The following is a 288,358-nucleotide window of genomic DNA, read 5'->3' on the forward strand; positions in this document are numbered from 1 at the left end:
CAAGCGTCTTAATGAGACAGCCCAGGAAGCCTGGACGTTAAAGGGACAAGAAGCCATCTGAGCTGAGGGGAAGCTGGGTTGATTTGGAGTCTCAGAGCAAACGTTGCCTCTTGTGCCTTGTCTCGTGTCTTAGGTTAGATTCCCTGGAAGCAGACCCTGAGGGATTCATTTAAGGAATGTTCCCAGGAAAAATCAGCAGGGGGTTTGGGAAAGGGCCAAAGAAAGGAAGGATGCCAGCCAGGTAAGGGTACAACATCATGAAAAGCCCCAGGACTGGAAGCGGTGAGGGGCGACTTACATTCTCTCCAGAGCTTTCCGGTGCCCCAAGCTGTGGTCCTGAGTAGACACCAGGGGAGCTGGATATTTACACTCCACTCGCATCAGTCATCCACTGGTTAACGGCTGACATCCCGGGGAAGATGCAAATTCTCATCATTGCTGCCTATCAGCAGGCAAAGTAGTTTCAGGACCTTGAGGGGAACCTTCCAGCAGAGACGCAGGAGCTGTTCGGCACACCTGGAGCTGGTGTGCAAGAAAATGATAAAGGGTTCCCAAGGGGTATGGGCCGAGCACTGACTGCATTGCTGTGTCTTGTCTGGACTTGAAAGCCCTGAGCTGGCAGGCCATCACTTGCAGTCAGGGGTATCCAGAGTAGACACAATTATCTGTAAGAGAAACTCTACTGAAGCAATCCATGGTGGCACGGGTACTGAAGGATCTAGATGGTCACTGATGATTTGTGAGTGCTCCACACTCTGCCACTGATCCCGGAGTTACTGCCAGCCAGGGGTCCCCTGGGGTTGTGTCCTTCATCTTGCCTTAACTTGTTCTGGTTCACACGTCCCCCACATGACCACGTGGAGACATGTGTGTGTGTTCGGGGTGGGGTGATGCTGCATGAGCTGGAGGGCAGCAACACCCATCTCTGTGTTCTCTTCTATTTCCCACATCTGAAAGGAAATGGATAAAGCCCGATACCAAAGAACCAGCATATCTTTCTCAACCTTGGCCGTCCCTCAGCCTGGAGTTCCTACAACAATGTAGGAATCATCTGGATTATAGATGTCCAGCCAGCCCGCTGGAGCTCAGCATGGTGGGCAGACTTCTGAAGGCACGGTTCTTGTCGGGAAGAGGCAAGAACTAGCTTCTTGAAGCCTGAAGCTCAGCTGTTGGCCTCTCCAGCGTGACCTGCCGGCCTGGAGGGGAACAGAGAAATAAGATGGAAAGGCCGATCTGGGACCAGTTTTACTCCTTCCTGTCGCATCGGGAGACTGGCAGGGAATAAAAGGTGAGGCAATGACCGGAAGCAGAGCACCCAACGACTGGTTTTGTGCAGGTGCAAATCCTGCTACTTGAGCTATGCCACCGTGCAGCCTCCAGATCCTTGTGAAGCCTCTTCCTCAGACTAAAAATAATCAGTCATGTATAAACAAATGTAAATATATTTTTAACATGCCTCAGAAAACCACCTTCCTGTCGGGTTTCAGGGCTCTCTCTGCAAGTCAACTGGCAGATCGTAAAAGCAGCTGTGACTGCTTTGGAACTTTCCACCACAGACGAGCCACTGTGACCTCAGGTGACATCTGATGGGGGGGGGGCGGGGGAGGGCAGAGTGACTTTGTGTTGAGAGATTAGAATCTCTAACTGCTTTGTGGTTTCAGGAGGCTAGAGAGGACCAGAGCCGAGGAGAGAGGGCGAGAGCTTAAAACTTCAGGGTGAATACCACCAGAAAGCCCTTGCATGTTGAGGGTCACTCGTGTGGCTTCCTGGGGAAAGTTCTAGCAGCCAGAGAGCCATGCCGTTGCAACGTTAGCCAGCGGAAACGAAGGAAGCCCATCACTCAGTGAGGCAGCTAGCTGGCTGGCAGCTCCTAGGTGGTGATGGTATTTCACCCTGTGCGGGCAGGCGGAGGTGGGAAAGAAACTGACCAACTGTCACCAGTCTGAGAGACTCTGACACCAACTTGGCAGGATGAGAAATGTATTTCCTCTTAAAGGCACACACACAGCGGATGACCCCTGAGTAAACAGCATATCTCTAGTAAACCAACGCCGGGTGTTCCCACTGAGGTAGCCTTTCTGACTCACTTATCAGACATCGGACATCTCTTACGTCTTCTTGGAATGTATCATCATTCCATGGAAGGAAGAGACTGGGTCACATGAGGATTTTTGCATTGGGAGGACACTGGGTGCTTTTCAAAGAGTGATCTATGCCCACCTGGGAAGGCCAGGATAGAAATGATTAGGGGCGCCTGGGTGGCTCAGTCGGTGAAGCGTCCGACTTCGGCTCAAGTCATGATCTCACGGTCTGTGAGTTCGAGCCCCGTGTCGGGCTCTGTGCTGACAGCTCGGAGCCTGGAGCCTGCTTCGGACTCTGTGTCTCCTTCTCTCTCTGCCCCTCCCCTGCTCATGCTCTGTCTCTCTCTGTCTCAAAAATAAATTAAAAAAATAAAAATAAAAAAAAGAGAAACGATTAGGAAAACGTGGGGGATAAAAAAAACAGAAGACAGAGGGCAGGAGGACATATGCCAGAGGCTCGGAGCTAGTTAAGTGGCAGGGGCATTTTGCTGGGTACCAAAGTTAAGGTCGCTTGATGACCCCCAGGTGCCTCTGCTTTGGTGATGACCTAATTCTTCCTATTCTTCTGATGGAATGGTGGAAGCCCAGCCCGATGGAACAAACAGGAAGCTCTGCTCAGGCAGGGAGAACCCTGAGCCCCCAACTCCGAGTTCATTCACAGCCTCCTGCCTCTGCCGTTAGAAGCGCTTGGGAGATTCCTTGCCTTTGGCCTTTGGCCCCGGACAATGCCATTTCTCTGCCCGTGGGTGAAAGAGGAATTCCTCTCACCCTGCCAACATCACCCCCTTTCTGCTCCCCCAAGGAGAGAGCAGAGAGGGGGCGAGACCAGGCCTGCCCAAACCTGGCGTTTCCAGCCATGAGGTATCGTCGATTCCCCGTCTAGGCCTGAAAGCAGAGGGCGCTTGGTAGCGGCCGTGAGCCAGCAGATGCCGGATTGGAGATTTCATGTTTGGCCTGGATGTTTTCCAACCTCAAATGAAAACTTTAGAAATGTTATATTACCAAAGTGTGCGTGCGTGCGCGCGTTGGGGTAAGGACGGGGGTAGGGGAATTGTCGCGGGGGACGGGGCTGCGACACAGCTAAACAACGACACCTGAACTACAGCAGACCCTCATGGTCCCCACTAAGAGGAGGGGTCCTGACCACCCAAATTCTCGGATCCTGTGCTTCGATCACACAGCAGTCCGGGCGTGTGACTGGAACACCTGGGCTTACCATTCGTGGCGTTGTTCACCTTCCTTCAATCGCCACCTCTGTGACCCTCAACCTCTCCGGTCGTAGATTAGAGGCATGAATCAGAGAGCAGGCATCTCTCTCCACTCAAGAGTGTGAATCTAGTGTGGTCAATGGTGCCTGTGATTTCTAAATATCAGTCGCCCATGCTTCCAAGACGGATTTGAAAACGGAGAAATGTTGACAGGCTCACTGCCTCTCGTTTCCGTGAAGGACTTCTCCCACTTCAGGCAACTACCTCTGTCGGGAGCATGTGCGTGAAAGCATATGTTTGCAAAACCGATGAAACATTTGCGTATAATAGCATTTTCACAGCACTTAGTATAAACAGGGAGAAACTTATCTTCTGCCAGTGATTAGGAGTGGCTTTCCGTGGGTGTCTGCGAAATGACAGATTGTACAATTTTTTTAGGGGGAAAAAAAAGTTTGTCGGAAAAAAAAAAAAACCCTGCAGGCAATAATATTTTGACCTGGAGGGGACTAAATATGCCGGCTTGTTTTTAGAAAATAAACTCGGCTCCAAAGTTTACATTCAGAAGAAACTTGGTCGCTTGCTCCCAAACTGAGAGCAGAACTGTTGATCGCTGAGGTTAATGTTCTTTTACGAAAGTGAAAATATTGTATGTAATTAGATTAGGAAGAGATTTCAGAAGAGAGGGTGAGGACTTGGGTCAATAAGGGCACATTTTGATTTTATTAGCCAGCTATTAGAGCGGTCTTTGGCATTTCATGAGTGACTCCCAGCGTTGGGATATTGCCGTGGAAAGTCATTTGTGTCCTCTGTCTGGACTAATTGAGCGACAATCATAAATAAAACGCTCTTTTTAGGAAAACAATGGGTGGCAGAGCCCCATCCTGTCCCTGCAGGGAGCGTGTTTATGCCTTTCGAAGAGCCACTGGCTGAGCTCACCTGCCCTGGCTAGTTCACAGAGGAGAGTCAAGGCGGTCCAATCAACTAAGTTGAACGCAGTTTTGAAATGGAAATCAGCAATCCGGGTTTCCAGCTGCCTCCTGGTCAATGGGAAAGAAGCTAGAGGCACCGATTGGCTTCTGGTGCTCTCTCAAGCCTCGTTCAAAGGAAGAAGGCCCTGAGTAATGTGGATCGCGAGTTAGCAATACGGGGGAACAAAATACCACATGTCATATGTTTTGGGTAGTGTGTGGGTGCCGAACAGGCTGACATGGAAATATCACCATAAACCCCAGCTGCCCGCTTCAGCTCCCTCCCTCCTGCGCAGACACAAGATGGGCCCCAGACAGACGGACAACCAGAAGGCCCCAAGGAGGATGGAAAGGAGCGCCTCGCTGCTCCCCGCGTCCAATGGGAAGGCATTTCTCTTTGGGAGCATAAGCTCTTACTTACCTTCTCTCTCCCCCTCAAAATGTGCCCCTTCTTCTCCCTCCTTGCCCTTTAGAATAAAGAACGTGTCTGGAGGCAAACATCTACTCTGTGTAGAGATTAAGATCTCTGGTTACAGACTCAGGACCGAAAGGCATTCGCGGGCTGGTCGCCTTGAAGTCCTTTATCTTGACGTTGGCTCATGTGACCACCAGGCTCTTGTGGCCGCCAGGGGGTGGCTGGGGGTATGTCACCGCCTCCCTCTTCTCAGCTGTGTGCCTTCCCCAAGCTGACCCAAACAACCACACAATCTAGGTAAAAACCCAGCTAGTATCTTTATAATCGTGGTCTTTAAATTCCAGTTCAGACCTCTTACTTTATATCCGGATTGGCTAAATCCCTGGCTGGTAGCTCTTTTGCCTGTTCTTCCTTTGGGGGTGAATCTCTCCATCTTGTCATTTGGCAAACACAGCTTCGCGATAGGTTCACTGCAGCCCCCCAAGTTAAGTGGCTCTCCCCGCCCCCCCCCCCCCAAACTCTGAAATTTCCTCATCGCCGCAGAGCTTGAGCAAGTTAGTCAGTGGTGTTGTCACTCAATAACTCTTGCTTGAGCACCTGCTGGGAACCAGGTCCCGTGCTGGCTGTAGAGGAGGCATCCTCTCGAAAGACCAGCTTGTGGAACTTGAAGTCTTGTAGGGACACAGAGAGGCGGGCAAGTGCAATACAGTCAAATGTTGTTCTGGTGAGTCACGGTCGGGAGGCCGCAAGTGTCTTCCTCTGCGTGTGTCTGTTGGGTCACAATACCGTAAGCTGGGTCACAATACCATAAGCTGGGTGGCTTAAACACACACGTATTGCTCACAGTTCTGGAGGCTGGAAGTTCAAGATTAGGGTGCTGACAGACTCGTCTCTGGGTGAGATTCAGTTTCAGGCTGCCTTCTCGCTCACATGAGACGGGGGGGGGGGGGGGGAAGATCCGGTGTCCCTCCCTTTTCTTACAAAGGCACCAATCCATTCATGGGGGCTCCAGCCTCATGACTTCATCTAAACCTAATTATCTCCTAAAGGTAGTGGAGGTTAGGGCTCCACATATGAGTTTTTGGGGCCACCACCAACAGCCACCCAGGGGCCCCATCTCTGCTCCAGATTCCACCCACCCTGACTTTCTAGTCACCCCATTTCCCACCCTTTATGCCGGGGCAAAGTCCCTTGCATCACGATAGCTGAAAACACAACGTTCTTTCTGTCCTTTCCCCTGGTTCAAACCACTGACAGGTTAAACTACTTTTTTTTTTTTTTTTTTTAAGTTTTGGGAGACAGAGAGAGAGAGAAGGGGGGAAGGGACAGAGAGAGAGGAAGAGAGAAAGAATCCCAAGCAGGCTCCACACCACCAGTGCAGAGCCCAACGCGGGGCTGGAACTCATGAACGGTGAGATCATGGCCTGAGTGGAAGTCAGACACTCAACTGACTGAACACCCAGGGGCCCCACAGCTACTCTTTATATCATCCTTAAATGATGGCTTCTCCGAGTCCTGCCCCACTGGGGCATTGCCCAGGACAAACAGCCAAGAAGATTTCTCTGCCTTCTCTTTTTTTTTTTTTTTTTTTTTTAATGTTTGTATGTATTTATTTACTTTGGATAGCAGTGTTTATTTTTTATTTTTATTTTTTAATTTACATCCAAGTTAGCATATAGTGCAATAATGATTTCAGGAGTAGATTCCAATGATTCACCCCCTATACATAAATTTTCTTTAATGTTTATTTATTTATTTAAAAAAATTTTTTTAACGTTTATTCATTTTTGAGAGAGAGAGAGAGACAGAGCGTGAGTGGGGGAGGGGCAGAGAGAGAAGGAGACACAGAATCCCAAGCAGGCTCCAGGCTCCGAGCTGTCAGCACAGAGCCCCACATGGGGCTCGAACTTACAAGCCACAAGGTCATGATGTGAGCTGAAGTTGGACGCTTAACAGACTGAGCCACCCCGGTGTCCCATCTCTGCCTTCTTTTCTTATTGCCACTTCCTGACTTTCCCTATCATGGACACATTATCGTATTTGCTCAAAAATTGTCTGTGATGGCTAATTGCATGTGTCAACTAGGTTAGGCTGTGGTGCCCTGTTTTTTTGGTCAAACATCAGCCCGGCCATTGCCGTGCAGGCATTTGTTCGATTAACATTTAAATCAGTAGACTTTGAGTGAAGCAGATTACCGTCCGTCACGTGGATGGGCTCAGGGAACAGAGCACGGGGCCAAAAAGGATTATTCTCAAGCTTTAAGATTTAATGGATTTTACTCTGCTAGGTTTCAGACTTGCTAAGGACCCATGACACCTTTTTTTTTTTTTCCTTCCAATTTTTCCCTTTTAGAATGGGAATGTCTAGCCTAGGCCTGCTGCACCACCATTATATTTTGGAGCAGATGACTTGTCTGCTTTTATAGGTTCACAGATGGAAAAGAATTCCCCCCCGCCCCCGGTGAATCATGTTCCGAATCTCCCCCTTGCCTTACTTGGATGGGATCTAGGACTTAAAGTTGCTGCTAGAAGAGCTTCAGATTTCGGGGGCTGTTGGGACGGGGTGAATATATTTTGCATGAGAGAAGGACGTTAATTTGGGAGGGGGGCAAGAGGGTGGACTGTTATGAGTTGAAATGCGTCCCTCCTCCCCCGCAAACGCACACCCCATTTATGTGTTGAAACCCTAGCCTCAGAATGTGACTGTGTTTGGAAATATCATTAGTTAAGATGAATTCATACCGGAGGAAAGTGGCCCCCTAATTCAATATGACTTAAGTTCTTATAAAAAGGAGTAATTTGGACAGACACACACACAGGGGAGCACCATGTGAAAACTGGAGCATACCACCACGAGCCAAGAAACTACTAGAAGCTAGGAGACATTCATGGGCCATTCTTCTCTAGAGCCTTCAGAGAAAGCATGGCCCTTCTGACGCCTCGATTTCAGGCTTCTGTGCTCCAGAATGGTGAGCCAATACACTTCTGTTAAGTCACCCGTTTGCAGCACTTTGCTACAACAGCCCTACCAGATAAATAGTGTCATTCCTTGCCACCTCTGCGCCCCACACACTGCTGGATCGTCACCTGGAAGCCCACCTTGCTGGACACTCCTAGGTCACATAGGGTGACAGGGCGGTCCTGCCCCTCAGCCCTCATGTCTTTGGCGCCCCTAGATCCCCTGCCCCTGACACCAGCGCCACTATGAACACGTGCCAGACGCAGCCACCCTGGGACTGTTCTGGCTCCAACCACAGGGCAGCACCCTTCAAACATTGGTTAAACACCAGGGTAGCCAAAAGTGAAGCCCACAATCGTCAAGTGCCTTAAGCGTATTAGCATCCCCCATGCAGAGATCACGTTCCTACTGAGACACACATTAGTGTAAAAGAAGTAAAAGTTATCTCTGTCTTTGTTGAAAATGCTGGCAATATTGGGTCCAGGTCACTCCCTAAGACCCGGGTGCTTTTTACATTAACTGGCTCTGAAAAGTAAAACCCAGGAGGCACCTGGCGGGTTCCGTCAGTAGAGCTCGCTACTATTGATCACGAGGTTGTAAGTTCAAGCCCACGTTGGGTGTGAAGATAGTGAGAGAAAGAAAGAAAGAAAGAAAGAAAGAAAGAAAGAAAGAAAGAAAAGAAAAGAAAAGAAAAGAAAGAAGGAAAGAAAGAAGGAAAGAAAGAAGGAAAGAAAAGGAAAGAAAGAAAGAAAGAAAGAAAGAAAGAAAGAAAGAAAGAAAGAAAAGAAGGAAGGAAAGAAAGAAAGAAAAGAAAGAAAGAAGGAAGGAAAGAAAGAAAGAAAGAAAGAAAGAAAGAAAGAAAAGGAAAGAAAGAAAAAAGAAAGAAAAAGAAAGAAGGAAGGAAAGAAAAGGATAGAAAGAAAGAAAAAAAGAAAGAAAGAAAAGAAAGAAAGAAAGAAAGAAAGAAAGAAAGAAAGAAAAGTAAAACCCAGTTTATTTCTTCCAATGACTGTCTCCAATGAATTAAGAATAATGAATAATGTGAGAAGCACCAGTTGGGCAGTTAAGGACCTAGGTTCGAATTCTGACTGGGTCTCTGATCTTAGGTAAAGACTTATTAAGCCCTTTATGCAACATCTTTCTTACCTGTAAATGAAAGCAAAAAAAAAAAAAAAAAAAAAAAAGCCCAACTCAGCGATGCACAGACTTTCCTTCAAGTCACTTAACTTCCTCAGGCCTGTGACTCCTGGAAGGGAGGGAGTATGTTGGCATGAAATACTTGATTATTTCAAGTTATGGGGTGAGAAGCCATCGTCACTCGCATGACAATGGTCTGCTGTATAGATGCCCCACCATGAAGAATGTGCAAAACAAGAGTGTGGCCCAGCTGGGGCCAGGAATGGCCTTCGGCTTCCAGGAGAGCATCTGTGTTTTGTGGGCCCTGACGTCATCGATTCGAGGGCCTTTCGGAAGGTGTTGAAATCCTACATACAAGTACAGACGCAGGTCAAGGCCTTGAAAAAAGCTTGATGAATCCAACCGAGTCCACTTGGGACACCAGAATACAGCCAGGATCTTGGGCAGTCGGCAGAGAGGGGGAAGAGGAGGGAGATTAAGATAATAACAAAAGGATTCTAGAACCTCCATCTGAAGCTGACCTGGTATGACTGGAGCATCAATCAGCGTCCACATTGAAGTGTTAGCGACCTCTAGCAAGATTAAATGCCCGCGTTGACCACCCGCCCCCCGGCCCCAGCTAACTGACCAGACCTAAACACCTTCTCAGATCTGAAACTATTTTGTCTGCCTGTCTATTTATTTCTTAATATGATGCTAAGGACGGTCACTGTGTGGTGAAACTCCCACGTGTGGTCAGGGCCCAGCCTTGGTCCAGCGGTGGGACCATTGCCCACGGAGCATGCTGACCCTGTGCAGACCCAACGAAAAACCTGTTTGCATGAGCCTGGGGGCAGTCCCTGCCGCAGCGGAAGGAGCTAAGAGCTCGAAACTTGACCCGGAACAAAGCCCAGGTGTGGGAGGAAGAAGCGATTCAGACACTCATTCAGCATTCATTTACTGAAACGTGCCTAAGCCACAATCACAGATCTGAAGCCCCTGCGGTCAGATGTGTTTCAGAATTCAGTGTTTCAGAGTTTAGAAGAAAATAGGGTGCCTAAAACAAATATTATGTAACACCCCAAAGGGGTCGGAGGTGAATCAAGCACGCTAATATTTCCAGTCCTGTATCAGCAAAATATATGAATATTCACACTAAGTGGGATACGCGGGGCTTTCTATCACTTCACATTTTGCCGCCAAAGCAGTTATAAAAAATCTGTTTTCAAAGCCTTTTTGGATTTTAGAATTACGGATACGAGACTGTGAACTGGGCCAAGTGCCAGGCAGTATCTATGTTCTGGGGAAACAGCTCCGAGGACCACAGACCAGGTCCCCGCTGGTGCTGGTGGGACCTGAATGGAGGAAGGGTCTCCAGCCGGGCCACATTGGTACAGGTATGCGCCCAGGGGGACAAAGAAGGTAGGGTTTAAAGAGAAGACTGTACCATGTCCCATTTAAAGCCCTGGAAGACAACAGAGCACAAGCTTGAATGTTTTTTTTAAAAAGTCGCCAACAGAAAATCACAGAGTGGATAGAAAGAGGAAGATCCCTCCCCCCCCCCCCCGCCCACGCACTTCATCCTGCGACAATAGGAGACTCTGTGACTCCCAATAAGAGACTAAGAGACTCCGTGACTCCGGTGTCCTGAGGGCCAAGGACCTCAGCTGGGGCTGGGGCTGTGAGTGACCGGCGGGGGGAGGAGGCGGGGCCACAGCTGACGCCTGCCTTTGGCGGGGGGGGGGGGGGGGGGGGGGGGGGACGCGCTTCAAGTGGTGCATGTGCCATTGTGTGGGTCAGGGTGGGGTGACAAAGGGCCATTGTGGGACAAGTAGCCGGAGTATCTTCAGATCTGACAGGGGCTGCAGGAACCGTCAGTTGTCAAAATATAGAACTCTGTGCGTGTGTGTGTGTACATGTAAACACATACATATGTATAAACACACATATATACACTATTAATTTGTATAGATATATTTGAGTGTGTGTACGTATATATATGTACATGTTTGTATATGTAAACTGTTGGGAGGAAACTATTCCTCTGCGCACTTAGGTTTCGATGGTCAGGCCCTGCAAATTAACCGGCAATGGACAGACGGACAGGAGAAAAGACGAGATTTGTTTACTTGTGCATGTGGGAGTTCTCAGAAATGAGTCACTCACCGAATACTTAGAGGTAAAGGTTTATATACCAACCTAATAAAAAGTGTGTGTGTGTCGGGGGGGCGGTTAGGGTTTCATTGGGAAAGCAGGGAAGGTTTCATTGGGAAGGTTCTGCAGGGTTTTTCTGGAAGCTAATGGGAACGGGCATTCTGTCTTCTTCCCAGACATCGGGAAGCCCCTGCCATTTCACAGGGGGCTTGGTGGCAGCTGTATTTTTCCGAAGGCTCTGGTGTAGTCACATGAGGGAAGCTCAGATAAGATTTCAAATATTTGCACTTTAAAATAATCTTTATGCAGGGCGCCCGGGTGGCTCAGTCCGTGAAGCGTCCGACTTCGGCACAGGTCATGATCTTGTGATTCATGAGTTCGAGCCCCACGTCGAGTTCTCTCCTGTCAGCACAGAGCCTGCTTCGGATCCTCTGTGTCCCTCTCTCTCTCTGCCCCTCCCCCACTCACACTCCCTCTCAAAAATAAACATTAAAAAAATAAAATAAAATAACATGATCTTTATGACAAAACCACAATGCCGTTAATACAGACACGCACATATATACATACATTTATATAAAAGGTATACTATATAAATTACATTTATGTATATACGTGTGTGTGTGTGTGTGTGTGTGTACATACATACACATAGGTAGGTAGATGGAAATGTTTCTAGTAATCAATCCTGAGCGTGCCATTTCTGGAGGGTGGCTTACAGCATTTCTGCTCCTTCCAGGTCTCTGTATCATTATTTGTTATTACTTTAAAAAATCTCCCTCTGTTTTTCCTCTCATTCTCCCCTGCCCCCCGCCAGGATCCTCTCTGGCCCCCTGGGGCCTGCAGGATCAGGACTCTGAGGACAGCTGCGGAGATAGGAGATCGGCGTGGGCGGGGAGGGTGGCTTGCCGGGGAGGCTGGCAGCACTGGGCTCTTAGGTCTGATGTGGATTTTAGAGGAAGCCGGTTACACGTGGCTCAAGATCATTACCCTCCAAGAAGATTTCCCAGGGAGTCTCAGAAACATTAGCACAGAAGGAGACAATCTGGGGGAGGGCACTTTCTCCCGCATCAGCAGGTGTGAAGCAGAACCAAGGAAACAGGGCTGGACGTTCCCTGGGACCCCTCAAGGTACAGACACCCCCACCCCCGTGAAGATCTTCCACAGAAGCTTCCTGCACTGTGCCGCCCCTGGTGCCTTGCGTCTCATCCCCGCTCCCGCATTTTATTTCCGGGCCGCAGAGCACGCCGTTCAGGGTTCAGGGGCTCCCCGCATTGAGCAGGGATTGTCACCAGCCCGGGGCGGGGGGGGGCGGGGAGACTCTGCCCGGAGGCTGATTTGTCGCTAAAGAAAAGGTGAAGCAATTTCGGAAGCACGGCTCCGTTTGAGAAAGGGAAAGCAGCTCGGTCCGACTTGTGGCCAAGTCTCCCGTGAGTGTTTTGGTTCTCCGGGCAGACTGCTTCAGCTCCTGTTTATCCAGCACGGGGGAAGTGCTTTGAATAGATGTCTTGGCTGACACGGATCCCTTCGCTCTGTGAATAGGGCGATTAGTAAACAATGAAGCTATTACATAAGGAGCCGGGAGCGGGCTTGAGCCAACAAATCTTGTACTCTAGCTTTACAGAGCTATAATTATCCAAAGTTTTAAAACACAATGCTATCTGCTGAAAGGGAACATCTGGGAGGCAACCAAGCCATCCCAATTAAATGAATGATGCCCAGATCGTGGGTTGCATGACTCCCTGTAAACGGGGTGGCGATTTTTTTTTTTCAACGTCACTCAAGTTAACAAACGGGCTGAAAGGTTTAAGCGGACCCAAGACGGGGGCGGGGGGGGGGGGGGGGGGTGGGGGCAGGCGGCATGGGGGCGGCCAAATCAGATCAAGAAGAGAGATCCATTTCATGAGATAGATCAACCACACACTGGCCAGAGAGGGCATTCGAGGCCGCTGGTGTGAACACGCATCTGGAGAAAGAAATGCTTTATGAGGTTTGCCCCATGTGAAACCACAGGTTTTTCACTTCAAACTGGACTCATTTAGCCTCCAGGGGGCCCCCGAGTGGCAGAGAGGGGGTGGGGCGGGACTGTGCTCGTGGGGAGGCACTTGGGGCACCCAATAAAGATGAGTGGAGGGGCGCCTGGGTGGCTCAGATGGACGGGCCTCCGACTTTGGCTCACGTCACGATCTCGCGGTTTGTGAGTTCGAGCCCCACGTTGGGCTCTGTGCTGATAGTTCCGGGCCTGGAGCCTGCTTCGGATTCTGTGCCTCCCTCTCTCTCTCTGCCTCTCCCCTGCTTGCACTCTTTCTCTCTCTCTCAACAATAAACAAACATTAAAAAAATTTTTTTAAAAAAAAGCTGAGTGGAAACCAGTTGTTCTGAGAGAGTAGAGCCTTTATCCTAAAAATAGGTTTGGTCCCGAGAGTAGCCTGGGACTCGACTTGGGGAACGAAGGTTACAGTGTGTCATCTCCTCCCCAGACTAAGCGTGGTCCACATGCTTCGGGCTCCGGAGCGCTTTGTCAAGATCCCCAACACAAGTGAAGGTCTCTACCCCACCTGTTCCTTATGTTGGGGGCCGTTCTTTCAGGTAAAACAAACAAACCAACGAAAACCTAAAAAAGAACAACCAAAAGGGACTAAAAAGAATCTCTCGTCTATCACCTTATACCTAAAATGATGTCATAATGTTGTTTTGTGGGAGTTAGAATTTCAGCTGAGGAGAGGGGAAGGCAGTGGGGTTTGGGATTGTGGATTATTCTTTCCGTTGTCCTTCTTCCTCATCTGCTGGGGGTCGGGAGAGGGTGGGAGGTTGCAGCCACACACAAGAGCCTGGATCAGTTCTGCAGGCACAGCCTGAAAGCGATTTGGGTCGTTATGGGCTGATGATGCAGTGGGACTGATGACAGGCACATCAGGAAGGTGGTAGATGTTCCACGTTGGCCCTAGCTGCCCTTGCTTGGACTTTTCCTGAACCCCCTGCTGCAGGGGTCTCCCGCTTTGCTGGTCTTCCTTCCTGATTGTCGTATCTACCCATCGGCACAGCGAAGCGTGCAGACGAGCACTCGCTAGCTTGCACTTACTCCGTGGGGGGAAAGAGTTTAAACCTAGTCATCAACTCTCCCATAGGTATTTGTATCTTAACTGCAGCAAAAGCAGTGTTATAGAAACATGAAAAAATTAATAATTAAAAGCGGTTGCCAGTTGGCCCGTCACCCCAACAACATCCGAGCCAGTGCTGGGCCCTTTTGTCCTCTGAGACATCACCTGCCTCTTCTTTACCTTGCTTCGTTAGATACTTGCTAGTCCTACGTTCTACTGGTGAAGGTAGTACCTCCAGAAGACGTCCGTTACTTTGACCTTCTGTGAAAGATCTCTCTATTGATCTTGGCCTCTGAGGGACCGTGTTATGAACTGAATTATGTCCTCCCAAAATTTCTACGTTGAAGCCCTAACCCCCTTGGTGACTGTATTTGGAGATGGGGCCCTGAAGGAGATACTTAAGGTTAAATAAAATCATAAGGGGGAAGCCTTAAACTGATAAGATCGGTGTCCTTACAAGAAGAGGAAGAGACGCCAGAGGGCTCTCTTTTGTTCTTGCTCCCCATGCCCAGAAGAAAGGCCGTGTCAGGACACAGCAAGGAGGCGGCTCTCTGCAAGTCAAGGAAAGAAGTCTCACCAGAAACCAGTCCTGGTGGGCCCTTCATCTTGAACTCCCAGCCCCCAGAATGGTGAGACATAAATTCCCGCGGTTTAAGCCAGCCGGTCTACGGTACTTTGTTACGGCGGCACAAGCTGACTGATACACAACGCGTTCGGGCTGAAACGAAAGAAAACGAACAGCAGCCCCCGACACCCGGGAACCGGTCCGGCATTCGTAAGTCTTTGTTGAACTTAAACAACTTCACAGAAAACGTGAAACCAGGCCACCAGGAGGCCATGATGATCAAGACAAACACAGGACCATTCTGTAACCGTGTCTCTACCCAGATAAAACATGAACCTTGTCCAAACCACAACAATAACCAGACCTCTTTCTCTCCTGGCTACTGTGAGTGACTGCTGCTTCTTTACCAATTTTAGCTTTAGCCTCACCCTACTCTTTTCTGCTCGGTAAGATTCGTTCTCGAATTACCTTCATTTCCTGACAGCATTCCAGCCAGAGCAAGGCTCCACTTCTCTAAAATCTCACCCAAAACACCCGACACAAGCCCAAATCCCATCCTAAGTCCTATCTGAGACTCTTACTGAGCTTTCCCATGGCTCCCCAAGGGCATTAAACCCAGTTTGGTCAATTACAGGTATGCCGTGTGCCCCTGGTGGTCATTGACCGAAGGACATTGACAAACAGGTATGAGCGTGTCTGTGGCTTTCAAGAAAAATATTTAGCATTGCATATCATTATGAGCTGAATGTTTGTGTCCATCCCCCCAAGTTCGTGTGTTGAACCCTCAATCCCCAGTGTGATGGCATTTAGGGGTGGAGCCTGTAAGAAGTAATTAGGTGTAGATGGGGTCATGAGGGAATTCCTTATGATGAGATTCATGCCTTTATAAGAAGAAGACAGAGCTCTCACTCTCTTCATGTGCAAGTACCCAGGAAAAGCCATGTGAGGACACAGCAGACAGTGGCCATCTATAAGCCAGAAAGAGAGCTTTCACCAGGAACCAAATCTGTCAGCACTCTGATCTCAGACTTCCAGCCTCCAGAACTCCAGAACTATGAGAAATAAATGTCGATTGCTTAAGTCAGCCTAATGATCTTTTTTTATAGCAGCCAGAGAAAACTAAGATACTTATCAAAGAAGTTGATAAATTTTTCTTGCTTTCAAAAATTTTTGCACAGCCCGGCTGTGTTAGGCTGGGTTGAGTGTCAAAATCTTTTAAAATTAATTTGGTAGTGCAAAATGCATCTGGTTTGAATCTGTATGCTTTATTACTTTGTACGCTGATCAGTTTCTGAGGTTTTTTTTTTTTTTTTTTCTACAGCAATTTTCCACTGTCCATCAGTAGGTTGATATTCAATTACGGAAAAAAAATTTTGTCTCCTAGTAAAGGAATTTCCGAAGTCTGGCCGGTAAGGGAGGTATTTGAGGGGTTGTGATAATATAAGGCTGTCTTTCACTTCTATTTCTTTTTTGAGTTTCATTTATTTATTTTGAGAGAGAGAGAGAGTGAGCAGGGGAGGGGCAGAGAGAGGGAGAGAGAGAACCTCAAGCAGGCTCTATGCTATCGGCACAGATCCCTACATGGGGCTCAAACTCACGAACCGCGAGATCACGACCTGAGCCGAAATCAAGAGTCAGACACTTCACTGACTGAGCCACCCAGGCGCCCCTCACCTCTACTTCTGAAATTAGTTCACAGCCTGGCATTTGAGGTCCTCATAATAACAACGATTTTGCACACTTCCACACACCGTATCATTTTGGGTGATTTCGGCTTTACGTATAAGAAAATTTCGACCTAAGCAATAAGGTTATTTCTTTCACTTTGTAAGTGGTCCAGAGGTGGGGCAGACTGCGAAGCGGGTTGAGTCACCCGCTCAGAAATGTCCTTATGGATCCAGGTTTCTGTCCCCTGAATCTGTCACCTTTACTTAGTTTGTGTAACTGTCATGTGGTCATAGTTGGCATATATAACGATCTTCTTCCACCATCCATTCTAATTCTCTTGGCCTTTTGCAAGTACCTCAGCTGGTTGTGGTTCTTTACCTGGTGGAGTATAACCGTCCTTCACAAATATGGGCCGTTAGAGGTTCTGCTTGGATTGGGTTGTTGTAGTTTTTCATTGACCTTCATCATAGGCCATGGTAATAGTAAGAGACTCCCTAAGGGACTTCTTGTGTTCCAGACATATGCTAACTGATCTCTATCATGGAGTCGTCATCCAATTTCCCTTTAGTACTCAAGATCAGTTGCCCCAGCCAACAGTAATTTCCTTCTTTGTCTTTTGCTTCAGAGGCAGGAAGTGCTGATGGGCCAGGCGGTACTCTTAACTTCTGATTCAGTAGCATCCAGTGGAGCTAAGACCGTTAGGCCAACAGAGCTTAAGGTCGAGAGAACAGTAAGCAAACATTTTACTAGCTGGGCACAAAGGGTAATAGTGAGTGGTGCCATCTCCAATTCCAGTCTTTTTTTTTTTTTTTTTTTTTATTTATTTTTGGGACAGAGAGAGACAGAGCATGAACGGGGGAGGGGCAGAGAGAGAGGGAGACACAGAATCGGAAGCAGGCTCCAGGCTCCGAGCCATCAACCCAGAGCCTGACGCGGGGCTCGAACTCACGGAACGTGAGATCGTGACCTGGCTGAAGTCGGACGCTTAACCGACTGCGCCACCCAGGCGCCCCTCCAGTCTTTGATTCCTGTGCCCATAAATCCTGACTCTGGGAGAAACAGCATCATACGTTAGACACCGATTCAGAGCACACGCTGCCTTCTCGAGAACTTGGCCCTAGGCCTGCGAGGTGTTACACGGTGCTGAGACCTAGTCTTCAAGATGCCATTACACCACTCTCTCAAACCAATTGCTTCGGGATGATGGAGAACATGGTGAGACTAATGAATTCCATCAGCACGGGCCCACTGTCGTACTTCATTTGCTGTGAGGTGATTTCCTTGATCAGAAACAATGGTATGTGGAATATCATGACAGTGGGAAAGGCATTCTGTACATCCCTGGATGGTAGTTTTGGCAGACACGCTACATACAGGGAAGGCAAATCTGTACCTGAGTGTCTCTTCTAGTAAGAACAAATGCTGCCCTTTCCATGATAGAAGTGGTTCAATGTAATCAACCTGCTCCCAGTTGATTGGCTGGCCCCCACCGGTACTTGTGCCATACTGGGGACTCCATGGTGCTCTCTGCTATCGGCAGATTAGGCGCTCAGCAGTGGCTGTAGCCAGGGAAGTCTTAGTGAGTGAAAGGCCATGTTTCTGAGCCCAGGGAGAACCTCCATCCCTGCCATCATGACTACTTTCTTCATGAGCCTATCATGATGGAGAAGGTGGTAACTGGAGAAGGAGGCCAACTTTGATCCACAGAATGGGATATCTTACCCACTCACCTTTAAAATCCTCCTCTGTTGAGGTCACCCTTAGGGAAGCATTTATGTAGGACACAAATAGCTGCGTGTTTCTTGCCCATTCAGACAGGTCTATCCACATACCTCTTCCCCAAGTTTTCTCATCACCATTTTTTTTTATCACGTTCCTTACAAGTCCCCGACCATCCAGCCAAACTATTGGCCACAGCCCGTGGATTGGTATATGATCATATAATTGCACATTTGGTCATTTTTCTTCCAAGCAAATGAATAGCTAGGAGCACCGCTCAAAATTCTGCCCAGTGGGAAGATTTCTTTTTACCACTGCCCTTCAGGGATGTCCCATAAAGGGTCTATAGTGCTTTGGCTATCCACTTTCTCATGATGCCTGCATATCATGCGAAACAGCCTGCTAACCAGGCTCCCCGTCTTCTCTTCCCCCAGGAGATAAAAGACAGTGTAGCAGGAATGGGGACCATGGGCATTTTTTGGCCACTTCTTCGTGTAAATTCCTTGTGCTTTAAGGACCTGCTTGGGCCTAATCAAATATCCATTTGATGCCAGAATGCTTCTGTACATATCCAAGTTTATGGCTCGGTGAGTCAGATAGCACCTGGTTCATGATGGGCAGCTCAGTTCACATGCCAACTTGTTCACTCTCCATTAAGGCCCAGTAGAGGCTAAGCGCTGTTTCTCAAAAGGAGAGTAGTTATCTGCAGAGGCTGACAGGGCTTTGCTCTAAAATCCTAATAGTCTGCACTGTGATTCACTTCTAGGAGCCTGCCAAAAGCTCCAAACAGCATTTTTATCTGCCACTGACACTTCAGGCATCATTGAATTTACTGGATCATATGGCCATGTGGCAAAGCAGCTCGCACAGCAATCAGATATGCTGCAGAGCCTTCTCCTATTCTGGGCCCCACTCGGTGCTAGTGGCTTTTTGGATCACTTTCTAAACAGGTCAGAGTAACACACCCAAATGAGACATATGTTGCCTCCAAAATCCAAGGAACCCCAAGGCGTTGTGCCTTTTTGTTGGTTGTAGGAGAGGCCAGATGCAACAATTGCATCTTCACCTTGGAAGTGATATTGCAACATGTCCCACAATACTGAGCTGCTAGCAATGCCACTGATGTAAAGATTCACCTCATTTTTGTCAGACTTATTTCCCACTTCTGACACAAAAACGTCTAGAGTAGTTGCTGCTTCATGCTCAAAAGTTTCAATCGGCACAGTGCCATCCATGTAATGAACCAGTGTGGTATCTCGTGGAAGGGAAAGGCGGTCAAGATCCCTGTGAAACAACTAATGATATAGGGCAAGAAAGTTGGTACCCCCCTGAGGCGGGACAGTGAAGATGCATTGCTAGCCTTGTCAGTGGAAAGCAAACTGCTTCTGGTAGTCCCTATTAAGAGGCGTGGATAAAAAGTCCACTTGCCAGATTAATAGCTGTGTACCAGGGACCAGGTGAGGTCTAAAAGAGACCACATTAGATATCAGCTGGAATTGGTCAAGCTTATGAGAACCCACCATCAGTTTTCAAGGTTCATTGGTCTTCTGTTCAGGTCAAATAGGCAAGGTGAATGGAATATGCCGGGAATCACCACTCCTGCATCTTTTAAGTGCTTAAGGGTGGCACTCAGCTCTGTAATTCCTCCAGGAATACAGTATTGCTTTACTGAGGTAGAGGCATTTCTGTTTTCAACTTGACCTTTTCCATCATGATAGCCCTCACTCCACAGGGCCAAGAACCAAGCTGCTGCATATGTCTATTCCAATTATGCATTTTGGAACTGGGGAAATAACCACTGGATGGATTCACACTGGGGCCACTGTGAGACATGCCTGACTTAAAATCCCATCGATCACCTGACCTCCATAGGTCCTTACTCTGACCGGTAGACCATAGTGACATTTTGGGTCTCTTGGAACGAGTGTTAGTTCAGAGCCGGTGTCCCCAAAATGGCTTGTGATTTCCTTTTCTACAAAGCACATTTACCCTGGTAAAAGGCCATGGATCACTTTGGGGAAGGTCGAGAGAAAGATGAACAATATAAACATGTGAGGTCCTTTTTCAAAAGGACCTGGCCTCTCTTTCATTCAAGAGGTTCTGATTCTGTAAACGGGCTCAACTCTGGGAACTGACTTGGGGGCCATGACTCTCTGCTTTATGATTCACGTTAGACTTTGGTTCACTTAATCCAGTATTTGTCTGCCTGTATAGATCCTGGGATGTTTGCCACCACCGGTTCTCCTCACTTGTTAGAATGGCTCACAAAGCTCAAGTCAACCTCTACTTACATTTATAACAAAAGATAGAGATGAGCAACCAGATGAAGAAGGTACATAGGGTCCAGATGGGTCTTGAGCACAGGAATTTCTGTTCCTGTGGGACTAGGATATGCCACCCTCTCAGCACGTGGATGCATTCATCAACCTGGAAGCCCCTTGGATCTTTTAGTTCAAAAGTTTTATGGAGTTTAATCTCTGGCCCACCTCACTCCCTTTCCTGTGGGTCGGCGACTGGGGCTGAAAGTTCCATCGCTCTAATCACTTGGCCCTTCTAGTGATCAGCCCCATCCTGAGGCTGCCTAAGGGCTCACGCTTTGTTACCCTATTAGCATAAATTCAGGTGTGCTCGACAGGGGTTCCTTTTGAAGAAGGAAAGACCTACCAGGTTTCTAGGGTTTTAGAAACTCTGTGCCAGGAACCAGGAACAAAGATGAGATATAATTCTTATTATTCCACCTAGATCAAGTAATAATTTAGTAGGGTTCTTATCTAACTCACATCTAGAAACACCATGATCAACTAGCTAATGCCATAGGTCTGCCTAAGTCAGACCATCCTATTCATATTGCTGTTTTGATTTTGTTGTTCATTATGGTAATCATTTCCGCCTTGCTTTTGGCAGTTGAGTGCCACCACTTGGTTCCTGCCACCCCGGTATCCAATTACTTCCATTCCATTCCATTTACTTTTTTTTAATTCAGTGACCATAATTTTTATGGTAAGGTCTGACCTACAGAGAAGAGGGATCACAGAGCTTTTCAAGGATTCTGAAACACTCCTTGTGCATTTATTTCTCGCAATCACAGTGAAAGGTATGTCTTTCGTACCCTTCGAGAGTGGGTAGGTAGGTCCTAAATGACAAATCTACTCTAACACCCCAACTCCCCTTCCTCTACATCCAACCAAGGCAGGTCTGGCGTTTATAACTTACTCACCGTGGGCCACCTTTGGGTCCATGTTTCAAACAACCAACCAAGCATATGATTAGAGCCCTTTCTAACTCTCTGAGCTGCAACACTACATTACAACGTTAGATTACGGCAGGATCTCCGCTTAGTGAGCTCACGTCAATACATTTGGCCTGATCCAGCTTTCCGTTCTTTCCACCATTTTCCCTAACCTTTAAAAGCCATTACCTTGTACGTGCCCTAGATTTCTGTCTTGTAAATTGGAAAACTGAAGTCGTTCTTTAGAGTATAGCACACGTCCTCATGAGTCACACCTTGGACAACACCTTTAGGGGCCTGCTGGACCTTGAGTCTCATTCTAGGTCTAGAAACAAAAAGTGGTGGAAGGGGCGGATCCTGAGGAGAATCACCATTGTCTTGTGTGGCAACTACCTCTGGGAAGGCCAATATAGTTTCCTCAGGCGATGCAGGGCGATGGAGAGGTTGGAAAAAGCCACTTCCCCTGGAGATGGACAGCCCTCTTCCACTGGCAAAGAAGGCTCATCAGAATTTAGGGACTCAATGTCCTCATCTTCATCAGGGCCTTCCCACATGTTCCCATTTAGACTTTCAGGATCCCATTCCTTACCAATAAATGCCCTTACTTTAACAGTAGAGTTCAACACGGCCCTATAGTTCAGCCAGTCACAGGATGAGATCCCGTGTTTGATTTTCAGCAAACTCAGGAGATAAGAGTCCCCTTGAGGGCACACATAGAAGCTTTCAGGGCAAAGACAGACAGAGTGTGAGCAGGGAAGGGGCGGAGAGAGGGGGAGACACAGAACCCGAAGCAGGTTCCAGGTTCTGAGCTGTCAGCACAGAGCCTGAAATGGGACTCAAACCCACGAGCCATGAGATCATGACCTAAGTCGAAGTCCAACGCTTAACCAACTGAGCCATCCAGGTGCCCCTAGAATCTCGGGTATTTTAAATTCTAATCAGGTGAGAGAGTCAATTCCCAGAACCAATTCAGAAATTTCACCCTTAAAGTTCTGCTCCCCTAGAATCATGCTCCCCTTGAAGCGATGGTTGTACAACCTTGTTAATATACTTAATGTCATCGAATTGCACACCTAACAATGGTTAAAATTGTTACTTAATGGTAAAAATGGTTACTTAATGTCATCGAATTGCACACCTAACAATGGTTAAAATGGTAAATTTTACGTTACCTGTATTTTCCCCCACTGAAAAATATATAGGTACAGAGAAAGAAAAAAGAAAAGAAAAGAGTAGCCCAGGTCTGAATTAAGGCAGGACAGGGACAGAAAGGCCTTAAATTCGGAGTTCAAGTCACGAGAAAGCGCGGATCCGCTTGATGACCAGATGACAGTAGAGACTCAAAACTTTTAGAGTTTTAAGAAATGAAGCGTGCGTCGAAGGCTTTGTGGTTTTCATTTTATTTTAGTCTTTCTTTCTCTGCTCCCTCCCTTTTGAAGAGTTTGATTATTTTTTCTGGACTTAGTCAAAGTCTTGGCAGCTTTTGGACCTATGATTCTATGCTAATTTCCACTTCGACCTTAACATTTGCAATATCGTTTTCTCCTTGGTAAAATTAAAATAAAGACTCAACATTGGGGCGCCTGAGTGGCTCAGTCAGTTAAGCGTCTGACTTCCGCTCAGGTCACGATCTCACGGTCGGTAAATTCAAGCCCCGCGTCGGGCTCTGTGCTGACAGCTCAGAGCCGGGAACCTGCTTCGGATTCTGTCTCTCTCTCTCTCTCAAAAATAAGTAAACATGAAAAAATTAAAAAAAAAAAAAGACTCAACATTAATCTACTTCTGCAGGTATAATTGCAGGGAACATCACACGCGGTCCACAAAGATTTCACGGATGCAGCTCCTAGCATAAATTCTGAAGTGTGCCAACAAATTCACTCCACCACATGCCCATAGAGTTGCAGTTCGGGCTTAAGTCTTAACTGTGCTCCTGTCTCACCTAACACTTTTTGCCTACTTTTCCAGAGATCATGGAAGTAATGCTAGGTGGTGATTTGAAGTCCCACAGCCATTGGTACTTGCTATCCTGCTTTCTGTTGTGTCGCCCGGGCTCGGAGTAGGCAGCAGAAGGAGTAAAGAGGCCACTGGTCTTTCCTGCTGACGTGCGGCAATCTGCAAGGTGTGCAGGGAGCGTCCAGATTCTCCAGCCTCGTGTGACGCGTGCCTTCTGTGTTGTGTACAATTGTTCCCAAACGCTTGGGGGTTGCGAGATGACTTTCCCATCCTGAAAATCTATTAAACGGGAAGAGTTTCTTCACTCCTCTCCACCCCACCTCCAGGCACTTCTAATGGCAATTAGCACCCTGCACAGCCCCTCCCCATAACATCATCAATTTTTTGCCTGCGTGGCATCTACTTCACAGATCGAGACATGCCAAATCACACACGTCCTAGTACTCGTTGCTAGCAACAAATCCATCTTCCTAAGTGGCCAAGCACAGGCTATATTTGGAACGTCAGAGCACCTCATTCCTCCCTGGCTCATTTCCTTTAGCTGAGACAACTCCAAGCCTTAAAGTAACCTTATCTCTGCTTCTTGGTCCTTCTTCTCCAGAGAGGAACTCTGGATCAACTCTGCAAAACACAAAGTGACACAGAGACAGAGAAACGATCAGGCTGTTTCCCATCAGTTCCTTTTTCCTCTGTGAAAACGAGTATTATTAGCAATCCCTCCCTTCTGGGACAAGAGCGAATATTTAATGAGATCATCAAAATATTAAAAACCGTCAGGGAGTGACAACTGTAGATCTGAAGCACGTCTGTACTCCATATTCAAATACTGCCAGGTATTTTGGCTTCCTTTCTCATCCCCTCTCTCTTTCTCTTTCTTTTTTTATTGAGGTAAAATTCACATAATGCCAACTTAACTGTTTCAAAGTGAACAATTCAGTGGCATTTAGTGCCTTCACAAGGCTGCGCGATTACATTTTTATCTAGTTCCAGAATATTTTTCTCATCCCCAAAGGAAACCCCGTGCTCATTAAGCAGTCATTCACCGTTCTCGCGCACCCCGCCCACCCCACCGACCCTTGCAAACACCAACCTTCTTTGTGTCTCCATGATTTACCTATGTTGTGTATTTCACACACATGGACCCAAACTAGTCTTTTGTGTCTGGCATCTTTCGTTCCGCGTTGTTTTCGAGGTTCACACATGTTCTTCATCAGTACTTCATCCCTTAAAAAAAAAAAACATTTTATTCAAGTGTAATTCGCATACAGTGTATATGAGTTTCAGACGCATAATGTAGTGATGTAGTGATTGAACACTTCTGCACATTTCTCCGGGCTCATCAAGGTAAGTGTACTCTTGATCCCCTTTACCTATTTCACCCCTCCCCCACCCACCTCCCCTCTGGCAACCACCAGTTTGTTCTTGTATTTAAGAGTCTGTTTTTCTGTTTGTCTCTTTTTTTTTTTTTTTTCTTCGTCTGTGTACTTCATGGCTGAAGACTATTCCATTGCATGGATATACCACCACTTGTTAGTCCATTCGTCCTTTGTTGGAAATTTGGGTTGTTTCCACCTTCGGCTTTTGTGAATGGTGCTACTACGAACGTGTGTTTGCACCCGCGTGCGTGCATGTGTGCGTGTATTTGTTTGAACATCTGTTTTCAATTCTTTTCAGAAGGAGTAGAATCGCTCTCTTTTATTTCTATTTCTTCTCTCAGTAATCTTATGTCTGCAGGATCAGTAATGATGCCCTATTTTTATTTTTTTTTTTTTAATTTTTTTTTTTTCAACGTTTTTTTTTTTTTTTTTTTTTTTTTTTGGGACAGAGAGAGACAGAGCATGAACGGGGGAGGGGCAGAGAGAGAGGGAGACACAGAATCGGAAACAGGCTCCAGGCTCCGAGCCATCAGCCCAGAGCCTGACGCGGGGCTCGAACCCACGGACCGCGAGATCGTGACCTGGCTGAAGTCGGACGCTCAACCGACTGCGCCATCCAGGCGCCCCTGCCCTATTTTTAAATTCCTGATATTTTTTCCATTCATCAGTTGATGGACATTTAGGCTCTTTCCAGAAATTGGCGATTGTTGAAAGTGCTGCTATAAACATTGGGGTACAAGTGCCCCTATGCATCAGCACTCCTGTATCCCTTGGGTAAATTCCTAGCAGTGCTATTGCTGGGTCATAGGGATAGTTCTATTTGTAATTTTTTGTGGAGCCTCCACACTGTTTCGCAGAGCGGCTGCACCAGTCTGCATTCCCACCAACCGTGCAAGAGGGTTCCCGTTTCTCTGCATCCTCGCCAGCATCTATAGCCTCCTGATTTGTTCACTGTAGCCACTCTGACCGCCGTGAGGTGTTGTGTGGAAACCAATTTGACAATAAATTTCATATGAAGAAAAAAACAAAATAAAATAAATAAAAATTAATAAACTCCTGATATTTTTAAAAGATGTGTGCCTCTTCTCTGTGCCTCTTCTCTATTTTAACTGACAAGTCTGGACAGGAATTTTTAAATTTTAGTAGTATTTTAATGAACCAGTCTATGGTTTTGTGGATCTTATCTATTTATACATTTAAAGTTTTTTTAATTATTGTGTCCCCTGTGGCTTTGTTTGCTGCACTTCTTGCAACTTCTGGAGAGGGCTGCTAAGCTGGCCCTGTCGAGGCTGGCCGTGGGCCATGGAACCGCTTGCCATTGCCATGCACGCTAACCTGACTTCCAAGGGCCACCACCGGATCCTTCATCGGGACATTACCCTCAAGCTGCCTGAACCCACTTAGTCTGTGGACATTGGAGGAACAGATGTCCCCAGAAGCTAACATCTCGCAGGGGACACCCTTAACTAAAGACCAAATATAAGTACCCCAGCTCCTTGCCTTTTGGCCAACGTAATTCTGAAACGTATTTTACATAGTTTCCTAGAATTTTCTTTGGCAATCAAGCTCTAGTTACCTGTTGTTATGGTGCCTTAATACCATGCCCTTTATTGGCTGCCTTCCTTGCTCTGCTTACTTTCTATTTGTTTTTCTACTTGTTTTCCCAGAACTTCCCTGTTATGGGCTCAACTGTGCCCCACTCCTCCCCGGTCCATATGCTGAAGTCCTAGCCCACCTCAGAATGTGACTGTATTTGGGGATAGGGCCTTTAAAGAGGTGGTTAAGTTAAAATGAAGTCACTGGCGTGAGCCTTAGTAAGAAGGGGAGATTTTAGGACATGTGTGTGCGTGTGTGCATGCAAGAAAGACCCCTTGAAGACACAGGGAGAAGGTGGCCGTCTACAAGCCAAGCAGAGAGGCCTCGGAGGACGCAGTCCCACCAGCAATTTGACCTCAAACTTCCAGCTTCCAGAACTGTGAAGAAATACATTTCTGTTGTTTAACCCATTCCGTCTGTGCTATTTTGCTAGGGCAGTCATAGCAAACCAGTTTATTCCCAATAAACTGTGTGTCCTTGAATCTTTGGCTTGGGATCTGCTTCTGTGGGATCAAAACTAAGATTCAAAGTTTACTGACGTTTCAGCTTTTCTTCTCTCCTAATATGCATTTGAAGCTATAAATTTCTTTCTAAGCAAGGTCACAGCTTCAATGTGTAGTATTTGGCACTCTAATGATACATATTTGTAGTATAATGACAAGTTTTTTCAGGCAGCATTATTATTTCCTCTGAATTATTTTCTGGTTTTCATTGTAGTTTCTTCCTTGACCTATGGGTTATCATAACTTGGAAGAGCCTGACACTGGCCTTGTAAATGTTCCAGCCATGATTGGGTCACCTCTGCTCAAAACTCAATGGCCAGAACTAGCTACAGGGTTCCACCTAGCCACAGGGGAGCTAAAAACACAACCTACCATGTGCCTTGGGAGGCAGGGGGAAAACCATACTATCTGGCCAACGGCATTAATGACTACCACATAAACCAGGCGACATAGACCTCCTTCTATAGGTTTCCTCTTGCGTATCTGCTAGAATTTCTTCAAAATAGAGGCTAAACATGAAGGCGGAATTGCAGGTCATCGTAGAAACACAACCTTCCAGGGGCGCCTGGGTGGCGCCGTCGGTTGAGCGGCCGACTTCGGCTCAGGTCACGATCTCGCGGTCCGTGAGTTCGAGCCCCGCGTCGGGCTCTGGGCCGATGGCTCGGAGCCTGGAGCCTGTTTCCGATTCTGTGTCTCCCTCTCTCTCTGTCCCTCCCCCGTTCATGCTCTGTCTCTCTCTGTCCCAAATAATAAAATAAACGTTGAAAACCTTTAAAAAAAAAAAAAAAAAAAAAGAAACACAACCTTCCATTTCACTAGGAATTGGCCGAGCTGCTCTCTGAAGTGGTTGTGCCAGTTTCCGTTTCCTCCAGCAGTGTGCATGCACGTTGCTCTGTATGCTTACAACACATCATATTATCAGGCTTACAATTTTCTGACAAGTTGGTAGGTGCGAAACAGTATCTTGCCGTGGCTTTAATTTGCATTTCTCTAACAGGTGGGCCAAATGCTTGTCCTGTAGACCATTTCCAGTTTATGAAAATTAATGGCTCCTTCGCCAGTAGATCGCATGAAAATCCCCTAAAAATAATCCATGCGCTTGAGCAAGACCTCAGGCATCTATGTGAGGACCGAGGTTGAATTTAAGAATGAACGCTATCAGGAATCTGCAAACTTTTTCCGAAAAGAGCCTGACAGTAGGGGTGTTGTTGTTGTTTGGAGTTTTGGTTTTTTGCTTTCTTGTTTTGCGTGCCATATAGTCTCTACTGCGGCTATTTAGCACGAAAGCAGCCTTAGTCAATACGGTGTGACTGTGCTCCAATAAAACTTTACTTTTGGACGTTCAAATGCGAATTTGGTATCATTTGCATGTGTCACAAAATATTACCCTTCTTTTAATTTTCCCCGACAATTTAAAAATGTAAAAATCGGGGTGCCTGGGTGGCGCAGTCGGTTAAGCGTCCGACTTCAGCCAGGTCACCATCTCACGGTCTGTGAGTTCGAGCCCCGCGTCAGGCTCTGGGCTGATGGCTCAGAGCCTGGAGCCTGTTTCCGATTCTGTGTCTCCCTCTCTCTCTGTCCCTCCCCCGTTCATGCTCTGTCTCTCTCTGTCCCAAAAAATAAAATAAACGTTGAAAAAAAAAATTAAAAAAAAATAAAAATAAAAATGTAAAAATCATTCCTGACTCACAGGCTGTGTAAAGACAGACGATGGTCCCTATTTGGCTTGGGTGCCCTAGCTTGCTGACCCCAGAACTATACCAAAACTGGATCCAAAAGACTAAGAACAGAGTGGAAGGCATCTGCCTCCTGCCAATGCACCTCTCGTTACAATCAACACTGAGAGTTATGATCTTGGCTGTGCCTTTCAAGCTTCTTCCTCCACTTTTGGACTACAAGGATTTTCTTAGACGAATTTCATGAGCACAGCTGGGCCCACTGTTCCCCAAAGGTTCATTCTGCATTCTGGCTGCACAGCTGCATCACACAGCAAAGGCCAGGGGCACAAACCTTACAGTCTTTGGATGACCAGACCCTACTCATCCCTCACCAGTGGTTCAAAAACACCCACATGACCCATCATCTAAATACACTCTTGAAGTGCTTTACAAAATGGGTTGTCCCAAACGCTGAATGCTTAGCACCATGTCGTGTGGAAGAAGAAAAGACTCAATAATGACAATGAATGTTTTGTTCAAAATAAAGGGGAAGGCTTAAGAGGGCCATGATGTGCTTTTTTGGAGGGCTGTCACGTGTTGAAAGGGATGAAGTGATTCTAGGAGACAAAAGAGAATTGGAAAAAGCTGAGAACATTTTTGTGAACAATTCCCCAGAGCTTATTTTGGACAGATGCAGGTTATGTAAATATTGCACAAGCCCTGACACTTATCCCAGGGATCTGACTCTGCAAAGCTCATATGATGGTGCCTCAGCATCACCCTACTTGATTTTCTCTGAAATGTTCTGGAGTCTATTTAGTGTATAATTGAACACTTGCTACTGTCTCATTTTGATCAAGTAGAAAACGACATTTAGGTCAAATAAGTCTTTGGTTTCTTCCAGGCTCACAATACCCTCCCCTTGCTGGTACTCAAGAATAGAGATCCAGATGAATATTGTGTGATGTTCTAGCCTTATCTTTCAATACCTGGGATTTTGTTTCTATTCTATCCTTGAACAATTCTGTTCAAGTACATTGTCGGACAATATATTTGCTTATATTGTCAACCCAGGTCATTGCAGAATATAGACTTAGGTACTGTGTTCTCCCAAAGGCTGAGCAGAACTTTCTTTCTATGAAAATTTTCAATAGATTGCTTTCAAGGTGTGGAAGTAAGAAGTATAAGGAGACTAACAGCAAGGCAAATTTTTTCTTTCTTCTTTTTTTTTATTTTTTTATTTTATTTTTTTTATTTTTGGAACAGAGAGAGACATAGCATGAACGGGGGAGGGGCAGAGAGAGAGGGAGACACAGAATCGGAAACAGGCTCCAGGCTCCGAGCCATCAGCCCAGAGCCCGACGTGGGGCTCGAACTCACGGACCGTGAGATCGTGACCTGGCTGAAGTCGGACGCTTAACCGACTGCGCCACCCAGGCGCCCTTTCTTTCTTCTTTTACTTTTGTTACTGAGAACCTTTCTGTCATGGAGGGCAATTCCCTTTCATTTTACCAGATCAAGAGAAGCTAAGGTACGTCTATAACCAATTCTTTATTCATAATTTATTTTAGTAACAAGGGATCTTGTGATAGCAGTAATTGATAAAGACAAACGCTGATGGTTTTCTGAAAGAAGGGGACAGACCCTCTCAAGAGTGTCGTTTCATGGTCATGTGTGTCTGTCTAAAGTTTCTGTCTTTTTGAGAGAGTTTTCTCTCCTTTTAGGTCTGAGTTATCCACAGAAAGAAAGAGGGAAAGAAATGGAAGATGCCTAAATTATTTCTGTGATATTTAAGTGGATCCAGAAACCAAAACCTTCCCTTTTTTCCATCCATATTTTATCCCAATTTCTATTTTTTTGAAGTAAATAAATTCAGGTTTCAGCAACCCACTACAGCATACAATGCTCAGGCTGTTAAGGAAGTAGAAGTAATTCCTGTGATAACTGCCATAATGTTGTTTCTGAACTTCATGCACACTAGTATCTGTTCAGAGATAGAGCCAAACAAGCATTTACAGCCTGGAAGTGAATAAGAGAGATCCATTCATCCATGGGATATTTATTGAATACCTACTCTTTTGAAGGCATTGGCTCACCACTCTGGGAGATGAATAAAAAATCGGAGGAAAGAGGATGAATACAAAAAATATCATAACTGATGAAATGAGGACTGAAGAGAGGTAGTCAAGGAATCTGTGTCTCAGGTGGTTCCAAAAGCAGACAGAATGTACAGATCAATTTCAAAGACATTCGTTCTCCCTCCGTCCAATTCAGCCCCATCATGCCTCCATCTTGCTCCTCAGAGACTCAAGTTTTACTTATTTTTCAGAGAGGAGACCAAAACTGATTCTTCCCTGCAACCGAAAATGGAAACATGCATCCTATTCTCTTCCCGTGCTTGGGGAAATGACTTTCTTTTCCTCATATTAAGGCTAAATATTTCTTTTTGTGGGGCTATAACGAATACCTCCTGAAAAGCAGAAATCTAAGAGTGTGTGTGTGGGAGGAAGTGGGGGGGGGGTGATGGGAAGTTTGTTTCCAGGATTAAATTACAAAATTTCTTACGTAATAATTTCCACATTTGCTAAATTCTGAATGAATCTAAACTCTTTTGCCTAAGACTTTGTTTTCCTCAGTCTAGGTTTCTGCTCTAGAAGATTTTGAAGATGAGGTAGGTTTTCAACCTAGCCCACTAGCTGCCAAGTAACAAGAGCCTTTTATGTGAAAAGTGGAACAATGAGGAAGCTGTTTGCCACAGATTTGATTCCATCGTTAAAATAGTCCACATCTAATCCATTTGCAGTGGAAGATTTTGCATTGTTTTATTTTATCTGGGGGCATCTCCAACCATGGGTTTGGGCCGTCTGCATGTCGTTATGGAGTCACTGTCTCTGAAGATACTCTTTCCTCTCTCCTGAGCTGGTGAAACCTAGGGGAATCACTGGAATCGATTTGACTCTATTTACTTGGATGTGTTTCACAGGGAATCCTTTGTATCAACTTAGTCACTCCCATCGAAATATCCATGGGAAGTTCACATAACCTCATTTCCCTCCGTTAATGTTACTGAGTTAAGCACAAGACAGAAATATTCTTAGAAGATATATGGCTTCCTCTTAACCAGGGCTGGCCTAGAGTGGAGAAACAGAGCCCCTGGGGACAAAGTGAGACACTCATGAACTCTGGCCACTGTAAGACAAACAATGGGGACCTTATTCTTAATTTAGTTTCTAAGCAAAGGTTTTCCTGATGACCTTGTTCCTCTGGAGCAATCACACTGCCTGCTGATGGATTAGCAACTTGCCCCGGTGCCGTCGGTTCCCGCTTTGCCCCTTACCGTCCATTTTTTTTCAGATATATATGGCTGTTTTGTTTCTCATTATACCTTTCCTCCCCAATTCTGCACAACAACAAAAATTAATATAACCTCCCACCTCTTAAAAGGTGATCACAGTTCGGCTAGAGAAAGAGCGACTTTGGACATAGATAGAAAGGTCCCCATGGGGTGTCTCACCTAGCTGTTCTCGCAAACTTGATCTCATCATCATGAGGATTTCTCATCATGAAGGTCTCTCATGCTTAGGACAGTACCAAGCCATGGTGACTTAGCTGGATGTAGCTATTGTATTGTACTGGGGCCCATGAGCCCAGAGAGGTCCGCGTGGCTTATCTGAGGTGAGAGCTGTCACCAAAAGGACAAGTACCAGCTGCTCTCTTCAATGAAGCCGTCACAGCATCGCCCTCATTGCATTATCTTGTGAAATGAGTTCTCTGATAGGAGAATTAGAAAAGAGGAAAGAAGGAGGAGGGTGTAGAATGTGCAAAAAGATAGAAAGGGAGAGGAAGGTGGTATTTTGCTCTCAACTTCCAATGGTTTAGAAGAGTACTCTCTCAGAGACATTGGCCCAATTCCACAGCTGCTTATGGAAGCCCCAAAGGTCCTGAAATATCAGCTTTCTTCCACCATGGAAATCACCCACAAAGAGCAGTATGCATGCTTTATGTTTTACGCCATCTTTCAGTGGTGCCAACACAGTCAGTTTTTTTCTATTGTTGGAACATGTCTCTGTTTCTTTTTTCTTTTCTTTTCTTTTCTTTTTCTCTTCTATCTTTCTTTCTTTCTCTCTTTCCATTTTTTTAAAAATCACCAGATAAAGTAGTGAGTGTATATTTAGGGGTATGTTGTGTAAAAAACGCGGCTATGGTGGTTGTTCATTTTCCCCAAACGTGGAGCTGAATGTGTGTAAGTTGAAGGTGAGTGTGATGTGTCTTCACTGAAATGCAAAAAGTTATGGGGAGCTCTCTTTCCCTCCCCCGGAAAATCCTGGCAGAATATCTATGATATTCTAAACTTGGTATGGTCATAAAGGGTAGTTGACAGGCAAAATTGCACTTCCCTCCTTCCCCAGGAAATGTCTGGTACTCAATCCAAGTTAAATCTGTTGGTTCCAAAGATCCACTGGCTTACTCATGGCTCCTCTTTCTTTCTCTTACCCAAATGCTCTCCCACTGCAATTATTTGCCCAGGAGAGGTCAACATGTGAGCACCTGGTAAATCATGTCAGGCTTGGATTTCCATTGTAATCCTGTGACTTCCTACGTGAGCACTTTGTATCACAGAGAAAGGAGTCTGAAGGACAGGGCAGATAGCTTGGAGAGATTTCTGCTAATGTTTTACTCAGACTTTATGTGAAAAATTCTCTCCTGCTCCTACTTCTCCCCACTTTAAGCACACAGACATCCACAGAGATGAGCACTATTTTCATTGATTGCTGCCATACGCAGAATGGAGACAGCAGGGCCAATCTAGATTTCTCCCACAAAATTTTGGGGGCAGCACGATACAGGTTAGAGGGAAAAATGCATGCAAATGTAATAGAATGGTGTTTTGCATGTTGTGGATTGTCACTATACGTTGATTGACTGAAGTATATAAAAGTAAATACCATAAATACTTGTCTTCTGCCAATATGCTTAAAAGTGGAATTTTTTTTCATTTTCCTGTCATCGTGCAACATCTCCAAATATTAATCGAAATTTTCTATAACTCCAACATATAGTTTACATTGGGATAAGGTGGTGTTGTGTTGAAAATATTGCACAATTTTCTGATCAGTTCCAAGGCTGATATAGTACATATGGGTGACAAAATAAAAATTAGAGGTTGAGATAATTTTGCCCAGTACAGATCCTGTTTTCAATTAAGATTTGAGATATTGTTTCAGGGAATTCCCAAACAAGATAGTATGAAATAAAAGCCACATGGGTGAAACAAGTCAAGAGCTATGGGAAAGCAAAGGAAGAGATGGTCATGTTTGTGAGAAAGTTCTTAGAAAACTTTCACAGATAATATTGGGGCAAAGGGCACGGATCCTACTGGTTTTGCCTTACATGGTACCTAGAGCCAAACTTAACAATTAGTGGATTCTCAATACATAGTTGTTGAAGTTATAATGGAAAGGAAGATGAAGAGATAAGAAGTTATAATCTTGGAAAATATCCATATTTATATGGCAAGAAGAAAAAAAAGCAAGAAGACAAGAATATTTCAAGGAAGTCTAAGAGGAAAAGGATAGAAAATTACACAAAGTATGAAGACATGCCAAAGAGAACTTGTTGGACAATATTTTCTAATGCTGTGAAACAGCGCAGTTCAAAGTTGTTCTCAGACCAGCGGCAGAGGTATCACCTGGGAACTTTCTGGAAATGCAAATCTTTGTGCTTATCCCAGATCTACGGAATTAGAATCTTTTGAGGTGGGGGCTGAGAGATCTGTGTTTAATAAGCAATCAAAGTGATCTTTATGCATGTTAGGCCCTGAGGAACAACTTTGTAGCATATTTCTGGAAGATGGGCTGCTACAGGCAAAAGTAAGTTTTCTGATTCTGAAATTTCAATAGTTTGGTTCTAGGACCTTCCCAGAAGTAAGTTGCAGGGCAACTGTTGTATTAAATTGCTAAAGATTAAATTACATTTAAACTGTTCGAGGTCAACAGTTTATGTCATACTTTATTTCATAAAATCTTTCTTATAATTCCTCACATCTGTTAGAGTGAGAGGGAAAACAATGTTAACATTACTCAGTTAACCTACCTAATGATCACTCAGCTTTATTACTAGACAACACAATTTACCTCTATGGGCTGCAATCTCAAAGAAAATTTAGAAGTATTTGGAACTGAACAAAAATGAAAAGACAGCATTTTAAAATTTGTTTGATGAAGATAAAGTAGTGCCTGGAGGGACATTCATAACATTAAATGCTTCTATTAGAAAAGAATAAAGATGACAACTCAAAAACTAAGCTTCCACTTTAAGAAACTAGGGAGAAAAAAGAAAAAGAAATACAAAGAAAGCAGAGAGAAGGATATAATAAAGGTAAGAACAGAAATTAATGTAATTTGTAAAAGAAAAATAATAAAGAAAATTAATATAAAAAATTGGTTCTTTGAATACATCAATAAAATTGGTAAACCTCTAATCGGTCTGACAAAGGGAAAAAAGGAGAAAGGATACAAATCACTACTATCAGGAAGAAAAAAAAGCACATAATTACAGACCCCACCGGTATTAAAAAGATAAAAAAGGAACATTACAAAGAATTCTACAAACATAAATTCAACAACCTAGATAAAATGGACCAATTCCTTGAAAGATACAAACTACAAAAACTCACCCAAGAAGAAAAAGATGACTTGAAAAGTTTCATACTTATTAAAGGAACTGAATTTAGTTGAAACTTTCCCAACAAAAGAAATCTTCAGACTGAGATGGTTTTACTCATTAATTTCATTAAACATTTAAAGGTGAACTTATGCAAATTCTACATGACCTTTTCCTGAAAATTAAGAAAAGCCTACTTCCCAAGTCATTCTTTTAGGTCAGCAATAACCAAATATAAAAAGCAAACAAAGATCATTAAAAGAAAAGAAAACCACAGAAGAATATCTCCCAAAAACATTCTTAAAAATCATTTAAAAAATACTAGTAAATCAAACCAACAATATATAAAAAGACAGTACATCATAATAAAGTGGAATTTATCCTAGTAATCCCAGATTGATTCAATATTAGAAAGCCAAAGTAATGCACCATATTATTAGACCAAAAAAAGAACCATTTTATCATATCAATTGATGGGGAAAAGTCATTTGACAAAATTCAAAATCCCACTCCTGATCAAAAATCTCTCCAAAGTAGGAAAAGAAGGGCACTTTCTTAACTTTATAAAGGAGTTTTATCTAAGATTGGAAACAAAATAAGTATATCTGCCTTTACCACTCCTATTCAGCATTATACTAGAAGTCCTAACCAGTGTAATAAGGCAAGAAAAAGAAATAAAAGGTATACAGATTAGAAAAAGTGCCTCTATTTGAACACAACCTAACCATCTACATGGAAAAATCTGTGGACTCTACCAAAATCCTCATAAAATTAATAAGTATACTTTAAAGCATGCAGAATACAATATGCACACACATCAATTGTATTTCTATAGACTAGCAATCAACAATTGGAATCTGAAATTAAAGCAATACTATTTATAAAAACTCCCCAAAATAAAATATTTAGGTGATGTCTAACAAAACACATGCAGAATCTGCATGTTGAAAAGTACAAAGTTCTAGTGAAAGAAATTGAAGAAGATTTAAATAAACGGAGAGGCATACTATGTTCCTGGATCAGAAAACTCAATAGGGTCAAATCAATCTTCCACCACTTAATCTATGGAGTTCATACAATCTCAAGCAGGTTTTGTTTTATATTGTTTGTAGGTACCAAAATATTATAAAATTTATATGGAAAGGCAAAGCAACTAGAATAACTAAAATAATTTTGAAAAAACAAAAAGAATAAAGTTGGCAGACTCACACTACTTGATTTCAAAAAAACCTAATATTCCTGTTGTATTGCAGATTGTATTTGTTAGATGCTGATTTGGGGAAAACAAGGAAAAATAATTACTCTTGCCCTGAAGCTGTTCATTTCATGTATAGTCACCCTCAGTTTCAAATGTGATTTCCTTTCTCCTATGTTCACAGACACATTTGTGCCCTTGCTACCCATCAGGCAAAAATAATAACCATATAGGTACCATTTGAAAGAGTTAGAAAGACCTGTGCCTTGGACAGACACCACTCTATTAGAGCCAACACATTCCAGATTTCCTGCTCTGGGCACTAGAATTTTAACAAAATAGTAAATGGATACTCTGAGTTTTGCTTAAACAATGCATTAATGCAGCACTTCTTAAGCACATTTTACTACATCTGCATTTGGATTGGACTATGATCTGATCTCTGCCTTGAAGGGGCTCCCAGCTTAGTGGAGTGGTCAGACTAAACATAAATAGAAGGATGAAAAAATGAGATGGGACCATAAAACAGGACCAAGAGCAGGCAATGGAAGTCCTCAACTGCCATGCTAAAAAGTTGTAACTTTATCATATAAGTGATGGTCACGCATCACTTCATGGTAAAACCATGAGGATTTTAAGCAAGGGAGAGCTGTCACTGACCTTTTGATTCATTTCTTTACTCACTCATTCAATAAACAGTTACTGAGTGTCTCCTATACATTAGGTGCTACTCAGGATTCAGGGAAGGCAGAGCTTACTCAGTGGTTGCGGGGAATGAGGAGAAGGGAAACGATTAAGGCCCGTGAGTCTCAGAGCAGCAGGATGCCAGACCCGACTCCGAATCATCCTGCTGTGACCATGAAAATACTGCAAAGAGAAATGGGCACATGACTCATTTAGGCAGCAGGTGAGACCAAAGATAGGTTTGCAAAGATATAACTCAGCGTGGCAAAAAGGCAACAGAATGGGACAATACCCCAAGGCTGTATGGAGACAGACCTTGACTGACTCCCATCCCCACCCCCACCCCAGCACTGTGCAGGTGCAGTCCCGTGGCATGGTCCGGGGGTGAGAACAGTAGATCCCAAAGGTGACTGAAGGTAAAATTTTTGCTAGCCTGGCCAAGTGACACTTCGAGTCAGAAAGTCGTGTCGTGTTCTATTGAGTACAGAGCTATGTCCTACGCTACTCAGTAGGTAGAATAAGATTAGTCCTGCCACCTGCATCGAATATCCTATGCCAGGAAAAGTAGCAAATTCTCCAAGGCATAGGAGTGGCTGTACAGGAAAGGTGAGAGGTCTTCTCACAGAAGCTAAAGTCCGAGACTGAGCTTTGCAGAGTAAGACGGGAGTGTGTGAGTTGGGAGGAGACGTCAGATAAATGGAAAATTAGCGCAAAGGCAGACATGCAGGGTTTTTGCAAGGAAACTTAAGACATTTAAGTTTGTTCTTATATAGGTATGTTCTGAAGGTGTGCGGGAAAAATACATTGGGAAATCAGGCACAGAAAACAGTATGAAGGGCCTTCTTTCTTTTTTTTTTTTTAATTTATTTTTATTTATTTATTTTTTTAGTATATGAAATTTATCATCAAATTAGTTTCCATACAACACCCAGTGCTCATCCCAAAAGATGCCCTCTTCAATGAAGGGCCTTATTTCTAAGGGTAAAGATTTTGAACTTGAAGATTGAAGAGTTTCAGGCAGAAAAGCAACATGACTAAAATGTCATAGAGAGAGAAGAAACATAATTAAATAATAGTGACTTAATCTGTGCCATGTGGCATAAAATCACATACTATTTATTAACCATTCAACTTAAGCATAGGTGTGCCCATCTAATACTTAATAAGGCAAAAATCATCTCTGGTTTGCTTACTGCTTTAGCTTCTGGCACAGCCCCTGAAATACCCCGGTGCTTAATGAATTTGATAAAATGAATATAAAAGACATTATCTGTCTTCTATCTGAAAGGTGTTTTGATTATTCAACACTGTATTGCAAATGCTAAGCATAGCATTTGGCTCAGAAAATACTTGAAAAAAGGAAAGACTTATTCTGTAAGTGTGGAAAAAACACCAACTAATGAATACATAAGGAACAATTCATATAAAGCTGCAGCCACTGTAAATATGTCACGTGAACCTCATTGCTTTTGACAGGGATCAGGCGAAACCTTTAATGAAGGGACACTCTTATAAGTACGTCCACTGTGGTGTAAGTTCTTGGACCACGGTCAGCCTGATTGTGGTCGTGTATTTATGGAATACCAGCCCATGTTCCGTGGTGGTTTTAACCAGAGGGGTTATTCTCAGATCAGGGCTGTGCTCCTGAGTGGTGCTGGATAAGTTTCCTTAAATTTAATCCTCTGTAAAATGGGAATTGTAATTTCCATCTCCCAGGATTCGTTTGTGGATTGATACAAAGGGAACCTTAACGGATGATGATGATGTTGACTGGGAAGGCCTGAAGTAGCCCGAAGGAGTTGGATCTTTACCATATTCAGCCAAACTGGTGGTGACACGTCCAGTCTGAAACTCCGCGCAGACGTGATAGGAGTCAATCTTGCACTGTTTGCAAAACAATCACCTGAGGTGCTTGTAAAAACTGTTAAGTTCCTAAGCAAGGCTGGCCTTTCAGAGATTCCGATTCAGTATGTCTTGGGTGAGGTTTTGGCCCGCTGCCAGAGTAGATAAAGTGTTACAGGAACCAAAAAGGTCAACGCAGGGGTGGAAAGTCAATGCTTGTGCATCATCAGATAATAGACAGTAATCCTATACTTGGGTGTGATAACGTTGGCCTGAGTCCTGGTTTATACTAAGAAGATTCAGGCACCAAGGTCTTTTATAGCTAGACGGAAGCAATTGAACGTGCACATTGCTAAAAAAGCTGACACAGGAGTAGCCAGAAAGGTCAGCAGCTAACTCAGAGCTGTGTTCCAGATCTGCGCTGGCCCAATACATGGCCGCCAGCCACCCAAGATTCAGCTACAAGGAGAGAAGGAGTAGTTAACGTACTTTTAGAACACACGTAGAATACGCTTTTCTGAGTGCTCGGGGTAATTAAAAAAAAAACCTTTTATTATGGGGAACTAAAATTGAATTTATAGTTAATTTAAAATTAATTAAAATCATAGAAAATTAAAATTTGGCTCCTCAGTTAAACTAGCCCACTTGGGGTGCCCAATAGCCGCACGGGGCGAGGGGCTGCTCTATAGGACAGTGCAGGTATGGAACATTTCCATCACCGCAGAAAGCTCCGTTAGACGGGGCTGTCGAAGGAGGTGCCGATAACCTGCCAAAAGCCCACTCGTGATGGAGAAGAGTTGCTGCTAATCTCACTTCTAAAGACCGAGAAATGCTTGATGTTTAGTGAGTAAAAGACTCTTTCAGTTGGTCTTCTTGCCAACGAAAGGGGAACAAAAATCAAGACTGTAGCAAGCCAGGAGAGGTTTGCTGAAGTGAAGACAAGCGTCTATTTACAACCATCTCCTCTGGTGTCGGGAGGGTGAGGCAGGGACTGAGCCTCTAACCCCTATGGCCTCCAGGAGCACGCTACTGAGAATGCCCTCTCCCAAGGGAATGTTCCGTGAGCCATTGTTGGATCCCACTCTCCTCCTGGCCCACGCCTTCCCAGTCCCCAGGCTGTCCGACCGCCAAGACGCTTGGCAAAGCCCAGGTGTGAATCCAGGTAGCTGCTTCCCTCTCTGCATGAGGCTCTTCTGGCCCTCCACGAGCACAGTCTGCATCCATTGCCCTGGAGGCAGCCCTTATTGTTCCCTTCGTACCAGAGAAGAGACAAATCGGGAGCAGCAAGGAAACACACGGAGCGTAAGCATGTGTTTCCAGGTCATCAAGAGGCAAGCAAACGTGCATGAAAATGAGTGTTAATTTACTGCCTGATTCAGTGTTTGCAAGTCTATCAAGTCATTTCCCATAGGCAGCCCAACAGCCATCACATGGTAATGAATTTCTATTACGACCTTGTATGATGGTTGAACCAGCAAACTAATGATCAAAGAAAAGAACAAAATAATAACAATGGTGATAACAATAATGATAGTGTAATAATTAACTGGCAAAGGCGTTTACAACTGGGGTCAATTGGGTAATAGAGTTATTGGGGGTGGGGAGAACAGGTCTGATTGGCTTACTTTAACATTTGTGGTTTCTGCTGCCTTTGTGTAAAAACAAAAAAAAATTTTTTTTTCATTCTCCACTATGAAAATAGACCCAACCTAGTAATCAAAATAGAAACAAGTTATATGGGGAGTAGATTGTATTTTTATTTCTGTTTTTCATATTAGGTCCCCTAGAATTTGTCTGGACTGTTCTAGGGAAATGGTGAAAACTGTACATTTTTGGAATTTTGGGTTCCGTGTGGAATTATAATCTTTATTACCAACGTTCTCATTCGTACATATGCGTCTTTTGCGTTGCTTTAGTTACCTGTAAAACTCAAGACACGCTTGTACTTTCACATAGAGCAAACCATTTGGAAACAAGACCACTTTAAAAATAAACTGGTATTGGGGTACCTGGGTTGGGCATTCAACTCTTGATTTCAGTTCAGGTCATGATCTCAAGGTCATGGGATTGAGCCCTGCAAGACTTAGGATTCTCTCTGCTTAGGATTCTCTCTCTCTCTCTCTCTCTCTCTCTCTCTCTCTCCCTCTCCCTGCTTAGGATTCTCTCTCTCTCTCTCTCTCTCTCTCTTCCTCTCCCTGCTTAGGATTCTCTCTCTCTCTCTCTCTCTCTCTCTCTCTCTCTCTCTCCCACACACACACTCTCTCTTCCTCTGCCCATCTCCCCCGCTCCTGCTCTCTCTCTCTAAAATAAAAAAAAAAATTTTTAAAAGATACTTAGGTATTTAAAAACGTATTTTATCCTTTTTTATCATCCCTTTTAATTTTTCCCTCCTCTCACATTTTTTCTTTTACTCAGGTGGCATGTGTCGCGATAGCTGATTGAATGGAGAAGCGCTCTGATGTTAACAACCTAAGAGCACACGATGAATTTAAACATCCGAGGGTCCTGAATAACGTTAAGTGGGGTTTGATGCTCAGTGTGCCCCTTTTTCTTTTTCCCTGTGTTTTTCATTCGGTGCAACATCACAGGTTGTGTTTTAGCGGTTGTGTTTCTAGTTCAGCTCTTTTTTTGTGAAAAGTGGCCCCAGTTCAGCCTCGTTTTCTTCAATGCAATGTTTGTGGGTTATCTCACTTTCGGCAAGTATCCTCCAGCGGGTCCCAGCCAGAACAAACATGTACAGCTGAGCCCTAAACTCCAGCAAAGGGCTTTGCGTAGGCGCTGGAGGGAGGGGAGAGGGGGCACAGGAAAAGGCTGACTTTGTCTTGGCTGTAGAAACACGAAGGGAGCCACCACAGTGACGCTCAAACGGATGTTTATTGGAAGAATGCAAACCTCTGTGAAGCTAAGGTAGAGGGTGTGAAGTCTACAGGGACCGTGATCCCACATAACTCATGGGCACACTTTTCACAGACAGAAGGGCCATGCTTGCGTCATAGTGGTAAATCTGTAGTGACAGACGTTTGTTCTATATTTGTGAGTGACCTGATTTGGCATGCGGCTCGTTCTACTGACAATAATGGTAACATGGAGAGAGGGAGAGAGAGAGGAAAGGAGAGGAGGCATAGTGGCAGGGGTGAGAAGCCCAAGGGGGACTAGAGCAGAAGGGGAAAGGAATATCAAAAAGCAGAGACCACGAGCACGGCAAGGTGACTCAAAGGAAACGTGCCTTTAGACGACGATCATTTTCGTTTGGGTGCAGGTCTAACTGATTGGAAAAGAATCTTCTTTTCCTTCCTCTGTGCTCCCTCCCTCTGGTTCTCTGCTCCTCTCCTGGAAATCTCTGGGGAAGATAGCTATTCAGACAGCTGTCAGCCAGGGAGGGGTGGAGGTGGGGGGGGGGGGTTAACCTGGTCATGGGCTGCTTCCGCGTCAAGGAGTCCCTTCTAATTCGGAAAACTTGCCTGGCCCTCCGCCCTTCGCTGCAGACCTGCAACCCCTTCAGGTGAGGAAGATACTGGCCCAAAGTGGTGAAAAGCCTAGGAGGCTGTCAGGAGTTGAAAGAGAGGTAGCCTGTGCTCTCTGCCGCCTCCCCAAAGTATGGCCCACCCCAATCAATCTCAAACATAGTATTTACCAGCATCTGAAATCATCTTGTGGATTTCTTTATAGTGGTTTGATTCACTGACTGGGATATAAACTTCGTAAAAATAGGGACCCCGTCGGTCTTATTCACCATTTCTTTAGTGAAAAAAAATACAGATTCTTTATATTCTCATTATGAAATAAATGCTTGAGGAGTACTGAATGAGTCGCTCCCTACGTTTTGCTATTTTGGGTTCTTTCGGTTCGCAAACCACATGGACACCCCAGGGTCACCTCGGTGAGCGAGCGAGCGAGCGTTGATGTGGGCTATGCAAGCAAGGAAGAGGTCAGGGGGCTCTGGACGCCACAAGCCGGCCCTCCCGAGAAATGAGCGTGGCTGTCACTCTTTAGGGTCCAGTCAGAGCTTTATAGCCTCACAGCCCTTCCAGTGACACAGCTTCTGTCCTGGTCACCGTCCACTCAGTGGACATGCCTTCCTTTCGGCACCAGCGCTCTGCCATTTCCCCAAAACGGTCACCAAGGCTCACCATTTCCACGGTTCCGGACTCTCCAGCATCCCCACCTCTTGTGAGTCCTGAGGTCAAAGTCCTCCAGAAAGGGTTGGATTGGTTGACCCCGGTATAGGAAACCCCGTTAGGGCAGCGTTTCTGTAACACGGGCACCCAGCTTACCAGGAGCAACTGTGTGGCTTCTTCAAAGCACACTTCCTGGGGAATCCAGTCAGACACGATAAATGAGAATCTCCAGCTGGTGTTGAATTGGACATTGGTATTTTGAAAAGTCTCCCCAGATGTTTCTGTTGCACATCTCTGGATCAGAGCCACTGCCCTGGAGGATTGCCTTTGGGCCAAGTGCGCATTTTTTTTCCCCCAATCAGCTCTGCCCAGGGAAGTGGAATCCGTGGTACAAAGCACAAGGAGTGGACATTGCAGATGCCCAGAACTCCGTAGGGTCCCTGTCTGTCTCCCCATCGATCTGTCCATCCGTCCTGATATCTACCTATGTTTTTATCTTCCTAGGTGTGACGTTTAGATATTGGATCTTGGTGCTCATATTGCTTTTCTTTTCCCTTCGGAAACGTATATGGAGTTTCAGACAAGCTAGCCTGGTTCTAAAAACTGGGAACAGAAAGGTGTGCCTGCCAGCTGTGGTTCTAGAGAGCAGAGCACATAACCCTAGATTCCATTTCAGAATTTGAATTTAGCTTCTTTAAATACCAATTCTCGGGGCGCCCGGGTGGCGCAGTCGGTTAAGCGTCCGACTTCAGCTCAGGTCACGATCTCGCGGTCTGTGAATTCGAGCCCCGCGTCAGGCTCTGGGCTGATGGCTCATTTACTGAGCTGACAATCCAGTAAGGAGACACGCAGGAAGGACGCACGATATTGATTAAATAAGATGATGTACATAAAGGCCCTAGTAAGTGCCAAGGCTATCGTATGATCTCAGTAGACGGTAGTTCCTTGCACTTGAAACAGAGACGCTAACTACATAATAAGTCACCTCCGATCCACCTGTCCTGCCTGCATTCCAACTTCCTTCTCCCTTACGTACCTCTGTTTGATTCTGGGAGCTTCCTTGGCAGCTAGCGTGGCCGCATGACATGGGAGAAGCCTTCTGGTAATTTCTCTATCCTTCTGTGCAGGGCCGAATAGTGTCCCCAGGTAATTCCTAACCACCTATAAATGTGACCCTATTTGGAAATAGGGCCTTTACAGAGGTAATCGAGTTAAGATGAGGTCCTGCTGGGAGGATGGGGACCTGAATCTAATATGACGGGTGTCCTTCCAAGAAGAGGGACCTTTGAACGCAGAAGTGCAGACACGAGGGGAAAAGGCCGGTTGAAGATGAAGACAGAGGTTATGGTGATGTATCTACGAGCCAAGGATTGCCAAGTGTTGCTGGCGACACAGGCACCAGAAGAGGCAAGGAAAGATTCTTCCCCAGAGCCCTAGGTGGGAAGCGGCCCGGCCCACCCCTTGATTTTGGACTCCTGGCCTCCAGAACTTTGGCAGAATAAACGTCTATGGTTTTGCCCCACCCAGTCTGTGGTAGATGGTAAGGCGGCCCCAGGGAACTCCTTCTTTCTTCTTCTTCAAATAAGGATGCGACGCTTCAAGGAGTAGCAGACAGCTTATGAGCATGAGGACAGAAGCCATCAGCTAAATAAAGACAATACAGGAGAGAGACGGTGGAAACCTGCTTCCTGGGGGGCAAATCACCCAGACTGGAGAGAACTCAATCCTAGGTGTTTCAGTTAGTGGCACTCAGGTTTTTTCGGGTTTGTTTTGTTTTGTTTTTGTCAAGTATGGTCCATTTCTTCTTCTTTTTTTTTTAGTGTTTATTGTGTTTTTTATTTTGTGAAATTAAAAAAGAATTCAGTTTATTCATTTATTTTGAGAGGGAGACAGTGCGCGTGGGGGAGGGGCAGGGAGAGAGAGAATCACACGCGGGCTCTACGCTGTCAGCACAGAACCCCAGGCGGGGCTCAAACCCACGAAACCAGGAGATCATGACCTGAGCCGAAACCAAGAATTGGGCGCTTAACTGACTGAGCCACTCAGGTGCCCCTATTCATTTATTTTTAAGAAAGAGAGAGAGAAAGAGAGTACACAAGCAGGAGAGGGGCAGAGAGAGAGGAAAAGAGAGAGAGAATCTCAAGCAGGCTCTGCACTGTCAGCACAGAGCCTGATGTGGGGCTGGATCTCACAAACCACGAGATTACGACCTGAGCGGAAATCAAGAGTCCGACAGGACAGCAGCCTCCTGACTAATACCCTATGGTCAAGGGGAACTGACACGAGAGTAACTTGGGTTCATGTCTCAGCCATGTTGTTATGTAGACGGGTGGCTTTGGGCAAGTCATGAAAACTCCTTGAACTTCATTTTCTTCCCCTGTAAAATAGAAACAATAATATCTACCTGAGTTTTAAAGGAGATATTTTATGGGACGCCTGGGTGGCTCAGTCGGTTAAGCGTCCAACTTTGGCTCGGGCCATGATCTCACAGTCCGTGAGCTGGAGCCCCGCGTCGGGCTCTGTGCTGACAGCTCGGAGCCTGGAGCCTGCTTCGGATCCTGTGTCTCCCTCTCTCTCTGCCTCTTCCCCACTCGCACTCTGTCTCTCAAAACTAAATAAACGTTAAAAAAATAATAATAAAGTTAGTGAGATATTTTGTAAGAAAGCCAGGGTCTTCAATGGGACAGAGGAAAGTAAATATAAATTATCAAGACTGTGGAATCCCAAGGGGCTTGGATCCTGTCTGTTGCATATTAATGCAAGTGTTGTACAAAGACTATTTCCCCACCTGCACACTCCATCCTTGCTGGGGTGGGGGGGAACGCTTGAGTCTTTAAAAAAAAAAAATGTAACCAAGAGGCAGCTCTTGGTAGCCCTGGTAAAAGAACTTTATAAAATAGAAAGAATCATATCAACAGTAGGGATTAAGTACAAATTAAGTGGCTGCCTTACACAATTCATATAAGAAGCGTTACTGGAATGAAGGGCTCCCGGGGCTCTCATCCAACAGAAGAGAGCAGAGGTGACTTTGCAAGTTCTTCCGGGGGTAGTCCCACCCCACCAGCTTCCTGAACCTAGGCGTGCCTTTCTTGCCCAAAGTAGGTCCTGCTCCCTCCCAGGACCTTGCCTTTGGTTATGATCAAATACAACACGAGAGCTGGTAGCCTGGGGTGTTGACACTTCCTGGTCAGAAGGGCAGCTGGGTTGTGGTAATGTTCTCCTCACTCGGATCACATGCCCCTTTCCTCCAAGTCAGGCGAACCCTAGCCTTGGGACGGGGCGGGAGGAATATGCTGATGGGAGGAAACTAAATAAGCCAGCTATTGTGTGCTTCATTGTATTTAAGGGCCTAGGGGAGGAGGTGTGGGGGGGGGGGAAAGAATACTTCTGATTTCTAAGATAGCCTATTATGTGTTATGCTCATCGAAACATCTGGAGAGATTAACCAGGTTTTTAGAGGACAGAGCAAAGATGTTTCTGCCCTTCTTCTTCTTCTTCTTCTTCTTCTTCTTCTTCTTCTTCTTCCCAGAATTGCTCCAAAACAGGAAAGAGAACAAGACACAAAAACACAAGCCCCATATTCTTTAAGGGCAGGAGACATCATAATCTGGAACCACAGCGCACGAAGGTGAGAAATGGAAGGAGAGATGGCGAAGCCCTTAGTAGATCCATGGAAAGTCAAACCCAAAAGCCCCAGGGTGGTGCCCTTGTGAATCAAGCCGGTTCACTCTGCAGAGCACAGGACGACGGCCCCAGGAGTGAGGAGGCCCCCCACACAGCAGTGGGCGAGAGTGAGCAGGGTGCTGGGGGAACCAGACCCGTGGGAAGAAGGTAATACATTTTACTGGCTGCATTTGTGAAGCATGTGCCTGGTCCTTTACAAAGACTCTCTCTTGCGATCTTGCAACAGCAGCAAGAGATAACGATTTTCCCCAATTCACAAGGGCAAACACTAAGGCTCACAATAGTCATTTGACCCGGGTAACAGAAAGACACGAAAGCAAGACCTTCTTCCTTCCAAATCCTGACCACTGGCCTCTACCTCCGCTCCGTGCGAAACCAAGGCCCGAAGACCAGCCGAACCTGTGCTGACAACACGGCCGTATGGTTGGTTCTCGTGATGGCAGGGGCTGAGCAGGGTCGCTGCTGTCGGAGGTCTCGCTCCGCAGCTTGGCTCAGCCATTGCATCCACACTACTCTGCTATCTTGAAAACTCCTATAGAAACAGAAGTGTAACCACCTGCCCTTCTGCAGGATCCGGTCCTCAGGGCCCTCCTGCTGGGATGAGGGGGGGGGGGGATATCCAGGAAGTGAATCCTTTGAGGTCCACAGTAGCTGACGGGCCACCAAACCCACTGGCCTGTGTCATGAGAGAAAGGCTGGGACATCAAGGAAACTGCTCACCCCCCCCCCCCATACTCTCTTGTCTGCTCCTGTTCTGTTACCAGTCCTGCGGCACCAGGAGCGGGTCCCGATTCCACCGTTGCTTTCCGCCCACCTCCTGCCCTTGGGGCCCCTGCTCACCAAGAGCGCAAAAGTCTGGGTGAACCTAAGTCACGAAGAAACCAAACGTTCAGCGTTGAAACTGCAAAATAAAGTCTGCAATGTCTATTTTCCAGCTTGTTTATGCTTTTCTGTTCATGGTGTCGAAATCAATCAGATGCTTGGGGACAATCTGCTATGTAAGGAGTCACTGTTAGGGGCTTTTGAGGTGAAAAAGACAAAGGCCATCGTGTCTGCCCTTGAGAAACTATAACCAGTTGGAGAGCAAGAGACTCAGCCCCTGAAAAAGGTACGGAAGGTGTGCCAGGCTGTGTGTGATTAAAACCTAGCAGAGAGGTCCTCAGTGCGATCTAAGTCCTTCTCACTATCTGTGTCTCTGGCTCTTCTGTTGAGCTGGGGACTCTTTGCAGGGAGTTTCGGGTTTTGTTTTCCATTTTCCTATCTCTAGGCTACAACATCTTATGGGGCACATACCGGCCACTCGGTAAGCCCCCGTTGAATGAACGAATTGATGAACTGATCAGTCAGTATGTTCAGAGGAAGGGACGCTGAGCAGACCTGGAGTTCGTTAGGGAGGGTGTCGGTGAGGAGATGGGGCCACGGCCAGGCAGGAAGTCGTCATCCGACGAACGACTCCGTATTATCAACGGAAACTTCCAGAGGACAAGACGGTCCCAGAAAGAGGCTAAGGTTGCGGAGTAAGCCCAGAAGGCAGGTTCGTTGCAGTGAATTTTGGTAGGACCGATGGAGACAAACAGATGCTGTGAGGGACCCTGAAGCAGCCTTTCCAGGAAGCAAGCAAAAAGGCAGCTGTGAATAAAAGAAGCATCTAGAAACAGATACATGTTCTGATCCAGACATTGCCCCTGGATCTAAATTCTTGTCTTGCAAAGACAGGGCAACTTTTTATAACGCATTTAGTTTTACTCTAGCTGGCCTGTCTGATCATTCATGGTCCAGATCTGTATACCAGGCAGCTGCGACAACCTGGGCTTGTCATCAAATGCTATTCAAAAAGGTGTGACATTCTCGTTGGCATGGAACACATCAGAGTCATGGGTTCCTATTTGCCATTTATACTGACATATCCAGTGATCAGGGCCAATACAAACTAAATTTTGGCCATGCTCTTGACCGGTAAATGGAATTGGTGACTATTCTTTCATTTAATAAATATTTATGAGATGTACCCTATAGCTTGACACAGTCCTAGGCAGCAAACTGAGCATGGCGATCAAATGGGGGATAAACAGACAAGTTCTGCTCTGGGGACTCTGGGTCTGGTATCCACATAGACATTCAGTTCTTTTACTAGGTGATACGGCTGCCGAGCGGGGGACTGGCAACCTGGGACCTGCAGGTCAGATTCAGCTCACTGCTCATGTTTGTCCAGCCCTAGAACTAGGATTTTGTTTTCATTTTTAAATGTTGGTTGGAATTTTACATGTGGCTGGCAAAAGTCAAAAGAAGAATAATATTTTACGATACATGAAAATCATCTGAAATTTAAACTTTGGTGTCTGTAACCAAAGTTTTATTGGAACACAGACCATATGGCCGCAGAGCTGAAATGTTTTCCGATTTGATATTTCACATTCTAAGCTAGCTTTCTCAAAATGCACTCCATAAAACGTTACTTCTGAGGACTATTCATAAGCGTCAAGTTTTTTTTTTTTTTAGAGAGTTTTCTTGCCAGTGTATCTAAAAAACAACGCACTGTCAAAAATTAAAAGCTGCTTTACTCACTATTTCTCTAATCTCGAGTCTGTCAAGCATGCTGTGACCTTGTAAGGTCTAGGACACGGAGTCCCCCAAATTTGTTCAGGCATTTATTTCTGAAGAATCTCATAGCACGGGGTTGGGGGGGGGGGTGTCCACATCACTCTTTGGGAAATACTAACCTAAGTAGATTTCTTAGTCACAGGTATTATTTGTGTTGCCAAACATCAAAATCGTGTCATTGCGTAGCAAAGTAAGACTTTGCTGCTGGACACCTAAAGCCTCTTCCTATGATGCATAGCGTGATTGTTTGCAAGGTTCCCAGCTCGATTTCAGCTAAAAACCTAGGTACGTAATGTCTACCTATTATATGTAAAGAGTTTCTGCGTGCATTCCGAAACGAAAACTTGTGAGAGAAAAGCCGAGACCTCCAGCTGGTGGCTATATTGACAAGGAGATGCTCTTGTAACCACACCTGGAATTATCCACCTGTCTGTGCCAAGGGTCTCAGAATGAGCCCGGGATGGGTCAGCTGGGGTTCGGGGACCTGAAGTCTATTTGCATGGGAGCTGAGGAGTTTCCTGGGAGAACATTAAGGGAGAACTAAACCAGGCACAAAGAATTTGACTTCTTCATTCTAGGGGAAGGGCGCTTCTCTGCAGAGTGTGATCTGTCACATAGATGTATGTGTCTCCCGGGCCGGTACTCACTCACCACCTGTTTGGAGTCCTATGAGGCGGTGGCAATGTGAGAGTGGGTAAGGGGGCATCCTTCCCACCAGGCTGCGGGGCATTGGTCCAGTCAGTGCTCGTGGCACTGGGGCCACTGTGACCCAGGAGCCAAGATCAAGAAATTGCCCTGCCTCCTGGGGCACTGTCTATAATGGAAGAGCCGTATCGCCCACTGCTCAGCAGAGCAGTGATGTGTGGAACCATCAACCGGCAAGAGACAACTTTGTCTGGTGGCGCTGTGGACACAAGGGCCACCGCCAAGGATTTTGGTGTCCCGCAGGAGAGACAACGGGGCCAAGTGGGCGAGGGAGGGAAGCCGCTGGAGTATAAATGAGACGTCTACGGTGCCTCCTGGGGAGGGGTGAGGGCAGAGATTCCGGGGGGGCCGTTCTGTGTTAGGCTTATGACTCAAAGGGCTAGCGACGTCTGCTCTCATTCCTAGACGTAGATTTCAAGCCGTTTTGCGGGAAATTTGGGTTTCTTCTATATAAACCCACATAAAGACACGCTTACATGTGTACCCTACCAAAAAGAGGTACGGCGAATGCGTACGCACACACAGACCAAAGCTATGCTTGTATGTGAAACCATAAATTGTTGAAAGGTGGTGGGGATGGGTGAAATTTGCATAAGAGGGATCTAAGTGAGGGAGTCTCACCACCCCTGCTTCAAACAGAGAATCTCTGCTTTTATCTGTTATAGGCATTGTGCTTCTCCCTAAGATTTCTTTTAAGAGAGGTTTCCACGCCTAAAAAGGAAACTTTTCGAAAACCCTGGCATCTTATACATGAGGAAATGGGGACAGAGAGGGAGGTTCAATGGCTCGCCCGAGGTCCTGAAGACAAAAGTAATGAACGAAGAGCTCAAGACCAATGTTTTCGTGTTGTTTCGTTCTGTTTTGCCATTACACCATGCAGAGGAAAGAGAGAACATGCCCTAAACCGATGAAGTCTAGATCTTTTACAGAATGCCACGTGTCCCTCAGTTTTCATGGTGGGAGATTGGAGACCTGGCTGATTAGATTTCTTAATTTTTTTCTAGCTGTAATTTTATAGCAAGAAAAATATTAGCTATGGGAGCAGTAATGTAGATTAAATTAATACAGTTATGTATCAAATGGCCACAGTTAGTCCCACTTTAGATTCAACTTTAGAGTTGAATTTAGAGGCTAGCAGACATTTTGTGCTAATCAGAAACACAGAACAAAATGAGATCATCGTGGTTTAGAATGGATCTTGAGAAGCACTGGCCTAATTTTCTGAGTACAGAAGGAGCCAAAAAAGATGACGAGAAAGGTCAAGAAGAAGTTCATGAGTAAAGGTTAACAGAATTATTCACTCGGGGGCACATAGGACCGCTTAGCTGAGATGAACTCTTTTCTGCATCCATAGGAGGACGGAAAATGCACGAACCTCTGGAAAGACCAGGAGAGGTTTGCAGTGACAGAGTCGGTAGAACTAAGATGACGGTCCACACCTCTGAGGTTCCCCAGGCCTTGCAACTTGTAAAGATCAGGCTAAGGAACCAGTCCAAGGAGGAAATAGTAGTGACACGACTCACGGTCTCGACTCTTATTTCAGAAAATATCGAGCGTCACCATATGATGGAAGCTAAATGTAATTCCCCATGGAGGCACAGGGGCAGGGAGGCGGGGGTTGGGAGGGGGCACCACTTGCCAGTGTGCTGAGATGGACATGTGGAATGCCCACCCACTCCGCAGGGCTGTCTTTTGTCGCTGCCTGCTCCCCTCCTGCTGTCCACTTAGAGACTCCCGGCTGCCTGATGGGCCCGTGCCTGAAGTCCACCAGTGGGTATGGGAAATAAGACAAAACACTTAAAAACAAAACAAAACAAAACAAAGCTTAGGGTGCAGGGCACCTAACATCGTAATCTCTTAATATGGTGCAATAAACACCAGGAACATGATAGACTTCTGGACACAAAGAATTACCGTAAATCCTCCCTCCTGTCCCCGTTGTCTCTTTCGTATCAGAAAAGGAATTGGAAGCTGGCGGCGGGGGGACCTCCCCAGCTCGGAAGTGGATGCAGACACATCTCCCCGGAGGAGGTTGTGATAAGACACATACTCACGTGAAAAGCGATGGAAATGACACAGGGATTCCGAGCGTACCCCTTAGTACCTTAGCAGTGCCCATCACAGGATAACAGGACCCCACTGCCCGTCTGCCTATTTTTTACGACCCTTTTCCTCTGAATATGGGTGCAGTGTTCATATACCGTTACCTGTGCCTGATCCTGCAGCCCTGGGTCCCCGTGGTAGTCGATATTTATAAAGAAAAAAAGAAAACTTCTTAAGGATTCAGAAATACAGTGATTGTTCATTTCTGTGTGAACGGGCCCGGAAGAGATATTGGGATCCCACAGATCAAAAGGGTTACTTGGGAATGGCGAAGGAAAGACTTTTAGTCAGTTAACCCTGAGGCATTGGCATCATTAGAAAGTTAAATCCGAGGGGCGCCTGGGTGGCTCCGTGGGTTAAGTGTCCAACCCTTGGTTTCAGCTCAGGTCATGATCTCACCGTTCGTGAGTTAGAGGCCCGTGCTGATATTCTCTCTCTCTCTCTCTCTCTCTCTCTCTTTCTCTCTCTCTCTGTCTCTCTCTCAAAATAAAGAAATGAACTTAAAAAATTTTTAGAAAGAAAGTTAAATCCAAGATTTCAGAAGGGTATATTTGCAAGTTGTTAGTTGTGAAAACAACCAAGCCAGCTTCCAATCCGGGGCTTGCCAGATGCCCTAAGTTTTTTGAATGACTTGATGTCGGGTGTCACGTTCGCTTTTTGGAAAGAAGGAAATGAGCAGCTGAGACTCCCCAGGACAAATCCCTGATTAATTCTCTCGTTCGCACCTTTCTCGGTGGGGGTGAGCCCCTTGGCGGGAAGGCTCAGCTTCAGCTGGTGAGGCACCGTCTTGGGTATTAATAATTTGCAACCTCTGCTGGTGACTCAGGTCTCTGCAGACGGGCTGTTTAATTTGCAGCCAAGCCCCATGTCTGTGACCGCGGCCCTGGCCCCCCACATCCATTCCAGAGTTCCTCGTCTCGAACGAAACTTCGGGGCTGTAGACGTGCCTCTGTCTTCACACCTCTGGAGATAGGAGATGCTCCGGAGGCAGGCGGGCTCCTTGGAGTAGAAGTTGCTGAACCAGCCTGCTTTGACCAATTCTGTGTCATGAGTCTGCTCCTCGTGGAGAGCGGCCGTGCCCTGAACAGCTCAGGCCGGGAGAACACAACTTGTACAGAAGGCTTGGCGAAGTCGTCGAAAAGCCCGTGTGTGTTCTCCCATTTTGGCGTGTGCTAAATTTGGGCAGGGCGAGGTCTGTTTCGTTACAGCAATTTTCTATGGATTTTTAAAAATTGGTATTTCTGAGACTGACCTGAGCAGGTTACTAATGAAAAGTGAAAAACAGGCCAAAGAACAACCAGATCTTGGGTTCAAGATGGAAGAGACATTGTGGACCGTGGAACAAAAGAATTAAACTACAAAATGGTAGATTTTGTGTTTTGAGAGAGAGAGACAGAGATCTCGCGAGGGGGAGAGAGGGGGCAGAGGGAGAGGGAGAGAGGGAGTCTCAAGCAGGTTCCACACTCAGGGTGGAGTCCAACGTGGGGCTCAGTCCCATGAACCATGAAATCATGATCTGAGCCAAAGTCAAGAGTTGGACGCTTAACCGACTGAGCCACCCAGGCACCCCCAAAATGATAGAGTCTTTAAAGCAAGCTACTAAAGTAAGGAAGAATGGTGGTCGCTAAAATTTATATAAAGGCTAATTAGAATTTTGCTGCCTTCACATGGGGTTTATTCCTAGTCACCTGCACAGTCCCCTAGAAGCTTTCTCTCCCCCGTCTCCTGGTAACTGTCTCCTCCCCAATCCCACATCTCTCTCCCATTTTTCCAAACCGCCCAAACATCTCAAGCCCACGTTCCTGTTTGCTCCACCTCAGTCTCCCACCCTACACCTTTTCTCACCTCCTGGCTGAATTCTCTTCCACAGGAAACGCTGTCCTTTCTAGCAGGTGCATCACTCTGGCCAGACGGCTTCTCTCCATTCTGCGCTCCATGCCGATTCTGCAACCAGAGATTCGAGGACCAACAGAGAGGCACAGAATCCTTTTGGACAGGTGGAAAGGGACAAAGCTATGGATAAATACTGATTTTTTTTTTTTCATCACACATGAAAAGGCCGAGTACAGTGCCTGGTCCACAGGAGAGGAAATGATCAATAAATAACTCATCGGGATGAGCTGCTATTCCCATAGAATGGAGCTGTAACATCTCCCCAGCTGCACCAGCCATTGGTATCCTCTTTCCTGAAATTCTCTCCATTGACATGCTCTTCAGTGGTCTCCCTTCTTCTGTCCTCTCTCCCTCTCCTCCTGTTTCTGTCCTTTTTAACTACTTGGCACTCTCTTAACCCATTCAGGCTGTTGTAACAAACTACCATAGACTCGAGGGCTTATAAACAACAGAACTTTTTCTTCACAACTCTGGAGATGGGAAAGTCTGAGATCAAGGTGCCAGCAGATTGGTGTCAGGCCAGAGCCCCCTTCCTAGTTCATAGATGGCTGTCTTTTCACTGTGATGGAAGGGGATGGGGGAGCTCTCTGGCACCCCTTTCATAAAGGCCTCCACCCTCCTGCCTCATCCTCCCAAAGGCCCCCACCCCCTCCCGACACAGTGGGGGTTAGGATTTCAACATACAAATTCTAGACAGACACATTCCGTCTATAGCAATCACCATCAAGGACATTCAAGGATAAAGATGTTGGATGAGGGTTGGGTTTCCATACAACAGGATTGGCCTGATTCTTTTAAAAAGCAGTCATCAATATTAGACAAAGGGCTAGTATCCAAAATCTATAAAGAACCCACCAAACTCCACACCTGAAAAACAAATAATCCAGTGAAGAAATGGGCAGAAAACATGAATAGACACTTCTCTAAAGAAGACATCCAGATGGCCAACAGGCACATGTAACGATGCTCAACGTCACTCATCATCAGGGAAATACAAATCAAAACCACACTGAGATATCACCTCACGCCAGTCAGAGTGGCCAAAATGAACAAATCGGGAGACTATAGATGCTGGAGAAGATGTGGAGAAACGGGAACCCTCTTGCACTGTTGGTGGGAATGCAAACTGGTGCAGCCACTCTGGGAAAAGTGTGGAGGTTCCTCAAAAAATTAAAAATAGAACTACCCCTATGACCCAGCAATAGCACTGCTAGGAATTTACCCAAGAGATACAGGAGTGCTGATGCATAGGGGCACTTGTACCCCAATGTTTCTAGCAGCACTCTCAACAATAGCCAAATTATGGAAAGAGCCTAAATGTCCATCAACTGACGAATGGATAAAGAAATTGTGGTTTATATACACAATGGAGTACTACGTGGCAATGAGAAAGAATGAAATATGGCCCTTTGTAGCAACATGGATGGAACTGGAGAGTGTGATGCTAAGTGAAATAAGTCATACAGAGAAAGACAGATACCCCATGTTTTCACTCTTATGTGGATCCTGAGAAACTTAACAGAAGACCATGGGGGAGGGGAAGGAAAAAAAAAGTTAGAGAGAGAGGGAGCCAAACCATAAGGGACTCTTAAAGACTGAGAACAAACTGAGGGTTGATGGGGGGTGGGAGGGAGGGGAGGGTGGGTGATGGGCATTGAGGAGGGCACCTGCTGGGATGAGCACTGGGTGTTTTATGGAAACCATTTGGACAAGAAATGTCATATTTTAAAAAAAGCTGTCATCATTTGGGCTTCTTCAAAAGTGAGTGAGGAAAGTAGTATTTCGTATTGATTGAATACACACCAGCTCTCACTCCTCACTCCTCACACCCGTCGTGCGAGATGTGTATCTAATTACAGTGGCCGAGTAACGCGGGCATTTGGCTTAGATAAATTCAGCTGTGTACATTCACAGAGAGGGAGGCATGGAGGTTCAGGAGAAAGAGAGAATGAATTTGATATAATTGATGCAAATGATTTTGCCCCCAGTTCCTCTCCGTGAACTTGGGCCCCAGAGTGCGCAGGAGATGTGAGTTCACTCAAACGCTCTCTGTTCCCAGGATGCCTTGCATGCTGTTAGCAACTCACAACACTGAGAGTGATTCGGTGATGGTATTTATGACGCATCCAAAACGGCCCATAAACTGAGGCCGAGAATTTCATCTGTTCTACTGTTAGAGGAAAATGTGGTCATGTTAGACCCACTCAAAGATGATCTGGGACATAAATTTTATAGGCATTTGGAAGCATTATCAGGAATAAGGTGGGTTTTTTTTTAATGTTTATTTATTTTTGAGAGAGAGACAGGGTGTGCGTGGGGGAGGAGTAGAGAGACAGGGAGACACAGAACCCAAAGCAGGCTACTGGCCCGACACGGGGCTCGAACCCACAGACTGTGAGATTGTGACCTGAGCTGAAGTCGGACGCCTCGCCGACTGAGCCACCCGGGCACCGCAGGAATAAGTTTCAATACGCTCTATACTTGGGCTCACGTGCTTAGTTTTGTCTCGAATGTGACACCCCACTTTATCTCCATTTTACAGATGGGAAAATTAAGGCTCAGAGAAGTTAAGTAATTTGTGGGAGGCCACACATCTGGGGCCGCGGGAAGATCTGAGCCAGGTCAGTCTGACCCCAAAGCACACGCTCACTGTTCTCTGCCCCGATCTGGTTCTCTCTTCTTCAGTCCCCCATTCAAATAGTCAATATTCTGCATTTCAATAGTCTGCCTTTCAGCCATCTCCTGGCTGTCCACACTGTCTTGCTCTCCCTTCCTCTTCTAAAGCCATAGTTCAGGACTACTTTGGCCATCCCAGGGACCAGGGTGGACGTTCAGCGGGCCCACAGAGGGTGTGCCATGTCACTATTCCAGTGACTGCACCACATTCCAATCAGCCGGGCAGTCACCCTAGTTCCCATGACCCAGTGGTCATTCCATACTTTCCACGACCCAGTGGTCACTCCGTATTTCGGATATCATCCTGGCCGGAACTCACAGTACTATAGACAGAGTCACAGATGACAAATCTAATCACCTAGATAAGTTTAGAATGGCTTTGCCTGGTCGACCACTCACTGGCGGTCACTGACACCTTCCTTTTCCAGAGCCAGAAACTGGGGTCCAAGGAATACACCTTGCCCACGGCCAGAAGGAGGTAAGGCTGGATCCTACATGCTTCTGACTGTACATCGTTTCGTGCTGGCTTCTGTGCACTGCCCGGGAGCGACCCCCGCCAGCTGGTTCGGTCCTCGCTGAGAATTCAGGGTGACAGCTGATAGGACCCTTTCCACGAGAAGGTTGGCACGCGAACCCCGTGCGAAGAGAACTGGCATTTTACCGTCTTCCTTCAGCAACGCGCAGTGTGGTCACAAGACCGTGTCGGGGCCACGCCATCAAGACCCCTTTAGAGCCTGCCTTGTTTTGGTCCATGCCACGGCCCCCGCTAATTCCGTGGGCCACGTGGGTGGCCCAAACACCTCGCTGGCGGGAGGGCTTCCCGGAGAGGAGACACATCTCCCGCCATCACGTCCCGCGTCAGCCTGTAGGATATTAAAACCGACTCAAGATTGCGTTGAAAAATGTTTTCCTTTCCAGTATGCTAATAAGAAGAAGATCATATCAATGGACGTGTGCGGTGGCAGGATTCTTTCTGCGGCTGAGCCTGCTAATGAGCCGTTCTGTAATGAAGGCCACTTCCGCTCACGTCTTTAGGTGTCCGTCAAAGTTGAAAGACCTGATCTCTCCTCCCCTCACCCTCCTCTGGGCCCTGGCTGTAATTCTTTTAAGCAGTAACATTAATTGACTGTTAAGTAAAACAGGAGGGAACACAATAGATTTATGATATTTGGGGAAGCTATACCATTTCTCCAGCATTCAGAGAAACAGGCCCGGCTTTTATGAGGTAATTATGATTTAGCGTTTTCTCTCGCCCTGTTGAGTCTGTGGGCTGCCTCTAGAATGGGTCTGGGATGAATGTCAAAATGAGGATTTACGGTCAAACCTTTTCAACGTATAAAGCACAGGAGAAGGTTTGGGTTTTTTTTTTTTTTTTTTTTTTTCTGGAACGGTATTTCCTTCCACATCTCTGTGCGGTCAGATGTGGTGGGACCCCCACCCAGCCACCCCCTCACCCCCTTTGAAATGGTTATCCGTGAATTGCTTCTCCTGATCAAGCCGCTGTTTCATCAAGAAGCGGCTGTTTGCGAGCGGTCACGAGAGAGCACGTCGGTTGAAACAATTTCTTTCTCTCTCGCTCTCCTCCCCCCTTCCCGGAGAACTGCTCTCATCTGTGGCTTCACCCTTTCAGAAGCCAGCAGCACCCTAGGAAGCTGAACGCACGCCTCGTCTTTCCCATGTCTTATTTTCCCTGGTCTGTCTTGGAGATGAGAAGTGCGTGGAGCTGGCCCCGGGGGGTCACGGGGCGCCGTGGGTTTCACCAGTGGCTCCCCCCGCCCCCAAGAGGAGATCTCAGGCAGGCCCTCTCCCTCCGGGAACCTCCCCTTCTCCTTCTTCGTTTACAAAGCAAGGCAGGAGTGGTGCCTCCAGCCTCTCTCGACTCTGAAACGTTAACGTTACCGATAGATGCCTCGAAAGTAGTACACGAGGCCAACGTGGCAGATGTTGTCGAAGGGAATATGTCACCTCAAAATATGCATCTTTGGCATAAGAATTGTTTGGAGCTGAAGGTGCTTGAGTTCCTGAAGTTCCTATCTGCCTAAAAGCAGAGACTCCACTGTGATAAAGGCTCCCCATCCCCCACAACATCGGTTCTCCAGAGGGCTCGTTTGTCTTTCCTAAAAGTCAGTTGTTTTCCTCTAAGTGCTCTTGTCCCCTCCCCTTCCCTTGTTAAAAATGGCATCGAGACCTCCGTTTGTAATTACTTCCTTGAGTCACATTGTTCTGTGGACTCCTGTGTCTGTATGAGAATAACAACCCGTCCTTTTCTTTTGCTATTCTGTCTTTTGTCTGTTTAATTTGCAGGCCCCTACGAATGCACTGAAGAGGGAGCATATAAGAGTGGGTTTTTTTTCTTCCTGACATGTGTGTGTGTGTGTGTGTGTGTGTGTAAGCTACAGAGCTGGAGGGGGGTAACGCTAGGAGTACTATTTTTCTTTAAATGAACATTTAAAAAAATTTTTTTTTAATGTTTATTTATTTTTGAAGGAGAGAGAGACAGAGTGTGAGTGGGTGAGGGGCAGAGAGAGGGAGACACAGAATCTGAAACAGGCTCCAGGCTCCGAGCTGTCAGCACAGAGCCCGACGTGGGGCTTGAACTCACAAACCGCGAGATCATGACCTGAGCTGAAGTCGGACGCTTAACCAACTGAGCCACCCAGACGCCCCTAAATGAACATTTTTATGAGGCAGCTCTGTGAGAGAAGGCGCATTCAGCATGCCTCCTCTCTCCACCAGGAACCTCTCGACCACATCCTTGTCAATACAGCCCTCCCTTCCCAAGGTAAGGGTGTAAGCACGACAGGCATCGGTTTTGGGGGTGGTGGTGGTGAAGGAATGGATGCCAGTTCAAGGTCAGTAGGTTTTCAATATGGGCTCAGACCACAGCTATGTAATGGTCAAGGTCGTCCTTTGTTTTCGTTTTTGCTTTGTTTTATTTTAGTTTCTATCTTACCAGACAATTCTTGGTGGTTGCGCTTGGCAAATTGAGAGGAGAAAGTTGCACTTCTGGTCTGTTCCCTGATGTCTTCGTGAAAGAGACCATTCCATGACTTGGAGCAGAGTCCAGAAATAGCCCTTGAACATTTGATTAGGTCGCATAGTATATGCAATACATTATGTATTATATATTATATATGCATAATATTATATATTTTATATTATTATTATATATATTATATAATATATAAAATATAAAATAAAATATAAAATATATAATTATATAGAATATATTTTATTATATATATTTATATATTTTTTTATATATTTATATATATAAAATATAATATATATAATGTATTATATATGCCTAGTATATGCAATATATTATGTATTATATATGTATGTATATATACACAATATATTATGTATTATATATAATATGTGTAATATATTATGTATTATATATTATATATTATGTATTATATATATTATATAATATATTATGTATTATATATTATATATATAATATATCATGAATTATATATATAGCGCCAGGTATGTACGATGTACCTATGGCGTCCTTCCTCATCTATTAGATACAGCTTTACAACATGACATGGTTTGTTGTAGCTACAACGTATTGAATATTAACCATGTGCCAGGCAGGCTATTAAGCATTTTTCCCATGCCTTCTCATTTAGTTTAGATGATGTAGTTTATATACAGGGCAATTCCAAATAACGTTTGGTGTTAATAATTTCCTCCAAGCGTGTCTCCTGTCTTCAGGACAAAGAAGTTAAGACACACGGAAAAAGACCCAACAACGAGGATGTCCTCGCAAAGAGAGGAGAATAATGAAATAGAGATGATTAGAAGTCATGGCCCTTCTCCCCTTGCCGCCCCCACCCGCCTGAACCAAACACATAGACACATCCTTAAAGGTCTCGTATAGAATAATTCAAGGGTCCCATTATATTCTAAACTCTTCCCAGCTGGGCTAATTGGCTTTGGAACCTCCCTTATCCCCATGACTCTGTCTCTCATATGCCAATATCTCTAACACATCGATAATTTATGAAAACAGAGTAGACACTTTTTAATAATTAAGTGATAGATAATAGAAGCTTTTAAAATAAGCTGGAGGAGCTTGGAAAAAGAGGGAGGCCCGGGATGTTTAGTCGTGCACGTATTTATTCGGAAAGACGCAAACAGCCTCTTCGCCTTGCACCCCGTTATTCGTGACCAGAGGCCCCGAAAAGTTCGCTTTATTTGCTAGCTGGACTTTTCCAGCCGGCGCAGGGAGCCGCAGCCACTCGGAGGAGAGCCAGATGCCTGCCCCAAACTCATTCACCCGGCATCACCTCTCCATTCTCTCCAAATTACGGTGTGAACAATAACACAGGTAAAATTAGCAAAGACACTAATTATGTAGCACAAATGCGCAAAGGCTGTGGAATGATGAATGGCAAACGTAGGACATGTTGTGTCATATCATGTAATCTCTCTGGCTGCCGAGCCCGGGGAACAAAGGGAGAATTGTACCCTGTTTGTCTAACATGCTCCATATCACAAATTGGAAATCCTTCCTAATTAAGATATTGTTAAATGTCCTTTGTTAGCAGATTTTAACAATGTTAATTAGGAGGGTAGAGTGATCATTGTTCATCTAGCAAACAATTAGGGTGATTTGCACTATAGCTTTTGAGAAACTTCTGAGCAAACTGGGAGTCTCCCTTCTGGGAGGAGAGGGGTTACCACACAGCGGACAGGAGGGGGGAGAACGGGCAACGCTACCCCTAACATTTTCGGGCTACGGGCCAAGGCAAAATGTGAGGAAATGTTCACTGTGGACCTAGCAGCTGCCAGAAAGCAGTGTCAACCTTGCCTGTGTAGAATAACAATGTCTGCAGATGTAAAGCCTAGCCGGGCGATGGTTCCCGTCTTGATAACTCGGGAGAGGGTGCTCAGAGAAGGCATAGAGTCTTCAGGGCTCTCCATCAGTCAGGTAAGGGTGTTGCCAGGGGTTCAAGATGCGTTACCTCAAAATGTGCCAACTTGGCACACTGAATATTTCAAGCTGAAGGAGTTTGAGAAAACGGCAGGTGCAGGAAGGTCAGTGTAACCTCCTCCTTGCTCCTCGCTCCCGAAACAGGGGATAAAACTCATGCGAGAAGTGCCTTCCCTGTACCCAGGGGACAGGGGCACCCTCATCTCTGAAGACAAACAAGGAGGGCTCGGTCAGGTTCCCCGGCTTTATGACACTTACCCCATACCCCTTGCCCCACGATACTCCCCCAGGACTGGGCTTTTCATCACACTTAGCGTAAAAACGCTCAAGTCTCACTGCTTCCTTGGGTCTCCGTTTCCTTCTGAAGGCTCCCTAGGTCATACACCACAGACACTCATTAAATAAATCCGTCCCACGTGCTTATCTGATGAGAATCTTTGTTGAATTTTCAGACCCAGCCAGGGACCCTAACAGGGTCAAGGGCAACTTTTTTCTCCTCCACAACGCCTTCTCAAGGAAATAAAAATGATGCTGTGCCAGCCATGTGTCCGGGTTCTCTAAAACTAGAATTGATCGTTTTAGCCCCAGAGAAGTCTGGGCTCCTCCTGCTCTAGGACCCCTACCCCCTGCCACCTTTGTGCCTGCAACACACACGTGATTTTCCCCTCTTCTTTTGAAGGGGCACAGAAGATACCACCCAAAATACGACTGTAGAAGTTTAGGACATGCTACCCCTGGATGTACTGCTCTGGCCTCCTGGTTATTCTGACCTCTAGGCCCTTGAAAAAAAGCAAATGCAGGGAGAGTTTCTCTGAACTCCCCTCCCTGCCTAAAGACAGATCGTGGAAAAGAAACTCAATTTTCGTTAAGTCCCTCCCCTCCCCTGGCGTTTGATTAACCAGGGAAGACTGAGTCTTATCACACGAGAGGAGACTGAAAGTCCACACCACAACCAGATACACTTTGTCCCAGGCTACCATAGTTCCTAGGTACTCCTTTTTGTTTGTTTATTTTTTGAGAGAGAGAGAGAATGAGCAGAGGAGGGGCAGAGAGAGGAGAGAGAGAGAGAATCCCAAGCAGGCTCCGCACTGTCGATGCAGAGCCCGACGCAGGGCTTGAACCCACGAACTGTGAGATCATGACCTGAGCCGAAATCAAGACTCGGACGCTTAACCGACTGAGCCAGCCAGGCGCCCTCCTACCTACTCTGTTAAGGGCCCACTCAACTTTCCTAAAAATCATTTATTTCCCCCTGAAAGGCCTGCAACTCCCCTCTGCTTTCCCTGTTCAGATGGTATTTAAGCTTGAATTCTAAAGCCATCTCAGAGAGCCATTCATTTTTCTCTGGTGTCTCCCAGTGGGGTATAAATGTTAGTAAACTGTTTTTCTCTTGTTAATCTGTCTTTTATTACAGGAATCTCAGCTAAGAACTCAGAAGAGTGGAGGGAAAATGATTTTTTTTTCCTCCCCTACACTTTCTTCCCCACCCCATGCCTCATAGTGGAGGCTCCAGGATTCAAAGGGAAAAAAAAAAAAAAAAGGAAAGAAGGGAGGAGGGGGAGGAAAGAAGGAAGGAAGGAAGGCAGTCAAGCTGCCGTGTTTTGCTGCTTTGAAACTGTAAACGTGAGAGCAAAGCCTATTTGGAGGAGGCAAGAACTGGCCGTTTGAAAACTCCCAGAGTACTCGAGTGGCTTCGAGAATCTCCTTCTCTCCTAGCAAAGGTGCTTGTGGAGGAGAGGAGGCATCCCAGCGAAAGGAGGTATTGATTGGAAATTGGACACAAAGCCTCTGAATTCTGTTCTTGGTGTCGTCAGTGATGTCTCCAGACAAACTCAGGGTGAGTCCCTTCAATAGCAGTCACACCTGCTTGGAGATGGTAACAGGGACCCACCTGATTTTCTAGCCACGTCCAGCCGGCTCCAGGGGGAAAGCATGGAACAGATATCCAGCAGCTGGTCTGTGCCAGGCACTGTGCTGGCTACTTTGCATAAATTTAATCACAGCTAGCACTTTGCTTCAATCGCAAACGGCCCTGCGGCCCGTTTAAGTGGCTCTCAAGTCTCTTTTATTCTTGGGGGACCCCATCTGCTGGGGGGATGAAAAGCCCTTTTATGTTCCACAACCTCACAGACCACCCACCCCAACAGTTTGTGCTCTGTCACAGAAACCCTCCATCTAATTAACAGGGCACCATTTTGATGAAAAACTGCTGAAAATATATTATTCATGCATGTCAGAAATCAAATAGAGATCGGGTCATCTTGTAAACTGTTACAAGGTCTGTAATTTGCTGTAGAGAGTTCTTGGGCACAGATAACGTTGATATCACGCGGGCGTTAGCTTGGTCACAGCCGAAGCGTGTAGGAGGCGGGTTAATCGGAATTTACCTTTTAGGGGTGGGCAGTTAATAGCGCTCGTGGGGAAGTCCCACGGCTACAAATTCATTTCTGTTATCTCATCTTGATCAATACCAGACGGTTTGCAGAACAACATGGCCAAGGTCAGCAATGGGCCTTCATCGGTGAAGTTAGTGCCTTATTAACCAGCATACCAGCTGTCGTAAATAGGCTCTCATTGATGAAATTACATCCGAGAGTCACCTCCCAGCTTAGCGTGGAGATGCGCTCGGTGTCCTGTTTCTTTGCACTGACGTGATACCAATTCACGCGTGCCTCTGTTCTCCTGGCCTGCCTTGTCTGTCTGTCCCTTCGCACATGCCCCCCCCCCCGGCCACTTAGCACGTCTAGCTCCCCGCACAGACTACACACACAGCACCCATCCCCTGAATGAACGATCAAAATTGTTCTGTCACCACGGCAGAGAATTCACCTAGCGTAGGACAACCTGTCCACCTTTTTGAAGTCCCGACAGACAAACTTGGCAGGTGTGTATTTCCCTCTTCAAATTTCCAGCCCGGGGTCGTCTGAGTTGGTATGTGTCGCGGGGTTGACCCCCTCCAAAAACAAACCCCAGCAAACCGTGTTCACTTCCATTTAGAATTCCTGGTCATCTTAAAAGCGGGTCCACTTTTCCGGCTGTCTTTATCCAGGGGCACACAATGCCCCTCATCCAAACTCATCCAAATTTGGGCACACAATACGGCCCGGGGAGCGCAGAGAATATTCAGGCTATGAAATTCTGATGGCTCATTACCATGACAAAGGTTGTAACAACTTGGACAGGAAGCTGAACAAAAGGCATCCACCGTTCTATTTGCAATTCTAGGATTGTATTTGTAATCTCTTTTTGCAGGAGAAAGGGACTGCCAGTAAAAGGCTGAAACACAATGGGAAGAGAGAATCCACAATGCTCAGAGAGACCAAAGGGATCAGTGGAATGTGCTCAGACATGCACACCGTGTGTGTGTGTATCTTCTCTGTGTATGTACACATTCGACAAGAGTAAATTATTGTCATGGGTAAGAGTTTAACATTATTGACCTAGAAGATGGCTTTTTAAAAAATACGTGCAACATGGCTGGAATGCCAAGCTGAAGTGGAGACGCATTGAGGGAAAATGAATAGGGCTGAGCGGCAGTATTTTCACGGAGCGGAGCAAAGCCTCTTTAATTTGGTGGCGGCCAAGGCTCTGAGTAAGCAAACGCTCTAACCTGCTGCGTAAGGAACTGTGAACGTGATTAATAATGCAGGAGGGGGAAGGCTCCAGAGTTACCGGGCCGGGTAGGTTTTGGTGTCAGGGACACAGTAATTGTTCTAAAAGTCACTGCCAATTTTGGTGTAACAAGTTCCAGGGACGTCACGGGTCGGTCTGCCCCGCTTCGCGGACCTCCCTCGCCCGCAGCTGCTGAACTCCCCAGATTCAGATGCATTACCCGTTGGCTCCCCTTTTGTTCCCTATGTAGCCAGTGACCGTCGTCAGGGTGCGTGCGGGGGGCAGCGGGCTCATTCGGAGAAGGCTCACCATCTCGGGAGCTCAAGTAGCTTTTGTGCAGCTGGAAAAGAGAGAAAACTCGCATTGTATTCCATTGTCCCACCGCAAACCGGGCTTTTAATTGGCACGCGGGCATCGGTCTTTAAAAAGATGTGTGACAGCAAGTTTAGAAGCAAGGCGTCGTGGGGGGGCGGGGGGGCAGAAGTGACTTCACCTCCGGGTTTCCTGCCTGGAAATTGTTGTGTGCTGTGACGGGTCCCAATGCTAGGAAATGGGGGTGGTTGCTGTCCGTGGAGGGCAGACTGAGCTGCTCTGACATCAGAGGGCCACAGACACGGTGCCACGCTAATCGTGCGCTCTGATGCATTGATCCCTTCTCTCCCTCCGCCTCCTGGCCCCCGATGGACATTAACAAAGTTGGTGCCTAACCACAGGTCTCGTTCTGCTTCCTTTGGTTGCCATCTTGTGAGGTGCACATGCATAAAAATGTCAGATGGTCAATCCCATTTATGCTTACAGAGTGAACACCTGAGGTTGAGACAGACGATTAACATCGAGCAATCCAACACAACAAGCATTTATCGAACCTCCGACCGTAATGGATTAGAAGTGCTGAGTCATTAACAAAATCCCTTCCGTGTCTTTCATGCCGAAGTCAAGTGACTGTTCCTGTCAGCCATGTGGGTGTGTGTATTTCCGTCGGCCGATGGAGGCTGCGAAGTTCGGTGCGGATGCTATCTAGCTGGGAGAACTGAGAGTCCTGTGTCAACTCAGAGAGGGGAGCCAGCCTGCTGTCTCTGACCTGCCATTAATACTGGCTCTAGAATGTCTATGACCTGACTTGATGGCATAGTGCAGTAGGGATGTTTGCACACAATATATCTCTGCGACAAGAGTGTTGAATGTGTGGGTTCCATAACGGGAGTCTCTAGAGATTCTGTCTCTCTCCTTTGCTTCACCCAGCCCCCCAGTCCTCAAAAGCTAAGCATCGTCAACTCTTTTTATACACAGAGAGGGGAGGAAGAATTCTCTTCTCCCCACCCTTCTGGGTTCTCCAGCTGGGGAGCTGGGGTCTTGTAAAGGAGACTCACAAAAGACAGGCTGATGAGAGGAAAGCGTACAGATTTATTTAAGGTAAGTTTTATGTGACACAGGAGCCTTCGTAAGGAGGTGAAGAAATGGTTAAACCTGCATATTTTTATACCAGGTTTGATGAAGAGTAGATAGTTGTGGAAAAACATAATAGACAACAGACCGTGAGCCACACTGGGGGAAACTTGGCAAGGTCTCTTCATTTGGATTCCTCTTGGGATCCCTCCATCTCTGAAGACAAGGATGCTTCTTTCCTCCAGGTAGAGAGAGGGCGCCCGCCAGATGAGGGTCTTATGACCTGCGTCAGGGAGAAGCGGGTGGTCAGAGAATCCTTCTGGCATTTGCTGTTTCTGTTTTCCTCAGCTTAAAATGCTCAATATGCCAGGGGCACCTGGGTGGCTCAGTTGGTTGAGTGACCAACTTCAGCTCAGATCATGATCTCACAGTCCGTGAGTTCAAGCCCTTCCTCGGGCTCTGTGCTGACAGCTCAGAGCCTGGAGCCTGCTTTGGATTCTGTGTCTCCCTCTCTCTCTGCCCCTCCCCCATTCATGCTCTGTCTCTCTCTCTCTCAAAAATAAATAAACACTAAAACAAGAATGTTTTTTGGGGCACCTGGGTGTCTCGGTCAGTTAAGTGTCTGACTTCGGCTCAGGTCATGATCTCACGGTTCATGGGTTCGAGCCCCACATCGGCCTCTGTGCTGGCAGCTCAGAGCCTGGAGCCTGCTTCAGATTCTGTGTCTCCCTCTCTCTCTTGACCGTCCCCTGCTGATGCTCTGTCTCTCTCTATCTCAGAAATGAATAAACTTAAAAAAAATTGTTTTAATTTTTTTAAATGCTTCATATGCCAAGTTGCCATTTTGGGGCAGTATGTCCTGAACCCTGCCTATCTATCTGTCTATCTATCTACTATATAAATACAACTTTAAACCTCTTTACTCTTAGGTGACGCAGTATCCATTTTACAGGAGAATGGCACATCAGTGAAGGGAAATATACGTATTTTTTCTAAAGTCTATAAAGAGACTTGGCTTCAAAGCCAAAAAGATAGGATTGAGCTGTTTTTTCCTTCCTCTTAATATCCTAGGATTAACAACATTTTTCTTCCAATGTAATTCTGGAAGTAAAGGATTAAGGGGTATTTATTAACATTTGGAACCAATATAAGCTGATAAACGGGTGGTATTAAAATAATAGCACTTGTATTAATTGGTGTATTTTTCTGAAAAGCAGCTTTTCAATAGGCATCAAAGTCCTTTTAAAACATGTGCACATTGGGGCGCCTGGGTGGCGCAGTCGGTTAAGCGTCCGACTTCAGCCAGGTCACGATCTCGCGGTCCGTGAGTTCGAGCCCCGCGTCGGGCTCTGGGCTGATGGCTCGGAGCCTGGAGCCTGTTTCCGCTTCTGTGTCTCCCTCTCTCTCTGCCCCTCCCCCGTTCATGCTCTGTCTCTCTCTGTCCCAAAAATAAATAAAAAACGTTGAAAAAAAAAATTTAAAAAAAAAAGAAAACATGTGCACACTTATTGGCCTCATAATTCTCTTCCTAGGAATTTATCAGGGAGAAATGACTAGACAAATGGAAAGACGCATGACTGAAGGTATTCAGTATAGACTTGTTTATAATGAGGAAACATGAGGAAACTCTTTTCATGTCTATCAGTTAAACATTGGTATATTCGTGTGGTAAAAAGTGTTACAATAATTAAAACCCTGTTATAGTAGAAATATATATATATATATATTACTTGGAATAATTCACATAATACGTGATCAAGTGCAAATACCAAGTTTAAAATATTCTTTATAGCCTGACTCCATTGTTGTAAGAAAAACATTGGGAAGTTGCACATCAAAAGTTAACAGCAACACTTCTGAACAACCAATGAGTCAAAGAAGAAACAAAAAAAGTCTTGAAACCAAGGAAAGCGGTAACACAAATGCCGAAACTTATGGGATGCAGCTAAAGCAGTTTTGCTTACATTAATTGGCTTCAGATTCTGTGTCTTACTTTCTCTCTGCCCCTCCCCTGCTCACACTCTGTCTCTCTCAAAAATAGATAACCGTTAAAAAATAAATAAAATAATCATATAATATGATCAAATGGGATTTATCCCTGGGATGCAAGGATGCTTCAACATATGTAAATCAATAAATTTGATACACTACCTTAATAGAACAAAACACAAAAAATCATATGATCATCCCAATAGAGACAGAAAAAGCATTTGACAAAATTCATCATTTTTTATGATAAAAACTCTCAACAAATTGGGTATAAAAAGGAACATACCTCAATATAATAAAGGCCATGTTCCCTCTAAGGTCAGGAGCAAGACAAAGGTGTCCACTCTCACCACTATTATTTAGCACAGTACTGAAAGTCCAAGCCAAAGCAATAAGACAAGATAAAGAAATAAAAGACATTCAAATCAGCAAGAAAGAACAGTTTTCTCTGTTTGCAGATGACATAATCTCGTACATAGAAAATCCTAAAGACTCTACCAAAAAACTGTTAGAACTAGTTTCTGAATTCATAATGTTGCAGGATATAAGGTCACCACGCAAAAATCAGTTGCATTTCTATGCACTAATAATGAACTATATGAAAAATAATTTAAAAATTCAATACAAATACAATAAAAAACAATAGAATACTCAGGAACAAATTTAACTAAGGAAAAGTGAAAGATCTATACACGCAAAACTACAAGATATTGACAAAAGAAATGGAAGAAGATACAAATAAATGGAAAGATGTTCCACGTTCATGATCACGAGAGTGAATATTGTTAAAATGCCCATACTACCCCAAACCATCAAAACCAGATTTAATGCAATCCCTATCAAAATTCCAATGGCATTGTTTCACAGAAATAGAGCAAACAATCCTAAAATTCATGTGGAGACACAGAAGACCCCAAATAGCCAGAACCATCTTGAGTAAGAACAAAACTGGAGGCATCGCCCTTCCTGATTATTACAGGAAGTATAATTACAAAGCTATAAAATATAAAACAGTATAGAACTAGCATAAAAATAAACACATAGATGAAGGCAACAGAACTGACAGCCCCAAAATAAACCCACACATTACATTTATGGTCAACTAATATTTGCCAAGAGAGTCAACAATGCTAAGAGGAAAGGATAATCTCTTCAGTAAATGGTGAAGGGGAAATAGGATATTCATACACACGCAAAAATGAAACTAGACTCTTAAATTATACCACTCACAAAAATTAACTCAAAATGGATTAAGGATTTTAATGCAAGAATGGAAACCATAAAACTCCTAGAAGAAATCATAGGGGAAAATCTCCTTGACATTGGCATTGGCAATGAGTCTTTGAATATGACCAAAAGCACAAACAACAAAAGCAGAAATCAACAAGTGGGCCTGAATTGAATTAAAAAGCTTCCACACAGTGAAAGAAACCATCGGCGAAATGAAAATACAACTTACAGAATGGGAGAAACTATCTGGAAAACACGCATCTGATAAGAAGTTAACATCCAAAATATATTTCAAAAACTCACAACTCAATAGCCAAAACGAGAGGAAAAAAATCAGAGAGAAAAAGGGGGGAAAAAAACCACAGTGAATAATCTAATTTAAAAATGGACAAAGGACCCGAAAAGACATTTTTCCAAAGAAGACCTACAAATGGCCAACACGTGCTGCTTCACATCACCAGTCACAGGGAAATGCAAGTCAAAGCCATGATTAGATATACCTTGTGCTTGTTGGAATGGCTATCATCAAAAAAAAAAAAAAAACCAAAAAACTGAGAGAGAGCAAGTGTTGGCAAGGATGCAGAGAAAGCGGAACCCTTGTGCACTGTTGGTGGAAACATAAGTTGGTGCGGTCACTGTGGAGAACGTATGGAAGCTCCCGCCCAATTTAAAAGCAGAACCGCCATATGATCCACCTATCCCATTTCTAGGTATTTATCTGAAGGAAATGAAATAGCTACCTTGTAGAGATATTTGCACCCCTTTGTTTATTGCAGCATTATTTATAATAGCCAAAACATGGAAATACCCTAAACGTCCACCAGTAGATGAATGGATTTAAAAAAAAAAAAAAAAGCAGTATATACGTGCAATGGAATGTTCTTCAGCCATTAAAAAAAAAAAAAAGAAGGAAATCTTACCATTTGTGACATGGATTTAAAAAGCCAAATTCATGGAAACAGAGTAGAATGGTGGTTGCCTGGGGCAAGAGGTGGGGAAAATGAGTAGATGTTGGTCAAAGGATAGAATCATCCAATTATAAAAGGACTAAGTTCCACTTGCATACATGAAAGTTGCTATGAGGGTAGATATCAAATGTTCTCACTGTAACACCAACAACAAAATGGGGCGTATGCAAAGTGAAGGGTGGGTTGGCTAACCTTACTGTGGCAATCATTTTGTAACATAGAGGTGCCTCAAATAATCACACGGCACAACCTTGTCTTAATAAAGCTACAGGGGGAAAGATAACAGCAATTACTTTGTGATTATGGGATTACTAATGAAATTTATTCTTCTCTTCCTGAGGTATCCTAATTTTTTTTTTTTTTAATTTATTTTTGGGACAGAGAGAGACAGAGCATGAACGGGGGAGGGGCAGAGAGAGAGGGAGACACGGAATCGGAAACAGCCTCCAGGCTCCGAGCCATCGGCCCAGAGCCCGACGCGGGGCTCGAACTCACGGACCGCGAGATCGTGACCTGGCTGAAGTCGGACGCTCAACCGACTGCGTCACCCAGGCGCCCCGAGGTACCCTAAATTTTTAACAACCATCATCTGTACCTTGTATAATTTTTTTGAATAACGAAAACTCAAACGAACTGAGGACGTCCAGACCTTCTTTTCTTTCTTAATTTCATTACAATGCTGTGCCTTCTACCACCACCTACGTTATCAAATGTAGGAGTTGGTAAATATTACAGCTGGAGTTCACCCAGAGTGATGATTAATTATATGTCTCAACATGGCTAGACTATGGGGCTCAGCTGTTGGGTAAAACACCAGTCTAGGTGTTGCCGTACAAGGATTTTTTAGATGTAACTAACATATCCTCACGGTTCGAGTAAAGCCGATTACTCTCCATAATGTGGGTGGGCCTTGTCAAACCAGTTGAAGGTGTTAATAAAAAAGAGTGAGGTCTCCCATAAAAGAAGGACCTCTGCCTCCAGGCCTGCCTTAGGACTCAAGACCACAACTATAACTCTTGAGGGAATTTCCAGCCTACCAGCCTGCCCTACAGATTTCACACTTGCCAGTCCCACAATCCCACGAGCCGATTCCTTAAAACAAATTTCTCTATACCCACGCTTACTCTCACATATTTGTCAGCTCTGTTTCTCTGGTAAACGCAAAGATCACTTGCTAAGAAATTCTGATGTCTGAGGCACGGTGCGTTGGTGACCAGGTTATCGCAAAAGTGGCATTGGTTCGTGGGACAGCCTGTTCTAGCCACCAAGGCTCTATCCATCTGAGAAGAGATCAGCTGCCCAGCCATACTTGGTCTGGCTATCGCACAGAGTTAACAGGGCCAAATGAGAGCTGCCTTTGGCTGATGCCAACCGGCCTTCAGCAATAAACATCTTGGTGTTAGCAAGGCCTGGGGTTTCTTCCCCGACCACGTGGACCATGGGACATTCTTGATGCGCTTTCTCCACCCGGCTTGCCCCACCACAACCCTTGGGAAAGGATTCGGAAGGTTCTACAACTAGCTTTAGCTACGCCTTCATTAAAGAAGCCAGCCATCAGATCCAGAAATGCAACCAGCCTAGCAAGCGTTCACCGACCAACGGAAGCTGAAGCCCTGTGAGGCCCGGGATGGTGTCAAACTCCCCATTGCTTCCCCAGCAGCTAGCACCGTGGACAGCACCTGCTGGGCCCTGAGCTAACGCTGTGGAATGCGCGGATGAAAGAAAAAATGAATGGGAGCTCTTCAGATTTAGAGGCAGTCAGCACAGGCTCAGAAATGAAAATCCAACTTTAGAAGCTGTCAGGGAATGTCTCCCAAGGATGTAGGTAGAGCCGTTTTAATTAGTGCTTACTGTTTCGCTCCCAGCCCTGGCGCAGCAGACGGCTTGGGCCCCGTTGTTTCCACGTTGTCGCGGCATCACATGCATCACCTGGGATGGTCCCTGGAATCGACCCATCTGGGTCAGTCTCTATATAAACCACAAGTAAAGCAACTAAAGAAAAAAAAAAAAATCAGCTGTGAAACAGCAGACATTTCTACGAGTTAATTTCGTTTTGTGGAGAAGCCAGGCTGCGGAATCTATAAAAGTTAGGAAGAACACCAAGGCAGATGCAGTGAATACTGTTTTTGTGTGTGTTCTTAAATAAGGTAATTTAAGAGAATGGCAATTGGCAACGGGGAAATATATACATTTTTAACGGGCTCTCCGATAAGCAAAAGCTAACGTGAGACAAGCACTACGTGCCGGTCTGTTCCTCTGCTTTCTTGCCTCATGTCTTCCCGACCCTCTGTTTGCAGAAAGCCCTTGGGAGATATTCTATTTAACGAAACATCCGAATTGGACGCTGTGCCCCACTTTTATGGAAAGGCAATTTCCTTTATGTGTCCCCTAGCTGCACCACCCCTGTACTGCTCTTGACCTTCCCCCTTCCTTCCGTTTCCCTCTTCGCACTGTATCTCCTCACCTGCTTTTCCTTCCACTCAACTGCTTGTAGGACCTTGTGGCTATTATCAATCACACTCAGATTTTCTAAAATAAGGATGAGGACATCAGCTGAAAAGTGTCAAGGCAGCCATGGGGGCCGGGTGGTTGGCTCCTTCAAGGAGCAGTGGCCCCAGTGCAGTTAGAACATAAGAGGTTTGTTGGGAAAACACTATGACAGATAAAAGGGGGTGTCGAGGTAGGTGAGGAGAGCCCTCAGACTCCAGGTCTGACCCCTGTGGAAGAAGGGAGGGTTCTCAAGAACCAGAGGGAAATGTCTCTCTCTCCTTTATATAAGGAGGTTTATTTTAAGGAACTGGCTCACGTAATTTTGGGGCCTGACAAGTTTGGAATCCGTAGGCCGGAAACTCAGGCAGGAGTGGAGGCTGCGGTCGTGAGGCAGAATCCCTTCTTTTCCAGGAAACCTCAGGTTTTGCTCCTAAGGCCTTTCACTGATTAGATGGGGCCCACCGCCATTATGGAAGGTCATCTCTTTTATTTAAAGTCAGCTCTTTGTAGATCGTTAGCCACATCTGCCAGGTGCCTTCGAGGCAACACCTACATTCGCGTCTGGTTACACAACGGGGGACTGTGGCCCAGCCAGGTGGACATATGCAACTAGCCGGTATGAGAGGGGGTAGGGAGGAAGATCGGGTAGGAAGAGTCTTCGCGGGAAGGGCAGCTCTGAGAAAGTTTAGCCAGCCCGAGAGAGAGCTCTGGGCAGAGTCCACACTAGGCAAAGTAGCCAGGCCCTAGAGCCCCGCTCAACCGTCAGCTGGGGGCTCCCAGGAAGTTCAGACATTATAGCAGGTCCCAAAGGGGCCTCGGGGACACTCCCAGCTGCCTGCACCCTCGGCCAGGAAAGAGAAAGGGATCCGGGCCACGCGGTCACGGTCCAGTACCCCCTCCTGTCCTTTTCCCCCACCTCATTCTCTCCCCCGATTTCTCCCTTTTCACTCCAGCCATGCCACAGGGCTTATGGGGCTGGCCTTCTCTGCCCCTTTCCCTTCCTTCTATCCAATATTTCCTCTGCCCACCGCTCTCCTCTCGCATTCTCTTCATTGCTCTCTCCACCTCTCCCCCAGCTTCCTCTTGCCGTCTGAGAAGTCTGCTGTGTGCCACCTTCCCCGTCCCAACCCTCCGAGAGTGGCGGGGTCTGCGGGAATCTGTGGCGGGGTCTGGGCCGCCGGGGTGTGCCGAAGGAGAGGCGTCTCAGCACCGCTTCTCAGCCGCGGTGAAGACGGGCAGGCTGGCACCGACCCAAATGCACGCTTAAATAATGGGCACACCAGCGCCAGAAAATTAAAACACAGCATGGAATTGCTGAATTCACAATTTTATTGTCACCGATTGCCTGGTGGCTCTGCGTATTGAGAAAATCTTCGCAGCGTCTCCCATTTTCCATGGCTTGGTTAATGCGCCAATTCTAGAGGAAAACTTTTTATTCCCCCTCATCCTCTCCTTTCCCTCCCAACCAGACCCCACAGAGTAAAATAAACTCACCACCGCCACAAACATGCTTCCTAGCTCGTCTCGTCGCTCACCCTCGGCAGGACGGTGACATTTTACAGCAGGAAGTTCCTTGCAAATCATCTGTCCGGACCTCATTCACACTTTGCAGACGAGGAGAATGAGGCCAGAGGAGGTCACGTGACGCGGTCAAGGTCGCATAGAGAAAGTGGGAAACGGAGAGCGAAAGCCCAGTTCCTGACCCCAAGCGGAGGGGGTGTTCGTGGCTCCCTTCTGGAGATAGACAGGATAAATGCCCTCATTTCCCATTTACAGGTAAGGAAACTGAGTCTCAAGGCTTCCCAGGGAGGAAGGGGCACAGCCAGATCACTGGGACTAGTTATTAGTATTTTTTTTTCAAATGCTCATTTGCTTATTTTTTTTGGGGGGGGGGTAGAGGAGGAGGGACAGAAAGAGAGGGAGAGAGAGAATCTCAAGCAGGCTCCCCACTCTCAGTGCAGAGCCCAACACGGGGTTCAAACCCACAAACCGAGAGATCGTGACCTGAGCCGAAATCAAGAGTCGGACGCTTAACTGACTGAGCCCCCCTGGTGCCCCCTACTTACTGCTATTTTTAACGGGTGACGCTGTCTTTTGCTAAGTGCTGGAGTAGCCTGCTTCCCTGTTGGAATGAGAAATGGAGCCTGACAACTTGCCCAGAGAAATACAGTACTCTATCAGCATACGGCTCCCTAGCTCACCCCCTTGCCTCACCCTTGCTGCTCTCCAATCTGTGTTCCACGCTGGTCCACGCTGCAGCTGGGGCCACCTTTCGAAAGCAATAGTCCTGCATATTCATCAAATATATGCACCTGTTACTGGTACCATATTGAGTGTGTGTAAATGTACGTAGAGTCAGAACAATTTAAAGGGTGCAGTTTTTAAGTTTATTTTTTTATTGCGAGAGAGGGAGAGAGAGAGGGAGAGCGAGAGGCTCCCAAACAGGCTCCGTGTTGTCAGCTCAGAGCCCAGTATGGGGCTTGACCTCATGAACTGTGAGATCATGACCTGAGCTGTGATCAAGGGTCAGACACTCAACCGACCGAGCCACCCAGGCGCCCCCAGAGGGTGCAATTTTAAACGATGTGATTAAAGGATCTAATATTTTCTTCCTATTCCCCTGTTTTGGAGAAATTATTTGAAAGTACGAGTCTGATCCCTCCCATGCTTACAAATCAACATTGGCCAAAGATTAAAATCCAGACTGAAATGAGATTGAAGAGGCTCTTCAGGATGTGACCCTGCTTATCTCTCCATCCTAATTTCTTGATGTTTTTCTCCCTGAATTCGCCCTCCAAGCAAATGAACAACTTGCAACTTCCTGCTGCTGTTCACCTGGCTGCGGGCTTTATCCTCTGCTGTTGGTTCTGCCCAGAGCGTGATTCTCCTCCCTCTGCCTTCTTCTTGGTCTTCCTCTTCGTGCTAGTTAATACCCCCGGTGTCGCAGGTCTCCAACAAACCTTAACTTCCCGTGGGAGGTCACCCTGCTACCTCTGAGATGAGGTCAGTTGCTTCTGGATGGCCGTTTAGTGTCACTTACCACATGGCAAGTGACACTTCTATTTACTTGACCTCATTTTTCTGGAGACCATCAACTCCTTGAGGGCCAAGCTGGCGTTCGTTGACCGTTTACTTTCCAGTGTTCCCAAAGTACCAAAGTGTGTCAACAACTATTTGTTAAAAGGATCCATGAATATCTGCTCTCAGCCCAAAGGTTTCTATTTCGTGGAAAATAGAGAATTTAACCAACCCATCCGTCCTACAAGTCTTTTGCCATGCAACATTTTTGATGCCCATTTTCTCGTTTACACTGCCCAGCAGGGCATCTTTCCCTTGTCTGGGAATGAAAACACGGACACACTCCACACCCCACAACTTCTCGCTTCAATTTTAGGCCATAGAAAAATCACTCAGTCCTTTTATGTCTCAATTAATTTGGTAACTAATGGTGTGCAACCCAATGCACCAAGCAAGATGTCAGTATTCACAGGAAGATGATACAGGAGAAAAGTTTCCCCTTGACGCTCTGAGGGTCCCTGGCTGGATCCGAATGTTAAACTGCCAAAGACAGATTCACAGAGGAAAAGCATACACATTTACACGATATGATGGCGTTCGTATGTAAACGAAGACCCAAAGAAATGATTGGATCTTAGTGTCGCTATGGTAGGTTTGAGGAAGAGTGGATAGTGGTGGAGAAATATGAAAGTTATGAGTATGAGGTCAGTATACTAAATGGGGAAACTCAGCAGAGCCTGCTTGTTCAGATTCTTCTTGGCCAACCTGTGTCTTTGGAGACAAGGATTTTACTCTCCTCCATTACAGGGGTTGGAGGCACCTCTCACGTGAGGGTTTTATGACTTGTTGTAGGGGAGAAGGGTAGGGAAAGGTCGGAATGACCTATCTACTACTGCTGTTTTCTCAAATTCCTTCGGCTTAAATTGTTCAATATTCTGAGATACCATATTTTGGGGTAGTGTGTTCTGAGACCCATTGATATACAACATCTCCCTCTCAACCAAGTGCATTGCCTTTCTTTGGGGAGAGGGTGTGGTTGGCTTTTTCCCTTTTCTGGTCAACCTTCTCCCTCATCCACTGGCTACCATTTCTAAACCTGTGGCATGGAATGGGTGGGTGGAAAGGAAAAGAAAGAGAGAGAGAGCGAAGTTCTTAATGGACGAATGTTAGAGCAGAGAGTTAGTTAGGTTCTAACAGGACACCCGGAGGCTAGCAATGAGGAAGTCATGGCAATGAGGGCTGGCTGTTGGGAAGGTCAGATGCCTGTCCTGGCAGCGTTCCGCAAGAAGCTGAACCAAACGAGGCCTAAGATGGCAGACGCCATGACAGGAAACCCCTGACCACAGAAGGAAGAAAAAGCTGGAAACCACACTCCCCCCCCTCCTCTCTCCAGAGCGCCCACTCTCATCTCTCAAGACTCTACTTTCTGCTTTAATAAACTGTCCCGCTTGTGTCTCTTGTCCGCTATGCTGCGTGTCTGTTCTTGAATTCATTCTCATGACAAGATCAAGAACCTTTGACAACTCTGGCTGGGTTGGGGTCTCAGCGTCTGGGGTCTTCCTAGTTCACCTGAAGCATCAATACTGTCATATGATGGCATCACGACCTCTGGACCTTATAGATATTCCTTGTTGACTTTTTCTTATGGGCACTTTCACATGCTCTCTCTTCTTGCCTCTTAAGTACTTGTAGGATACTGTCTATGACAGCCCCAGGCCAGTATTCCCAAACTGGGCTGCATCTCAATTCCCCAGGATGCAAACAGCTTTGGCCTGCCACTGGGGAGCTGCAGTGACACAGCCCTCTGGGGACTACAGTCACCCATGGATGAATCTGTCATAAATTCTCCATGAGTTCCCAGTTGCAAAGACTATGTGTCCAGTACTCCAAGTGGTTTGTTGAAGCCCCTCTCACTGCATATGAAGGAGGGTCAGACATCTAGTTAGAAGCTCCATGAGAGACAGCTGGTCCCAAGGGGGAGACCACTAAGTAAGGATGCAGCTTTGACTCTCTAGATGTTCCCTGGGGAACTGATGCAACGAATCTTTGACTTGCCGGTTGCTGGGCATGAAAAGATGAAACCCAAGTTGGGGTCCTGAGGCACTTGCCACACAATGGTTGACAGAGGTGCCCTTAGTGCCCCTTCTCCTACCCCGGGCTTGCACAATTCTGTCAAAAGGAAGAGTTTATAACAGGAAAACCTAAATCCTAAGCCTGCATTCCCTTTCTTGATTGCCGAAAACATTGGTTCGAAACTTAAGGAAGGTGAATGGAAGTCTTTCCTGTCAGCTCTTTCTAGAACTGGCCTTTCAACTGGCAGAGAATTCATCAAGAATTATTGTCAAGAATGGACAAAAATTGACAGAAGCAGGCTGTGAGTCTGGGCAGTCACCACCCCGTTTATTTCAAAGGTGAAATTTTCCATAGTGATCAGATTGGCTTTTAAAAAAATTCAGTTAATGAATTTTAAAAATACACAGTCATCTTAAATTGACTGATCTATCCCCCCCTAATGCTGCCATTTATTATTCCAATCCTTAGAACGTGTTGCAAGAGAGCAATTTTATGTGGAACCCCTCTAAGGCAACTATAGCAAGATGGGACTTCCTGCAGCCTTTTAGAGTTAAAAAAAAATTTTTTTAGGAGTATTGCTTAATCAGCAGTTTTGAAAGACCTAAATGAAGTCATAAAATGCGTGTATGTCTCTAAGAGTCTCTTCGTGAGAATAACATCATAAGGCCTTGCTAAAATGCTTATAATCTAGAAAATGAATGCATTTTCTCCTTGAAAACAGCAGAGGGTTCTTTGTTTCTCAATTTCATGGAATTATAATACAAAAAAACACCCAATAATGCATTTAAATAACCATGCCAGGTCTGACACACCACACACACACACACACACACACACACACACACACCACCAACAAGAAAAAAGAAAAAAAAAAAAACACCTAAAAGCAAGGAAATCAGCCAGGCTGAAACCTTAGGGCAACCACACTGCCTTCAGCTCAGACTACAAAGCCAGCAAATTAAACAGAAAGAAGGCCCAAGGTACAGGAAAAACGTGTCCTAGACTCAAGTGTATAATTCCTGGCTTTTAAAATAACTTGAATGTTTACTCCTTAAGGAAACGTGGTGGAGATACAAACGCAATTTCTTTGTTTTCTTTGAGGGGAAAGGGTGTGTGCGTGTGCCCATGTGTGTTTAAAGCTAAATGGTATTTGAGAGCTCAAGTGTTCGAGTCCACGGAAAGTGAATAGACCATATGGTCTCTTGTAGAATAAGTAATTACAGACTTATTAAAAATACATGTTAATTTTACTCACTGACACTCCATGATAATGGCTTCCCCAGGATCTAATCCATTCTGCCGACTATGCTTCCCTATTTCTAGTGCAGGAACCTCTCGTTCTGAGCAAATGGCTTGAGCAAGAATCAAGTTGACCCAGTCCTCTACCGAAAGATTAAATCACTGCTTTTCAGTGATGTAGACAATTTAAGATTATTTTCTCCGATGCCCTTTAAATTCTTATTTCAAGCCAGAGGCAGATAAAGCAGAAAAGGGATTTCTGCTCCCCTAACCCCCTCAATCTGAAGGGAAAAATAATATGAGAAACAGTCATTTCACAGGGGGTAAGACAGAAATTCCCTTGAGTCGCTTCCTTAAAGAATGCAGTACTCATTTAGGTTAATGACCCCAGAGTAAATCACTGATACTTGAAAATGGGTTTACAAATGTTGTCCTAGTCTGCTTTGGAGAAACTAGCCTTGACATTCTTGCAGCGGCTAATGACAAACTTACTTATCAGTGCTTCTCACACTTGAATGTGCTTGTGAATCACCAGAGGTCCTGTAAAAGGCAGATTCTGATTCAGTCGGTCTGGGTGGGGCGTGAGACTGCATTTCTGACGAGCTCCCTGGTGACGCTGAGGCTTTTGGTCCCGGACCAGTCTTCGAGGAGCAAAGAAGGATAACTGACAAAACGCTCTGGGGTTGCTACATGTGTACTCAAGCCCGCAAATGGACCAAATGGCTGTATTAGTCGCTTATTAGTTCGAGGTAGATTGCAACCCAAGCCTATAATATTAAACTTTGTTTTCCTAGACTTTCTTTCTTTAACCCTACGAAGCCTCTTTACAGTCGGTCAATTGCAACAGATGCAGACCATCCACGGGGTACCCTTGCAGAATACAATTACAGCATATATTTCCCTTTCTCATGACTTGGGCATGCTGGTCAACAATGTGTGTTCTTCCAAAGGCAGTGTAAATCTGTATCTCCACAAACTATGACACGACATGACATTCGACAAGTTGAAACATCCCGTATGAAACCCTGGAAGGCCAAGGGTGGTTTAATGCCAATAGGCTCATGATGGCAATAGGTGCCACGTACTGAGTGCCTACCTTGATGGTCATCCTACCGTGTCCTTGAGCGATATGATGAACTTCCCATATCATAATGGTCAAGGTTCTGAGAGTCAAGGAAAAGACTGAGCAGAAAAGGAATGTGTTAAAACAGTGTCCGAAGTCCACCGAACTAAAGACTAGAAAACTGAATTTGGAAACCGAGCAGACACAGAGGAAGGGCCAGCGGTGGGGACCCGGTCTGGATCTTACCATGGAAGCCCCCTGGTTAGGACCTGCTTCTGGCCTCGCTGGCGTTGGACTGTGGACCCCGAAACAGCCCCCAGGAGGGATTTTGCAGCTGTTCCCCAGACAGGAGAAACTGGGGGAAGCTCCTCCCCACCAGGACTCACACAATGAAGGATTCACAACATGAAACAAAACAAAGCCCACCAAGTTTGCATTATGTTGTTTAATCCCCACAACACGTTGGTGATGGGGTTCAGGACACATCCTCCCAAAAGATGGCATCTTGGCCTATTGAGTACAGGCGTACCTTGGAGATAACTGCAGGTTTAGTTCCAGACGACAACAGCAAAGTGACGATCATAATGAAGTGAGTCAAATAAATTTTCTGGTTTCCCAGTGCATATAAAAATTATGTTTCCGGGGCGCCTGGGTGGCTCCATCAGTTAAGCATCCGACTTGGGCTCAGGTCATGATCTCATGGTTTGTGGGTTCGACCCCCGCTACGGGCTCTGTGCTGACAGCTCGGAGCCTGGCGCCTGCTTCGGATTCTGTGTCTCCCTCTCTCTCTCTGCCCCTCCCCCGCTCACACTCTGTCTCTCTCTCCTTCAACAATAAATAAACATTAAAAACAAGTTACGTTTCCACTATACAATAGTCCGTTAAATGTGCGATAGCATCATGTTTACGGAAACAGTGTATGTACCTTAATTGAAAATATTTATATTGCTAGAAAACGCTAACCATCAGCTGAGCTTTCAGAGTGTCATAATCACTGATCACAGATCACCCTAACAAATGTAATAACGAAAAAGTTTGAAATACGCAAGAATTACGAAATGGGACACTGAGACACAAGTCTCTGTCCATGGGCAAATGGCATGTGCAGGAAAGGCTTTCCGTCACGAAACCGTCACGTGAGAGGTGGCCTTCTTATACCCAACAGAAAAGAGCTTCCTTATTTCCTAAGACAAGGGACATAGAGAGGAATCCAAACATACAGGCCTTGCTAAGTCTCGTCCCGTTCACGACACTCACCGCGTACTCTGTCTTTATCTTTCCACAATTGTCACTCCTCATCAAACCCAGCATAAAACCACGCGGGGCTCACCACCTCCTTATGAGGACCCCCATGTTGCATAAGACTTATACTAAATAAATGTGTATATTTTTTCTATTGCTAATCTGTGTTTTCTTACAGGGGTCCCAGCCAAGAATTTAGAGAATAAGAGGAAAAAGTTATTGGTTTCCCCCCCGCCCCCCCCCCCCCACACACACACACTGGAGAGGCTTATATAATGGTTGCCATTTTCAAGTTCAAGAAGAGGAGCCTGGGTCCTGGAGGTGAAGGGACTTGTCCGGAGGAAAGCCAAGGGCCTGCCAACTAGAACCCAGCACGCTCTTACCCCGAACCCATTTTTCCTGGGTCCCTGGCTTCTCATCCTGCCTGGAGGAGGTGTCCTATAATTCGTCTCTGTATCTTTTGGATCATCATATTAGTAGTTTTCTTTTTTTTTTTAGTTTTTTTTTTTTTAACGTTTATTCATTTTTGAGAGACACAGAGAGACAGAGCATGAGTGGGGAAGGGGCAGAGGGAGAGGGAGACACAGAATCTGAAGCAGGCTCCTGGCTCTGAGCTGTCAGCACAGAGCCCGACGCGGGGCTCGAACTCATAAACCACGAGATCATGACCTGAGCCGAAGTCAGATGCTCAACCGACTGAGCCACCCAGGCGCCCCAACTTTTCTAAGGAAGAGTAGGAAAAGAAAAACCCAGGTGAAAAGAAAGGAATTGATTGATTCTTCGTCTCCACCGCCCCCCACCCCAGTTGCTGTCAAAATCCCTGCATCTCTAAGAGAAGCTCGAGAGGGGGACTGATCAGAGCTGCAAAAAAACCCACCCTCCACGCCTTCCCTTGCTTCTTCCTCTGACCCACTTTCCACAATTTTTCATCACCAACTGCACTCATCTCCAAGGGAAACGCCCTTCCTTCCTCACCCACCTGTGGGATGTTCTCCACCAGCCTCTCTAGGAAATGTACTCACAGGAGAAGGTTCTCAGCCCCTGGAAATTATCCCTTTGTCGTGGTAGGATGTAGCATGCTAATGAAAATCTCTGGGCAGCAGCGATGGCGAGGCTTACTGTCCTAATGGGACTTCTGGCTCAGGTTGTACCTGAGGTCTGGTTTTGTGTTCAGAAGGTCACAAAACCACGATAAGCTGATGTCTGTGGCTCTGGGCCAGCCAGGGCACCCCATCAAGACACCTTAGAGGTTAGAGGCAGAGAAATACTTAGTACTGTATATTTCCTGAAGTCCGGAAATGAAATTTTTTCCCCATTACTTTTGTAGTGGTCGAGATTCACGCCCTCCCCCAGCCCTATCCCCACTTAAGTAGGGGAAAAAATGCTTAGATCAGCAAAAAAGATTAATACCTCAGCAGTTCTGTTATTGTGTGCATTGATTCTCAAGGGGCCAGAACAGAACCTCAAAGGTGAGCGTAAGTGGAAAATACATGTAGGCAATATTCCACCGGCTGTATTTATGAGCCATTTAGAGTGTCCCAGGATGGCTGCAAGTTTAAAATCTATCAAAGCTTTGGGTTTTTCTCTTCTTCCCAAGGAGATGCCAGATATTGTTCATTCTGCAAGTTTCTGGAAGATCTGACTGCTTCCCATGAATGGTACCTAGGATGAAAATAGTGATTAGCCTGCCTGTAAATGAGAAATGCTTTGAAGTTGAAGGCAAGTAAACCTACAGTGTTTCAGTCTTTTCGTTCAGTACCTACCGTTTCGATGTTCAGCATGTGCGTGTTCTGGCCTCCGATAGAGCCAATTACCTCTGGTTTTACGTAGTGAGTTTTATGACTACCTATGGGCACGCTACATTTTAAGAACCAAAGATCTCACATCCAACGTCTTTACTTTGTTCTTCTCCTTTTTCTGATTCTTTCGTTGTTTAGAATGGTCTCTAATCTCTACTAGGTCTCAAGAAATAAGCTTGCTGAATGATGCAGGACCCAAGCCAGGCCCATTGAAAGATGGATCCAGTCATTTCCACTGATTTCATCGAGTCATTCATCCAAAAAGCATTGATGTCACCTCCACTCCATGCCAGATTTTGTTCCAAGGTTCCAGGCACAGAGAAACGTATTCTAAAAAAGCTCACCGCCCCGAGGAGATGACAGCCAGGTAAACATGATCACAGGACCATGTGGCAAGTGCCTTATTAATAAAAATAGCTGCCTTCCTTGAACATTTCCTATTCTGGCACTACATATGTTAACGCATATTATCTCTGATGGTCCCACTACTCTGATAGGTTTTATTAGCCTCTTTTGTTTAAGGAAACTGACTGCGAGATGTTGAGAAACTTGCCTACGGTGACACTGCTGTTAATCTTAGGACTGGGATCCAAACCCAGGCTTTGCAGGCTCTACAAATTTTATTTGTTTCCTGTTGCTCTTGGGTGCACTAAGAGAGCAAAGACAGCTAATTCAGACCCTGTGGGGCTCCAGAAAAGTTATCCAGAGCAGTGGAGGCAGACGATTCTAGAGGAGGAAGGAAGGCTTCCCTGTACCAGTGTTCCGCATAACCCCCTTAGACAGAGCCTCATACAATGTGCCAGGATCCCTGAGGTGTGGGAAAAGGAAGGGGATGATCCCACCCGCCTTCGGTTGCTATGGGAACAGTCCTGACCCACGAAAGGTATCAACCAGATCAGGGAGAAAACAAAGGCAGCAACCAGTAAGATGCCCGAGTGGGCTCCAGGACAGGTGGTCAGTAGAAACGGTGACATGTCTCCTGGCCGTCCTGGGTGATGGCACCCTCCCGACAGCGTCTGAACTCACCTAGCTTCAGCACTCCCACCCCGATCAACCAAAAGTACCTCCTTCCCACCGCTTCTGTTAACATATTCCTTCCATGGCTGATGAAAGCCCCTGGAGAACTGGGTCCAAGTTAAACAGAGTGAGTCATTATTTGGAAAGACAGAAGATTATGAGTGTCATTTAGATTAATTTTTTAAAAACCTTTCAAAAGCTGGGATCTTTACAAAAGGAATACTGATAATTACGTTCCAGTGTTTCTTTGTCTCCTTTTATTTTGCAATAAACTCAGAAATGAATCGGGTACTAATAAGGAAAATTAGCTAACTGAATCTCAGATTACAATTTATACGCACGCTGGTGTTTTGTTTTTTTTTCTATGTGTAGGTCTCATAAAAGTACAGATTCCCAAACTATAACCCTTCGCTCAGACTTTTACCCAATAAGGTCTCTGTGTTTTAATTAATATAAATTCCAAAATGCCAGGCCCAGAAGGGAAATTTTACTGCACAGTGAATCCTGAGGCGGGGTGTTACAGTGCTGTATTTATATTGAGAAAGAATTCTCCCAGCGGTGGTTATCAAAAATGTTTGAGGCCACAGAACGCAGAGAAAGATGATTTAGTTCGCATGTACTATTTTGTGTCAGAAGCCCCCATTTGCCCTGGAATTATTTTGCCTTTTATCTACTGCTAAGTGCCTACTATGGGACCAGGTTTCTGTAAATATGGGAGTGACCCAGGCGTCAAGGGGCACACGCGCCCTGATGGGCGGGACGTGGCTCTCGCACAGGGAAATACTGTAGCGTGAGTGGCAAATGGGACATGTGCTCACTGTCTCCTGTTCTCCCGTGGCTCCGTTTCCCTGCACAGGGAGCTGAGTCCTCTGTGGGCACATAACCTTTGCCGCTGAAGGAAAGGGCACCGTGGCTGGGAGCTGCCGGAGCACCTGCCCGGCACCCAATGTATCAGAAAAACAGCAAAGATGGGAAAACGGGGCTTTTGGGAACCACACAGAACTTTCCGTTGGCTTAGAGGATGTACAGATGCAAAGCAAAATTTTTAAAACAATTTTTTTTTTTTTTTTTTTACTTTCAACTGTGCAAAACTGGCGTGTGCCTGATTAATTTAACGGGATTTGTTGACACAGTTTGCTCGTTTTTCTGAAGGCGATGGGACGGGCCATGGGTATAATAAGGAGGGGACCCGCAGGACCTAGCTCACAGGTATTGGTGTCCTGGAGAGATACCTGGGAGGGGGGCAGGGGGAGGGAAAGCCAGTTGAAATTCACACTCTGATGCTTACCTACTACTATTTCAGAGGCCCCCCTCCCTCCTGAAAATGGCTCACTGTGTCCCACCACCCATACCTGCTCCTTGGGGCCCCTGCACCATCCCGTTCACCTGAGCTGAGCTGCAGACCTCCGCCCCTCTCTGATCTGGAACTGGGTTCACACCTGACACCGCTTCCTCCCTCAGGGGAGAGGCCCACGCTCTCGAGATGGTCCCCTTGTCCCGTCGCCCAGGGAGCTGTTCCCTCAGCGGCCCCCCCCCCCCCAACCCCTATTCATTTGACGGCTCTCTTTCTAATGCCTATTTTCTAATTAAGCCCAAGTCATGACAGATGGCCTTGTGGGGCCGACTGACACACACTTTGGGGAGCACCGAACGGCACCTGGGGTGCACATTCAGAAGGGAGGGCTCCAGCTTCGGCTGAAACGGCTCGGCTCGCGGGGACCTCAAATAAACCGGAATGAAAGAAATACCCGCGGTGGGGGTGGGAAGGGGGGAGGGGAAGAGAGAGCGCGCGCCAATACCCCACAGGCTGGAACTTGTTTTTTAAGGCACTCATTTTAATTCTGTTAATTTTTTAAACCAGGCGCAGTCCAAACCAAAGGGCGAGTAAAGCCCTGAACCACAACTCTCACTGGCTTGGATAAAGCCCTGAACCTCACTGACCGGCTTGGATAAAGTTTTCCACCAATCCCAGTCTGATGCTGGGAGTTGCCAACGATTTCTTATTTAGGGCAGCCACTCTGTTCAGCCAGACCGAAGAGTTCATTCATTCCCCTGTAGATTCCGTGGCTCTCGCTCGCCCTTGCCTCTCTGGACCACCTCCTGGCCGTGAGCGCGTGCGCGTGCACACACGCACACACACCTATATCCACACTTGCACTCACATACGCTCCCGCCCCCCCATCTGCAACACGATTTATTTATTTTTCCAATGTATAGCTTAATTCGCCTATTCCTAAAAGAAACACTTATGAGATATCTGTTAATGTCAAATTCTGGGCCGGGCCCTTGCCCCCAAGATGCTAGAAAGTGGTAAGAGAGAGCTGTCACCAGCCAACTCGAGGTTCCTGAACCTCCTTGGCCTCCGTTTGCTCACCTGTAAAATGGGCACCTGCTGACACATATCTGAGGAGGCTGTTCCTGCTAGGACACGTGATGGTGCATGGGGAATGTAAAATCTTGACAAACGTAAGGCACCTTTATTGCATCCTTAAGGCGATCTTCAAACGGGACCTTCTACTGAGTTTTCTGGTTAGCCCCGTGAAGTTCAAAGTTGCCTGCTTCTATTCGTGAATAGTTCTTTTTCCTCAACACTAGCCCCTCTTCCTCTGTCTTCCCCATTTGTAATGGAATGATATCATTCCATATGATGGTTTCCTTCCTCCATGTCTTCTTGTCCTTTCTCCTTCCTCTCCGTCTTTGCATTATTATTATTACTATTAATTATTATTTGCTATTATTAACCAAACATCAAAGATGGACTGTAGTTTGAGCAGAGACCCGGAAGAGGCAAAATCAGTTGAAGCGGAGAGGTGGAGAAGTCGAGAGGCAGCAGCCCAAGGCACGCGTGATCAGACTGGGGGCCAAGTCATGAGAAGTAAGCACGTTTCAGATAAGCCTGTTTGAACTTGCTTTGGGGACAATTTAGTAACAATAAGGCTGATGCATTACTTCTGTCCTGGCTTCCAGCCAGACCGCCTCTGGGAAATGTGGTCAGTCGCTCTGAACTTGGCATCCGGAAATCAAGCTAACCCCTAGGAGGAGCTTCCCTCGGTCCACTAAATATTTGCAAAAGAAAAGAGCGAGAGTGAGAAGTATCAGGAGATCATCACATACATAATGCAGCCCTTCTCTGATCAGGAGGCAGTCCGGCATTCCAAGACCTTCCTGGTCACCTGCAGACACCCCCTAGGTGTAGCGACCCCTCTCCATCCATAGGGCAGCCATATGCAGGGCGGTCCCGATGGCCAGGGTGGGAGGGTCAGCCCTGCAGCGCTCAGTAACCCTGTGCTTGCTGGCTTGCACCCACGGGGTGAACTGGAATCCGTCCACTTTGTGGAGAAAGCGGTCTTCCAGAAACCACTGTCTCCTTGCTCGTTCCTGGGCGTGTTTTAAGCCATCTGGATACGGTCCATCTTTCCCTTTTGGGCAGCTCATGTAGCGGAGAAAGTGTAACCATTTGGATTTAGATGGAACTGGACTAGGATCCAGCATCCGCCACTCTCCATTCAGATGGCCTACAGCAGTGACATGCCCCCACCCCCGCCATGAACTTCATTTTCCCCATCCACAAAATGGGCACAGTAACAGCTGTTCCTACAGTATTTCTTCAAGGATTAAAAATAGCCTAATTTCTAAACTTGGCACCAAGAGAACACTGGCATTTGCTGACCAGAAATGGAAGAGACAAAATACCTTTCTTAAAGTTTCTAAGAAAAAAAAGAAAATGTGTGCCTGGCCCTTATCTTAAACAAACTGTAGCAACGTGAGTGGGTTTTTTAAAATTGTTGTTGCACCGGGGCGCCTGGGTGGCTCAGTCGGTTAAGCTTCCGACTGCGGCTCAGGTCATGATCTCTCGGTCCGTGGGTTCGGGCCCCGCGTCGGGCTCTGTGCCTACGGCTCGGAGCCCGGAGCCTGCTTCGGATTCTGTGTCTCCCTCTCTCTCTCTGCCCCTCCGCTGCTCGCACTCTGTTTCTCGCTCTCTTAAAAATAAATAAACATTTAAAAAAAAATTTTTTTTAATTGTTGTTGCATTTTGCATTCAAGTAATCTGCGTATGTAAAGATACATATTTACCAAATAAAAATATGTTACATCCTCCTTTTCTAATAATGCACCCATCCTAGTCTACCGCGTTGAAAGAAGAGCTCAGGGGGCGCCTGGGTGGCGCAGTCGGTTAAGCGGCCGACTTCAGCCAGGTCACGATCTCGCGGTCCGTGAGTTCGAGCCCCGCGTCAGGCTCTGGGTTGATGGCTCGGAGCCTGGAGCCTGTTTCCGATTCTGTGTCTCCCTCTCTCTCTGCCCCTTCCCCGTTCATGCTCTGTCTCTCTCTGTCCCAAAAATAAATTAAAAATGTTAAAAAAAAAAAAAAAAAAAAAAAAGAAAGAAGAGCCCAGTTTCCAGTCTCTCGACTTGTTGCTTTTCGGGGGAAATGTATGGCCCATAACTAAGTACACCTCCAGATTTTAGACGCGCTCATATCTCTTGCAGAAGCGAACATTACGAACCGAGGCAAAGATAAAGTGTCTGCAAATGACAAATGAAGCAGAGATGCTGAAACGGAAGAACCAAGTCAGCCCCTCAGACTTTCCAAACGGGCCTCAGGATTCACTTGTCTGGACGGTGGGTTGACACGGGGAATTCAGTTAAACTGGCTACACGACAGAGCCAAGAAGGCCGTAGCGATCACGTGGCCCCGTCCCCTGGTGAGGAAGCCACACACAGCTTATGCAGCAGTATCAGCCCGACAACCAGGCCTTCTGACACCGTGACCGCCAGAGAAATCACTGTCTAATCTACAACGATATCAGGCATTTTCCTGAGAGACTCAAATGATGTTGATGGTGGAGGAAAGGCATTTTAGGTCTTCATCTTCTTGCTCTGCTCTAGTTCAGATTATGGGGCTTTCCATCCAGTTTTCTGTACGGCTCACCGTGTCTCAAGGCTAGCACTGTGCCTGGCACAGGATGGGAAATTAGCGTCCCTACTCAGGGAGCGAACGGTGCACTTTTCTTTTCTGTAGATGAGAAAAGGCTTTTATTTATTTATCTATTATTTATTTATTTATTTATTTATTTATTTTTTAATTCACATCCAAGTCAGTTAGCATCTAGTGCAACAATGATTTCAGGAGTAGATTCCTTAGCGCCCCTTCCCCGTTTAGCCCATCCCCCCTCCCACACCCGCTCCGGCAACCCTCCGTTTGTTCTCTATATTTAAGAGTCTTTTTTTTTTTTTAATTTTTTTTAACGTTTCTTTATTTTTGAGAGAGAGAGAGAGAGAGCACGCGCTAGCAGGGGAGGGGCGGAGAGCGAGGGAGACACAGAATCCCAAGCACGCTCCAGACTCTGAGCTGTTAGCTCAGAGCCCGATGGGGGGCTCGAACTCAGGAACTGTGAGATCACGATGTGAGCCAAAGTCATACATTTAACCGACTGAGCCACCCAGGCGCCCTTTAAGAGTCTTTTATGTTTTGTCCCCCTCCCTGTTTTTATATTATTTTTGCTTCCCTTCCCTTGTGTTCATCTGGTTTGTCTCTTAAATTACTCATATGCGTGAAGTCATGGGAGTTTTGTCTTTCTCGGACTGACTAATTTCACTTAGCATAATACCCTCCAGTTCCATCCACGGTGCTGCAAATGGCAAGATTTCATTCTTTTTGATCGACGAGTAATACTCCATTGTATATATGAACCACATCTTCTTTACCCATTCATCCATCGATGAATGGGCTCCTTCCGTATTTTGGCTATTGTCAGTAGTGTTGCTAAATGCGCACTTTCAAATCTTATTAATTTAAAAAAATGCAGTGATGACGAACATGAGGCTTTTCTGATTAGCAAAGAAAGAGAGCAGAAAGAGGGGACTGTATGTGCGAGTAGAGAGATCAGGGGCTCAGAAACCGGGAAGAACTGTTTCCACTCCTGGCCTTACCCCCGCCTGTCAGATGACCCAGCACAATGACTCTTTCCAAACTTGGCTTTTCTCAACTGTGCAGTGGAATAATAATGTCTACTTCACAAGGTTTTATGAAGGCTCACGATAATATTTATTAATTGCTTGGCATTGTACCTGGCAGGGACTGGCAGCTCAATAAATAATCACTGAGACAAGAAGAGAAGATATTGTGGCTACTGGTGCCTGTTGGCTTTAAAAGAACGGCATAGGGACACCCGGGTGGCTCAGTGAGTTAAGCCTCCAACCTCGGCTCGGGTCCTGATCTCAGGGTTTGTGGGTTCGAACCCCGTGTCGGGCTCTGTGCTGACATTTCAGACCCTGGAGGCTGCTTCGGATTCTGTGTCTCCTTCTCTCTCTGCCCCTCCCCCGCTCACGCTCTGTCTCTGTCTCTCAAAACTACGTAAACATTAAAAAAATTAAAAAAAAAAAAGAATGGCGTGCATAGAAGTGGCCCTGTCTTACAACACCCTATGCGGATACCCTAGATTCTTTGTCCACCGCACCTCAAACCCTGCACGTTTGTCCCCAGGCTTCACGTGAAGCATCTTGCCCCTCTCAGCCCCTGGCCTCGGCCACCCCGCTCTTTCTGTCACCTCCCTCTGGGTCGATCAAAATTGCACTTGTGGCTTGGAGCTGTTATCTGCTCAGCTTTCCGAACACGCACACCTTGCTCACTACCCTTGTCAGGACAGGACAGCCGTGGTCCATCCATTCCTGGTCTAGGACAGACTCTTCCCCGAGGCCCTGGCCGGCGGACACAGGTCTCCACGAGGGGCCCAGACCAGGAGAGGCCTGGGGAGAACAGCTGCCCCGCAGGGCCCTGCTCAGAGGACAGGCCCACTGGGACAGATAGTGCGTTAGTTCTCTGTATTCTTCTGGAAAGAATGCGATACTCAAGCGACTACTATTTACTAAGCATCTGCCAGGTGCAGGCACTGAGCTAAGGGTATAAATATTCTTATTTAATTCTCACAGCAGCCTATGCGTTATCTTCTCTGTTCCCAGGAAATGGAGTCTTTAGGAGATTAAGGAATGGAAATCTGACATCACAGAGCTCATAATGGGCGAAGCTGGAATTCACACCCACCGCTCTCGAGCTTCCCAATCCTCCCACATTCTCCCCATGGCAGTGGGCTTCCTCCATTTCCTAGGACTCAGTTGCCCTTCCAGAGACATGGGACAGCTATCGTATAGTGGTTCGGATGGTGGTCCCCATGGTCTGTCCGCTGGAGCCTATGAATCTGACTATCGGGGGACAGGCTCTTGGCCGATGCAGTGAATCCAAGACTCCTGCCATGAGGCCATCCTGGATTCCTTGGTGAGTCCCAAATCCAGCGACAAATGTCTTTGTCAGAGAAAGGCAGAGGGTGATTGGAGACTGACAGGAGAGGCGAAGCCACACGCCCACAAGGTGACGTGAGGTCGGGACAGAGGCTGGAGTGGGGCGGCCACAGGCTGAGGACCGCCTGGAGCCACCAGAAGCTGGGGGAGGCGAGGGAGGACCCTCCCCTAGCACCTCCGCAGAGGGAGTGTGGCCCTGCTGACGCTGATTTTGGACCTCTGGTTCCCAGCGCTGTTGCTTGAAGCCGCCGAGTCTGTGGCAATTTGGTACAGCAGCCCCAGGAAACTCGCACGCACGAAACTCCTCAGAGCCTCCCACTCCCGGTTTCGTACGTTCCTAGCCACAGCCCAGGCAGGGAGAGCCCACCGGCATCAGCCTCTAGCCCCAGGCTGATCCCCAAGCCCGCTTTTGGTCACGGGCTGTGCTGCCTGCAGAGAAAGGTCCCAGCAGCTGGCGCTGGAGAGGGCAGGGCGGTCCATCCGTGGCCGTGGCCCAGGGCTGCCCCGGGTGGCCAGGACGGGACACAACTGGGTTGTCCACAGTTGCCTAGTCTCCTCAGCCAAGGGAGACCTGGGGAGAGAGACAGCGAGACCCTTCTGGATCCTTCCAGAAGTGAAGAAGTGAAGCGCGACCCGGTTCCTCAGCGACCACGGCACGTGGGTCCCCGAGTCGCTCTGTGACGCATGTTTTATAGGACTATTGGGCCTTAGCTTTTTTGTGCCATGATAGCAGAGTCACCCCCTCCTGGATCTGGACTCATCTTTCCTTTTTAGAGCTCTCCCCTCAGCCCTGTGAGCTCTTCATCCAGACTGACGATAGCCCCGGAAATAATGAGGGGGCAGCAGGGAAGAGCCACAGTTTCATAAAGCCAGGCCCAGGCCTCCCACTACCTACACTTAGGACTCTAATAAAACCCTTTCTTCGTTCCACGGCTGGTCTCCATCCAGCATCTGTGGACAGCTTTCCCGACGAAAGGATGCTTTATCTGTACTTAGGACATGCTTCAGAGCACTCCCAGATTTCAGCCACTCTCCCGGGGATAGGGAAGGGAGTGAGGGACCGGACAGCGTCCTGAGAACCCAGGCCCCAGCCCAATCAGGCGACAGGACTTCTATTCTAGAAGTTTCTAGGGCGGCTTCTGTCCAAGTTCACCTCCAGCCAGAAGTCCAAGTGGGCGTCAGCAGTACTTTCCAACATACCCAGCGTGTGTCTCGGACTTCCTTTCTGGGTAGAGAAATGGTCTTTTTACCCTCCTGTCTGAAATCGTGTCATAGGCTGGAAAAGAGCCCCCACAGAGGCATCCGTTTCTCCATTTCACAGCACTTTATAGACTATGAGCCAAGAGCTTTCATCACCCTTGTGTATTTTACTCAGTGAGTTGCTTGTGTTATTACTCTGTGTGTTTTTATAAAGTGTTTTTACGCTGTTTTTATAAAGTGTTACTTTTTTAATTACAAAGTCATTCATGACATTGGTTAAAAATCCAAGCATTCACGAAATGTTGTAAGTTAGAGGCTGAAAGACCCCAATAATCCTACCCTCTGGGGATCTATATTATGTAGGCATGCGGCTTGGCTTTTTCGTTCTGTTTTGTTTTGTTCATTTTCCATCTTAGTCATGGGAAAACAAGAGGATGGCTCCCTAGATGGGAAATGGACAGGAAATTCACAAGAGAATCAGGTAATCCTCCTTAACACACTAGGCTGACTCTCTGTCCCTGCAAACAGGGATCCCGCTAACTTCTGGAACTACTTTCTCCACCCAGATAGCACCTACATTCAGTTGGCAGGGCTCCCATGAGTCTTGGCTGTTGTGAATGAAGGACAAAGGGGTCAGTGTTGTGTGAGGGTCTGTGCTGAAATGGGGATGCTGTAGACTGAATTGGGTGCCCGCTCCCCTGAAATGCATATGTTGAAGCCCTAGCCACAGTGTGACTGGAGATAGGACCTTGACAGAAGTAATTAAGGTTAAATGAGGTCGTACGGGTGGGTCCTGATCCTGTAGGAAGAATGTCCTTGTAAGAAGGGACACAAGAGGGACGCCTGGGTGGCTCAGTCGGTTGAGAGGCCGACTTTGGCTCAGGTCACGATCTCACAGTTTGTGAGTTCGGGCCCCACGTCGGGCTCTGTGCTGACAGCTCGGAGCCGGGAACCTGCTTCCGATTCTGTGTCTCCCTGTCTCTCTGCCCCTCCCCCACTCATGCTCTGTCTCTCTCTCTCTCTCTCTCTCTCTCTCTCTCTCTCAAAAATAAATAAACATTAAAAAAAATAAAAGACGGGACACAAGAGAGCTTTCTTCCTCTCAGCCGCATGAGCACAACAAGGAGGCGGCCGCCTTCAAGCCAGGCAGAGGCGTCTCATCAGAACCTGACCATGCAGCCACCCTGATCTCAGACCACCAGCCTCCAGAACTATAAGAAAATAAACATGTATTGTTTAAGCCACCCAGTCCATGGTGTTCTGCTATGGCACCCCGAGCTGACTGACACAGAGCAGGGGGAAATCATTGCACCCAGACCAGCTGTCTCCTATCCCTGCCCTTGCCCACCATTGGTACATTCACATTTCTTTCTCGTCTGTCCCCCTCGGGACTCTGAAAATGGACTGGAGGCGGGAGCATTCTCTTCCAGACATGTGTGTCTGCACTTTGTCTCCTTCCTCCCAGTGGAACCTTCTGCTTCTCCTTTCACCGCTGCAGCCCAGAGGGTCCCCATGTACCGCTAAACTTGCCTGCAATGGAAGACAGCCTTGGGTCACATCCGGGCCCCCTTTGAATTGGATCATGCGTTTCACGCTCTGAGTCAGCTCGGCTCACGTAGAAATTCACTCACTCATGCCAATGCCTCTGATGGCCTTGGTTTAAGGTTTAAAAGTTCTCCTTCCATTCCGGCAGATTCCTAGCCTGCTCCATGCCTAAGTCGTTGAATTATTAATGATTTGGCCTCTTTCCCTCCCACCTGTGGGCTCCAGCTTTGCCTCAGCAACTTCAGATCACAGAGACCCTTGCAACAAGGCTCACATGTGATTCAAACAATGAAATAAGCTGAAACCCAGGAGGCACACGGAGTGGAAAGGAAGATTTCTAGTTTTTGCTGTCCATCTTTAGCAAGCATGTAATCAAGACCACTGAGGTGTGTTCCAAGGTGTGCACTATGTTTTTGAAGTGGCCATGAGTGGCAAGAAGGTCAAGCTCGGGAAGACGAGTGATGGAGAGGACTAAATTCGTGCTTCTTGGGTTTTCTGTTGGGACCTCCAATAAACAGACAATGTCACCACCCAGCTGTGTACACACAGACACACACAGACACACACACACACACACACACACACACACACTTGAAACAACAGTTTCACAAAGCATTAACTACCTTTATTGTCTGGGAGGCATTCTGATATGATCTGGTCCAGGCTACTGTGTTCCATGAAAACGGTTGGTGGGGACATAAATTGGCACGATGGTAATTTCATGTATTAACTTGACTAGGCTAAGAGATGCCCAGATAACCGGTAAGACATCGTTTCTGTGTGTGTCTATAAAAGTGTGTCTGGAACAGATCCCTGTTTGAATAGGTAAACTGAGTCAAGAAGACAGCCCTCACAGATTTGGGCGGGCATCAACCAAATGCTGAAGACCCAAATAGAGCAAACAAGCAGGGGAAGGACAAATTCACTCTCTCTGCTTGAGCTAGGACAGCCACATCCTGCTCTTGGACATCGGTGCCACTGGTTCTGGGCCTTTTGGGACTCAGGCTGGGACTTAACACCATCAGCTCCCTGGTTCACATGTCTTCAGACTCGACTGAGTTGCACAACTGCTTTCCCGGCTTCCTGATTTGCAGACAGCAGATTGTGAGGCACACACATGCACACATACACAGAAGAGAATCCACTTCCGCACAGACTTGGGCGGGTCCTCTAACGTCCGTGGTCAACGGGGACAATCATGCTCCCTTCGCAAGGGTGACATAAGACTTTCAAAAGACAAATTACATCAAATAGTGGGCACAGCTCCCTGCAAACAGCGAACTCTTAATGAAATAGTTATTGTTAGTTTCAAATGTCTAATGGGTAATTCAGGCAGCTGTCATGTGCCGGTCCCCGAGGCCCTGAGCCCTGCCTCACCTCACGTCTGGTTGACGTAGGTCTCTGTGATGTGGGCGCCGGGATGTTTGTTTATAACAATAAATGGAATATCATTCATTTTAGCTGGTAGACATGCTCATCCAAAGGCAGATTCAAAAGCAACGTGGATCTTTCTTCTGCCTCCGTTCGGGTTGCTTTCGAGTGATGCTAACGTGCTATGTGTTTCTGCGTCTGTTCCTGTAAGAAGGAGAATTAGAATACCTGCCTACCCTGTCTCACAGACAGGTGGAGAGGCATGAGTACATTTAAACATACAGAAAGAGGCTTTGAATCACTCACGGATAGGCAGATCATCAATACAAAGGTTTTACCAGTTATTATGACTGTCTTTCTTCCTTAGGCGTTCCATTGTAAAGATTTCTGGTTGGCACTTGATCTTCTTTACATCCTTCTTAAAGAACAAAATTCATTTCTAACTACATTTTGAAAGCCAATGTATGTTATGGCCCTTTGGTTAATAGGAGTGGGGCAGACCAGCGTCCCGATCAAAGTACGTTTGAATAATGCAATGCCCAATATTCAAAGAGGAAAGTTGCTGCCTGACCCGGTTTACTCTCCACGCGGTAGAGAAAACTTGAGGTCACCTTCCGCCCAGATGGATGCCTGGGCCTGGCTCCCTCACCCCCACTCTCTCTCTCTCTCTCTCTCTCTCTCCCTCGTGCAGAGCCCTTCCAGCCCCACGAGGACTCTGCAGTTAGTGCATAAATATAAGAAAACACCCGAGGCCACCTCAATTCCAGTGCCCTGACTGGGGCCCAGGTCACAGACCCCAAGGAAGGAACATCTCTTTCGAACTGGTGCATGGAGAGGGAGTGCCTTTTTCAGACTGGCACAAAGCTGCTGTGTAGACTAACAGAGACCTGCTACTTCCGGGCGCCTGGCCGGCTCAGTCAGTAGAGTGTGCGACTCTTGATTGCTCTGGGTTGTAAGTTCGAGCCCCATGTCGGGTGTAGAGATTATTTTTAAAAAATCCTAGAAAAAAAGAAGAGGCAAAAGAAAAATGCTGGAAAAACACAAGGCCAGGCAGCATCCCTGCATCGACTCACGGTATCTGCAGACACCTGGATGGAGCTGACCCCAGGCGTCTGATCCCGGTCCTCAGGGAACAAGGGCTGAGCTGTTATGCTCGCTGCCTCAGTAGCACTGGGCTTGCAGCGGGGAGGCCGTGGATTCAGGCATGGGGCCCACCTGGGGGGCCTCCCAGCTCAGCCCCCCCAGGGAACTGGGAAGCTCAGACTTCAGTGTTCTCATTTCAGAGCCTGCTGTGTAGATTAAACGACAAATGTGTGTCAATTACTTGCCAGAGTGACTGCAGGGCTCATGAGTGCTGACCATGGCGTCCTTCCCTGGCCATGCTGTCTGCCTTTAACCCTTTCCGCTCCGGTCCCTTTGCCCCTTTTCCGCCTTCCTCCTCCCCGGCTTCCTCCTCCCTCCTCCCGTCACCCGGGCCTCTAGAAGTTGCACACAGACTCCAGCTGTGCTGAGCATCTGTGATGGTCTCCATGCCTCAATATTCATATTCGCTTTATCCTCTTAGCTCTCCGATTTTCTTTCTGGTTTCCCGACTTCCGCTAGTTTGAAGGGCATGGTAAGTGACAGTGCAGATTTGTAATTTCTTCTTCTTTCTTACATTCCAAGTGCTTCAAAGGCAAAGTCCTACCGTAGTCGGTGTGCTCTCCCAAAACGAGGCCAGGGGTCTTCAGAGTCCCGTCTAACGACGATGTTGGGAATGGTGCCACCAGGCAGTACGTGGCCACGAGACCCCGGATCTGGCTGGGCCATTCTGGGAGCTGGTGGTGAAATTCGGACGGCACGACCCCAACCTGGAAACAGGAGTGTTAGGCATGGCTGAAATCTTAGTCTTCGATATAAGATGTTCCAAAGAGTATCTAAAAGTCTACTCTTGTAATTGAGTCCTTCCATATTAAAAAGAAAAAAGTGTTGGGCGCCTGGGTGGCTCAGTCGGTTAACTGACTTCGGCTCAGGTCATGATCTCAGGGTTTGTGGGTTCGAGCCCCTGTCGGGCTCTGTGGTCACATCTCAGAGCCTGGAGCCTGCTTCACATTCTGTGTCTCCTTCTCTCTCTGCCCCTCCCCTGCTTGTGCTCTGTCTTTCTCTCTCTCTCTCTCTCTCTCTCTCTCTCTCAAAAATGAATAAACATTAAAAAGATTTTAAAAAATAAATTAAAAAATTATCATAGAGGTGTCTTATTTTACAATCAAAGTAATTTATCACACTTTTCCATGACTCCATTCAGCAGATCGTAGAGACTGAGAGGGACAATTCAGTCCAACTAACAATGACCTGTTATACCAGAATGTAAACTTCTTTTTTTTTAATTTTTTAATTTTTAAATTTTTGTTACTATTATTTTTTAATGTTGTATTTTTTTTTTTGAGAAATTGAGAGAGAGAGAGACAGAGACAGAGCACAAGTCAGAAGCTTAACCAACTGAGCCACCCAGGTGCCCCTCAGAGTTGAAACTCCTAAGGGCAAACACTGTGATCTTCTTCAAGTCTGTCTTACCAGTACCTGGCAGGACGCCCAGCATATAACAACCTCTCAACAAATTCCTGTAGAATAAGTGAATGAATGAATGAATGAATGAATGAATAACATGTGGTTAATTTAGTGCCAAACCCCATTGCTTCCCACGGTGAGGAAGTTCGAGCCAGTAACAGAAACCACAAAATGGCACACCGACAATCTGTTATAATAACTGTTATGATCGTGTACATGTAAAGTCTTACTGGAATGTGAACAAGGAACAGTAAACCGAGCGTGTGCTGAGTGGGGAGGGAGGCCTAAACACGCCATCTTTTCAAGTCACACATAAAAATTTTAACTGAAAGGAAAACATTTTAATTGGGGGGATAAATTATGTATAACACAATTCTCAACAGACAGTTACAAACCCAAGAACCAGCCATGTGCCAGACCGTGGGGATGAGCAAGGGAAGAGGCTGTTCCTTACCGCTGTAGGCCTGGCCAGCAGGTGCCAGGCCCTCAGGGCCCGGGCGAGGCCGGCCCCACACACGACAGGGGAGTTATGGTCTCCGGAACAAGCCGTTCCAGAGTAGAAATCTACCCCATGACACCTCTTCCCCTTCCTTCCTCCTCAATCAAAACTGGAAAGATTTCAGGAATCAGCTTTGTTAGCCAAATGGCTATGCCTGCATTTTCTTTGATTCTTGTCTTAGCCTGTGCTAACCCAAAACATCAGAATCCCTTCAGGACGCTTGCCAAGAATGACAATCACGGGGCTTCACCCTACACCTACTGAGTCGGAATCACTGGAGCTGGGGCCCCGAAATCTACGTTTGATGGACAAAGTGCCTAAATACATTTTTTTTTAAAATTAATTGACTTCATAGTTTAGATCCAGAAAAAGAGAACAGAGAATACTCACTTCCTATCGGCCCCCTGCACAAGGTTTTCCCTCTGACTCACATGTCACCCCAGTAGGGTCCGTTCCTTATCATTATGGAACCGATCTTGACCCGATTATTATTAACTAAAAATCCATAGTTTCTTCAGATTTCCTCAGTTTCTACCTAATGTCCTTTTTTCTGCTCTGGGATCCCACATTATATTCTCTAGATGATTATTGCTTGTTTTTATTAAATTTTAATTACAAAGGAAATTTGGGGCTATATTCTGCTGTTGAAAGGTAAATATTACTGCTGGAGAATCCCTGTAGCTACCAGCCAGTTCTTAACCCTCTCCCCAGAGGCAAATGATGTCAAAAGTTGAGAGCGTCTCCTTCTACTTCTTCTGTGTATTCATATTTAAAGACACATTTATAAAAGGCTGTGGCATTCTTTTCTATTTCTTAAACATAAGTTAAATGGTATTGTTCTATGCCTATCATTCACTTCCTTCCTTTTTTTACTCAGCAAGAGTGATGGCTTCAGGTTTTGTGCCAGCGTAATGAAGCCTACCACATCCTTTTACACGGAGGTTAAAATAAATGTTTAAATCGTCTATATATTTTTTTTCAGCTTTAGGATGACCAATTTGCAAAGAATGCAGACCTGTGCATGTTGGTGAACTGTCTCTTTCAGGCATGGTGCGTGTTTGCTAGGACTGGCAGAACAAAGAACCACAAACCACAGAAGCTTTATTGTCTCATGGGTTCCTTCTGAGGCTGGAAGTCCAAGATGGCGGCATCAGTAGAGCCGTGCACCTCTTGAAGGCACCAGGGAAGGACCTGGTCCAGGCCTCTCTCCTTGTCTCTGGCAGTTCCTTGGCTTGTGGTAGTATTAACTCCAATCTTCACACGGTGGATTCTCTGCGCATGTGTCTCTGGGTCTAAATTTCCCTTTTAGAAGGGCACCACTCAAATTGGAGTAGGGACCCACCCTACTCCGATATGACCTCATCTCAACTAATTCCATCTGCCATGACTAATTGCATCTCAAGTAATTCCATCCTATTTCCAAACAGGCTACATTGTGAGGGCCTGGGGGTTAGGACTTCAACATATGAATTTGTCGCAACTCACCTCACAATGGGCACTAATCTCTAAACTTCTGTGATCACACAACCCTATCAGTAAGTCACATGCTTGAGCACATACCAAAAATTTAAATATTTGTAAATTATATGTATGTCCTTTTATACCAGTGTGTCCATTATAAAGCTTCCCTTAGGTCAATTTCCCCATGAAACAGACACTGAGGCCCTGAGATTTGCACGCAGGACCTTTCGCAGGGAGAGGAGGTTGGGCAGAGAGAAGGTGAAGTCTAACACGGTTGCTAAAGAGGACTCAACTTCCGCCTCGAGAGTTGGGGGGCTGAGATGGCCTTTTGGTGCTGTCCTGAATTGGGCCAAGGGACTAGGCCAACCCCCACACTCGCCAGTCATTGGATACAGGTTGCCCAGGACGGTCAAGGGAGCTTCTGGGCAGAGGGTAAGTCCCTAGATGCTCACTCATGAGCTTTTGGTGGCCAACCTTCCTGCCAGCTGGGTACCAGCACCTCTGCCCTCAAGGGGCACCCAGTCGGTGCTCTACAGCACCCTCTACAAAAGAGACTTGCAACAAGAAATTTAAAAGGATGGCATAAAGTTAAACATCAGTAGAAGTTATCATACTTTCCCAATACTCAGTGAGTCATGACTGTTCCCTGAGATACACAGAATCCACCCTCTAGACCACTGTTCGGTCATAGAAAACATGCATTTGAGATTTTAATAAAACCTGACAAGCATCTTCCTAAGTGGCTATACCACATTACAGTCCCATCAGGAGTATACGATGGTCCCCATTCCATTTCCTCCTGTCTTCACCGATACTTGTTATTATCAAGTTTCTTGAAGTTTTACCAGTTTTGGGCATAAGAACATTGTTTCCATTTACTATGTGTTTCCCTGATTCCTAGGAAGGTCAAAGCTCTTTCTCTTTCATGAATTGCATGTTCATAACTATTGTCCCTCATTCTTTTGAGTTCTGTGTCTTTTTCTTACTGCTTTGTGGGCACTTCTCCTATCTTCGAATATTGAACGTTTGTTCATTCTTAGGCAGGGTAAAACCTGGTAACCACGCCCCTGTTCTTTCCCTCTTAGTTATCTTCCCGTCTTCATGGGACTAACCAGAAGCTCTGGTGTTGTCTGCTTGGAGCTGAACCACTCGGGGTCCAGTCCTAGCGTCGTCACATACCAGTTAAGTGCACGCTGTGATCTCTCTGACCTTCAGTTTTCTCATGAGAAAGATGGGAATAATCTCACTTCCCACGGTTGTTTCGAGGACTTAGTGACATTATATATGTGAGAGTCTTTGTTATAAAGCCTTTATTATAAAAATATAAAAGTCTGTATACACTCTCTCCCCTCTGCCTAGAATTCATTCATTCATTCATTCATTCATTCGTTTGTTACTCACTAAATAATAACTTATTTTTGCCAACCACCTACTGTGTTAAACATTGGTGGATAGGGGCGCCTGGGTGGCTCAGTTGGTTAAGCGTCCGACTTCGGCTCAGGTCACGATCTCGCGGTATGTGAGTTCGAGCCCCGCATCGGGCTCTGTGCTGACTGCTCAGAGCCTGGAGCCTGTTTCAGATTCTGTGTCTCCCTCTCTCTCTGACCCTCCCCCGTTCATGCTCTGTCTCTCTCTATCTCAAAGATAAATAAATGTTAAAAAAAAAAATTTAAAAAAAAAAAAAAAAAAAAAAAAAACATTGGTGGATAATATGGTTCTCCTGGAAGAGAGCCATGGGGAAAATAGATATATGGTTTTTTAAAGAGCTTACTTGTCAAGGATAATGGAGAAACTCAATTCCTTCTCCTTGTGTTTCACTCTTAGAGTCAAAAGAAGGCACTTCTGTCCTTCCCAGACTCGGGTTGGAGGAAGGGAACTGTATTTACAAATGCGGTCTAGTCGTGATGAATCGGAACTTGACATTCCCTGACCCGTGCCTTAGCCCTGGGCGGGGTTACTGTGCTATAAAAGGCCTGGAGGGAAGTCCTGGCTCCTCTTGTGTCTCTAGTCTCCCCATAGCAAACAGTGTAGACAGCCTGGCCATGTTCCTGGCTCCCTCTTTATTTTTCCGCCAGTGAGAAGGTAAAGAAGACCTCCAGCTACATCCTTCTCCAAGATGAAGGGGGAGTGGGGGGCGGGTGTGGGTGGATTCAGCCTCGAAAGGAAACCGTGTTCTCCGATCATGCTCCTGTCCGAGAGCCTTGCCCGTTTGGTAAGCAGGGTTTTGTTCATCTCTTAAGACAGGATCACTTTCCCGTTCCTCTCTTGGTCTTCGATTTAGCGCCCCACTGGTTGTACAGGCATGGTCTGTTCAAGAAATGGTGAGCAGTTCCATGAAATTGAAGTTTCAGTAAGGCCCCCTGGATGAAAGCCCTGGAAACGTAGGTTCCCACTCAACTGGGGATGCCTTTGCATGCCAAACGTCGTAGTAGAGGAAACCAACGTGTTTAAAACAGGAGAGCACCGTGCTCAGATTTAATTTTTCAGAAGGCATAAACAGCATTCGGGTAACGGAGTGACAGGTGGCAGGGAGCTTCCATGGGTAGCACACCCTTCTCTCCTCCTACTCTAGCCCACCACCGCCTTCTCTTTATCTCAGCAATCCCAGGAATAAGTGAAATACAGTGCATTAAGCCTGCCAACCCTTGTTAGCAGTCTTTCCGTAAGGTTAGGAGACCCAAATGTACTTAACAGGAAATTACACATAACAAACCGTAAGGCAAGGAGAGAAGTGTAAAAGCTGGATTTGCCCGCGCAGCCTTAGTTCATTTTTCAGATGTCTTTTGTTCTTGCCCTTCACTCACAATGGGGGAAGCTGGGCTGTGCTGTCCGGGCACCTCCCACCCACATGGCCTCTGTCTCACACCTTCTCCAGTTGCACTGTTAAACTCTTTTCTTCTGAGATCCCGGTTCCTTCTGTTTTCCTTTCCCTATGGCTGTTTCCCACCTCCCATTTGCATACAACTCATTGTTTAAAATTTTTTTTAATGTTTATTCATGTCTGAGAGAGAGAGAGAGAGAGACAGAGTGTGAGCGGGGGAGGGGAAGAGAGAGGGAGACACAGAATCCGAAGCAGGCTCCAGGCTCAGAGCTGTCAGCACAGGGCCCCACGAGGGGCTTAAACTCGTGCACCGTGAGATCATGACCTGAACCGAAGTCAGCCGCTTAACCAACTGAGCTGCCCAGGCGCCCCTACACCTCATTGTTTAAAATGTAGGTTTTATTATTACTCAGGTACGGTGAGGCCAACAGATGGGGAGATGCTTACCATTGGACAGATAGTTCCCTGGAGGAGAGGATGTGCCATGCCACAGGGTGGGGACCAGGGGAGGTCACAGGGGAAGCCACAGAAGTCTGTTGGGAGACAGAAAGAACCAAGGGAAAACACAGGCATGAGCCTTCATTGTGGTTTCTTCCAGGAGAAATGGTGAGGCAGGGGAAGCAGGTTTGGGATTGGCCAGCTTGAATAACTTCAGCAGGCTCTGAATCCTGGGGGCTGTCCCCAGCTGTTTAGCACTTGCCTGTCTTAGACAGTTTGGGCTTCTCTAACAGAATACCATAGACTGGTTGGCTTACACAGCAAACATTTCTTTCTCACCGTTCTGGAAGCTTGAAATCTGGGATCGGGGTGCCAACATGGTTGGCTTCTGGTGAGAGCCCTTTCCCAGTTACAGATGCAGCTTCTCATTGTATGCTCACATGGTGGAGAGAGAGCAAACTCGCTGCCTGGCCTCTTCTTCTAAGGGCACAAATCTCATTCACGAGGGCTCCACCCTCATGACCTAATTGCTTCCCCAAAGTCCCTCCAATACTGTCACATTGGGATTAGAATTACAACAGATGAAATTTGTGGGGACACAAACATTTAGTCCACTGTACCGACCACGGGGTGCCGAGGGCAGGTGGATAGTGGCCCGGGGTGTGAGAGTCCCATAAAGGACGTGGTGGTTGGGGGTGTTGGCTCTGGATTGGGTGGTTTGTACTTGAAAGGCGTGCTTTTCGGGGTGAGTTCTTTACTCTCTGCAGGAATCAGCTAGTCCCCCTGGCCCAGCAAGGCCCCATGATGTCAATAAAAGTCATCAGAATAGAAAGACATGAGGGGCGCCTGGGTGGCGCAGTCAGTTAAGCGTCCGACTTCAGCCAGGTCACGATCTCACGGTCCGTGAGTTCGAGCCCCGCGTCAGGCTCTGGGCTGATGGCTCGGAGCCTGGAGCCTGTTTCCGATTCTGTGTCTCCCTCTCTCTCTGCCCCTCCCCCGTTCATGCTCTGTCTCTCTCTGTCCCAAAAATAAATAAAAAACGTTGAAAAAAAAATAAAAAAAAAAGAATAGAAAGACATGATTTCTACACTCATATACTTAATGGAATGGAAAGACTTAGAGAGCAGTACTTCTGTTCATTTGACCCTATGCACCACTTGAGGCACCCTTGTCTTTCTCCATGTTTTCCTCTACTGCTGGCAAAGTTAATCGTCTTTTAGAACATCTCTTGTGGGCCCACTCATGACCTCTACCTCCATGCTACCTCTTCTGTTGAGTGTCTCGTGCAACGAGACATGGGCCCGCTGGGTATATCTCTTTACAATTGTGCTTAGGAACCATTTTTGATGGATCTGCCTCGCCCCAGACTGAGGGCAGAAGCCATAACTTGTTGATTTGGGTAACCCCAACACACTTCGCAATACCTTCCGTATAGCCGGGGCTCAGTGTGTGTCTGTTAAGATAAATGTTGATTGACTACTATGTCATGACATCAGGCCAAGGTTCTTTTTTGATGGATCCCATAGATTTTTATCGAAAATTAAATCTTTTGGAGAAAACACCATGCTCCCAGTTGCACAGCAGAATATAAGAGGCAATTCTAGAGCCCAGGTCTGTTGGAGTATATGGGTTGGGGTGACATTAAAGATGACCATTATGATAGTTTATTCGGGCATTTTGATGGCGTTTGGGTCAAAAATTTTTACAATGTGAGAATTCTGTCCCCAGGGAGTCTTACCTATCCGCAACACCCTGAAAGTAAACATATATCTGGAAAAACGACATGCAGAGCTAAGCAAAACTTTGGTTTCAGTTGGGGCTTAAGCCTCCAAATCAAACCACAATGCACCTTCTGTAGGCCGGGCTAGATTCTGTCCAAGTGAGCTCTGCCTAGAATCAAAACAGATAGAGGCCTCATGTCATTTGTTCCTTTCTTCAAGCTTAAGCCTTCAGACTGTATAACTCTGAAGAAAAGAAAGTCCAATCCAAATTTCCAGAGAGTCAGAGAGTAAGCAAGAGCCCCAGTCAATATTTGAACAAAAGCTGGCTGAGGTGTTTGGTCCCAGGCTTTCTTAGGATGGCTGGGGATCTGCTCCATGGAGGAGGAAAGAACATCCATTACTGATAGTAAGAGAGCTGTCTCTTCAGAAGATATGAGGAGTTGAACCAGGGACAAGTCCGTCTGGAACATGCAATGCCTTCATCCACGTCACCCACCACCGTGTTGGCCGATGAAATGTCACAAAACGTGACCGATGACAGCAACACCTCCTTTTGAGGGTGAAGTTCTCTCCACCCCACCCCTAACCCAAGGGAAGCAAGGGAAAGAAATGAGCTCTTTTTCCTAGAAGCCGAGGGTCCATTGCTCCCTCCAGCTCACCCCACCAAGCTCACCACATTGCCTCAGGTCAGGAGTCTTCATTCATTTCAGCCAAAAGTTTACCCTGCGCTCAGGTTACCCCCCTCTGTAACCAAGTTCTTCCGTCGGTCAGAACAGGGGGCCGTGTTCAGGTTTCTCACTTCACCAAGAATGGAATATGTGTGCAGAAAAGCCGATTGTCAAATTAACCGTAATGCGTACAACATTGTATCAAAATTCTTAAGCACCTGCTCGTTCCGTTAGGCAGAAAACATCCTTAGATCTTGAAAATTAAAGCCTAGTCTAGCCTATGTCTGCAGACCCACACTTTATGTAAGCACACATCTGTCCTTCATTCCAAAAGGCATTGGAAAGGTAGATGTCCCTCAGTTTAGAGCACTTACTGTGTTGTGTGTCTTTTTCTACCCAGCTAGCTTTCACTCATTTCCTTTAGTTCTAGGGCCTCTTACCCTCCTTTCCAGTGCTCACTCCACCGGACTCCACCAGAAACCTGCTTTTGGACTAACTCCGTAAGAGTCAGTTCACAGGGCTATGCCAGTCTCCTCCACCCAAATGTTTTCTTCTCTCCTTTTCTGAATTGTAGGTCTTCATGCTCAAGCCTATGCCTCATATGTTTATACCCCTGTAGAAAGTTGAGTAGCTGTTTTCAGCTTTCAGTCCCCTGTATTTATGCCCCCATACAATTTGGGTCTCTTCTTCCTTTCTTCTTAGAGTAGCTGCTTCTCAAAAGAGGGATAATTTCTGGGGCTTTGGTGGCAATCACCCAGGGTCTGGTCAAGAACAGTTCTCTGCACAGAGTATTCGGTAACTTGTGGCAACCAAGCAAATGAAGATATACACTTATGGCTGATAGAAACACAAACATTTGGTTGTCTTTTCCACTCTTGCTAGATATCGGTGCCCTAATTGAGGCTATTTTTTCCTTCCCCCAGTTCTATTAGTCATTTTCCAGGAATCAATCTTCCCTTAGGCTATATATTTCACTGCTTAGATATTTTCTTCAGATGTTGGAAGTTATTGGACATGTAAAAACATATATGACCCTGATCTGGTTAAACAGCCTATCACAATAAGAGGCCAATTATTCTGCCCAATACCAACACATGTTAACGTTGTATTATGTGCAAATATTTAGGTATGGGTCCATGTACACACACATCCGTTAAGTAGTAAAATACCTAAATTAAAAATGGCAAGCTGAAAAAAATTCTGAGTGCAAAGGTGTGATTGCTTTGGAATAGGCAATTTAGAAAAACGGTTTGGTCTTTAATTGGCCAAGTTAAACAAGGCACAATTACTACTAACTTGGTCCCCAAAGATTGGCTGTAATCGTGTCATGTTTAACTTGGCTGGTTAAATGGCAAATAGTGTTCTCCTTTTCTGATTTGGTTCATTTGGCTAATACAATGCCTTTCTATGCCTGACTTTTTCTTTCCCGACTTGGCCCTTTCTGTGAATAGAAAATCCATGGATTAGGAAATACGCTACCTATTTTTTAATAGCAAAATGTATACGTGATTGTTGTTGTTTAACGAGTTTCTGATGCAGCTTTAAAGCACATAGTTGCACAAATGTCAATGACTCATCATGAAATTAGTAGATCTGTGTCAAAGCTCTTAATGAACCTCGTTATCTTAAAATACTCACGCGGATTTTTCTGTTGCTTTATGTTTCAGGTGAAGAAAAAGAATGTTCCTTCTGAACTAACTTTAACCTCTTCTGTGGCTGAGAGATGAGTAGCTTAACTTATGCATTCAACGTTCAATTAGCCAGTTCACAGATCCCACACAGACCCACAAGGGCACAGGGAAGGATGGTTAAATATTTATCTCAGTTTCTATCTCAGTGCATCAGAATTCAGAGAAGGACAATTTCTTTGTTCAGGATGGCCCGTCCCAGTGCATAGCAGATGAATGGGGCATCTAGTTTCTTTTTTTTTTTTTTTTTTTTAATTTTTTTTTTTTAACATTTATTTTTGAGACAGAGAGAGACAGAGCATGAACAGGGGAGGGTCACAGAGAGAGGGAGACACAGAATCTGAAACAGGCTCCAGGCTCTGAGCTGTCAGCACAGAGCCCGACGCGGGGCTCGAACCCACCGACCGCGAGATCATGACCTGAGCCGAAGTTGGACGCTTAACCGACCAAGCCACCCAGGCGCCCCAAGGGCATCTAGTTTCAAATGTAATACCATGGGATCCATCAACTTAAAACAACCGGAAATCCGTTTCTCTGGTAGAGAAACACACGTGCACATGTGTTTGCATTAAGCATTCATTTATTTACTCAAAAGCAACAAACATTTAAGGAGTGATTACAGTGTGCCAGGGTCTTTATTAGGTGCCAGAGAGGCAAAAAGTAGTAAGACACAGCATTCGCCTTAAAGAAGGCTATGGCATATACTATATGCTTTTGTTGGGTTATTTGCAAGCACACAGATCAGAAGCAAATGGCTCGATTCCAGATTTTCGTTTTTTATTCCCGTTGCGTTTTGTTTCGTAGTTCACAACACAGGCTGAGTTTGTCTTCGGCATCTCTCTCCTACATATCATCACCCAGTTGTGTTTGGCCTCCGTTCTGAGTAACAGATCCTCCCCCAGCCCCAATTCCGTTTCTACCTCTTTCAAGGTCTCTCCAACCTCAGAGTGAACTCGCAGGAAAGAGCTAATTAGCCTACCTTGTTATAGCAAATCGCCTAATAAGAACTGTCTGTCTTACCTCTCCCGTGGTTGTATGCCTTGAGTCAGAGCCAACAAAACCAAGTGCAGATGAGAGAGAGAGATGATTTTCAGATACCTTCGGGTGTGTTATTTACTTAAGGATAAGCTACCAGGGGTTCGTGGGTGGCTCAGTCGGTTGAGTGTCCAACTTCAGCTCAGGTCATGATCTCGTGGTTCCTGAGTTTGAGCCCCGCATCCGGCTCTGTGCTGTCAGTGTGGAGTCCCCTTCAGATCCTCTGTCTCTCCTTCTCTCTCTGCACCTCCCCCACTGGCACTTTCAAAACTAAATAACAACACGAGAAACAGACAGCGACTCATTTTTTGTCTGAGTTCATTGCTTAAATTCTAATGCTTTCCACATTTTTCCATTCCCCCAGGTCAGGCCCTGCTCTCCGGCCAAAAGGTGTGCTGGAGATGTGAGAGGGTGGGGAAAAGGCTGCCCATAATATTCTACTCAGGTCTACAGACTGGGGATAGAGATGGTCCAGTCTGTACATTTATTATCAGAAGTCATATCCTGATGTGGCTTTATCTGATGTGTTATTCTGAAGGATCCAAGCTTGTGACCTAAAGTGATAAATTCTGTGCATCAACGTTTTCTGCTATGGCCAAGTTTTGACTTTCAATAATGCATAAGCAAGGAAATGAACCTGTGTTTAAGATGCTCATTAAGCATACAAACAAGTGGACCCATGAATGAACAGTGGCCACTCCATAATGAGTGGAATGTGTGGACCAGAAAGTCCAAAGTTACAGAAGTGTCTGAACTCTAGAATCTATGCCATGAAGAATAATTTACAATGAAAATAGAATGTTTCCTTCCAGGATTCAGGAGAAGGCGTCTATGGGATATGCTGATGTGTGAGACAGGAATACCCAACACCAAAGGCATTTTCTGTTGTTTAAAAAAAACAGAAATCTTACCAGAAGCCCCACAGGTAAGTAGGTAAAGAAGAAATTAATCTTGTTAAAGTTGAATAAGATGCCCTGCCTCTCTCACACGTATCCACACGTGGGTACATGAGCCACATCCACGTGCACACACTCACATGGGCACAATCCACGCTGTGACCCTTGAGGAGGCCAGTGAGAAAATCTCTCCCTATATTTACCCTGATGGAGCCTGACACAATAATAGTTGGGCTTGGCTTGGTGCCTAAACTGTAAATTTGTAATTAGTTCCAGAGAAGAATGATACTCAAATCAAGAACGAGCTTGGGAGAGAGAGAGGAATCTGATTTGGAATGTCGACATGGGTGTATGAACTTATATGTGAAATACTGGGAATGTTGAATCCTGGGTTTTAGCTTTGGCCACTAACTAATCTGATTACCTTGAACAAGCTACTCAAGCTCTCTGCCCTTCAGTTTTCTTATAGGAAGAAAACTGATGAGTTGCAGTAAAAAGACGGTCTACAGTCGTTTATGCGGATGCTTTGTTCTATTGTATGTAGAAAAATGCATCCCAAAGACAAATATTAGGATGCTTAAAAATTCTTTCCCATGAACATTCAGTTTATTGAGCAATAAATAAAAGAAGAAAGCAAGATTACTCTGCAAAATATAGCTTGACATTTTGAATGACTCTGACCCCCTCCTTCATCAAGCATTCCCTTCTGGTGGTGGAACTAATTCTTGGCTTTAGAAAAAATTCACAACATGATGCTTCAACTTTATCAAATGCCTCAAACCACCATCCGTGGTGGAAAAAAAGATCCAGGGATGGAACCAACCGCAGTCGGAAGCTACAGATTCTGGCCAATCACTGTAGGCATAGGACTTGATCCCTTCCCTTTTCTGGATTTCCAGGTGGGTCAACCATACAGCATGAGCTAAGGCATTGTTGGACAAGAGGAACATGCCTTTTGGGTGGACCAAAGCCAAGGGGTGACAATTTATAACTCCATGTACACGCTCAAGCATTCGTTATACAACGATATGAAACAAGTCGGAAGCACAGAACTTCTTAGAAAGGCCACAAAACATATTCAACCGCCCTCTGCGCAAAGATGCCCTCTGTACATCTTCTGTTGAACCTCTTCACCTTCTGCTCTCCTGTTTGTTTGGCTGCTGCTTTTGTTTGTTTGTTTGTTTGTTTGTTTGTTTGTTTTTAACTCAGTCCTTTATCTGCCCCTGGTGGAAAGGAAAAGTTCAGGAATTATGAGCTGGTCGTTGCAGAAAATATCGGCTATATATTCTGAGTGTTGTGGTCAGCCTAATGAAACTGAAGTCATATAAAAGCCGCACAGTGAACGGTCACATTGAAACATGCTTCGAGATGATTCCAGATGTTTGTATACAATTCAACTCAGTCTCAACTCAACCACCCCTTTTGGGAAATATCTTCTTAAACCTCCTATTATGACAATTAAGGTACTACGAATTTCTAGGAGAAATTCAAGAAGAAATTTCAAGGAGAATCAACCTTCCTTGATGAGCTTGACTAATCGAAATATTTATATAGAAGGTTAAGAATATTTCACCTGGACATTGTTTTTTTGTTTCTGTTTTTGTTTTTGTTTTTGTTTTTGTTTTACTGATTGGATAGGTTCAAGCGAATGATCAGGGCAGTTTACGTAATTTAAGATCATGTTTGTACCTGAAGAAAGAAGGAAAATATGAGGTTTTTCTCTCTTTAAAACAATATTGAAACCACTCATTCATTTATTCAACATTTATGTAGCAATTGTGTGCTAGGCATCGTGTTGAGCCCTTGTGTGGACAGGAAGGAATGGAACAATTCCTCTTGTGAGTCTTCCTTGTCAGGCTATTTTGGTGACTGGCAGTGCATTTTGGAGAAGGACAGATTTGAGAAGCTCTATTTAGTCATGCTTTAGCCACATTGTGGTGTCCCAGCAATTGTACATAATGGACCCTATTTTATCAGGAATGACTCCTAGAGCAAAAATGGATCACAAATAAAATAACTGGAAGAAATTGTCTGGATTTAATAAATTCCTGTAATATTAGTTATTTTTACACTGCAAATTCTTTCCTGAACTCACATCTTTGTGACAAAGAAATGTTATCTAATAAGATAATCAGATTGAAGTGCTATGCCCTGAGAAACAGGATGACATAATAGAAAATGGAACAGCTCTTTCCTCTAGTTCTGGGTGTGAAGAGATCCCTGAACCTCAGTGAGCCTGAGATTTCTTCCCGGTAACACTGACAAAAGGCATTGCCGCTCTGCCTTGGAAATAAGTAACATTTATAATTATTGTCTTCTAGAGCACACTAAATTTGTGAGGGCAGAGACCATGCCTGTCTGTTGCCCCACGTTATTCCAGGTTACAAAGGTGACGAGGCACTCAGAAGTATTTGTTGAAAGTACGTATTTCTTAAAGATTCCTGTAAAGGCGAGATGAGAAAGAATTTGGCAAGTTATGTGAACATTGTAAAACGTTGCTTTGAGTTGAAGAACTCATTTTGAGGTTTTGTAGTTTGGGTAAATGCTTGACCTCTCTTTGGGAATCACTAAGTTGCTTACCAGGAAGATTTCTGGGCCCAAACTTTGAGAGCAAACTCTGGCTTAGTATCCAGCTGTGCAGGCATTTTCCAGTTTTGTTCTGAGACGATCTATCATTCCCCAGGCATTTAAAAACAAGTTTTCGAAGTGAAACTTCATCCAAGTCTTTGAAAGCATCTTCTTCCATTGGCACCAAGATAGGATTTTACGACGCCCAGTGGCTCAGGTGTATGCCCCAGGGGTTTTGCCGAGTCTGGCTTTGAAACAAACCGTCTCTATGTAATAGATGGTCGGGATGGAGATCCACGCAAACACAAATGAAGAAAAGCTTTTGACAACCTGCTGAGAACACAATCCCAGTAAATCACGTAGCTTGAATCAGTGGTCAGTCCTGCCCCATTGCTCCTGAGGAGGGACCAGTTCTTTCCCAGCAAGCAAGCAGGGTATTTCTTCACCCAGGTCCACTGCCGTTGGTTTCCTCCACATTGAGTGTCCATCAACCCCCCATCCACCAGGCAGAAGACCTCGTCAGTTAACCGTTCACAGCTCTAAGCGAACTCAGCATTTCAAGGATTACTTGCAATTTGCAAATTACATGTGACGTCCCCAGCTCCCTGGTGTCTTTCTTCTACCCCCACCCTAGATGGCGTGTCTTGTCTGTCAGCCCCTCATCTCTGTTACAGAAGACCAAGTTACCATTCCCAGCAGGCTTCCTCCTCGTGACTTAGCCCGTTTGCAGACATGACCACCTCTCTGCCACCCTTCAGCTCCCACCAACTCCATCCCAAGGCAAATCTTGTCCAGACAGTGACTCGTTGAGGGCCCCCCCCGCCCCCCCGCCTGAGCTCTGAGTCACTGAGTATCCGAGGGCTGGCTCCTGACAGTTCTGCGTCACTGCCCAAATTAAATCATGTAGAACACCAGCGTGATGACCACACAGTCTGGCATCGTGTCTGAAGTGTTTCATTTATTTCCCTTCGGGGACATCAATATGTATTTTTCCTACCTTCAGTGAAGGCCCTATTGAAAGCCCTAAGGGGAGACAAGTAGCTGTGAAGGACATTTACCATCAGCACGTAAGCTCCAAGCTTTTATGATGTGTGTGACAGAACCAGACACAGATATCTTACGCTGGGCATTTATAATTTCCCAGAAAACCAGCACTGCCCTGCTCACACCTGCTGGCAATTGCACCCAGATGTGACACTTAACCATCGATATTCGGTTTCCCTTTTTCTTTCTGGAGGTAAAAGCTTCGTTGGGAGTGTCATATTCCCCACAGGGAGCAACAGTAAAGCCGAAGAATCTGGGCGCCGGGTGAGTAATGTCAGACCGGGCTGGGAGATGTCCTCAGTTAAGTGTGTGTACGTGTGTGTGTGTGTGTGTGTGTGTGTGTGTGTAGGAAGCGAGGCATGTTCCGAATTCTAGTAGGGAAGCATTAATTTTTCTGAAGTGCTATGGAACCTAGGAGGAGAAATATTTAATAGTAATGGTTGGCTTAATGGTTAGTAGTGGTTAGTAATGGTTAGTAATGGTTAGTAATGGTTAGTTTAAAAAAAAAAAAAACTTTAAGGGCACCTGGTGGCTCAGTCAGTTGAGCATCGAGTCTTTTTTTTTTTTTAATTTTTTTTAATGTTTATTTATTTTGGAGAGAGAGAGAGAAAGACAGAACACAAGCGGGGAGGGGTAGAGAGAGAGGGAGACACAGAATCAGAATCAGGCTCCAGGCTCCGAGCTGTCAGCACAGAGCCCAATGTGGGGCTCGAACCCACAAACTGTGAGATCGTGACCTGAGCCGAAGCCAGACGCCCAACCGACTGAGCCACTCAGGCACGCGGAGCATCGACTCTTGATTTCAGTTCAGGTCGTGATCTCATGGGTCAATGAGATCGAGCCCTGAGTTGGGCTTTGGGCCGACAGCACAGAGCTTGGGATTCTCTCTCTCTCCATGGTTCTTTCTGCCTCTTTCCCTTGTTCTCTCTCTCTCTCTCTCTCTCTCTCTCTCTCAATAAATAAATAAATAAATAAATAAATAAATAAATAAATTTAAAAAGTTTAAAAAATATTTCTGAGGGGCTCTTGGGTAGCTCAGTTGGTTAAGTGTCCAACTCTTGATCTCGGCCCTGGTCATGATCTCACAGTGCGTGAGTTCCAGCCCTGTATCAGGCTCTGCACTGAGAGTGGGGCGTCTGCTTGGGATTCCTTCTCTCCCTCTCTCTATCCCTCCCCTGCGCATGCTCTTTCTCAAACTAAATAAATCAACTTTAAAAAATTTTCAAAAAATGCTGAAGGTTGACAGGTTGTTCCTGGAGAAAAGGGTAAAAGCTGAGCTGTACCCCTTCCCTTGTGCGTTGCCTCCTTCCCTTGGTGTCCTGTTCAGGTCCTTACTGGAAGGGAGCAGCCACCAGCCCAGAGCAGGCCCTTGTCCCCACTCCTGGGAAGAGGATGTCAGGAGGCTCCCTGGCTTCCTGCGGCAGGTCTGTGGGTGCTTCCAGCTCCCACAAGCCACGACTGCTTACATGGACGCCAAGGGAAGGCCTCCGGGTGTGTTCATGGCTGGGGACAAGGCCACCGCGGGTGGCAAGGAGTTGCAAAGGCAGCATTGGGACTTAGGAAGGAGAACTGAGTGACCTGCACAATGAAGTCGAAGTTGACACTTTGCTGGGACAAAATGACATGTCAGGAAAATGGGCCACTAACACTTGGTCCTGAGGGATTTGTGCAGTATTTATGTTTCTTGTAAATAAGTCCAGACTTTGAGAAAAGTTGCAGCAGAGCAAAAATTTCCCATCTAGCTTCCCTCGGATTCTCCAAACATTACTATTTTGTCTTTACCACAGTTGCTTTGTCATTCTGTCTGGATAGATGGATGGATGAATGGATGGACAGAGATAACCACATAGATGTGCATGTGTATCTACATCTAAATTTTAATAATAGATCTAATAAGATACATAATTTTTTTTCTTTTTTAAATTATATATATATTTTTTATTTTACTTTTTTTATTTTAGAGAGAGAGTGCAAGCAGGGGAGGGGCAGAGGGAGAGAGAGAGAGAAAGAGAAGGAGAATCTCAAGCAGGCTCCATGTTTGGCATGGAGCTTGATGTGGGGGTCAGTCCCACAGCCCTGGGACCATGACCAGAGCCAAAATCAAGAGTTGGACACAACCAACTGAGCTACCCAGGCACCCCATATAATTTTCTTTTCTGAACTAAGATGACATTGTAAGACTTGTGTCTTTTCTTACCCCCAAATTACTTAGATAATATCTAATTGGTAGACCTTATTCAAATCTCTTCAACTTTCTAATCATGTTCTTTGTAGCAAAATACAATAATTGTTTTTTTTCTGGTTCAGGGTTCAGTCACGGATCGTGTGCTCCGTTGAATTGTCCTGTCCCTTTATCTTCCTTTAAACTGGAATCATGCTAGAGTCTTTCTTTGTCTTTCATGAACTTGATGCTTTTGTAGAATGTCCCTCAATTCGGGTTTGTCTCGTGTTTTCCCATGATTAGATTCAGATTCTGTACTTTGGGCAGGAATGTCACAGAAGGGATGTGTCCCCCCTCGCACATCATACATGTCAGGAGGGTGGCATCGATATGTCCCTTTAGTAGTGAGGCTAACCTGATCACTTGGTTAAAGTGCAGTCTGCCAGATTTTTCCACTATAAAGTGACTGTCTTCCTCTTGGTAATTAATAATAATTTTATGGGAAGATGCTTGACAGTTAAGTCAGTATCCTGTTAATAATCAAGCTCATATACCCACCAGATTTAACATCCATTGATGTTTCTTGCCTGTATCAAATGTATTTGTGATGTCTACCAAATGATAATTTTCATTTCATTATTCCTTCCACATTTATGAGTTGGCATCCCTCTTTCCTTTCCCTCCCATTAAAAAAAAAATATTTGTATCAGCGTGGACTAGACAGTGACGGTAATCCATTGGTGTCCGAGAGGCCACACGGAGGTGCCGCTCGACTTTGTCAATGGTTTCTGAGACACGTGTTCTTAGAAAGTACCAAGAAATGGAATTTGTTATTAGGTGAGATGTTGGTTTGGACTGTGGTCCCTAAAGAAAACTGGCCTGGGGTCGCACACAACTGCCCAGTCTGTGATTATCTGTGGTAGGTGGCATTAGGAAATAATGTCTCCCCCAGACAGCCAAGATTTGGGATGGCTTCTATGACTAGTGAAAGAATTTAGACACCTTGGGTTGAATGGGGTGCTGGCCATCTTGATGGCCGTGAAGGTCAAGTCGGTAAAAACTTGGCTAATTTTGGAACTCATTTGACCTGCATAAAAGGCAATTCACTGTTCGTGGCACTGTGAATTGAAGATTATCAAGGGTCAGGGATGAGGGGCCTTCTGAAATAACTTTTGTTGGCACTCCAGATTCTAGAACTGTGTCATCATATGGCCCTCCTTTCCCTCTGCCCCCAGCTTTCTCTCTCCCCTTTTTTAATGTTTATTTAATTTTTGGAGGAGAGAGAGACAGAGAGTGAGCAGCAGAGGGGCAGAGAGAGAGGGGCACACAGAACCCGAAACGGGCTTCGGGCTCTGAGCTGTCAGCACAGAGCCCGATGTGGGGCTTGAACTCATGAACCTGAGTCAAAGTCGGATGCTTAACTGACTGAGCCACCCAGGCGCCCCCATGCCCCCAGCTTTCTCTTTGATCGGCTTCCTTCTCATCAACCTCTCACTTTTATTATTTTTTCCTTGCTCTTTGGATTGTGCCTGAGGCCATAGCCTCCAAGGCCATAGCTTTATCTAGAAGTTTGTGTCTCAGGTCTGAAGAGCCCTTCTTAGAACTTAGACCATGCTCACTTGTGAAGTATAATTTGGAAGAACTGTGAAGGATCTTGCATTGCTCATAACTCTTTGTCTGCAAGCAACAGAAATCAGCTCAAGCTAGTTGAAGCACACAAAGACATTTATTTTAAATACAAAGCCTCAGAAGAAACACAAGGACAGAGAAATGTCAACAGATTTTGGAGAGGGCTTAAACCACACGGAAGGGCTGTCCAGATCTGTTTGTCATCTTTGTCCCTGTTTTGACACCAGCTTCAATATTTTCTCTCCTCTCTGCAGACTGAATTTCTCTGCCTCGATGGTCCACGTGGAAGAATATAGCTGCCCCTTGGATCCAGAGTCTATAGGTGACAGTGCTAGGGCAAGTCCAGAAGAAGAGGAAATTTCATGTATCAGGCAAATAATCAATGTCCCGTAGGCTTATTATCCCTGATTTTCTCTCACTTATGTCTTATGTTCCACTATTAAGAAATTGTTACTTTGTCTTAGAAATCCATGGGGCACCTGGGTGGCTCAGTCAGTTAAGCGTCTGACTTCAGCTCAGGTCATGATCTTGCAGTTCATGGGTTCGAGCCCCGCGTCAGGCTCTGTGCTGACAGCTCAGAGCCTAGAGCCTGCTTCAGATTCTGGGTCTCCCTCTGTCTCTGCCCCTCCCCCGTTCATACTCTGCCTCTCTCTCTCTGTCTCTCTCTCTTTCAAAAATAAATAAACATTAGGAATCCTTTGGATATACTTACTAAAATCTTAAGCATTTTATTATTTTTATTTTTTATTAAAGTTTTTTTTAACGTTTATTTATTTTTGAGCGAGTGCAAGAGAGAGAGAGAGAGACAGAATGTGAGCAGGGGAAGGGCACAGAGAGAGGGAGACACAGAATCCGAAGCAGGCTCCAGGCTCCGAGCTGCCAGCACAGACCCCGATGCGGGGCTCGAACCCACGAACCGTGAGGTCATGACCTGAGCCGAAAACGGATGCCCAAAACACTGAGCCACCTAGGCGCTCCGAAATGTTAAGGATTTTAAAAGTAAATTTTGGAAAAAAAAAAAAAAAGTAAAACCTATGCATATTCTGTCACCCAGTGATAGTGCTGTAAGCATTTTGCTGTACCTTCTTCTATCCTTAACTCTTTGCGTGTGTGTGTCTGTATGTGTTTATTAATGACATGTGTTCATTAATGACATGTGTTATTAATAACGTGGGTACAGTAGTATCCATATATTGCTTCGTCACTTGCTTTCCCACTTAATTATTCACATGTTGCCTGGCCATTAGCATTTGCTCTAAAACACAATAGTTTAAACAGTTGTACAGTCTTTCTTCCTGTGGTCCCAGCATAGTTTAATCAATTCTCTGTGTATTAGACACCATTTGGGGTGTCCCTTCAGCCCACAAGCCAACCCAGAAAATTAACTGCCTTTGTTCCATGGCTACGATACAGCTTTGACTCCATCTCTTTGGGGTTTTTTAATTTTTTTTTAACATTTATTTATTTTTGAGACAGAGAGAAAGCATGAACAGGGGAGGGTCAGAGAAAGAGGGAGACACAGAATCTGAAGCAGGCTCCAGGCTCTGAGCTGTCAGCACAGAGCCCGACGCGGGGCTCGAACCCACGGACCGCGAGATCATGACCTGAGCCGAAGTCGGACGCTTAACCGACTGAGCCAGCCAGGCGCCCCTGACTCCATCTCTTTGGACAAAATTTATCGGCCTAGAGTGGACCCATGATGTAAGCTCAGCCAAGAAGATTCTCTCTCCCAGGAATGTGGCATCGGGGCCTACGAACTCCCAGTTTTACGTGGGGTTGTGCGTGATTCTTGGTAACTGTGGGGCAGCCATACCTTCCCGTGGGGATGGAGAAGCAGAACCAAAAGTTGGCTAAGACACAGATGCGTGGAGCCGACTTTTAGAATGGAGCAGGGACAGATATGAACAAAAGTAACTTCTTGGACTCTCTGTGACTCTTCAGTTTCCACTTTCAGTGCCTTGGTGGGTTGAAGAGGGTCCCGCCACAATTCATGTCCACTCAGAACCTTGGAAGGTAGCCTTACAGTAGGGTCCTTGCAGATGTAATTAAATGAAGATCTCAAGGTGAAAGTATTCTGGATTTCAGGTTGGGCCTCAAATCTAGTGACTTCTGTCCTTATCAGAAGAGGAGGGGAACAGAGACAGTGAAGCCAAGTTGGAGGCAAAGGTTTCAGTTATGCTGTCACAAGCCAAGGGGACACCTTGGGGGCCCAGGAGCTGGAAAGGCAAGCAAGCAAGCATTCTCCTTTGGAGCCTCCAAAAGGAGCATGGCCCTACTGACACACTGATTGCAAACTTCCGGCTTCCAATCCCTTGCTTTAAGCCATCTACTTTGTGGTGCTTTTTATGGCAGCCACGGGAAACAAATGCAAGTCCTTTCCTGAGGTCAACAAGAGGGAACCTGAGCCTCTTGCCTTGGAGTCCCCTACCTTGGGGTCACTGCCACATCTCTCTTCCAGCCAAGCCCTCCCCATGGAGGCTAAAGGATATGCCCATCTGAAGCCCATTCTCTCTTCCCAGAAAACACCCGGGATAACCAGGATCCCTGAATTCCCAGTGCAAATGGCCCAGCCCACTTGAGCCCACGTGTGTCCACCCCTTCCTCGGATCTGTCCTCTCGAAGGTATGTCACCTTACTGGTACATGCACCCCTGTATCCAAAGAGTAGGCAAGAGTGGTTGTTTGCACGGGGTGAGAATGGGCTTGAATGGGGGAGCTGGTGAGTCCACACGTGTGTGATATGTAAACAAGGCTTCTCGAGATACCGGGCAGACCAGGAGGTGAAAAGAGAAATAGGGAAGGTCAAGGGCCAGGGGGTCCAGGCTCTCCACGTGCTGCATTTTCCAGCACCAAATGGACACGTCGGGCGTTCCAGGTTGTTTTGAGGGCATATTTGTCAAGGTAGGATGTCAAAACGTTATGTTTGCTTGGTGTATAACTCTTAAATAATCCAACATCTGGAATTTGAAGCTTCATTGTCCCCTTGTCCAGGCTACAGAGGTCAAAGTCAAGGTTCCCCTTGGGGACCTTAACCTCAGGCCCACAAGGATGTCTATGTCACCAACCCCCACTCCTCTGCTCCTTTGCTGAGGCTGGCCTATCTTGGCTTCCGTTTCTTGACTCTCTAGAATCTTAGTGCACTTTTTTTTTTTTTTTTAATTTCGGCTATGTTCAGTTTGTAGCCATTATAAATCACGCTACCGTGAATCCAAGTGTGCACAATTTTGTGCATCTCCCCAGTTATTTCATTAAGATAAAGTCCTAGGAAGGGAATTACGAAGTCAAGGGGCATACGGATTAAGACTTTAATACACCAAATTCTCCCCCACAGGCAGTGTAAAAGGGAATGCGTCTTCTCCCCGTCCCTGTCAACGATTAAAAATATCTTTCAAGGTTTTTTTTCTTTTAACTTCAAATGCTTTAAAGTCTTAGCGTGAATGAGTTAATCCGATCACTCTTTGGCTCCGTGGAACATTCTAGAAAATACGAGGCTCTCGGTCTGGGGCTACGCAAGACTTGCTACAAAGGCTTAAAATGTGTGGACAGGGGAGGCTGGCAAAGACAAACGTATCTCATCTCTCTGCTTTGCTCGGGGCCAGCACTGCCTTTCAATCTTGAGGAGGTTGGAAATGTTTCTATGTGACCAAAGGTGCCTTTCAAACAGCGCTTCGGTCCCCTATAGGTGACCTGGTACACCTTATTTTTGTTTTCTGGAGAGGTGGATGGGATATCGGTGGTAAAATGATGGAAAGACACCAATATCTTTTTGCTCCTGGATTTTAGGAGTACCTTGTCTTATCAACCCATTGCAAGGGAAAGCAGGTAAGCGTGAGGAGATAGGACGTCAGAAGTGTCACCCGCGTGCGGGAAGGGGGGCTTTCTTGAAAGTAGTTGACCAGGCTTATAAATGCACGTAGATTAGAAGGGGGAAGAGTCCTTATTTCGAGACCAAAAAGAGTTGAAAACCCAGAGGTATTGATCACGAAGTCCTTTCTGGGCAGTTAAGTTAAATTAACACTCACCCTTGTATTCTCCCCAAATTGTCTGACACACACACACAACTCACACACACCAACGGGCGGCACGCAATTCTTCAGCGTCTGCCTGTGGAAGCGAAATCAATATTGTGTCGTCCGTAAAGCACCTATTTAATTTAAAATTGCAGTTTATAGTCCATTTACCCCATCGGAGTAGCCCAAAGCCAGCCACTTCCTTCTGTTCATTTACGAGCCCGAGTTCACTTTCCACTGTTCTCCCTGCCGGTGTTAAACCTTGAAGGGGGCTTTGAAAGAGACCAGAAAAGCTCCAAGCAGGGACACTGCAGCTGGGAGACCCGGGCTGGGTCTCACCATCTCCCGTGCACACACACACACACATACACACACACACACACACACACACACACACACAATCCCAGCTCTAAGCTGGCACGTATTCTGTTCGCTTTTTGTCCTTCCAGTTCCCTGGGGCATAAAGAAGGAAGAAAAAGAAATAATAGCCTCGGGAGAGGTGTATGTGCGTGTGTCTCTGTGCCCGCACGGGTGATGATGTCAAAACTGCAGACACATCATCGAAGCGACGGCCGTGAAGTATAGTCTCCACCTTAGGGACCTATGTTTTTCTCGAGTAACCCCTCCGTCCCTTGGCCAATTGATTCAGTCCTTGCGTGGGGTATCACGGTATAATTCCTTCCTTGCGCAAGGAAAAGAGTGTTTTCACCAAACAGTAATTATGCTGAGCTAAAACAGGCATTGCCCACACCTGTCGTCTGAAGCATCCAGGTACGGAGTTCAGAGTTTTGTAAAAGACCTCGTTTATAGTTTCTACACGTGGCAGCAACAAACGCAGCCCATAAATGCACGCGGATCAGAAACGCAATTTCCTTTCTTTCCCTTCAACTCCGTTTCTATTCCAAGCCTCCATCTGTCCAGGTGTCTGGAACGTATTCCCCATCAGTTTAGGGTCCCCTCTTCCTCCCGAGGCTGCGTGTGAGTCCCAGGGTGACAACGTCCTACCGAGATGCCGGGCAGGGTGTGAGTGGCCATTGCCCTGCCCTCACACCGGCATGTGAGATGCCCTGAGATGCCCATGGGCTGGCCCGAGCCCCGAATGTCCATCCACACCGATGGCCACATCCTCCCGCGACTCTGTCGTTCTGCCTTCTCCCCTTCACCGGTTCTACCTCCCCCACCCATCCTGGGACATGGAACACTCTGGAAAATGCCAACTGCCTCCCTGCCTCTCCCAGGTCCGTGGGATTCCTTAGCTGCTCCCACTCTGAAAGGCTGCGGGACACCCCTCCCTGGCTCCCCTACACAAGCCTTCTGTGCTCTGGATTCCACCTCCCCGGAAAGTCGGGTGTCCCCTCTCCCTTCCCTCAGACTCCACTGACACTCCATGCCCTCTTAGCAGATTCAGGGCCTCTTCCTAGTGTTCCCCGCCCTCTCCTGAGCCAGTGCTCACCTCCAGCTTGTGGAGTCCCTTCGGATCCGTAGAAGCTATCATGGATGCAATGGGTGCCTTGGCCAAAGCACAAGAATCCTTCAACTGTCCCTTTGGGTGCATTCCCAAATGCCTCTGTGTTTAATGGCCTGCCCCTGTGGCCCCCTCTGAGCCCCTCCTTGGGACTGTGGGGGTCGCTTTGCCTTGGCTCACACATAGGCAGAGAGGCTGCTGTGTCCAGGGGTTTACGCCCACACCCCCCTTCCCGGCATGGTCTTTAGCCAAGACTGATGGGTGAGGGAACATAAACGCCCAGCTCTCTTATCTCAAGTTGGCACCACCTCTGAGGCATAATTCACGCTCAGAGCTCCCTGGTGGGATGGGGCTGAGGCTGGAGATCTCACTCTCCCTGGGCTTTGTCACGTAGTAGACACTGGGGCCGACCCCCTTTGGGACTGAAGGGCATGGCCCCCAGCTACTGGGAGTGCGGCCAGCTGCCGGCCCAAGGCTGGGCGCCCCCATGGGATTTGGAGGCTGAAGCCTTGCCTCCACCCAAAGCCATGCCTCTCCTCAGGGTAGCCTACATCCGATGACTGGTGGGTGGCCGAGCGTAAAGGCCCAGATGCCTTCCCCCAGCTGGGGACAACGCTGAAGGGCCACTCCAGCTTCGAAGCCCCTCCTGTGGGCTGAGGTCTTCACGGACTCCTTCTTCTCAGAGCAAGGTCTCCTACCCGGTCCTGCCCCAGTCCCTCCCTTCACAGGCCGTGACGCTGAGCGCATTCTCCCCTGAACCTCCCGCCCAGAGAGAGCAGATGGGGGCAGTGGTTAGGATGGTCGCGCTGGAGACACGCTGCTCCATGAGTGAGTCAGCTCTGCGACGTGCCAGATGTCTCGGTCCGTCCGGGCCGCATCAACAAAATAGCCTGGGCGGCTTACGGAAAGCACACTTACCTCTCACAGTTCTGGAGGCTGGGAAGTCCACGATCGTGGTGTCTGCAGATTTCAGCGTCCGGTGAGAGCTCATTTCCTTGTCAGTCAGTCACCTTCTAGCTGTGACCTCCCATGGCAGGGGGAGCGAGAGATCTCCTGGGGGTGTCTTTTATGCGGGCACTAATTCGCATCGTGAGGGCTCTACTCTCATGACCTACTCACCATCCAGAGGCCTCACCTCCTAACACCATCACCTTGGGGGTTAGGGTTCCAACACGCGAATTCTGGGGAACACGAACACTTAGCCTTATAGCACCAGGGGCGCCATTTTGGGAAAAATACTCCACTTTCCTGCACCTCTGTTTCCTCATCTGTAAAACAGGGATGAGACAGTACCTATCTTACTGGGTTATAATGAAAACGAAGAGAGAAAAACATGCTTTAAATGGTGCCTGGCACGCAGGAAGTTTCCAGTAAATGCTAGTTACTTTATCACGCCGATAAAGTCTTTGCATTATTTTTCCGAGGGCAGGACTTCTGAAAATCAGCGCCTGGGAAGCCACCCCAGCTTCACCTATGTCATTGCTTCTCGAGATAATGAAACAGGTAAAAGGAAGGAGTGGAGGAAAGGGCAGGAATTGGTTAATATTTCAAAGTACGATCTTGCCCTGTATACTTAGAACCTTTCACATCGGAATAAGCTTACGCATGTACCACGGAAAAAAGTCATCTAGTTATCCCGAGAGAAGCTTAAAAAAAAAAATCAGAAATCATGTTAGATGACCACTTTTAGATCCTCAACGGGGTTTCTCTTGTGCTGTTCAGTCACACATCGAACTCCAACCAGCGCAGTTTTGAACAGGATCGCAGGAAAAAGACACCATCAAATGAGTCAAAACAGTATAGAAATAGCTTTCATAGGTGGGAGGGGAGCACAAAGTAGAGGGTAGTTCTCTGTTAATTTCTGCCTGACAATGAATCCTCCCCAAAACAGAGTGGTTTCGGCTTCTACAGATGGTAACAATGAAGCCGTTTCTCCCAGGATGGGTGTGCGTGCAATGCTCAGCCCTGGGCTCACGACAAACCTTTCCTCTCCGGTAAAAACAACAGCCACAGAAATTCTTGGCTGATCGAAACACTCATCTAAGACACCCGCCCCTTGTGCCCTTCTTCGCCGTGAGGGTCGTACAGTTCTAAAGGCAGCAACTTCGGGGGGACACCTTACTGGCAAGAGCCGTAGGAAAAGCGTGGTTTGGATTTGGAATAAAATATTTATAACCCGTCTCTGGGGGCCGCGAGCTTAGCACAATGAATCTATGGGCTTTGGCTCTCCTGAGGTATTTTTCTCATTCTTCCTGGCACGGATAAAATCTAAACTGTACTTAAGAAATGGTGTTAAATGTGTTAGTTGACTGAATCTGGCATTTATAATGCAATTTAGCAAAGTTTTATATTGACAGCATGACATTTTTAAAGGGCCCTTTCTGATTAACAAGGTTCAGAATCGCTCCCTTGATTATGCTTGCCGAGTGAGTATAAAACACTACAGGCTCTGGAAGAATGAATCGGGGCTCTGTTAGCGTCAGACACGTTTTGCTTGCTTAGTGACCATTTTGAGGGAGGATCGGGCCGGAGCTACATTTTTTTCAGGACGGAAGAAAATCTGTTTTCTCACTTTGGGGGGACTTTCTGTGCGAAAAACGGCCTCAGTGGGCAGAAAAGGGACTAGATTCCAAGCCAAGAGAAAACGAGGGGTCCTCAGACGTTACCTACCTCTTCCTTGTCTGGGTAAAACGGAGTCTAAAATGTCCAGCTTGGGGCCGGCAGACGGGGCACAGGATCTCCAAAGAGCACGTCTGAGAAAGCTCTTAATTTATCTTAGCTCCATGACCGTTACGATTGCCTTAAACAATTCTCTGACTCTATAGCCCCTAAATATCCGACGATCTCCCTTGGATCTCACAGAGGAAGGAAGGGAGACATACCCGTGAATACCTGTTACGCAGAAAAAGACACCGGCTGTCCGAGCTGGGTCAGAGTGGAGCCGGATGTAAGTGTCCTCTCTCCTGAAGACAGTGATCTTACCAACCACACGCTGATCGTCTGCCCACAAGCTAGATCCTGAGGGTGCCACCTGCCTTTTTCGTGTAGTGTGGCGGAATATACATACCACGATATTCACCGGGGTTTTTGAAATGTTTATTTTTGAGAGAGAGAGAGAGCATGTGCAGGTGCAACAGGGGAGGGGCAGAGAGAGAGAGAGAGAGAGAGAGAGAATCCCACGCAGGCTCTGCACTGTCAGCACAGAACCCGATGCGGGGCTCGAACTCACAAACCATGAAATAACGACCTGAGCTGACACTGCATGCTTAACCAACTGAGCCACCCAGGCACCCCCATTAACTGTACGCTTTTAAGGAGAGAAAGGAACCTTCACCCGGCACGAACAGTTTCTTCCCTCGGCTAATCACTGGAGCAGGGCTGTCCCCCAAAGAGAGCCTGTGATCTTATGTCTTTTTTTTTTTTTTGGAATCTGGCAGAATCTGTTCTATTTATTTATTTTTAATTTAGCAAAAGTATATTTTCTTTTATTTTTTCCTTCATTTTTTTTCTTTTTTTAATTCTCTTTTTTTTTTTCTTTTTTTAAATTTACATCCAAATTAGTTAGCATCTAGGCAACAATGATTTCAGGAGTAGATTCCTTCATGCCCCTTCCCCATTTAGCCCATCCCCCCTCCCATGACCCCTCTTATAGTTTGTTCTCCATATTTATGAGTCTCTTCTGTTTTGTCCCCCTCCCTGTTTTTATATTATTTTTGTTTCCCTTCCCTTATGTTCATCTGTTTTGTCTCTTAAAGTCCTCATATAAGTGAAGTCATGATATTTGTCTTTCTCTGACTAATTTCACTTAGCATAATACCCTCCATTTCCATCCACGTCGTTGCAAATGGCAAGATTTCATTCTTTTTGATTGCCGAGTAATACTCCATTGTGTGTGTGTGTGTGTGTGTGTGTGTATACACACCACATTTTCTTTATCCATTGATAGACATTTGGGCTCCTTCCATACTTTGGCTGTTGTCGATAGTGTTGCTATAAACATGGGGGTGCATGTGCCCCTTCGAAACAGCACACCTGTATCCCGTGGATAAGTACCTAGTAGTGCAATTGCTGGGTCGTAGGGTAGTTCTATTTTTGGTTTTTTGAGGAACCTCCACACTGTTTTCCAGAGGGGCTGCACCAGCTTGCGTTGCCAGATATTTACCGTTTTAAGGGGGTGGTTCAGGGGCCTTAAGTACATTTGCAACATTGTGCAATCATCCACCCGACCCCAGAACTCTCTTCCTCTCTCAAAACGGAAATCCTAGGGGCACCTGGGTGGCTCAGTCGATTGAGCGTCCGACTTCGGCTGAGGTCACGATCTCGCGGTCCGTGAGTTCGAGCCCCGCGTCGGGCTCTGGGCTGATGGCTCAGAGCCTGGAGCCTGCTTCCGATTCTGTGTCTCCCTCTCTCTCTGCCCCTCCCCCGTTCATGCTCTGTCTCTCTCTGTCTCAAAAATAAATAAATGTTAAAAAAAAAAAAATTTAAAAAAAACGGAAATTCTGCACTCCTTAAACAATAACCCTCCATTCTCCTCGCCTCCCTTCCCCACCCCCACCCAGCCCGTGGCAACCACCTCTTGACTTTCCGTCTCTGTCGACTTGACTCCTCTAGAGACCTCATGGAGGTAGGGTCATAGTTGTCCCTTTGTATGTGGCGTATTTTGCTCAGTTTAAGGTCCTCTAAGTTTATCCACGTTGCAGCATGTGCCAGAATGACTTCCTTTTCATTCCTTTGGGTGGAGAGACCACATTCTGTTTATCCATTCATCCGTGGACGTTTGGGTTACTCAAGATGTCCAAGTCTGTGCCTCCTGTCTTACCCCCGATCCCTAGGATGACCCCGCAGCAGTCATATCGTCCCCATCGTACAGGCGATGGAACTGGCTCTCTGAGAAGTGGCCTGGCCCAGGTGGTTCTCATAGTGGCCTGCGAAGCCACAGCTACCCGCCATCTTCCCCGCGTCCGTCCCCCAGTTCAGTGCGGCACACGGCACTCTTTGGGCCTTGGACTCCCTCCTGATGCTTCAAGGGAGTGCTGGTTTTAACCCATACAGAGACTTTAACCTGACTAATTTCCCGTGGGCAAGTCCAGAATGATCTGGCTTGCAGGATCTGACGTGAACGGGTTTTGTTGGGCCGACGGCGGGCACCCAAGGGACAGAGAACGAGTGTGTGAGCGGGCTGCCATCATGGCCCTCCTCAGAGAGCGATGTCAGTCAGGCGGTTAAGCCAGGAGACGCCCAGTCAGCTACGTCGCTTGTCTCACAACCGTGAGCTCGCCAGACGGGGGTGTTCGTGGGAAGATGCACAGGGCACACCCCTCCTGGGATCCCGGGCCCCAGATGACAGCAGGGAGGCTCTCCTCTGGCATCCCAAGGCCAGGCCCCTCGGGGGACGTGAGCATTTTCCAGGGAGCGCAGGGCAGTGGCGGTGGGGAGGGATCCCCACTCCACTCTGGGGGCAGAGACTGTCACCAAGCTCAGGTGACTAGAGAGGAACAAAATGGCAGGTGCGTGATGAGGAGCAGCGGGCCGTTGGTGACCCTCCGTGAGCGAGTGAGACCAGACCCAGAAATCGGGGCTTCCACGTTGCTGCTTTGGATTCCTGCGTCCCCACCGCCCGTGGCCGGGCTTTTAGAACCTAGATGACCTTCGACGTGCCTCCCACACCCGCACGCGACACCCGCAGGGCTGCACCGGGCCAAACGACCACGGGGAGCCCACCTGGGGAGGCAGGAAGCCAGTCAGAGCCCAGGCCGTAAATGCCATGACAATGTCCGTTCCTCGAAAACAAGTTTTTTACAACATGCTCCCGAGGAGCTGGGACACACGCTTCGTGCCGCTCATCACAGCACTGATGTGAGGCCCCTGGGTCCAGGCTCGGTGTCTGAGCTCAGCGGCCCCTTCCCATCCCGTCATCCTGATGCATGGCATCCAATCCCCCAGGCACCGTCTCTCCGTGTCAGAGCAGCGCCTGGCACCATGTGACAATTAAAGGCCCATCGGCATTTCCATTCTGAACACCCCCCCCCCTTTGGAGGGATTTATTATTTGTCCATTAAAATAAACTAAAGCCTTGCAACAGCACAGGACCTTAGTGTGTAAGCGATTTGTTGGAGGGGTTTTCTTTTGGGGAGTGTGTGTGTGTAAGCCCAGGTTCACACCCGACTTATTTGTAAGTCAACAGAGAACACCCTCGAAGGAGGAGATTTGATAATCAATGTACACTTTTTTTCTTTTCTGACAACAACAACAAATGAAAGTCAAGGAGTGCAAAGCTAACCTGTGAAGAGCTATCAGGGGCGCCTGGGTGGCTCAGTCGGTTAGGTGTCCCGCTTCAGCTCAGGTCATGATCTCACAGTCTGTGAGTTCAAGCCCCGCGTCGGGCTCTGTGCTGACAGCTCGGAGCCCATAGCCTGCTTTGGATTCTGTGTCTCCCTCTCTCTCTGCCCCTCCCCCTCTCTCTCTCTCTCTCTCTCTCTCTCTCTCTCAAAAATAAATAAACATTAAAAAAAATTAAAAAAAAAAAAGATCTGTCAGGCACCTTTCTTCTGCCCAAATACCAAAGCCACGTTTGCTTTGTGGCTCAGCCCTAATGAGCTGACCAACTAGTTACCTAAATGACAAAGCTGCCTGTCCCAGACACCTTCTCAGGAGGTTTCCTGGGGTGGGCTGATGTCTCCCCAATTCTGCCGAAAGGGCAGTACCCTCATAGCCAGGCCACTGTTACCAGAAGCTTCTCCATCAGAAACTCCCCCCCAGCAACGATCCCTTCCTTTTCTGGGATTATTCTGGGGCCGAGGGTCTAGACCCAAACCATACATCAACTCTGATACAGGAGAACATGCTTTTAATGTCTATGTTTTTGGGTGATTTCAGTGGGGAGGCTTGGACTGTGTTTGTTTGTTTTGGGAACCGAAAAAATGTGACCTTACTAATGCAGAGCTGGGAAAGAGACTTTAGCTAGGAACTTCCAAGGGTCCTTGTCAGTGCATTTTTTAACTTCAGTTGGCTGGACTGAGAGGTGAGACGAAATCCCAGCAGAGACGAGGCCAGAGGCTTACCCAAAGATGGCTTGGTGAGGTGACAAGAGCTCACAGTAGTTCTTTGTCCCGGTAGGTGCTAGACCCTATTATTCTAAGGCCTTCATGTCGACGACACAACTGATCCTAACCAAAGTCTCGGAAGCCGGGCCTTTCACTGAAAAGGACCCCAAGTCCCTGAGAGATTGAGAGGCTCGCCTAAAGACACACAGACGGTCAGGGTTGGCTCAGGGATACGGACCCAGGCACTTGAACACCACGCTCTGAGGTCAGCAACCCTGGCCTGCTCCTTTTTCACTGCCACGGAGGGACCCAAAAGAAAGGGCACCCTGGGCAGATGATCAGAAAAGAGCAGTCTGCCCCTGCAGTCTTCATCTTGAAAAGAAGTTTGACCACTGACTTGGGCACTAAAAGGAAATGCATGTTTTTGGTTGGTTGGTTGGTTGGTTTTGCCTTTTTTTTTTCTATTTTTGAGACAGGGCGCAAGTGAGTGAGGGGCAGAGAGAGAGAGAAAGAGAACCCCAGGAGGGGCAGAGAGGGGCCGTAGGGAGAAAGAGAGAGAGAGAGAGAGAGAGAGAGAGAGAGAGAGAGAAAAGCAGGGCTCATCTGAAGCGTGATTCGTGTTTTACCCAAAGCGGGGCTCAAGCTCACCCAATGTGGGGGTCGAGCTCACAAAGTGTGAGCTCGTGACCTGAGCCGAAGTCAGTCACGCAGGCGCCTGGAAATGCATATTTTGGGGTGTGAGTGTGTGCTCATGTGAGGCCACAAAGGCATGTGTCGTATGCCTGCCTGTCCCTTATGCTTGATCTTATAACCTTTAGAGCCAAAGAGAAAAGACTGGGGAGAACTCATCTGGTCCAGAAGCACAAGGTGACCTGTCCACAGTCCACATCACGCAGCTTACTGGTGACACAGAGACACCTGCTACCCAGCTGTCCTACCTCAGCCCAGAGCTCTCTTGACTACAGAGAACCGCAGGTGCGCCTCTGCCAAAAAGAAAGGTGGAGGCAGAGGTTTCCTGAGTGTTAGCGAGGACCAGATGACGCCAGTCCAGGAAGGAACTGGCATTGGCCGATAGCCTCTGGACTTGTGTGGCTGTCCGGTCTTCCGGCAAATTCTAATCCTCATGTAGGAAACACATGTGTTACTTTTGGCAAATGGGAGGCACAGAAAGGGGGTGTTCTGCTTCAGTTGACTTGGGCAGCCCATCATTACCCAGGACGGGCCACCCACCCTCCTAGGTGCGTCCTGGTTCCTGACTGACAGACACTCTTGTTTTTAAAAGAGGTTTAATTAGGAGACAGTGACGTCAACAAATACCGTCTAGGCACTGCTCCAATGTGCCTGGAAGTCCCACTCCCTCCCAGCTCCTTGGAATCTAAGAAAAAAATATACACTACCCCACCCCCACCCCACCACCCCTAAGGATCCCCCAGCGTCCCTGGGAGGGAAGCAGAGAAACTTCTCTGCCTCAGGACCCAAGATCTCTGATGTTTGGATAAACATCAAAGCATCGGGAGTAAATCCCTCCCCCCACCCGCCCCAGTTAATTTTTTTAGTTATTCCTGAACACCTGCAGCCCTTCTTGTCATCCCCCCCTATGTCTTGGACAGGGGGGATCCTAACCCATTATGAGTCAAGAGACCACTAGTATACCATCCATTCTTTTAAAAAAGCAGAAAAGGGGAGACTCTCTTTTGCAGGGTTCCCCTCTCCAGCCTCTCTTTGCTTCTTATCAAAAGTTTAGTCACCTGTGTCCCTTGGGGGGAACTGGCTCCCCCACAGGACTTCTGCTTGTAACCCAAGGGAGCACGGTGGAGGAGGGAAGGACAGCTGTTCACCATTCTTCCCCCGAGAGCCCCCGCCTGGTGAGGAGGGTCATAAGGCACCCCGGCTGGGTGTGAGAGCGCCAGGGTCCAAATCCCAGCTCATTCACATGGAATCTATGTGGACAAGTTAACTAATTACTCCTCAGCTTCCTCACTTGTAAATTAGAATCCCAAGGTCCGCTGTGTAAGGGCCACTGTGAAGATTAAATGAGATGATATGTAGACAATGTATAGAGATTGTGTATAGAGGCACCTGCGGGGTCCTCAAGAAATGGGGGCTCCATTAGTAGCCTACAGCAGCGGGATGGGCCAAGACTGAATTTGGGGAGTAGGATGCCAATCATCTCTCTCTTTCTCTCCCTCTCTGTTTTCATCAGAGACACAACGAATAACTTTTCTTGCCCCAAGACAGAACCAAAAGGCCATTGTTCTCACCATGTCCCACTTCCCTCAACTTGCAAAAGCCACCAACTGCCTCCAGTTCTGTACTTAAAATACTGAGTCACTAGCACCTCCAACTGTCGCAAGCAAAGACGGCTAGAAGACCCCCGCAAACGTCTCTAGAGAGCACTTGACCCAAACAGACTTATGGGCAAAAGCTCTGCGTGACCACAGGAGGGCATGCAAGAATTCCTTCCTAGATCACACACGTCCCAAGAGAGCCTGGAAATACAGGCTTCCATGGGACAGAGGCCTTTGCCTGTTGATGTTGCCCACATATATATTGGGTATATTGGGTGTGCCTATATACATAATTATGTGTGTATATAATTATACACACGCGCGCGCGCGTGTGTGTGTGTGTGTGTATACATAATTCTATACGGAATGTCCAAAAAAGTGCCTGGCAGATGACACGTCCACAAAAATATGTGTTGAATGAATAGCTCCTGCTGAACGGCTACATCAGGGACAGGATGGCTTTAAAGGCAAGCAGCCTTGGATCTGGTACCACTTACTAGCAGCGAGGCTTCTGGGACGTCACTTACCCTACTCCGCCTGTTCTCTCAGCCCCAAAGAAGAGAAAATCCCATCAACATGGTGGATAGTCTTACAGATTCGGGACGGTACATGTAAACCAGGTAGCGAGTGGAGAAGAAACTGGAGAGGTACCTTAGGTCATGTGCCCGAGGACCTAGACTCGGAAAGATCTGGCCCACTTTCTGAGGACAGGAAAGTCATCCTGAGGCTGGTGCCCCTGGTGCCCCTCATTCTTGGCCCCAGCTAGAGTTTCTCAAGGAAGATTATGATCTTGTAATGAAACAACTCACCTGCCTCCCTGGTGGCCTTTGTGACAAGACGATCCATATCATGACCCTGTCCTCATCATGGCTTGCCTTGTACTCACAACCCGTTACCTGGACATCGCTCTCCCTCCGAGCTTCTCCCCTCCCTTCCCAGCTGGGACCGTTCAAGGCCGGAGCTACCGAGGGGGGTACAACCCCCAAGGTGGGGGGATCCAAGTGGGGACTCCCTCGGGTCCCTCACGGACTCTAAACATGCAACGCAGTTTGCTCAACTATACGCCAAGAGGATATCCCGCTTTTAGAAATATCCTGCCTTGCAAAATCAAATTATTCCCACCATATCAACATTCACAGTCTGTTTGCATGCGTATGGCTTCGATAGAACTTGTATCAGTATAAATATTACTTTAGCTTTTAACTGCTAATTATATCAACATAAACTTAATTTATAGTGATAATCACAGTCGTAATGTGCTCCTGCCAAACATTACCACTGATGCTTTGAGGCATCGTGTAAACTCAGCCATTAGCAATCATGTAAATGCTCCCATCCCTCATTAAGATACTGGCTAAAGAAGTTCTCTAATTGACTTCTTCCCAAAGTCCACGGTAGGCAAGAACAACAGAAGACGAGCCAACGTGGATCAATTTATTACAACAGACCCGTTCCTTCCAGTAGCCCCTGCTGGTAAATATAAAGTTGCAGAGGAGGACCTCAATCTGGCACGAACATATTCTCAGTTTCGAACTTCGCTTGGGTCACATTATATCATTTGAATCATAACACTTCTCACTCACACAAATGCTAAGTAACACTTAGTTCATATAGCATGCCACTTCTCTCTCCCTAAGTCAGGATGGGAAGAGGAAATTCAGGCTGCTTTTTAAAATCAAGATTTGACGTGCTTTATCTATGTCAACGATTGCCCCTTTTTCTGTGATACCTGGTGGTTATGTGTCGTTGATGCTGCATAGAATCCCCTTCCCCATCTTGGGGCGATAGTGCCCCGGTTTTGCTTGCGGAACGCCCTCGCCCAACACTCTCTGCCCGTAATGTGCTTGTAAAGAACCCTCCACCTCCAGGATCCGGTGAAGCCTGGGATCCAGGATCATCCAAACAGAGTATTCCACCCACGCCCTGCCCACCGTGATTAGTTGAGAGGCGGGCACAGGACCCAAGTCCGGCCGGGGAGGTTCTAGGAGACTCAAGAGGAAGAAGGACAATTTCTCTTGTTTCTGTTGGGTCTGAGGCTCAGAGGAAGGTGCTGTGGGTTTCCAGCCTCCATCTTCTCACCCCAAGAGAGAGCCTCCCCAACGAAGCAGCCCCCGGAGGAGAGCACAGCTACGCCGGAGTAGGTGAGAAAAATTGGCCGGGATGCTTCAGCTTCAGAATGACAGGGTGTCTCAAACCAGCCCTTTTCCTGCATTTTTCAACTACACTAATCGAGAATCCCCTCCTTTTTTTTTTTTTTTTTTTCTGACCCCCGTTGGGCTGTTTACTATCTCTTGTAGCCAAAGTGATGCTAATTGATACAGGTAGCAGGTGGACATCGGGTCTGATTACATACATTTCTGAGATGAAGAACCATGAGTGCGAAGAAATAATATCCAGGCGGCAGCGGGGTCATGCCAGTGAAACACAGAAGGGTGGGCAGATCCCGAATATTCCAAAACCAGAGCGCCCTCCCTGCAAATGCAAGAGTTTTAATGACATTTAAATACCGGAAGCTAGAGTTTCGAGGTACAAAAATCTACATCGTTTCCTTTTCCAACAGCCCCGACCCTCCAGTTGGCGTGGTGCTAAAGAAAGCAAAATCTCTGGAGAGACAGACAGAAGCTTCGGGAGAGATGCAGGGAGTTCTGGGGAGCTCAGCCGGGGAGGGTGGGAGTATGAGGAGTCAGCGAAACGATCAATTCCAAATTCAGAAGCGTTGGAGAGGGAATAAAGGAAATTTTGAGAAGCAAGCTACGAAAGATTCTCTTATACTTGGGAAATCTAGCTTAGTGTGCGAGGCCGAGCAAGTGTGAGGAAAATCAAATCCTCGGGAGCTTTTGAAGACGCTGTTTTTCATCTCTGAATCCGTATTCCCAGCACCCCACCTACCGCTCTCGCTCTCTGCGGGCCGGTGCTGGGGCATGTTATCTGTCACGGTCCCCCCCAATTAGCGCTTTGAATGCAATCACAACAATGGGGACCATGCCCTCATCTGCCAGGGGCGGGCTGGTTTCTGCAATTAAGCTAAAGTTCAGGTTTGGGCTAATAACGGGAGTGGAATGTGACAGCAAAGGGAATGCTTACTCATTAGCTCATGCTAATGGGTGCTAGAACCAACCAGCCACCAGCCTGCTCTTGTGAGAGCCAGGCACCCCGTGTCACTCTGATCTCAGAGTGTTTGCAGGTCTATTTCACAACATTACGGAGGTCTGGCAGTTATCTAATCGGGAGCGGGTTTAAGGGAAAAGAAAAGGCTAATCTCGTTTTAAGTGCCAGTCTTAGGTCTCAATATTTTATGAAATAGTCATTAATTTTCAATACCAGGCTGCTGCTGGTATTATGAGGTCGGCACATTCGCGCACAAAATGTTCCCCGGCTATCCCTAAGAGTTTGGCGAATGGAGGGAAAACAATTATCTCTTATTTAGACAAGGCAAATGGTAATTATCACACCAGTCCTGGTTGTCTGAGAAGATAGGTCCCTGCAAAGTAGAGGACGGGTTGGGAATGACAGTGGGTATTAAAAAAAGAGCAGAGAAGGGAGGTGCTCTGCGTGTGGCAGAAACGATGGGATCCATTCGCTCGGTCGTTCCGTGAGCACAACGTGTGGAGTGTATGGAGGTGCTGTGTGCTCAGTAGCCAAAGAAGCGGAAACAGCCTCGCCCTCCGGGAGTTTCTACTCTTTTGGCCACAGAGAATTAGGTCTCAGGACACCCAGTCAGGTGTCACACACAAGAAATGCGGTAACAGAGCAACGGCAGTGACCCAATGAGTCTCTCTCCACTTCTCGTGCTTGGGTCACCCAATTTTAGGCATTGGCGACCTAGAAAAGCATCGACTTTCATGTAAACAGTATGTTTGAGCATTTGGGATTAACCTACAGTCATTGATGCAGACTTTGTTCTTTTTAGGTCAGTCGGATCAAGCGGGCACGCCGACCCAATCCTCTTTTGTCCTGCTTAAACCTCTTCTTCTCTATCGCGTCGTCACAGACGGTGCTTAACGCGCCCTCAGCTGCCTTGCAGGTTGGCAATAGGAAATGCACAAAGGAGGCGCACGGATAAGACCATTTTTGTCATGACTATACAATCAACAGCTTAGCACATCTACTCTATAAACAGAATGGGTCTTCTGTCAAAACTGATAATGTCTGTGAAAGCCCATCGAACAGTTTTAAGGGCAACGCAAACCTACACCGTGATCGGGGTCCTCTGTCGTGGGGGGGGGGCGCATTTTGGTTGGACTCTCTTTTAAAGCAGCTGCAGATGAGTTCTTAAATGAAGGGTTCCATTTTAACTATTAATAACTGAAGACAAGTTGCAACTTCCCTCTGGAGCACCATCTATTCAAAATTAATTTATTAAAAATGCATTCCAGTCATTAGCGCTAAGCAGATTTATGAAAAGCAGATCATCGAGGATATATAAATGTGCAAGCCCTGAAGTTTATGTCTGTGCCATTCTTCCTATCATTTATGTAGAATCCTGGCCATGTGTGTCAATATTTGTAGACTACCATTTGGAGGTTATTTATTTCTCCCGGTCCATTTCTCATGGTGACATGACTTTCCAGCATCGTCTGACAGGTGGTGGTTGATACCGATCTATTATAACTTCAGTTTACGCTGAAAATATTTCACTAAGTGAAGGCAACGTTCAGATTACAGTCTGGGCGTATGTTGAATGCTGGGGAGAGTCTTAGAAGTTCTCCTCACGCCTCAATGCTGAGCCTTCCGGCGTTTAATTTTTTGATGTGTATTTTTACTATTCTCTCTTTCTTTTTTTATGTTGTCAGCTGATTTAGAGAGACACCTGGTAACGTCAGCTACCCTATGTGATTTTTAAAGGAGGACCTTTCATAAGAGCTCAGGTAAAGTCTTGTGTAGAATTTCTCTATTAACCATCTCATCAATGGGGGAATGGATCGGGGTGGTTGGAAAGTGGAGGGAAAAAAACCCAGAGGACTTTCTGTTTCGAAATAGTAATCCTACAAAGAGGTAATGTAGGGGGCAGTCCCGCAGGCTGAAATTGTGCTTCCCTTGAAATTGTATGATCCCTTGGCCTAAGTATTAATAAACATGTAAGCCAGTTTCTAATTTTCAAAAAAAAAAAAATTACGCTCATCTATTTGTCAGTGAATTGTAGGGCTAAAAAGAGATCACAGAGATCACCTGGCCTGAGGATTACCTGAGGATCCTGAGAACTGAGGAAGTTAAGTATGTGGCTCGTGGTCCCATAGCTATAGCGATGTCTTCCGTACTCAGAGCCAGATCTTTCCATAACATCATGGCCTCCCACCTCTCTGCTTATCATTCTTTGTGAGTCTGAGCTTTTGCTTACCTTATCCTACTTATCAATGGGAAGAGAGAAATGCAGAATTTTAGAACTGGTAAGAACTCATTTACTGATTTATATCACATAAATGTTGATTCAGCTAACCTCTATTATGTGTTAGGCATTACATGAGATGTTGTGGAAGCTAACACGACTAAGTCATTTCCTTCCTTAAAGTTTTAGAATTTGGAGTGTGCTTGTGTGTGTGTGTGTGTGTGTGTGTGTGTGGTAGTGCATCAGGGTGGGCAGGGACAGTTGCCAAGGGAGTGCATCAATCTGGGCTGCTCGCTGTTATACAGGATATAGCTACCAAGTCCATCCCGCAGTAGTGGGAAGCCCGGGAGAGAGCGAGCTCTCCACCTGTGCTCTGCAACCTGGGCTTCCCGAATCATCGAGGGAGTCTTCTTTTTAAAAAAAAAAAAAAAAAAAAAAAGTACAGCTTCCGGGGCACATCCCAGAGCCATTGCATTGGACTTTCCAGAGCTGGAAACCCAAAGCTGCATTTTTCAAATGCTTTCTACATGGTTCTGCTGACCAGCCAAGTTTGCCAGCGTTTGTTCTCTTCTACCCAGGGCTCGGGGGGCTGGTCAGGATTGATTTATAACCACAGTATCTCTTGCACTAAAACTTGAAAGCTGAAGAAGGATTTTCCAGACAGCCACCGAGATCCTAGCTTAGTCTAAAGCTCCTTGGCCAGTCATTGTCTCCACCAGGCTGTCTCTGACCTCCCTGGCAGAGCAAAAACTAATGGGTCACTGTATCCAACACCTAGGCATTCAAGCTGCACATTCCTTTGATCAGGGACCTAAAAAGTCAGCAGACCAAAGCCCCTTGGGGCAGAACTCATGATGCCAAGGTACAGGAGTGGTCGATATCTTCCTAAAATATTGGAGATCTCACTGTGATTTAGAAATAGGTCTCACTGGGGGCACCTGGGTGGCTCAGTCGGTTAAGCATCTGACTCTTGATCTCAGCTCAGGTCTCCATCTCAAGGATGTGAGTTTGAGCCCCACGTTGGGCTCCATACTGGGTATGAAGGTTACTTAAAAAAAAAAAAAAAAAGTCTCACTGGGATTAGAAACAGCAACAATTCCAAAATAATTGTTTGCATTCCATTGCTAACTCATGGTAAAATGAGAAAATAAAGGGCAACGAGGGGCGTTTTTCCTAAAGCAAACATTACTTAATTTTTAAAGCTCTGAGTAGGAGGGTCTCTCCTGGTTAGACTATGCAAACTAATGGTTAATAACATCTTTTTAAAAATCCCTATTTGGGGGAAAAAATTAAGAGTTGTCCATCATATGTCCATCCCTGAAATTTACCAAACGTTTTATGGTCTCTGAAACCCAGAAGTCTACTCCACGTCTTCTAGACAGACCTATTTTCTGTCTGGACCCTCTGCCCTTAAGATCACTAAAATCACACAGCAGATAACCCTAAACCTTTATCACCTGCTCCTTTTGGGGGATACTATGTGAATGAATTTTTGTTTCTCTTCACCTTATTTCATTCACTATTAACTGTACTTCCTGAAATCAATTTGAATGTGGGCATATGTGAAACTATAGGCCCTAAACTATATATCCTGAACTTGCATCAGGAACATGACCATTTCTTTGAACCCCCAAGATCACTACACCGAATTTTAGAGATCTAACTTTTTTTTTTTTTTTTTTTTTTTTTCTCACCAATGCACATAGAAAGTTGTTATTCCTTCTCTACAAACCAGTTTGCTCTGGAGAATTTCTCTCTCTCTCTCTCTTTTTTTTTTTAAGTTGTAATAGTCGATGTTATCCACCACTCCAGAATTCTAGATCAGCGAGGAGAACTTGTCTCCCCCATGGCTAGGGGGCTCGATTTATGTGGATATGAATAAGATTTATGGCGTGCAATAAACATTACTAAAACGTGACAAAAGAGTGAAGATTTAAAGACACTTACTAATCTAAGATGACATTTTAAACATTCGCAGTCTTTAGAGCAATACATATTTCAGGTCTTTATATAGGTTTCCAGGCAGAAGGCCTATTAGGAAATGAAAATCACCTGTGTACCTCTCTCTCTCTCTCTTTGCACGTCCCCCACTCCCATTTACAGCCCCCAGTAGCTACCCTATCCATCAGTGTTTAGTGGTGCCTTTATGTTCAACACCTAGATGTTAAGCAAATTAGAATCTTAATATATGAGGTGTGACTATGAGGTCTAAAAGGAAATAGGGACGGAAAAACATGTTAAAAAAAAAACAAAAAGACTGGCCATGACTTCACTCATGGATGCTCTGTTAGAACTCCAAGTTTGAAAGGCCTGAAATTGACATAGCGCCAGTCTTTTGGAAAATGCGGCCCGTGCCCGTGGGAAATTATACAAGCAAGTCTACCAAGAAAACATGTCATGGATTTGGAAAGTTGGTGCCTGGCCAATTTTCACACATCTGGTTTGCCGGGCAGTCTCCGCTCATCAGCTAATAAGGACTTACGTGAACCCAGTTTAGTCCAGGGCCAGTCGCTTGATCCGCATTTGATCTCACCTGGATGCCAGCCCTCAGCTCTGGCCTGGCCCTCTCCATTCAGGCCTCTTTTATTTCCAACACAAAATGGTCTCGTGTTGTTAAATGGTCTCTAATTTTTCTAATAGTAGACAGTAGAGTTTCTTGCTGGTTTTCAGTAAGCCTGCTTTATTTTGCCTCCCTAATTTGCTCCCCGTCGAATCTGATTGCATTTACTTGGGCGAAAGGGAGGGGCTGTGGCTACCCGGAAAGCCATGGACTTGAAGTAGCCCTAATGATCTCATGGGGTGTTGTGTGTAATGCAAACCCCAGGTCCCCTTCACTCTGTGTAGATGCCAGTCTCGGTGACTGACATGTACTTAAGCACGCAGGGCTGTTTTTCAGTGTGTGATTTACTTTCTCCCTTTAATTACCCCGGAGATGGCAAGCCGAGAATATCTGAAGCTTAGTTTTCAGGGTAAAGAGTATTCCCTGGAACAGGTCAAAACCAGCACCTTGTCCCTTTGGGACCTGGGCTAATTCTGGTAGGAGCTCCATAACAGGTTCCAAGATGGCCCTGTCTCTGCGTTCCCAGTAATTGCGAAAACACATACCTCGTAGAGGAGTCGCGGTGGTGAATTATGGCCAGTCCTACCGAAGCGAATTTAACACAGGCCGAGGTAGCCCATAATGTTCAACAACCCATATTATAGAGAGCTGTTTTTCTCTCTTCTCACATCGTGGCATCCAGGACCCCACGCGTCGAGGGGCTTGGTGGGGTTCACTTTCCTGCATCCGTAATTTGCTCCAGGGCCAGGGGCCAGCACCACTTTATGAACAAGTGAAAGCTGGGTTTTGACGCCACTTCCAGGTCGCAAGCCACACGAGCGCGGCTCAAACTTGGCATGGCGAGAAAGGAGTCAGGGCTACGTAGCTTGCAAAGTTGACTTTCCGGTAACGGGGGGCTTTCGCGTCCCCCTCTCCCGTTGCTTTTTACACGGCGTGAGCTTCTTTTCTTTTACCTGTAAAAAAGCTGCCCCTTGCCTGCCATCAGGTAAATACACGCCTGGATGATTTCTTTCCGCTGGAGAATGGAGTTGCAGCTCGCCAGGCTTCGCCTTTTTCCCTGGGCGGAGAGAGGCTCGTGCTTCCCAGCTTCATCGCAGTCCCCTCTCACATCTGAGCTAAGCGTGCCACTTGAACATGGGAGTTTCTTTACGGTGCAGGGAATCCTGAGCCATGATCTAGTATGTGTTTAGTACCAGTCTAGTATGTATCGCGTGGAAATGAGACAAAGGTTGTCCTTGAAGAAAAATTCAGCAGTTAGAGGAGCTCAGGGCCAGGCTCGTCCCCTGTGACATTCTCAGAAGGGGTCACTCCTCCCCCTTCGGCTCCCCCCCCCTCGATATTGTCGTCCGTATTTGGGGACAGCGTGGCAGAGGTGTGCTCAGGCTTTAGCATCGGAAAGCAAGTTGTGTGACCTTGAGAAAACCGCTTACTATCTCTGCATCCAGAGAATGGCAAAGGTGTGGCACCGAACAGTCTCCAAGGTTATTTTTGGTACTAGAAATCAGTGATTCAGCACCAACAATGGTCGCCAGGCAATTCCGGACACACTGGGCAATGGACAGTTTCTGCTTATCTGGACGTTCGGGAAATTTCCCTCTGTTTTGTTTTGTTTTGTTTTGTTTTCAAATTGCACTCCTCTTTACTCATTGACTTTGAGTTCTGCCTCTCTGACTGTTTTTTTTTTTCCTTCTGTCCACTCATGATGTTCATTCTCCTTTCACTTTGCTCCGAATGCAAATGAAGCTATTGAGGCTCGTCCTTAAGTGGAGGTGTAAAAACGAGATCCTCAAAGCAAACGTAAGAAGAGCTACCAGTAGGCAACTGGGAAAACCGGCACCCAGATTAACAGATGTGATTTAACTAAGCAAGCGGGCCATTGCGAAAACTCTCTAGAATCCAAGGCTCCTGGATTCAGGCAGAACCAGAGTGAGGACTTAGACAGGCTAGTTCGTTGCCGGGTCAGGTCGCTGTCCCGGTATCTAACTGCCGCCTGAAATGCTAACGCCCTCCTTAGGAGTGGAATAATATCATATTAAACCAACAAACAAAAGTATCAAAGTGGAGGGGGGCGAGAAATGAAATAGGGGTGCTACACTGTTGATCCCTGCTGAGGCTGGGGGATGTGGGATGAGTATACGAGGTCTTTATTCTCTCTACTTATGTAGATATTTACATTTTTTCCCCAATACGGAAAGTTAAAAACAAGTCAGCCCTGTGCTTACTCAAGAACTAAGTCAGAGGCTGCAGCAGGAAGGTGGAGGCTCTGGAAATCAATCTGGCTGAAGTCCCTGAAGGCACGGATGAGAGACGAGGTTGAGTGTCCATCCTTCTTCCATTAACTGCTTTGGGAATCTCAGAACAGCCCGTAATGATTTTACTAACATCAGTTCCTCCTTAGAGAAATGGAATCGTTGCTGCCTCATATCTGAAGGTAGACCATAAACCTTGATGGAATTGATTACACGAGGCCCAGGAAATTCTTTACTTCTGCTTCATGTAAGTGCACTTGACCTCACCTTCTCCCACTGGGCGATCGTTTGTGTGCATGTATGTGTGTTTTCGGGTTTCCCATTGGTGTTTCCAACATGGACTCGGAAGAGTCTCAACAAAGTGCAGTTGGGCGAAGAATGAAGACTCATTGCTAAGTACTCCTTTGAGCGTCTGTTTCCTGGAGGAACCCGTGTGCCACGCCTCGTCATATCCCCCAAGCTCACGTGCAGCCCGCTCCCTGGCAGGGACAGAAAATATCCTGGCCACATGGGACGACGATGACAACAAAAGATGAGGTTTACCAGGTGTTCCCACAGGAAACTTAAATTCTCGGGGCAGCAGTTGTCAGTTAAACACAACGCACTTTGAAGTCAAGACAGGCTGAGGTTCAAACTCTCCCCCACCGCTAGGGTGGCCAGTGGCCCTGGGGCTGTGAGCTGGTCTCTGCATCTCGGTGACGGGATCCATACCTCTCTGCTGGGCTACATCATGAAGGCTGTGGTGTGACCATGGCCCAGAATGGGAACGTACTTTGGGAAGAAAGGTACATTTAGGTGCATTACCTAATTGGAAACCTTTGAGAGGACAAACACAGGAATGGTACGCAAGAACACAAGAAATAATGTAAACAATTTGTGGGGCGCCTGGGTGGCTCAGTGGGTTGAGCGTCTGACGTCAGCTCAGGTCATGATCTCACGGTCCATGGGTTTGAGCCCCGCGTCGGCCTTGCTGCCGTCAGCACAGGGCTCACTTCAGATCCTCTGTCTCCCTCTCTCTCTGCCCCTCGCCCACTCTCTCTCTCTCCAAAATAAATGAAACATTAAAAAAAATAATAAATAAATAATGCAAGCAATTTGTTTCAAGGCAGCGAATATCTTAAGGGTTTTTTTTTTCTTCATCTGAAAGTCTTCTAGCTGGATGTTTAAGTTCCAAAACATCAAAGTTGCTTAACAGTTAAGATTAATTGACAATTTCTTCCCACCCTAGTTTAAAAGAGAAAGGTCAGAGTCTACATTGGCAAGATGCATTTGAGAACCCACCTTAGGGCTGCACAGAGTCTGATGGCAGAATTTTAGCAGTTTTGAGGTCTATGGGCAGCAAGGATTGCAAATGTAGCACTGTATTTCTTCTCTCCTTTTTGTGACTAAATACATATTTTTCAACTACCTCTCTGACTCTAAAGGAAAGCTCTAGGTGTCAGTCCTTCTTGCTGGAGAGGACAATATAAAGCAGGGCTGATTTCCTATTCTGTTCCCTTCCCGGGATTCAACACATAGGTCAATATTGACCAACATATGGGTCAACATCACCCCTCTCCATGGCGGGAAGAGACCCTTAGCCTTCAGACCATAGCTTTGAAGCCATTGCTGCAGTCTGTGCACACCCAAGGCTTTAAGGCTCCCCAGTGTTAATCAGCTGTGGGTGTGACTGGAGGGGGTATATAATGTTCTGCTGAAGTCATCACCATGCACGACATGTTTCCTGCGACCATCTTTGAAACGAATGAGGCAGATCCGGGGTGATGTTGGCCATGAAGCAAGGTTGCTGACTGTTCTCTTTGCTGGGGAAATGATGACACTGAGAGAAGTGGAGGGCTGAGCTCCTAGCTATAACTTGTGGATTGACCTTGGGCATAGCTTGATGACTACAGCCAAAAGCACCTGCATATCCCAGGCTGTATCTCTCTGCTTTGGAGATGGGCTCTCCTGCTTCGGGCCCCATTCCCTTGATTCTGGAAGAGGGTGGCGGAATCCTGAGCCAGGCTGGCAGGTCCAAGCCATTTGGAGAGAGGAGCACGGGGTCATGACTGGCCTTCTTCCCAATTTAACAATCTCCCAACCAGATTCTCAAGCCCTCCCCTCAGAGTCTCTCCCTCCAAGCTCCCCCTTCTGACCCCAGGGAGGTCCTGAAGACACAGAGGGAAATCCTAGCCTAGTTTCAGCTTCCTAGGGGGTCAGGAGTACCTCCCCAGGAGCAGGCAGTCAACTCCTGTCCCAACTTCCTCCTCTTCAGTAGTTGGTTGCCCATCATGTTTGTCCACAGGCACGTCTTCATCCGTGAATACTAGAAGATTTGTCCATTTATTTACTGATAGATACATCAAATATCTATGAAGCACTTTCTACGTGACAGATACCTGGCCGGACTCTGGGAGGACAACAGGGCACGAGATGCCTCTTCACCTGCAGGATCTTTCCAGGCCAGGAGTTGTTTTGTTTTTGGTTGTCTGTTTGTTTGTCTTATTTTACTTTGGTTTCAATTCTTCGTTTCAGTGCCCAGTGAGGTGCCCCTTGAAGTTCAAGATCTTTCCAGGCCAGGACTTTATTTGTTCGTTTCAGCGCCCAGGATGGTAACTGACCCTTGGTGGGCGTGCAGTGTGTCGGGTTATTACTACCGGAAGTGGCCAGGGGTACCCCGGGTGGACAAATCAGGACAAATCAGACCTCACAAGAGGGCTTCTCCGCCCCTTTCCTTTCTCCCAGAAGGTAACATCTCATGAAAACGAACAACAAGAAAACTGGGAAAGAGACAGAAGGAAACGGCTTATAGCCTTGGGGGGGGTGGGGAGATGTCATTGATAGGCTTGTGGGCAAAGTTTGGGAACTTTTAAAACCTTTGAACAGGTTATCAAGCAGGACCCCCCCCCCATTTCGTTCCCCATTCCCTCACCCCCAAGTAGTTCTAGGTGCCTGATTAAAACATCACAGAGCGCCCAACAATCACCAGGCCAGGAACGAACAGCCCTCGGCTCGCACACTGTACTCCAGATACAACCCAGAGCGAGGACCCATCCATATGCCCATCCTAGGAGGCCCTTCCCCTTTCTGCCAGCAGAAGCCGTGTGTCTTTATTCTCTTGTTCTCCACGGACGGCATCTGGCAGAAAGCCAGGGCTGAGGATTAAAACAATATCATCGAACCCTATGCCTCTCATGGGAAAAACATAGAGGTAAGTGACAGAACCCGGCAAAGAGAGAAAATCCCCTGAACAAGGAGGCAACGGTGCCCTTGAATTCTGTCCTCGCTTTTCCCACTTGTACCTTGGTTCCCCACCCTCACGCCACAGGTGCTTCTCGAGGCTGAAGGAAATGATAGCTTCGCAAAACATTTTATGGGTTCCCGCCTGCCGATCTCACCCCTTTTCATCTGGGGGGGGGGGGGCTGCCATGAGTTGAAGGACAACCAGACCCAAAGGGATTGGAGTGCGCTCCTCACTTGGAATCTCCAGGCACTGCCCTGCCTGGAGCCCATGTCCCCAGCCTCAGGAGCCTCAACCTCCCTTAACGTGAAAAGGAAAAAGAGTTCTAACTCTTACAGCAGAGTTGTGAAAAAGAATGCCTTGCCAGAACTGTGCAAATACGAGGCACTGGCAGATATAAAATCCTACAAAATTTCTTAATAATATGCACGAGTTCCAACTTAACAAGCACGGCATATTGTGGCTATCCTGTTAAAGAAAAAAAAAAAAGAAAAGAAAAATCCGCTGATCATTTTTCACAACTCATTTATTCTGGGTGCCTATTTCCTTTCCAAAGAAGGAAAGGGGATAAGAGAACTTTAACATCTTTTTTTTTTTTTTTCTTTACAGAGTGCTTTTGACATTATTCCCCAAATTCATTTCCACACGAATGTATTTAAGGGTCTGCTTCTGGACGTTAAAAAACAACAACAAAAAAAACCACCTAGATTATTTCCTATAGACCCTTTAGGCGTTCTGTTCACCTAAATGTATACATTTCTGCTCTAATTGAAATTCCTAAATAGTCACTTTCTGAACTGTCAAAATCGTAAAGCTGTTGACGGGCGCAGCACTAGCGTTTCCATGGCAACTACTTTCATTGCCTAGGCGACGCTGGTCTGGTGATATCACCACGGAACTGGCTCTCCTCCTGAAAACTTGGCGGCTCCCAAAACAATGTGCAAGCACGTCCTGAAAGTTTAACGGGCTTTTATTTTTAATGGCTGGCACCAAGCTTCGATCTGCCAGCACTCGGGAAACGGCGCTCCGTTCTGAGGTTCGTTGTGTGGGGGACGGGGGATTTGACAAGCACGCTAATGCGTCCAGATCCTATTTGGATGGTGACTTCTTATGTGACTAGCTCCCCAATAACATTCCATCAGTCATCACAGCTGGGGTAGAAGTGGACTTAAGTGACAGAACCTCAGTTCACTCGGCCGATCACACGATGCTCTTGAATAGAAGTCAAAACTGAAGTGGAGACTGTCTCGTCACTCTTTTCTTTACTCCCCCGTCTCCTTGTTTCGATTCTCTCCCTCCTTCTCCCCTTCTCTTTTCTCTCTTTCACCCTGGTCTGCAAAGACCAGGCGTTCTGCAGGCTGCAAACGGCATCATCGGCTCCCTTCCGATGTCTGTTCTAACGGGCTGTGTCATTCTTAAACGCCCTCCCGTTAAACTATTTGTGGGAAAGTTACATTAAAAATAAATCGTTTCTCGGGGCGCCTGGGTGGCTCGGTCGGTTGAGCATCCGACTTCGGCTCAGGTCACGATCTCACGGTCCGTGGGTTCGAGCCCCGCGTCGGGCTCTGGGGCTGACGGCTCAGAGCCTGGAGCCTGTTTCGGATTCTGTGTCTCCCTCTCTCTCTGACCCTCCCCCGTTCATGCTCTCTCTCTGTCTCAAAAATAAATAAAACATTTAAAAAAAAATTAAAAATAAATAAATCAATCAATCATTTCTCGATGAGCAGTTTTATTGGTGCGTGGTCAAAAATTACCCGGGGAGAAGGAAATCAGACAGTTCGCCTTTCCCCTCCCCCCCCATCTGAAGAACTCAAGTTTCTTCTAATTACATCCAAAGGATCATTGAAACAGGGTGGTCCATTTTAAAGCAGCCACATTTAAATCTACTTTGCATGAAATGAGCTTGCTTTTAGACGAGTTTGGCTGGCTCAAGAATACATCACGAAATGCAAATCTGATGATAAATAAAGCTTTGGCTCTATCATGGAAATGGGGAGCGGTTCAAAAAACGACGTGCGCGCTGACTGCTAAGTGAAATGGCATCCCTTGAACGCTCTTCGGATTTTAAACGTTGAAATGGGTGCCGCTGAATCCAGTAGGGCCACTCGCGAGGTGGCAGTTCCGAAGTCACACGGAACAAGAAAATGAGGGGCAGGCTCTCCCTCACAGGTTAACACTGGTGAAAATACAAGAGTGGTAAAGGGCTGTTAGAAGTCGCTTCTCCCGTACCAATTGGTCCACGTGTCCCTGGGACCCGAGGCCATGGAGTCGTTGCCCCTCTTGGCTTGGCTCTTGGGAGAACGGGTGATAAAAAGGGTAGAATATGAGGTAGAACTGAAAACAATGTAATGGGCTTAAAAAGAAAAAAAAAAGATGAGACCGTATGCACACAGAAAAGGATTATTCCCTTTAAAGTATGAGCCCCGTTGGGGTGCCTGGGAGGCTCAGTCGGGTAGGCGCCCGACTTCAGCTCAGGTCATGATCTCAAAGTTCCCGCATCGGGCTCTGTGCCGACAGCTCGGAGCCTGGAACCTGCTTCGGATCCTGTGTCTCCCTCTCTCTCTGCCCCTCTCCCGCTCGCACTCTGTCTCTCTGTCAAAAACAAATAAAAATATTTAAAAAATAAATAAAGCATGAGCCTTGTTGATAGCCAATCTAATGGTTGCCACCTTGCTGCTAATGTTCTTTTTTTTTTTTTTTGAGATGGTCTTCAAAGACTGCAATCCACCAAAACCCATTCTTTCTTCGGTAGAAGTTGAGAATGTACGCGGCTTCCATAATTATAAAATGGCCCCTGGGCCCTTGGCTGCCTAGCTGGGAACTATCGGGTTTGGCCACATGACCAAGTCCTCTGTGGAAAATGAAAGTGCTTTGGGTCACTTCCAGACCTCGGATTAAAACATTGCACACCGGGGCGCCCGGGTGGCTCAGTCGGTTAGGCATCCGGCTTCAGCTCAGGTCATGATCTCACAGCTCATGAACTCTCGAAGGTCGTGAGTTTGAGCCCTGCATCGGGCTCCACACTGGTGGTGTAGAGCCTGCTTGAGATTCTCTCTCTCTCCCTCTCTGTCTCTCTCTCAAAAATAAATAAATAAACTTAAAAAAAAAAAAACAACATCGCGCACGAGTTTCTCCATGACTTTTCCCATCATCCAGGAACCCTAGGGACCCAGCACTGACCATACCCTAAGAAATCGCAGAGCACAATAGTAGAAGAAACTGGGTCCCTGAATGACTGCATAGAGTAGATCTGCCCTACCAACCGGGGTCTCTCTTCTTAAACTTGGTAAGAGACATACAAATGTCCTTTTTTGTTGTTTTTAAAATACCACTGTATCACGGGGCCTTCGAGTATAGATTCTAGTAAATATAAGCAATGAAAATGGTAACTATAATGAGTAAGGAGTGTGTAAGTCCTTGCATGGGTGTTGAGGAAGAAATTTCATTAGTTTACAGTTAGTCCTTTTCTTAGACTCACCGAGTGAGCCAGAAGGACACAGAAACGTGCATACGGCAACGGCAGGAATGCAGATAAAAGAAAAACTGAAGAAAGCACAGTCAAAATTAACCAGGCTCAATATTATAGTTTTTTATTTTTTTTAATTTTTATATTTTTTACATTTTATTTATTTTTGAGAAAGAGAGAGAGAGAGAGAGAGAGAGAGAGACAGAGCACAAGTGAGGGAGGGGCAGAGAGACACAGAATCCGAAGCGGGCTCCAGGCTCCGAGCTGTCGGCACAGAGCCCGACGCAGGGCTCGAACCCACGAACCGTGAGATCATGACCTGAGCCGAAGTCAGTTGCTTAAATGACTGAGCCACCCAGGTGCCCCAATATTACAGTTTTTTAAATACAGGACACGAGTCTCTGAATTTTTCTTCCACTGAGCCTCACTTTGACACGCTTCTCAATGTAGCAGAACTCTGCCTCCCTGAGACGCTTCTGGGAAGGGCATTTGGGGAAGCTGTGTGGCCAAAACACTAAACCATCAGAAGGGCCTTGTTGGGTTTCTGTTTCAGTTATCTGCTGCTGTATAACAAACAGTCCTACATTTCATGACTTAGAACTATAAAATTCATAATATCTCACAATGCTGCAAGTTGACTTGGGTAAGCTAGGGGTTTCTTCCAGTCCACCTGATGGAGGTGGGGCCACTGACATGGCTGTATTCCGCTGGGAGGTTGGCAGGAGCTGGAACATCCAAAATGGCCTCTCCTTCTTCAGGGTCTTTCTCAATACAGTCTGGTCCTTGAAGCATCTAGCCCAAGCTCTCTGAAAGCATGGCCTCCGACTCCCTAAGAGAGTGTTCCAAGAGAGAAAAAGTGAAAGGCTTTGGCCGGGCTGCTTCGGAATGTCACTCTCTTTGCATTTCGTCAGTCGAAGTGAGTCACACGAGCTCAGCCAACATCCAAGGGAGGGGAAATAGATCCACTTTCTATGAAGGCAGGGTGGGGAGGCAGCAGTGGTGGGTAGGTGTGAGTGGTGCCCCTAGTTGGAACCTGCCTACTATAAGACTATCCTGAGTGGTAGGAGTGGCCTCTTGTTTTTCATATTGAGCCCCTTTCTGCCACACCTGAGTTTATGCTAATGAGAAAACCCATTACAGGGCCTGCAGATCACTTTGGCATTGGACTTGGGCCAGACAAACCAACCACATAATTAGAGGGCTGGAATTTCAGCCCCTCTCTCTGACCTGCAGGGATGGGAGAGAGAAAGGAAATGGAGTCTGGTCACCTGGCCAATGATTTAATCAACCATACCTACATAATAAAACCTGGATTTAAAAGACAAAAACAAAAACAAAAAACCTAAACTAAAACAAAGCGGCTCAGAGAGCTTCCTAGTTGTGAATATATTTATGTGTTGGCAGGAGAAAACACCTGGATTCCTTGAGAGGGTGTGGAAACTGAGTCGCCCTCTCCTCCTCCACTCCCCAAGACCTTGCCATAGGTGTCTCACCATCTAGATGCTCCTTTGTACCCGTTATAATAAAATGGTAAGTGTAAGCCTCGCGCTTTCCTGAGTTCTGAGTCGTTCTAGTGAATTCTTGAATCAGAGGGGGTCATGGGAACTCCGAATTTGTACTCAAGTCAGAGAGAAGTGTGGGTAGCCTTGGGGACCCAAATCGCGGCTGACGTCTGACTTGAGGGTAGCCTCGTTGGGGACCTTGCCCTTTAGCTTGTGGGATGCGGTGGACCGAGTTACAGACACCCAGTTGGTGTTGGAACACAAGTCACCTGCAGCTGAAACCAAGGTCCCAGGATGTAGACATCTCCGGCTAAAGTGCTTCACCCTGGTGACGTCCGTGTGGCTTTTCACAAAGATTCAATCTTCTCATCAGTTAATCTTCATGAAAGAATAATACCTATATTCAGGGCTACTGTGTAGCTTCAGCACATAGGAGAAACACTTTACGAACTGAGAAACACAAAGCAAATATTAGCTACCATTATGGCCCAGGCTCTGACGCATAATCAAAAATCTTATTTATAACCCAACAAGAGCTTTGTGGCCAGATTTTTCCCCTTTTTCAAGTCAAGTGAGAGAAATAATGAATGTAGTTCCCCAAAGCTAAAGCTATAAATTTGGTTCTATGTGTCTTTTGTGTGCATGTCTGAGATGTTTTTCAACCGAGTTTTTTCCATTCAGTTTCAGGCAGAAACGCGACAATCTCTTCTCATGAATCATCTTTCTATGGCATTATTCCACACCCGGCAGAAAAATTATGTGAGGCCATGGTCTTTGCTGGCCTGCACTCAAAGAAAACATGCAAAACTGAACTCCATGTGGTGTTTGAGTCATTCCTCAGATCCTGAATTCTCTCAGCCCTTGAATCCGAGTTGGGTTAGTGGGAATCCCAGCTGGATGCCGTGGACACGGTTGTTCTCGAGACTCAGCGGAAAGGATGGGTGATGGATTGGTTTGGGTAAATAAGGGGGCGTCCGTCCCCGGCGATTGCTGCACCCACTCACGAAAATGGGATTCCGTCCCCCAAACCAAGGCCAAAGGAGCCTTCGTGAACAATCAAGGCTCTGCTGTGCAGAATGCTGCTGCTGCTTTTCCTGGGCCAATCCACCCCAGTCCGAAGACGGTCAAGGACAGGTAAGATTTTATAAAGCAACATGAATACGTTGTGGACGGACTGTGCACCCAGGGCCATCGGGATTAAGGAAGACGAGGAAAACACTCAACCACTGAATTCAAACATAGATTGATGACGTTCTTTTCAAACCAGCGCTGTGGAGGCACGAAATAAACTCTCTGGCTTCAAATCCTCTGTGTACGTGCCCACGTGTGTATTAGAAGGGCAGTGTATAAGTATATAAGCATATTGGTGCTTTATATTATTGTCGGCAAGGTCTCACAAAGGAAATTCCAAGAGTACTTTTTTAACACGCCAAGCACGAGCTCCTGGGACCTTGGACTCTGGACTTACCTTGCCCAAAACTCACCACCGAGTTTGAACGGGTATGCCGGGCAAACCACGTCCCTCTTGTGAAATGACCTCGCCTCATCATGAAGCCGTAAAAAGAAAGCTTCCAGATCGTTTGTCTCCATCTCAAAACTTATAAAAATGAGATAAAAAAAAAAAAGTCAAATTATTTTGGCACATAAGTTTCAGATGGGGTTGTATATTTCCCTAAAGGGTCAAAAATAGAACATTTATTAAATGGCAAGTTATTAGAAAACCAGCACAGGCCCCAGTTGTCTTTCAAAAGCTCTGATTTACTGCATATTTCTCCCCTGAGAAAGGCCTTTTTTAAATGTTCATTTCCATTTGAAGAGACTCAGGGCTTTGATCTGTTGGGAGCATTCTTTTCCTTTCCCTGACTGGGGCCTGTCAACTACTCCAGACAGAACTAGAGCCTTGCTCTCAGGGCCTGTATTTTTCCATGGCCTTCCCTGGCATCCTTACAGCATCTTCTGTAGCCACAGTCACCCTAGCTAATTTGGAGGTGAGAACCGGTGAGTCCCTCCCCCGGGGAATGCGGAATCGCTTTTGTTCTTCCCACCTCAATGAAGACCCTACCTCCAGGAGGTGAGGAAGAGGCAGGATGGGGTTTGGGATCCCGGACCCCACAGAGGCTGCCAGCGGGGGGTGGGGGGGCTGCTTGAAATCACTCAGAATTTCGTCATACATTTAACTGTGCTACTCCCATACAGCCGGATCACAGCCGTTGTAATACTAGAGTCACTTGTGCTTTCGGAAGCTTCGGGTTCTTTATTTCTTTGATTAGTTTACTGGTCTATTTAGCACCGTGGGGATGACAGCAAAATGTGCACGGAGCCTACCGACCGTGCGTCTGGCTATGCTTGACAGGTTGGAAGATAACGTGTAACGCGGGTCACGTTTAGCGTCAAACCTGTGGCCCGGCCTCGTTTTCGCATGACGCCGTGCTTCTCCCGAAGGACCCCTCTGGCTCCCACTGTAAACTTAATGCAAATGAGAGAAAACCTCCCAGCTTAACGGACAGATTTGAGTTCCTGCCGAGGGACCCAGCTCGGCGAGCCACTCGAGGCTGGGTTTGAGCTCCCACCGCCTTACAAGTGTGAGCACTTGTGTCCGGCCTTCCCTTCTGATTTCCCAGCTCACATCTGCCCTAAACACGCACACATGTGCACCCCCCCCCCCACACACACACACTCACCCTCACACTTTGAAATCGCTGGAATAGCCCCAGATGTTTCTTCCAAGGCTAACCCATCCATTACCCTTCTCCCTCTTCCCTTCCTTCGCTCCTTCCTCTTCTCCTCCTTTTTCTCCTCTTGCTCCTCCTTTCTCTCCCCCTCTGTCTCGCTTCTGCATCAATAACGGTGAACGTTTATATAAGCCCTAAATCCAGCCAACCTGAAGATTCCCCTCCAACGGTTTAGGGCTGGGGCCACACCGAGAGGTCACTGTCGCTCAGCGCCTTATCACTGAGCTGTTCCTTTGAGTCTGTTCCCTATGCTAAGCGGTTATTAGTGGAAATAGGATGCGGTGGGGTGGGGGTAGCGGAGACAGAATGAGCAATTGAGTCGGGCCCACCTGCCAGGCTCCCGCTGTCATCCTTCACAGGTAAATGACACATACAGGCTTAAAAAAACAACTCTCCCATTTTCTTGTAGCACATTTTTTTTTGTTTGTTTGTCAGATTACATGTTCAATCGTGACAAGTCGCGGCGCTATGCAAGGCATCACGTAATCCAGGGTAAACCCTGGGCTCCACGGACAGCGGGGAAGGCAATCCACGCTGCTCTCTAAAGGCTATTACCTGCCGTGGCGGGAAAAAACGGTAACAAGGGTTGTTTTTGTTTTTTTTTTTTTTCCAAATGACTTTCCATGGCAGGGAGGGAAACAGACTGTGTTGCCCAGGAGAAAGTGGTTAATTTTATTTTGTATGATGTTATTTTATTTTATTATTTTATTTTATTTTATTTTATTTTATTTTAGCAGCTGCAGGCAGTGGAAAAGTGGGTATTACAATCCTAGTACATCTCTAATTAATAAGATCAATTGCCTCCGTATTTTCTTTTACAAACTCATTTAGATATGTCAGGCTGCAATTATTTTGAGAATGATCTGGCTTTACGCTTATTCATCTTTCCTCTTCCTCAAGGAGAAAATAAAACTGTCAGCTTAAATGCCCTTTGAAGTCTGGTTTAGATCCTTGATTGAAAATTAAAAACAAAGTCTCTAGCCTAGTGCCATTTACAGGGTCAAAGTTCCTGTCCTCACATTGGGGTGTGTGTGTGTGTGTGTGTGTGTGAGAGAGAGAGAGAGAGAGAGAGAGAGAGAGTTCTGTTCTTAAGAGGGCCACACGCTGGTTTTCTAATAACATGTTACATCCCTTTGCTTTAACTCCCTGGATCTACAAGAACTTCAGAGTCTCATGTTATTTTAAAACTGAGAAGCACTAGACCGTCACTTGGTTGATCTGTTGTTTCTCGTTTCCGAGGATGTCTCTCCAAATGAACGTCATAACTCTCGCTGTGGACCCGGACGATGGTTTGGGAAGCTTTGCTCAACACTTCCATGCCTCCTGCAATCATTACCCACCCATTCGGCATGCCCGGAATCCGTCCCCACTGCTGGGGACCCAGCCTTCACCTCCCCCCCCCCCCCCCCCCGCCGGGTGGGAAGAGCCCACATTCCCTTCTCCCAGTCCCTGTGCCCAGCTCAGCCGCAGAAAGGCCGAGAACCCGTCTGGTCTGGTCTCTCGTCCCCCTTGGAGAAGCCTCCCACAGATGCAGACAAATAAGCCCCGTCATCCCCTGCAGTGCCAGAGGAATGCTTCTAGACTCCATCTGGGGACGATGAACCCAAACTGTTTCGGGAGATTTAAACCTTTTCTTGGAGGAGACACAGAGGCTGGCAGGAGGCTAGCAACCCGAGCAAACGGCACTGAAGCCCAAGCAGCCGCCTCTCCCGGGCCATACATACTCCGCCGTCTTCTCCCGCTCCCGCCTTCTGTCTGATTTGTCTTTACGGTTTTAACATTATCCCTCTGTTGACAAATGAGCGCTTTTCTGGAAAACGAGGTGTTTCCAGAAGCGGGCAGACACTGTCTGCAGTGCCGTAAGTGCTCAGCAGTGCTCTGGCTCACTCGATTCATTATTTGAACGGGAGAGGCCTGGAGGTTTTGCGCAAGCATCACATTCAAGGTGATGATAAATGCAGTCTGGCCCGGGTGGTAATAAGGGGATTTCTAGCCAGGTCCTGTCTAGACCACGGTTTGTTAGGGAGCGAAAACCCTGAATGGTGGGGCGGGGGGTGGGGGGGGGTTGCATAGCACCCCGCTCCTCGGAGAAATTGTCCTCAGGGATCTCCAGGCACATTGCAAGGCCAGACCTGCGTCCGGCCCCTCACTGGGGCTGCTGTAAATAACATTAGCCTGTCTTTCAGCAAGCTCTGGGAAGCTTATAAACTGAACACGGTTTTTGTTGTCTGTAGTTGCGCATTAAGCTCGGGACTGTCAAGTCTAATTATCCTCATTAAGGCCTGAAAGTTTTAGGGATTAATTAAGCAGAGAGCGAAAGCTTGTCCAGAGCGGCAATATTTTCCCCCTCAAGGATTAGCCCGTCATTCTGGTGGGGTCTTCCTTGAGCATTGGCCATTACTTTCTCAGATAGGAAAAGTGTGGAGATCACGTACCGTGGTGCAGCAACAGCCTACATTTTGCACATGCTATTCAGCCCTGAAAATGAGTCCTAGCCCTTGTGCCCATAACCCAGAAGGCTCGTTAATGAGAACCAGGCAGTGGGGCTAATGAGAAATTCAATACGCGATGTTCTTCCTTCCCATTTCCTCCCAATTTACTTTCTACAGGATCCAACGTGTGCAGGAGGAGTCTGAGTCGATGCCCGTCTTCTTGTGTTTACTCAGTGGGGACCTTAGAAATGATCTAATTCTATCCCCTCTTGCTAGAGACGTAGACACGGAGATCCAGCGACTGGCTCGGAGGGCCATAGGTATTGACAAAGCTCCTTTAAGAGACCACGGCGGGAAAGTTCTGGAAGCACTGATGAAGGACATCGGGATGGTGAGGGTCCTCAGCCCTTAGGGTTTGCTGTGACCCAAAACGCAGCAGAAATGAGATGGTCCCACAGTAAAGAAGATGATGGGAAGGGCCTAATTTGCATGTGAGCCCCAGGGAACTCTGGGATGTTACAAAGTGTCAGCAGATTTCCTATAGAATTTCAGGGCTTCCTGAAGAAATGGAGAACAGGGGATGGGTAGTCAGGTCCTGGACCTGCCAGAAGTAAAAAGAAAAGACAGACGTGGGAAATCACTCTCTTATCACATTAGCTCAAGTCTGCAGCAGGTCAGAGGTGGGTATTTCTGCCATCTATCTCTTGCACTTCCATAAAGGCACCACTCCTGTCCGATGACTTGAAATGGAGCGGTTCCTGCCTCCTTGCTCCCAAATCCACTCAGTCCCTTATCTCTTGAGATTGGCCTCCGGTGCGTGCCTAGGACTGGGCGTGAGCAGTGCCAGAACCCCTAGGGTTTACCTGCTCCGAGTTGTGTGGCTTGCATCTACGGGAGCAGGAACACCACTACTCCCCCACACCCTGCTGTACCTGGCTGGCTCCCCTTCCAAACCAGCATCCCTCCGCTAGCCATACCCGGAGACTGCCCAACGTCCTGTAGTCCTGTAGGTGGCTGGAGACAACACCCTCTATGGATACCATTTGGAAGACAGCTGGGAGGAACGAGGTTGGCTGCCATATTGGATCAGATACCTTAATATATCCTCCTCTCTTGCCTCTGAGGAGCTTGTTTTGTCTCCTCAAACAAGGCAGTTGTCAAGGCTGAGTTCACTGGGGAGGACTCTGCCCCAAGAGGAATGGTTGGTGAGGCTGAGTGTGCCAGCAAAGATGGGAGCAGCAACTTTCCAAGAGCATTGCCAAAGGGGACCAAGCCAGCAGCAGCCTCCACCACCACCATCGGCTGGGCACCGTTGCCCGAATGTCACATGTCTTTCTACCTTCTTTGCTCTTAAGAGCTATCGCTCCTTCTCCAATTCCCCAGGGCACTTTACTTTCACCCTTCTTGCTTTCTACATTCTGTATTCGCTTATACATCATTTTATGAGCTATGCGTCCCAGAGGCTCTCATTGCCTCATTTATTTTTGCTTCCCCATGGCCCATGCTGTATCCCTGCAAAATTCAGAAGCCCAAACCACCAACGTGATGGCATTTAGAGGTGGGGTCTTGGGGAGGTAATGAGGGTTAGATGAGGTGGTAAGAGTGGGGCCATGATGGGATTGGTGCCCTTATAAAAAGGATGAGACAGGAGGTCTCCTCCTCTCTCTCTCTCTCTCTCTCTCTCTCTATCTCTATCTCTATCTCTACTTGCACTCACCAAGGGAAGGCCATGTGAGCTCATAGCCAGGAAGAAGGTCTCCCCTGAAACCACATCAGTGGGCACCCCCATCTCAGACTTCTCGGCCTCCAGACTGAGAAATAATTGTAGGTCATTGACATCACCTAGTCTCTGGTAATTTATGATAGCAACCTGAAATGAGTAAGACGGTCGGGCACAGCGATCGTTTACCTATGTCACATACAAGGCGCTCAGCAAACTTGCTGACTGACTGGCTAAAGTCTCTCTCCCTTGCAAATGAACAGTGGTCCAATAATCGGTCCATAAATACAGTTTCAGCATCTCCTGGAGGAAACACCGGATGCTGAATTGATGTGAAATAACAGCTTCTTGGCAAAACGAAACCAAACTCCCAAGTAGCTTGACACGGTGATCGTGTTTTTCAAATGGATATGTGTCATTATGCATGCAAACCTCATCCATCGTATTTCCAGCATATATGGGAAATAACCTGAGAGAAGAAATCGAATACAGAAGTTCGTGCTACTTATGCTCTGAGGTCTTTGGATCCCAAGGTTTATGTTTTAAAGTACAATCATCTAGGGGCGCCTGGGGGGCTCAGTCGGTTGAGCGGCCGACTTCAGCTCAGGTCATGATTTCATGGTTTGTGGGTTCGAGCCCCTGCATCGGGCTCTGTGCTGATGGCTCGCAGCCCGGAGCCTACATCGGATTCTGTGTCTCCCTCTCTCTCTGCTCACGCTCTGTCTCTCTGTACCTCTCAGAACTGCATAAACATTCAATTTAAAAACATAAAATAAAAATAAAGTAGAATCATCTAGTATGAGGGATACTGACTGAGGTGGGAGGGATGTGGGCTTTTTAGATTTTGAAGAAACTTAATGGTAAGAGATATGGTACCTTGTATGTGTTAATAGTTTTTTTCCCCCCCTCTGTATCTTTTTGATGTCACATAAGAGGTGAAAGAGAAATGGTTATAAATAATACAACTAGTTGACAGGTCTTTTGTTATTTCCAAATCTAGTAACAGAGGCTAGTGACTTGGTACTTCTGAAGCCAGAGTGAGGGAAGGAGCATCATCTAGAAGGACATAATGGATCCAGGCTGAGGAGTAAGTAATATCACTTCTGTTGCTTGTTAATTACAATAACTCCTTAGATGTTTGAAGTTGACGTCTTCCTGTCTTTTTGCTTGTCTTCTTTCTTCGATCAGTTCTATACAGTGAGCAGCCTGGTTAACGAGTGTAAGGTGTGCACCCTGTACTTGGCCAATGACACGGTAGGAGCCACCAACTTAGCAAAAATGGTGCTTTATGTTCACTTTAAACTTCTACTATGTTCACTTTGAACTTAAAGGTTCACATGCACTTTGCTAATGGATACATTTTCCTTTCTCTCTCTTTTTTTAATGTTTATTTATTTCTCAGAGAGAGAGAGAGAGAGAGAGAGAGCACAAGCAGGGGAGGGGCAGAGACAAAGGAGGACAGAGGATGCAAACCGGGTTCCATGCTGATGGCACCGAGTCCCATGCAGGGCTTGAACTCATGAGCTGTGAGATCATGACCTGGGCTGAAGTCGGACACATAACTGACTGAGCCACCCAGGTGCCCTCCATTTCTCTTTTTAAAGAGCATTTTTGTCCGCCCATGCTTGACCACATGCCTTCAAATTTGCTGATGCTAGAGAGGTAGGATGTGACAAAGGGGTTCTGAGCTCGGAGATCACAGGGACCAGGAAACTGTGAGCAGCAGCCAGTAGGATTCTGGGCAGCCTAATGCTGGGGACACTTTCTCCTCGTTGGGAAAGCCACATCTGGGACCCATGGTGGTGCCCTCTCCCCCTCTCCCCATCTCATGCCCTCCCTCCCCTGCCTCCTTTAACTCAACCGTCAACCAGACCAGCAGCTGGTTAAGTGATGAAGCAGGAGGGGGTGTCCAGTCAAAATGCACAGCGAGTGGCTAATGCTCACACTCATTATTGTCACGGGGAGGGAGACCCATCTGATCGTCCCACATTTTTCAAGTGATGCCAGTCATTTGGATTTTACGCGAAGGCAGCCGTTTCTTAAGAACTGATGACTGATACGCATCTTGGAAGTACAATGCGCAAGCTAAATAAAATACAGCTTACAAGCTGTGGGCTTCTCGGCTGCACTTCTGGCTTAAAGGAAGCCCATCACTGCTCCTTCTTCTGCTCACCACCCGGAGGCTCTCCACAGACTCCTTCAACACATGTCTTTGGACACGAACTGTGTGTGAAGCACTGTTTTGTCCTGGCGTACGGCAGGTAGAATTCAGTCTGCTCAGTGGCCTGCCCTTGACTGACCACATTCACTGGAGAAAGATAGACAGTAAACAAAGTCAGCAGGAAAAATACACAGTGTATTAGAAATGCTTAAGGGAAAAGAAAATAGGATAAAGACCACAGGGAATATGGGGTGGGGTCCACTTTTGAAGAGGGCAACTGGGAAAGCTTCAGTGAAAAGGCAACATGTCAGCCAAGACCTGGGGAGGTGAGTGACACATAGAGATTAGGAGGGAGAACATTAGAGAGAGAGAGGAAACGGTGCACGCATAGGCTCTTAGGCACGTCCAAAGAGACAAAGCCACAGGAGACGTCTAAGTGGGGAAAGTAGTAGGAGAGGAGGCCAGAGAGATGGGGTGAGGGCAGCCCACCTGGCAGCCCCCGTGAGACATGAAGCCATGGAAGGTTTGGAGCAGAGGAGAGCTCTGTTCTTGCATGTTCTCCCAGGTCATCCAGCCACGATGCTGAGAGCAGACTGAAGGGACACTGTGACAAAGGTCCAGGTGGGAGATGACAATGGCTTACAATAAAGGATAGCGCTAACGTGGAGAGAACTCTTGGAACATTTGAAGGAGAATACTTGATAGGCCGTGCCCCCTGAAATACCAGGGGTGGAATGTCCTAGCTCCTGGATTTTTTTCAGTCACCTGATAAAAATAAAATCATTTTCTTCAAGATTTTACGTTGAAAAAAAAAAAAAACTCTTCACTTAGCCGCTTTAACACTTTTAGCCATCTTTATAGATTGCTTCCTCCCCTACCCATGGAGAGGCCTGTGTAGGAGGCTGAGCTAAGCATATGCATCAGAAAACACACAAAAAAAAGGGGAAATGGACAGCTCTGTAAGTAAACACTTGCTCATGCACCCAAAACATGAGACAAATCAAAACAAGCTGCATCTCCTTCCAGTTTATTTTTTAATGTATTTATGTGTTTTGGTTATAGTTATTGGTTGTTTTTTTTTTTTAAGCACATTGCAATGTTAGAGATGGCCACCAGTCTGAAGAAGGAGAAGGAGGAGGAGGAGGAGGAGGAAGACAAGGAGAAGGATCCACTGGAATGCAGAGCCACTCCTGGCTCTTGCCTCGGACTCCACCAGTCTATGGGTTTGTAGAATGGGAACTGCAGACTTGGGCCATTCAGAACCTCAAAATGTCTCTAATTCATTACAGACTTAACATTTGATACGCATGCTGGGTGCCACAGCGTTTCCTGTGAATTAAAATTTGTCCCGTAATGCTGTGGGTAAGAGGATGTATTCCATATTCCAGATATTCCCCGGGGCTGTTCCGTGTCCTCGTCTACTTGTGCTCTGTAATAACATACCATAGCCCGGCAGGCTTAAACAACAAACATCTATTTCCTCACTGTTTCCGAGGTTGGAAGCCCATGATCAAGGTGTTCGCACATTCAGTTTCTGGTAAGAGCTCTCCCCATGGCGTGTAGATGGCCGCCTTGCCCCTGTGTTCTCACATTGCCTTTTCTCTGTGTGTGCCCAGAGGGACAGAGATCTCTGGCACCTTTCCCTCTTCTTAGGAGGCCACCAGTCCTGTCAGATTACAGCCCCATGCTTGTGACTTCATTCAGCCATAATTACCTCTTCACGGGTCTTATCTCCAAACAGTCACATTGGAGGGTTAGGGCTTCAACATGAATTTGGGGGGGGACACACTTCAGTCCATAAAAGGCAGGAGTGGCAACAGTCCTGCTTCTCCCCTCCTGGCCAGTGTGACCAAACACATTATCTGGGCAGGTAGAACCTCCTCCCCACCCACAGCGGAGGCTGATGTGCCCCATTAAAAACAGCAAGTGATTATCTTCTCTTAACTGGGGGGTTCCCTCATGCTCCACCTGCCGCTCTTACCCTCTTTGGGCCCCCACTCCGACATGGCCTCAGCAAGTGGCATTGGGCATGGTTTCTCTTACTTTGCCGAGATGCCCTTGGCTTTCCACCCATGACCCCACAGCATCCCTCTGTGCGTCCCGAGGCTACTTACTGCAAACTCTTTGAGTGAGTCTGCTTTCTTTTTTTCTTTTTCTTTTTTTTTTTTTTTTTGGCTGTGGAATCCCTCCGGGCCACGTGCAAGGAAACCCAGAGGCCCAGAAGGTCAATGCCTCAGAAAGCATCTGTCAATCAACGATGAGCTGGGAGGTGCTGGATGATGCCCAGCGTCCCTGCCCCCTCGGTTGGAGTCAGCCTGAGGCATGTTCTAAAGAGTCTCCTGGTGGGGTCAAGCTCTAGTTTGCCCACAGGGGCAAATGGCTTATTGACTTCCTTCCTTTCCATCTCCCTTCCCACCCTACCCCCACCCCCACCCATGCTTCCTGGTGTCACCTCCTAAATAAACCGTTTGCTTCTGAAGTCCTGCATCGGTGTCTGCATCCGAGAGACCTACCCTCCAACTGAGGACAAGGCAGTGTGGCCAGCCCCGCCTCCGACTAGCGCTTCCCCAAGACAAACGTCTCCCTGCCCGGTACCCCGGCTCTTCACAGACCCCACAGGGAAGCCTTTCCGGTCCCAAGGCAGGGGTCCCAAGACAGCTCCCCAACCCAGCCACACAGGCATGTTCCTGCTTATGAGGGCGGTATATGGGCGCAGACATGGTTCCCTCAGCACCCTCCCTTCTGGAGGGCTCTCACTTGTCTCTGTCTGCAATGGCACGGTGGCCCCTTGCAGCAGTGTCTGGTTCCCCCCCCCCACCCAGCTGCTGCGTGCAAGCCAAAGGAGACCCCTCTGGGCCCTCCCCTCAGACTTTTGGCCTTGCCAGGCTCACCACTGCTGGGATAAGCAAGGGGCCCAGGGCTGGAGATTTTTCGAATCCCTGGGGGCCCAGGAGCATCCTTGGACTGCTGAGCTCCATGTGCTGAGCTGAAAGAACCGAGAGCAGAGCCCCAAAGGTGGCAAAAGGGAGCCCCTCAGAAGAAACGAGGGCCTCACTGGTGATCAGGTCTTGAAGTCCAGCATGATTTGGTATCTCATGATAATCCCTTCTTACGAGGGGATGGGCTGCTAGTGCCTGGGCCAGTGCCGACGTGCAGAATGGCTGTGGTGGGTCCACCTTTGATCCAACCCCGTGTCGTGACCCAGGTGCATTTCAGAGCTCCGAGGTAAGAATTTGGGCCAGGCCATCAGAGGCGCTGTTCAGAGTGGGAACCGAGGCATCCAGAGGTTTCTAGAAACACCCTTGGGGTTTTGTTTGCTCGTTTGTCTGTTTTTAGTGCCTCGTTCCTCACTCTTCCTCACTGACAGCTCCCAAAACCAGTCTCAGCAAGCCAGGAGTTGTCTGTGTTTCTGAAGCCAGAGTCCTTCACCTCTGTCCCTGACACGACGTTGAGTCTATCCTGTCAGGACCTTCTCCGTCCAACTCTTTGGTCGGGGTCAGCCTTTCCCGGGAGGACGCTGACCCCCGATCCCTCTACCCATGTGCTTGATTCTCGTAGAAGTGGGTCCACAGCAAAATGAGTTCCAGGAGGGCCAAGGTAGATTTTTATGCTCGACGCTCTATCTCCAGTGCCTGGAATGCCGCCTGCACATAATAGGTGCTTAATACAAACTGCTGTCTAAATGAATGAATGAAGTGACTCTTTGATAAGGCTCAGAGCAGTGGCCTGGCCAGCCCAAGGCCGGTCCCCACGGCACTCCCCTCGTCTGGCTGGCTAAATGCTTCCCCATTTCCTCCTTTGTCAAGCGGGACCCCGTGGAAGCTGTGAAATGCAAGCGATGGGATAGGATTTGAGGGAAGAAAGCCAAACCCGGCAGAATGGAGGAGGCTGAAAGCAAAGACCAGAAGACAAGAGGAGGGAATTCATTCATCAAGGGGAGAGAAGCAGGTTGGAAGATGGAGGGGGTGACCCAAATGGGAGACAGGAAGGCAGGACTAGGGGACCGACTACATGGGGGGGGGGGGGGCGGCGGGAGAAGGTAGCGAGACGACAGAGTTATGGATTGTTCCAGATTTCTCCAGCCTGAGACTGGAGGGCAACACCACTCACACTGAAATCAGGAGCATATTAAGAAGAGCGTCCTCAGGTCTGAAAGTTCAAGTCTCGGCAACGGAGAGCCTGACTCCCTGCATATCAGATCGGAAATTATTCAGGCGTCTATCTGAGTAATTTGATTGACACCTACAGATGCATCTTTGCTAAATCAAGCTATAACATGCACACCCCACTGATATATAATGCATGAAATACGGACCTTGAGCTCACCTTCCTCCTAGAAACACGCATGACCTTTCTTAAGCAGACAGAATGCGCACGGAACTGAGGCACCGAGCTCAAGGTCACAGCCCTGTAGGGTTTGTAGTTTTCTGTTGGCTGCTCATGGGGCCACAGGGGCCAGAAAGGGCTTCTCTGGTCTGAAAGCAACACTTGGCATGTTCTGAGTGGTTGCTTTGCAAAGACGCTCTAAATTCCAACTCATTGTTCTATCCCATTTTCCATTCGGAGGCACAGCGAGAGGTTTCTGGCAGGGCTTGAAATAAAGCTGCCCGTGTGCTAATCCCTTTCCGGGTGGGGCTCCGTCTTGCTCTGGCACCTTCCCTGGCTCTCCCTCCCATCCTGCTGCTGGTCTGTCCACTTTCCTTCCCTTTGCATTTTGGATTCTGACTTTTTGTTTTGTTTTGTTTTTTAACCGCAGGGGTGTGGCTTCACGTAAAGCAAATTGTTCTTTGGAGATCGGGCTCTTCCCGCAACATGCGGGGATGTGGGACAGATTGGACGGATCCAAACACAAATCCCAATCCTGATCCTGAAGGTATGGATGCCGGCTGTGGTGGGAAGGATGAACGGAGAGGTGAGGAAGGGTGGCAGGTCTAGAAGGATCCCCCAGACAAGCTGCTGTCAGACTGGCTGTGAGGTTGCCGCGAGGAACAAGGGAGTCCCCGTCCTCGGGTTGGTTAGAGCCCAATGGGCCATGCCGTGCCTTGAAGTCCCCTCCTCTCATTGCTGAGCAAGCTTAGGCGGGGAGAAGTGTAGACATTCCCCGCCCCCGACCTTCTTAGTGGCAGAATTCTTAGGTGCCCCGACTCGACTCTGTACACCCTTTATCACAACTGCTTGACGGCTGAACAGGAGTGGGTTCCATCAAACATTTTGAATGATCCTTATAACCTAAGAAGCAGAAAAACAAAAAAATTTTTTAAGAACCAGAAATCCAGTTTAATGCCACTTTCTAACTTCCCTTTATGTTCAAGATTGAAGTTGCAAAGAATAGCTTGATATTCGACCTGTTATCCAATATTGCTTGTGATAAAGACTGGCCGAGACAGCGTGCTTTTACCTCAAAATGAGCGTCGTAAACGCAACAGAAAGGAGTGAGGCTCTTAAACCAGTTCGATAAATGCCAGATCCAACGTCTTAGAAGGGCCATAGATTGAGAAAGGTTACCAGCCCCTCCTCCAGCCCACTGTCTGCCTTACTCTAGCTGCTAAGACCGTTTGGTCACCTAATGCCATACTCTAGTCTGGGGAATGCCCGCTTGGCAACATTATCGATAGGCTGTTCCAAAAGTTTTGCAAAGTCGCCGGGCGAGGAGAGTGTCGGGGAACCCAGACTACTCAGGGGATCGCCTTTCTCCCCCCCCCCCCTTTCTTCTGCATGGGAAGGGGGCACCTTTGAAATGCAAATGCATTTCCTTAAAATTAAAGAAATCCCAGGGCAGCCTCTAGGTGGGAAAAGATGTGCAGGAGGAGAGGGAGTCAGGTGACCAGGCAGCCTGAGCGGAGTCAGGCTCAGGAGTGCTCACAGGAGTGCTCACAGGAGTGTGAGCAGAACGCACGAGTCGAGTGTGAGCAGAACGCACGGAGGAGCCATGCTGTGGTGCACGCGCACTGTTCAGAGCACTGGGTGGGCACGTCAGCACACATGCAGCCCTGCCCTGCGCCGATCCAGAAATGAGAGGCTGCTTTGATCAAAGGCAACACGCTGCCTGCCTTCCCGAGAGGCAAGCGGCGAAGCCACACGTCGGGACAGGCTCTAGAGAAAACGGAGTCCCCGAGAGCCAGAGTGGAACCTTCCCAGGTGTGCAGTCGGGGACACAACCCAGGTGACATGTGCCGCTCAGCCTCCCCCAGGCCCGGGGATGTTGGAAGGGAGGAGAATGCACCGAAGGGTGGAGCTGCTTCCTGCTCTGGGAGGTGGTGGGGGCGGGGGGGGGGGGTGCGGGGGTTGGAGACAGAGCCAGGGCCAGACTGAGAGCTGACTAGACAAAGTGGAAGCCGGCGCAGGTTTGGATCTAGGCCAGTGACTCTGTGTGGCCTTGGGCAAATCACTGAACCTCTCTGAGCCTCCTTTCTTCATGAGCCACAGCAGCTATGGCAAAGATTCACTGTGAGAATGACATCAGTGTGGGGCGCCTGGGTGGCTCAGTCGGTTAAGTATCCAACTTCAGCTCAGGTCATGATCTCAGGGCTCGGGGGTTCGAGCCCCGCGTCGGGCTCTATGCTGACAGCTCAGAGCCTGGAGCCTGCTTCCGATTCTATGGCTCCCACTCTCTCTCTCTGTCTGCGCCTCTCCCGTTCGTGCTGTGTCTCTGTCTCCCAAAAATAAAGAAACGTTAAAAAAAATTAAAAAAAAAAAAGGATGATATCAGTTATATATTTACACACACACACACACACACACACACATACACGTACCTAACACAGTGCCTGGCACCTAGCAGGTACTCATTAAGTATCGGTTTTCTTGTCACACCCCAAATTCCTACTTACACATTTAAGGAAAGCCATTCGAGGCAGCAATTCCTGCCAGAGAGAACTTCCTGCGTAGGTTAAATGTACCAAGTGCAGGCCTGAATCCCACCCATCCCCCAGACTTCCCACACGGACGTTCCCATCACTGCAGACACAGCTCTGCTCTCCAGGTTACGACCAGCATTCGGCCCTTGACATTCTGCTGAACGGCTCCACCCTTGCCCTCGCCCTCAACTTCCCGGGGCTCGTCGTCTAAGACACCCATGCAGCCCCGTGGTTCTTTTGCACATTTTTCTTTTGTTCCTTCTCGCCTCCCAGGATCTAGGCTTTGCCTAAATGTCCTTCCCCCCACCCATCCCCACACGGAACACTTGCTTCCTCAGTCAAGCATCGTTCCTCTTGGTCGATGGAAGCCTCTCCCCGGTCGGGACGGGGTGGATTTGTTTGCTTGTTACATTGAAGTCTTGAGATAATGTTTCATTTATGTTTCTGTGGCCGTAGCGCCTCTGGCTGCTTTGCTTCTTTTCTTACCTTTCATTCCTTCCAAAATTGAATGTATGTACATGCATAGGCACCGCTAAGCGCCTGGGAAACCCTGGTAGCTGGGCTCAGAGGCCCCTTTTTATTGGCACACCGCTTACCTAGAAGCAGGTCCTGAGAAGAGGGAGACGCTGCATGTGAGTGAAAGGGGAGAAGTCGTTGGATTCTCCTCGCAGAAAATTTGTAGGAAAAGCAGACGGTCTCGCCCCCCGCCCCCATCCCTTTCCCAGCTTTGGAGTTCTTGCAAGCTGAGCTCTGGGCGGTGCTGGCCTCCCTGAAATAAAGGATGGGAGGGTGAGGGGACAGGAGGAGGAAAACATCCCCGGAAGCTGGAGACGTCAGCTGGCATCATCCCTCCCCAGGCACCCAGCTTGAAGGGATATATTTCTGCATGGCTCTGAGAGAAAGGGAGTTCTGTTTAGAAAGAAGCCTCTCCTCCGCTGGCACCTCAGCTATGAGCGACTGACGAGAAGGAGCTCAAGAAGCCACAAACCCCGCGCGAGGTCAGGTGCTGTCCAGCATCCACCTGCAGACAGGTGTTGGCGAACCCAGCACCATTGCCCCACAGCTAACCAGGAAGCCAAGTGTCTCCCCCTGAGGGTGCCGTGGTCCCGGCCTGGGAGGCACAGCTGGTGGGCAGCCCATGAACGTTAGGTTGTGTCCTATGACCTCCACCTGGAACGGAAATGAGCGCATCCCTCAGAAATGGCAGATTTGGCATCAGCCTTGGGCGTTGGTTGTGCCGCCATTGATACATTACGCAGTGGTGACCCAGCACTGAGGGTCAATGGTGGGCATATCAAAGGGTTTATTCTCCACTGTTGTCAGCCCAGGGCACACAGGGGCATAGCGGGTTGAATGGTGGCCCCCAAATGAGATATATCTGTGTCCTAACCTCCAGAAGCTGGGAGTATGACCTTATTTGGAAAAAGGGTCCTTGCACCTGTGTTAAGGTAAGGACCTCAAGACCAGGTCTTAAGACCAGGTCAAGACCGGATCTCAGCTTTCAGTGACTGGGTGATACAGGAGACGGTGGCTGGCTACAGACAGAACCACGTGGTTTTGGAGCTCTGATTCCTTAGTCACGTGACCCATCAGTCTGGCTGCCCATCTCTTAGACTCAGACCTTAAATGGTGCCCTTTCTCTATGGTGCCCTCAAACTCCATATGCAAGTGTTTATCTTTGTCTTTTTTCTTGGGGATTGGCCGTACTCACCTCGCAATGGTGGATGAACTAGGTTGTGAAAACATCTTATAAATAAATAAGTATCCATTGCTCCAGGAGGGCTATGTCCAGATCAGGGCATATATTGCAATTAGATTTAGTGTAAACTTTCTGCAACCTGTCATTTTCTCAGCTGGGTTTGCACTGCGCCCACATAAGACAGTCAGCAAAGAGTGACAGAGAAGCACAGAAGTCTGGGGGGGTGGGGGGTGGGGAGCAAATAGGGCGAAGAGAAAAAGGAAAAAGAAAAAAATAGTCTCAAAAAGATAACATCGTACCACACAGAGCAGGTAGGGTTTGGGAAGAGGCTGTTAAGAGGTAGAAAAAGAAAATAGACATTTTAGGAGTGGCTGTAAGCATGTCTTATCTAATTCAAATGTTTAGAAAGTCAGCAATTTGCATACGGCACCTGTATTAATCAGACACTTGATTGAGCAGAGGCTTCTCGTTCCTGTCCTCCATCAAACTGTCTAGAATGACACAGGGGGGAATTCACTCTGACGTTCAAATGAGTAACAGGGAAGACGGTCCAAAGCCACCAGTCGACAAAATAATTGGGTGCTCGTATTAAGGAATCATTGTATCTACCAAAGGAAAACCTCATTTTGACTGCAAATGTGGAACAATCATCTCAAAGGCTGCATGGCAAAGAGTAGTCAAGCACATAACCTGTCCCCAAAGAAAGACAAGCTGAACTGGTAAATCCAACTCTGGATTGTTCAGAGTCGTAGACGATTATCCAAGATGGCGGCTTCTGTGTGTTATTCTGAATGTCTCACGGAACTGCTGGTTGGCTATGCAAAAGCTGTTCTGAGCTACCAAACACTCACTTTCCAGTGCCCTCTGTACGTAGAGGAGCCAGCATGACTCGGTTTTGGAGACAAGAGGAAGTTCACTGAGGACGAGAGTTAGGTTATGGGAAGGCTCTTCCTCCTGGCAAGAGGCAGGTAAGGGGAAGAGGGGAGCTACCCTATCTCCCTTTGTGTCTGCTCTGTACGTGGTTTTGATGTATGAGTTGAAATAGCCATTTTGCAGCCCCAAGGTGACAAGGACAAGGGACAGAAAGCCAATAACTAAGGAGATCAGAGTGAACAGAGAAAACACCTGGTTCTCTGAAGACTCAACGGAGCCGTTGAACCAACAGCAGCCTTCGCCTCCCTCCAGATTTCTTACGTGGAAACGCACATGCCTATGGATGTCGGGTACCGTTTGGGATTTCTGTCATTTGTAGCCCCAAGCATTCCTAGCCGACACGCCATGTGGCAGAGGTCCTGATGGGCCTGATGCAAGAGGTAGACACTGAGTGTCTGATAAAGCAGAGCCGCAAGTAGTCTGCGAGCATCTGTACCTTGATGTTAGTGACCGGTTTGTGAAGTTAGTGCCTCGGAGCAAAGACAGAAACGGAAGAGGCAGTATGGGGTCTGTGACCTTGGAATATGGGGAGATACCAGTGGGCAGAAGCCAAGGGGCTTTGTGAGAATAGGGGCACGAACGGGACGACTTTGGGGCCTCAGTGACAAAGTACAGCACACGCCGCAGGGAGAGGGACGGGGACCGGAAGACGGCAGGTGAGGGAGGGCTGCTGGGCAGACCCTGGGAACAGAACTGTTGAGCCACATGGTAGGCGTACGTTCAGCTTTCAGCAGACACTTCCGTGTAGTGTTTCAAGGTGCCGCACCAACTTCTACTGCGTATGTGGGAGACGGGAATTTCACTTGTACCGTGCATCCTCACCGACACTTGGTGTGGTCAGGCTGTTGAATTTTAGCCATTATGGTACCCGCATCGTGACGTCGTATTATAATTAAGTTGTGCATTTCACTAAGGACTGATGAGATTGAATACCTTTACCAACGCATGCCAGCCTTTTGGATATCTTGCCCCTCTATGGATTGTTGGCTGTCTTTCTCTTACAAAGTAATAGGATTCCTTTATTCACCCTGGAGAGGTGGCTTTTGTCAGACAGATACGTTGCCAGTATCTTTTCCCACTCTCTGGCTTGGTTTTCAGTCTTTTCACATTTTTGCCTCCACGAATAGTTCTTTTTTTTTTTTTTTTAATGTAGTTGAATTTAACAATTACTCGTTTTATGGTTATTACTTTTTGCGTCCTGTTTAAGAAATATTTGCCCACCTTAAGGTTATGAAAACAGGCCCCTATTTCTCATTTAGAAGTTGAATTATTTTAGCCTTCACTTTTAGGTCTGTAATTTTCCTGGAACTGTTTTTTTTTTTCCTTTTTTTATGTAGTATAAGATAGGAATTGAGATTTTTTTTCCATATGGATATCCAATTAACTCAGGCCATTACGGAAAAAAAATCTTTTAATGCACTGTTATATTAACTTTGTCATAAATCAAAGTAACCTTATATGAATGAGTCTGTTTTTAATATTTTCCTCTTGTACATTGCTTAATATCTCTATTTTTCATAAAGAGTATTCTCTCTTAATTGCCGAAGCTTTAGAATATCTCTTACTATAACAAACCCTCTAATTTTATTTCTCTTCTTTAAGGAGTACTTGGGTACTATCCTTTGTATCTTCATATACATTTTATAATCAGCCTGTCACTTCTCCCCCAAAAAGAAAAAAGGCAAAACAAACAAAACATCCGAAATATCCTAAACCCTGAATATTTAAGACCAGTTGGCTTCTTTTACAATATCGAACCTTCTAATCCATGAACATAGTATATTCCTCCTTCATTTAGATCTTATTTAATTTCTCTCATAACGTTTCCTTGCACATTTTTCATTAGATTTACTCTAGATGTTGAGGTTTGGGAGATACTATTGTAAACGGTATGGATTTTATTTCCTTTGTGTTATTAGTATATAGGAAGACAATTGACTGTTATATACTGACAGTGTGCTCAGTTCACTGCTGAATTTAGTTAATAATTCCAATATTTTTCTATAAATTCTTTTGTCCTCTTCTAAATAAACAACCATGTCATCTGAAAATATCAGCGGTATGCTATATCCCTTTTGAAACCTCATTGCTTTATTTATCTTCTCTTGCCAAAAATTCTAGTATAACAGAAGAAAAGTGATTCAGGTATTTTTTTTTTTCTCATTCCTAATCTCAAGGGATGGCTTGCACTATTTTACCTCTAATGATGTTTGTGGTAGATTTTTGTGCCTAGGCCCTTTATCAGGTTAAAGAAACGACATCTATTTCTATTTTGGTGGGTAAAGATTTTCTCAGGAATGCATATTGACTTTTATCAAATGCTTCTTCTACATCCAATGAGATGGCCGCGTCTTCTTTATTCTATTTCTACTATTCTATATTCTCTATTATTTTCTATTCTGTTTCTGTTTGCCCTTTATTAATGTAATACATTACAACTGCAGTCTTTTGATTATTAAACCATTTCTATACCTCTGACATGAACCCAAATTGGTTGGGCTTTGTACCTTTTATACACCACTGGATCTGACTTGCAAATATTTTAATAAAGAATTTTAATTTACATTTATGAAAGAAATTCACCTGTAACTTTTTGTCTTGTGCTGCTTTTGCATTATTTTGAGTTATAGCTGGCTTTCTAAAACAAGTTTTCACATGTCTTTTGCTTTCTTATTCTTTGGAAGAGCTGTGTAAGAGCAGTATGATTCATTTATTAAAGTTTGGAAAAATTCATTGGTGAAACCATCTGGGCCTGTAGTTATCTTGAGGGAAGAGTTTTTAATAATGGATTCGATTTTAATAGATATTGGGTTCTTCAGAATTCCTATTTCTTTCTGTATTCACTTGGATAAGATCTGTTTTTAAAAATTATCAAATGTATTGGCATAGTTATTCAAAATATCACCTCATTTTTTAGTGTGAGGGGAATCTGTAAAGATGTCCCTTTTTTTCATCCCTGTGGTTGATAATTTGTATTCCCCCAGCCCTCTCTCTCTGTCTCTCTCTCACACCCCCACTCTCTCCCTCTCTCTCTCTCACACACACACTCTCACACACCTCTCTTTCACACACTCTCTCTTACAGACACACACATTCACACACACACACACACTCTCCCACTCACACTTTCTCTTTCACAAACACATTCTCTCACATACACACCTTCTCACACACTCTCTCACAACTCTCTCTCACACATTCTCTGTCACACACACACACTCTCTCACACACACCCTGACACAACTTTCTCCCACACACTCTCTCTTACATTTCTCTCATACGTACTGCCTCTCACATTTTTCACACCTCTTTCTCACACACACACTCTCATACTCTCTCACACTTTCTCACACCTCTTTCTCACACACACTCTTTCACACACACTCTCTCACACTCTCACATACAAACATACACACACTCTCATACACACACACATACACACACACATGCATAGTCTTCCTAGGGGTTTTATTAATTTTCTGCATCTTGAAAAAGCCAACTTGACATTTTGCTCCCTTTCTCTAGGGTATATTTGCTATATATTTCATTAAATCCTTATCTCTATTACATAGGCATGTAGTTGTGTTTTATTTTTCTAACTTCTTCATACAAATACTCACATCATTACTTTTCAGCCTTTTTTCTTTTCTAATATATGCCTTCGAGGCTATATAATTCCTTGAAGCCCATGCTTCAATAGGCCCCATTTTATCGTCATTTCACTCCCTTTTCGTATTTATTTCTAGATTAATTCCACTGCAGCCTAAGACTGTGATGTCACCTCCTTAAAATTTGCTGAAATTTGCTTTGTGGCCCAGCATAGCATCAATTTTGGGAAATGTTTCGTACGTACGGGAAAACCACGGACGCCTTGCGCCTCTTGGGTGTGTTTTGTCTATATGTTACGAGGTCCCATTGTTGGCCCTGTGGCTCAGTGGTTCCAGAGCCTTACTGACTGGATTGCGTGTTTACATTCACTGGCACTGTTAAATCTCCCACGATGAGCATGGAAGTTTTAAGATATCGTTTTATTACTTTCTGACTTCCACGTTTCTTTGGAGAAGTTAAGCGTGCCTGTTGCTCTTAAAAGTCGTTGCCTTTTTTTCCCTTAATTTTTAAGATTTTCTCTGTCTCGAGTTTTTGCAGGGGTGTATTAGACTGTGATATATTGAGATGCATTTATCTTGTATTTATCCTATTGGGGAACCTTCTAGAACCTGTGGCTGGATCTTTTCTCAATTGAAGGACATTCTTCACTTTTAACTCCTAAAATTTCTGCTTCGGTTTCGTTCTCTCTCCTCTCCTTCTGATATTCTAATTATAATTTGGGAGTCTAGTTCCGTGTAGTTTTCGCCCGATGCCTCACAGTTCATACCTAGAGAAGGCTCAGCCAAGCGAACGTGCCCGTTGGCACATTGGTAGCCCGTTTCACCTCGTACACCCTTGGAAAAGCTCTTCCATACATTTTCACCCAATTCCCATCCTCTGCTTTTCCCCTTAAACGCATTCCAACATGTTTCCTTGTGCCAAAGACAGTGACCACCTTGCTCTCTCTTTTGTTGGCCTACAACCCGCTTTTACAGCTGTTCCCAGGAGGGCTCCCTGAAGAGCCAGGGAGAACCTTGGGACAAGGCTTTGCATTTGTCAGTTGGGGGCTGTTGAAGCAGCATGCCAGGCAAAAGGAATATCATTAGTAGGGAAGATAAAATAATGCAACTCCGGAGTTAAAAAACAGAACTTTTGGGGCCATCTGGGAGGCTCCGTCGGTTAAGCGTCCGACTTCAGCTCAGGTCATGATCTCACGGTTGGTGAGTTCGAACCCTGCGTCGGGCTCTGTACTATCTGTTCAGAGCCTGGATCCTGCTTCTGATTCTGTGTCTCCCTCTCTCTCTGCCCCTCCCCTGCTCATGCTCTGTCTCTCTGTATCAAAAAGTGAATAAACGTTAAAAAAAAAATTAAAAAAAAAACAACTTTTTTCACCGTGGGAAGACAAGACAGCCACAAGCCCTTCCAGTCTTTAGGAAGGCTTCCTCTTTGTCTTTAAATGATGCCAAACATGATTTGATTTCTTAAAAAGCTCTTGTCATAAACATCCCCCTTCCCCTAAGCAAAAGCAAAAGCAAAAAGCAAATCCTATGTGCTCTGTATCTATTTCCTTGTGTTTGCCTCATAATAACCCAGTGAGATAGGTCTATTATCTCCCTTCTAAAGTGGGGAAAACAGGCTCAGTTAACAGAGGCAGTAAATGGAACATGCAGGGCTCGAACTTAGAACTGCCCAGTTCATTTCAAGCCCGGGCACTCTTCCTGCGCAAAAATCGCACCTCCTTACTTTTCTCCCTTACCTTCCGACACTCCCCTGTTTTTTCTTCCCAAAACACATTCAGCACATCTAGTGACAACCAGGTGACACAGGAACCCGGGCCCCTCGGCCACAAGAGTCCCCACACAGCTCTCACTCGTGCGGGGCAGCACCCAGCTCAGCCCGGGATGGGGTCCCGGCCTTTGCGCTTGGGTCTGTGATGGCTGCGGTGCTGGCCCTCCCCAGCCCGCTCACCTTTTCACTCCTCGGTGACTCAACCAGATTTCTGTGCCTCACACGACAATGAAGCCTCCGTGAGGGTGAGACGCTTGATGAAAACAGAGACACTTAGAAAACAAACGCAAAGGGGCATCTGGGTGGCTCTGTTCAGTTGAGCGTCTGACTCGATTTAGGCTCAGGTCACGACCTCACCGTTCGTGAGATCGAGCCCCACATCGGGCTCTGTGCTGACAGGGCGGAGCCTGCTTTGGGATTCCCTCTTTTCCTCTCTCTCTCTGCCTCTCTCTCAAAATAAATAAATAAACATCAAAACAAAAACAAAGATAAGCCAAAGAGGAGCAGGGCACGGGTCACAGATGTTGGCAAGGAAACAGGCCAGTTGTGTGTGTGCACAGAAGCCCCCGGAAGCCTGCGAAGAGGTGTCTGTGTCCACGTGCTTTGCCGGCTGCGAGGGTGGACAGAACCCAGGAAGGGGCTGAGCGGCTTTGACAGGGGTGGGCGGGCACCAGGGAAGGGGCCCTCAGGTGGGGAGGCGGAGGGGGCCTGTCTCGGTGGGCAGTTCCAGAAGCTGACTGACACATGATTCCGGGCGGGCCGCCCCCCGTGTGCTCATCATCCTGCCAACTCAGCCTGAAGAGACACAGCGTGCTTATTCGTCCGGAAGGCCCGGTTCAGGCTGGCCTCGGCCTCATTGGCCCATCAGCCGTCAGCATTCCGGAGGCCTGTCACACGGCCCAACACCCACACAATTCCCGGGAACCTGAGAGACCCCAAGTTCCTTCTCGGGGCAGGCTCAGGGTTCGGCGGGGAGCTCAGGACCTCTTAGCTCCTTCCTGTGCTCTCCTAACCTGCTCAGCCAAACCCATGAGCCACCCCCCCGGGCCCCCACGACAGAGCAGAGAGCCCCCAGATGCCCAGCAGCCAGGGGTCTCCCTTCTCCACTGCCACTGCCTCCCAGTCAGGTGCGAGGGTTGGGGGCTGAGGGGCGAGACTGCTAATCAGTCAGGAAACCCTGATTGCATCTTAATAACAAATGCAAAGCATCCAAGAGCAGCAATTTGCAGTAATGGGCAAAATCAGCAGGTCCCTGGGGCTCGACAGGAAGTAAACACTCTCCAGGCTCAAACTGGGGGGGGGGGGGGGGGGCGGGGGGGAGGAAAAATCATCGGTGAGGGTGGGCCTGGCGATGCCTAGTGCCGCTGGGGCTTTCGGCCCCAAGAGGGGAGAGATTGGCATCAGAAGAGAGCAAGATTAGACTTAGAGGAAGGCCAAGCCGAGTCCACAGCGGCCTCTACCTGGAGGCCAGGAGCCTCCACACCCCCCAGCCTCCCACTGGGGGGAATGGCACACGCTCTCCCCGTCCCGTCTGCCAAATGGCCGCCCGAGACAAACAGAAAAGACGGCCGCTGGCAAAATCTGGCCGCGCAAGTGTGTCTGACTCAAAGCATCCCTGGTTGAGGGGTGACCAGGAAAAGGCTCATTCTTCCCCCACCAGCCTTGCTTCCTTTTCACACGTCGAGTCAGAGCGGGGCTGGGCCCTCACCATAAAATATCTCCACCCCGCCCGGAGACCCCTTTCTCTCACTCCCTCCTTGGAATGGAAAGGAGAAGTTATTCCCTCTGGAAGGTGAAATGTTTTTTCACCGCGTCCATTTTTCTTCCTCTTTGAAAATGTTCCCAGCACCGAAGACACATATTTTCCTTACATGTAATTTGATTCGGATGGTTTCTTGACCTGCATCCAAATCGAGCTGTGGGTAATTATTACTGTCACTCTTGTTATTAATACTGATATTTATCATAATCTCACAAATGCCAGGGACGGCCCTTAATCTTGCTGTTTTATTTGGCTGAGAGGAAAATGTGACACCTTGGCCTCCCTCCCAGTTTTTCCTCTTGTATTCACTTTTACCCAGCTCCTACGAGGTGAGGAATTAGCCTAGTTACCGGTGATCCCCATTCAGCTGTAACTCTGAACCGTGTTCAGAGGATACAGCCAAGGCCAGCAGGTAGAAGCGACAAAAAATCAGCTTTATCTCATTATAATGAGAAAATATCTAACCATGAGGGCTTCTAATCAGATGCCTTGTAAAGTGGTGAGTTCCCTGTCACCAGAAGTATTCAAGGAGGGGGCCACAAAGATCGTCCTGCCGGTATGCTATTTACGGAAGTAATGAATTAGGACCTTGGTTCTCAAATTGTAGGTCTATCGGAGTCATCGGAAAGGCTTGTGCTCAAATTGCTGAGCCGTACTCTCAGAGCTGCTCATGCAGTAAGTCTGAGGCTGGGCCCAAGAACAACATGTCTAACACATTCCCAGGTGAGGCTCAGATGTCGCCGGTCCAAGGGCACATTTCAAGAGCCACCGAACTAAGGGGAAGGCCAGAAGAGGTCAGTTAAAGATTTTATGACACCACGAAATAGGCATTATTGGGGCACCTGGGTGGCTCAGTCGGTTGAGTGTCCGACTTCAGCTCAGGTCGTGATCTCACAGCTTGTGGGTTCGAGCCCCGCGTCAGGCTCTGTGCTGATGGCTCAGAGCCTGGAGCCTGCTTCGGATTCTGTGTCTCCCTCTCTCACTGCCCCTCCCCCACTCTCTTGCTCTCTTTCAAAAATAAACATTACAAAATTTTTTAAAAATAGGAATTATTTACAAAGAAGACCCAGAGTGATCGGCTGGGGGTAAAGGGATCAGGTGTGAGAGTTCTCTTACGAACTCCACGCGGATGTTTAACCAGAGGACAACTCAGTCTCCGTCTTCTAGCCCTGTCGTTTCTCCACAGATAACCTGATTTACCCCACAAATGCTTAACTGTTGGCTCGGCCTATCGCTGGAAATTTTCCACGGCCTCATTTAGTTCGGGCGGGACACCACACGTATTCGCGAAGATAAGCCCCTGGCGCCGACTCTCCCTGCGATAACTGGACGCCTTCTGGCTTCGCTGCCCTAACAGCAAAAATAAAACAAACAAACAAACAAAAAAGCCCTTTCCCCCGACATGTGATGAGCCACCGCGGTAACACAACCTTCTCTTGTGATTTCTGTTACTCGGCTGCTTTCGGGAGCTGTGAAATTTCCCAGAACAATGTTTTGTGAAAGTCACATAAGAGCCCCATGGGCAGCTGTAGAGGAGAGTAAGGAAGGAGAGGAGAATGAGTCCAATAATACCTCACAAAACCCGACCCTGGATGTGGACTTCCTGACTGCAGACTGTTTTCCTTGCCCGTTATCATATATATACATATATGATTTTTTTTTTGAGAGAGAGAGAGAGAGAGAGAGAGAGCAGGGGAGAGGGACAGAGGGAAAGAGAGAATCCCAAGCAAACTCCATGCTCGGCGTAGAGCCCAAGGTGGGGCTTGATCCCACGACCCTGGGATCATGACCTGAACTGAAATCAAGAGTCAGACCCTCAACCAACGGAGCCACCCAGGTGCCCCAGCTTCCCACAAAACCATGCGGAGTAGACGAGACAGGCATCATTAACTCCATTTTACTGATAAGGAAGTTGACACCTTGAGAGTTTCTGAATTGCCCAAAAGTTGCCCAGGGTACAACAAACATGGGAGAAGAAAACTCCAGGTTTTCTGACTCCTGGATCAATCTTTTCAAGCACCTTACCAAGCTGCTCTTGAAAGAAAGCAGTGGACAAAGAGGTGAGACAGGGAAGATGACTGAGGTCATCAGAAATGTGCAGCAGCCAGATAGAAGAGTTACAGAACCTGGACCACCCCCAGCTCTCCTTCCTCCCTCTGCCCAGTGAGTCTGGCAAGCTTCTTTACCTCCCCACCCACCCATCCCCCACCTGTCCACCCATCCAGTCAACCACCCATCCACCCGTCCATCCATCCATCCATCCATCCACCCATCCAAACATCTCATTTTAAAATGAAGAAACAGACCCAGAGAGGTGCTTTGCTCAAGATCACACGGTTAGTTAGGGGCGCCTGGGTGGCTCAGTCGGTTAAGCATCCAACTTCAGCTCAGGTCACGATCTCGCGGTCCAGGAGTTCAAGCCCCGTGTCGGGCTCTGTGCTGACAGCTCAGAGCCTGGAGCCTGCTTCCAATTCTGTGTCTCCCTCTCTCTCTGCCCCTCCCCCATTCACGCTTTGTCTCTCTCTGTCTCAAAAATAAATAAACGTTAAAAAAAATTAAAAAAAAAAAAGATCACATGGTTAGTTAGTAACACAGTCAGGACTAGAGCTTAAAATGCAACTCCTCTTCTGACTCTCAATACAGACTACATACTGTGCTCCTCTTCATGAGAAGGGCAGCATAGTATTTGGGTAGTTTTGCTGATGTCCTTTTCCCCCATGTTTTCTGTTACCCCATGCCTCCTCCCTTTGTTCTAGAATGAGCTTGACAGTGTATGCATATTGCCTGGGTGAAGGTAAAAGATGCAAAAACAAAGTCACTCGTAGGGTATTCAAGGTGCCAGACACATATTTTTGTGGGGGGCAGGCAACTGTCCATGTAACTTTTTGAGCCACCCAAAACCAGCACATCAGTGGCACTGGCATGGTGGGCCAACCTCATACGATTCTGAGAAAGGAAGACTGCTCCAGCCAGTGGAAGCAATTTTCTCACCAAGCTACCCTTCTCGAATCAGAGCCCCACACTGGGAGCCTTGCGTAATCCTGGAAGTGCGAGGTCTAGGACCCCTCGGCTATCTGGTAAACCTCCACATGGAGCGAAGGGTCAGACAGTGCTCCAAGGGAAAGAAATGGGGATGGGACCCACACACCTTTTAAGAAGACATTTCAAGGCACAGGCCTCCGCGAGGTGAAGGGCCTGGGGCGGGGTTCTCTTCATCCAAGTCAAAGGGCAGTCCTGTTCCAGACCACAGGGGTGGGGGAACTCAATACATCCTTGGGAGACTCGGGGCATGAACGTGTGATGATACAAAGGCAAGTTTTCCTCACCCTGGGCAGGATGAAGATTTCTGGGCTGGAGAAGGAGGGAAAGGGAAGTTGAAAGGAAGGGGAAGAAAGATGAGACGCTAAAGAGTCCCGAGTTCTATTCAGCCCTGGGGAAGGGAGGGGAAATAGTGACAGAAACTGCCCCCAGTTACAGAGAGGATTTGCCCTGGGCCTAGGGCAAGTCCCCATGGGTAGCAATTACCACCTCAGTCTCCATCTGATTCCGCCATTCCTGGCGAGGTAAGGAGTGGAAGAAATACCCGTCAAGTGTATCAAGACGGGTGGGCTCAGGGCACCCCTCAGGAGCCCTCCGTCAGGGATGACTGGGACCAGTGCTGTGTTTTCTGTGCTCTCAAGAGTGGTGGAGGTATGGTCGAGAGGGAGAGATGCAGAGACAGAGAGACAAAGAGACAGAGACAGAAGACCCTAGCAGGTTTTGTCATCAGAAATGAATGCGTCCCAGCAGGAGACACGGTTCAGGAAGAAAGGCATCTCAGCCAAGGCCAGACGGGAGAAGGCTTGGGCAAAGGTGACTTCCTGCCCTCCCATCCCCTACACTCCAGTGCTGGGTGCCCTCCTGGAGAACACACGCCGCCATGACAACAGAGAGGAGGACCCCGATTTGGCTAAGAGTAAGTTTTCACCACTTGGCTAACTGAGGGCTCAAAATAGAAATTACACGGGGGGCGCCTGGGTGGTTCAGTTGGTTAAGCGTCTGACTTCGGCTCAGGTCATGATCTCGTGGTCCGTGAGTTCGAGCCCTGCATCGGGCTCTGTGCTGATGGCTCAGATCCTGTGTCTCCCTCTCTCTCTGCCCTTCCCCCACTCATGCTCTGTCTCTCTCTGTCTCAAAAATAAACATTAAAAAAGAAAAGAAAAGAAAAGAAAAGAGAAGAAATTACATGGTTACCAAACACCAAAGAGGAAATTTTAAAAACTGCATCGTTTCCACCTCTCATGTTTTGGTTTAGCTTCACGTCTAATACCAGAGGCTCAAGCGAAAGTGTTGGAGTGTTGGAGTGTTGGAGAATGAGAACAGACATGGGCTTCAGGGAGCCACTGTATCTTCTAGACAAGGGTGATGGTTGGGCAGAAAAAAATGGATCCTGCGGATCCCTAGGTGTCTTTTTTTTTTTTTTTTTTTTTTAACCTCAGGATCCTCGGTCCTGGTCTCTAGAATGCCCTGGGGTCTCCATTCTGTCACCCTCATGCCAGACTCCTACAAACAAGGATGTGAAAAGCATATCCAAATGCTTTCGAGCATGTCTCCTCTGGTTTATAAGTAACACCAACTGGTGTAACACCAACCAGCCTTGAAGGCTGTGGGATCATTGGCTTTGTTCTAGTCTTGACAGGTGTGAGTCAGGAAGCCAATGCCCAGGCACCCTGGCCCACCTTGACCTCTGCTAAAGGGAGCCCTGGTCCTTGTCCCTCAGCGGGTAGGTTCAAGGGAGGTTCTTGCACCCGGCATGATGTCACTGGTGCCCGGCAAGGGCGGGGGACTCCCTCTCGAGGAACCTGCTGAACTCATTTCACAACCTGACGTGAACCATGCCACCTTCCGCTGTTTTCGGCAGTGAGGACATCCTTGTTTTCTCATGAAAGATCCTGGGTCATCCGAGGACACTTCTAGCAGCCATTCCGGCTGGCCTTCAACTTTGTGTCACCCAGTTCCCCGTGTTCCCTCCAGGGGCGACGGCCGTCTCGTCACTGCAACAAATGCATTGTCACTGAACTACTCAGGAGGAGTAAAAAAAAAAAAAAAAAAAAAAAATCTTTGTAATCTGCTAAATGATGCCTCGATCCCTCATTGCCCTTTCAGAAAGGAAGAACGCAACTAAATACCCCACCAGGGCTTAACCTGAGCTTACCCGAAAGAAACAAATCTTTTAAAGAAAACAAAAGTGTGACATGAACCGGCCACACCTGTAAATATGTAATCGGCATGTAGAGAACCTGTCTCCAAAGTCAGGTTTAGGGGAACAGCGTTGCAATATACGAGCAATTAAGTCAGATCACCTGCTCATTATGTGTATGGAAGTTGTACGAGGAGAAGCGTGGCAAGTCGCATCACGTCGAGGGGTTTATCAAGTCACCTGGAGTCACTTAGGAAGTGGGTCTGGATACCTCTCCTAATTCCCAGCACCACCCGGGGTTCGGTGGGATATGTAAAAAGAATGTACTGTCTTCACCCTCACATAAATGACCGTCTGATTTAGGAGTCAAGGTCTTCCCCGCAGGCAACAGTTGGAGAACAATACCAAAAAAATTATCATAATTAGTAAATATAATAACAATGGTGGGTGTCATGCATTACATCCCAGAGCCTTTGGTGAGCATTGGACATATGTTATCTCATGAAATTCTTAGGACACCAGGCAAGTGCCGTTATTAGACGGCTTTTATGGAACTAGAGGTTGAGAAGTCTGATCTGGCCCAAGGTCCTGTGGTCAGGAGGACAGACTGGAACTCAGGTCTGCTTAACTTCAGAGCTCTTAAGCCCTCGCCGGTTCTGCGCATGCGTCAGTGAGAGGCGACAGCGGTGCGGTGGTTCAGAGAAGACACGGCACCGAGCTCCGGACAAAGAAGGCCATAGGGTGCCAGGAATGCCCCATTCCTGGCCTGAACTGGGACCAAGGTACAGAGGAATCTCCAGCAGCTGGGCTCGGCTTTGGCAATGTGGGACGGCCTGGACCTCCAATCCCACATCTGGCGGACTGAGGCCAGCAGGGTAAGCAAATTTGCAATGTCACACAGTTCCCCGAGTTGTGAAAGGTGGTGAATAAACAAGATGGCGTCCAACTCTGGTCTTGAGGAGAGGGGTCAAAGGAGGATACAGAACAGTTCAGGGCACAACCTGAATTCTAGAAGCTTATCTCCTCTGCAAGAACTTCTGTGGTTGCATGTGTGCACCTTGAGTATCATCAGATGGGCACAGTCTGTGACACCCAACACCCCTTGGGAGAGGCACATTTCACCCGCTCTGTGGATGGATGCTAAGGTTCCACACTTTTCCACCCAAGGCCTTAAACTCCCTTGAGGTAGCCCAGATCTCAACGATACGTGAAATAAAGCGTCGCATCTCAATTGTGTGAAACCAGACTCTGAGAACCTGTCCTGTCTTAGGGAGGTAAGAAGTGAGCCTAAGAGATAAAGAAGGGGGGGAGGGGGCCGAGCATAATCCTACGGAAGGGTGACAGATGTGAATCCAGGAGACCAGATTCTCTTTCTCTTTGTCACAAACTCACTCATTTAGCAGGAAAAACATCCAAGGAAAATGCTTCTGGGAACTTTGAGACAAATTTCTTTCTTTTTGTAGTGTTTATTTATCTTTGAGAGACAGAGCGTGAGCAGGGGAAGGGCGCAGAGAGAGAAGGAGACACAGAATCCGAAGCGGGTTCCAGGCTCCGAGCTGTCAGTGCAGAGTCCGACGTGGGGCCCCAACTCTGAATGGCAAGATCATGACCTGAGCCAAAGTCAGGTGCTCAACCGACTAAACCAACCAGGTGCCCCAAGACAAACTTCTAAGTAAAATTCCAGCATCCTCCAGAGTATTGCATATCCACACTAAAAGCAATCTCCGTATTGTCATACTATCATAGTATCAACAGACGCTGTGCTAATAATCTGCATGTATTTTCTTATCTGATGTCCTGATACCTCTAGGAAGTAGGCATTCTGCCCCTCATCTGCAGGTGAGGAACGAAGGAGAGACAAAGGCCCTAAGTAAGTACCCAGAGTCAAATGGCTGGGGGAACGCGGAACCCAAAGCCTTTGCTCTTGACTGGCTGTGATGGCGGTACAATTATCAAGTCACTTTGCTCCTTCTTTGCATAATGAGCCGTGTCCAAGATGAAACAAGGTTGGGTTGCACACGTGATGCCTTTGCAGAGTGGGATGAGTTGTTAACACATACAACTTAGTATCTGTTCTTAAGAATTTCCCTTCCAAGGCGCAAGACCGACACCAGCAACACGGAGGAAAAATCTAATATGGAGCATTTAAATGAGTTAGAAAGTAGGTGTTTAGAGTCTGTAGCTTTTTTTTTCTAAATCCTTTTTTTCCCAATGTTTATTTATTTTTGAGAGAGAGAGAAAGAGAGAGAGAGAATGGGGGAGGGGCAGAGAGAAAGGGAGACACGGAATTCGAAGCAGGCTCCAGTCTCTGAGCCATCAGCACAGAGCCCGACGCGGGGCTCGAACTCACGAACCACGAGATCGTGCCCTGAGCCGAAGCTGGGCGCTTAACTGACTGCACCCCCCCAAGTGCCCCTGAAATGTTTTTTTCTATCTATACGACTTGCCTTGTTATTCTTTCAACAGTCTTTTCCTGAGAGCAGAAATTCTTAAGTTTGAGGAAGTCCGATTTGCCGTTTTGTTTTCTGGTTTGTTTTTTAGGTTGTTTGTTGTAACTAAGAAAATCTTTTCCTAAACCAAAGTCACAAAGGTTTCATCCTATATATTTTTTAAAAAGTTCAATAGTTTAATGGTTCTTTATTTAGGCCTGTGGCATTCATTTTGAGTAAGCTTTTTTTTTTTTTCTGTCATGCGAGATATGGATCAAAGTTAATTTTTTATGTTACGTATGAATATCCAATTGTTCCATTACCTTCACAGGGGGAAAAGAGTTTCCTTTCTCTACTGAATGTGCTTGGCACTTTTGTAGTAAAAAACTGACTGACCGTATATTTGGATCTGTTTTGGACTCTTCTTCTTTCCTGGTCTATTTGTCTATCATAATGCCAATATCTTAATTTCTATAGCTTTATAATAAATCCTAGAATCAGGTGGCCTAAGTCTTCCAAATTTCCTCTTCTTTTTCAAAGTTGTTTGGGCCATTCTAGGTCATTTGCATTTACATATGAATTTTAAGACCAGTTTGTCAACTTTAACCAAAAAACAAGTTTTCTGAGATTTTGATTAAGAATGAACTGAATCTACTTGTTGGGACACCTGGGTGGCTCAGTCGGTTGAGCATCCAACTCTTTATATCAGCTCAGGTCATGATCTCATGGTCATGGGATCAAGCCCTGCATCGGGTTCCAGGCTGAGTGTGGAACCTGCTTGGAATTCTCTCTCTCTCTCTCTCTCTCTCTCTCTTTCTTGTGCCCACCTCTCCCCTCCCCCCCACCCCTCTCTCCTGCTTGTATTCTCTCTCTCCCTAAAAAATAAATGAAATGAAAAAAATTTAAAGAATAAAGCTTATTTCTATATTTTGCCCTGTATGTATAAATTTGATTAACTTATTTGTTATTTCTAGCAGCTATTTCCTTAGGATTCCTTAGGATTTTCTAGGTATACATTCACGTCATTTGTGTCTAAGGACAGGTTATGTCTTCTTTTCCAATACTTATACCTTCTGTTTCTTTCTCTTGCTCTACTACAGCGGCCAGGACCTCCAGTGCAACATTGAATAGGGGTGACAAACGCAGGTAATTTTGTCCCGTTTCTTATCTTAAATGCAACGTGTTCAATAGTTCTCTAAGGATGATGTTAGCTGTAAGCCTTTTGTCTTTGCCCTTTTTCAGACTTAAGAGGTTCCCTTCTTATTTTGCTAAAAGTTTTTGTCTATAAATGGTTGTTGAATTTTGTGAAATGTCTATGTTGTGAATTACCTATTGTTACTTGTGTTTGAACGTAAGTTCCGCACATCTCTGCCAGCTGTCAAATGTAGTCTCCCAGGCAAATTTGCTGACCGTCAACAGCATGAAGCTGGGTTCCTAAGACATGACCGAAATGTGACATTTCCTGACAGCTGTACTTTTGTGTGGCAGCTTCCGTTTTCACTCAGTACTCTTCATTATGGGAATGTTCTTAATTTTGAGGCAAATTATTCTAGAATTACATATCTCGCTATTAGAAGTAGTTACTACAGAGTTCCTTTTACCTATCCCATTTTTTTTTTATGTTTTTATTTATTTTTGAAGGAGAGGAGAGACAGAGCATGAGCGGGGGAGGAACAGAGAGAGAGGGAGACACAGAATCCGAAGCAGGCTCCAGGCTCCAAGCTCTCAGCACAGAGCCCGAGGCGGGCCTCGAACCCATGAACTGTGAGATCGTGACCTGAGCCGAAGTCGGACGCTCAACTGACCGAGCCACCCAGGCGCCCCACCTATCACATTTCTTGAGACATATGTAGCCCAAAGCCCCAGAACTTGGCTCCTGTATCAGACTCAATTCACAATCTGAACCAGAAATGTAGGAAGCGTGCAGGCCCTTGCACTGTAACAAACGCCATGCAGCCAAGAAAGGAAATGAAGCATCTCAAAGCCTGAGATGTGCCATGGGGCATCCAAATACCGTGTTCTCTGCAGGGCCACCTGACCAAACCACACGCATTAGGGGGCGGTTTGGAAAGGAAGTTATGTCCCTGCCGGACTATATTTGGCTAGAAAAAACAACTACTTCATCCCCAAGGATTGCTAAAACCTCCTTATACTCTTCCCTTAACAATTGTCGCCCAGTCTCCAACGGTGATGCCCATGATATCAGCAGACATGACATTTAAATGCTTGGACCCAAGCCTTAAGAGTTAGCTTTTTCCCTCTGCAGCTTTATACCTAATTTTCCCCCCCTTGTTTTTTTGTTTTTTGCTTTTTGTTTTTTTCCACTTCCAGACTTTTCTGTCAGCTAAACGTACCAAGCGTATGTAGAAAGTAACTTTTGTCGATGACGACAACGTAACATATGCTCCAACTAGGCTTTTCTGCGTGATCCACTAGGTAACATTCTCATTACAATGACACACCCAAACCTCCAACTACTCTGAAAGAAGCATTCTTTTGAAACGATCTTCAGGGCCAAGTCATCCATAAAAACCTGTGTTGGCACTTTAGCCTGAATTTTGTGCCCAGTGAGACAACCTTGCAAAACCAAAGGGAGCTGGGGGTCATATAAGTTTAGGAAGCGCGGCATATTAGTCCATCCGCCTGGAAATTCACAAGACACATTTGCATATCAAAAGCTCTCCCTATACCCTTGCATCTAGCATATTGCCCTTGGTTTATTGGACCTATGCAAAGTATCGTTTTGTTTTGGTATGATTTGGTTGGCTCACGCCTTTTAACCGTCATTCCACAAAATACACTTGGACACTGTCGCCTTCCCTTCCGTGTTCATTAGTACCCTATACGTACTCAGCTCTGCATCCTATGAAAGGGGACTGGGCCTCTCTCAGGGGGCCAATCAACATTGGGTTATCACGAACATCCGTCAAAACCCTTTAGTCTGACCATGCCCTTGTAGCTGCATGGATGGCAAGGCACCCTTTGGAAAAGGATCACATTTAGCTCTGACCTGGCTTGATCATTGAAGGAAGTTGGGAGTGGAAGGAAAATAAATTGCAGGGGGAAGAACAGATAGGATGAGGGGAGGTGGAACAAGGAGAAAGGGGGCAGGGGGGAGGAACCGTAAGCACACCGACTGCAGAGGAGGAACACTGCCTTTGTGGGAAACTGTGTGGTCACTCCTGAGGCATGTGTGGGCCTTCGCCCACAATGGGGCCAATAGCCTCTTTAGGAAGGTGATTCATGTGGCTCGTTCTTCCCTTTGGTGTGTGCAAATCATTCCCATCGTGGGCACTGGGGTGCTAATTATTTTGCCTCTTCCACCATTTTTCTTTTGGAGTCTTAGGGTGATTTCGTTGAGTTTTTATTGACAACTCATTTTCTTAAATATGAAACTTCCTGACTCATCCTAGTCTGTTTTAATTTTTTTTTTCTACATCTCAGTGTTATGTTTCCTCTGGATAGAGACTCATGAGTTTAAGGTCTAGACCAGTGCCATCCAATAAACGTATTGCCATGTGGAAGTGTTCTATATTTGGGCTGTCCAATATGGCAACCACCGGCCGCGTGGGGCCATTGGGGACTTGAAATGTGACTAATGTGGCTGACGCACTGAAATTTTCATTTTAATGAATTTAAAGTCAAGTAAATCAACATGGCCAGTGGCTACTATATTAGAGAATAGATCTGGATGCTAGACCCTTGAGGAGGAAAGAAATAATCTTTGTGTTGTTTTTTTAAAGACATGTCCATCCAGCATCATGATCAGACTATTACATTTTGCACAACAGCATGGGTGCCAAAAAAAAAAAAAAATCTACATTAAAACCCTTTGTTGGAATGCTTTACACTTTCCCTAGAACAGACACTAAAGCAACCTGTTAGACCATTAGTCACAAATACAGTCCTCACGGTTTTTGCCCATACACATGAGTATTGTCTAAAGCACCTCTTTTTTGTAGCAGCTAGGCCCTGCCACCACTGTGCGTGGCTGAATTCCTGAGTCTGTTGTAACCTGTAGCTTCCCTGTCACTTTTCTGGCTCTCTTCTCTTGCTAAGCTTTGTTGCCCGGTAGTAATTAAAACCTTCTGCCACCGCCATAGCTATTGCTGCTGCTGGAACCGCCCTAGCCACCTTGGTTTTGTGGCTGGGCAAAGTGTTGGCCTCCCCCACCATAGGGGCCAGAGTTTCTGCCTCCAAAATCTCCTCCTTTCGTGGGTCCGAAATTTGAAGATTGATTGTTGTAATTGCCAAAATCATTATAGCTTCTGCCTCCTCCAACGTTGCTTCCGTCAGATCCATTATAATCATCCCCACTGCCACCATATCTATCACCCCTTTGATGGCCACCAAAGCCACCCCACCCACCGATGTTTCCTCCGTAACCAAAGTTGTCATCCACCACCTCCGTGACTACCACCAAAGTTTCCAGAATCACTTGGATGTCTTTGGCCGGATGAAGAACTAACCACCTCTGGGGCGCCTGGGTGGCGCAGTCGGTTAAGCGTCCGACTTCAGCCAGGTCACGATCTCGCGGTCCGTGAGTTCGAGCCCCGCGTCAGGCTCTGGGCTGATGGCTCGGAGCCTGGAGCCTGTTTCCGATTCTGTGTCTCCCTCTCTCTCTGCCCCTCCCCCGTTCATGCTCTGTCTCTCTCTGTCCCAAAAATAAATAAAAAATGTTGAAAAAAAATTTAAAAAAAAAAAAAAAAAAAAAAAAAAAAAAGAACTAACCACCTCTTGCTTAAATAGACCTTTCCTTACTTCACAGGTGTGGCCATTCACAGCATGGTATTCTTGAATGACAATCTTGTCTACAGAGTTATGGTTGTCAAATGTTACAAAAGCAAAGTCTCTCTTGCCACTGTCTCAGGCAGTCATGATGACAATTGCTTCAATTTTCCCTACTGGTCAAAATAATTTCTTTTTTTTTAAATATTTCTATATGTTTTTATTTATTTTTCAGAGAGAGAGAGAGAGAGAGAGAGAGAAAGCATGAGTGGGGGAGGGGCGGAGAGAGAGGGAGACACAGAATCCCAAGCAGGCTCCAGGCTCTGAGCTGTCAGCACAGAGCCTGATGCGGGGCTCGAACTCATGAACTGTGATCATGACCTGAGCTGAAGTCAGACGCTCAACTGACTGAGCCACCCAGGCGCCCCTCAAAATAATTTCTTAGATGATGTTCTTCAGTGTCTTCTTTAACGCCACCAACAAAAATCTTTTTCACAGTAAATGAGTGCAAGGTCTTTGAGAATCTTCTCTTGGGACAGCCCTTTTTGGTTCCACAACTCTTCCATCTACCATGGCTGTGTCCACCTCCTCCACAGTGGCCTGCATGACAAACCCAAAGCCTCTGGAGTGCTTGGTGTTTGGATCTCTCGTCACCACACGGTCTGTCAGCGTTCCCCATTATTCAAAATGGCGCCTCAGACTCTCTCCATTGTTTCTAAAGGTCAAGCCACCAACAAAGGGCTTCTGCAGCCATTCAGGCTCTTTGGGAGACTCTGACTTAGAACAGCAGTGGGAGCTGAGACTTTAATGATGCTTACTTCGCAGTATCCATGAGCAACAAGGAAGAAATGATCTTTATGATACAGCATTGGGATGGCTACACCACCTTCCGAATGCTGTAAAATCTGCTAAACCTACTAACCTTTCCCGTAATTTTAGACTAACTCATACATGCCATAGTAAGTCTGAAGATAACATGGTTTTCTGCAGTATCCATGTTTTTATGTATACAGACACTGTTTCTCCTAATTACTTGACTTTTAAGATATCTAGAAGGCTATGTGTGTAGTAAATGTAAAAGGCTTTGAAGTTAGATGGACCTGGGTCAGAATCCTCATTCTGTCACTTACAATCTCTAATAGCCCTTTACCCGCTTTCCATCTTCAAGGTTGCAGAGGGACGTACCATATTCCTATGATGTGGCCTTCCTCCCCTCTCTCCCAGGCACAGTTGAGTTGTCTAGACAGGACAGGTAGCCCAAACTGGGCCAACTTGTCCTCTCCCTGGGAAATTTGGAAGAGAGATTGAGAGAGAGAGAGAGAGAGAGAGAGAGAGGAAGAGAGAGCAAAAAAATCAGATGTTTCGGGTGGCTGAATCTATACCATTAACATTGCTTACTGTTGGTTTCCTTGTTTTCACATATGGACCACAAACTTCAAGGGAGCCAGTGTGCAAAAGAGAAGAAGAATTATGCAGACAGGCAGAACGGGGCACAAATAAGAGTGGAACAAGGACCGTGACCGTCACTTGCCTCTGTGTCAGACATGGCAGTGCTCACCAGTACCTGGTTCCCCTCTCCTTTCTGGCCAGGAAAGGATTACATTTCTCTAGCATTTCAGCAGGGCCATGTGACTAGAAGCAACACGTTGTAATTTCATGGCCATAGACAGTGAAAATCTTCTATGAGATTCTTCAGGCTCTCGCTTCCTCCACTGGGGCAAGTTAAGAAACCTAGTGCTGTGACGGCAGATCCAACAGCATCAAAGAAGCTTGAGTCTCTGAATCACCACACAAAGGACAACCGCCCTGAAGAACCACCCAAACCTGCAGGCTAGGGGGAATAACGTTTGCTGTCTTAAGCCACTGAGATTTTGAGGATATTATGGCAGCATAACTTGGCTTCTTCTGGCTAATTCTCTCTCTGAGCCTTAGTTCCCCCATCTGTGAAATGGGACTAAGACTGCTCTGTCAGAGGAAGCATCTGGTTGATTCTAGTACAACCTTTGTCCACCGGGCACTGCAGTCAGTGTGATGCACTCAGCACAAATCCAGGGTCGTCTGAAACACATTCGCAGCAGCCTGAGGAGCTCAAGCCAATCTCAAGAGGGGCCCATCGCAGAGGATGAATTGTCCTTTGTCAGGGGAGGCACAAGGGGACGAGTGCCGTGCAGGCTGAGACTGTTTGCATTACAGTGGGAGCCAGATAGTCCTCACAGAAAATCGGGGCAGGCACCCAGGGCTCTGTACGATGCCCCCCTCTTTCATCTTGCTACTGGCAGATGGGCAGTGACTCACAGAGCCAGCCCTTGAAAGAAAGGAATCGGTTCTACCAGCTGGTGTTTAAGGAACAAAAGAAAAAAAAAGAATGAAAAAATAAGGCTCCTGTAAATGCGCTAGCAATACCTAGGCAGGTTTTGGACATCCTTCCCATATCACCACACACTCCCCTCAGGCTGACCTGTGCCTCCATTTATGCTTAGCTTCACATCTATGGAAATTTGGAGTGTTCCTGTCGGTGCGCACGTGTGTGTAGAGAAATTCATGCCTGGGATGCAGCAAAACATTCTCCTCCGAGTTCTGCGTGGCACTTACTCTATCTGGTGTTCATTGTTGGAGAGAAGATCAACTGTCATGGCGACAGCTTTGCTCGCCAAGCCCGGCATGATCAGCCAGTCAGAAGGACGCATTTATGGGCATGAGTTTGAAAATGGAAATTAGGTCAGTTGGGTTTCTAACCTGCAGAATCGGTCTTGTTATTCTATAGTCATCCACTGGGGACCCAACAGAACACAGTTCCTGGTAGCTATGGGCTTGTCTTTCCTTCTGAAGTGGCCATAGATAGGCCAGTGGTTTAGCCAGGAGCCATAGCATCTGTGCAGGTTGGGAGACCACACATTCTCTGACTCATGAGTGCCTTTCAGCCTCCACTAAGGTGTCAGGCCAAGGACCTCAAGAGGATTGGCCAACCTTTCAGAAGAAGAGAAGCACGGCTGGTCAGAGAGGAGATGCTCTGTCCCGGAGGGTCTCCGGTCCTCCCCTAAGCCCAGATGCACTTGCTTCACACTGGAACCCCTCACGTGCACTGGCCACTGCTACAGGACAGGCAGAAATGGATGAAGAGAATAAGAATTGATCAATCCTCACCTTCATTCATTCTTGGCCATCCCCAGGATCTAATGTACTAAATGGCCATGGCCATTCTTACCTTCTTGCCAATGGTTCCTTCACTGGGTGGGGAGGGAGTTGGATTTCCCAGAATTTTTTTTTGTTAAGTCATGATCCCCAGAGCTCAGAGTCCACCACCGGAAATGTGTGTGTGCTGCACCCAAGCTTTCTTGAAAGGGAGCTGGACCCTTGAAGGCTGTGTCTCAAAGGCAGAAGCCAAACGGGGAAGAGAATGTGTGTATCTGTTTGTGGTTTAGAAGGTCAGAGACTCCATTCCTTTCCTCTGGAGCCTGGAAAGGGCTTTCTGCGCCTTTCTCAAGGAGCATTTCATTTGTGGGTGAGAGGCATTTGTTTATGTTAACGGCAGTGTATAAAATTAAGTGAGTGGCTGGTTATTTCACTTCCAGCACTCAGAGCTCTTACATCGTGCAGTTATTCACAGAGTGTACTTTGTTATTTGTTTTCTTTTTATTCTCCAGGGGGATTTTAATGAGGTTAACTCTCCATTATTCAGGTGATCCAGTTTGTTTGCTGGCAGCTGAGTTGGGCCCAGAGTAGAGAGTAGCTGGAAGCAGGCAGGTGACGGAGGTGCCGTGACGGAGGAGGAGGGTTTGTCGGGACCAGTGATTGAGGAAACGAAGAAGAGGGATAAAGGGCCAAGGGACCGGGTGTCAGGCTTGTTGACCGATTTGCTATGGAACCCCAAGAGCGAGCAAATAACCACACAGTTGCCAAGTGTAGGGTTGCCCTCACATCACTGAAACGTCACGCAACCCGCCCACAGAATTGTAAATATTCCACTAGCCATGTTAAAAAAAAGGATAGATGAGTAATATTACTATTTTGAGAAATTTTTCATGTGACCCCAGTAGGTCCAAAACACCATCGCGTAAAGTTAATTTCTGTCTCCTTTTCTTTTTTCACGCTAAGTCTTTGGAACCTAGTGTGTGTTTTCCACTTACAGCACGCTGTGTCACAGATCAGCCCCATTCCAGGTGTTCAGTAGCCACACGTGGCCGGTGGCCACGAAAACTGTCAGCAAGGGCTGAGAGGACTAGAAGGAGGTAATGAGCGACACATGGGAAAGAATCCTTTGTCCACAGAAGAGTTTGATAAGCTTTTGCCATGTTATGTTTTGGATCATTGTGGGATGTCCAAGAGATGGCCAGAAGGAAATTAGATGTGGAACTTACGGTCGGGTGGGAGCGGGGGAAGCAGATAGAGAAGACTGATTGGTGAAGGCAGGTTGGGGGTACTAAAAAAAAAAAAAAGAAAGAAACCTGTTACTATGTTCTGAAATACGTGTTGTGTGAATGCCCAGGCACTGGTCTTCATTAAGATTTAGCATCTTGACAGATGCACCCATAAGAATCAGGGTCTAGGCCTGTCCAAAGAGAGCAGACTTCCCCTAAAGCTAGACGTATTGGGGGGATATTACTGCGTATCTGCCACCTCCCGAGTCATTCCCTCGTCCGGGATACATCAAGGATTCAGGTACGAGTGCTTTGCAGGTGAATCATCTGATGCTCTAGCTGTTAAGTGACTGACCTCATTGCCAATGACTGTCACCTCCACTCCTCTCCAGCCATGGTTCCATGTATTCTAGAGGGAATCTCCAGCATGTTAATTTCCTGCCATATAAGCATCGATTCCTTATAAGCATTGATTCCATTTCCAAATCTCTCTCTCTCTCTGTCTGTCTCTCTCTCTCTCTCTCTCTCTCTCTCTCACATACACACAAAGAAATACACAGCAGTTCCCCAATCCTTTTATTCAAAAAAGAAATATTTTTATTTTATATTATACAACATGTTTAAATTAAAACATTGTATTAAAATATATATGTTAAAATGTCAAAAGGCACAGAAGTGTATAAACAGAAAATAGATGTATTCGTAAGTATCCGCAGCTATTTTTTCCTATTTCGTATCAAATAAGGATTTGCCATACCTTATCATACCATACCATATCATTTTCTATAATCTGCTTTTTCTCTTAAGTGTGTATTATGGACATACACCTCCACGTCATCCTTTTTTTTTAATGTTTATTTTTGAGAGAGAGAGAAAGAGCACGAGTGGGGTAGGGGCAGAGAGACAGGGAGAGACAGCATCTGAAGCAGGCTCCAGGCTCTGAGCTGTCAGCACAGAGCCTGACATGTGGCTTGAACTCACAAACTGAGAGATCATGACCTGAGCCAAAGTCGGATGCTTAACCAACTCAGCCACCCAGGTGCCCCTCTTTTTTGCTGCTATAAATGCAACAAATGCTCCTACACACACCCTGCACAATTGTCATTTTTTTTCCTTAGGGAAACCGTTTTACGGTGAAATTGTACCGTTATCAATATGAACATTTGACAGTTCTCAAGAAACATTGAGCCTTCTGGGAGGCTTATATTCATCTATATTCTTTTCAACCACTTCTTGAGAGTTGTGTTTCCTAACTCCATACCAACACTGGTTATTTTCATTCTTTTCAATTTTGTCAATCCAATAGGTCTAAACTACCTTATTATGTATTACATTTTTGCTTCTTTGATTATGGGTGAAACAGAGCACCTTCAAATATGTGTTAAACATTTGTATTTCTTTCTCTGTGGATTGCCTGTTCCTCTTTTTTGCCCATTTCTATACTGAGGTGTTGTCCTCGTCTTACTAACTGAATGATAGGAGTATGTTGCCTATAATAAACCCTGCAGATATTTTCTAATTGTTTACTTTTGACTTTGAGTGTATTTGCTTAATCTTTCCTTTGCTGTTGAAATCAGATCAAAATAATCATGTGGAGAGGCGGGAGTGGAAAATCGGAAGAAGATGTGACTGTGGGAAGAAATAATTCAGTGCTTCCCCTTAGTGATTAAATGACCTAAAGGAAATACGTGGGAGCAATGTGAAGCTGTATATCTGGCATGAATCTCATTTTATTAAAAAAAAGTTCAAATTTGTATTTTATATCAGTAAATGACTGAATCTTTAAACTCTAAAAAGATGAAAAAATAAAGGATAGTTTCTCTTCCAGAAATGATTTTAAGTTTATTTGTTTAAGAGAGAGAGAGTGCACACAAGCAGAGGAGGGGCAGAGAAGAAGATGGAGAGAGAGAGAGAGAGAGAGAGAGAGAGAGAGAGAATCCCAAGCAGGCTCCACACTGTCAGTGCAGAGCTTGATGTGGGGCTCAAACTCATAAATCATTAGATCACAACCTGAGCCCAAGTCAGATGCTTAACCAACTGAGCCATCACCCAGGTGCCCCTCTTCCAGAAATGATTCTGATTTGTCTTCAGAGAAATGCCAGCTGGGGTCTAGAAAGGAAGATGGTCTTGGAAAAAGAACTTTGCTACTTTAGAATTAATGATAATAACCACTGGAAATACTTCACAGTTTAAACAAGTTTCTCCAACATCATCCCTTTTCTCACAGATGAGGCTAGTTAAGAATGGCATTTGTTCCAGAATCACTTGTAAGTATCTACTCTATGCTACGTGCTTCTGGAAAAGGAATAACTCTTTGCCAATTGGCAGTGAGGGCAAGAGCATAATGAAGTCAGGTATTACTCTGAAGTGCGTGGGCCCAGTAACTACAGAAGAGTCAATTAGCACAGCCCTGTGAGGATACTGAACACACAGGGGCAGGGCAGTGCTTCCAGAATGCTAGAGACAGGTGTGAAGGGATGAAGGACTGAGTCTACTGCAAGGATCCGAGCAGTCTTCAGAAGAGGCAATCTTCAAGCTGACTTTGGAGAGAAATGTAGCAAATTATCCAGACGCTAAGAAAGCAGATTTCAAATAGTTCAGAGGAAAGATAGATAGGATTCACCACCATGTTCGAGATGCTCTGCTAAGTGGATAGTTTGAGATACAAAAATATAAATAGTGAGAACGCTCTATACACAGACCATAAAGTGATAAAGAGTACAGGAACCAGCACACTGGTACCCATGGCTTCAGTATCGGCCAACCTCTGATGTGACTCCTTTTTTTATTTTTTTCTTAATATTTTTAATGTTTATTTTTGAGACAGAGACAGAGGGCAAGCTGGGGAGGGGCAGAGAGAGGGGGAGAGGGAGACACAAAACCAAAGCAGGCTCCAGGCTCTGAGCTGTCAGCACAGAGCCCAATGTGGGGTTCGAACTCACGGGACTGCAAGATCATGACCTGAGCCGAAGTCGGTCGCCTAACCGACTGAGCCACCCAGGCACCCCTGATATGACTCCTTTTCAAATAAGATGTATTTTCAAGCTACAATAATAATGGCTCTCACTTACGTGGCCCTTTTCACTTTCCAAGCTCTGTTTCAAGCACCTTACATGTAATAGCTCATTTAATCCTCTTAACAGCCCAAGTCTCCCTTTTGCATGTAAGGGAATCGAGGCACAGAGAGTTTAAGCCACTTACCCAACCAAGGCTGTTTAGCTCACCGGGGATGGGGTCGAAATTTGAACCTGAGCTGAGATGTGAACCCAGCCACTCAGACTGCATCATTTGTGTTCATGATCACTATTCTCCAAGCGGATACATATATTGAGCATTTACTATGTTGCAGGTCCGTGCTAAGCCCTTAGATGTTTAATCTCAACTGCCCTACTCTGTGAGGCTACGGGGTTGATACTCTAATTCCCCCACCTTTAATAGATGAAGAAACTGGGCATTAGAGTTTATTTGCTTGCCCAGGGTTCACAAAGGAAGAAGAGGGGCAGAAATTTGCACCCTGGGAGAATGACCCTGGAGAGAGCCAGAGCTCATAGCTTGATCACGGAAGTATACGCTGCAGAAGGGAAGGAAGGGATGGTCTCACGGCCATTGGCACTGGACCTACGCACCTGCTGTTACAGTACCCCGAAGCCCCAAAGCAAGTGAATATTCAAAGAACCGTCAGTAAGCATGAGGAAGGTTGCAGGACCTGGAGGTGACAGATTTAGGTAAAAGGAAACTGGAGGGGAGGGGGGCGCCTGGGTGGCTCAGTCGGATAAGCGTCCAACTTCAGCTCGGGTCATGATCTCGCAGTCAATGAGTTCAAGCTCCGCATCGGGCTCTGTGCCGACAGCTCAGAGCCTGGAACCTGCTTCAGGTTCAGTGTCTCCCTCTGTCTCTGCTCCTCCCCCGCTCACACTCTGTCTTGCTCTGTCTCTCACAAATAGATAAACATGAAAGGAAACTGGGGGAAGGGGCATATGAATGCCCTAATTTTCTCAAGAGCTGTCAAAGAGAGATGAGACTTATTCCCCCATGGCTTCAGAGGCAAGAATGAGGAGGGGTTTTCCAAGAGTAAACTCATAAATGGAACAGAGTTGTGAGTCCCTTGGTGCCAGAGATTTTTGAGAAAAAGCTGGGGAAAGAAAACGTCAGAAAGTTTAGAGAGGGGAATTCTGCATTGGAAGCACAGCTGGTGTAAGTTGCCTCTAAGGTCACCCTTCTGTTAGCTTATGGAATCTTAATCATCTTCAAACATACTCAGTGCCTTTTAAGAAAATTAATATATGACCAAGTGGAGTCACGGGAAGTTCGTTCAAAGCTCTCCAGCCAGCGTTCTCTTAGCTAGTGGTCGCATGTTTTTAGCAACGCCTTGGTGCATGGGGTTCATAATCACAATCCTCAGGAAATAAAAGTGCCTTCCGTATTTGTTTTAATTTTTTTTAATGTCGATTCAGTTTTTTGAGAGAGAGAGAGAGAGAGAGAGAGAGAGAGAGAGAGAGAGAGAGAGACAGCCTGAGAGGGAGCGGGAGACAGACGGAGAGATAGGGAGACGCAGAATCCATAGCAGGCTCCAGGCTCTGAGCGGTCGGCACAGAGCCTGACGTGGGGCTCGGGCCCGGGAATTGTGAGATCCTGACCTGAGCCAAAGTTGGAGGCTTAACCGACCGAGCCACCCAGGGGCCCTACTAACAGCTCGCTTTTAACCAGGATATGTGATTAACCCGGATGACCCAGGCTCTACCTGTGACAAATAGCAAATGTTCTGGAACAGTCCCTCAAGGAGAAGACTGAACGGGGTCAAGTCTGAAGCAGTTTCCCAGCGGGAACCCAGAGGCAGCACTGCCCCTGTCCATTTCCTCCACTGGCCACGCCCAGGTCCCAGGGATTATTATCTAAGTGTCGGCACGTGGGTTATTTAGCTGTTTCGGGGATCGGAGCACTCCGGCTTGTGAGTTCGACCGCCAGGAGCCTCCAAAACACAGCTAGTGCTCACCATGCGCGTGGTCCCCAAAGCACAAAGGGTTTCTTCTTCCTTAGGATTGCCTGATGGCCTGGGCATGGATACTAAGAGAGAGATGGTGACACCAGCTTCAAAGGTAATCCCCACCGACCCCAGCAAGATGCCCCAAATTGAATTCTTCCCGAAGGCCAGTAGTTCACTTGACTCAGAGAGCTTCTAACACCACTGCCTGCTTTGGGGGGAGAGGGGGTTGTGCACACAGCCAGAACTGTGCACTTCAAATCCCTACGTCATTACCTTTCCGACCTGGCTGCTCTCATCATCACCTATGAACTTTGAGGACTCACCCAGTTAGGGCTGGCTGGTCGCACAGCACTCTGCCGTCACTCCACTCCTGGGACTGGCCTGGAGAAATCCTTTCCTGTGCCCCGGAGGGAACGTGAGCCGCCCCAATGAGAGGAGCCCGATGGCCTGGATGGGGGGCGGGGGGCAGAGTGGGCTCACTGCTGGGTCCTCTGCCACTCCAGGGCCGGCTCTGCCGTCGCACGATTGTGCCAGGGCTCTGCACACACAGCTGTGCTCCAGGGAAGATGCAGTGGCCTGCAGACCTATGTCCTCGTCCCAGGTCTGCACTTTCTGGGTGGTCCCGGGGCTGTGCGGCATGTTTCCTCAGCTGGGACGCAAGAGCGATAAGCACTCCCTGGCTGCAACGTGGAGACTAAAAGGGACAAATGGGTACGGAACACCTTTGCGAGCTGAGAAACGCGTCACCATGGAAAACAAGTGATGCGCAACCTTCAAATGGAAGGAAATGGGGACACACGCTCCACGGCGGGTGAACCTTGCCGTTCTGCGAGTGAAAGAAACCAGTCCCAAAAGAAATCGCTCCCTGTGGCTACCCGTTCAGGCAAGGAATCAAGAAATAAATGCCTGGATGAGGAGAAAAAAGTTCCAAAGGAATATTCCAGTATTCCAAAATCTCTCATGGAAGTCTCTTGTAAATTTCAGAGATGCCGGGTAATATAGAACGGAAAAGGAGTGGGGCGCCCGGGTGGCTCAGTGGGTTGAGGCTCCAACTCTTGGTTTCAGCCCAGGTCATGATCCCAGGGTCGTGGGATTGAACCCCACGCACTGGTATCTGCACTGAGTGTGGAACCTGCTTAAGATTCTCTCTCTCTCTCTCTCTCTCTCTCTCTCTCTCTCTCTCTCAAAGCTAAATAAACATTAAAAAAATCTTTTTAAATGGTTAAGATAATAAATTTCATGTTACGTGCATTTTACCACAACTTAAAAAAAAAAAAAATAGGAGCACATCACGTGCTCCCAGAGACCCTTTTGTTTGAGAGCAGTTTGCGAGACTTACGTACGCTAAACACTCGATCAGAGTTTCTGGAATTGAAATACTATCGGCTGCTTCAACCTCTCCTGGAGGGACGTCAGCGAAGGAAAAGTCTTCCAGCCAGAGAAGAGAGCTCTGACTGGATGATGAAGAAATCTCTGACGACAAAGGGACAGCAGGGCCCTCCAAGTGCCAGGAAGCAAAGGAGAAGGGCTGGGACCACCACCGAATCCCTCAGCTTCTGGGGCTTTCTACCTCTGCTCCTGTTACCTCAGCCCTCCTCATCCAGAAGACAGACTCCCGGGAGCAAGGAGCAACTTGCTCCTGCCAAACAGCTGGAAAGACACAACAGGCTCCTGCTTCGTGAGGGTCCTTTCTTTGGTCCCCTCCCCGCCCCCTCAGCTGACCTCAGCGCCTCCTTCACGGAGAACGGACAGACCCCCCTAAGTCAACCCCCTAAGTCACCAACTTCTCTGCATAGGAACCTTCCCTCTGGCCTCCAGACGCTCTTGATGAGATGGCTTGAGCCAGGGTCAACCCAAGGCAGCCACGCTTCCGCTCCTGAAGCCAATGGTACCTCCCGGCACTCACATCTGCAACCACTGTCCATCCTCTCTGCCTCCTTCAGCCTCTCTTCTCTCTGTTGTTACAACATCTCGGCCTCCTGGACTTCCCCGTAGCTCTCAGACCTCCAGTCTACTGGCCCAGCCATCTCGGTGCTAACGAATCTCCTGCCCGGATTCCACTTCTGAACCGTGGACTTTTTTGTACCTCAGAGCCTGTTGAGTCTGGCCATTTGAGGCCTTGAAGCAGCTCCTGCCACTCCGATTCTCCTGGCATTTCAATGAGGAGCACCACCCGCCTCCCAGGGGCCCAGCAGATGCCACACTGACCCGGGACTCCTGAAGAGTCCCTACGTACAAAGGTTCTTGGCAGGGTTAACGGCAACCAACACAGGACAGAGAGGGAGCTGGGGCTGGCAACGGTGGGGAGCCTTAGGGGCCTGGACCCGAAGGGAGCTGCTTTTCGCTATCGCCAGAGAGAGAGAGTGACAGCTGGGAGAAGGGTCTGCCAGGCGGGAGCTTGGCCACAGTCGGGAAGACAGCCGCTACCAACCTGAGGCCACGGTGGGGAGAGACTGGGGAACAGATACCCTGACTTCTCTCTCTTCCCGCCCTCCCGCCGCCGGCTCCCGCCTCCTGGGGGCTGAACCCCTCGGGAAATCGGAGGGCAGGGTCGCCTATTGTTCCTGGTCCATCATCTCAGCCTATTGGGACATAGAGGATGGAGAAAGGCAGCAAGCCGATCTATAGCACAGATCTGACCTTGCTGTCCCTACATGTGCCCCAGGATGATGTGGGAGGCTGTTAGCACCGTCCCTGCAGGGGGCTCCTGCCTAAATCTCCGGCCACACACCACCCTCCCCACCACTGGCTGTGTCCCCCACCTTGACCGCTCTTCCTCTCTCTCTCTCTCTCTCTCTCTCTCTCTCCACTCCAGTAGTTCTGAATCGATAGGCAATGCCTCTTGGGTCTCTGCACCCCTGTCCCTACCAACTTCTTCCACTGGTCAGTTGTCACTTCGGTGGTGGCCTCCTCCAGGCGGCCTTCCCCAACCATCCAAGTATGGCGTTGAGCACCCCCCACCCCCGCCAGGACTCAGCTGTCTTCCTTCACACCCCTGCAGAGACACATGGTACTCCCCCTTCAAACATTCTTGGTTTTGCCCATTTAGTGTCCATTTCTCCCAGAGACCAGAAACATACGACAAGCAAAGACCAGCAGCCCCAAGATTTGCACCGCGCCTGGCATGGAGACTTTCGCTTCATACCCGCGGAGTCCGTGAATGCTTACGGAAATCCCGTGACATCGATATTCTTCTCTCATTTTTTCTATAACCAAGGACACCGGGATCTGGAGACGTTGAATGACTTGTCCAAAGTCACAAAGCTGGCTCAAGATGAAGCTCAAAGTCCTTGCTGGGAGTCCATCCTACCTTCCTAGGTGGTCTACCAAGGAGGCCAATGAGCTACCAGAAAACTGTGTTGTTGCTTTGCCCTGATATGCCCCAAGTGCCCACAAGTCTAGGCTCCTTTGCATACAAGTATCAGCCCCTCTTCCGCAAGAAGCCCATAAGATGCACCCAGCAGTCTCCGAGTTTCCTTCTTTCTGCTGGTTTCTCCGGCAACAAGTCAAGAAGCAAGGACTGACCTGGGGAAACAGTGTCAGAGAGTTTGAGTAGGAGCATCGTAAGAGCAAATAAATGCTCTTTCTGGAAACGTGAGAGAGAATGAGAGAGCAAGAGAAACAGAGAGAGAGAGAGAGAGAGAGAGAGACTGAGTCACTAGAACCCCGTGTCCCGACTCCCAGAGTTAGTCCAACCACATGCCTTACCCAGCAGAGCTATTTTTACATCATACCTGCCTTATGGAAAAGTTCCCCTTGCAACAGATATACATACTCTTGATTTATTTTCTCAAAACATATGAGGGCTGACGTCCAGGACCGCGAGACGTTGAGGGGGAACTCTGAGAAGCAAACGCAATACCACCTTTTGTGTGTGTGTGTGTGTGTGTGTGTGTGTGTGTGCGTAGCTCCATCCCCCGCTTCTCCTTCTTCTCATTGAATGCAGACTGTTTAATGGAACAATTGCAGGCTTTCATCCGAGGGAACAAACAGCGAGCAAGGCTGGCTCTCAAAACACTAGTAGGATGTCAACATGGGAGCTTCGGAGAAATTCTTCTTGAAGAGTACTTAAGTCAATAACACCGGGAAATGGAGAGAGCGCGGGCTCTGCTGGAGTGAATGTGCCTCTCGTCGAATAATGAGAAGCACAGAGTGCCCTGCACTTTCCGCTCGCCGAATGAGGGGCTTTGAGTACTTCAGAAATGCACCAAAGCCTCCTGGCACTCCCGTTAAAAGGAAAAGGGGTCATTATGTCCATTTTATAAATGGGGGTGCAGAGAAAGGCATCAGCGCCTTGCCCCAGTTCACAGCACAGGGTGGAAGAGAAGCTCTCCTGACCTCCACCTGCTCCTACCTGGGGAGGGTCTTCCTGGCCCTGATGGGGGGGATCATTGGCAGGGGGCTGACATTGACCCGGTGACATGGTGTGGTCCCGAGCACCCCACTTTTCCAAGAAAACTCACGGGTGCCAGAGCCTCCCCAAAGGAGCAGCGGAAAGACCTAAGTCCATTCTGATACGAGGCAGAGTGGAAAATCTACTTAAACATAAATGAATGGGAACGCCTGGGTGGCTCTGTCGGTTAAGCATCCCGAGTCTTGATCTCAGCTCAGGTCACGATCTCACAGTTTGTGGGTTCGAGCCCCGCATTGGGCTCTGTGCCGATGGTGCAGAGCCTGCTTGGGATTCTCTCTCCCTCTCTCTGCCCCTCCCCTGCTTGTGCACGCTCTCTCTCACGCACGTGCTCACTCTCAAAATAAACAAATAAACTTAAAAAAAAAAAGTATAAAAAAATAAATGCAGGAGCACAGCAGCAAAGGCTTGGGGCCCCATCAGCAGACGGAGGCAGCTTTGAATACGCAGCCCCCTTGAGAGGAGGGCTGTGGTCTTAGGTTCTGCTCCTCCCTGGGGGGATCTCTGAGGGCTTCCTGTATGGAGCCCTTCTAAAACATGGGATTCTAAAGTCAATTGTGCTTAGGGCTTTAAAACAAACCAGGGGGCCCTGAATGGAACACGCTCCATAATTACACGATGCTGCTGTGAGTACCTCGGGGGGGGGGGGGGGCGGGGGGAGAGTCAGGCCGAGTTGATTGGTGTCCCAGTGCCTAGTGGGTGTGTGACTGAGTGAGCGAGGGAAGGAGGGAGGGGGGAGGGAAAGCAGGGGAAGAGGGGGAGAGAGAGGGAGAAGAAAAGGAAGGAAGAGGACGGGGCAGGGGTGGGGTGGAGAAGGGAGGCAGGGAGGAGGATGGAGGGCAAGAGGGAGGAAAGGAGACAAGAGGAAGTTTTAAAACATGAAGGTGTGAGGGATCAAAGGCGAAGAAAGAATTTCCTCTTCCTTTTTCTCTCTTAGCAAAGAAGGCAAGATGGCGCCCTCCCCTGGGCGTGTCACCACCCACAGGTGCCACTGGAAGCCATGCTCTGACCGCTGCCATCCCCGGATCCACTCTCCACCCTGCCCCTTTGTCCAGAGACTGGATCACCTCCCTCCTTGTCCCGTGGCTCTCCTGTGGCCAAAGGGACAGCGGTGATGGGTGATAGGTTCATTCCCTTGGCTGTCTCCTCACTACGGCAGTGAGGACAGGGGTCTGCTGGGGCCGCGTGGCATCCTGGGTGGCTGCGGCCCTATTCTGCACCTGCATCCACTACCATCGGCCGGCCGCCTTGGGTGCTCAGGCCTGCGGCTAGTCCCGGCTCCCTGCCCTTACCCATCCCCACAAGCTACCCACTCCTGAGGTCCCGCTCACACCCCAGTAACTAGCCCCCTTCCCCCAAATTCTCTTCTGTTAAACCCTCATGAGTGGGTGAAACCCTCGTCAGAGCCCCAACTGACAGGAACAGGATTGCCCTTCTTTGAGTGGTGACTTCCTCACCTCTGAAATGAGGACACTCCCCAGGCACTACCTGGGCAAGGTGCTCCAAGGCTAAGTGAGACCAAGTCTATTGGGTGCCACGATGTATCTGAACGAGATGACATAATTTATAAGCGCGCGTGCCCTTTCTCTGCCTTTTACAGCAAGCGCCTTGCCCCTGGGCTCTCTGCAAGAGATGATGATTTGAGGCCAGCCTCCCAGCGCTACCTGATCTGGCCCCCTGGGTGGCCTATGGAGAAGGTGTTTTTAACAGCCCACAGCCGGCAGAGAAGCAAGTGCCTCGTGGATAGGACGCAGGCTTAGGTAACCCCTTCCAGACCAAGGATGAAACCTGCACGCACATGGCCTCGAACTGAGCAAGGAAGGCCACGAAGGCCCGCAGGGCTCAGAAACGCTTCCCTCCTCGAGGCCACATTATAAGAAATCACTCCCTTCTGGGGGTGGGGGGGGGGGTGCTCGACCAAGCTTCGGGCTCTGTGGTCATAACCAACCACCTCCACTCTCCACCAAGAAAGCGTCTGAATCACTAATCATCCTTGTAAATGGGTTCATCAAACCTGCAGAGAAAAATTCAACTCATTCTTCCCGTCCACGCGTTCTCCCAACGAGTATGCCCTAAGGACGCACCGCGTGTCACGGTGAGACAGAGGAAACAAACCCAAGGCGTGGCCCTGACCCTGCAGGAGCTGAGTGAGCACAGGAAGCTCGACCCAGTAGCCCCAGCTGGTGCAGTCACTCACCAGCTGGGCACGTGGATAAAAGCTGCGGACAGGACACGTCTCACCAGGGGGTGACAGCAAGGTGTGGAAGAGGGGCTGCCGTTATCTTGATGGAAACAGAAGAACAGGGAAACCCGGGACCAGATTTGTTTTTTTAATCTTGTGTTAATGTTTATTTATTTTGAAGAGAGAGTCAGAGCACAAGTGGGGGAGAGGCAGAGAGAGAGAGAGAGAGGGAGATGCAGAATCCAAAGCAGGCTCCAGGCTCCGAGCTGTCAGCACAGAGCCCCACACGGGGCTCGAACCCACGAGCCGTGGGATCATGACCCAAGCTGAAGTCGCTTAACCGACTGAGCCCCCCCAGGCGCCCCAGGACCTGATTTTTCAAGGTCATGAAGTCCTGATCTGGGACTCACTTTTCCAGGCCACGCTAGAAAGTCAGCGGATTAGTGCCCAGACGTTCTTGGCCTGGTGCTTGCTTATTACACTCATAGAGTCGCTCTAGAAGTTGTCTCATCCACCTGCTCGGGCTCTGGGGTTTCCTTTTGAGCAGCTCACCTGTCAGTTGCTATGATTTTTGCTCTCATGATTGTTGTCATAACCATAATCCGCCCTGTTCACTTTACGGAGGGCAGGTAATTGTCCATGTGGAAATGTATCTGACGACTCTTCATCCGCCCCCCCCCCCCCCCCCGTATTCAGGATCCCGTGATCGGTCATGCTTCCTGGGACTGTAAACGCCGAGACTTCACAGGAGGAAATCAACAGAAAGCAGGGGAAATTATGGGGTTGTGGTTTTTCTGTTTCGTTTCAAAACATTTCATGTCATATTTTGGTGAGGTGAATCTTCCAGGCAGGGAAATAGGTTTATTGCTCGTTTCTGTACTGACGACACATTAAACACGTACACAGATCTGTGCCAGTCTCCTGGCGTGCTCAGCACCAGGGGTAAAACAGGGGATGAATGAAGTCCCTGCTCTCCTGGTCCTGAGTGAAAGCAGGTGACAAAAAAAATGAGCACGTGTATGGTGTTAGGTAACAATGCTGAGGAGGAAAAATAAAGCAGGTAAGAAGGCAGAGAAAATGTAGGTGCTGCTTTATATAAGGTGGTTAGGGAAGGCCTCTTTGATACAGCAAAAGAGTATGGAATGCGGATTTCTGGAAGCAGAATGCCCCAGGTGGAGGGAATCATCAGTGCAAAGGTCCTGGGGCAGCAGAGGCTTGGCAGTTTAGAGGAAGAGGAAGCCCAGTGTGGCTGCAGTGGAGTGGGGAGGGAGGTGAACGGTAAGAGATGAGGTCAAAAAGGCAGTCACATAGGATCCCAGGGACCCCAGAAATGGATATGTTTCAGAGTGAGCTGGAAGTCTCCTCAGAGACTGAGCAGAACATGCTATCCTCTTATTTGAGAAGGCCCACTCTGGTGCGGAGAACAGACTGGGGGACCAGGGCAGAAGCCAAGAGGTCAGTTGGGGCCACTGTAATAATGCAGTGGACCCCCAACTAGATGTGACACACTTTTTGATGGTTGACATCAATTTTCCTGGACTCCCGTGAGCTGTTTTCTTTTTCTACCCGGTGAAAACAAAGTGTCATATTCCATAGCTAACCACATAATACAGACGTTCCTAAATAGAACACAATGTTGATTACAATTATGTTACCAATATGTTCTTTACATCTCATTCACCCAAACTAGAAGAAATACAGGATTCTTCTTTTTTCTTTCTTTTCTTTTCTTTTCTTTTTCTTTTTCTTTTTCTTTTTTTTTTTTTTTTCTGCATTAAAGCCCTCCTAGTAGTTAGTCTCCAATTTTTGAGCGATTGGTACGAGATCAGATTAGGAATTGAGAACTCTATTAAATGTTCTTTTCTTCATGTAAAATTGCGTTTAATCACGTCTAAACTGCTCATTTCAGACTTTCAAAAGTTATCCTTTAAAAGCAATGCTTGGGATGCTCATTTTCAGGGACTGAATCATATTCTGAATTACGGTATCTGAATGTTGTCAGCTCTCTCAGTGTAAAATTGTTACACAGTTTCCACCTTCAAGTGGGTTTAAAAAAATGCAGAAGGCAAAACATGGTATTGTTAGACATTCATTATTGTTGATGACACTCAGTGCCCCTCCCTACAGAGCATCTCTGCGGAACGATAATTATTCGCTTCTTGCTAACTTTGGGCTTGACCATTTGGTTTGCTTTGGTTGATGAGATGAGAGTTAAAGTGGCCTGGGCTGTTTTTGCCAGAACTTTCAAAGCCAACACATCGCTATTGCCCTTTCCTTCCACCATGAGGCTGGCATGTCTCAGATGGGGCTGCCCCCTTCAGCCTAGACTCTGGAATAAAACCAGCACAGAGCTGAGCCCAGGTTGCCAGGAAACTATGACTTGGGGAAGAAAAGGCCTTGTTTTTGGTAAGATGCTGAGCCCTGGGGGTTGTTACCGCAGCGTAACTATACTTACGCCGACTGATAAAGTATATAACTATATTGTACCCATTTTTACTTCGAATAAGTGGAGTCATAGAGGAGGGTCTATTTGCTGTGTTACAAATCACTGTGGCTGGATTTGGACCCAGGGTCTAAAGGACCCAGAGAACACTTTAGTGGCATTTGAAAGACTTCTTAAAGTCTCAAGTGCTCTTTAATTCCCTCCAGCTTAGTTACACTTTGGGGATTTTCTAATCCAGGAAAATCTCTGAAGGTGAAATTTCATTTGTAGACCTTCTCCTTTAATACCTTAACCTGGGGCCAGGGATACAGAAGAACCCCCACCCTTCTGAAAAGAGCACAATTTCGAAGGAAGACCCATTGGCACCAGAAGATGATAAAGAAAAGCATCACTGCCTCCTGCTCTCCTTATATACTAATAATAACCCAATGAGGCAAATATATGTATCACATGAAGAATATCAAACCATCCTTCACATGAGAATGTGCCCTAATAACCCTATACCTTCGACCCTTCACTTTTCTCATTTAACCCTAAAATTACTTTAGGGTCTACATGCTGTAAATATAGTTCAACGGAAATGTTAGATTGTGAGTCTAATGACAGAAACTCCAAATTTCTCAGTTGCTGTGCCCTCCGGCAGACTGGATGACCTTGGCCAATAGAGGCCTGGCCTCTATTATCCCAACCTGCCTCCCAGATCCTGGGCGGGATATTGACGAGGACTGTCAAAAACTTATCGTTTCAGAGAGTGCCCTGAAGTTCCTTCGCGATCTTCCTAACTGGGAATACGTATCAGACAATTTGTAACTCCCATCTTAAGAGTCCTCCGCCATTCACCAATGCCCTTGCAACAGAAATCCAAGCTCCTTCCCGTGGCCTGTGAGGAGGGGCCTTGGATGGTTCTTCCCCATTCACTCTGGTCTCCTCCCAGTTTCCCAAACACATGAAACACCTGTCCTATGTTAGAAACCACAATTGGCAGTTTCTTCTTCCTCGAACATTCTTGATTCTTCATCTACTTCATTTTCCACCGCACAAGAGACCCTCCCTGAACAGCTTGGGGGGGGGGGTCCCCTGAGACGGGGTGCGAGGAGCATCGTGCTCTGAGTTGCTCACATGCCTGTCAGCTCGCGGGACAGACAGTAAAGCACAGAAGAGAGTCAGGAGAATCCCTCCCTGCTTGGCTCAGCTGGTGCCCGAACCCTGCCTGCCAATCACGGCTGGGCCCACTCTTCGAAGAAGCCTGACCGGTGACACCGGAAACCTCACGAATCAGAGGTGCGAGCTCCAATTACTATCATTAACACCCCTCTTTGTTCCCCAAGTTCCCTGTCCCAATTCAGTCGCCTTCCACCTTGCTGGCAAGCACTGTCTCTACACCCGAAGTAAGAGATCTGCAGTCAGACGGCACATCTTTTTATGACGGCGAGCCGAGCTCGTGTCTTCCTCCACGTGGCTGAGAACACCACTGGTATAATTTCTCTTGCATAATAGGCCTACCCCGAAGTGTAGCTATTTCAAGCCATACATGATTGTTGTCACTCTTTGTTCCCTAAAACCCACAGGGATCCTATTGTAAGTATCTCGGTTCCCTTTATTTCTGTAGGTCCTCACTCCGAGGGAGAAAAGGAGGAATTATTTTATTTCTCTCGTTTAATTTTCCAGATGCCTGGGGACCCTGCTTAGAACAATCCAAACAGAAGAAGAAGAAAAAAAGCGTGCTGAAAAATGATCAGCCCCAATGCCTTTAGCTGGCTTTCGAGGGAAGAAAAGGCCCCTCGGTGGGCTGTGGTCCATTTGAAAGGGCTGAAGAGAAATCTCTTTTTTTCCATGACATTTTTATTCACAGCCATAGTGCCTCTCTCTACACCTTGCAGTGGCATACCTCATGAACCAAGATGCACACACACACACACACACACACACACACACGTGTGCAAGCCAAAGAAGGACAGAGACTTCTTCCTCTTGTAGCGGGCAAGAAATCTCTAGAGAGCCAAACACAGGGGTAACGCCTATAAGGGGCAAAGCCAATACTCCATTCCTGAGCATTACCCAAAGCTCAGGATGTCTCCTCCTCCTTTTTATTTTTTAAAAAAAATTTTTTTTAACGTTTATTTATTTTGGAGACAGAGAGAGACAGAGCATGAACGGGGGAGGGGCAGAGAGAGAGGGAGACACAGAATCGGAAGCGGTGGTCATCGCTGTTAATATTATCATTCTCTGAATCATAAAACCAAGACTCAGAGATGTTAAGTCACTTGGGCAGGGGTCTCACAGCCAGGAGAGAGTGGGGGTGGGCTCCCAACCCCACTTCTCCGACCCCAGGACCCAGGCTCTTAGGCAGAAGTTCACGTCGCCTCTCTGTGGAAGCCACGTCAACGATCAGAAAGCAGGGGAGCCGAAAATTCACCACTAAAATAAGACTAGAAGCAGTGGCCCTTTTACCCAACGAACCCGATTCTACCTCGCAGGCTGTCCCTCCCACTGCGGTATCGACCGGGACAACGTCCCCAAACCTTCCTCTCGTTTCCTGGTTACACCGTAGCCCCATTAGGTTACTTGAGCCCCTGCCCGATCGGTACGTGGTCTGGTCTTAGAATGCAATCCTTTGGGTAATCCCCTAAAACTCACTGGCTGGAGTCCAAGAAAGAAAGTTCTTACACTGAATTCCACTCTAAATTAAAAAATATTTCAGTAAGGACCCAACATATTTATAGTATGTGTGAATATGTGAATATCCTCCTTCCCACTTACAACAGGGATAGAAATCCTGGATGCCACAGTGGCACTGAGGCACTCTTCTCCACATCGGTGCCGAGGAACCAAAGAAATGTCACGACGGACCGGAGAGGAACGCCACGAGAACCAGCCGCCCTGGAGACACTTCGGGAAAGGCTCGCGCTCGTGGCTTAGTCTCTACACCCTCCACCACCAGGGTTGAAATCATTTCTACTTCACATCCGCCCAGCCAGGAGCGCAATGCAGCTCTAAATATTGGGAAAAACAGACACATATTTCTTTGGGGGGACTGCAAGGCGACAGCCAGGCGCAGGAGCAACACTAACGTGGTCAGGCACCTGTGCCATCAGCTACAAAACTCACAGCAGGCGTGGGGCTCCGGGCAGCCTCCTGGAAAAAATGTGACAAATAGTCGGGCTGCACTCCCTGGGACGTACGTGCGTACCCGGGCATGTGATTCTGACGGGTAAGTATATTAGTTATTTCTGAGGCCCGGCAGTAACTCTGAGGGCTCCTGTACCACAATACCCAGGCGTGCTTTCTCGAATGCTCCTACACCCCGCTCACAAACTCGCAGCTGGGTCTTTTCGCGGAGCCCATCAGACCCTGACGCCTGTCTGGGGGCAGGTGAGTGGCTTTGTCGTCTGTCCTCGCCACCCTACTCTCCCCTCTTTGCCCAGTGAGCAGGTGAGGGCTAGGCTGGGGAGGCAGTGCAACTGGAAAGACAGAGCTTCGGTGCCCTGTGGACGCTCACATTGAAGAGTGCCGAGCCCAGGCCGAGTGCAGGGGAGTGGGGCCGAGAGGAGCCAACACAGAGCCGAGGGCGCCCGTCCGCACCCCTGGACCGTTCTAGGCACTGGCAGGGTGGCACAGGCCCTGAGGAGAGGGTGGGGGCGTAAAACAGACGCACGGGGACAGCAGAGACGGTGGACCTCAGCACAGGCTGTCCTCAATCAATGAAAGGCGGACGGACGAGAAAAGTCGAGAACTGCCTCTTACCTTCTGGGAGGCGGCGTGCCTGGGGACAGCCTATCTATCGGCAAGGTTATTTTTCTGGCTTCCTACTGGCCGTTTAGATGCGGTCAGAGGGAGACAGCGGCGTTCCAGAAGACCTTCAGCGGTTCCAGCCATCCTCGATGATCGCACCCGGCTCCGTGCCTTGCCGGGGCTCGTCATCAGCATGGCACACGGTTGCCCCAAAACAAAGATGTGTTGCTCGCATCCCGTGTGCACGTCTCTGCTTGCCAAGGAGTCTCTGAGTCTCTCGAAGGCAGGGTTTGTATCCCACAGCCTGGAATGAAAGGAGTGTGACACTGATACAATTGTATCATCTCTAATATGATGGCAGCTTATTGGATGGATGGTTCCTCAGTTTCTTTGTCACTGCATCATGTAAAAAACAGCAGAGTGGATCTCCATCATCATCGCAGAATTCTTTTTTTCGGCTTAACACAAGAAAAACGTATTATCTGAGAGTTCTGGAGGTCCGGGTCTGAAATGGTTCTCACTGAGTTAAAAATCAAGACGTCAGCAGGGCGGCACTCCTTCTGGAACTTGTAGGGGAGAATCTGTTTTCCTTTCCCCTTTCCGGCTGTCAGAGGATGTGCCCACTTTCCTTGGCTCCTGGCCCCTTCCTTCATCCTCAAAGCCAATCGCTGTCCTGCTTGGACCCTCACCCTTAAGAACTTTTGCATATTGGGTACATCTGGATAATCCAGGATGATCTCCCCCATCTCAAGATCCTTAACTTAATTATATCTGCAAAGTCCCTTTGCCATATTCACTGGTTCCGGGGATTCGTATGGACAGCTTTAAGGGGGGCGGGTGTCCTTGTTCTGCCCACCACGAATGAGGAGCTGTTACGATTTCCAGGCCTGAAAGTGCAGAAAACAGAATGGTGTCCAGAACCCAGAATGAGGTGTGGCTGTGGGGATGTCTACACTGGGGCTCAGTGGCAGAGTGGTAGGAAATACCAGCCATCAATCACTTCCTACTTGGCAGAGTATTTTCGACATGGTCTGACTTTATATATGTATATAACATACGTATAGACAACTTTAGCATCTTGGATGAAGAGACTCAGTCCATCTAAAGAAGGAGGCAGTCTCAAACAGTGGAGAAAATAAGAACCCAGAGTCTGGAGCCAGACCACCCGGTTCAAATCCCAGTGATACCATTTACTGGCTAGGTGACTTGGGGCAAATTACGCCCCCACCCCTGGGATCCCCATCTGTAAAATAAGAATGATGATAAGAACACCTAGCCTATAGGATAGTTGTGAGAATTTAATAAATTTGTAGGACACTTACGCATGGCTTATAGTGAGTGCTATCGTTCTTTAAAGAGGTGGCCAAATGGATTTCGGCAAAAGGCTTCCCCATGCCGCCGAGAAACAGAAATAGTTTCAAAGCAAAGGTGCAATGTCAAACACTGAGAACCACGGGTCCTGATTTTCAGACAACCTGTTTCTCATAGCAGGCAACTTGATATGGACTCCTGCCAGAGGTAAGCAAGATTCACACACCTAACACTACACTTGGAAAGGCCAGCTAGGGCTCAAAACATACCTGGCCCATCAAAACCACAGCTCGGTGATAGACTTAAATATACGCACAAAGTCTCTGATGCTCCTTCCTTCGAGAAGTGGAGCCTAAGTTTCCTCCCCCCTCAAGTATTAGCTGGATTTCGGGACTCGCTGCTAATGAGTAGAATAAAAGAAAAGTGACGGTACACACGTTCAGAGACCAAATCGCAAAGGGTACAGCGGGGTCCTCCTCGTTCTTTCTCTTGGATCACTCACTCTGGGGAAAACGAGCGGCCATATTGTGAGCACACTCAAGCAGCCCATGGGGAGACCCATGGAGGCAGGAACTGGGGCCTCTACCAAGCCACATGAGGGCGCCATCTTGAAAGCCGACTTTCCAGTCCCAGTCAAACCTTCCAGTGAATACAGCCCCTGTTGACATCCTCCGTGCGGCCTCATGACCGATGCTGAGCCAGACCACCCAGCTGAGCCATGCCCGGATTCCTGACCCTCAGCAACTGTGAGATAATCAATGCTGGTTGCATTAAATCATTACGTGTGGGGGTAATCTGTGGCACAACAAGACAAAATGGACAGAAGTTCTTTTGCTGCCGAGATGTCGGTCGGTCTGATTCTTCTACTGGTAGCATCCGGAAACTTGTCTCATCATCACGCACGGGTGACTGATGGTACAAACCTGAGTCCTCTAGGGTTTATAAATGAACTCTCAATGTGTGCGTGTGTCCGTCCAGACAGTTGGGTGAGCACCCAGGAGGTACTCTTCGTGCAATCATCTCCTGGCAATGTCTCACTCACATATACACACAAACTCACAAAGAACTGAAGTCCATTCATTCAGCATTAATTAATGACTAACAAATAGTTCATTAATAACGAACGCGCCAGGCACCGCTCTTCCCTAAGATGAAAAGGCATCGCCCGTGCCCTCAGGAACCTACAGGAAAATCGCTCTAATGTATTTACGCACAAACCGTAGGGGAACAGCGTTCCAAGACTCTCGCGGGTGGCTGGGGAGACGGCATGGGCCGTACAGGAGAGAGTATTTGCACGGAGACTCAATTCTAACTTTTCAAAAGGATTTTTGTGGCCGCTTCAGGACCCCTACCCTTGCCCTAAGTGGAAAGCCAGGAGGAAACCGAGCACGGTATTTCTGATCTGCAGTATTATACAATGCCTCGTGGAGTATTCAAACACAACAAAAGCACCAAATAATAACAACCATAATCCAGGACGTCAACATTCGCCCTAAACACCCCCTTGATTCCTATGAAAGGTTGGAGTCAAGTGCTCGGTGCCGGGCAGGGTCGCGGCACACATTTCTCTTCCTGGGCAGGCTTTGTTCCAGATCAGCCTGGTACACAATGCTGGCAAGGCTCAGAGGCCAGCAGAACTCACATAACAGGTGGAATTATATATCAGTGAGAGACTTACAGTGTTTATTCACGTGCCAGATTTATTTATCAGGTACGGGATTGAAAGGATTTCCCCACAGGATATGTAGAGATTAGTGTGCAGTGAAAATGCTTTTTCAACAAACCCCCGCGCTAATCAGGTCTTGGTTTTCGTATTTTAGCAGAACAGGGCTTAGTGCCCTTTGCTGACGAACAAAGCAAGCCGCAATGTGGACATCTATCTGTCACTCTGAAGGGACGCTGTCACTCTTGTAAAAGCCCACGAGCGTATTTTAATATTACGTTCGATTAGTGTATTTATAATGAAACAACTCCACGGCTACCTGGAGCCTAAAGACATCTGGATGAGAAGGGAAAATCTCTTTCACCCACTGCTTTGTCTACCTGGAGCCATCATTAAATGATTTCCAGAAGCTTCTCGAGCCCATGCTGGGTCTAAGGAATGTGTTCATTAAAAATCTGCCGCGGCTGAGCTTAAAAATGCAGCTGAACACTCACAGGTCTCCTGAAGGGCAGGTTGAGAGCAAGGACGAGGCCACTCGGGCGAGATTCTTATATAACCCTCTCTCGCACGGTGTCTATAGGGAGGCCAAAGCAAGCAGATGAACAGCGAAAAAGTCACTCCCTCATCTGGCCCATTTAATGCCAAACATCTGGATGTTACATAACAAGCCACTGGGGTCGTTTCCCTTGCTCTCCTTTGGTCTGTTTTAAAAATAGTCCTAACAATTAAATCTGGTCTTTAGACACTGAATTTCATATATTTTCCATAAGGTCTTGGAGCGAACCAGTCTTGATTATCCTTTGCCATTAAAAACCGCACGGCCACGCTCGGAGAGGAAATCACTCCAAGAGCGCCCATAACCGCAAAGGTAATCTCTGATCTCTCCCCTGCGTCTTCAGGTGTCCCCCCTTCGTGGACCAATGGCCTCAGCACGCTAAGGAAAATGCCAGCGTCCCCGTGGCCATCGGCCCCAGCGACCCGCACTGCAAAGATCACTCACTCCCGCACAGGGGCTCTGTTTTACACAAAGGGGAGTCATACGAACATTTTGGTTAGTTCCTTACAATGTTTCAAAGCCCCTTGAGACAGGACGACCGACTAGAAAGTGCTCTCAGGCCACAGCCAACCAACCACAGGGTCACTGGGTGCAGCCACGGCGGGGTGAGGGTCCTGGCTTTCTCCACGCTGCACATTCTCCTCACTGAACCCCATTCCGGCTGGTAGGCCAGCCTCCTGTAGCTTTTCTGGAACTGGTATGTCTTTCTCTGCTTACCTGAGTCTACTTGCTGCTTCTCGGTTACCCCCACAGCTCACTTCCTGCCATCCGCCCACCCCTAAAGAACCCCTAAAGAACCAAGAACCTAAAGAACCACCCCTAAAGAACCAAGCACGTACGCAAAAACAGTCAAACACCGTGTCTCAGGCACGGAAGCAGGAACACGATCACTTTGAGGAAGGCCTTATCTTCGCGTTATTATAGAGAAACTGAGGCTCAAGAAAGTTAAGTAACTTGCCCACAAAGCGGCCAACGTGGCACATGAACTCAGGTCTGTGGGCAGAAATGGCAGCGTAGAGGCACCTGGGTGGCTCAGTCCGTTGAGCGTCGACCTTCGGCTCAGGTCATGGTCGCGCAGTTCACGGGTTCCACCCCAAGCGGGGCTCTCTGCTGTCGGCACGGAGGCTGCTTCAGATCCTCTGTCCCCTTCTCTCGGCACCCTCTTCAAAAAAATAAATAAACAAACCTAAAATAAAATTAAAAAAAAAAAAAAAAAGAAATGACAGTGTAAATTCATGGTTAACAGCTTGGTTTTTGAAATCAAGCGACCTGGGTTCCAGTCTGAACTCGGCCACCTAACTGTGTGATTTGCATTGAGCAAATCAAGACACTTCGCTAAAGCTCCTTTTCGTTATCTGTAAAGGGACGTAATAACAGAAGTGTCTCCGTAGGGTTTTGCAATAATGAGAAAACGAATGTAAAGGACTTACTATAGCAACTGGCATGCTCCGAGGTTTCACTAATTGTTAGCTGTCACTATTAGCATGCGCCAGATTTGCAGTATTCCACCCCATCACACCACGGCCACAAAAACATTCTGCCTTTTGTCCTTAGGCTCTAACTATTCTACATTTACTGGCAAGTAACAAAAGCCCAACAAGGAGCTGCTTAAACCATAGGGATTTTTATTGTTTGCTTAACAGGAAGCCTGAAACTAGATGGTCCTGAGGTAGACTGGGTGGTGTGGTGTCACCATCAAGAAATCAGGCTCATCCATTATTTCTCATGGTTACAACATGGCTGCCACAGCTCCAGACATCACATCTTCGCGTGATGGAATAAAAAGGAAGAAGACGACAAAAGAACTTCCTCTTCATGTTCCTCTCTCTTATCAGGAATGAAAATCTTTTTTCAGATGCTTCCAACACACTGCACATGTCCTTGGTCAAAAGTGATCGCAATATGTCTGTCCCTAATCCTGGCAAAGGAGAACTGGGTTGCCACAGTTGCCTGCAAATTTTTTTCTGTAAAAGGCCAGACGGTAAATAATCCAGTCTTTGCAAGCCATACAGTCTGCCACGACCACTCAACTCTGCTGTCATAGCATGAAAGTGGCCACAGACAAGAGGTAAATAACCGAGTGTCCCTGTTCCAAAGAGTTGGCAGCTGGATTTGGCCAATCCCTGCCTTAGACCAATCACGATTCATCACTGGCACTGAGTACACGGCTGCCCAGATTCAACTTGGTTCCATTAGCAAGAAAGAAAGGGGAATGGCTAGTGAGCAGGGAATCCTCCGGAGGCAGGGCCCCCACAATCGTCCCTGGGAAGAGGAGAGGTTTGATGTCCTGAGGAGCAGATCTGGAAGCGTCAGGAACCTAGGAACTACATTTATGTAGAGCTGCGAGAGGGACACGCTGTCCAGGGGCTCCCTTGCGTCTACACTAGTGTTTCCACTGCTTTGCATGAGCTGTGGGATGATTCCTCAGAGGTAGCTTTGTGCCCAAAGGACCAAGGGAGACGGCCCCAGCCCCCTCCTCCAAACTTTAGCCAGAGACCTCTTACCTTTATCTGTTTTATATACTGTGTTTCTGCTTGGGGGGCCTTTAGAGTGGGGAACAAGGGGAAATCTCTAATGACCAAAAAAAAAAAAAATAACAGCCACTGACCTAGAAGGTAAAGATCTCATCTGCCCATAAAACATCCCTTTCTAATTATATCCCCTGTGATTCCACTAAATACACTCCACCCCATGAGACGCTCTATGCAAGTAGGACAAGTATTTCGCACGTTTTCAGCCACTGTGCCTCTTCTTCACCCTGGCTCCCAGCTCGTCTGCACGGCCTGGACTCCCCTCTTACCCCCACTCAACTAGAAACTGACACGCTTCTTTTGTACTTACTCTGTGCCCGTCACCAAGTGACGTACTTGCTGTGAAAGGGTAGGTACCTATAAAGACGTAAACGATAACCTCTTTCCTCACGTTTTATGATCCAATCGTACAGAAAACGTGCAAATGGAATGAGTATAAAGTCATGAGCATGATTTAAAAATATACATATATATATTTAAAAGGAATGTATGTTTCCAAATGGATACATTTGCTGCCTGTATCGCGTTGGAATACATGCTTTCCAGTAGGGCTGCCATGACTCACCTTCTGGGAGAATTTTCCTTCGGGGAATTACATTTAGATCCAGCTTTTAAACCACAGAAGAAAACCAGCCTCATTCAGCGAGTATATCCTGTTTCCTTTTACAAAAAAAATAGTCTCTCTCAGCTTGATCGCTGGCTTTTACACCGGACTCCAGATGACTTCGGGATGGTTACAACCATCACATCCACCTTCAGAAGGAGCACTTGCCAGCTCCTGGTATTTAACAGGCATGCCATGGGTTGTGACGGCAATCCCTCAGAAGACGCACCCACTGTTCAGGGCGATGGCCACTCAGCAGCCATGGCCGCACCCCTGAAAACAGGCCAGAGCAGGAAAGGCTCCTTCAGCTGGCACGGAGGGTTCTAGACGGGAACAGAGTTGGGCCCTGGAGTCGGGAAAGGTCCGAGATGGGAAAGCACTTAGACTCTGAAGTCTAGTTTGGCCATTGGCTAGCTGTGGACCTTGCACTATTTACTTATCCTCTCTGGGCCTCAGCCTCCTTATCAGTGAAATGGGAATAATAAGACCATTTATTCCCTCAAGGCTGTTGTAAGGATGAAATGACTTGATACCTAGAAAACACTAAATACGACGTAAAGGTTCGTTGGTGTCCACGTTATTACTGCCCATGACCGAGTGAAAACTCATCAACCAGCTTACCTGGCCAACCTTGGATATTCACGAATCGCCTCGTTTTTTTAGGGGTTAAATAGCTTAGTCCCACCAAGAGCAGAAACTCGACCATCGCACTGAAATTAGTGCTTCTCTCCTCCAAATGGATGGAGGCTGGCTCGGGTTTGGGAACGTGTGGTTAGGAGGGAAACACGATCGTTGCCTGTTCCTTCTCGGATCCTCTACCTTCTCCAATCGCTGGCTGGTGGATCAGGTCTCCCGGGACCCAAGGAACAAAGCTCTTCAAGGAGACCTCAACTGTGAGCAGGGGCCGGGGGCGGGTGTGCAAATGCCGGTTCTCTCTCTTCCGGGGCTCTGCGGTGGGTTGTCCCCCATTGTTGGAGGCTTCCTTCCACCGATGGCCTCTGCCAGCTGCCCCCACAGGTCCTGCTTGGTGCTGTTCACCTTGCCCCCACGCCCACCTGGGGAAGCCGGTCCTTTTCAACAGGAAGACTCATTAGCGCGTGTTTGCCTTGCCAGCTCTTGGAGGCAGACGCTGTTCCAAATGCCTGTTCTCACCAAACGGCGCTCTCTCCTCTGACGTCGTATCGGTCCCTGTGCCCCACAAACCCCCCCCCCAAACTCCAGAAGACACCTGTAATGCCCCCCAGGTAGTTCTCCGAGGCCCTCCTCATTCATCTGAACCTAGGTAGAAAACACAACAGGTGCACACCTTTCTTAAACACTTGTTCACTGCTGGCCTCTCCTGGGTCCTCGGCCTCCTGTTCCCCCGGCAATCCCATAGAGTGGCCCAAGCCTCACCGGAGGACGTGAGCGGCATCACCGGGCACATCCTGCCGTGTGTCTGAGTCTCGGCAGAAGCTCCGGGACGTGTGAACAGAGTCCCCCTCAGCGTCCTGTCACCAGTGGCTCAACGCTAGGTTGACGCATGCTGGCTGCATGGTGGGAAACTACCCCGAGGGCATCTTGGCTTGCCCAACAGGAAGGGCTTGACTGCCAGGGAATGGAATTTGGGCTCCATGGCACAGACAGTGAAAAACGAAGGCGTGTTTCTCTTCCTTTTTCTGCCTACAGGTGACTTCAGCCCCAGGGACTGCTGTCTTGCCCTTCTGTTCTCAGACCTGCCTCTTTCCCAGGCTCTACGGACCCAGAGAGCCCTCAGAACCCCTTGTTTACAGTGAAAAAGGAGAGGGGCAAACATGTGCCCCTCTGGGGGTGGAGGGGGTGGGTGGGGTGGGTGTTTAGACTACAGTGGGGGACGTAAGACCAGCCACAGCCCGAGGACAGGAGGGAAGGAAGAGCAAAATTTCCAGGGAGCACAGACAAAAGTCGACCCTCGCTCGCACACTAAATGAGGACGCCTGGTGCCTGCGGCGGGGTCAAACGAGGTCTCAGGAGCTTATCTCTCCGTGTAGAGCGGAATTAAGGGCATCCGGGGACAGCTGCAGAGCGGGAGGCTCCCCGTGTCGCCCTCTTCCTAAGCAGGTCAGGATCCCTGGACTGGGCGCGGGCAAGCACCCTCCGAAATGCTGGTGTTTTAGGTCTTTCGCCAACGGAAAGGGAGGCTGCAGATTGCTCCTCGGGTGGGGGAGGCTCTCAAGAAGAGGAACAAAGAATAATTGTCGGGGGCTCTGTATGTCTCCGCAAGAATCAATTCTCAGCGTTAAGGGCCCTACAGCAGAAAAACGAAACACTCCCGAGAACATTAACAGCCCTGCTGCAATTACAGGCCCCAGATCGCGGTTCCCAGAGTTGGGGACAAAGAAGACGGGCCTCGCAGATCAGGTCCCCCCCCCGCCCCAGGCCACCCGAAACCGGAGGGCTGCAGACCAGCCGGCCCCGGGAGAGCCCCAGTGCGTTTGCATTCATGAAAACTTTTGCGGAAGGGCTGCACGGGCACCGACGGTTCGCGCGGACGCGGCCAGGGCACCAGCAGCGCGGCACTGCCACCTTGTGGGCGCCGCCGGCCGCTCGGGCGCCGCGCCGAGGGCGCAGTCCGCGGGCCGGGCGGCCGAGCGCAGGCTGCCCCGCGCGGGCCGCGCCGCCCGCAGGAACGCGCGGCCGAGCGGGAGCCCGCGGGGGGCGGGGCTCGGGGGCGGGGCGCGCCGGCGCCGGTCACGTGGGTTAGCAACAGGCAGCAGCCAATGGGAACGCGAGGCAGGCCCGTGCGTGCGCTCGCCGCCCGCCGGAGAGGCCGGGCGGTGAGGGGCCGCGTCCCGGCGTCCGTGGCCGCGTGGGTCGCCCAAGGACCCGCGCTTGGGTGCCCTTCCTGGGCCGGGAGCCTCCGGCCGCGGAGGGGGCGAGCAAGAGATTAAAAATAGCAGAGTGCTTTGAAATAGGACTTTCCCAGTGGCACGCTCCAAAGCGGTGACCCCGGGGGACAGTGGGCAGCAGACGGACAGCAGGCGGGGACCCTATCCTGGGCCCGGGTCCGGTGCCCCCTCTCCCCGTCCCCGCCCTGCACCAGCCACTTGTTGCCGTGCCAAAGCCTGGGGACTGAAACTGCCACTTGGATCCACATAAGAGGATTAAAACAAAAAGAGTAATGAAGTTCCTGGCAGTGGCCTGTCCGTGTTGGCAGCGTCGCCCTGCCTGCAGCAGGTAGAGAAAACAGGCACCATCCGTGGCTCTTCGCAGGCCCCAAGTCTTAGCCCCGAGACGCCAAGGCAGAGCAAAGGCAGGAATTGGGTCAAAGGAAAAAGGCAGCTTAGTGGTTGGTTTTAATTAGTGTAAATGGAAAAACCACATCCAAAAGTGCATCTAATGACTTTTACGGTAATCCCACCATGTTGACATCAACCAGCCCACCCCTGCGCGCAGAGAAGACCACAACACAAAGTGCCAGAGGTCCATCCCAGAACGCGGACAAAGGCAGGACCATCAGAGGCAGACGTGGTTTCCAGCAGTGGCTCAGACTTGGGGGTTCGTGGTCAGGCCCACATTTCATCCCGCTAATAGCGCATCGTTCTCTTTTTCTCTCTCGTTCATTGCCTTATAATGTTCTCCTGGAAGCTCTCTTACCCCTTTTTTGTTGTTTGGGAGTTCATGTTTTCCTCTGAAAGGAATCCAAGGACCATATGGCCTTAGAAGGGCACCTCATCTATTGCCCTGCCTCAAGGTGCTTTGAAAGACCAAAAACTGTAATACTGTCGTGTTATTATAATGATAAAATATCGCAAAACCTACAGGATCTAGCCATCCTGTTCTTAAAATTCCCTAGGGAAAGATGCTGTGCAGTACTCTTTGATAACCTACTCCAAATGCTAACCACTTTGGGTAAGATATAATAAGAACCTTCTGATTCCAAGTTTTATGTGTTTCTATTTAAGCTCATTCAGGGTCAGGCTACCCCCGAGGGCAATTGAACATCTGCCCAGCAGCTTATGGACAGGATGCACTTCCCTCTGTCAGGAACAGAGATCAGTGGTGCCAGCTGCCACTGGGAAACTTGCCTGGTGCCCAAACACCCTGGGGATTTGCCAGGGCAGCGTCGAGAAGGTGATCCGCTCTGAGTCATATTTTCTTCTTTTATTGCACCCTTGCCAGCCGAGTTCATTGATTCACTCAATAAACAGGCCTTGCGCACTTGGTGTGGAAATGAATCGGCTGTACTTGATGGTCCTGTTTATGCAAATTTGATACAGTAATTGATTCGGAAGCGTATCATACTCGAGTGCTTGACCAGGAAAGGGTTCTGAAGACGGCATGAGAACGCATCAAATATCCGTGCAGCTCCGAGAGCCGGGCCTTTCTTTGTTTAGGTTCTGGGCACATCAACATTGCAGCAGGGAACTTGCGCGATGCAACGGACTCATGAACACAGGAAATGAGACGGGGCCACATGTTTCCATGGCCCAAGAGTATGTCTCCCACCCCACACCAGTTGATTGTTGCTTCTCTTATTCTGCCCCCTCGACCTCCTGCCTTTCGGTCGTTGGTTCTTTTGGGGACTCCTTTGATCATGGAGCAGTTCAGGTCACCCACATGTTTAATATTATTAAATAACGTGATGTGATAGGAAAAGTCACGGGCTGGGACTAAGAAACCATATGGTTCTAGCCCTGGCTTTGCTACCCGATGAAATTCGTCGCTTTCAACAAATCTCTCAGGAACTGAATCTCGGTTCCCTCCTCCCCAGTATAAGGTTGATTCGCGCTCCGCAGCAACCACGGCGGGAAAGATCCAAGGCCTCAGTTTTCTTATCTGTAAAGTAAGGGGTTTGACCTAGATTTAAGGTTTGCAAACTGTCTTTAGAAGTGGAGTCCCTTTTTACAATACAATCTAACATGAAATCCCCACGTTTGGTAAAACAGGTGAAGATAGGCTTGCCCTCGCGCCCCTGGGTCGTGCGTGTTTCTTCCTGTATCCCACAGAAGGCCCTCGAGGCATGGCGGGTTCCACTGGACACGGTGTGAAATTCACCGTGCTAGATGATTATTTCAAAGTACCCCCCAGTTCTCGGGCGCCTGCGTGGCGCAGTCGGTTAAGCATCTGACTCTTGATGTGGCACAGGTCATGATCTCACCGTTTGTAAGTTCGAGCCCCACATCGGGCTGTGCGCTGATGAATAGGAGCCTCCATGGGATTCTGTCTCTCCTCCTCTGCTCCTCCCCCGCTTGTGCTCTTTCTCTCTCTCTCTCAAAGTAAATAAACTTACAATAAAAAAAAAAAAAAATAGACAAATAAAGTACCTTCCAGTTCTAAAACACTGTAAATCAAAATATTATAACCAAAATGCTCTCTGAGTGTTTCTAGGAGGCGATTTAGCCCCTATCTTCTGCCTCCGTTTATTAATATGTTGTAGGAGACAGACACCAGCTTCACAAAATCAAACTGTGTGTCATTCTTCTCTCCCTATCTGTGACGCCAGTCTTTCTGTCCCAAAGCAACATTATATGTTGATGGGACACAGTAATGCGTTATGAGAAAAACACCAGATGGGGCCGGGGCGTGAGAAGACCTAAATTCTAACCCTAGCCCTGCCTTTCACTAGCTTTACAACCTTGATCAAATCAAGGAACCTTACTAACCTACCGAGAGCTGTAAAATTATGAGGCTGAGCGACTTAGTAATCACGGGATTGTACAGGATCAACTTCTGGACCCCGTACCTCCATGAGTTGCTTTAAACTAAATAACTCAAATTCCAAGCTGCCCACATGCCAAGTCATACCATCACACGCTCTTCAATATACATACACTCATCCCATTTAGAGAAGAAGGGACGAGGGGACAAAGGGACGAGGGGACGAAGGCAAATTAGGTTGTCAATGACACCACCAGGACGTCAAGCTGGAAATACCAACTGAACCATTGTTGTGTTTGCACAGGTGGCCGGAGCCCATGGCACGCCTTGAGGTTAACTCACCAAGCAGGAGCCACATCTCCATTAATAAGAGTTCCTCCAGGCATTAAATGCAGTGTGGCATTTGTGAGGGCAGACCAGAAAATCCCAGAGTTTGGGGAACGTTTAAACAAAACTGTCTGGGTTAAGGACCCAGGACCTGGGATTGGACCCAAAGGAATGACCCCACCAGAGACAAACAGCATGATTCATTGCCTCCAACCACGCACGTCCTGGGAAAAGGCAACAGGGCCCTGCCCGGGAAGCCAGGGGACTTTAGGGGTAGACACAGAAAACAGCTGTGGTCATGGCTGTGACTTGGTCGTAAGTTACCTTTATGGGTCACCGAGTGTCTGGAAACAGACTATAAAAAGAAGAAAGGGTGGCCCAAGCAGCTTTGTGTTGGAAAGGACTGTGACCAGTTGCTTCTGGAAGGGAGATGTATTGACTGGAATAAAACTTGATGGGCCCAGCACTTGTCTGTTAAGGGTGGAATCGGAAGTAAACTTTGGACTGAGTAACTGGTAAGAAACTGTGCTTCAGAGCAGGAGCAGAGGGGGTGCTATTCCAAGCCGTAAACAATATGGCACCCAACAAGTACACACGATCTGGCTTCTCTGTGACCTTTAACCCCATGACCCTATCTGTAGGCAGAGCTTGTAGGTTAATCTCGCAAACAAGTTGGTACAGTTTGACTGTCACTACACTGGCTTACGAAAATGTTTGTCTAATCTTGTTTTTCTCGGAACAGCAAAATATTTAGGGTAAAAATAAATAAAAATGTCAGGCTTGAAGTCTTGGCATCCTTAACTGTGTCCGTTTGGGGAGAAACAATCGGTCGTATTTAATGCTAACTTTTATCCAACCATCAACCGTGACTTTTGCCCTTTTCAGTTAGTCAACAATTATTTATTGAGCACATACTCGCATATAGTCTGATGTTATCAAGCCTGCCATCCAAAGCTGTCGGCAGCAAATAAAAGAAGATTATGCCGGAAATATTTCAAAACATGCATTCTTTTCTCATTTGATTTTGGTTTTTTTTCAAGATTTGGGGAAGGCACATTGCCGCATTGACTCAAAGTACAATGGAAAAAAGCATTGAACTGAGTTTCAAGAAGCCAAAGAGGGATTCTCAACTATCGTTATCCACAGCTGTGTGGCCATCAGAACATAAGAGGCACGTCTTTGTTTATCCAAAAAATAAGGGAGGCTGAATTGGGTCATATTTTCTATCACAACACCTTAACTATCACAGTAGTTCATGTTTACTGAGGCAGTTTTCATTCTTTTTCACTCATTCTTTGTAACACCCTATGACGTATGTATTATTATTTCCCCCATTTTTCAGATGAGGAAACTGGGCTCAGAGAGGTTTCAGAATCTGTCCAAGGGCACACAGTACTGACAAATCTGGCATTTGAACCTAGTTTTCCCCCCGCTGCCGAGTGGCCCATAACACCTTCACATCACCGAACTGCCTTAGAGTTTATCCAGAAAGGAGAGCAACTTAGTGTTTTCACTTCTACCAGACTCTCGCTCAACTTCCCCGGAGCTGCCGAGAGAGATCGCCCTTAACATCAGTTACTGCTCTCCGATCTCATCGCCCAGAAGTGGTCATGACGCACAAGAGGGGGCAGAAACATCTGCCTGGGGGAGAGGGAGGCACTTTAGGAGACGGCATGCCCGCCCCTGTGAGGACTGGGAAGGACACTAGACTTTAGACTTTCGATCAGTGACCATGCCTGAGCACTCAGAATCCAGAAGGCAACCACCGCCCGGAAAAGACCTGGCTGGAGGGACATGGGTGCCTGACCGAGACCTTCCTGTCACTTCCCCTCACACACCCTTTAGACGAAGCCTGGCTTCCCGATCTCCTGGGAAGTGTCCAATCAACACGACACCCAATGACCAAACACTGAGAGACCGTGAAATGGCATGACCCTAACGATGCACATGGAATCTTCATGGGGGAGTGTTTTGGTTTGCATGATGTTTAACATAAAAAACAGCAATTTGTATAGGGAGGGGCAATGCTAATCTAGAGATGGGTTGCATACAGTCCCTACTCTTGAAAATCTGCATGTCCCCTGGGGTCCACCAAGGCTACCATCCCCTATGACCTCTTGGGTTAATCCAGTTATCCCCAGACCAGAAAAAAAGTACGCGGGACATAAGTATAATTTTTTAAGTACACAAATTATTAACACGTACAGAAGGATTAAACAGAAAATAACCAGTTGCAGAATGTCAACCTCAAGAAACTGCACATTTTGTCTGGAAATAGAGGGGCTGCCCCGGAAACAATTACAAAAGGATCTCATCCGTTATCAAGAAAGAGGAAGCAGTTATGCATATTCTCAAGAATAACAGAGGAAGAGTTAATTCTCCATTACTTGTTTATATTAGATTAATCCTGAATCTGTGTGGGGATATAAATTGTACTTCCTCCAATAAATTCAATTTTGCAGATAATGAGGTACTTCCTTCCCCATCTGTTTTTAGCTGCTTAAAAGCTGCCCCACATTTTGCTGACCACATCTATATTATGTGAGCCCCCTCTCAGCTCCCTGGAGGTAATGCTTCCCATTTGGGGAATCCCTCTTGGGGAATGAGTGAATCATCCAGTGGAAAGAACTCTGACTTAGACACCAGGAGGCTGAGAATTGACTCTCGCTCTGGCCCTAACTGGATGTGAACCTACAGACAAATTGCTCTGCGTAAAGTAAGGAAGCCTTCTTAGACAATATTTTTCTAAGATCCCTCCCAGCTCTAAAAGTCTGTCTTTGTCCAGCCCTCAAGAACAAAAGCAGGGATGCCCTCCTGCGTGAGAACCACTGATCTCCAGGGAGGGATCAGAAAGGGGACGCCAGGGACTGGACGCTGAACCAGGGGCCCTGAAAGGAAGTACATAAAGAAGAGACGAGGAAAAAGGCTGCTGCCCAATTCCCAGGAAATTCCTTGGGAGCATTCCAGGAAGAAGGAGAAGGTCCTGGTTTCATCCCATAGCACGTACTGAAGATTGATGTAGCGGGATTCTTTGGGGTGCGACATCGAATAGACCATTTATTGCCTACTCATTAGACCAGGAACATTTCCATCAAGAGAAAAGATTGTTTTTTTAAAAAATGCAGGAAGAATGAGGGGTTCAATAGAACGACACCTCTGGTGATCAGAGACACAGCTTTTGGAAATGCCTGTGTTGAGTTGCAAGACAGCAGTAGAAAAAACCACAACCAAAATGCCTCACCCAAGGCAGTTCACAGTTCACAGTTCCAGAGGGAACATAGGAGCCCTCCAGGGGGAGAAGAACCTTCAGGAAGAGGGAAGGAGAATTCCAGTGGGTCTGCACATAGAGGCTTCACGTGTAATGCTTGTTCTCATTTCTACCCCCCCCCCCCCCCCCCAGTGAACGTTCATGGGGCTCCTTCCCTGGGTTCCTGGGACCTGGGACAGAAAGGATTTACATTAATGCCAGACTTGCTTCCTGCCCCCCACCAACAGGGCCTCGTCTTTCCCTCTCTGTCGCTGTTCCACCCTGGTGATGACGCTCTTTCACCTTCCAGGACTTGCCCCTGACGCAAACACCCAAGAGAGAGAAACTGTTCTCCCCATTTGACTGCTGAAGTCAAGGTGTCTAGAATTATCCATTTTGTTTCCACCACCATGAACAATACCAGAGACTGTGGGCTTTCTGTACTGGGGTCTAGTGTGCAAATCTGAGAACTCAGTCGAAATGCAGAGGGAAAGAGGGATTGCCCAAAAGTGGCCAAAACCTCTGTGTTCACGAAGAATTTCAGGATTGCTTCGAGCTGTTTCTCTCTTCCTGGGACTGCTGGTGATGTCAGTGTCGCTCTGTATGTTTGTGATAACGACACTGCAAGGGAGTCAGGAATTCATACTCTCCGTGCCCTTACACACGTCACTGACTTCTTTAATCTTCAACACGACCAGGCGAGGCAGCAGTATCACACAAATAAAAAAAAAAACGAACAGCAGTTGTACAACTGTGGAAACTGAGGCTCTGGGAGAGAAAGTGACTTGCGTAAGCTGGGGAAGCGAACACGACAGCAAGTTCTGATTCGAGGGTCTGCGGTCTCCTCTCGCCCCACAGTCCACGAGAGGCCAAACAGCCGAGAAGTCCCATGAAACTGGGCCCAGAGCCGGGTGGGGGACAAGGTGTGGTTTACACCTGTGTCAAAACGTTAACGGTTGGTGTGTGACAATTTGGTACATGGACATGGAGGCTTGGGGGAGAATGTTCTGTACATCTGAGCAGCCTTTATAGATACATATAAATGAAGGGAACATCGGACTCGTTCTTTTTTTTTTTTTAATATTTATTTACTTTAGAGAGAGAGAGAGAGAGAGAGAGCGCGTGGGCAGTGGAGGGGCAGAGAGAGAGGGAGACATAGAATCTGAAGCAAGCTCCAGACTCTGAGCCATCAGCACAGAGCCCAACGCAGGGCTCAGACTCACAAACAGTGAGATCATGACCTGAGTCAAAGTCAGATGTTCAACCAACTGAGCCACCTGGGTGCCCCGGACTAGTTCTTGAGACACCCCCCTTCCAGCCCAGCAGTGGGCTTCCTGTCTTATCTCATGATTGTGATCGCCGCTCCTCTGGGGTCTTCTTCCCATCAGCCAGAGGCCGCCTCACTTAATCCTGGAGCTGGTGGGAGCCTGGAAAGATCCTGATACTGACACAGGGTTAGAAGGACAGAGGGGAGGACACTGTCCACCGACATCATGGATCGCGGACCACCAGGGCAACGGCCCTCCACAGCATCCAGGCCCTGCCTCACCTTCTTAGAACCCTGTCCCGTGGGAGGCCAGCCTCCCCTACAGGGAAAAATTAGGAGGCTTACTAAGCTAGGATGTTCTCCTGAAGTGCTGGTTTTCTCTACGCCATCTCCGTGAGACAGGAATGTTCTAGAATGGGCCTCATTATTGCTAACAGCGAAGTGCTTGGAAAACGTTCAGAAGGAAAAGTACTCGTTTCTGGAACAGGAGAGCAGGGGACAGGCTGCAAGACTATGTTCTCTCCAACTGGGAGAGGGCAACCGCGGTCAGACACCCGAGATGGGAGTGAGCCCAGCAACTGGAGGCTGGTGCCTGAGCCTGAGAGGGAGAGCAGTGTGTGTGTGTGTCTGTGCGTGTGCCTGTGTGTGTACCTGTGTGTGTATGTCTGTGTAAATCTGTGCGTGTGTCTGTGTGTGTCCTTGAAACAGGGGAGGGTCCCACAGGGCTACAGAAGGAACGCTGCTCAACCGCCTGTGCAGACAGAGCTCCCCTGGAGTTTGCCAGTTTCCCTGGGAAGGTCACACGTTCTGAAGTCCGGTTTCCTCATTAGAGAAGGGGGAATAACAACTCCCATCTCCAAGGACCGTTGTGAAAAATGAGTGCGTGCACATATAAAAAGCACAGTGCCAGGCACGTGGGAGGTGATCGGTACATTTTGACTCCTGAACATGTTGGGTGTCGCTCATGAGACAAGGGCAAACAAGCAGGGACAAGCCAGACAGTCTCTGGGTCAAAACCTAGTTCTAATCCTCACCCACCATTTGGCCTTGGGCAAGCCGGCGGATCTCTTCTGGATCCCGGTCCCAGCCTCCACTCCACCTCTGCTCCATTATCGGCCACCCCCAGCCCCAGTCCTGACCCACCTACATAATCCCAGCCACCTTGTTTTTCTTCTTCATTCATCACTTCCCCTCAAAACCGTAAACTCGTTACCTTAATCTTTGTTTTTCGTCCGTTTCCACAGAGTCTCACTTACCTCAAATAGGTATTTCCAGAGGCAGTTCTATCTCAGGAATTGTTAGTACATCTTTTTTAAAAAGGCAATTTTTTTAGAAATTTTATTTTTGGGGGGCCCCTGGGGGGTTCAATTGGTTAAGCATCTGACTCTTGATTTCGGCTCAGGTCATGATCTCATGGTTTGTGAGATCAACCCCCACACTGGGCTCTACCCTGACAGTGCAGAGCCTGCTTGGGATTCTCTCTCTCCCTGTTTCTCTGCCCCTCCCCTGCACTGTAGCTCTCTCCCTCGGTCTCAAAAATAAGTAAATAAACATTAAAAAATTTATTTTATGGTTTATCAGGGCCTTTATCTATTTATTTATTGGCTTATGATAGCAAGAGCAAAACTTTAACTGTGAAGCACTGATGTTTCCTTAAATTTTTCTCCCAACTCTCCTGACTCCCCACCAAATATCACGGTGCCCTTTTCCTGTGAAAGTATTTACTCCTTAGAAGCCAACGAGCCTACTCGTTCCTGTGGACATTTAGCCCGCATGTTTCCCACACCTTGTTCTATCAAAGCTCGGTGAAAAGACAGCCTGGCTCTTCAACTGGCTGAGTCTGGGGAGAGAAACCAGAGACCAAGTCACGGGTAAGATATCTATGCCAGGTGGAAGAGACACTGTGAGCGTCACTCTCCTACTGACCTCCATGGAGGTGGCTGCACAGGGCCAGCTTGTGTGTCTCAGACACTATGTTCCCGAAGAGGTCGCGAGGATTAATGAAACCACTCATAGAAAGCGCTTAGAATGCCAACCGGAGCCAAGTAAGCGCTCAGTCGCTGTTAACCGTTGTTCTCAGATAAAAGCAACAGATGGGTGTAAACGTTGAGCAGGAACCATTGTTACAAATCAGTGCCATCCACAAACTTCGATAGTTATAAGATTCCGTTTTCCTCTCCCTACCTAAGGTGATCTGTGTCTTGCTGTAGATTCTCCAAAACATGCCTTTTTTTTTTTTAATCATGAAAATTCCTTATGTTAAGAGGGAAAAAATATACAGTAGGAGGTCATTTGATCCAGAATGTCCGAGACATAATTTTTATGTACGCATGTAGGTAGCCAATATTACTGAGCACCTACTGGTCCCAGACACCCTTCCAGGGACCAGGCATACAGGGAACAAAGACATCCCAAAGCCCCTGCCCTCGAGGAGCTTATATTCTAGTGGGTACAAACTGGCAATAAACACATAAATATGTACTAGGCTGAGAAGAAAAATAAAGCAGCAAAGCAGAATGGCAAGATAGTTTAGAACGTTCTCTATAATATACACATGTCATTTGAATCTACCAAAGAATATATTTAAAATGTATTCGACGGGGGCGCCTGGGTGGCTCCGTCGGTTAAGCGTCCGACTTGAGCTCAGGTCACGATCTCGCGGTCCGTGAGTTCGAGCCCCGCGTCAGGCTCTGGGCTGATGGCTCAGAGCCTGGAGCCTGCTTCCGATTCTGTGTCTCCCTCTCTCTCTGCCCCTCCCCCATTCATGCTCTGTCTCTCTCTGTCCCAAAAATAAATAAACGTTAAAAAAAAAATTTTTTTTTAAATTAAAAAATAAAAAAATAATAAAATGTATTCGACGTATTAATTAATGTACTAAAAATCTGTCACCACTCTGGATCCATCGAATACTTCTGGGTTTACCTTAAGACAAAAATAACACGTTAAAAAGAAAATCGAAAATATTTAGTGACGGAAAAGAAAAGAAAACAATATTCAGTGATGCAAGCAAAATGAGTATGTACCATTTTTCAACTCTTTCCTGGAAAAATTGGATACTCCATGCCCACTCACTTCCTTAGAAATGTCCTAAACAAACAAACAAATCATGCGATAATGAAAAATAAATGAAATCTTTCCGCACTCAGAAATCCGTATCGATTGTACATGGAAGAATGACAAATTCACTTATGCTCAGAAAGTGTTGTTACGGCATTCACAGACAAGGTGATGGCTCTTTTGCAAAAACAAAATCACCCATATCCTTGGTTGACCTTTGCCATGCTTTTCTTTCCAAATTTCTCTCTCAATCTCTTTAGCTGATGAGTCTGCTGCACAGTAGTCGGGGGCCATTTTTCTCTGAGATCTGTGAGCTTTTCACAAGATTCAAAGGCCTCTAGGACAATCACTTTTGATCTGCCCATTACTGCCCAAAGGACCTCCCCACCCTGAATCGCCATGAAGTTGCTCACCCGGTTGGGGCCGTCACCATGTACCACGTGCCTTAGCAAATTATTCTTGGTATCGGTATTTAAAAAAAAAAAAAAAAAAATCAATGAGAGCTTTGAAATTGCCATCAACTGGAGTTTTTCTGGGCTTACACAGCCACAGAGGCAATCAGCCATTGTAATCTTTCTATCGTGTTTTACGATTAACAGAGCCCTCTCTCTCCTGGGCTGTAACCCATTTGATTCCACAGCATCCCTGTGAAAAGACTGCCAGCTGATCACCAAAACCATGTCCCTTGGTCCCTGGACACACTGCTAGACTACATTTCCCAGCATCCTTTGTGCCCAGGTGTAGCTGCCAAATAAGCCACTTCCTGGTCCCTAAGAACTTTCCCCCAGGAGTCCCTCCACATCGTTTCCCCTCCCACAGCTGACTTGTGGAGACTGAGAAGCCACGGGGTGGAGCCTGGGTCTCCAAGTTTCCACACAGAATGGAGTTACCTGAGGGTTAGGAAGACCCATTTGGGGGAGAAAAAAAAATCGATTGCATTACACCACAGAGATATGTGGTTTTTCTGTTAGAGTAGCTCGGAGCGCCTTCAGAATGCATTTTCCTTCAGTGTTTTATTATTAACACAGCTGCTTCGTACATTTTATCTCGTTGAGAAAGCGGGGAGCAAGTATAATCCTTGTTACCCCTCTTTTTATATTGGAACCAAGGCTCAGAGAGGCTAAATAATGTACCCAAGTTCACAGAGCCGTCAAGGGGGGGGGAAGTCAAGTATCTGATTTAGGTCTAGTCGGACCCCGTCCCTGTGGTCTTTCCAAAAGACCATGATAACGTCACAGGGTTTTAGCAATTACACAGATCCTAACCTTCTAGGTCATTCTGTAGGGACTGTATCAAGGGCGATTCTTTATCAGCCTGCATTCGCTGCTAATATATTTCTGGGTCTGAACTGAAGAATTAAGCCCAGGGCGCAGTCACTTGCTCACTGCCCACAGGGCTGCATAGAGAGTGTTAGCCCGTGGTCTTTGGTAAGATGTCATCTATCTTCTGACTAGGCAGTTTCCTGGACTTTCTGTTCCCGAAATCCAATAGGAACAAGTCAACCCTTTCATTCTTTCCCCCTTTAAAAACAAGGGTTTACATCCTTTAAGTAATCATTGAATTGGGGCAACTGGGGGGCTCAGTCGGTTAAGCGTCCTACTCTTGATTTCGACTCAGGTCATGATCTCACAGTTGTGAGATCGAGTCCCAAGTCAGGCTCAGGGCAGAGCATGGAGCCTGCTTGGGGTTCTCTCTCTCTCTCTCCCTCTCTCTCTACCCCTCCCTCAATCATTCTCTCTCCCTCTCTCTCTCTCTCTCTCCCAAAATAAATAAATAAATAAATAAATTAAAAAAAAATAACAATCATTGAATAAATATTCAGTACTCACCAGGCACAAAGTACTATGTATGATGTCGTGAGGAATTTAAAACTAAATAAACACGGGGAGCCTGGTGTTTATTTATTTAAAAATAAATCAACACAGGGAGGCCAGTCGGTTAAGGTCAGGTCATGATCTCACAGTTCGTGAATTCAAGCCCCGCGTCGGGCTCTGTGCTGATGCCTCAGAGCCTGGAGCCTGCTTCCGATTCTGTGTCTCCCTCTCTCTCTCCCCTTCCCCAGTCATGCTCTGTCTCTCTGTCTTAAAAATAAATATACATTTAAAAAGTAATAATAAACAAACAAACAAAGCCTAGTGGCTGAGAGGGAAGACTCTGTAATAATTGCCTGAATCTAAATTCTGGTTCCACTACTGCCTAGCTGTGTGACCTTGGACAAGTCACTTAACTTCTCTCTTCCTATGTGTCCTGAGCTGTGGCCCTACTCACGACAATGTTGCAAGGATTAATGAAACAGTGCATTTAAAGCATCGAGAATGGCAGCCGGCACCAGGTCAGTGCACAGTAGCTGTTAACTGTTGTTCTCAGATAAATGAAGGACAGGTACCTAAGCCCTGGCAATGGACAATTATTACATCAGTGCCATCCACAAACTTCGACGGCTCTCTTACAAGATTCTGGTTTCCTCTTACTGTTTAAATTATCAATACCTTGGGTTGTTTGGGGTTTTTTTTTCTGAAACCATAAAAGTCTCTTCCTATGATATACTAGCGATTTTCCACTCTCAAATCTTTTCTGTAATCACGTTTTAAAGGAAGGAAAACACACACGCACACATTTCCACCCCACCCCCACCCCCCCACCCCCCGCCCAGACACTACGTACGTTAAGCACTTTACCCCTGGGTGGCTGGTGGTGTTGTGTTTTTGAGCCACTCAACCACGCAATTTCCCATTTGTAGATGAAGTCCCCTAGACGTCAAAGAAGACAGAGAGCATTTAAGTAGCAGACCTAGGATTCAAAACCCGATCTGTCCGGCTCCAAAGCCGGAGCTCCTAACCCTTACAGGAATCTCCTCAGCTCTGTGATTCCTGGCTGGTCTGATTAAAGCCCCAGAATTTCGTAACCTTCTAAGAAGACAGTCAAGGAAGAGAAGATATCGTTGTCTTAACCCGCCACTGAATCTAGGAAATGATGGGCCTTGATATTAACAAGGCAGGTTCTCTCCTAAGTGCAGAAGACCCTTGAAAAGGGTATTTTAATCATGGGTGTCATATTTTATGATTGTGTCTGTTTGTATTTAGTACACTTGTTATCCTTGATGTTTTCGCCCTGAGGACATCCAACTGAACAAAATTGCATACATCTTTGTGGATTACCCCTTCTGCATCCATAAGTTATCTGCCCTTTTAAAATAATTTGCGCTAAAACACCAAGTGTTTTTCCTAATGGGAATAGACAGCTAGCGTTTTTTGATGCAAATGACTTCTCCCCACTTTCTCCCCAGCCCCACAGCGAAATGTGAAGCAGCAACAGAGGGCTCCGTGCTTCCAGAAGTAATTTAAGCACAGCAGTTGGGAGCTGCGATGTGACTTAAAAACCCCCGCTTGATGTTAGCACATGCTAAATGAGACACTGGAAAAAGGTTCGGCACGATGAGCGGAGATGTTTTAAGGGCACTTATTATAATATGCGCCTTCATTCTTTTTAAGACACCAGCTTTCACGCAGGCAGTTTTGTGTTTGTGTGTAAAGATTAAAGTGTTAAATAAAATCAGAAGCATAATCTAGTGTATTACAGCACTTATTATAGTATTTCATTTTCTCCTGGAGGTAATACGTTGGGCTTTTTTTTTTTTTTTTTTTAACTTTGATAGTATTTCTGAACTCTCTTTGTGGTAGGAAAAAAAAAAAAATCAAGAATTCCATTTTAACTCCTATTTTATTCCAGCACTTAAATGTATGCTGTTAGGAGCTCCTAAGGGTACCTCTATGTAGCTGCTTTTACCTGAATAAAGAAGCCGATGTCAGTTCAATATAGCAGTGGCTTGAAATATTTAAGTAGAAAAAAACAAAACAAAACAAAACATTACTTCCAAAAGGAAAAGTTGAGTATGGCCACCTCTTGGTTAAAAATAAATATATTTCCCATTATCGTCCTTTTTTGTTACCTATAACTGACTTTGGAAGAAAAATGCATGGGGGAAAAAAAAAAAAGACTATTCTAAGACAAATGAGACACTGAAGGGATGAGCTCTTCAGGCAAAAGGCAGCCCAACGGAAAAGAATCACGCGGGGCCTTCGCTGCTGTTGGGACCCCAAGTAATAACTACCTTTGGTTCTTCGTCGCTGTCCCTTCCGCGAGGTTCTGGCCGCAGCGCCAAGACCGCGCGGGCTCCCTTGCCTATCAGCCCTGGGACAGCACAGCGCTTCTGCAATGGCAATGGAGACAGAGTTACCCTGGGAACCCTGGTGGGGGGTGGGGAGGGCGTTCAATCGTTCGCAAACCATTAAATGATCTGCACGCTGGTGGAGCCGGGGGCCCGGAACAGCTTTCTCCTGCATTCCACACCCCAGCCTTCCAGGCACTCCACCCCACCCTCGCGTCCTCCGGGGACTGTCCGCACCCTGGTGAGCCTGGCCACCCGCACTTGCGAGGCGCGGACTAGCCACCGTGGCAGCTGCTGGCGTCCACGGGGAATTTTTCTGGGATCCGTGATCCGACACCCTTGTCTCCTCGGCCATCCCACGTAGTCTAGTCTCCACGGGTGGTCTGCACATTCCCAAGCCCCCCCCGGACCTTTTGCGCTGCACCCCCAAAAGGTCCTGGGAGAATGCGCTTGCTTGGAACCCTCCTGTCCCGCGCCCCTGGTTCCGACGCATGCCGAAGTTTGAGAACCGCTCTGCTAATCAAATGACTCATTCACGGTGCCTCAGACTTCTCCCGCTCTTGCCTTTTCGACTTCAGAGTCTCTTTGGCGGTAGCTCACAAGAATTCCCAGAAAGAACAAGGCCAAGACTAAACGCCTTCTTTCTTGCTGCTCGGCGTCGGGTCCTAATCTCTTCCCAGGCGCAGACTCAATCAAGAGCATTTTGAATTCCATCCTTTTCCTCTCGCCTACTTGAAAAACAAGAGCTTGCATCCTTTAAATAATCATTCTTTTTTTTTTTTTTTTAATTTTTTTTTTTCAACGTTTTTTTTATTTATTTTTTTTGGGACAGAGAGAGACAGAGCATGAACGGGGGAGGGGCAGAGAGAGAGAGGGAGACACAGAATCGGAAACAGGCTCCAGGCTCCGAGCCATCAGCCCAGAGCCTGACGCGGGGCTCGAACTCACGGACCGCGAGATCGTGACCTGGCTGAAGTCGGACGCTCAACCGACTGCGCCACCCAGGCGCCCCTAAATAATCATTCTTGTGTCTCACTGGCCTCTCTTCAATCCCGCTGGGCATGATGATGATCAGAGCACAGACCCAGGCTTTCCCCCCTGCCCTCAAGGGGACAGGGTGCCTGGGATCAGCCCACACAGCTTCCTACTGGGAGACAACGCCGGCCACCGCTTCCCATCCCACACCACCACCGGCAGGCCCAGCTCCTTCTCAGGGCCATTCCGGGGTGTATTCCCAGTAGGAGGAATGGGATTTGACTTCAGACCGGCCGACGAGAACACCAAACGTGTGCTTGTGCCAATCTGATAGCATAGCAACCCCCGCGTGTGGTCCTGTCTGTAGCTACACATGATTCGCAGACAGCATGAAAAAGTTCCGTTGCTGGCAGAGTCATGCTCTTCTGGACCCAGAGAGATCCAGGGTGGGATGGACAGATGCCTTCTCTGTACTGAGTCCCCGGAGAGACTTCTATCTGCAGATCAAGAGGCGGGAAGAGCCATCTGGCTGGCTAGAACTTCTCCAAACCCTCCAGAGCCCCGTGGGTGAAAGGGGCATTCATCCTGAGTTCAAAGGCTGGCCATCAACTTATTAAAGAGAAAAACTTCCAGCCTACACAGGAGTTATGAATACTGAGATCAGGATCGTTCCCAGTTTTCTCTTTGTTCCCAGGGCTAAGACTCCAGGGAGTCTTTGAAATGCAGTCAGAGGAAAGAACCTTCCACATTTTGGCACAGAAGGAAGGGCTCGGTGCATTCCATGTTGTTTCTGGAATTGTGATATCCACTACCCCAGAGAGAGATTTTTTTTTTCCTTTATGGAATAGAATCCTTACTATTTTTCATACCCGTCCCACGAGGTGAAAAAAAGAAAAAAAAAAAAAAAGAAGCAGAAGACTGACAAAAAGGTTGAGGGTCTGAAATTTGACCTCGTGTTCTATTTGGGACGAGATGAATTATGTAGGAGCGATTTTGCAGCGCTGTCTCTGACCCAAATAGTAAACGAATATCCTCCTTTCTTGCTCCCACTGCTTAAGCAAAAAACAGCTGTGCGCAGCATCTGGAAGACTGGTTCCGACCTTGTTTTATCCTATTTGATTCCCACTGGCTTTTATGTTTTCCATAAATGATTGAAGAAAAGTTCTCAGTTGGAAATAGCAATAAAATCTTCCATAAATTCTTGGTTAGCACCAGCTTCAGGCAGCTCATTGGATTCTCACTCTGCACAGTCCCGGGGTCTGTGAAGGCTTTTCCTGGGCTCCTCTGGCAACCACAGAATACGTCATTTTTCTTTTCAGCCACAGTCCCTGGTATGGCCCCTCTACTTTCTTCTTTGTCTCAGAATCTCCATTCCTTCATTTATCAGATGAGGGTAGTAATCGTACCTGCCTCTAAACCCTTAGGACAGTGCCTAGACCACAGGACAGATTTGTGATGATGATTATTATTAATTATTTTTAATCATTCACTTAATATACAATAATAAACATCATGAACATGCATTGAGAGATGACAGGAGGCATTCTATTTGTGTCGTTCAGTCCTCAAAACACCCCTACGAAGTAGGTATTTTAGCTTCATTTTATTAAAAAACAAAATGGAAGTTTTGCAAACTTAAGTAATGGACCCAGGGACTCTCTTATAAAGGAGGCAGCTGGGGCTGTGCTGACCAGAACCTGTGCTCTTTCCAATATTCAATACAATCCAGCAGCGAGAGCTTTCTGGATGCTGGGCGTTGAGGACAGACAAGAGAGAGAAAACTCGATCCTCAGACAGTCTGTGCCACTTGCCACGGCTCTCAAATCCTCAAGTGGTTGGTGACAAGGTCTTGGGAAGAATGTGATGGGAAAGCCACGCTCTGTTGCCTGTCACACCCCCATGCCCCCCACCCCCGACCTTGAAGACAGTTTCCTGGTCCTCTGCACGGGTGAAATGGCTTGCTTCTTCGTGTTCCTTGTAGCAGCTGGAATCTTCGTTCTGCACCTGGTTTACTGTGATGCTCTCAGCTTCACTGCTACCCTTTAGCAAAGCAAGAGCCCCACGCAGACCAATTGTCTGTCACATGGGCTCGGAAAATTTAGAATTTCCAAAGGGCACCTTAGCCAATATTCTATAAATTTCTTACTTCCGTTTCTTTCGTTAAGGAGCTATTTTTGTTCCCAAACGGGTCATTAGCTTTTTCCCCACTTTGATTGATTTACCTCATATTATCGGTTGCTGCCAAAGCTTGTCTGAATGGATAGAAAACTTGAAACTCTTGGGGCACCTGGGTGGCTCAGTTGGTTAAACGTCCGATTCTTGGTCTTGGCTCAAGTCGTGATCTCACAGTCTCTGAGATCGAGTCCCACGTCTGGCTCTGTGCTGACAGTGCAGAGCCTGCTTGGGCTTCTCTGTCTCCCTGTCTCTCTGCTCATTCCTTGCTCTCTCGCCCTCTGTCTCAAATAATAAATAAACTTTAAAAAAAGAAAAGAAAAGAAAGAGAACTTGAAGTTCTTGCTTTCGCTCAGTCTTTCACTAGGAGAAATCCTGTTGACTCCAACAGTATTTAAAGGGCTTTGAATTTGTTTCCTGTGATATTCTCCAAAACTGTAATAAATGAACAGTGTTTTGCATGTCCCGTAAGGTAGTGGCGACCTTACCACAGAATTTGGTGCCACCTTTTATCCAGTGGAGTCTCCTTTAATAACTCAATGCCACAATCTTAACTGCATCAAACCATAGCCTGTCTATCCCCAAGTTTTCCTTCTGCTCCACTCTTGCCTGCTACTGTTTATTTTTTGGCCAAGAGAAGAAGTTTACCTTCTGTTCTCTAGCAAAAGAGGCCACAGACTCAGGGATAGACAATTGCAGGGTCAAAATTGTAAATTCAATATAAGCTTCAGAAAAGAACGGAACGAAATCGTTTAGGAACCTTTCCACGAATCCCAAAGGTTTCCAAAGGGTGTGTAAAGGGAAGGACGAATGGGAAAATAAGGTAGTTTCCCACACAATAGATCAGGAGCTGACCATTTCTAAAGGCTAGTTTGCAGAACGGGGCAACGGGGAATGGGATTAAATGGCTGCCTACTGTGAAATTGTCTTTACATCAGGATTCCAACCTCCCTCTCCGATGATCCGTGGCAAGTAAAATAGTGCATATCTCCTATCCCATTGTGAGGCAACCCTGCTGGGTCCTGGCAGATGGAAATGAAATGCACCAATTCTACCTTTCTTTCCTGGGCTCCTTCCTCCATCGATTTTCCCGGAGATGCCAACAACTAATGGCATTTTCCGAGTCCACTTCAGCACGGATCGCGCCTCCTTCTCCTCTCGGTCTGTTGAACTGGGTGTTGTGGAGACACAGGTAAGAAGCTGGCCTGGGAAGGAGAAAGAAAAGAGCAATGTCCACGAACGCGGGTATCACCAAGTCCGGTTGTGGCAGCCAATGAAAACGTCGCTAGGCCCCAATATAAATATTTTGCACCTTTCTGCCAGGCGCTGTAGTTTTCGTACAGGATCCGCGGCTTAGAAATTCACAAGCAAGTGTTATAAATTTGAGAACATAAGTTGGACCCCTTCCCGTTCCAATAAGCAGTCACAGGTGTGGTTTTCATGAAATTGTATATGTAGGGAGGGAGGAAGGGGAGAGAATTGCATGTTCTAAGCAAACTGTATTTGCATACACATTATGCATGTACCCAACACATGCATATGATTAAATATGTTCCGTGTTGGCAGCCTCTCGCGGTGTTTCCTTAAAGCAGGAATAGCAAACAGGCTCCTCTTGCCAAAGCCAACCGGAGCGTAGTGGCTGTCTGAAGTGCCCTGTCGGGAAGGATTCGGAGGTCATAGCTGGGTTCATTCGACAGTCTCCGTTTTGTGCCTCCGGTGTCCCAGGCACAATGTGAGGCCGCTACATTGTATGCTTTCAGGGGCGGGATGTGTGTTACACTCCCCGAGAGCTCAATACAATCGGTGCCTCCTGGAGGGGTACACAACCCACGCCCTGAGCTCCAGGCGCTGGGATCTGGGATTGCTTTTGCAAGAGTGTAGCAAGCAGTCGGCAGGAGCCCACACCCGCAGGAGAAGGCGGGTGGGGGTGGGGGGAATGTTGCAGCGTGTATGTCATAGATTTGTCATTTCTGCTGCGGGACCGTCGAAAAACACACTTGCCTTTCCATATGGCCACCTGACATGCTTCGTCCGTGTGCACAATCCCGCGGTGTGTCACAAACGGGTGTGCAGTCGGGGCACAGCGACGCCAAGGTAATCGTGAAATAAAAGGGCCGTCCTCCTTCACGACAGGGCAAACGAGAGAGTCATTGTGATGGCCCTGAATGTTTTGCCCTTGCTCTTTTTTAGTTTATTTTGAGGGAGAGCGCGCGTGTGCGAGAGTGAGGGAGGGCTTAAATGAGTGGGGTAGGGGCGGAGAGAGAGAGAGAGAGAGGGAGAATTCCAAGCAGGCTCCACCCTGTCAGCACAGAGCCCGATGCGGGGCTCGAACTCACAAACCATGAGCTCGTGACCTGAGCCAAAATCAAGGGCTCAATCGACTGAGCCACCCAGGCAGGCACCCTTTGCTGTGGCTTTTAACAAAGACGAGGGCATATGGTAAGTCTTTGTACTCTGAATTCCATTTTTTTTCTTTCTGTTGCCAATTGCCTGCTCACTTGGACGTAACATTAGCCCTTCCTACAGGGTGTCCGCTGACACTATTGAAGACCAAGGAGAAAGGAACTCAGGTGTGTTTGTGGGTCATCGTGCCGCCTTGGGCAGAGTCACGTGTCCAGAGAGAACGCGGGCCTGTTCCCTGATGGAACGTTCCAGTTGAAGAGCCACCCAGCCAGCCTGCAGGCTCCGGACCTCTGTCTTGTCTACGGTATTTGAGAGAAACTCTTTCTGGGGTGGAAGCTGGGCAATGACCGAGAAGGTGAAGACCACGCGCCTTAGGATATCCCATCCTTCTCACGGACCTTTCGTAGGTTCGCCTGAGGAGGAAAGCGGGTGATCCTTGCTTTAAGGAAGCAAAGGTATAAACTAAACTTGATGGCAGACCTCTTCCATCCCCTGAGCCCATTCATTGCTACAGATACTGTTTCCTCGACCGACTTAAAAGCGACAGATGCAAAGAGGCCTAAAAAATGATTAGAGATTCTCTTATTTTGCTTTGTTTTGTTCTGCATGACTGGGTCAGTTAAGCTGATGCTGGTTAGTCAGGCAACAACCATTTGGCTCTCATTTCTGACCTTCAGGGCTGAGATAGGATAAAAGGAAACTTGCTAACTGCTTTGAAAAGCTACTTGGCAAATGCACTTTTCCTTTGAGCCGGCAGCTCCATTTCTAGAACACTGACTTCCTAAAGAGCCAGGGAGCGAAACGCAGCTAGGTAGCTACGAACATGTTCATCACTGCCCCATTTATAATAGGGAGAGAGCTGGAGGAAGAGAGAGGGAGAGAGAGAGAAACAACACAATCAGCAATAAGAGACTGCTTAACTAAATCAAGACACATTCAGGGGACCGGGCATGAGGTCACCTTGTAGAATTGCGTTTTGATACGTGAAAATGTTCACAGTAGGTTCCTGAAAGAAAAAAAAAAACAAAAACAAAAACAGACTACGCAAAGATGTGTCCCTGTCCAGGGGCCTGCAATCCGGGGGTCAAAGGCTGGTCGCTAGACCAGCATCACAGGGAGCTTGCTGGAATGCCGAATCTCTGGGCCCACCAGACCCACTGAACCAAAGCTGCCTTTCGACATTCAGAAGCCTTAAGGCTCTGAATGCACATTGACTGGTCTACACCACAGCCTGCTATCCGTCTACAATGACATTTCCACGGGTCCACGGCACCGTGAGAGGGGGAAACACTCGACGTTTTGAGTTTTTCACAAAGTTAAGTAAAATTCGTTTATTGCACCGTTCTTTCTTCGGAAACGATAAGCTTGCTTTCATAGGGTTCAGCTTCTTTTCTTTTATCCAGTGATGGTGATTTGGGGACGGTAGGTTTTGCTTGTTGTTCTCGCAGCTGCTTCGGGGGCCTTAGTTGGCAAAGATGTGTTGTTTTAGAAATTTTACTAGGAAATCTGGGAATCGTGGTGGCTACTAACACACAACGCTTTCGAGTAACACGTTATGTGTGGGTGTGTAGTTTAGGGGTGCGTGTAAATTACATGGACACAGTGGCCCCCTTTGGGAGGTAGGACAGTGGACACTTCCAGTGTTTTCTTGTTTTCTGAGTTGTCCAGGTTTTCAGCATGTAGCACTAAAAAGTTGAAGTCAAGGGGCGCCTGGGTGGCTCAGTCGGTTGAGCGTCAGACTTCGGCTCAGGTCATGATCTCACAGCTCGTGAGCTTGAGCCCCGCGTCGAGCTCTGTGCTGACGGCTCAGAGCCTGGAGCCTGCTTCGGATTCTGTGTTTCCCTCTCTCTCTGCCCCTCCCCTGCTCACGCTGTCTCTCTCTGTCTCTCAAAAATAAATAAACATTAAAAAAAAATAGTTGAAGTCGAAGCTGGACCTATGGAGGGCAAATGTTCGGTGTCAGTAGCTCAGGAAGTTGTGTCTGTTTGGGGACCCCCAATGCAGTGACAATGCACATGGACTGTGGACCCAATCAGCCTGGGCTCCAGCCCCAGCGGCACCTTGGCCGGGTGCGAGGCCAAGGAATGTGTGTCCTTGAGTCTTGGGTTCTCTATCTATAAGATGGATGATGACAGTAACAGTACCTAATTCTAGGGTGGTTCGGAGGTGAAGTGAATTAGCTTCTGTATGATTTCCCCAGGGCTGTTAAAAAAAAAAAAAAAAAAAAAAAAAAACACCACAAACCAGGGTGGCTTAAAACAATAGACTTAGTCTTTCACACTTCTGAAGGTGAGAAGTCCAACACCAAGGTGTCGGGCTGGCCCTACTCGCTCTGAAGCCTCTAGAGGAGAATTTATCCTGGCCTCCTCCAGGGTCTAGCGGCTCCAGGCGCTCTCCAATCACTGCCCTGGTCTCCATGTGGCCTTCTCTTCTCTAGTGTGTTCTCTTCTGTCTCTTACAAGGACTCCTGTCATTGGATTTAGGGCTCTCTTGGGTCATCCAGGATGATCCCATCTCAGTATTCTCCACTTAGCTACATCTGCAAAGACGCCTTTTTCAAATAAGATCACATCTATAGTTACTAGAGCTTAAGAACCAGAGATCTCTTTTTGGGAGAGAAACGCCATTCAACCCACTACAGCATATATAATCCAACTTAAAACAGCACAGGATACACAATAAGTGTAGTCTTTGTACCATTTCTGTCCTCTGGGAAGCTCTTGTTCCAGAATTTTCTCTACAGGTTCTTACTTAGCTAGAAGCCTCTTGCTTTCCAATTTCCAACCCAATCGAATCATCATTATTACTAAAGATATCCATCGCAAAACCATTGTTATTAAGGATAAGCATTTCGGTTCACCATGGTTACCACTGAAAATAAGAAAAGAGGTTGAGGAAAACAGCATCAAGTCTGAACAGATAAAACATTCAGTAAAAGTGAACCCACAGAGTCATTTTCATCTCCAGAATTCCATGTGTCTCTCATTCTCCCGGCAGCCATCTTACATTAGTCTAACAAATTCCCCAGAGGGCACAGGAGACACAGCTGACGTTAGGCATAGAGCAGTTTTGTCTTTCAGGACAGCTTTTCGTAAAGGGCACCCTCCCAAGGGCACAAGGAAGCAAACACATCTCCCGAGTGGTCGTCCAGACCAGCCGGCAGCCTCGCCCTGGCTCTCCAACCTCAGGGAGCAGGTTGCTATCCTCACCGCCAAATATCTCCCCTCTGCTTCCAAAAGCTAAAAGAACAGTATTTCCTCGTAACTGTGTTAGGTCCTCGGATGGACTGAGGACTTGTTCACAGTTGCGCGTCAAGATGTAAGCACAATAGTTGACCTAGAGTAGGAGCACATAGTTAGTAAGCACATAGTAAGCACATAGTAAGCACAATAGTTGACCTAGAGTAGTTTTGTTGAATGAATGAATGAATGAATGAATGAGTTTGTGACATGGGGAGAGTCAAATCCTAGCATTCAAAGAGTAATAGTTTCAACAGACAAGTTATGTACATTCTTCAAATATGAGTCCCCACCACCCCACGCCCATCCTGTGAGAGTTTTCTTTAAATGGGAAACCAGGCTGTCCCAAGGGAGCCCTGTTTCTGCCACTGGCCAGGGTGAGGCCTTCTGCCCTGGGATGTGTTTATAGAATCAGCGCTAAGGGCAGGATCCTACAGCATGGCTTCCTGAGTGCATGGGGGAGGTGCCCAATCACCCCCTGACTGCCATCCCACTTGTGGGACCTCCTGCTTCCTGGGAAGGCAGCGTCACCTCCACATGGCTCCATATACAGGAGCCACAAGACGGAATCCTTCCCGAGGCCTACGCAGGCAGCTTCCAATCAGAGAATTGCAAATCCAGGCCACCAACTGCCTTTTCACAGAGCGATGTAGACCTTTCTTTATACATAGCCAAGGGTACATCTGTAGCTCGAGCATTTCGGTGGAGAAGCCATGCGGGAAAAGCAACGTGCTCAAACGCGATCATCTGTTTCCAACATCTCTTCAAACCCAACTCCCTAACACTTAGCCCATAAAGTGGTCTTCTCCACATGCTCACCTAGAAATACGATTTGGATATTTCAGCCTGAAAAGAAGTATAGCCTTCGGAAAAACCCAGACAACGAAGGCCGAAGTCAATGTTGTCGTTATTTGGTTCAGCAAGAAAATCCATCAGTTCTTCCTTCAACCTGCAGCTGCCTCCGAATGAAGGTTCTAGTCACATCCCTGCTATTATTTCTACCTTTCACTGGTGGGCTCTGGAGTTAGGCTCGTTCAGCAGTGAAGCCATTTCGAAAGATCTGAAAGTAGAGATTTCCAAATAGTTAGAGCCAACAGCGATTCCAAAAGTTTCACAGCTGCCCCGTGGAATGGGATGTTCGGCCAATGCAGTTACAACCCATCACCACAGTGGTGTTTTCATTTCAGGCTACAGGCAGGCTTTGTAAGAATGTGAAAATCAATACAAAAGGTTTGTCGGGGGTGACATGTTTGTTAATGTTTTATTGATTATGCTATTGGTCGTAAATTTTCTAACTTAATAAAGCTCAAGATTTTTTGCAGCGAAAGACAGAGGTTATTTAATTAACTGGCAACTTAATGCAAAAGCACTAACATGACACACTGTGACTGCTTCAAAGTGACACCCAATTCATCACTCTCCAAGTGGGCATGATGTCACGCGCGCACACACTCACACGAGCACGTTATGCCAGTGAGAGAATTAGGCAAGGGGACCCTGTTGTAAAAAGGACCTCATCTATCCACACACTTAAGACTAAAAGAATAGCTACGCAAGCATAGATCTGCTTTCTTTATAAAAGGAAATTAAGAACACGCTCTTTAAAAACTAAGCTAAATTATAAATGCCCATAATTCAGGCAGCATTGGTAAAAAATTCATAATTCACTTTCTGTATCCAGAGTGAAAACACCATGACCTAGCCTAACGATCCTGTGAGATCCCAATTATTTATTTTACGTATCTAAGAAATCATATAAATTCAGTCCAGCAATGGTTCGTGTTACTCTTTCCCAGAACTGTTTGGTCCATCCTATATGTACTATGTATTCATGGTGCTAAGGTCCTGTGCAAAAATGACTTTATGATCCTCACTATCACATGACTTCTTATTATCTGCTGATATTGGTGGCCAAAGTACAAAGCTGTTAGACTCAAAGCATTTTCCAATGAACCCTTAGTGAAACACATCTGTCTCTCTTCAAATACAAATATTAGGAAGGGAAACACGGGTCACTTAGCTCGATTTTCCTTGTTTGTTTGGGTTTTTTTTCCATCATGACAGGTGTATGCTTTAATCTCTATCTCTTATTTTCCCCATCCCCACCCCAACCACCTCCCCTCTGGTGACCATCTGTTTGTTCTCTAGAATTAAGAGTCCGTTTCTTGGTTTGTCTCTCTCTCTCTCGTTTATCTGATTTGCTCGTTTGTTTTGCTTCTTATAAGAGTGAAATCAGATGGTATTTGTCTTTCTCTGTCCGACCTATTTCGTTAGCATTATACTCTCTAGCTCCATTCATGTTGTTGCAAATAGCAAGATTTCATTCTTCTCATGGCTGAATAATATTCCATTGTAAATCTGTATCACTTTTTCCTTATCCATTCATCTATTGATAGACACTTGAGCCGCCTCCATAGTTTGGCTATTGTAAATAATACTGCAGTAAACAGGGGTGCATGTATTCTTTTGAATTAGTATTTTTTTTATTTTTTTTTAATGTTTTATTTATTTTTGAGACAGAGAGACAGAGCATGAACGGGGGAGGGTCAGAGAGAGGGAGACACAGAATCTGAAACAGGCTCCAGGCTCTGAGCTGTCAGCCCAGACCCCGACGCGGGGCTCGAACTCACGGACCGCGAGATCATGACCTGAGCCGAAGTCGGAGGCTTAACCGACTGAGCCACCCAGGCGCCCCTGAATTAGTATTTTTATATTTGGGGGAGGGGTAAATACTCAGTAGTGAAATCACTGGATTGTAGGGTAGTTCGAAAAATGTTACTACAGCCAATGTCAATGACATTACTGCCTGGGCTCTCGTCTAGGACTTTTATGGTTTCAAGTCTCACATTTAGATCTTTAACCCATTTTGAATGTATTCTTGTGTCTGGTGTAAGAAAGTGGTCCAGGTTCATTCTTCTGCATGTCGCTGTCCAGTTTTCCCAGCACCATTTGTTGAGGAGACTGTCTTTTTCCCATCGGATATTCTTTCCCGCTTTGTCGAAGATTGATTGACCATAAAATTATGGGGTTTTTTTTCTCGGTTTTCTGTTCTACTCCATTGATCTATGTGTCTATTTTTTTGCACCAGTGCCATGGTGTTTTAATTATTACCGCTTTGTAATATAACTTGAAATCTGGGATTGTGACACCTCTGGTTTTGTTTTTCTTTTTGAAGGTTGCTCTGGCTATTTGACGTCTTTTGCGGTTCCATACGACTTTTAGGATTGCTTGTTACATTTCTGTGAAAAATGCTCTTGGTATTTTGATCGGGATTGCATTAAATCTGTACATGGCTTTGGCTAGTGGAGACGTTTTGACAATATTTGTTCTTTCACACCATGAGCATGGAATATCTCCATTTCTTTGCATCGTCTTGAATTTCTTCCATCAGTGTTTTGTCGTTTTCAGAGTACAAGTCTTTCTCCTCTTTGGCCAGGTTTATTCCTAGATATTTTATTGTTTTATGTGCGATTGAAAATGGTATTTTTTTTTAATTTCACTTCCGCGAATTCATTATTAGTGTTCAGGAATGCAACACATTTCTATACGTTGATTTTGTATCCTGCGACTTTAGGGAATTCATTTATCAGTTTTAGCAGTTTTTTCCTGGATCTGGATATCTGTTTCTTTCCCCTGATTTTCCTTGTTTCTCTTTTTTTTCCCCTTACCATAAACTTTGACACATACTATGATATCTTCTGCAGCATTCCCAAAATGACACCAGGGTATCACGCCTGGAAGACAGGGGTTCTAGTCTGCCACGACGAACTCAGGTCTCACACACACCAAGATGTGACATTGCCTCTAAAGCCACAAAAAGCACAGCGTGGCTGGTAGATACCTATTTCGGTCCTGATTGCTTTCCGCACTAATAACCAAACTGGCATCATGGTTTTTTTTAATCTTCTTCCAAACTACTTTCCTCAGGAAATGATTTAAGTAACTGTTTTGTAGTCACAAAAGCCTCTTGAATCACCAACCCTTTCAAGAAATTGTAAAGATTCTCCTGGATCCGCTTCAATTAAGCGATGATTTCCACAGAAGAAGAGAAGAGTTGCCATCCCGAGCACTCATTTTCCCAATTACCGTCAGTGGGTTGTCCCTCTACCTGCCAGGTTAATAACCAGCCTGTTTTATCACCCGCCATATAAAAAGCCCCCTTATCTGGTAATTACCTTCCCTCTCTCTCTCTCTCTCTTTTAATTATTTTTAACATGTCTTTTCAAGCCTTTTCAGACTTTCTAATGGAATCCTCAGGTGAATGTTTCAGAATTTGCTTCCATTCCAAATCTCACATAAGCTCTCCCAAATTCTCAACAGGAATTCTCAATTAATAATAATTTCACCAAGGCATGAGTTCTTTCTTTTCTTTTCCATTAACCGAACAGTCTCCCATGGTGGCTTCCTAAAATATTTGGAAAACAATTTCAAATTGGAAATCATTCTATAAATATATAGCCATGAAACCAGATTCTCTTTGGGCTTGACCTGGTCTTGATTGTATGTTAATGCTTCCTGGAAAAGTCGGGTCTTTGGTCTTTTTAGATGGCTTTTTGTCTTTTTATATTAAGTTTAAAAAAACAGTAGAGGTTTTATAAATTTTTTTAATGTTTATTTATTTATTTATTTTTTTGAGAGAGAGAGAGAGAGAGAGAGAGAGAGACCAAGCATTAGTGGAGGAGGGGCAGAGAAAGAGGGAGCCACAGAATCCGAAGCAGGCTCCTGGCTCCGAGCTGTCGGCACAGAGCCCGACGCGGGGCTCGAACTCAAGAACTACGAGATCATGACCGGAGCTGAAGTCAGACGTTTAACCAACTAAGCCACCCAGGCGCCACAAAACAGTAGAGTTTTAAAATAGACCTCGTAGAAATTCACATAGAGGAGACACAACTATATGCACATTAAAAGGACAACAGTTGGAGCTCTTGATTTTGGATGTTCTTCCCTGGGGTAGATGTAGAAAGATGTGTTATCCTGGGGATGGTGACACAGTGAAAGCCATGGTTGAGGTCCTCATTTTATACTGGGTGATGAGTTCACCTGGCTTACTGAGTAAACATGAATGAATGAATGAATGAATGAGGACATACACGGAGCCACAGTTAGAGCAAGCCACAAACCAAGATTATAACTAACCCGAATTAGTGCATTTGAGGCCACAGAGAAAGCAAAGAAAAAGAGATGCATAGGCAAGATTTTAATTTCCAATACCGAGAAATTACCCTCCCAAATGAGAGTGCAAGTATATCACCTGCATGGTGCTCGTTCCCAAGTTCCCTTTACCAGCGTGTTACGAAATGTGTGATCTGGTTTTGATCTCAATGTCCCTGATGAGGAATGAGTGGAACAAATTTTCATATGCTTACTGGACATTTTTACTTCGTCTTTTACGAATATATATATATATACACACACACACACACACACACACACACATATATATATATCCTGCAAATTGTTATATATGTATAAAATCTGCTTTTCTAAATTTTGGGAAACTGAAGTTTTATTAAAAAGATTTCAACTTCTAGTCTTGGTAGGACGGCAAGCGCTTTCAGACAGTGGGAAACAGGCATTGCGAGACTATAATGCCCCAGAGGAAGAAAGGACCCATGAGGTGAGCCCTGAAACATAAATGGATTTGTCAACATCAACACACACAGAATCTGGATACCAATCCTTTGTCTGTGTCACACAGGCAAATATAGTCCTCTGGTCCCCAGGTTATGTCTTACAATGCAACCTTTTCTTTTTGATTCTGTTCAATTTGTGTGTGTTGACTTTCATACCTGGGTTTTCTGTGTCTCTTTCAGAAGGTGTCCCCCACACAGAGTTATAAACAAAGTCACATATTTCCTCATATAATTTTTTAAATTATGCCTAGAGTACATCCTGGTTATCTTTTTATAACTGCATGAAGAAGGATTACTTTTCATTAAATGTCATTTCTTTAAAAATCTAGAAAGGTGGGAGGGACATTGGGGCACCTGGGAGGCTCGGTCGGCTGAACGTCCGACTTCAGCTCAGGTCATGATCTCACGGTTCGTGGGTTCGAGCCCCACATTGGGCTCTGCACTGACAGCTTGGAGCCTGGAGCTTGCTTCGGATTCTGTGTCTCCCTCCCTCTCCCTCTCTCTCTCTCTCTCTCTCTCTCTCTCTCTCTCTGCCCCTCCCCCACTTGTGCTCTGTCTCCCTCTCAAAAATAAATAAGCATTTAAAAATAAATTTAAAAAATAGTGCTCAGCATATAGCAAGTACTCAATAAATATCAGCTGCTCTCCTACTTAGGTATCTGTACCTAGTGCAGTTGTTGGATGTACAGACAGTCAGTGACCACTGGTTTCCCTTTCCCGTGCCACGAGGTTTTCATGGGGACTAAACAAGATAAGAATTAGGAGTCTGCTTGGTGAGGTCCAAGGCACTATTGAAAAGAAAGCATTTGCTCTGACACTGGCACAACGTATGGGGAGACTCTGGGAGCAGACACCAGCCGGGCGGCGGAGGGGGGGGGCCCACTGGGCCAAAGCTGCGTTCGATTGCACCTGCCCCATCCCCGTCAAGCACGTTAGCCCGCAGAGATAAAAATAAAGAAGAAAATAAGCTTCTGTGCCTTGGCCAAACTCTACCGCTTTCCAGCAGATGGAGAAGTCACCATCTTTCAGATCAGTACTCAAGGAAGAAACAAAGTCCGCCCCGGGAAGCTGAGCCAGCCTGTCCTGGCGGGCAGCACAGTTATTATTTCCTCTCTCACAGACCCCATCTGGGGGCGAGGGCATTGGGAGCTCCACCGTCCAGAGGGTCAGGGAAACAGGGCAGCCTTTTCCCCATGGGTATGCTCCTAGAGAGCCACTAAAGAGGAAATTAGTGTTCATTTCTCCAAGACCAGGACAGGTCCTGCGCAGCCAAAATTGCGGATGGGAGAAGGCAAGCTTAGTGCCCTGTCTCACGGGCAGGCGGACCCTGTGCCCAAGGCCAGGGAGCATCCTCTCCTGGCATCCCTTGGTCTGTGAAGGAGCAGCATTTGCGAGCCGGGCCACAGGGTAAACGTGCATAGCATCCCACCGCCACCAGCACAAGGGCGGTCCTGTGACGCCCGGGATACCAGCCGGCCTCAGCACCCTTGGCGAGCCTCCCCATGAACCAGCCCCCCGCGCCCCCAACGAAGAGTATCAACATTGTCAGTAGGGACTGACGGCGAACATCAGCTTTCTTTGCCTTTGGAAGGGCACCGGCTATGCCTTCTCATTGATGAGGAAGAAAGAGAGAAATGTTTCTCTCCAGTCCCGGAGTTTTCATATTTAATCAACCCACAGGCCCCCAGGCACGCGCTGACCCTGCAGAGGATGGGAAGGGAGTTTAAATCTCCACCGCAAAATGCAACGGCTCTTGCCAGAGAACTTGCTGGAAGCTGCCAAGCCATGAAAGCAGAAGAGCAGGTGCTCAAGACTTGCTGAATATTTGGTAGCGAGGGCTTCGTTATCATGCTCGACTCTTGCACAAAGCAGCTGTCATGGGTATGATTTTGAACGCACGACTTCTGACTACCTGAGTATCAACGTGGCCAGCACAGGCGGAAGTCACCCAGGGAGAGACGCATCCGTAATAATAATGAAGACACGTTGAATGCTGATTCCATGAGGGGCAATTACTTGCTTAGGATTTTTATGCATTAACTACTTTTCTTCTTCGTAAACGCCCTAGAGAGAGGTGCTGTTCTGACCTCTATTTTAAGAACAAGGAAACCTATAGCCCTAGACAGACAAAGCCATCATGTGGCGGAAACAACACGTGCAACCACGTTCTCGGGGTTCCAAGCTCTGTGCTTCATCACCATGTGATACTGTCTCACTGAGAATGATGTACACACACCACCGCCACCACCATGGAGCAGAAGATCGGGAATCCAAGCCTCAGCGGCATCTGCAATTCAGCGGGCTGTATTTATCCATCCTGCAAAGAGTACTTTTACTCAGCACTTCACAAAGCCGACAGAGGGGCTCCATGAACAAGAACGATGACATTTACTTTGTGAATTTACATACATTTTAGAACCTAAGCAATTTAGAGCAGATTCTGACAGCCCTCTTTGGGTCGTCTACGGGATGACCAGTGTGGCTACGTGAAAAATGTCACAGGCCATCTTTGTCTCAAGCAGTGTGGTCTTCTCTGGAATGTCTCCCTAACCAACTGCGTTACAAACAAGGCTAAATCTTCGCTGAAGCCCTTTTACTAAGTGCTTTCAAACACTGACTCAAAGTCACTCGATTTCTCCAGGAATCTGCTTCCTTCCAGTATGCTTTGCCAAGGGTCGCCTTCGACATCCGGCTGCTCCCTGTTTGGGACAGTCTGAGTTTTGTGGGTGAGCCCTTCTTCCTCCGGGGTATGTTCTGCACGATATTGTGACAATGCAGAGCCTGGTGGGTGTGGAGCCTCCTTTATTCGAGCTGGGGTCACAGGATTCTCTGTTGGGAAGGTCTGTGAGTGTCAATGACACGGTAGTTCCCGTGTGGCACCATTAAATGTCCCTTTGCCTGCCATAGCTGATGGACATGACTGCTTCATAATTTAATGCATTATGTCAACATGGAGCCTCAACACCACCTTAGCTAGAGTTTTCCTTGGGCCTCGGCCCTGGGTATCTCAAACCAGCTCAGATGAACATAGACGCACCCCAACCTTGCTGTGACCCAGGCGCATTACCGATGGACGGGTAATTATCACAGACTGTGTCTGTCTGTCTGTCTGACAGACTGAGTCTGCCACTGTCTACAGTTTCTGAAATTCATCCCCTAAAGTAAATTTCCTGCTGCAGCCACACCAACTTCCCAGCTGTGTTTCTTCTGCTCTTGTGCTCTGAGCTGCTTGATAACTGCACAAATCCAAACAAGGCTCCATCCGGAGACGATGCGGCCTCCCTGCACTGGCTCAGCCTCCGGATGCAAACCCCCCCACTGCTTCCACGGAGAAGGGATGTTTATAGACGTGGCTTTAGCAGGACAGAAAGGGGTCTTCTCTGACTGAGCGCCGCCCGAACCGCTCACTCTCTCCTCCCTTGCGGGTGCCCATCCTCCTCAGTGGGTTCCCATCCCGTAGATGAAAGATCGTTCCTCGGGGGCGGATAGATTCTAACCGGCCGAGCTGCCACTGTGCCACTCAACCACGCCACCAGAGGTCGGATACAGACACGGATGCCCCCATCCTCTCTGTGTATGAGTTTCCTTTGGCTGCCGCTAGAACAAATGACATCACAAGTTCAGTGGCTTGAAACAACTTAAATTTATTATTTCATAGTCCTGTAAGGCAGAAGTCTAAAATGGATCAGCAAACTTTCCTTCTGCAAGCTCTAGGGGCGAGTCTCTTTTCTTGCGTTTTCCACCTCCTAGAATCCACCTGCATTCCTTGGCCCGTGGCCCCTCCCTCCGTCTTCAAAGCCAGCAGGACAGCGCCTTCAACCCCCCCTCCTCTCTACATGCCTCCCTTTGAAAAGGATCCTTGCAATGACCTCGGGCCCTCCAGGATAACCCAGGGTAATCACTCCGTGTCAAGATCCTTAATTCCACCTGCAAAGTCCCTTTGTCATGCAAGGAAACAGAGTCACAGACTCCAGGGATTAGGAGGTGGCTATGCTGGGGGAGGGGAATTATTCCACTTGCAACACTAGAGGAGAAGGCAAGATGCCCAAAACGAAAAAATTACAACTTTTCTACCGCAGATTCTTAGGTCACCCTAAGAAGCCTGGGACATGGGCTTGAAAGATGAACGGACACCCTCTTTGCGGAAGAAGAAACTGAGGCCCGGAGAAGTGAAATACTTGCCACATACACGGGAGCTGGCGACTGCGTGGACGCCAGAATCCCACGCTCGATACCCACTCTGGTCCTCTCTGCAAAACCGCGGAATCCTTCCAGCCGGTTTCTTCGGCTTCAGGGTGCATCCGCCCTCTTCTCAAAAGAAATGTGTCACCATATGCAGCCACTTAGTTTCCCCGGCTGCTTCTGGGACAGCAGGCTTCTCTTGAAGCTGAGAACCCCTTCCCACAGGCCTTTCTGTCACGTGTTCTAGAAACGCGGTTCATTGTGCAGTCACGCTCTTTGAAGATCCTCCTCTTTCGTCTCTGCTCAAAATAGCACCTGCCACAGTGTTGGCCTCAGAATCTTCAGAATGAGCGCCCAGAGGAATGGGTGAATTTCTCACCCGGCGAACTGACCTACATTCTGCTTAATTGTTTTTGGTCTGACCGTTACCCCAGACATCAGCATCAAAAGGAAGAAAGGAGATGGTTAGATCTCAACGTCTATAGATTTTCCATGGCTCCGGCGGATCTTAGAGATTAATAATTGCCAGGAAGAAATTTCAAGAGAAAAAACTTGCAGTGCAGTTAATCTTACAAAAGACCCACTTCTGCTGACGTTTGAGGAAGAAAAAATTGTGAAAATCATGGCCTGTGCATTTCTCGGAGGTAGACCATCTGGTTTGGTTCAACTGCGCTTTTATTCCGATGTGTTGGGTCCAGTTTTATCGTATTACAAAAAAAGGCTAAATGGGGCCTCATATCTTTTATATGAGTTGTTTTTTAACGCTTATATGTGTTTGAGAGACAGAGAGAGACAGAGCACGAGTGGGGGAGGGGCAGAGAGACAGGGAGACACAGAATCCGAAGCCGGGTCCAGGCTCCGAGCTGTCAGCACAGAGCCGGACGGACACGGGGCTCGAACTCACGGACCGGACCGCGAGATCATAATCTGAGCCGAAGTCCAATGCTTAACTGACGTAGCCCCCCAGGTGCCCTATATGATTTTTTTTAATAGGAGCAAAAGACATCAGATTCTCTCTACTGTATAAAATGCTCCATATTATCAGAGGCAATTGAAGAAACAAAGGTTTTAATAAAGCCTGAACTGCAGATGCAGTCCAAAAATATTTAAGATGTTTCCAGGGTCACCATCAAATGCATATCATCTTGGGGCTCCTGGGTGGCTCAGCCGGTTGGGTGTCCGACTTCGGCTCAGGTCATGATCTCACAGTTTGTGAGTTCGAACCCCGCGTCGGGCTCTGGGCTGACAGCTCAGAGCCTGGAGCCTGCTTCCGATTCTGTGTCTCCCTCTGTCTCTGTCCCTGCCCTGCTCATGCTCTCTCTCTCTCTCTCCTTCAAAAATAAAAAATAAACATTAAAAAAATTAAAAATAAAACAAATGCATATAATCTTATTTTTTTTTTTTAATTTTTTTTTTCAACGTTTTTTATTTATTTTTGGGACAGAGAGAGACAGAGCATGAACGGGGGAGGGGCAGAGAGAGAGGGAGACACAGAATCGGAAACAGGCTCCAGGCTCCGAGCCATCAGCCCAGAGCCCGACGCGGGGCTCGAACTCACGGACCGCGAGATCGTGACCTGGCTGAAGTCGGACGCTCAACCGACTGCGCCACCCAGGCGCCCCAATATAATCTTATTTTTTAACACTTCAGTTGTAAGTTCTTCTTGGAGAGCTTCTGAGAGACATTCACTTCCTTCTGACTTGATCATTTAGTACATTTGGCAGCTTAAGTTTTGGTTTCTCACATGTTTCCGGTGGAGATGTTCATAGCATGGCTTGTTTAATATAATTTGTTGTTCAGGCTCCAGCATTCATGGCATTATCTGCCTCAATGTGCAAAGAGGGGCTGAGTGAATAGTTGTTTTTGTTGTTCTCTTCTTTCTTTTTTTAATTTTTAAATCAACAAGGGTTTTCTGCATCTTGCGAAATGTAATCAGTGCTGATAGAGTTTACACATTGCAGCACAAGAATGGTGCTTCTTCGAATCTCTCCAAACAGTCCCCAGGCCTCCCATTACTATCATAAAAGTGAGAGAGGAAAAATCCCAGCGTAATAAATGCCATTTCCAAAGAAGCTTCTATTTGGTAAAGCAATGCTCTCGTCCCAGTTGCGGAGACCAAAGGACTGAAACGTAGTGAGTCTGACCACAGCACGGTCTATCTGTATTCTGCACGTCCCACGGACACCTGCGATTAAAGTGCCCAAAGCCGAGCTCATCGCCACCCCCTCCCCCACCGGTGCCTTCCTCTCCCACTGTTTCCCATCTCAGCAATTGCCACCACCCAGCTGTGTGGTCCCCACATCCAACCATGGAGCCAATCAGCAACCCCATCAATTTTTATCTTCTGAGTCGCTCTCCCCTCTGCTCTCACGGCCAGGGTCACAGTTTGCCTCCAGTGGGCTCTGGGGACTTTTGTCTTCCTGCACTCCTGCCACAAACGACATACTAAAAATTATGCCTTATCACTTTGTTGACGTAAAGATAGATATAACCCAAGTTGAATTTATTGTGCATTCATCATGAGCGTATTCATTTTTAAATTCTGAGCTTAAGGTAAACAAAGTAAACATCCTCACAGGCCGCTAACGCCTGCTGTGGGCCCCAGTCACTGCGCCCGCTGTGGCCACCGGCTGCACCTGCTCATGGCCTTGGCCTTCACCTGCGCAACTCCGATTGTTGGTCGCCTGGTCCTCTGCCCACCTACTCTCGGCAGTCCGTTCTCCAGCTGCAGCCAGAGGACCTCGATAGTCAAATTTACGTGCGATTCCTCAAGGCTCTGCATTGCTTTAAAATTTTTTTTCAATGTTTTTCATTTCACTGAATGAGATACAATTGTCATATAATGTAGTATGAGATATTCGCTGCAGCGACATGCTATCAAAGGATGGCCATAATAAGGGTAGTTGACACACCCATCACCTCCCATAGTTACAGGTGTGTGTGTGTGTGTGTGTGTGCGCGTGTGTGTGTGCGCGCCCGCGCGCACGCAGGCGCGTGCGGGTGGCTATGTGTGTGCGTGCGCGTGCACGTAGGCGCGTGCGGGCGGCGAAAACTTTCCAGACTTGCCCTCTCAGCAACTTTCGAGTATACGATTCACTGTTGTCAACTATAGTCACCACCCCGTATGTACATTACGTCCCTTATTCAGCTTCAAACTCATAAGCTTGTCCCCTTTGACCACCTTCACCCACTTCCCTCCCCCAAGTGCCACCCACGTCCGCCCCTACCCCCGGTAACCACCCGTGTGTCCTCTGTGTCCGCGAGTTTGGTTTGTTTAGAGTCCACATAGAAATGGAGTCATACAACATTGATTTTCTCTGTCTGACTTACTTCCCTTAACCTAACGTCCTCAAGGCTCATCCACGTTGCAAATGGCAAGACTTCCTTCTCTTTTAAGGCTAAATAACAGTCACGCCTTTTTTTATGATTCGAGTACAGCGGACGCACAGGTTGCATTCGTTTCAAGTGTACAACTTAGTGCTTCGACGACTCTAGATACGCTTTGCTCGTCGCAAAGGGCTACGATCTGTCACCATGCAATGTCACCATTGACTATATTCCCTATGCCGTAGCTTTTATTGCCGTGATTTGTTCATTCCGTGGCTGGAAGCCGATGTCTCCCACTCCCCTTCACCCATTTGCCTATGGCACCTGGCAGTTCTCTGTATTTATAGGTCCAATTCGGCTTTTTGTTTGTTTGCTTATTAATTTGTTTGATTTTTAGATTCTTCCTGGAGGTGAAGTCATACGGTATTTATCTTTCTCAGTCTGACTTGTTTCACTTCGCACAATGCCCTCTAGCTCCATTCACGTCACAAATGGGAAGATCTCATCATTTTTAACGGCTGAATAATATTCAATCATGTATATATACCACATCTTCTTTATCCATTCATCTATCACTGGACACATGGGTTGCTTCCATACCTCGGGCTTCTGTAAATAATGCTGCAGTAAACATACGGATGTATATATATTTTCAAATTAGTGTTTTGATTCCTTTGGATAAATACCCAGTATTGGAATTATTGGAACATACGGTATTTCCATTTTTAAGTTTACCAATTTTTTTTTTAATGTTTATTTATTTTTGAGAGAAAGAGACAGAGACAGAGAGAGGGAGGCACAGAATCCGAAGCAGGCTCCAGGATCCGAGCTGTCAGCACAGAACCCGACACGGGGCTCAAACCCACAATCCGTGAGATCATGACCTGAGCCGAAGCTGGAGGCTTAACCGACTGAGCCACCCAGGCACCCCCTCTATTTTTAAGTTTTTGTTGAGTTGTATTAGCTCTTTGTATATTTTTGATATTAACACCTTATCACATGTATCATTTGCAAAAGTCTTCTCCCATTCAGTAGGTTTTTTTGTTTTGTTGATAGTTTCCTTTGCTGTGTGAAAGCCACTTGGGATTAATACCGATTTTATGATAGGTTTTCTCATGTCTGATTAGGACTATTGCAAAAATAAAGTTAAATAACGTAAACCAGTCATGGAAAGCAAGGGATACATCGTTGCTCAATTTTTACAGACTCTGGACATGGTTCTGCCCAGAATAGGCTTCTATTTTATTGCCAAGTGACTGGCCGCCATTGTTGCTATCATTTTATTAGTCCTGTGCCATTTCCCCTCCGCAAGGGCTTACGTCTACAGTCGGGAAACAGCATTCGTCTATATCCCAGGTTTTCTTCAGTGGTCCACCCCAACCAGTGTTATTTCCCTGAAAATATCATCGAGGAAAACTTAACAGAAGAACATAATGTTGTCATCTCGAGGCCCTCTCTGAGATAAAACTGGTGCCTACAGCTTCCCTTAAATAATGCATGATGGTAATAAACTGGCTTCATCTTTGGTTCGTTTCGGTTCTGTGGTCATATTTTTGTGTACATTAGCCGAGCCTCCTCAGGGATCTGTTGGCTTCATTCGCTGCCGTACTTAGACTGGTAGACAGGAGGCGCTCAAGTATCCGTTGATGAGTGAAGGGCGGAATGAATACACTTCCTTTAAATGGCTTTTTCCATTTTTTTCTAACTCATTCGTATTTTCGGTGGTGATTCCCTTTCCAATTATGAGTAGCCACTTAATGGATTCGTTCGCTCTTGTGCACGTTTCTTTGTTTTCTCTTTCCCACCTGAATGCCGTCCATCATCCGGCTTTGATCGCAGTGACTCGGGGTTCCAACAAAGACAGATGTTTTCAGCACCTGTTCTTTTAAAAGCACGTTTAAATTATTTCTCTCCTCTTGGGTCTAAAATCGATCCCGCTCTAGGAAGCCGAGGAGAACACATCCTGTGTCACCCGACAGTTTTTGCAGGATGAGTGTCAGCATAGTGTGACCAAAGGCCCAGACTGAATGCTACCCATAGTTTGTTTGGTCTACAGATCCGGGCTGGTCCATGAGCTAACTGTCACCGCCTTCAACAAGCACAGAAAGCGAGAACAAGCACTTAGAAACTTTTATGTGAAATTCGACATTGCCACAACATCCAAGTGTCTGATTTTATGTTTTATAAAAGTAGCAGTCCGTGACATATTGGAAATAAAAAGCCCTGGCCCTTCACCATAAACAGTGTGAGAAGCCCCAGCCTGAGTTCTCAGCTGGATCACACGTAGAGGTGGTTCAATCTGTGTGTACAACAGGCTGTGAACTTGAGGCCTGTCCACATCACATGACTTTCTGGAAAGACTGGAAACCTGGGGTAACGATTCCTGATGGGTGGGAGTCATAAGCCCTTGTATATGTTTCCGTAGGAAAAAAAATCCCTTTATGGACTAAAAGGACATTATCCTGAACTTCTGCACTATAATGAAGTTTCAAAATCGGTTTATGTCCTTTTTTAAAAAATTTTTTTAATATTTATTTATTATTGAGAGAGAGAGAGCACGAATAGGCAAGGCGCAGAGAGAGAGGGAGACACAGAACCCAAAGCAGGCTCCAGGCTCCGAGCTGTCAGCACGGAGCCCGACGCAGGGCTCGAACCCACGAACTGTGAGATCATGACCTGAGCTGAAGTCGGAGGCTCAACTGACGGAGCCACCCAGGCACCCCCGATTTATCTTCTGCCTTTGCAGCACACAAATGTGGCTGCTTGGCAAGAGAAACCCCATTCACTGGTAGAAAGAGGCATCTGTGCCAGAGGAGGGGATAATGAGGGGGAGGCTGCATCAAGTCAGAATATACCTCATTGACACTAAAGCTGATTGATGATCGGGGAGCTTTCTGCGTCCAGAGGAGAACAAAAGAGAAACAAGATAGACAAATGGTACCTGGACGTGCGAGAAACTGTAGGTGTGACACAGATGTTTGTTCTCCTGCAAAGGGAAGATTAGGGTCTTTAAAGACTGACAGCTGTTGTCAGTGCAGTTGACATACATTTTGCTAATGTTAATGGAAATGTACTAGCACGATTCACCAAAGCCATTTACAGCTGTTGAGCTGGAGTGAGACAGAAAGCGATCGCAGGAAGAGCCCGAGAGGGTTGGTACTCTTGAGTGGGAGCAAACGCGAATTTTCAGACTGCTCTACACGCAGAGTTGTCCCCCTAGTGTGTCCATTTTTATCTTTCTTCAGAGCTAGTCCTTCAGATCTTAAAAAGCCGACAGCAGGGCGCCTGGGTGGCGCAGTCGGTTAAGCGTCCGACTTCAGCCAGGTCACTATCTCGCGGTCCGTGAGTTCGAGCCCCGCGTCAGGCTCTGGGCTGATGGCTCGGAGCCTGGAGCCTGTTTCCGATTCTGTGTCTCCCTCTCTCTCTGCCCTTCCCCCGTTCATGCTCTGTCTCTCTCTGTCCCAAAAATAAATAAAAAACGTTGAAAAAAAAAATTAAAAAAAAAAAAAAAAAAAGCCGACAGCAAATTCTGTGGTTCCGGAAAGCCTCTCGAACTCTCCGCTGTCTCCACGTTGAGACCGTGCATCTCATGTTCACAGGCTCTCATTTCTAGCAATTTCGTGTTTTAGGAAATGATGTTCCTTCGTGCTTCCTCATGGTGCTGGGATTAGACACTCTCATCCGGGTTGAGTCACACCGGTGACAAAATATTCTGGAATGCCAAGACATTGCTGTCAGCTGTGGAGTGACAAGGCCAAGGGCACGTGAGGTCTCTACAGATAATGGATCGAATATGAAAACCACCAGGGCCAACCTTGAAGGGCGTGGGGTGAGGTTTGTGACATCTCTGTGCTGCTGCGGCCAGCGTTTGCAAACAAGCCTAAGAGTTGATAGTGGGAGGGAGGTGCCTCCAGACATGGGATACCTCCCGGTGTGGAGGGGACACCTGGATGGCCTTCCACCCAGGAATTTCTTCAAGTAGCTAAGCAACACAGACTGGTCCTGAAGGCTGCATGCGGCAGTAGGGACAGTCAGAAATAATGGTCGGGGCCCTTAGAAGCATTCTGAAAAGGCAACAGAGGGCTTTTGAACAAGGATGGAAGGTAGGAAGGCAGCAATGGAGAGAACTCTGGAAGAACAAAGATAAATCAGGGGGGTCCAGGGGGCTCAGTCGGTCGGGCATCCAATTTCGGCTCAGGTCATGATCTCACCATTCCTGAGTTCGAGCCCCACGTCGGGCTCTGTGCTGACGGCTCGGAGCCTGGAGCCCGCTTCGGATTCTGTGTCTCCCTCTCTCTCTGCCCCATCCCCACTCACGCTCTGTCTCTCTCTGTCTCAAAAGTAAGTAAACTTTCTTTTTTCAAAAGATAAATTATATGTTATGGAAGAGACGAAGGGAGAAATCCTGGGCTGCCATCTTGCATGGAAGGACTTCGGGTGAGCCAGGGAAAGAGTAAGAAAAGAGGAAAGCCTCTCCCTACCTAGGATGCTAATTTCTGTTTGCCTGCTGGGCTCCGGGAGCGGAATGGCCGTGATGCCGTAGAATAATGTTTTCACCAGGGTTTTGTCCACGCTGGATTATCCAAGCTCCGTGTTTCACTTCCTGTTTGGGGCTGGCCCTCTCGCTGTGTGTCAACATCGCTGCCCAAGATGATCATGAAATAGGAGACCGTGGCAGCTCACAGAAGAGCAGCTTTTAGTAGGGTCTTGCTTGGACAAGGCTGAAGCTTCCGTGCTGGCTCAGCGGCATGTGACCCTTGCTTCGTCAGGCCCACCCTCCACGTCCCCCCGCCCGACTTCAAATCTGTAGTTTCACAGTGACAATGATTTTTGACTCCGGAGTCCCATATAGACCAGCCACTGGGATCCTTTGACCCTAAGCCCACTTCTTGGGCCTTAATTAGCTCAACCACTCGTGGCAAAAAAAAAAAAAAACAAAAAAACCTCTGAAGTTTTCTGCCAACTTCTGTCACAACTTCTGAGACACCTCTGCTCCTCCCTCAGGGGACTTGTCCCTGCTCCAGACCCTTCTTCACTGTAGCCTCTTTGATATTGCTCTCCACGGCCCTTTCCCAGCGGGACCCTCTGAATCTCCTCCTTATTCTTTGTGTCAAGTATACGGTGACTTCTTCAAAAGTTCCAGAGTCACTTTTTTTTAAGTTTACTTATTTATTTTGAGAGAGACAGAGAGAGAGAAAGAGAGAGAGAATCCCAAGCAGGCTGCTCGTCATCAGCACAGAGCCCAACACAGGGCTTGAACTCACAAACCATGACGTCATGACCTGAGCCAAAACCAAGCATCGGACACTTAAACGACAGAGCCACCCAGGTGCCCCAGAAGTTCCAGAGTCACTCTTTATGACAAGTCCTTCCTACCAGCTTCTCCATTTACTCCATAAGCACTGATTCAGCACCTACAGTATGTCAGAGCTTTAGCCGGGGGTCAAGCTCTGGTTTCCTCCTGTGCCATATTTTTTAGTATATTAATATGCCAAAACTCTGATGCCACAGCCTAAGCTGGAGCCCGAGCCCCCAGGGCTTCGATGGAAGCAGAAAAACCACAGAAGGAAGTTAAGGGTTGTGTAAGCTGCAAGGGCTACCATGACAAAATACCATGGACTCCGTGGTTTAAACAACAGAGACTTATTTCCTCGCAGATCCAGAGGTGACAAGTTCAAGATCAAGGTGTCAGCAAGATTTCTTTCTCCTGGGACCTCTCTCCTTGGCTCATAGATGTCTGCCTCTGTCCATGTCCTCACATGGTGTTTTCTCTGTGCACGAGCGCCCCTGGTCGTCACCTCTCTTCTTGTAAGGACGTGGTCTTATTGGATCATGCTAGCACCCTTATGACCTCGATTAGCCTTAATGATCTCCCTAATTTGTGTCTCCAAATACAGCCACATTGGGTGCTAAGGCTTCAACCTAGGAGCTTGCTGCGGAACAGGGGGAGGGGAGCACACAGTTCCGTCCATATAACACATTTTCTGCAAGCAGTAGAAACTCAACTCTCATGTTGGGTTGTCCGGAGGAAGGGCGTCTCCACTGTTCATTCAGGAGCTCAACAGCGACCCAGGCTCAACAGCAACCATAGAAAGTATGTTCAGTTATGTGCACAGATTCAAAGACAATGACTCTCAAGTCCAAACACTGGTTGAAGATTCCGTGGGTCTGTTCTGCCCAAGTTAATTACTCTTTGTAAGAAGCCCCAAGAGCACCTACTCAACCACGCTGCGTTGTTGCAGGGGTGTGCGAGGGTGCTCACAGGGTCCACATCATCGGAAATGACGTTGACGTTGCTTCCCTCATTTATCTATTCAGAGCACCGGTAACGAATAACTGCGTAGCATTGCCCAGACCTTGAGTTAGAAGTTTTCAAGGCCACCAAGATGAATCAGGAACCAGAATGCCTCCACCTTGTTTTACGAATCTCAGGGCAAGGGTAGCAACTTCTACACACGCCAAGGAGAGAACTGTGAAAATCCAGATGGTCCCGAAGACATAAGTCAACAAGAAACAAATAAATATTGCCACTCTTTAGAATCAGCTTGTACCCATCAACTGCACAATTACCTCAAGATTCACACTTGAGGGGGCATCGGAAAAGGGATTTCTGCTCCTTGTCACTGTTCCGTATTGGGTTTTGTTTGCCTCCTGCTTTTCTTAACGTATCACAGCTGCCACCAAGCATCTCTCTGTCCTCTCCTCGCTAAGGTTTATCCACTTTCTTTTCTTTTCTTTTTTTTTTTTTTTTAAAGATTATTAGGCTACTTTGATAAGGAAGTTTTAGGCCCATTCTGGCCACTAAAGAAATGCGGTAACCGTAGAGTCAGAAGCCTCGAGAAGGGACAGAATTAGTCCTCATAAAAGCTCAGTGAATTGAAGGGAACACTTAGTGACCCCACCGTCACCAGCGTGGGGGACTCTTTTTTTGTTTTTAGTTTTTTTAAAGTTTATTTTTGAGACAGACAGAGAGACAGAGTGTGAGAGGGAGAGGGACAGAGAGAGAGGGAGACACAGAATCCGAAGCAGGCTCCAGGCTCCGAGCTGGCAGCACAGAGCCCGACGCGTGGCTCGAACCCACAAACTGTGAGATCATGACCTGAGCCCAAGTCGATGCTTAACCCAGGTGCCCTGGGAATTTTTTAAATAAATAACAACGATTTGTGCAATTTGCTTAGCAAGCAAACACACAATCACCAAGCCGAGGCACTGTAGGTGTGCAGCAGGTATCCTGCTGCCTCTGAGTAGAAGTTTCCAGTAATTCCTCAAGACCAGAAGTGGCAATAGGACAAATAGTCTCGATACCACAGGAGTTTACAGGGAAGGGTCCAGAATGATGTCTTGAGGACTGAGCTGTTTGGGAGAGCTGCAGGGCACACGTGCGCTTGTCCTTCGGTGGATTGGACATAATATAGACACAAACTTTGTTTTGCTAGAAAAGGGTGTGGGAGATCACCTCCTAAATTCTGGTTGACCAGAAAGAATAAGTAGCTCCTGGATGCAATGGCCAAAATGACTGCCAAAAGCCTCACAAGGAAAAATAACTCTTAGAAGCAAAAAAGAAGGTCAAGAAGTTAGAGCATGGAAAACACGTGACATGGGGAAGAAAGGCACGCAGCCCTTGGCACCACATCCGGCACGAGAAACTTACTCCACCCATGTTCTGGAAAAAGCAAAAGTCTAAATGAATAAGTGGAAAAGGTTTAATCCATTGTGTCGGGACCAGCCTCTTGCCATGGAAGGCGAACCTGGAGCTTCAAAAGGAGGCGGCATAAGCATTTTACAATTCACGGGCAAATAACACTTCGTGCTGTCCTTGGGACAAAGAGACTCATCATGGTAGCTGATATCTCCCCACTGAGGGTCCGGGGGCAGCAGCTATGGGTACGCCTGGAACAGCCAATGAGAAGTAAAGGAAACATGACGGGCACCTTTTCAGCATTCCCCAGGTGTCCTGAGAGTTACCCAGCGTATCTGATTCGGGTGTGAACAGACAGCATCCACATGAGAGACAAGCTTGAGTTTGGGCCAGAGGTAGTGTTTTTAAGCTCTTCTTCCATTGAACCCATGACTGGAAGTAAAGGAGCCTTTAGGAAGTAGGCAGTGGAAAGCTACTGTCCAGGATATCCCCAGAGTTTTTCATCTGGGAGTGAACACCGTTTTCGCGTTGGGCGGGACACTATTTCGCTTTGTAGGCCAACATGGCAGCCCAGTTTGCTGCCCATCAAACATCAGTTAACACCCTGCGGTCACACTGGCAACCGACACATGTTGCAACATAATCCCAACTGCCCTCCCGGGGGGTATTATCTGGTTGAGTAGTACTGGATTCTCCCAAGGGATTTAATTTAGTCTTCTGGATTATAGCCTGTTATACTAAAATCGTGGGTCTTGGAAATGATAACGTTTATCCTGTAAATGTTGGACTCACATACTTAGCAAGATGTGATGATGTGTTCGAGGTAACTTTGAAGGATATTCAAGTGTGGAAAAGAGAAGAACTCAAGCATGCACTACGTCATTATTGCCTTGTCCAGCTTGCTCCCTTCAAGTGTTCACTCCATGACAAAACATCCATTGGGTGTTTTGGGTTTCCAGACTTAGGTCCTAAGACCTATCCATTTCACACGCTTATGCCCTACTTCGGGCCTTGAATGACTCATTTTCATTCTTGTCCTGCTTTTCATCTTACTCTCTGGCTGGCTCTTTTACTTCCATCCACAGAGCAGCCAATGGCCAGCTCCCAACCATAGCTTGGCTTCCTGGCTGCTGTTTTTGTACTACTCCTTCAACATGGCAACCTGGACAGATCATCTTGGAAGGACCACTGTGCCTAGTTCAGCTCTGGGAACACCCACAGTTGGGCAGGGTTCTTCCAAGCCAGCCTCTCTGAATCTTGACTCAGTTTTGGTGGCGCGGCAAAAACAGACCTGACGTAGAATGGACAAACAGTAGTAAAATGGGTACCCAGTTACTCCCGGGAAAGAACCATGGAGAAAAACGTTTAAAACAATGCTTATAGCTTCACAGTTCACATGCAAGGACACACAGTGTGCATCATAAAGCAAAATTCTAAGAATAGGAAATAAGTAGGATCTCATGGGTTCCACTGACAATCGGTGGTTCATGGAACTAAAAAAGTCTAAGGGTAGATCTAGGTTTGAGACGAGGTGGATCAAGGAGTTCAGTCTGTAAGATAGACGTGAAATGTCTTGGTCTTGCTCTCTTCTGTGTTGTCTTCGTTCTTTAAAAACTTTCCACACTTGAAGGACGATTGAGACAGCCACAGAAAGTACAGCTTGCCTTCTGTGAGCTTTACACCCAGTGTAAAGAATGCCTGTTCTTCAGTGATTCCAGAAAAAGTCCTGGGCTCTCATTCTTCTGGTCTCATATGTTACATATGCCCGAACGAGTCACAAATCTCAAGGGTGTGAAGTACTCTTGTAGACTCCAGGAGAGCCAGAGGTGGGAGGGACGGTTCCCCAAAGGAGAGCCAGAGTACCGCGGTCAAAATAAGAGGCAAGGAAGTCTGAGGAGCCAAGAACGATGGGTGTCTGGGACGTTGGTCAGGGGCTCTTGACCTGGATTTGGTAATGGAAGAGTACAGTTTTATTTTATGTGTGTGTGTGCTTGTGTGACCATCAGCCCTCTAGAAAGTAAACTCCACCATCCAGACGGGCAGCCATTCTTTCCGTCTCTTTCGCACACTACTGCGTCGCCGTTTTCTAGAACACTGCCTAGCAACATGGTGGGTTCCCCCAAAATAACTGATGAGTAAACGAGTATGGAAATCCATGTCTAGGCAGGGAAAGATCAGTGGAGAGTGTGTGGGTAGAGTCTGCAATGTGCTACAGACTTCCATGCCAGATAGAGGACATCGCTAACACTTTCCTGAGATCCGCCCCCATCAGTAGTGATGGATTTAAACTCTGCAGACATGCGCCAAAGACCGAGCACACCAAATGCATGGTTTCTTTGCCTTATCTTGCTAAAACTTCCATTTTCAGAGAATAGAGGAAGTTGTGTCCCTTAAAATTGCCTCTGACCAAATGGTAAGAACCACTTAATATTGAGAGTGAAAGAGATAAGCACTTTGAGACAAGGTGGCCATATCAGCAAAGTGTTAAGGATATTGGTCTAAAAATGCCGATATGGTGATTCAGAACTTCATGTGAACAAATAAATAAGATTTACCTGAATACAAAGGGCAAGGAATGGGGAGTATGTATACCAGATATGAAAACATGTTCTAAGACAGTAACAACGAAAAAATATGAAGCTACTTCAGAGCAGACAGACAAATCAGTGGAACAAAACAGAGAATGTGGAAATAAGCCAAAATACATACATAGGTGACAGTTCAAACGCGTGAGGAGGAAGTGTATTATTTGATCAATGGTGCTGAAGCAGCATAGAAGCTGTCTTGAAAAAATAAATTTGGATTACACCCTACACCTGGATAAATTCCAAATGTAAAAAATTAAAACCCCAAAGTAGAAGAAAATTATCTAGTGATTTTAGAATAAGGAAGACTTTTCCAACTGTGACGTAAGATTGAGGAGCCACAAGAGAAAAGATAATACATTCTCCTATGGAAAAATAAAATAAAACTTTTCCATACAATAAGCGTTACGAATAAAGTCAGAAAGACAACAAATCGGGGGGAAATTTCTACTTCTCCCATCATAGACAACGTCTCAATTTCCCCAATAGGTTGAGTCCAAATTCATTTTTTTTTAAAGACGATCAAGCCATTCAAAAGTCAGCCAAGGATATAAACAGCTCACAGAAAAGCAAATATGAAAAGGCTCTTGACCATATGAAATATGGTTAACATCACTTGTTAACAACGTACAAATTAAAACTGCCCTGAGAGACATTTTTGGTCACTCAGACTGGCAAAGATCCAAAAGTCCAATAAGGTCCTGGGTTGGTGAGGCCTGAAGTATGGGGAACTCATTTATCACTGGAGAGGAAATAAATTGGAAGGCTACAAAGGTCAGTTTGGCAATATCTATTAGAATTACAAATGTGCCTCCCCTCTGACCCAGCAATTCCATTTCAAGACCTTTATCCTACAGTTATACTCACATATATGCAAAGTGATGTATATGCCAGATTATTCGTCACAACATTATAGGAGCGAAAGATCGGAGACTATCTAAATGTCCATTACAAAGGGACTTGGACAAAGCAATATTGTTCAACTGTGAAAAAGAATGAAAGATCTCCAAAATGTACTGATGGCTGAAAAAAAAAAAAATCAAAGTATCTAACGATGTGTAAAAAGGAGGGGGGAAGTACATACGTAGATTTTTTTCAAGTGCTTAAAAGTCTCTGGAAGGACCTTCAAGAAACTGGGTCACTAAGGCCTGTTTATATTCAAGGGGAGAGGAATCCGACTCTCTCTCTTGATAGAAGGAATGGCAAATGGCAAAGAATTTACAGACGTATTTAAAACCCACACTGCATTTTTATTCTCCTAGAATTCTGAGCCATGTCGTGGGCTTCCTAGTCAAATATTAAATCATTCACTTCTTGAGAGTGAATACCTTTGGTTTTCCTGGTTGCACTGGTTTGCACTCATTAAAAGGAAAAAAAATTGGGGCGCCTGGGTGGCGCAGTCGGTTAAGCGTCCGACTTCAGCCAGGTCACGATCTCGCGGTCCGTGAGTTCGAGCCCCGCGTCGGGCTCTGGGCTGATGGCTCAGAGCCTGGAGCCTGTTACCGATTCTGTGTCTCCCTCTCTCTCTGCCCCTCCCCCGTTCATGCTATGTCTCTCTCTGTCCCAAAAATAAATTAAAAAAAACGTTGAAAAAAAAAAATTTAAAAAAAAAAAAAAAAAAAAGGAAAAAAAATTTCAACTTTCTTCAGAATTGGTTGCAAGTTAGGCTTGATTTCGGCCTTCTAAGTGGTCTTGGAAAGATTCTTCCTGGTTTCTGGTGGGGATCCTGGCCAAACCAAAGACAGAGAGAGAGAGAGAAATATGTTACATCTGTGGTAGTTAGCGATGAGGTAACTGTTGTGCTCCTCTTTAGATTCCTTTGTGATTTCTAATATTTCCTCAATGAGCAGAAGTTCCTGTTATAACCAGAAAAAATAAGTTATTTAAAAATTTATGTGATATTTCAAATTCACATATCCGTTAAAATTCATATATTTCAGATTCACCCTAGTTTCCAAAGGTCAGTCCCTAGAAGAATGTTGCTTCTGCTGATGGAGTGATGAATAGAAGGATGCTAGTTGGAAAATCTAAATGAGAATCATACTTGTCTCTAGGAAGGAAGGAAGGAAAGAAGGAAAGAAGGAAGGAAGGAACAAAGGAAAGAAGGAAGGAAAGAAGGAAGGAAGAGGGAAAGAAGGAGAAAGAAAGAAAGAAAGAAAGAAAGAAAGAAAGAAAGAAAGAAAGAAAGAAAGAAAACAAGAAAAGGAAAAGAAGAAAGAAAGGGAAAAGAAGAAAGGGAAAGAAAGAAAGAAAGAAAGAAAGAAAGAAAGAAAGAAAGAGAAAGAAAGAAAGAAAGAAAGAAAGAAAGAAAGAAAGAAAAAGAAAGAAAGACAAGAAAAGGAAAAGAAGAAAAAAGGGAGAGAAAAAAGAAGGAAGAGGGAAGGAAGGAGAAAGAAAGAAAGAAAGAAAGAAAGAAAGAGACAAGAAAAGGAAAAGAAGAAAGGGAGAGAAAGAAAGAAGGAAGAGGGAAGAAAGGAGAAAGAGAAAGAAAGAAAGAAAGAAAGAAAGAAAGAAAGAAAGAAAGAAAGAAGAAAAGGAAAAGAAGAAAGGGAGAGAAAGAAAAAGACAAGGAAAGGAAAAGAAAGAAAGGGAGAGAAAGAAAGAAAGAGACAAGAAAAAGAAAAGAAGAAAGAAAGGGAGAGGAAGAAAGAAAGAAAGAAAGAAAGAAAGAAAGAAAAATAAGAAAGGGAGACAAAGAAAGAAAAAGACAAGCAAAGGAAAAGAAGAAAGAGAAAGAAAGAAAGAAAAGAAAGAAAGAAAGAGAGAGAAAGAAAGAAAGAAGGAAGGAAGGGGGGAAGGAGGAAGGGAGGGGGGAGGGAGGAAGGGAGGAGAGGAGGGAGGGAGAAAACTAGGGTGGATGGGTAGAAATAGAAGCGAAAGAAAAGGCTGAAGCGAGGATGGCTGGAGAGGTCGCAGGGTAGATGTCACTGGCGACAGAAAGGAGCCACGAAGAGATCACCAAAAGAGGGACGCTGGGGACCTTAAGTAGTAGACATTAGACAGGCTTAACATGTTATATATCTTTAAATGAAACCTTATGAGGTTTGGCTATGTGGTGAGGGATGTGCAACTCTTCTCAATTCCTTTATGGAAAGATCAGTAGTTTTGTATATTTGTATTTCAGACCCCCAAAAGGAATTTAGCTGGAAAGGAGCCTGTAAGAAACCTTCAGCTGGGGAAGGGCTTCCCCAACAGAGTCACGGGAAGGGTAGGTGGGTCAGCTGGCTGGAGCGTGAAGTGACGTGCCGGGGGGGGGGGGGCAAGAGATGTACTAGAAGGACAATAAACAGGAGACACTGTGGAGGCCACCCCCTACCCCCTGCCGCCCTGTAGGATGTGCGCACCTGTTCTCGTAGATTCCGTAGAAGTGCCAAGGAGTTCCACGCGCGGGTTTCTTAGATTTGTCACTTAGACCACGTGGCTACCACTGAAGGACAGATCAGAGTGGTCAAGGTTGGCGACAGGGAGACAGATTAGACTTTTATTTTACAACAAAACTCATCCAGGTGATGGGTGAGGAAGCCAGAACAGGATCGTGTTGGGGGGGGGGGGGTGAAAGAAACGCACGGGTGTGGGAACTTTGCAGAGGACAGAAGCAGCGAGCTGTCATGATTGGCTGGACTGACGTCAGATGAGAGAAGCGTGTCAGGGACACTTCTTAGGCTTCATAGAATGGCTACTGTTGACACATAAAAAAAAAAAAAGACAAAGCACATTTAGAGAAAAGCAATTGGGGACGCCTTGCTTCCGTTTTTGCTTTCTGTTTCTTTTTTGTGAAAAGCTATGAGCTCTTTTTTGAAGTTTTATTTGCAACATTTAGGGGGCAAAAATTTATAGAGCTGTGTAGCAAAGGGCTGGATATCTGGTCTATGGTTTGGGAAGGAAGCAAAGAAATCATTAGGATAGAGGCAAATAAGTGAGAGGGAAGAAATGGGTTTGCCCCTGGCAAAGAAGAATGGAGGGTCAAGAATGACGCCCTCGGAAGGGTGCCCGGATGGCTCAGTTAAGCGTCTGAGTTCGGCTCAGGTCATGATCTTGTGGTTTGCAACTTCGATCCCCTAGTCGGGCTCTGGGCTGACCTCTCAGAGCCTGGAGCCTGCTTTGGATTCTGTGCCTCCCTCCCCTGCTCACGCTGTCTCTCTTTCTCAAAAATAAACATTAAAAAAAATTGTTTTTTAAATGATGCCCTTGGAAAGTGATGTTTGGAGATACAGATGTGACTCTAGGGTGTGTGGCTTGTGTTACCGGTTCATGACGACCTGATTATTTAAGTCGGCACCTTCAGCTGCAAAAACAGAGACTCATTCAATTTATCTCAGGAAAAGTGGGATGGCTCAGTCGGTTGAGCGTCCGACTTTGGCTCAGGTCATGATCTCACAGCTCGTGAGTTCAAGCCCTGTGTCAGTTCTTTTCATTTTTGTTAGTTCAGATTGGTCGAGTTTTTTCTGCATCAGGCCAAAGGCGATTGGAGAAGCCAGCACGGCTGAATAGTGACAAACGTGAAGCAAGTTTTCCTAAGTAGGAGGTTAGGTAAGGCAGTTTCCTTTCGAAGAGAGACAGTAGAGCCAGGATCACAGGAAAGGGTTGGCCCCTGGGCAGCATGGCCACTAGCCCTTCAGGGCAAATAGATTCTGTATCAGGCACCCTGGCTGGAATGATCACCCCCTGGCCGACTGAAACGGGCTGATAGTAAGCTGGAAAGAAATCGCTGATGGAATTCTACAGAAACTGTTCCTCGCCTTATCTTTTCTACCCTTTCGGTCAGTAAAAGCATATCAAACATGAATATCAAATCTGCATTTATCAGAAAGCTGGGGACACCCTATAGCATACTGGAGGACAGATCTCAGTCTCCAAAAGAGCTTGGCAGCCTGGAGTCATGATCTGAATCAAAGACAATGCGATTTGGTGCAACTGAATGTGAAATACTGTGTTTAGAATTTTTTTAATGTTTATTTATTTTTGAGAGAGAGAGAGAGACAGAGCATGGGGGGTGGGGGAGGGGCAGAGAGAGGGAGACACAGAATCCGAAGCAGGCTCCGGGCTCCGAGCTGTCAGCACGGAGCCCAACGTGGGGCTCGAACTCACGAACTGTGAGATCGTGACCTGAGCCGAAGTCGGAGGCTCAACCACCTGAGCCACCCAGGAGCCCCTAAAATACTGTATTTAGAAGGATTAAAATCAAACACGTACCTGCAACATCAGGAAGAGGAGGCCGAACTATAGTGTCAAATAATCTCTCACCAACTTGAGCCACTAGCATAAAATGATTGCTGAGAAGAAAAGAAAAAAACAACCACTTTGTATTAATAAAGGTTTCAATGCCCAGACCCAAGTGAAATGGTCCATTCGTCATTGACTAGACAGTATTTATCTACATGTAATACTTGCTTCCTGGGGCCATATTAAAAAATATATATATATATTGGAAGACTTTTCTTCTTTAGAGCAGTTTTAAGTTTGCAGCAAAATTGAGGGGTGATGCAGAGATTTCCCTTACCCCCCCCCCTTGCTTCCACACATGAAGAGCCTCCCCCATTACCAACGTCCCCCACCAGAGTGGTAAAACGGCTGAAATCAATGAACCTACATCGATCGTCACGTCAATATCACTCAAGGTCCACAGTTTACGTTACAGTTCACCCTTGGTGCTGCGCTTTCCAGGGGTTTCTGGGACCACGCAGGCCTTTAGGCTGGCCTGCCCCGGCTTTGATTTGGATTTCTTCCTAAGGTGTTTTCTCTCCTCTTTGCTGGCCCACACTCTATCCCTTCCGGTCCCTGAGCAAATGATGCCTTTCCTTCTGCGCCCGGCCGGGTTCTACCGCCTGACCTCCAGTTACGTTGGAGAGCCCTGGACACAGCCCTGGACACAGCCCTGGACACAGCCCTGGACACAGCCCTGGCCTTTGTCACCTTGCAATCCCACCTCCCTCCACCCTCCGAAACAGACTCCTACAAGTTGCAGGGAGCAATCACGACGGCTGGCTCTTTAGTCTTCATGGCACCCACCACACCAGAAACTGGGGCACGGGGTCGAGTCTCAAAGTAAGTGACTGGCAGAGTTCAGGGTTCAGACTCCACGTATTTGACCCTCGAGGCGTGTCGAGCCCCGGTCCACTTTTTCAGTCCCTCTGTGAGCTCTGCCAGGACGAAGTCCCAGAAACCAGTCTTAGAATGGCCCGTTCTGTCTCTTTGGAAGTCTCTATGTTGCCACTCAAGTTGTCAGCCCCCTTTTCCTCCGTCCACAGCACCTGGCTGTCTCTCTCTCTCTCTCTGTCTCTGCCCTTCCCTGCTCCCACTCACCCTCCCTCACAGAGTCAGCTCATGAGAAAACGAGTTGTTTTTACTTTGGCACCTCATCTGAGTCTGTGACCTTCACTCGAAGAACACCATGAGAGACGGATAAGTTTTGGCTACAGGTCAGAAAGGACGGACGTTTGCCGCCCTGATGGCGTGGCTTATCAGACAAGCTCGTCACATAAATCTGCACAACTCCTGCATCATCACCGATACCAACTTGCTTTCAAACCCAGCTGTGACTGTCCAAAGATTGGTACATTTCTTTGCCCAGGGGATGCAATTTAGTCACATCAGAAATTGGGTAAACTGGGGCGCCTGGGTGGCTCAGTCGGTTAAGCCTCCGACTCCCGCTCAGGTCGTGATCTCACGGTTCGTGGGATCGAGCCCCGTGTCAGGCTCTGTGCTGACAGCTCAGAGCCTGGAGCCTGCTTCAGATCTGTGTCTCCCTCTCTCTCTGCCCCCTCCCCCACTCACACTCTGTCTCTGTCTCTCTCTCTCTCTCTTTCAAAAAATAAATAAACATTAAAAAAATTTTTTTCAAGACATTGGGTAAACGGCATATGTGGGAACCATGTAACCAAAGAAAAAAACAATTAGACAAAGTCCTCCACGGGCACAGGCTGGTCAAGAAGTTACTCAGACATTAGAAGAAATCACAGGAGTATCATTTTGAACTTGCGGTATAGACCGCATATGGGGGAACAGGAGGCAGAGACCGATTGTGGCAGGGTAAGGGGGCGTGGCTGGCATGGCCGTGGGAAGCAGTGAGATTTGAAAAGACCAAGTGTGATACCCAACAGAGCCAAATGCTCCTGCCGAGTAAATGAGAGCCTGGGGTGGACCCATCCTTCCCCTGACAGCAAAGAGACAGGGTCTGAGGCAGGACTTCAGCCAAACCCGGGGCTCTAGGAGTCCCCAGGGACAGGAGGCTGGCCTCGGATGGCAGAGTGTATAAATACTGAATCGTCGCCATTCCCTTCCTCAAACCCACAGGCAAGGCCAAGTGTATGCTTTCAGGCTAATGAGCTCTCAGAATGCCAAACTAAACTTCATTTTCTGTTTGAAAGATTTTTCCATTTCTGGCCCTGGTGAAAGACCCGGCGGTTTCACCCAGAGCTCTTCCTACAGTAAGAACAATTAACCCAAAGCAAACTACGTGCCCCAGGGTATCAGAGCCCCCATAGAATGGGCAAACGAGTCCCCAAGGCAGGCCGAGAGTCAGGCCAGGGGCACATCTGCTCGTTTTCCCTTCCAAAATAACCGTGGCACTAAGATCCTGTCCGCGCCTGCCAGGAAAGCACTGCCCAGTAACTGGCCGTGGCCAGCGGTGACCACACAGAGCGACCCAAGTAGCAATTCAGGGTGATGTCCCCAGACAACGGTAACATACATTAAGTCGTAACACATTTCAGACTTCTGTGGCCGGCGTGTACTTAAATAAAAATTACCCTTGGAGAGCGTAACGAAAACTTGGTCTCTTTTAAGGGCTATGATCTACTTAATTGATCCAATAACATCTCTCCCTTATGCGACTACCCGCCCGGTCACAGAGGGGACCCGCATGATGCGAGCTAACTCCCCTAGCCAGAGGGTGACGTCACTCACACCTCTCTTCCCCAGCATGAACACCTGCTGGTTTCCTTTCACACACTCTCTTACCCGACACACTGTCTCCATTATCCATGCCAGGCAGTTAATCTATTTTTAAAAGTCCACTAAAATGAGAAATTATTAAAAAAAAAAAAAAAAAAAACTAAAAAACGAGACTGATACGTACAATCAATGACCCTTTTACTTTAATCTAAAAACAAATGTACATTAATTGGCTGGCTTTTCCTTGAGCCAACAGTGCCTGATTTCCCTCGGACCGCAGTCAACCAGGAAAGAAAGAGAAATGTCACAATATCTCCACGATTAGTCCCCTGACTAATTGTAAGAGAATCCCGGCTGAGAAGTCACCTGGGGGCTTAGCTCTTTCAACTCCTTCAACGGAATTGAAAATAATGTATGGTTTTTGTGATTCTACAGACAAGTAAAATGAAGTCCAACCAACGATGTCAGCAAACCCTCGAGAAAGCTCTGTCCTCAGTGCCTCCAAAAAGGGAGATCAAGGGTGAACAGAGATCTGCTCTCTAGAACCCTAGAAAGATTCAGAAGTTAGAGTATGGTTGAAGGCAGGAGGGAGGCAGGAGACTGGTTCCCCATCCCCACCTATCAAGGGGTGCAGGGGTCTTATTTGGGGGGTGAAATGAACATGAAAGGCTCCAAACAAAACCACCAGCTATGGTGGAGGGCAGGGGAGTGGCACTCTACTGACATCAAGGCAATGGGTAAAAGTCCACATGCTATGGGGCGCCTGGGTGGCTCAGTAGGTTAAGCATCCAACTTCTAGACAGTTCATGAGTTCGAGCCCTGCAACGGGCTCTCTGCCCTCAGCACAGAGCCTGCTTCAGATCCTCTGTTCCCCTCTCTCTCTCTCTCTCTCTCTGCCCCTTCCCTACTTGTGCTCTCTCTCTCTCTCTCTTTCTCTCTCAAAAATAAATAAACATTTTTTTTAAATCCACATGCTGAACCCTGAGACCCCACTGCCACCTTGTCGGCTGCTCAGCTCTGAGAAGGCTGGCAGCCATGCAGTTACCCTAAGACAAGAAACTGGAGTATGACAGGAGGGCAGGGTATGTGCAAAGGCCCAGGGGTTGAGACAGAGCTGCAAAGTGGATGGACAGGGCGAAGAGTGAGCCGTGAGCACAGTGACTTGGGCAGAGCCAAAATAGGAAACCTGATCCTCATTTTCTAGCCTAGAAGGAGTTGCAGAGGGTTCTAGAAAGTAAAGCGACACAATCACATCAGCATTAAAAAATGCTGTTTCTTTATTTTGGGGAGGGACAGAGGGTGAGTGGGGGAGGGGCAGAGAGAGAGGGAAACATAGAATCCGAAGCAGGCTCCAGCCTCTGAGCTGTCGACCCAGAGCCTGATGTGGGGCTCGAACTCACGGACTGCGAGGTCATGACCTGAGCCGAAGTCAGACACTTGACCTACTGAGCCACCCAGGCGACCCTCACATCAGCATTTTAAAAAGATTCCGTCTTTCTCCCTCTCTCTCTGTCCCTCCCGTGCCTTCTCTCTCAAAATAAAGAAATAAACATTTAAAAGAAATAAAAAGATCATTCTGGCAGCAGAATGGGATCTAAATGGCTCAAGAGGGAAAATTGGGAATGTTTGGTTGGGTACGAGCAATGATATCAACTCCTCAAAGAAGGCCTAGGAGAGGGGGAGGGTTGAGATGGGACAGAATACCCTGGGCAAGTTAAAACTAAAAACCAGAGTCAGCCTCCCGATGGCCTCTTATTCCAAATGGCAGGACTCCGCACTCACGACGTCGCCCCTCCACCTTCCCGGTTAATAGACCCAGGAATGAACTGAGCTATTGATTGTGGAGAAGAGCTACCCTGTGGAGGGCAGCAGCTCCTGTGGTATTCTCGACTGCTTGCCCATCTCTTGCCAGGAAACGTCATTTAATTTTGGATTAGATGGATTTGCCAGGAAACACGCCCGTGGGTCGCAGCACCGAGGAGTAGAGGTCGGTTTTACAATTATGAAACAGCTTTTCCAGAACCACTGGAAGTCATCAGGCCATCTCCTTAAAGGGCAGCTATTGAAATGATACCCACACAGCCTCTCGCTGGTGGGCACACCAGTGACAATGACGTGTGCGGGGGAGGAACTCTGGGCACAGGCCGTGAGCTAGGCGGCTTGGGAGAAGAGGTTGGGGTTCCTCTGCAAACATCAGAAGCAAGGACTGGACATCAAACTTCAAGCTGAGCCCCTGCCAAGACCCTCACTGTATCTTCCCATGGCCTGGAGAGTTCCTGCACCATGCACGGGGTATCCAGAATTAACACTACCCCCAAGAGAACCAATTCCGATTTACTCCTCAAGATGACTTTAGCCATGACCAGGCAAATGACAAAATCTGAGTGCCATTCTGGGCTCCAATAGTTTCCAGCTAGAGGAATAGTTCAACAACTCGTTTCCGGTTTGGGAACTGAAAATAAATGCCAGCTAGGATCTTCGGCCAGTCTCAGAAACAGCCCTGCCTCTGATTCGGGCCACGCCTTCATGAAGAGGGCAGGGACCTCGAAGAGGTAATTCAACCAGCGTGGGAAACTTCCAGAGATGCCACAAAACTCAGTCATCAAGATAAATAATATCTTCATGCAAGATTTTAAAAATCAAAATTAAGGTGAAGAAAACCAATGATGAAGGACAGAGCAAAAGTTCATGAAAAAGTGCTGTGCTGAGTCATACTGGAGTCTGAGGCTAAAAGGAAGATCAGTGACGTCAATTGTTTACATATTTTAAATGCTGATATGTTGTTCGTTATGGATAGTTTTGCATTAATTCTTATTATTAGAGATATGTTACAGGGGCGCCTGGGTGGCTCAGTCGGTTGAGCATCCGACTTCGGCTCAGGTCATGATCTCGCGGTCCGTGAGTTCGAGCCCCGCGTCGGGCTCTGTGCTGACAGCTCAGAGCCTGGAGCCTGCTTCGGATTCTGTGTCTCCCTCTCTCTCTGCCCCTCCCCCACTCATATTCTTTCTCTCTCTCTCTCTCTCTCTCTTTCTCTCAAAAATAAATAAACATTTGAAAAATTTAAAAAAAAACAAATAAAAATATATTACATTAAAACAGTGTAGCTTGAGTGCTGATTTTTTGGACACCTCCTTAAATCTTGCACCAGAAGCAAGCACCTTGCTTACCTGGCTCTCAGTCCGGCCATGTGGGCAGGAATTTGGAGTTTTATACACCTTCTCTCCTAACGTCATCCACCTACCCATCCCTACATACACACACACACAAACACACACACACACACATGCACACACGCACACGCACACACTGGAATGGAGAAATTTAAAACTACTCTTTGGAAACATAAGCCCACAGCCCGTTCGTTCATTTGTAGAGGTTAGAGAGGGCATTCTTAAAACAACTTTTCTCATTTATCTTTGCAAGAGTGTTGCCGTTCACCTTTAAATACACACCTGAGATCAGCTTTCGTAACGGAGCTGTACCCTCGGGTTGTGCTCACACACAGAGAGGAGGAAAATCAATTTCAATCCCCGAAAGACAGAATTACTGGTGCAGAAGGTCACTAAACGCTAGCACTGCTCAATGGGCTTGGAACAAGATCCTTGTCCGCGTTGCTTCGCTGCCCGCCCAGTGGAGGGAGGAGGGAAGACCGGAGACGTTCATGCTCACCAGGGAAGAGAAAGATGTCGCTTGTACAAGCCACAGGGTAAATACTTTAAACAGCGAAGGGGAAGAGGCGGACGCGTGCGCGTGCAACGTGGAGTCGCCGACTTCTGTTTGCACCTAACGCTCTAGAGAAATTGGCCACGACTGGCTCAACCAACTGAAAATACGACTGCTGTAATTCTGTCAAGGTCACTTGTCAGCCTGGCTTATCTACTCCCCAAGGGCTGCTGCACAGATCGGCCCTACCGAAGGGACATAACTCACGGCCGTATCTCCGGGGAAACCTCCCGGGCCTGGCTGCCATTTTGCTCACGCCCTTCCCTGCTCAGGTATCAGATTCAGGCCAGCTGCCGTCTACAGCGGATACAGGCGGGGCTTGGAGCCCGGACCAGTGGTCACGGCCGTCCTGAGCCCTTCCAGATGTCCGTGGACCGGTGCCACTTCTGTCACCTCAGAGATTATTGCGAATATCTGATTGGCAAGTTCACGAACCATAATAAGACCTGTGGCACAGAGGGGCGGCAGAGGGAGGAGGCCAGGCTGCCCCGGGAGGCGATGTGTCAGAGCCACGTACCTGTTCCCAGGAGCACACACATTTTTCTCCCCGGTGGGAGGGGTAGGGTTTCGTGGAGAGAGCCGGGGCATGGAAGTCAAAGAGATCTGCAGACCCAAGTCTGAATCCTGGCTCCACTCATGAGCTAGGGGACCTGGGGACGTGATTTAACCTCTCTGAGGTTCGGTTACCTAATCTATAAAGTGGGGGGAAGCTAATGGATGTGAAGTGCCTGGCACAAAGCCACGCGTGGAGCCCAGCCCCTGTTTGCAGCAAAGACTTGCCCCGGGGGTTCTGTTGTCTCACTGCCTCGTAACTGATCCCTTCAATGCCCTGCATCTGGGGGGCTCCTTTTGCTTCCTGCTGTCACATTCGAGGCTTGGCCTGGCCCTCTCTGTACCAACCATTTGGGAATCGGGGACGATGGAATTGGATTGTCATAAAGGAAAAAATACCCAGATTAGCACATCACATTCCCAGCCAGCATGAGGTTGGGCAGGGAGGCAGCAGCAAGAACAAAGGCATATCTCTTACTCTCCCTTCTCCTCCTGTCCCCGTACATAGTCCCCAGGACCTGGGAAACCAAGCAAGCCGCCATTCCAGCCGCATCCCAGCCAGTCAGCTGTCGTTCCGAGCTGAGTCGTGGGGAGGCTCATGAAGGAGATGTGGTTCTGAGTCTCAGGGAGAAGGCCGGATGCTCGGCCTTAGATCCTCTCACCAAAGAGGCGGTGTAGGAGCCCCGGAAAATGTCAACCGTACCCCTAGCATGAGCGGGAGCCCTGGTATGCCTGAGCAGAAAATATGGGGACCTTTTTAAAAATATTTTTTAAGCTTATTCATTTATTTTAGGAGAGAGAGAGAGAGAGAGCACAAGTGGGGGAGGAACAGAGAAAGAGGGAGAGAGAGAATCCCAAGCAGGCTCCATGCTATTACACAGAGCCTAATGCGGGGCTCGAACTCACGAACCATGAGATCACGACCTGAGCCAAAATCAAGAGTTGGTTCCTCAACTGACTGAGCCACCCAGGCGCCCCGAGACCTTTTTTTAAACAAAAAATTCAGACTCGTTTGCTGTGAGAAAGATGGTTTGGAATAACAAACGCCCATCTAAATCTAGGATATTGGACAGCCAACCTCAGTAGGCCTCCTAGGGGAGATTATTGGGAGACCTTGAATCTGACCGGTCAGATCCTTCCTGGGATCAAGAGTCTGAAAGATGAGAGAGAAAGTCTGCCCCAACCTGTATGCCCCATGTGGGCAGGGCAGGCCTCCTGCGGTGGCAGCGGGAGTATGTTCTAGAAACAATTATGCATGCCACCTGTTGAAGATGGTAAGGCAGCCCCTTGTTCAACCGGGGATACTACAGGAGGGGAGAGACACAGGGCTCAACTCCACCTCTAACAAGGACAAGTGGGAATTTTCAGCGAAGGAGCGGAGTGGGGGGCGGCGGTTGGAAAATTCTGAGAGAAGGCATCAGCAATGAGGCGGATTCTTGGTAGGCCAACGCCACAGAAACGCTGCTGAAGACAGGCCTTCCTAACACCAGCATGCTCTCTCAAGAGGGGTCAGACAGCAAGGGTGGGGAACTTCACTCAGCTGAATTTACAGGATGCTTGCTCAAACGGGATTCTGCAAGAATAGAGAGGGAAGCCAAGGCCCGGCCTAGACCAGCAGAAGGTTCCGAGAAGCCTAACTAAGGAAGGTGTTTCAAGAAGTTAACTTATTTAGGGAGCTTTTATGGGCAAGAGGGGCCTCTCCAGCTTTGCTGAAGAGCCACAAAGAGCCCCCGTCCACCTCTGAAAGGTAAGCCGCCCCAATGGGGTATGCAGTTGCTGAGCGAGTCCACTAGGTGGCAGAGCGAGAGTCGCATGGCCACGCAAGGGGAAAACATGGTGGTGGCCAAGGGCAATGGTGAGCCACTCAGGACCCACCAGGAATTGGGTCTATGTTTGGAATACCAGCCATTTTGGGTGGGGGACACTCGACATTAAAGATACTTTTATTGTTTTTAAGGCTGACACTGATGCCTTCGGAAGTATAGAGCCGGGGGGAGAAGAAGAAGTTATACTCAAAACTTGTCAGCATTTGTAGTGAATGAATGAATGAATAAATAAATAAATAAATAATATAATGAGCCACTCGGCAGAGATTGTTTCGGTTTAGGTGAATTAGAGCTGACGACACATTTAATCGGGTCCCGGAGATGACCATCCAAGGAGGTAAGATTATTGGTTTCTCCCTTGGTCCCGTCTGATGGAAGCAACTTCTCCTTTTTTTCTTTGCACCCCTTGGCTCCCAGCCCGTGAAAAGGATTCCACTGACCGTTGGACCTGCCTCCAGTGGCCAGCCATCTCCAGCTTCTCGGACTTGGGCCCTGCCTCAGAGGGCAAAGGCAGACAAGGAAGCAGCCCCATTGCCCACGGCTGGCCCCGTATGGGCAGGGTCCTGCTGTCACTGCCGGCAGCTCTGGGGGACCCTAGACGAGGAGGAAAGAAGAATCCTAGGAACAGGGTCAACCCGAGGCCAAGTGGGCAAGGAAGCAACTTCTCCAACCACCGTCCCATGGCAGACTCAGATATGCAGGAGTGGTCAACAGGGCCCTCTTCCCCCAGTGTCCCCCTCTGCTTCTCCCCAGCCTGCCCTCCCCCTTCATCCATTCTCCATGGGAAGGACAGCCAATTCTCGAGCGGTAGCAAACACTGCTATGAGTATAGTAACACTCACACTATACAGCAGGTTTTGGAGCAAATATCAACTCATTTAATTCGTTACACTCACTTAGCAGATAAGCAATTGGAGGCACCAAGAGGCTGCCTGACTTGCCTAATACCACAGAGCTAGTAAATGACAGAGCCTGGATTCCAAATCACATCTGACTCCAAAGACCGTTTTCTTTTTTTTTTTTTTTTTTAACTTTTTTTTTTTTAATTTATTTTTGGGACAGAGAGAAAGACAGAGCATGAACGGGGGAGGGGCAGAGAGAGAGGGAGACACAGAATCGGAAACAGGCTCCAGGCTCCGAGCCATGAGCCCAGAGCCCGACGCGGGGCTCGAACTCACGGACCGCGAGATCGTGACCTGGCTGAAGTCGGACGCTTAACCGACTGCGCCACCCAGGCGCCCCCAAAGACCGTTTTCTTTCCAGAACAGTGTGTAGGCTGGCGTTATTGTATTGCTTTCCGTGTTGCCCCTCCCAGGACTGTTTGCGTTTAAACAAAAATTAAAAAGGAGGAGCCCAAAAGGGGCAACACTGAAGCTGAATATAGCCGATGATCTCTTGCCCCAGATGTCAACAACCTCACCCAAGCCGCACTGAGTTTCCCAGTTTGGATCTTAATTCCTGTAGATTATTTTTCCCTCTTGCTACACTCGATCTGGCTTCTAGATGCATTCCTTCGCTTTCTATTTCATTATAGGGATTAAGAAATGGGATGCATTAAATATAGTTGCACAATTGCAATTCAACAAATTGTAAGAGGACTTACCTGCCAAGACATCTAAGTGTCTGAGAACCATCGGCGTGTGCCATGTCAGAGGACACGGAGATGTCACTGTCATTGACATTACAATGTGCCCACCCTATCCTCGCCTCCACTGTCAGGGCCCCATCTCTCCGGGAAACCTTCCTTCACTTATTACAATGGTGGAATGAGTTTTCAAATGAACAACCTAAGTAAATGACCATTTTATGATCCTACATTTGGAACTTCCAATGTTTAGACTCTTTTTATTTTTTAAGGTTTATTTATTTTTGAGAGAGAGACACACAGAGTGCGAGCAGGCAAGGGGCACAGAGAGGGGGAGACACAGAATCTGAAGCAGGCTCCAAGCTGTCAGCACAGAGCACACGGGGCTCAAACCCACCAACCGTGAGATCTTGACCTGAGCTGAAGTCGGCCACTTAACCAACTGAGCCACCCTGGCGCCCCAACGTTTAGACTCTTGTGTTAATTTCTAAGGGCTGCTGTCACAAAGCACCACGAACCGGGTTGCTTAAAAACGATAGAAATTGATTCTCTCACAGTTCTGGAGGCTGATAGTCTGAAACCAAGGTGTTGCAGGACCACATTCCCTCCGAAGGCTCGAGAGGAGAACCCTTCCTTGCCTCCTCTAGCTCTGGTGGTTTCCAGCAATCCTGGTCATTCCTGGGCTCATAGACTCATCACCCCAACCTCAGCCTCCGCCCTCCGGCCTTCTCCTCTGTGTCTGGGTCCAAATTTCCTTTTTCTCGTGGATCCCGTCGTTGGATTTAGGGCCCACTCCAATCCAATATGTCCGCATCCTAACTCGATTACATCTACAAAGGCTCTCTTTCCAAATAAGGTCACATGCACAGGTACTGGGGGTTAGGAATTCAATGTATTCAATGCATCTTTGGGATGGTGGCGGGGGGGGGGGGGGGACAACTCCACCCACAACTACCTTTTCCCACATGCAGGGCAGGAGGTACCAATCACTGATCATGGGATTTTCTGCTGGGCAGAGGAGACATCACCATCCTGCTTCACACAGCTGTCCTGGCTGAAACGCAAGGGGATCGGAGCCAGCACCACTGGTGACCCCGACTTGCCGTCACGAGTGCCACTCGAGGGATGACTCCTGGTGAGGAGCGCATACCGGCCGCACCTTCCGAGCCCAGGGCAGGTGGGTCACCTATCCGCTTTCTGCATACGGTGCTCCGCGAGGCCGGCCCAGCAGGTACCACGGCACGTGACCCTAGCCTTGGCTGCACAGGGGACGAGGTCCTGTTGTTATTTCTGAGCCCACGGTCCACGTGCACCATAGCATGGCTTGGTTCCAACCTCACTCGGGGCGCACGTCTCTCCTCCCTCCGCCCCCAGCAAATTGGCAATGGTGATACGCGCGATCATCATACGGGGCTGCGGGGCAATTTAATTAATGTCTCCCAAGCACTCCGAGGTCTGCGGATGAAAACTGCTGTGTAAGAGCAAAATTATTATTAGTTCTCAGCCTCCTGTCCCTTGACTTCTGACACGGGCTTTTGTTGCTCCTGAGTAGGAGCCGTTTATGGGCTGCCCAGCCGGCTCTTCTCGGCTATGTAGGCAAATACGTACGCATTTGCAGATTTTTTTCCCCCTTTAAAGAAAGCATTCCAGCCCTGTGGGATGTCTTGAAGCTTTTCCGTGCCTGAATTTCTCTCTCCTTGTCTCTCCTAAGTACCACACTCTGCAAGAGTAGCTCATAAGCAGGCTACTTCGGAAAAGAGTGTGGGGGGAAAACGGTCAATTTGAAGAAATAGCCCCTCTTGCAATGAAGAATGAAACAATATCTTCTTCTCATGCAGAATCTAAATGAACCACTAAGTGAGGTCTGTCTCCCTTGCCCAGAGGGATTCTGTACGTGTTTATGCATTGAAAGGAGAGAAGAACAGAAGACTTGCTTGCAGGGCCCAAGTTTTGCCTCCTCCCTTCACCCTAACTTCTCAGGAACCATGGAAACAAATACACCCCTCCTAGATGATGTTTCCCTGATAGTCCTTTGTTACCTAACCGTGCGCCTGCCTGGGATCCCATGGGGAGAATGAAAGGAAGAAGTGGAAAAGAAAAAGTATGTCTGCAATGAAATGCCTGGTCTCTGAAAACAGAATGGGGCTCGTGTGTAATTTATCAAGCTCTGGGGCAACAATGTTCCGGGGCACCATTTTCCTTTTCCCTAAGACGGGGTCACTCCTCCCCATCCCACGCTAGCCACACACAACCTGTGAGGCTCCCTCAAAGGTATCCTTTGGTTCATCATAACGCTTTGTTGGCAGGGTCTGTTAGTCACCCAACGGCCGGAAGACTGTATTTTTAAAATTTGCTGAGCAGCAATTACGTAACCTGTAATCAGCCGGACCAAAGTCTAAGGGCTCAGAACCAATGAAAGAAGCAAATGTTCGTTGTGTGGCTGTAAACGCAGGAAGACATAAACATAGAGAGCTCGGATGATGCCCTCCGTGTTTCCTGAATCAACCAACCGTGGACCAGATGTTGTACCAGATTCTATAAGGGAAAAACCCAGGAATATTCGGCTGGGACAGGGAAACTGAGGCAGGAGTCAGAACAGAGATGCATGAAACCAGCTTTCCCCATGCAGCATCTAGTACTGAGGCAGAACCAGAGTCCTCTTAGCTACCTCAACGGCTGGGACACATGAGGGCCTTTTCTGAGCTCTGAGACGACTAAAGTTCAACCTGTTACAGAGCGATCAAAGGGATAGCTTCTTTTTTCCCATTCTGCTATTTTAAAAAAAGGAAAGCAGATCTAATTCCAAAAGAAATATGTACAGGGGCACCTGGCTGGCTCAGTCAGTTGAGCGATCAACTTCAGCTCAGGTCATGATCTCGTGGTCTGTGAGTTCGAGCCCCACATCAGACTCCGTGCTGACAGCTCAGAGCCCAGAGCCTGCTTCGGATTCTGTGTCTCCCTCTCTCTCTGCCCCTTCCCCGCTCATTCTCTCTCTCTCTCCCCAAAAAATAAACATTACAAAAATAAAAAAAGGCTCCAACCAAAGAACTGATGGATATTTTACCAATCAAGCAGATCACATCTGGCTCTGCAAACGCTCAGTTGTAAAACTATGAGGGATAATTGCTGTTGAATTAAGCAAACAGCTCCTGTTCTAGGAGTTTTAGGGTGTGGGCTATTTTACAAAGGACAGATGGAGTATCAAACAATCAGCCGTTTAATCCAGCCGAAGAAAGTTGCCAATGAGGAGAGGGCAGGGGAACCATACGGAATGATTCTGAGACTCCCACTGTCTTTCAGCTGTGGGGTCAAACACATAAGACTCACATACTCAATGTCCACAGGGTGTTACTGGATCCCTCCTCCTGCAACTCCAGCAAATAATCAGACTTTGTTGGGTTCTGTGAGCACAATTTTTTTTATGTTTTCTACGATGAAACCCGCGAAGAATTTTTACGAAAACAAAAACCATCGGCCTTCTTTTGGAAAGATGTGGAGCTGATATTCATGTCTGTATTTGTGTCTTGGGGTATCCCAAGGTAAAAATTTTTTAAGTTTATTTATTTATTTTGAGAGAGAGAGAGACGGAGGGAGGGAGAGAGAGCATAATTGGGGGAGGGGCAGAGAGAGAGGGAGAGAAAGAATTCCAAGTAGGCTTCTTCTCACTGTTAGCACGGAGCCCAACGGGGGGCTCAAACGCACCAACCGTGAGATCAAGACCTGAGCTGAAATCAAGAGTCGGCCACTTAACCAATTAAGCCACCCAGGCGCCCCTGAAGATGGAATTGCTTTAACTGCGGAGCTAACTCCATAGACAAAGGAGGGCCCTGAGAATAAAGCTTTCCACGGCAGTGGTGAAAAAGAACAAATATGGTCCATGATCATCTACTTTGTTCAACGAAGGCAGTTCACTCTCCTTGATGAATTCTGCCCTACCCACCTTACCCTTCTCTCTCTTTTTCACACACACACACACACACACACACACACACACACACCTTTTCTCATGCCAAAGACTAGGTGTGAAATGTCAAGTTGGATTTCAAATCTGCATTATGTTTTTAACTTGAGTCAGTTCAAGCTAATGAAAGGCGGCCCCCTCCCTGGTCTTTCCTGAACTATAACCTTAATGGCCATGAAAAATTTGGTTTCATTGGGTATTAATCCTTTGAAAGCAACATGACTCCCCCACCAATTCAATTCCTTCCTTTTAACAAAACCACTTTGTTCAAGATTCATGGTCACTGGCACCTTCTGTGTTGCCTCTTTGCTCTTTCTTGTTCCAAGATTATTCAACGGCTTACTATTTGCCAGATATCAGGCTCAGCCTTTAGATATATTATCTCATTTAATCTTCACAGCAAACCTATTAGGCAGATACTGTCCTTATTCTTATTCTAAACATCTGCCAACTGAGGCTTAGAGAGGGCTGTCTCCTGCCCAGAGTGGCAAAAACTTGAGTGATGAATCTAGGCTTCAAACCTGGCTGAGTATGAACTCTGAGCTCTTAATGACCATGCCAATGGTCTCCCCAGCACTTCTGGTAAAGCATTTGAGAACGGAGTTAATTCCACTGAAGGGGAATCTACAGCTTTTGCAGAAATTTTATAAGCATTCATCTTCATAAAGAGCCATTTTCCAAAGAGGATTCATCTATGATGAAAAAAAGGACCTACGATACTTTTATAACTATTATAACCACTTGTCCTGGATTGTTCTTATCATTTTGAGGCTAATGGACCTATTTGAGAATCTTGAGTGAAACCCCACGAATCCCAGGTACAGGGACCCTGATTGTACACACCCTTCTGAAGTCACAACCCTCCCTCTTTCCACCCCCTTCTCCACCCCCGTGACCGGCAGTCATACATGTGGCCAAGCTAATCATGTACTACCTAGTGGCAAGATGCAGGGGCATCCTTGGGCAGAAGGGGGCGCTGTTTCATAGAGGTCTACCTGCCATAAATGCTCTCCCTCTCAGAGGAAGGACTCAGCCAATGTTACACCTCTAGAATTTCATCTTGGGTTCTGGTTCTCAAACTACTTTACAGACATCCTAGCGCTTATCCCAAAGTTCTATGAGTAGTTTTAAATATAAAAAAGAAAAACACCCCTATTCGCATCCAGCCCCTTAATGGCATGAAGGCTATGACAAAAAAGCAAGAACACTGAAGCATCTTGCCCTTTCTTTCCCTCTCTAGTATCAGTGTGGACCATGCACACACTACCAACGGGATGAAATCTCTTTAGAAAACAAGTAGGGAAAGGGCCCAGTTTGAGAAGAGTTACCCAACAACTGTCAAAATGTCAATGGAACATCCTGTGGACTCTCTTCTCCCCAGGGCCCCGTGATTCCTGTGTGTCCATATCTTGGAGTACTTTTGGCTTGGTGCTTCGCTGACCTGGTCTCCTCACTTCCCCAAAAGAACACCTAGAAGACTATGGAAAGGTCTTATGTCTGGCCTTCTTTGTTTGGAATAATGGTAAACATGAGAATGAATGAAAAGCATTCTCTCATGCCCAGAACACCTCTGTAAGAATAAGGATAGTGACCCAATGGAGCTTCAAATTTTTATGGTGCTTTATGCTTTTTCAAAGCATTTTCACATACACTGTCACAATCAACTCATACAACCACCTTCTGGTTTACGACTGAGAAAAGAGAAATCACAAAGACCCTGCTCAAGATCATACAGCTTGGCAGTGGGACACCTGGGGTTGGAACCCAGATGGCATGATTTGTCCGGCATTTTCGTCAGGGCCTCAAATAGCTCACGATCCTGGGGTCATCCTCTATGACTTCGTTCTCTCCATACTGAGGTTACTTGTGCTGTGAGCCTTGATATCTAACCGTAGACCCAGATTTCAAAAGGAGAGAAAAAAACCAGTCCTTCTTTGGCAGGAATCTACGGATATCAAAACAAATGTGGCATC

General features: G+C 47.1%; 1 protein-coding gene and 1 pseudogene across 2 annotated transcripts in view; both read right to left on the reverse strand.

Moving 5' to 3' along the window:
* Nucleotides 1-5,227: 5,227 nt before the first annotated feature.
* LOC131515246 (heterogeneous nuclear ribonucleoprotein A1-like) lies at nucleotides 5,228-198,211 on the reverse strand (annotated as a pseudogene).
* An 89,776-nt stretch (nucleotides 198,212-287,987) lies between these two features.
* CD83 (CD83 molecule) overlaps nucleotides 287,988-288,358 on the reverse strand; it is a 19,877-nt gene continuing 19,506 nt past the window's right edge. For both annotated transcript variants that reach the window (XM_058732945.1, XM_058732944.1), the window contains exon 5: nucleotides 287,988-288,358. This exon is cut by the window's right edge. The gene's annotated coding sequence lies outside the window, so the exon portion shown is untranslated.

This window comes from Neofelis nebulosa, chromosome 6 (genome assembly GCF_028018385.1).
Source record: "Neofelis nebulosa isolate mNeoNeb1 chromosome 6, mNeoNeb1.pri, whole genome shotgun sequence".
NCBI lineage: Eukaryota > Metazoa > Chordata > Mammalia > Carnivora > Felidae > Neofelis > Neofelis nebulosa.